The 288,358-nt window shown below is 45.8% G+C and overlaps 1 protein-coding gene across 1 annotated transcript; it reads right to left on the bottom strand.

Moving 5' to 3' along the window:
- Positions 1 to 76,713: 76,713 nt before the first annotated feature.
- On the bottom strand, positions 76,714 to 264,901 carry LOC137420277 (uncharacterized). The gene is made up of 5 exons (XM_078766101.1): positions 264,772 to 264,901; positions 263,277 to 264,639; positions 173,064 to 173,629; positions 80,388 to 81,463; positions 76,714 to 76,743 (listed from the first exon to the last, which is right to left on the bottom strand). Exons 1-5 carry the CDS (start codon positions 264,803 to 264,805, stop codon positions 76,714 to 76,716), a joined length of 3,069 nt encoding a protein of 1,022 aa, XP_078622227.1. The 5' UTR covers positions 264,806 to 264,901.
- Positions 264,902 to 288,358: the final 23,457 nt, after the last annotated feature.

The following is a 288,358-nucleotide window of genomic DNA, read 5'->3' as shown; positions in this document are numbered from 1 at the left end:
TAAATCTGTGCATGAGAGAGAGCAATTTACTTTGAAAGAATTCCCAGGATGAGTTGATGTCAGAGGCGGTAGAGATGGGAGACCAGTCCAGATGATTGACGGCTGCTTGAAGACCGTGGCAGTTGGCCTGAGTGAAATGCCGGACTCGTCGACGCTGAGGAGGCTCTCTGAGAATGGTCAGAGAGATGTCCACTTTGACAAGCACATGATCAGATGAGCCGATTGGAGCAGAAGAAGAGCAGCAGACATTTTCAGGGAAGTTTGTCATAACCAAATCCAGAAGAGAAGATGCTCCGTTGACTGAGATCCGGGTCAGGAAATTGACAGATTGTGTCAGTCCCAGTGAGTCGCAGAAGTCCTTTGCTGAAGAGCCGTGGCTGGTGAGAGAGGTACCCACACCCAGCCAACTGGCATGGTGACAATTGAAATCACCACATATGAGGAAGAGAGAGTTGGGATGGGTAGATAGAAGTTGGTCCATATTATCAGACAGCGAGACGTAGATGGAGTCATCGCTGTTTGGTGGACGGTACAACACACATATGAACAAAAGGTGGGAGCGAAGGGGAAGCCGTAGCCAAAGGTATTCCTGGGGGTGAGATGGAGAGAGGGCAGTGGAGGGCGAGTGAGGAAGAGAGTTTTTTATAAAGAGAGCAACCCCACCTCCAGGACGAGGCTCAGGTCTATCATACCGGAGGAGGGAGTAACCTGGGAGAGATACCAATGCATCAGAGACATCATGAAGGAGGAAAGTTTCTGTTAAGCAGATCACATCTGGTTTGTCAGAAGCAACCTGTATGGAGAGATCAGTCAAGTTTGAGTGGAGGCCCCGGATGTTTGAGGTCCATACCGTTAATGAAGAGGAAGGGGGAGCATCGGGTCCAGAACAGGGGGGGGGGAGGGTAGGGTAAGATGTGGAAGAGGAGGAAGAGGTAGGGAGAGCTGTTGAAGGTGTGTCAGAGATTTCAGAATAGCTTGGAGAAAGGGAAGAATGGGTCGGACAAAAGGTTTGATGGAGATTGGGTGAGGCACAGTGAGGTGTTATTTGAGGAGGGGGGAGAGCGAGGCAGAAGGTTGGGGGAGATGAAGGTGAAAGTTGGAAGGGGGAAGAAGCAGGGAGGATGCTTTGAGGAGGGGTGAGAGGGGAGTCTAGGAGGGAGGGGAGGGAAGGGGCAAGGCGGAAGATTTGAAAGAGATGGGTGATGGGGAAGATTTGGAGGGGAGGGGCAAGGGGGAATATTTGAAAGAGATGGGTGATGGGGAAGATTTGGAGGGGAGGGGCAAGGGGGTGGATTTGGAGGGGAGGGGTGATGGGCAAGTTTTGAAGGGGAGGGATGATGGGGAAGTTTTTGAGGGAAGGGGTGATGGGGAAGATTTGGAGGGGAGGGGTGAGATTGGATTTTAGAAAGTGTACGATTCATGGGAAACGAACATTTTTTGCAAAATGAGTTTGAGACCTTCGAGTCAAAAATACGTTTGAGGACACTGAAGGAGGGGTGGAGTTCTGGATAGTTTAGGGAATGTAGAAAGGAGGAACTGTAAGAGATGGTATTATATATATTTTTTGGAATGAATAGATTTGGTGAGAAAGACGAAAGCATCCTTTTGTAGGAAAAGAAGAAAAGGGTGTTATAATATATGAGAGAAAATAGTTGTTCAGGGGAGAGATTATACATTTATAACCACGTGATCGCGTACGAAGAACGAACGAACATATAAGAACAACAAATAAACGAATAAGACCTGGGAAGGAAATATTTTGTTGGGTTTTTTTTTTGTTTTTTTGTGAGCAGAGATATTAAACAAGGAGGTTCGGGGTGAACGACTGGGACGAAACAGAGAACGAAAATAATTGCAGCGGATTCGACGAATCGCTAAGAGAAAAACAAAACCACAAGGTCGGAGACGGTACGGTAGCCAAGCCTACGAGAACTAGGCCGCAGAATACTCGATACACATTCACCGACGATTGTGTATACATGTACGAAAAATTAGCACCGAAAATTTTCCAAAAGATACGCTATAGGTACATACACCGAAAGATAGATACAGTCTCGACAAAAACACAATTGAGAAAAATCACTTAGCTTCGAAAGCGTGAGCGCATGGGACAGCTTCGAAAAGACGTGACCTCGCGAGATCTCCTAATTAAAATACTTTAGGACCAACCTCGGCCCGCCGGGCCTGGTTATCTTCAACGGAAATCGTCACCAAACACCGGAACCAATGAGATGCGAGCATTTGAAAAAATATTTCAGAAACCAAATCACTCAATGGAGGCCGCCATCGTCCGGATGCGGAATTTTGCATAAAAAAATTGAGAAAACGTTCAATAGGAGTTTGTTTCACCCATCTTTGTTTGATTCACATTCTGATGCACCTCTAATGTGTAATTAAAATACTTTAAAACCAACCTCGTTATCTTCAACGAAAATCATCACCAATTACCGGAACCAATGAGATTCGAGCATTTGAAAAAATATTTCAAAAAAGCTTATTACCGCGTTTCGGATGCTGAAAACGGCATTAAATATTCTGAAATTGACGCTGAAAACGGCGTCAAATATCCTAAAATTGACGCTGAAAACGGCGTCAAATATCCTAAAATTGACGAAGAATTATTTTTTAGAAATCTCGCGGCCGTCGGGGATAGTTTTTCACGGCCGGAAATATCCGAAGTTGAGACGGAATTCACCGAATTAATCAAGAAGGAAATTTTATCAATTTTAATCTCATCCAGAATGCAAATGGTGTCATTTTGAACTAGGTACGGTACCTACTACACCTACCTACTACCAACTACCTAACCTACTGATGCCACAGTGATGGGTAAAATAGTGGCAAGAAGCTTTGGCTTCGCCGGCTCATTGCGGCTTTGCAGTTGGGTACTCATAGCCGGCGAAGCCGGTGTTGTCAATAAACGCGTATTATGTTGAAAGGCCAGAATTTTGCTGGATCCTTTGAGAATTTCGAAGCTTTGACGCACCGAATCGCTCCATGGAGGCCACCATCTTGCGGATGCGGAAGTATGCTTAAAGTTAAACAATTGCGAAAAAGTTCAATAGGGGTTTGTTTCACCCGTCTTGTTTTGATTCACAATCTTATGCACCTCTAATTTGTAATTAAAATACTTTGAGACATGATGGAGTGACTTGGTTGAGTGACTTTGTAAAATATTTTATAGCCGGCGAAGCCGGTGTTGTGAATGAACGCGTACATATTATGTTGAAAAGCCAGATTTTGCTGGATCCTTTGCCTTTGGCTTTGGCTTCGCCGGCTCATTGCGGATTTGCAGTAGGGTCATATTATTATGAAGAATCGCTTCAAATGATCATTTTACAGAATATCTTTCTCAGTGTTAATAATAAAATGAGAAACTCCGAACAAACCTTTTCCTCAGAAGATCCGACCCGATCACTGTTTCAGCCGCTTGTGGGAAAGGACACGGAGGCGATGTCAGTTCAAGCAAGCCATGTTCTACGTACAGCCCGGAAGTGTCGCCGGAAGTACATCCCCACTGTATTGCCATGCATATTGATGGTTAGTGTTGTGTGGTGCCAGTTAGTGCAGCGTGGTGCTGATTAGTGCAGCATGTTGATGGTTTGTGCACCGTGGTGCAGGTTAGTGCAGCATGGTGCTGATTAGTGCAGCGTGTTGATGGTTAGTGTGGTGTGATGCAGGTTAGTGCAGCATGGTGCTGATTAGTGCAGCTTGTTGATGGTTAGTGCCGCGTGGTGCCGGTTAGTGTAGCGTGGTGCAGGTTAGTGCATTGTTGTGCTGATTAGTGCAGTGTCTTGATGGTTGATATAGTGTGGTGCAGGTTAGTGCAGCGTGGTCCTGATTCGTGCGGCATGTTGATGGTCAGTGTAGTGTGTTGATGGTCCGTGTAGCGTGGTGCAGGTTAGTGCATTGTTGTGCTGATTAGTGCAGTGTATTGATGGTTGATATAGTGTGGTGCAGGTTAGTGCAGCGTGGTCCTGATTCGTGCGGCATGTTGATGGTCAGTGTAGTGTGTTGATGGTCCGTGTAGTGTGGTGCAGGTTAGTGCAGCGTTGGCGTGCAGGTTAGTGTCCATTACTAGTATTAGTCACCGATGGGCGCAATTGGTTTGTTGACAAAACATTTGGCCCGCCAATATGGCCGCCGCTCGGCTTCACGGCTGCTGATGCTGCGCCGCATCTCATTGGCTCTCCAGGTTCCATATATACCTCGGTGGCTAACCTGCGCTCTGGCAGGGAAAATGGCCTTAAAATGCATGTTGTTGTTTTGATGTCGTTTTCCTTAACTCCAAGATGGCCACCATATTACGTGGCTGATGCAGTCATAGTTCACAAATATATTTGCCACATCAGTAGTTAATCATATGTATGACATTTTGCATTGATCCATCAAGAGGTACTCTGGAATATATTATTACCTTCGAAAATCAAAGATCTTTCAAGTATATTGGTTGGTCTTGTGCATTATTCTGTCTGTCTGTTTGTATGTCAGTCGCCTACAGGTCACATTTTTCAACTGATCTTTGCCAAACTTCACGAAATGGTAGAGTTGGTCATAAGCAAGATGCCCTTTGTTTTTGGGGTCAAAAGATCAACATAGGCCAAAGGTCACCAACTTTGTTAAATTTCTAAAATCCTCAATTTTCATCCAATAAACTTGAAATTTGTAGAGGATTTGCATATCTGGTCACAGAATTCAACCCCCAACTTTTTTTGAGGTCTACCTCGGTGAAAAGATCAACAGACGGCCAGATTTCTAAAATCCTCAATTTTCATTTGATTGAATTGAAATTAAGAAAATTTGCAAATCTGGTCAATAAAGTCAACCACAAAGTTTTTTTTGAGGTCAACCTCAGTCAAAAGGCCAACATAGGCCAGATTTCTAAAATCCTCAATTTTTATTCGATCGACTTGAAATTATGAGAGGATTTGCATACTAGGTCAATGAATCCAACCACCAATTATTTTTGAGGTCATCATGGGCCAACTACTTATTTTAGGGATTTCGCAAGTATCGTGCGATGCACAACATACTTTATGTTTAATTTCAAGATGGCGGTCAACCCAAATGACTGATGACATAGTTTGCAAATATTCCCCCCCCACCACCCCCCCACCCACTGGTATATTAACTTGCATATCAAGTTTTGTATCGATCTGATAAGCAGTTTCGCATAAGTGGTTTTTTAAAGTTATATTTTTAATCCAATACGGCCATTAAATCACATGACCCATGACTTCTTTTTTTTCCACAAACTTTTATCCCCATGCCCAGGTGATCATATTTTTCAAATTTAGCCTTGACCTTCGTTTCAGTACTTCTGGAGAAGACGTTTAAAGTTTATGACGTAATAGGCAATGGCAGCCAATGTGTCAAAATTGCAAAAACAAAATTCATGATGCACCGAGTTAAATTGGTTTGTACAATGAGTTAACGTTTCGTAGAGCTAGCTAGAACAGTTTTGTCTGAATAGTCTCCACAAAACGTGTTCCACACAAGAACAATATGCTTCCAGTGGGAACCTCACAGGAAGTCTGGTTATCCCAATACCGTAACTGAAAACTTGATACATTCAACAAAAAGAACCAATTCCCTCGTACAACGACGCAAAGTTATGTTATTGTACAATCAAAATTCAGAAAACTTATCATAATATACAGTGTCTGAAATGGTGGAGCATGACGCTTCAGTGTCCAGTTCCATAACAATGTCTGTGACCTACCGACCGTCACACTGAGTGTGACCGCTGGGGTTCAACTGTTGAAGAAGAGGAGCCGCTAGGGCTCGAACTGTGAAGAAGAGGACCACCCTGCAAATAGGATTACAGGAAACCTTGGGTCTCGTACAGAAGGCGTTTTATTCGTTGGCTCCGTGAAACCACAACATGAGAAACAAACAGCCAATTACTAACTAATCTCCATAATTGCAGTTCATACATTCGGCTTCAATACAAACAATCTTGCAGAAGTTTGTTGTTCTGCACGAGAAATCAGCAATGGCGAAATACAAACTGTTTGCAAAGCATTTACCTCACACCAATTTCTTGCAGCTCAACCCTCTGGAGTCTATTATTATTATTTTTATTATTATTATTATTATTATTATTATTATTATTATTATTATTATTATTATTATTATGCACTTCGAATCCAGGAGGCGGTAATTGCGCGGTAAATTTGAATGCGGTTAGAGCCGATAAAATTATAAATTCGGCTTGTAGACATTTCGGCGCATGCGTGAAGCCGATAGAATCGGCTTGCAGACTCCAGAGAGCAAATGTATTATGTATCAAAGAAACAAATGAAACAAAAGAAACAAACGCTTCCGGCAGCGGACAAATTCACCCGCCTCCTCGCCAGCTTCCCAGCCCTCACGTGGCCCACCTTCTCGGCGGGGGCCGTCAAGCACGGGGTGGAACACCACATCCCCACCGCCGGGCCGCCGGTCTACGCCCGGGCATGCCGCCTCGAGCCGACGAAGCTCGCGGTAGCTAAAGTGGCGTTCGCTATGCTGGAGCTGCTCGGCATCGTGCGGCGCTCCGAGAGTGCTTGGGCGTCGCCGCTCCACATCGTACCAAAGCCCGGCGGGGGATGGCGACTGTGCGGGAACTACCGGCGCCTCAACGACGCCACCAGCCCCGACCGCTACCCCGTCCCCCACATCCAGGACCTCTCCGCCCGGTTGGCGGGCATGTCCATCTTTCAAAGGTGGACCTCATACACGGGTACCACCAGGTCCCCTTCAGGCGGGAGGACATCCCGAAGATGGCCGTTATCACACCATTCGGCCTCTTCGAGTTTCTTCGGATGCCCTTCGGTTTGAAGAATGCGGCTCAGGCATTCCAACGTCTGATGGACAGCATCTTGCGCGACCTGGATTTCGTCTATGTTTACCTGGACGACATCCTCATCGCAAGCGCGTCCCGCGAAGAGCACCTCCGCCATCTCCTCACGCTCTTCGAACGCCTGGGCCAGCATGGCCTCATCGTGAACCCCGGCAAGTGCCGGTTCGGCATCGCCGCAATCGACTTTTTGGGACACCGCATCACCAGGCACATGGCCTTCCCCCTACCGGCCAAGGTGGAGGCAGTGAAGGGGTTTCCGTGCCCCCCACACGATCAGGGGGCTCCAGGAGTTCCTGGGCATGGTAAACTTTTACCATCGGTTCCTGCCCCACATCGCCCAGCTCCTGCGACCCCTGCACGAGGCCCTCCGAGGGAAGCCGGTCAAAGGTGACATTACCTGGACTGAACAGATGGACGCGGCGTTCGTCGGCGCGAAGCTCGCCTTGGCTAACGCCACCATGCTCGCGCACCCGGCGCCCGATGCACCGATCGCCCTCACCACCGACGCCTCGCACTACGCGGTGGGCGCGGTGCACGAGCAATGGGTGCATGGTGCTTGGCAACCGCTGGCGTTCTTCAGCCGGCAGCTTCGCCCGCCCGAACGCCGTTACAGTACCTTCGACCGCGAGTTGCTCGGGCTCCACCTGGCGGTCAGGCACTTCCGCCATCTGCTCGAGGGCCGTGCGTTCATGGCCTTCGTCGACCACAAGCCACTGGTCTTCACGATGGGCAAGGTCACCGAGCCGTGGTCGGCCCGGCAGCAGCGTCACCTCTCGGCAGTGTCCAAGTATACGATGGACATCCGGCACGTCGCGGGGAAGGACAACCCGGTGGCGGATTGCCTTTCCCGGTCCATCGCCCACACAGTCCACCTCGGCATCGACTATGCCCGGATGGCGGCGGACCAGGCCGCCGACCCCGATGTCCAGGCCTTGCGGACTGCTGTCACGGGCCTCTGCGTCACCGAGGTGCCATTCGACGGTGCAGGCATGGCCCTCTGGTGCGATGTCTCCCTCGGGCGACCCCGCCCCATCGTGCCCGTGGGCTGACATCGCCTGGATTTTGACGCCATCCACGGCCTGTCCCACCCGGGCATGAGGGCCTCCCAGAGATTGGTCGCCGACAAGTTTGTCTGGCATGGTCTCCGGAAGGCCGTCCATGGCTGGACCAGAATGTGCCTCGCATGCCAGCGCGCGAAGGTGCACCGACACACCCAGGCCCCATTGGCCCCGTTTGTGGTGCCGGAGCGTAGGTTCGACCACATTCATGTGGACCTGGTGGGACCTCTGCCCCCCTCGCGGGGTTTCACCCATGTCCTCACGATGGTGGACCGCACCACCCGGTGGCCGGAGGCCGTGCCTTTGGCGGCAACGACGGCGGCGGACGTCGCACAGGCATTCATCGCTACCTGGATCACCCGGTTCGGCGCCCCCTTGGACATCTCGTCCGACCGCGGCCCCCAGTTAACCTCGGAGCTCTGGGGGGTGGTCGCGCGGGGGCTCGGGGTCCAGCTGCACCGAACCACGGCCTACCACCCCCAGACCAATGGCCTGTGCGAGCAGTTCCACCGCTCATTGAAGGACGTGCTCCGAGCCACCCTCAGCGACGGCGGCTGGGTCGACAGGCTCCCCTGGGTCCTGCTGGGCCTCCGGACGGCGCCCAAGGACGACCTGCGTGCATCCGCGGCGGAGTTGGTCTTCAGACAACCGCTGCTTGTGCCGGGCGAGTTCCTTCCCGACCCCACAGCACCATGGTCCGTGGCGCAGAAGCGCTCCGCGCTACAGGAGATGGCCGGAGGTACGCCCCGGTGCCGACGGCGCACCACGGGCACCCCCCTACGCACGTCGCCCCGGAGCTTCGCACCACGGAGTACGTCTTTGTCCGGCACGATGCCCACCAGACACCACTGCGGGCCCCCGTACAACGGGCCTTTCCGCATGCTGGAGACCAGGGTGAAACATTTCATCTTGGACATCGGCGGTACTCCCAACCGCATCTCAGTGGATCGCCTCAAACCATCCCACCTCGACGTGGACCACCCACCGCCGGTGGATCGGGCCCCGCGTCGAGGCCGCCCCCCTGCGGGGCGGACCTCTGGCACTGCCCGGCCCGCCGGGATGCCGCCCCCTGGTCCGGCACCCATCCCGGGTGCAGCCGGAGGCATCCCAGCTAGCATCCCTGCACCCCGGAGGCCGCCAGTCGCCAGAGGGCTCTTCAGCCGGGTCATCCATTTGCCCCGCAAACTGGCCCTCCAGGTGCGCGGGAATTCTGGGGGGGGGGGGGGGGGGGGCGGTGTGGCGGACAAGAAAGCTCACTGTTGTGATGGCATCATTCTGCGCACCAAGTGGGCGGCGGCCACGCCCGAGGGGTAGGCGTGGCCTCGGGATATACACCGGGTGCGCAGCCCGGAACGCTCCAGTGCTACAGTGGAGCTCTTGTAATAAAGACTCATTTAACCTACCGCGCGTTGTCTGCTTCCTCCTTGCTACACAAGTAGCGCGCGTAGCACCGCGCTTCAGTACCATAGATCTTCGCTCAGTTCTTTAAGCAAACCTTACTTCATGGATGTTGGGTTTCCTCCAAATTTCTTCATTTAGTGTTGTAAAGAGCATTAGCGACTGTTTATAAAGCTAAGCATTCGTGTTTGTGGTGTTTCATATTTTGTCTTCCTGTAGAAACTGTTGCTCACATGGAAACGCCATTATAACGAAAAGCTATTTATACACGTTATCACTGCAGGAAAAACGCCTTTGGGAGGTGGGACATTATTAGTATTAATATTGTTTTGTCATAACATTAATAATACTAGGACGTGCCCGTACGTGGGTGCCCGTACGTGCGTGCAAAAAAGCATGCGTGCAAACAACAACAACAAAAAAAAACTTTGAAACCACGTGGCAGTAACGACCACAGAACCCCCCCCCCTCTATTTACATGAAATGGTTTGGTCCATTCGCAACGACCACAGAACCCCCCCCCCCCCCTCTATTTACATGAAATGGTTTGGTCCATTCGTAAAGCCAAAGCGAACGGCGAACGGCTAAATCGCCATAGCTCGGTAACTACTTCTCCGATTAATTTCAAACCTTGAAAAGGCACATCCTCGGGTCCCCAGCAATATACCTGGCAAGTTTCAAGTATATCGGACCGGTAGTTGTCGAGAAACAGCGGTCACAGACAAACACACACACACACACACACACAGACACACACACACACACACACAGACACACACACACACACACACAGATTACTGGAATTATAGATAGATGCGATTATTATTAATTTTGTTATTCAAAGCGTCTTTGTGCCAAGACAAAGCATAATGTGCCAAGTTTCAAATTTTTCCATTCAACGGTTTCTGAGAATTTTTTATTCTTATTTGCGTTTATTCCAAGATGGCTGCCATACCACGTGCCCTACGACGTCACAATTATCACAAAAACATTCTACATGGGTGTCACTCCTACCCTGAAAGTTGCGTCTCAATCGTACATGTGGTTGCTGTGAAAAACTAGGTTTAGCCCGGATGGACGGACGGACAACGCGATAACATAATGCTTCCAGCCACCTTCGGGGGAGGAGACATAAACATAGGGGCAATACCCCTGGCGCTCACCTGGTAGAATAAACAGCATACTGCACTGCCTAAAGGTATTTGAAACCAATTTCAATGGCTGCTAGAAGACAGGGCAGCATGCAGAATCATACTGATATAATAAGACCTTAAATCAAGAAAAAAAAATACCTATTTTGGGGGGAAAACCTCCCCCCCCCCCTTTCACCCCGTGTACCGCCTCAGACCCCAATTTTTCCAATGCCTTGAAAAAACATTGGTACACCACGGGTGGTGAAGGTTGTGGTGAAGTTTTATCAAAATCGTGTGTGTAGGGTCAGAGGAAAAAGCAAATTCCTATTTTGGGGGGTCAAACCTGGATCCACTTTGACCACGGTAAACCCCATTAGACCCCGATTTTTTGTTAATGCCGTGAACAAACTTTAGTCCCAACACAACAAATATCATTTGTGCCAAATTTGGTCGCAATCCCATGAGCGGTTTCGGAGACGTTTCAAGTGTTTGCGGACGAACTGACGGACAGACAGATGACGCGCCATCGCATAAGCTCCCCTGAACTTCTTCCAGGTGAGATTTTAAAAAAATGACAGGATGAAACTAACGGGACAAGCACGATGTCGGAGAGGTGTCCACACTCGCTCTAAGGTTTCTAACCTGGTTTTGAATCCCGACCGAACTATAAACTGTCATCCCGATGTTTCACAGGTGCAGAGGGACTCATCAATGTGTGTGTCGACCTGTTAAACGGTGTCACACCTGCAGGTTTTCAATCTCCCTTCCTCCCCCCCACCTCTGTGCACTCCTCATTCCTCATCTCTCTCCGCTCCCGATCCAATTCCTCCTCTTCCTTCCTCTCTCTTTCCCTCCCTCCCATTCCTTCCTCCTCCCCCCCCCCCCCCCCCCACCCAACTCCTGGAGTGCACAGTAAAGTAACATGTGGTGAGGATTCGCTCTCCCCCAACCTCCTCTTTCCCTCCCCTCTGTCTCTCCCCCAACCTACTTTCTCTCTCTTACCCTCTTCATATTCCACTTTCTCTCTTTCCCTTGTTCCCAATCCCCTCCTTGCACCACCCCTACCTCACAGAGTGTACAGTAAGGTGATATTTGGTGAGGCTTTGCTCTCCCATCCCTCCCCCCCACCCACCCCTTTCCCCTGCCATCTTCCCCTCCCTCTCCCCCCTCCCTCTCCCCCCTCCCTCTCCTCCCAAATATCTCCCACATCTCCCCTCCCTGCTTTCGTCCCTCCCTCAGTCCCCACCCCCTCCTCTCTTCATATTCCTGTCAGGAAGCGATTTCCTGTTACACCGGGTACTCCCCTCTGTCTCTCCCCCACCCCACTTTCTATAATACCCCACCTCATATATAAATAACTCAAAGATCCATCATGGAGATAGAAGGGTGTGTTTAAAGAAATAAAATTGTTGTTCGTGAAGTAAATATATAAATAAATAAATAAAGTTGTTGGTCGTGAAGTAAATCAATAAATAATACAAGTTAAGTTGTTGGTAGTTTAGTAAATAAATAAATAAATAAATAAATAACGTTGTTGGTAGTGAAGTAAATAATTAAATTAAGTTGTTGTTCGTGAAGTAAATAAATAAAAACAATTGTTGTTATAAAAGTTTTTGTGATGAATGTGATTCACAAAGTTTATAAAAAGAGAATTTTTTTTTGTCCGTTTGTCGAACAATGTCCGTGACCCCGTGTGGTGTCCGCAGATGGACGCAGCCCGAGTCTGGACCCAAACTCTGCAAATCGATGGATCAAGATCTCCGGGGATCTCAGGACGGCGACTCGAACCTCGACCGAGAATCAGTACCCGGAACATCCTGATCGGTTTGATCGTTGGACACAAGTTGTTTCCTGTGATTGTTTCTCCTCAGGTCGTCGTTATTGGGAGGTCGATGTGGGGTCGAGTCGTTTGTGCGGGATCGGGATCTGTTTAAACTCCATGGGGAGAAAAGGGGGAGAGAGTGGGTTAGGAGAGAATGCCGAGTCTTGGTGTTTGTGTAAATGTAATAACAAATACTCCGCACATCACAACAATCAATGTACTGTCCTGTCCGTCCCGGGGGATCATGAACGGTTTGGGTTCTTCTTGGATTGCGAGGCGGTGGAGTTGACGTGTTTTGGGGACTCGCGGGTCCTGCACGTGTTAAGGGGGAACTTCATGGACCTCGTTAGACCCGCTATTGGGGTTTATGATGTTGATGATTCCGTTCATTTTGTACATTTAGTGAAATAAACTTTCATCACAAACTGATCTGATTATTTGGGTTCAAATCAATCAAATGATTTACCTGTTCATGACGATGTGATTACTGATTAATGTTTATATTATAATAAAGTTTATATAATTTAATAAGTTAATTGTTTATCTTATTTAATGTGAAATGAACTTTAACCGGAACTCTTCACTCTTCTCACCATACAAAAAGGTTCTTCTTCTTCAAATGTGTTTCATTCAAAGATAACTTTTAAATCAATGCAAACATATATTGTATCGATCACAGGTACAACCAATGTGAAGATCTATTGTATCAATCACAGTACAACCAATGTGAAGATCTATTGTATCGATCACAGATACAACCAATGTGAAGATCTATTGTATCGATCACAGATACAACCAATGTGAATATCTATTCCATCGATCACAGGTATAATCATTGTGAACATATATCTGATTGATCACAGGTACAACCAATATGAACATCTATTTTATCGACCACAGGTACAACCAATGTGAAGATCTATTCTATCGATCACAGGTACAACCAATGTGAGGATCTATTTTATCGATCACAGGTACAACCAATGTGAAGATCTATTCTATCAATCACAGGTACAACAAATGTGAAGATCCATTGTATCGATCACGGGTACAACCAATGTGAAGATCTATTCTATCGATCACGGGTACAACCAATGTGAAGATCTATTCTATCGATCACAGGTACAACCAATGTGAAGATGTACTCTATTGATCACAGGTACAACCAATGTGAAGATCTATTCTATCTATGGGTGATGATGATGATGATGATGATGTTAATGGAGATTTAAGAGAGGAATTGATGGGCAGTTCAAGGTGGAGATCACGTGATCATGACCAACCGCATCAATTGTGTGAATAATTGTTCATATAATAAAATAAAAAATTTAACAATCAAAATAATTACAATAATAGTAAAATACACAATAACGTTTAATAATAGTTTAAATAACGAACTATAACAACGGAGGACACAATGAATGTGATGTTTGAGTGAAGAAAATCCCTCCAGGTGCAGTTTGACTTCTCTTTGGGGGCGGGGCTTAATATTAATAATGTGTAGCTCGGTCTGATTTCCAAAATTACCGTTTGTTATTGCAGTTACAGGTGTAGTTGCAGGAGCACGTAAAACCACAAATACAGTTCACCTTCATTGTTGTTACTCACCTTTAAATACAGGATGTTTTATCTGCATTGTAAACTTCTGAAAAAAATGAAGGTGGGGGCATTGTCCCTTCTTTACCAAAACAAACTCCTCCGGTACTTCCAGGTAGATGAAACTCTTTGTGTTACCTGGAATGGAGCACGAGTGTTAATAGTGAAGGTGAGAGTACAAATAATAAAACGAATAAAATAGAGCTGTCTCCCTTGACATATCACGTGCCTTCGATACGGTCTGGCACCCCGCTCTGCTCACCAAACTCTCCTCTTTTGGTATCCATGGAAATCTCCACGCATGGCTGGCGGACTTCCTCTCTAGTCGTAGTCACCGTGTGGCCCTGAATGGGTTTCTCTCATCTCCTCTTCCTGTTCAGGCTGGAGTTCCCCAAGGCAGTGTTCTGGGCCCGGTGCTTTTTCTGGTCTTCATCAATGATCTCTCTGACTCTCTTGAAAATCCTCTCTATCTCTTTGCTGACGACTCTACTCTCTGTCGCTCCATTCTTCATCCCTCAGATTGGCAGTCTGCAGCCTCCTCACTCTCTGCAGACCTGGACAAAATCACAGACTGGGCAAACAAGTGGAACATGTCTTTCAATCCTGACAAATCTCACACTCTTACGATGTCTCTCCGAAAAGACCGACTGGACAACCCTCCCATCCACTTTCTGAATAATCCTCTCCAAGAAGTTCTATCACTCAAGCTTTTGGGTCTCACTATCTGCCATGATCTTTCCTGGGAAAACCACATTTCAAATCTGGCCTCCCAAGCCAGTCGCCGACTGGGCATCCTCCGTCGTGCAAAGTCCTTCCTTGGCACACCTGAGCTCCTCACCACATACAAGGCTTACATCCGCAACTCAATGGAATACTGCTCTCCCCTCTGCGCTGGTGCTCCTGCCTCACACCTAGCCCGTCTTCACGCTGTTGAAACCAAAGCATTCAGAATCATTGGAATCTCCCGCGATGAAGCTAACTCCAAGGGCCTCTCACTCACTCACCGCAGGCAGCTTGGTGGTCTTTCCGTCTTCTACCGACTCCTCTCTGGCCTTGCCCCCCCCCCCCAGCTCTCTCTGGGCTCTGTCCCGCAAATATTCCTACAGGTCGCACAAGATCTGCCTGCAACCCTCTTATGGTTAAACTGCCAAAATCAAGACTCTCTGCTCACCTTCACTCCTTCATTCCTCTTTTCTCCCGCCTCTGGAACAAACTCCCTCACTCTCTTCAATCCCACTCCACCCTCCAGGTCTTTAAAACAGCTGTTCACCACCATCTCTTATCTTCCCCCATCCAAAACCTTGGTCTTTTCTATCCCCGCTAATTTCACCCCAATTCCACTTTTTTGAAATACCAACTTCCGTCCTGGAAGTCCTTGGTGTCCTTGTGTTTCATACTTCTCCCACCCACCCCCCCCCCCCCTTCCCACGCGTCCTCCCCCCAAGCCCTCTCCTTCCCACACATCTCCCTGCTCTTAAATGTTGTGTGCTCTCAAGTGTTTGTGTGCTTCCCCTTCTCTTGTCTTCCGCTCCCTCTTTTTATATATTTTGTTTGTCTGGTTGATTTGTTTGTGAAGTAAATGTCAGCTCTTTCACGAGCCTCGATTCAGTATACAAAAAAAAAAGAAAAAAAAAAGTGAGTTTGGATCGGATCACAGGTAGAATGTGGAACCATGGATGGAATGAACAGAACGTTCATCATATATCGCCAACCACACCGTTCGAAACATGTCCAGGTGACCTTTTAGGTGTTACGATCCTTTTAGTCCGATGAAGGGTTCACATCCGAAACGTCAGGTTCTCATTGTTTCCCATGGAGGTTTTAATCTTAATCCTCATACAAATCTCTTGGATAAAATCAAAACACCGCAATAAAATCACCATTTAATAACCGGTATAGTGACGTCACTAAGGTATTAAGGTAAGTTTGCATCATCACGCGAATGGAAAGTTCATAGAAGGCGTCGCATCATTTACTGTGAAAAACAATTCATATTCACCTGGCGGGAGGTAAACCGTGATAATACAGGTGCTGCCCTCAGGGCGAGATTGCACTCCAGGAGGGGCAGGTTGGGGTTCACCGTCGAATTTCTCCAAATGAGGGAAACTCAACCCTACAATTTTTGGTAGTGGGGACTTTGTTCTCGCTATCCCCAGATGTTTAAACAAAGAACAGGTAAACACCTTCATGTTAAACATTCACTAATTCACTTCTCTTTTTAAATTTACACGTCGACGCCATTGAATGTTGATATTACAACCTGTATGACGAATCTTCCCAGGTGTTACGTTTGTATTGTGACTCGAGTGAAAAACCTGCGATAAAACATGTACGAAACGTGCTTTGTGACGTCACAATAGGGAACAATGCGCAGTGGAATTGAAAACACGATGCTTCGTAAAACTGATGAGAAAAATATTGAAACGAATATAAAATATCGAAACGAATATAAAATATCGAAACAAATATAAAATATCGAAACGAATATAAAATATCGAAACAAAAATAAAATATTGAAACGAATATAAAATATCAAAACGAATATAAAATATTGAAACGAATATAAAATAGCGAAATGAATATAAAATATCGAAACGAATATAAAATATCGAAACAAATATAAAATATCGAGACAAATATAAAATATCGAAAGGAATATAAAATATCGAAACTAATATAAAATATCGAAACTAATATAAAATATCGAAACTAATATAAAATATCGAAACTAACATAAAATATCGAAACGAATATAAAAAATTGAAACAAATATATAATATCAAAACGAATATAAAAAATTGAAACGAATATATAATATCAAAACGAATATAAAATAACGAAACGAATATAAAATATCAAAACAAATATAAAATATCGAAACGAATATAAAATATCGAAACGAATATAAAATATCGAAACGAATATAAAATATCGAAACGAATATAAAATATCGAAACGAATATAAAAAATTGAAACAAATATATAATATCAAAACGAATATAAAAAATTGAAACAAATATATAATATCAAAATGAATATAAAAAATTGAAACGAATATATAATATCAAAACGAATATAAAATATCGAAACTAATATAAAATATCGAAAGGAATATAAAATATCGAAAGGAATATAAAATATCGAAAGGAATATAAAATATCGAAACTAATATAAAATATCGAAACTAATATAAAATATCAAAATGAATATAAAATATCGAAAGGAATATAAAATATCGAAATTAATATAAAATATCGAAACTAATATAAAATATCGAAACTAATATAAAATATCGAAACTAATATAAAATATCGAAACGAATATAAAAAATTGAAACAAATATAATTATAATACCAATACGAATATAAAAAATTGAAACGAATATATAATATTGTTACGGACCGCGGATTAGATGTTATTTTGACCGAGCAGTGGTGTAACCGCGGCCGAACAGTTATTCCCCGACTAAAACCCGATTCAACCCAAACGTTGGCCGTATCGCGCCGCAGCTGCTCAATCTGGAAAACTCTAAAGCGACCGAATGCAAAGAGGAAGAAGACGTACAGAAGAGTAACTGGGTTTATTATTATTTACACACATAAGCAAAAAGAAAGCAGTCACGTTTATTTACAGGGCCATGAGACGCAGGTGACACAGTGAAATCTTTAGCTTATCTAACAGGCTTACTTACTACCCCGGACAGAACAAACAAAGACACTGACTCATGCGGGGAATTGCAGAGTGGATTGCTGGAAGGAGGTGTGTGGCTGGAGGGGGAGGATGGCACGGAGCTGGCTGGAGCTTGATCCCGCGCGGGACGTCGGGCTGGACCTCGACGGCCGCTGATGCCACCGAGCCTGTCATGTGCGCGGAGTCATGGGTCGGAGCTGCTTCTCTCAGTAAAAGCGCATCTGCTCTGACGACCCAGCTCTTTCTTTGGACTCAGTAAAAGCGCAACTCTCTGACGACCCAGCTCTTTCTTTGGACTCAGTAAAAGCGCAACTCCCTGATGACCCAGCTCTTGTCTCCTCCCTCCTTGTCTCAACTGCCTGGACTCCCTCTCGTCTCAACTCTTCGACTCAACTCTCGTCTCCTCCCTTCTTGTCTCAACTCTTCGACTCCACTCTCGTCTCCTCCCTTCTTGTCTCAACTCTTCGACTCAACTCTCGTCTGCTCCCTTGGACTCAACTGCTTGGGGAACGCTCCGCCGGCAGGTTATATAGGCCCCGCCCCTCAACCTTTGCGAACCTCCCCCAAACCCTCTTCCTCCGCCCTCTCAAGCCAAACCCCTTGTTCATGGTTGGTTGTTCGGGGCTGGCTCCCTCCTCCCCTCTATGACGAGGTGGAGACACGCCCTTCTTCTCCGACCCTGCCTCCTGGTCAATGGCGGCAATTGGAGGGGATGTAATTGCCAATCGACGAAAGGGGGAATGGAGGTTTTTGGGAATGGGAATGAAGGGAATCTATCTCTTTTTCACTCGGTGCAATGGAGTATTATTCTAATGGAAGACAAGGCCTTACTCTAAAACACATAATAAGATATAAGCTACTGAACAAGGGTTTTATCGGGTCCTGCAATGTGGTGTTTATGGAATTAACTACTGAGACGCCCTTTTTATTTTTACACAACTCCGGAGGCAGGAGGGGCCATATCCAAACAATGTTCATCACCATTTCCAATACAATACAATTTAAAAAATGCCATCCTCATATCCGCAACACTGCACCCTCCTCCTCTTAGGCACGTCCCGGGCCTACATCTTTTATTTAGTGTGACACGTAGTTGTAGTTCCCTCTACTTTTAACCTGACCCTGAGTGCGACAGTTTTAAAACATAAATAAATGTGTCCCGCTGCTCCATTGCACCCTGCCTAACAGACTTACGCCCACAGTTAACCGAATTGCGGAATGGTCTTCAAACTATACATTGACGGTGGGGAGCATTATTTACAATTGACACTACTTTTATTTACAAGACTAACCCCGGACCTGTAATTGTTCTTTCTGGGGGGAGACAGTCTGCTCTGCATCGACGCACCATGAAAGCACCCAAAAACGCACCAACACACCCTTAAGCACCAATCGGTGCAGTCATCACTGTTCATCAATGTTCAATGAATAAAAATAAAATCAACAACCCCTAAACCTGCAGGTGATCTCTTGCTCTTCGGCTCCCTCTGCTGGCTATTTACTTTCTTCCAGATGTTGTCTTTTTCCTTTGCTTTTCTTACTGGCGGCCTATTTGAACTGAAAATGAAATGCACCCAACGTGTCCATTTTTATTTATTTTATTTATGGCCAACAGGGCCGACTACATGTGGTTCACCTGTGGGGCATCGGTGCCCTGTGGCCAAGGTCTGCCAGCAAGATTTCGGGCCCTCATGGCCGGTCCCAGCAGAGGGGCCATGCCCCAACCCATGGGGTCCATAAGTGGTGCTCGGCCACAGACATGTGGTCCATCATGTGGTGCATCGATGCAGACAGCTGGTTCTGAGAGTTCCGGGCGCACAAAGGCCGACTCACGCACGCTCCCCTCGGCGCCCAATGACGCACAGGTCATGTGGGAGACAAAAGGGGGAAGACAAATGAGCGAGGGTTAAGGTCACAAGGGTACACATCAATAAGGCAATGCAAGGCGAAATGCGTACAGAGGGCGAAGTGAGAAAGCTCGTCCCTACCGTACGTCACCCCCCCCCCCCCCCCCGTCACCTACACTACCCTTGCCCTTACCCCATATGTACAAAATCTACACCTTTACAAATTCGTCGCTACTGTCACGTCTCCCCATATTTCCCCAATACCAAATTCGTGTCCACAATCCCTCTACTTCAAAATTTGCCATCACCCAATTCATCATCAATCCTCATAAGGAGGAAGAGATGGAACATCAAGCACAATGTCACACCCACGTCATGATGCGTCTCACCATCCAAACATTTGCATCAAAAATAATTAAACAACCTGGCATGGTGTGGAGGTACGTCATCTCAGGTGAGTGGATGCAGATGGTGCGAGGAGACTTCCTAATCCTAACTATCCTCTAAATGACTTTAACACACTTTACACTACCCGGGGTCTTTCACTGCCAATCCTTTGGCTAACTTACACTATGGGTTCTAAAAACCAATTCCCATTGACCAAACTGTGGTGCTTCTCAATTTGGGGTCTCACTCCCCCGATTCATCTCCCGGTGCCCTTGCACAATTTCTGGGCTGAGACGTGTAGCTCTCCCAGCAGGTCTACCCACCTGCACACCTGCACACATCCACCACTGCAGTTGCCACCCGAGCTTACCTAGCTCCTCACCCTAACCTATCTAACTGGGGAAGGCCCCTCCTGGCTCTGTCACCCCTTGGTGCCCTCTGGCACTGGGCTACCCGGGTCCGTCCTCCGGATCCTCGGGCCCCATCCACAACAACTACCGGCTCCCAGAGCCCACCTGCGGCCTCACCTGGCCGACATCCTCACAGTGGTGGAGTGCCCAAACCAACTACACACACTAACAGGCTACACGCCCAGCCATTTCCACAACACTAATGCCCCCATCCAATCACCATTCTTCCACCCGCACCACAGATGCCAATATCCAACCACAATTTACATATACCCTCTACCTACATTTACACTACCCGCCCCGGGTGTGCGTGATGGGGGTCCACTCTTCCCCCATTCACACCTCCGCACCATCCACTCCACTCCATAGTTTCCACCATACTCACTCCACGACCATCCATTCCAATACTCCATATACTCCACACTCCATGTATTCCACACACCTGTTGGTGCACACCTGTGCACTCACACCTGGTGCCACCTGCACCCTCCTTCCTTCCTGGACCATTTGGTCAACACAATACACATCACTACTACTTCCTCATACACTGCTCCATACACCTGTTCAGTTGCACACTTGTGCAATCACACCTGTTCAATCACACCTGTTCAATCCACTTGAATACACCTCCAACACTCCCACGGCATCATCTCAACTACCTGTTGCCCTGCTAACTTAGTGCTCCCCGTCTTCCCTTTAAAGTAAGCACATACCACGTCATTATCATCCACTCTAAACTACCTGCGTCCCCACTACAGGTGTCATTGTCACTTACTAACCTTAACGTTACCTAATGTCATCTTCGCTAGATCCCTACACACGATATATCCTAACCCTCCCGGGCTAGTTTTCACTGCCATCAACCCCATAAGACTAGTGCTCCTTTGCCCCCCTTTGTGAGGGATGGTGGATTGGCCATCCCATCACATGGGGCATCTCTTACTATAAATTTTGCTTACCAAATTCCAACCAATCAAAAATTTAGATATCACTCTACCAATCCTATTCACTATTCTAAATTTCGTATCAAATCACTATCACTATCATCATCATCATCACAGTCCGCTATATCCTAGCCTCGGTGCGCCATGACATCATTAAAACCCGGCTTCGTAAAGCCGAGCAATGAATTCGGGTGGTTTGGTCGCCTGCAGGTTGAATCCGTCCGGCTTTCGGCTCAAGGGAGGTGGTTTGGTCGGGCCGAGATTCCACGCACCATCTCGGCGCGGCACCTTGCGGTCCTGGGCCCGATGGCTCAATCTCCCCCGGTCGGAACCCCGTCCCCGTGAGGGAGCACCATACCGCTTCCTCCCACTCGCCCTTGAACCAGACCGGTCGCCTCGCCCGACAAGGCCCGGACTCGACCGTGCGGGGCGGGACCAAGCCCGAATCGGCAACGATGCTTCGAAGAGAAGCGACGCAGAATCGATCCGCGCCGGGCCTCGCACCCAACAAAGCACACCGTGCCCCGAGTGCTCGCATCGGCTATCCGTCGCCCTAACCGCTAACCCGGTTACCGTCGATGCTTCACCGGCATGCTCACACGCATACGCTACCCCTTTCACCCTCACAAAACCCGGCGTTCCAACGCCGTCCGTACATTCCACCAACGCTCTCCCTGTTACACACCACACCTCTCATGCAAACTCTTGCGCACACCTCGGTCCACACCTCTCCTCCGTTACGTCCTCCGTAACACTCACCATGGGCGTGCACTCTGGCATCCACCCACTAACGCGCTCACATGGGCTCTCCCACACTCGCACTACCACCAACTCAGGTGTGCTTCCTCGCACACGTTCCACCACCACCTTACTCTCCGTGTCACACTCCGTACACCCCGACGTGCATTCTCGCTCGCACTCGGTTTCACACTCGTGCTTCGTAACACGCTCACCCCTTGACGCACACTCTTTATTGCTCTCACTCCCTGTGTGACACTCCGTACACCCCGACGTGCATTCTCGCTCGCACTCGGTATCACACTCGTGCTTCCTAACATGCTCACCCCTTGATGCACACTTTTTTCCACACGCGTGCCATTTCCACTCACATGGGACCCTTCACCAACGCCCGGATGCTTCCTCGATCCCAAGCGCGCAAAAATTATTTTGTCGCCAAACATCCTCTTACAAAATCTCCCCGCACAATATACAGCACGACTCACCTGGGGGATCCTTTTCTCCACACGCACCTGCAAACTTCCATTCGGGTTAAGCACAGCATCGTGATGTGAGCAGGGACTTTGCACATTTTCCATTTCTCCCTGCAATTCCCGGGTTACCTCCGTCATCTCTTCAATTTTAATTCCCAGCACTGCTTTGTCTTTGTTCCCCTCGACGACCGTTGGCTTTAATAAAATTCCCTCTACCTCATCGGTCGCCGGCTTTTCCAAACCCCGTGTCGCGATTTCTACCCCCGTCATTGTACCCGCGCTTTCCTCCGCTTCGCTCAACCAGCGCTTCTCGACCCGCGTTACCTCGTCGTGCACCCCTGGGACCCTTTCGCCCAACATGCGATCCATGGTCTCCCCCCATTTTTGCATGCGGTCACCCATTCCGTTCGTTATTTCTTCAATTTGGTTTCCCAATTCGTTCGTTATTGCTTCAATTTTATTACTCAATTTCTCCTCGTTTATTCTCAGCATCTCGGTGAATTGCACCATGAAGGCTTGCATTTGGACCACCGTTGGTAGTACAAAGGGTGCGCCGCAGCTGCCCCCTCAACCACGTGCGCGAGAGCGCCATTTTGTGCGTCTGATACCCCCTCAACCACCTCCTCCATATACATTACCCCGAGGTCCTGGGTTACTCCTATCCCTTCCTCTAGCTCACCCACCTGCATCCGATCGCCTTGACCAGCCATGGCGTGATTTCAAAATTCGGGTTTTGCTTTAAAACACAACAATTTCAAGCTGCTTGTAATTTTGAGCGCGTTAAGCGCGCTTCGGGCCTCGTATCTCACTCCCTGACACCAATTTGTTACTATAATAACACAATTGGTGTCCAAAATTTGGGCTAAATAAATTTAGTCCCAGGTTAGAATCCCAACTCCTGACTACCAATTTGTTACGGACCGCGGATTAGATGTTATTTTGACCGAGCGGTGGTGTAACCGCGGCCGAACAGTTATTCCCCGACTAAAACCCGATTCAACCCAAACGTTGGCCGTATCGCGCCGCAGCTGCTCAATCTGGAAAACTCTAAAGCGACTGAATGCAAAGAGGAAGAAGACGTACAGAAGAGTAACTGGGTTTATTATTATTTACACACATAAGCAAAAAGAAAGCAGTCACGTTTATTTACAGGGACATGAGACGCAGGTGACACAGTGAAATATTTAGCTTATCTAACAGGCTTACTTACTAACCAGGACAGAACAAACAAAGACACTGACTCACGTGGGGAATTGCAGAGTGGATTGCTGGAAGGAGGTGTGTGGCTGGAGGTGGAGGACGGCACGGAGCTGGCTGGAGCTTGATCCCGCACGGGACGTCGGGCTGGACCTCGACGGCCGCTGATGCCACCGAGCCTGTCATGTGTGCGGAGTCACGGGTCGGAGCTGCTTGTCTCAGTAAAAGCGCATCTGCTCTGACGACCCAGCTCTTTCTTTGGACTCAGTAAAAGCGCAACTCCCTGACGACCCAGCTCTTGTCTCCTCCCTCCTTGTCTCAACTACCTGGACTCCCTCTCGTCTCAACTCTTCGACTCAACTCTCGTCTCCTCCCTTCTTGTCTCAACTCTTCGACTCCACTCTCGTCTCCTCCCTTCTTGTCTCAACTCTCGTCTGCTCCCTTGGACTCAACCGCTTGGGGAACGCCCCGCCGGCGGGTTATATAGGCCCCGCCCCTCAACCTTTGCGAACCTCCCCCAAACGCTCTTCCTCCGCCTTCTCAAGCCAAACCCCTTGTTCATGGTTGGTTGTTCGGGGCTGGCTCACTCCTCCCCTCTATGACGAGGTGGAGACACGCCTTTCTTCTCCGACCCTGCCTCGTGGTCAATGGCGGCAATTGGAGGGGATGTAATTGCCAATCGACGAAAGGGGGAATGGAGGTTTTTGGGAATGGGAGTGAAGGGAATCTATCTCTTTTTCACTCGGTGCAATGGAGTATTATTCTAATGGAAGACAAGGCCTTACTCTTAATAACACATAATAAGTGTGTTATTATTAATAAGTGTGTTATGCAAACACATAATAAGATATAAGCGACTGAACAAGGGTTTTATCGGGTCCTGCAATGTGGTGTTTATGGAATTAACTACCGAGACGCCCTTTTTATTTTTACACAACTCCGGAGGCAGGAGGGGCCATATCCAAACAATGTTCATCACCATGCCCAATACAATACAATAAAAAAAATGCCATCCTCATATCCGCAACAATATCAAAACGAATATAAAATATCGAAACGAATATAAAATATCGAAACGAATATAAAATATCGAAAGGAATATAAAATATCGAAACTAATATAAAATATCGAAACTAATATAAAATATCGAAATGAATATAAAATATCGAAAGGAATATAAAATATCGAAACTAATATAAAATATCGAAACGAATATAAAATATCGAAACGAATAGAAAAAATTGAAACAAATATATAATATCAAAACGAATATAAAAAATTGAAACGAATATAAAATATCAAAACGAATACAAAATATCGAAACGAATATAAAATATCGAAACGAATATAAAATATCGAAACGAATATAAAATACAGTGAACACTTCAAATAAATGTCAAATAAATTTACCAATGAGTCAGGTGTATGTAAGGACATCATGGGGTACACTCACCTCCAGCCTCAGGGACTATTCTGCCCCATGGGTTGTGTGGTGGCCATGGAAGGTGTCTACATTAGGAGCCTGGCAAACCTAAACGCCTGGGGTAGTGGGTGCTTCTGGGTAATTTGTGTCGTTAACTCTCTAGTCCACGTGGGGTTGTGGGAGCTTCTGAGTAATTTGTGTCGTTTACTCTCTTCTCCACGTGGGCACATGTTAACTCTCTTGTCCACGTGGGGAAGTGGGTGCTTCTGGGTAATTTGTGTCGTTAACTCTTGTCCACATGGGCACATGTTAACTCTCCTGACTCGTCGTCCGACTCCTCCGATGTGCAGACACAGGGCTCCTGCAATGCCCGCCGATCTTGTTTGGGGACATGAGGACATTCACTGAAGTAATGACCGTAATCAGCACGACGACCCCACTTGTTTGCAGAGGGGACAGGACTTCCTCATGATTATGACGTCATAGGTAACGTGGTACAGGTTCCATCTTGGAAAAACCGAAAAAAGTTGCAACTCTATATCTCCAAAACTGCTCCATGGAAAATGTTGAAACAAGGCTCATTGTAAAGAACTCCACATAGGGAATAAGTGCCGTTAACGATGACGTAATTGCTGATATAATTATGACGTCATAATTCAACAGGGACAACGCTTAGCCTGATCAGTTTGAAATTTATTGATCGTTATCGACGCAACAATTATATTACAGAATATAAATTTATGATGTCATCGCTCACGTGGTCTGGCAGCCATATTGCATCAAAGAAAAAAATGTTCAAAAACAGAAGAGTTGCCTCGCAACAAGTTGACTGCGCAGGGTAAGTATGCTATGAATACCATCTAGTTAAGCACAGTTAACCAGCTACATCAGTAATTAAGCACAGGTAACCTGCTACATCAGTAATTAAGCACAGGTAACCTGCTACATCAGTAAATAAACACAGGTAACCAGGTACATCAGTAATTTAGCACAGGTAATGGGCTACATCAGTAATTAAGCATAGGTAACCAGCTATATCAATAACTAAGCACAGGTAACCAGGTACATAAGTAATTAAGCACAGGTAACCAGGTACATCAGTCATTCCTATTGCCAGAGAAATTGAAATCAAAATCACAGTGGGTTCACTCACATTTTCCAATTGTAGCTTCACGATGGCGTCCACCTGGTTTGTGGCAATGTCTTCCTGTGTGACACACAGCACCATCTTGAAGGCAGCAACAGTGGTGTCCTTAGAAACCTTTGAAATCGTTGTGGGTGCTGGTGGTGGCCAACTTCATTCCATTGGGCCTACTTTCCGCTTTGACAGCATCTTGGCGATCCCATAGTTTTTCGTGCATTATGAAATCCTCCTTTTTTGGCCTTGAGGTGATCTTCCCCTTGGAAAAATGTTCATTTTGTTCTCCCGTATGCAGTCAGTGCAGATGAATACATTCACCTGGATGGTGGTGGTGGTTGTGGTGGTGGATGGTGGTGTTAATGGTGGTGGTGGTGGTGGTGGTGGTGGTGGTGGTGGTGGTGATGGTGTGCTGGTGATAAATAGATTCGCATGGTAATTCCGTTATTACATTTAATTCAAACTCAAACTCCTCGTTCCTTTCTCAATATAATGCAAACGCAATATGTCAGGTGTGAAGAGTATCACATTGAGGAATATCGTGCCACAACATGTGACCAATACCCAATTACAGGTAGATCGAACGTCACCAAAGTTGTCCAATCGGTTTGGTGCTTATTTGGTGACAAAACTGGTTGTTGAAGGACGAACAAAGGGCGAACAACGGATCGTGCTACCTGGAAATCAGACATTGGGTGAATCACGGGTCACACGTTCAAACAGGAAAACGGCCGGAAAACGAGGACGAAGGAAACCGTGGGATCTTTAACGTCCACCAAGTCATGTCGGCAGACGGTATTCCCGTTTCACGTGCATGCGAGGGACGGTACACACATTGATGAGTCACCCTACCTGTTGTGGAAGAACATACAATCAGGTTCAGAGTAAAATTGATTCACTGCAGAGGTGAAACATCGAAGAGATTTTTTTTACCTGCACAAATAAGTTCAACACGACAAGGTACATGAAGACCCTTGTGCTCGACCCCCGAAGCTCTCGCTCGATATTCCCATTTTGAAGAAGGTGGGAACATTCATGTGTAACAGGTGTGAAGTTCTGTTCGAGTCTCAATCAGATAGCAGGGAATTACACAAAGGTGAGAATTCGCGAGCAACATTTGGGAAAAAACAAAGTTTCACAACAAAGGAAAATTAATTACTACGGAAAAGAGAGAGAAACATATTTCAGGTGAGAAGCAGATTTGAGAAATGCAAAGCAGGTGTGGATCCATTTTGCAGTAGGAGACACCAAGTTGGAGGCTGTTTAATGGTCTAAGCGGAGTCCAGGTAATCATAACGCAGAATGAGCACATTCCCTTAGGAGAGATAAAATGCCTTCTTTGGTACAATCTCTGAACAGGTATTTTTGATTATTAAAAACATGGAGTTCTCGCACTGAAGGTAATTTCACTTGAAGGTAAAAATCATCTCTCCAAGACAATGAAAAATTCATAATAATCGATACAGGTATTCGGTTTTGTTTACGTGTTTCACAATTATTCGCAATTAATTTTAGGAAAACAACCCCTGCTCTGCTGGGAAAAAAAGGCCTCTAAAGGTCGTTCAATTTTAGGAAAACGCAAATTATTCCCACACCGTGAAAAACATGGTCGGCAGTTTATACCTGGGTCTGGATTCGAACCTGGACATGTTCAAGATCGTCGGTAAAGAAGGATCATTTTAGCCATGAGGGTAAATGTCCAGGTGACGTACATGACATTACCATTGCTCTCCCTCACACCAATCCCCTTTTCTTACCTGTCGAGGTGCTTCCAGGTGTTCAAATCGAACAGTTGTTCTTCATGAACGAGCGAATACTGTATCAAGTTCCAGGTTAATTGTAATGAGCTAAAGATTCCACCAACAACCATCAAGACATTCATCCTGGGAGACAAGATCACATGTACCGATTGTTATCGAGTCGTGAAACGAACTGTTGAAACACCCGTCTGTGAAGTCACAGCGCATTATGACGACACAATCCACCGACAACCCCCCAAGACATTCCTCCTTGGAGACAAAATCACGTGTACCGATTGTTATCAAGTTTGTTCGATCGAACATGATGGAGTTGCACAAGGACAGGGAATCGGGACTCCAGGTTACACTTCAGCCATTGTCCGGTGTACACGTTTAAACCAGGTATCCAACAATGGACTTTAAACGTGATTCACTTCACTCGAGGAATCGACTCAGAAATTATGGGACACGCGTTATAAACCGGGTTACCTGGTGTGGAGCGGGTTTTCAATCACACCTTAATACTCTATGTCGTGATGACGTTTTATCACTTTGGTTTGTGTACGATGACGTAATACGTCGGGGTAACTGTCCAGGTGTCACGTGTTCCCGAGAAATTAACAAATGCTCGTCGTACCTTTCTTTACCTTATTTAAATGGGTGCCTCGTGGGTTTCAGCAGGAATGTGTATTTTTTTCAGGATGCCTGCGATAGCTTGCCTACTCTTTGCGAAGGACACCGTGGGATCTTTAACGTTCACCAACTAATGCTAGCACACAGGACGACCGGCTTTACGTCCATCCGAGGGACGAAGATGAACACTTTGATGAATCACCTGCCTGCGAAACATCTGGACGGCAGTTTATACCTGGGTCGGGATTCGAACCCAGCCGTCCAGGGTTGAACTTGAAACACATTTTGAAGATCGTTCTCCCGAATGAGTTCAGTTCAGTCTCCGAAATATTTAAAAATATTTGTTTCATTTAATGCTTCATTTTTGTATTTTCAGTTAGAAAAATGGGGATGTGGGGTGGGATAACGAGTCCCTAAAGTATACCAGTCTGTCTCGAGCCTGGCTAGTCTAATTTGGAGGACAGATTTACACTTTTAGTGAATCAATTGATGCATATAAGCAGTTTGTGAAATATTGGTTGCTGGGGATATTTTTACCATAGCAACGCACACTAATAGGAATTATGTACATGAAATAATCCACAAAACTATATCAGTTGACATCAGATGATCAGCAAAATCATAAATTTGCATGGTTAGAGGATTGCAATGCTCAAAATATGGAGTTAGAAGCATCTATGTAACCGTTGCTCGGGAAAAGGAGGTCCTCAGCAAACTGAGTTTAACTTCGTCTTTGCTTTTGGCCGTTGCTAATTAATGTGCAAATTTCGAATGTGGGAACATTTCATCGATGGTTCATATACACTTATTCAACATAGCTCGCACATTTGCAGATACTTCTCAATCGTAGACCGCGGAATTCGAAAACTAAGCAGAATTAGAGGACTCGGCTCATGGTCGATTTGTGCGGATGCAATTGGGGCTTTTCGGAGGTGGGAGGAAATTCTCCCAGAACTCAAAAGCTCCACCTCATTTTTCCGTAAAGGATCATTATTCATGAACCCGTTTGTGAAACTTCATTCTCACAGCTTTGTTCCAAGGGCTCGTTTGAGAATCCTCACAACCTTTGACCGCCTCCACCTATAGATTTTGTCATGATATTCCCTGGAATGCTTTTTAAGTACTCAGTTGGGGTTTTCTTGATCAGCTGGATTTCCTGTTGCTCCGACTATCACTGGTACAATTTCAGGTTTCTTCAATTTCGAAATCCTCTTAACCTCATTTTTCATATTGGTGGCAAAGGTATATATCTATCTATAATTCCATTAATCTCTGTGTGTATGTGTGTGTGTATGTGTGTGTGTATGTGTGTGTGTGTGTATGCGACAACGATTTCTCGACAACTACCGGTCCGATATACTTGAAACTTGCCAGGTATATTGCTGGGGACCCGAGGATGTGCCTTTTCAAGGTTTGAAATTAATCGGACAAGTACTTACCGAGCTATGGCGATTTAGCCGTTCGCCGTTCGCTTTGGCGTTGCGAATGGACCAAACCATTGCATGTAAATAGAGGGGGGGGGTTCTGTGGTCGTTGCGAATGGACCAAACCATTCATGTAAATAGAGGGGGGGGGGGGGGTTCTGTGGTCGTTACTGCCACGTGGTTTCAAAGTTTTTTTTTGTTGTTGTTGTTTGCACGCATGTTTTTTTGCACCCACGTACGGGCACGCCCTACGATGTTTACACACACACACCCCTACACAAATTTTTTTTTTTTTTTTTTTTTGGCAAGGAACGGGCACCCACGTACGGGCACGTCCTAGCTTATATATAGTACGGGCATGCCCTAGTCTTATCCAATTTGATCACCTATCCAGTTGAACAGTAAACGTATCCAGCTTGATCACCACATTTAGACTGACAATATTCATAAAAGACAGCCACACACACCTTTGAGCTGTGAAGCATGCTCACAAATAAATGATTAGCCCAGCACCTCATGCTTATGAGCCCAAAATAAGGGCGTAAGATGCATCGGCCACTCTAAGTCCATGTATTTGTGACCAAAAATCTCTGTCTTTAAAGAGCCGAGGAGCACATGGATGCTATCCTAATTTGAAGGTGATGTGTTGGCATAATTTATGCATACGACATCAGCATCATGTCACATTCAGGGTCAGAGTTGATCCTCTTGTTTAATACACATGAACACTGAAAAACCAGTTTTTTTTTTCCTTTCAATGCAATTGTCTCACACACGTGCACCAAGGAGTCTCCACTTTGCACCAAGGAGTCTCCACTTTGCACCAAGGAGTCTCCACTTTGCACCAAGGAGTCTCCACTTTGCACCAAGGAGTCTCCACTTTGCACCAAGGAGTCTCCACTTTGCACCAAGGAGTCTCCACTTTGCACCAAGGAGTCTCCACTTTGCAACAAGGAGTCTCCACTTTGCACCAAGCAGTCTCCACTTTGCAACAAGCAGTCTCCACTTTGCACCAAGCAGTCTCCACTTTGCACCAAGCAGTCTCCACTTTGCACCAAGCAGTCTCCACTTTGCACCAAGGAGTCTCCACTTTGCACCAAGGAATCTCCACTTTGCACCAAGGAGTCTCCACTTTGCACCAAGGAGTCTCCACTTTGCACCAAGGAGTCTCCACTTTGCACCAAGGAGTCTCCACTTTGCACCAAGGAGTCTCCACTTTGCACCAAGGAGTCTCCACTTTGCACCAAGCAGTCTCCACTTTGCACCAAGCAGTCTCCAGTTTGCAACAAGGAGTCTCCACTTTGCACCAAGGAATCTCCACTTTGCACCAAGGAATCTCCACTTTGCACCAAGGAGTCTCCACTTTGCACCAAGGAGTCTCCACTTTGCAACACGGAGTCTCCACTTTGCACCAAGGAGTCTCCACTTTGCACCAAGGAGTCTCCACTTTGCACCAATGAGTCTCCACTTTGCACCAATGAGTCTCCACTTTGCACCAATGAGTCTCCACTTTGCACAAAGGAGTCTCCACTTTGCACCAAGGAGTCTCCACTTTGCTGGAAGTTAAACTTTTCAGTTTCAACACGCATAATCCTGTCATCTCAGAAACTTAGTTATATGTAGCTGTCTGCAGTAATGGATTAAATAAAATATATTAATACTAATCTATCTATAATTCCAGTAATCTCTGTATGTCTGTGTGTATGTCTGTGTGTCTGTGACCGCTGTTTCTCGACAACCACGGGTCCGATATACTTGAAACTTGCCAGGTATATTGCTGGGGACCCGAGGATGTGCCTTTTCAAGGTTTCATATTAATCGGACAAGTAGTTACCGAGCTATGGCGATTTAGCCGTTCGCCGTTCGCTTTGGCTTTGCAAATGGACCAAACCATTTCATGTAAATAGAGGGGGGGGGGGGTTCTGTGGTCGTTGCGAATGGACCAAACCATTTCATGTAAATAGAGGGGGGGGTTCTGTGGTCGTTACTGCCACGTGGTTTCAAAGTTTTTTTTTGTTGTTGTTGTTTGCACGCATGTTTTTTTGCACGCACGTACGGGCACCCACGTACGGGCACGTCCTAGTAATAATAATAATAACAACTTTATTTGGTCCCTTATTTAAGACAATTAAGCCTTAAATATAAATTGCTGCTTACATGAGTGGGACACTTGGGTTTGCTTCTGGGAAGCAATCAGATCAATCCGAGGTGCGATGGGTGAGAGGCTGATTCGCAGGGTACCATTCAAAGTTGCTTTCAGTTTATTCCTCATCTTTGATTTTGTGCCAGTCACAAGTGAAACCCTGACTCGCACAGGTATGTGGTGGTGAAAGGTAACATGAACTCGATTGCCCGCTCTGACTGAATCCCCTGCCACTGTAAATGCAAACTTAATATATCCTGGGTCGTATTTTCTGACGATGTGTTTCACCTCCTTTTAGCAGTTCCTGAAGTTTCGCCACCATCATCTGTTTTTCTTATCAGTTAACGGTCGACGTTTGTCAAAATAAAATACAGTAAAAGTAAAATACAGCAGCTTGCCTTTTCGTGTGAACACGAGATGCCCGAGACGTTCTCCATACCGGAAACAGCTTTGATCAACCAAATACGGTCAATGGCGAAACTGCAAATACTGAATCCGCGAATGTTATGGATGGAAACCCTCAAATCATTTCCGGATTCACCTTTAAACTCAATCTCTCTACATTTTCTTATCATTCCAATCACAAATTAATACACTAGCATTAATATAACTTTTTTTCTTTCAATAGCATTAATATAATGACATTTTACGAACACTGGTGAGGTAAACTAATCACCTGCCTTCTCAGGTTGGTGTCCTGTCCATGGACCACAACGTTGCACCTTCCGGCCCACTGATGGTCGCGACCCACGGTTGAGAATCTCTGGTCTAAACGACTTTTTTGAGAAGATAGTCCAACTTTCGTTTTGGATGTAGCAGATGGGACCGACATTTTTTCCATACCAACGCTACATCGATCCCTCATACATCCAGCATCTACAACCTTTATAACACCTCCTCATTTAGAGGTCACATTGGATATACAAGTTAATTTGAAAAACTTTCTGCCTGGTTTGTAGTTGAAAGGAAGAATGAGGTTTAACCATTGTTGTATGAAGTTTAGTGATGATGTGATATAAAACAATGCAGTGAATAAAACAAAACGAGCGAAAAACACCTCATTAAATGAACAAATACCTCAACATACATTTAATAAAAACCCGTTTAACTTTTCTTCATTCCCGTCATCAACGAACAGAAAATTATTTTATCTTTAAATAAACGTTATACAGATCTTTCTCAGTATAAATAATAAAATGAGAATCTCCGAGCAAACCCCTCAGATGAGATTCGATCCGATCACGTGAACCTCCGTCACAGTTACAGCACGAAGTTTACAAGGTCTTTTGCGTCTTCACAGGTCTTTTGGTTCCTCTGGGTCTTTAAGGGTATTGGGGTGTTTAAGGGTCTTTGGGGTGTTTTGCGTCTTTGGGGTGTTTTGGGTCTTTATGAGTGTTGGTGGTCTGAAGTGTCTTGGGGGACTTAAAAGGTCGTCAAAACGTCGAAGGGGTCTCAGCAGTCTAAAGGCTCAAAAGGTATATTTCAACAGGACGCAATTAAGAATTCATGGACTGTTTTTGGGTGTTATTTTAATTTGAAGAAGAAGACGGTTTGGTCACAAATATACATACATAACCATATACGTTTGCTCTATTATAATGAGATGCTATTGAAATGTGAGTACGTCGATTAATTACAAATCACTGAAGCCTGAGTACGTCTCTTAAATACCTTACTATTGAAATATCAGAACACTACGTCCATTAATTATATGATATGGAAACCTGAGTACATCTATTAATTACACTGAGTACATCTAAGAATTACATGCTATTGAAGCATGATTACATCTGTCTTCTGCGTCTTTTTGGTCTTCGTGGTATTTTGGGCATTCAGTGTCTTTGGAAGAATTATACCTTAATTCTTCTTCCATTTAATTGTGGTTTACATGAAGCATCTATTTACTCTCAGAAGAGGGAGAAAAGCATGGTATGAGATTTTAATGACAGCAGGAATACACGGAAACTCAAGCATATAACAGTTACAAGAATAAGTCATCCAGCTCGTGTTTCTCCTAGAATCCTCGTACATAAATCATTTACATAGTCTTCAGTTGTTCATCTTGGAGGAGGTGGTTGTGAGTGTTTGAAATGACAAGGCAGGAGGTTGGGAGGAGGAAGAGGAGGAGGGTGGAGGAAGCAAGGGGGACCTTGTGGAGATATCAACATTGACATCACGAAGTACTGAGACAACAACATTCTCCAAGACCCGCATTTCCAAGATATTGGTTGTAAATATGTAGTTCCTCCTCCGTCAGTTTCTGCCAAGCTGTCTGACATCAAAGGAAGACGAAGCCTTGAGATGCCAAGCTTTGCCACGTGGCATGAGATCATAATAGATTTGTTCTTATCCCATTTGATTTTAGTGCATGATTTAAAATCCATTTCGTGTGACATGTGATTCTCCAATAGTAAATCTATCCCAATATATCTTAAAACGTTGCCTTTGAAGGGGAAACAACTTCAGTTGTTATTTATTACCCCCCCCCCCCCCCCCCCATACGTCTTGCAGCAAGTTTGGCTTTTATTAAAACTGGCTGCAAATGACTTCTAAAACTCGGCTTTATCTTCAACCGAGTTGGACACAAGCTTTCATCAATAGTTAAGATTAAATTTACGCACAGGTATTTGGAGTCTTTAAGGGTTTTTTGGGGGTATTCTGGGGTCTTGGTGGTCTTAAGGGTCTTAAGGGTCTTCAGGGACTTAAAAGGTCATCAAAGGTCTGAGGGGTCTCTGCAGTCTAAAGGGTCAAAAGGTACATTCCAACAGTACTTAATTAAAAATCCATGGACTGTGTTTTTGGGTGTTATTTTAATTTGAAGAAGAAGAAGATATTTACGTCACAAATATACAAACATAATAACCATATCCCTTTGCTCTATTATAATAAGATATGGAGAAGCAAATGAATAAAGTGAATTTTTTTTAGCGATAGTTTTCTTTTAATTTAGTTTGAGCTCAGGGTGGACACAGATGGGTTAGCATTTTGAGATTCTTGTTGTCTTTTGGCACTAATTTGCAGTCATTGCTGTGGACATTCTGGTGACAGCCAGCTGCATGGCTTTGATCAAGGGATTCAGGAGTACTGGCTGGTTGTCAGGGGTTACAGATGGTACTCTGAGTAGTTGTGTTTACAAGGTATATGCCAAAAGGGCTGCACACCTTCACGACAGCTTTCTCCTTACTGGTTCACTGAATACCATGCGTACTGTTGAGGATCGGAAACAAGGAGGGCACGTACAACCCAGTATGGGTAATGCCATGTGAATTTAACAAACCTTTATCAGGGAAACTTTTTCCATGGTCAGAGCACTTTTTGTGCGAGCACTCCAGCGTGGGTTGCACGATGGATGTTCAAGCTCCGTTTAGAAATAAAACTCATGTCACAAATAGAGCATTTGTAAGGAAGCTCTCGTTGGCTGTTATCTCCATATGCGGGTTTTATGAAGTGGGAGGCAGATTTCTCCCAGAACTCTAAACCTCTCTCCTTTTTCAGGAAAGGATTATTATTAATGAATCAGTTTGTGAAACTTCATTCTCATAGCTTTGTTCCAAGGACTTGTTTTATAATCATCACTGAACCTCTGACAACCTCCACCTGTAGTTTGTTTGTCATGATATTCCCCGGAATGCTTTTTAAGTACTCAGTTAGGGTTTTCTTGATCATCTGGATTCCCTTTTGCTCCGACTGTCACTGGTACAACTTCAGGTTACTTCAATTTTGAAATCCTCTTAACCTCATTTTTGATATCCTGGTATTTCAGATTTCAGCTCTCCTGTATGGATCTTCATATGTTTATTCAAATTACCACGATGAGAGAAGCCTTTATCACATATCGAGCATTCGTGAGGACGCTCTCCTGTATGGATCCTCATATGTAATTTAAAATCGCCTTTTTGAGATAAACCTTTATCACATATCGAGCATTTGTGAGGATGTTCTCCTGTATGGATCCTCATATGTAATTTAAAATCGCCTTTTTGAGATAAACTTTTATCACATATCGAGCATTCGTGAGGACGCTCTCCTGTATGGATCCTCATATGTAATTTAAAATCGCCTTTTTGAGATAAACCTTTATCACATATCGAACATTTGTGAGGATGTTCTCCTGTATGGATCATCATATGTGATTTAAAATTGCGTTTTTGAGAAAAACCTTTATCACATATCGAGCATTTGTGCGGTCTCTCTCCTGTATGGATCCTCATATGTAATTTCAAATGGTCTTTTCGTGAGAAACCTTCATCACATATCGAGCATTTGTATGGTCGCTCTCCTGTATGGATTCTCATATGTGATTTCAAACTGCTGCGAAGAGAAAAACCTTTATCACATATTGAGCACTTCTAAGGTCGTCTCCTGTATGGATCCGCATGTGTGATTTCAAATGGTGTTTTTGAGAGAAACCGTTATCACATATCGAGCATTTGTGAGGATGCTCTCCTGTATGGATCCTCATATGTAATTTCAAATCGACTTTTCGAGAGAAACCTTTCTCACATATGGAGCTTTTGTAAGGTCGCTCTCCTGTATGGATCTTCATATGTGATTTCAAACTGCTGTTTTGAGAAAAACCTTTAACACATATCGAGCATTTGTGCAGTCGCTCTCCTGTATGGATCCTCATATGTGATTTCAAATGGTCTTTTCGAGAGAAACCTTTCTCACATATGGAGCATTTGTAAGGTCACTCTCCTGTATGGATCTTCATATGCGATTTCAAACGGCCGTTTTGAAAGAAACCTTTATCACAGACAGAGCACTTGTTGGGCTGTTTTCCAGTGTGGATCCCCACGTGTGTTTTGATGTCACTCGTTGAAGCAAAATCCATTCTGCACACATTACACTGATAACGTATTCGCCTTCATGCAACCTTTATGTGTTTGTTTAATTTAATATTGATCTTGGTGTTGCGAGTCCCAGACAGTCTTGATGTCTTGATTGTTTCTTCACAAAAGGCTTCTTCTTCATTGTCAAGCTGTGACTGGCCCTTATTTGTCCCATATTACTTCTGGATTGTTCTGCAGAAACAAAGAACACAACATATTTTTTTTATGTCAAAATCAAAATGCAAATATATATATATTTTTTTTGTATACTGAATCGAGGCTCGTGAAAGAGCTGACATTTATTTTACAAACAAATCAACCAGACAAACAAAATATATCAAAAGAGGGAGCGGAAGACAAGATGGGGAGAGAAGGGGATGCACACAAACACAACATTTGAGAGCAGGGAGAAGTGTCGGAGGGAGAGGGCTTGGGGGGAGGAGGCGTGGGAAGGAGGGGGGGGGGAAGGTATAAAACACAAGGAGACCAAGGACTTCCAGGACAGAAGTTGGTATTTCAAAAAAGTGTATAATTTGGGGTGAAATTAGCGGGGGTAGAAAAGATCGAGGTTTTGGATGGGGGAAGATAAGAGATGGTGGGGATCAGCTGTTTTAAAGACCTGGAGGGTGGAGTGGGATTGAAGAGAGTGAGGGAGTTTGTTCCAGAGGCGGGAGAAAAGAGGAATGAAGGAGTGAAGGTGAGCAGAAAGTCGTGATTTTGGCAGTGTAACCATAAGAGGGTTGCAGGCAGATCTTGTGCGACCTGTAGGAATATTTGGGGGACAGAGCCCAGAGAGAGCTGGGGGGGGCAAGGCCAGAGAGGAGTTGGTAGAAGACGGAAAGACTACCAACCTGCCAGTGGTGATTGAGTGAAAGGCCCTTGGAGTTAGCTTCATCGCGGGAGATTCCAATGATTCTGAACGCTTTGGTTTCATCAGCGTGGAGAGGAGCTAGGTGTGAGGCAGGAGCACCAGACCAGAGTGGAGAGCAGTATTCCATAGAGCTGCGGATGAAAGCCTTGTATGTGGTGAGGAGCTCAGGTGTGCCAAGGAAGGACTTCGCACGACGGAGGATGCCCAGTCGGCGACTGGCTTTGGAGGCCAGATTTTAAATGTGGTTTTCCCAGGAAAGATCATGGCAGATAGTGAGACCCAAAAGCTTAAGTGACAGAACTTCTTGGAGAGGGTTATTCAGAAAGTGGATGGGAGGGTTGTCCAGTCGGTCTTTTCGGAGAGACATCGTAAGAGTGTGAGATTTGTCAGGATTGAAAGACATGTTCCACTTGTTTGCCCAGTCTGTGATTTTGTCCAGGTCTGCAGAGAGTGAGGAGACTGCAGACTGCCGATCTGAGGGATGAGGAATGGAGCAACAGAGAGTAGAGTCGTCAGCAAAGAGATAGAGAGGATTTTCAAGAGAGTCAGAGAGATCATTGATGAAGACCAGAAAAAGCAGAGGACCCAGAACACTGCCTTGGGGAACTCTAGCCTGAACAGGAAGAGGAGATGAGAGAAACCCATTCAGGGCCACACGTTGACTACGACTAGAGAGGAAGTCCACCAGCCATGCGTGGAGATTTCCATGGATACCAAAGGAGGAGAGTTTTGTGAGCAGAGCGGGGTGCCAGACTGTATTGAAGGCACGTGAAATGTCAAGGGAGACAGCTCTAATTTCCTATTTGGCGTTGAGGACCTCCATCCATTGTTGAGAACGCAGAAGCAGCATGTCCAGAGTAGAGTGACCAGGTCTGAAACCAAATTGATGGTCAGAGATCAAGCCAATGATCAATTTAACACTTTTCTGAAAATTTTATATTTTCTTCACACAAAAGATCATATGCATGTTAATTTTTTACATTTCCACTCACCAGTTGCAAAACAGGAAGCACTTCCGTTTGTCATGTGACTATCATCTGAACATTCCTTTGCAGAAAGGCAATTTGAATCTTCTGTGACAGATGAATCGTTGTGTTGTCTGCCTTCCACATTTAAAAAATAGAGATCACCTGTGCACAAATTAGCATCAGTCATTTCCAGGGACATGAGATTAAGAACCATTTGAGAGTTTATAGAACGTGTTAAGTCATGGAATGTATACTTCAATTTAAATATAATAAAGAAGTTAAAGATTGTTAAAAGTAAAAATTCCAGATGTTAAGCACTATCGAAGCAGACTTCGACATCACCCTTATTCACCACCCTATTTAACATGTCCAAGTACTGCTAAACCGCAGGTTATTGGAAGTGACAAGAAGGCGATTTTTGTTCAACAGAGTTCAAGCATATAATTGAATTAGAAATAAAATAAAGATTGTAAAAACACATTGAAAAAAATTCTGGAATTTAATGGCGTTAAAAATATGTCGATTTCCTTTCACAAAGCTCAGAATAACTGTGTGTCTACCCCCAGGAGAGCCAGGAAATAATACCTCCCTACTCTCAACACTAAACACTCAACCCTGTCTCCCTCCTCCAAGTCCTGGTCACGTCTGGTCAAATGTTTCTGGTGTTTGTTCCCCTTCCATCCCCTCCCTTACCTAAAACGGCCACACACCTGACACCACACAAAAAAGCTGAATACCTCAACTGTGTTTACCTCAAAATCTTGCGTCCCAAACCCATCTCACTCTGTACGCACCTTAACCAGTCGAACCTAGCTGCTAGTGTCCTTCTCTCCCGACAAGATGGAGAAGTTTCTGTCAAACCTCGACTCTGATTCCACAACTGGACCAAGCAGCATTCAGCCCACGGGTCCCAAAATCCTGCTCTGCCGCGCTGTCAAACCCTCTCTCTGTTCTCTTCACCCTCTCTTTTGCCCAAGGTCAATGTTTTGCTCCAATCGGTTAATCTAACCACATGCTTGTTAAAGTGAACATCTCGCTGGCCATTCTCAGAGAGCCTCCTCAGCGTCGACGAGTCTGGCATTTCACTCAGGCCAACTGGCACGGTCTTCAAGCAGCCATCAACCATCTGGACTCTTCCCCCATCTCTACGGCCTCTGGCATAAACTCATACTGGGAATTCTTTGAAAGTAAATTGCTCTCTCTCATGCACAGATTTATCCCATCTCATCTTCAGTTGTCATACCCTTCCTCCCTCCTGTCCATGGTACATAGCATCTTGTGGTGAGGCAGTTGCCATGAAACAACTTGCCTTCGCCTCCTGGAAGGCAATCTCATTTACTTTCACAAAGCCCAGAACAAATGTGTGCCTCACCGCAGGAGAGCTGGGAAACAATATCTGTACACTCTCCAGAGTGAACTCTCAAACCTGTCTCCCTCTTCCAAATCCTGGTGGCATCTTGTCAAATCTGTTTCTGGTGTTTGTTCGCCCTCCACCCCCTCCCTTATTTCAAATGGCTGCACAGCTGACTCCGCACAGTAAAAAGCTGAATGCCCCAACTCTGTGTTTGCCTCAAATGTTTGTGTCCCAAACCCATCTCTCTCTGCAGCCACCGTGCCCAGTCAAACCCAGCTATTCCTGGACTCTGTGCCGTTTCTCCAGACAAGGTGCAGACGTTTCTGTCAATCCTCGACTCCGATTCTGCAACAGGACCAGATGGCATCAGCCTACGGGTCACACAATTCTGCTCTGACGCTCTTTCAAACACTCTCTCTGTTCTCTTCACTCTCTCTTTTGCTCAAGGTCATCTGCCATCAGCTTGGAAATCAGCCAACATTACCGCTTTACACACAAAAGGGGCAAAAACAGATCCTTGCGACGACAGACCAAACAGCCTGCTCCCAATTATCAGCAAGGCCATGGAATCCATCATTGCTTCGGATATCAAATCCTTCCTCTTCTGCGATGGCTTGATCTCTGATCATCCATTTGGATTCAGACCAGGTCACTCTCCTCTGGACATGCTGCTTCTGCTGTCTCAACAATGAATTGAGGTCCTCAATGTCAAACAGAAAACTAGAGCTGTCTCCCTTAACATATCACATGCCTTCAATATGGTCTGACTCCCGCTTCAATATGGCTGTGCGCTCTGCTCACCAAACTCTCCTCCTATGGTATCCATGGAAATCTCCACGCATGGCTTGCGGACTTCCTCTCTGGTCATAGTCTACGTGTGGCCCTGAATGGATTTCTCTCATCTCCCCTTCCTGTTCAGGCTGTAGTTCCCCGAGGCTGTGTTCTGGGTCCTGTGCTTTTTTGGTCTTCATCAATGATCTTTTTTTTTTTTTGTTTTTTTTTTTGGTATACAAGATCGAGGCTCGTGAAAGAGCGAACATTAATCACACAGAAAGACAAACAGACACATAAAACAAATAACATCGGGAGCGGTAGACAAGATGGGGAGAGAGTGGGGAAGGACACAAACACAACATTTGAGAGCAGGGACCGAGAGACATGGAGACATCGAGAGACCTGTGGGAGGGAGAGGGCTTTGGGGGGGAGGCATGGGAAGGGGGGTGGGTGGGAGAGGTATAAAACATATGGACACTGCCAGGACTTCCAGGAAAGAAGTTGGAATTTCAAGCAAGGTGGATCTGGGGTGAATTAGTGGGGGTAGAAAAGCTCAAGCTTTTGGATGGGGGAAGATAAGAGATGGGGGTGAACAGCTGTTTTAAAGACCTGGAGGGAGGAGTGGGATTGAAGGGAGTGTGGGAGTTTGTTCCAGAGGCGGGAGAAAAGAGGAATGAAAGAGTGAAGGTGAGCGGAGAGCCGATATTTCGGCAGTTTAACCATCAGAGGGTTGCTGGCAGATCTTGTGCGACCTGTAGGAATATTTGGGGGACAGAGCACAAAGAGAGCTGGGGGAGCAAGGCCGGAGAGGAGTTGGTAGAAGACAGAAAGACCACCTACCTGCCTGCGGTGAGTGAGTGAAAGGCCCTCAGAGATAGCTTCATCGGGGGAGATTCCAATGATTCTGAAAGCTTTGGATTCAACAGCGTGAAGCCGAGCCAGGTGTGAGGCAGGAGCACCAGCCCATAGGGGAGAACAGTATTCCATTGAGCTGCGGATGAAAGCCTTGTATGTGGTGAGGAGCTCAGGTGTGCCAAGGAAGGACTTCGCACGACGGAGGATGCCCAGTCGGCGACTGGCTTTGGAGGCCAGATTTGAAATGTGGTTTTCCCAGGAAAGATCATGGCAAATAGTGAGACTCAAAAGCTTGAGTGACATAACTTCTTGGAGAGGATTATTCAGAAAGTGGATGGGAGGGTTTTCCAGTCGGTCTTTTCGGAGAGACATCGTAAGAGTGTGAGATTTATTAGGATTGAAAGACATGTTCCATTTATTTGCCCAGTCTGTGATTTTGTCCAGGTCTGCAGAGAGTGAGGAGGCTGCAGACTGCCGATCTGAGGGATCTCTACGAACTCTCTGGAAAATCCTCTCTATCTCTTTGCTGATGACGCTACTCTCTGCTGCTCCATACCTCGTCCTTCAGATCGGCAGTCTGCTCCTTACTCTCTGCTTTCAGAATCAATGGAATCTCCCGTGATGAATCTAACTCTGAGGGCCTTTCACTCACTCACCGCAGGCAGTTTGGTGGGCTTTCTGTCTTCTACCGACTCCTCTCCGGCCTTGCTCCCCCAGCTCTCTCTCTGAGCTCTGTCCCCAAAATACTCATACAGGTTGCACAAGAACTGCCAGCGACCCTCTTCTGGTGAAACTGCCAAAATCAAGACTCTCTGCTCACCTTCACTCTTTCATGCCTCTTTTCTCCAACCTTTGGAACAAACTCACACTTTCTCTTCAATCCCACTCCGTCCTCCAGGTCTTTAAAGCAGCTGTTCACCATTTCCCTCTAATCTTCCCCCATCCAAAACCTTGACATTTTCTACCCCCTTTCATGCACCCCAAATACACCTTTTTCAAATTCCGAATGTTTTCCTGAAAGTCCAAGTCGTGTCCATTTGTTTTAGACCATTTTTTTTATTTATACCGTAATTGATTGATTAATTGTGAAGAAAAAAAATAAATATAATAATCGTAAAAGAATTAATTTCTTAATCTAATGACGAACAAGTACAGATACATTTGAAGTACACCGCACCCATGCCAAATAAATAAATAACATCCTCTAGCGCAGCATTGCTGGGGCGCCTTTGGCACCCGGCAATACCGCCATGCAGTGCATAGAGACTGTATGGGGAGGAAGAGGCGTACAATAAATTGATTGATGAATTGCATAATTAAAATAAATAAATAATGATTAGAAAATATTTTCTTAATCAATTGACTAATAGCATACCTAAACTGCCAGTGCTTCATCACAAGCTGCAACTTTTTGAGAATTAATTAATTAGGTCATAAATCAAAAAAAATATATAACTAATTGATTAATCAATAAATTATTAATCGAGTGATTGATTAATCATGAAATCCAAAATATCCTTTATGGTAAATCACTTGGTCACTATTGTGTCCAAATGTTAACTTCCGAGATCAAAAAGTTCCTGAGATATTGCCCAGATGAGAAAGAAAATAAATAAGTGATTAATAACGAAAATAAATAAATAATAATGGTAAAATAATTAAATTATTAATCAATTGGCCAATAGAATACCTAAACAACCACCGTTTCATCCCTATCTCAAACTTTAAAACATAGGGGTGTTGTGGAATTTTGGACAGTATGTAATTGATGAATCAATAATTCAATGTCCAAACCTTTTGTCAGAAGAAGGATTGACAAATTTTAATTCCCGAGGAGGATATCACTTTTTGTTTACAAGAAGATACACATTAAGAAACAATAAACCCTTTCTTAACCAAGAAGATCATACTGCAAATCACGAAAAGCACATTGCAAGATAAAATACAAAATCCTGGTACAGTATAGATGTACATCAAAGAAAACATCATAAGGATACACCAAATACAGAGTAGCATGCACTGTATACAATATCGACATACAGTATCGACAAACCAAGTGAACAATATCAACATACAGTATTTACAAAATAAGTGAAATCCTCACAGCTGAATTTGTCAGCATGTCTTTTATACCGGCTGGAAACAAAGAAATAAATTGGGAGGAGCAAGTGAAAGGAGGAGCGAAGATGGGATTGGTCGCATAAAGAAAGGGGAGAAGGTATGGGTATGGGTGGGAAAGGTAAGCGTATAGGTGGTAAAGGTGTGGGTGGGAGGGATGAGAGCAGTGAGGATTGATCGAATGACATATGGGTGGGAGGGATAAAGAAATGCAATCTGATAGGTCGAGTGAAATGTTGGGATGGGCAGACTTCCTGCCGAGTGAGTTGGAGATGAGGTCTGCATATCAAATATTCTTAATGAGGCACATCTGTTTCCCATTGTCTTTTGTCAGACCTTGCGGAGCCATAATTCTTTTAATTATCCTTGAAGACTGAGAACATTTGAAGGTCATTCATTGACTATACATTCTTTGTCAAACTGCAAACTCATCTTTCCCTCATAAGTCAAAAGATAATTATAATGAATATACATATTATATAGACCATATGGATATATTGTGTAGTATAAGAAAAAGTATAAAAAGTATAATATATATATATATATATATATATATATATATATATTGTTGCGGTTTTAGAACCCACACTTTCTTGTAAATATCCCATCACTAAAAGGTTAAAGGTTGCACCCCAAAGTAGGCCACAAGCAGCACGTCGGTCACCATAGGACTTCAGTTATTTCTTAGTATGTGTTAGATAAGGCCGTGTTTCCAATAGTAGAATCTGCGTTGTGTGAATGAAATAACTTGGGTCCCTTCCATCTATCCATCCATCAATTCATCAAACGATCATTCAGCCATCATTTCAACTTCCACTTCAGAGGAGACTTTTCCATTTATTGCGCCATTTTGACCCTTTTGCAATTGACCTTCGCTTTGTTAGCAGCATTCGCTGCCTGTTGAGCAGTTTGCCGTGCCTTGCCCCTGACCTGGCCAGAATGCCACCACCTGGCCAGAACGCCGCCATAAGCCACGAGGTAAGGCCCGAGAGGAAGGGCGGGGCATGAGGCAAGGGAGTGGCCCGTCACCCAGCCGTCAAGGCGTGGCCGGTAAGCCCTCACCAGCCAACCAGGGCTGAGGTAACATCACCAACAGGCGTGGCTTTGGGGCCTGCGGAGAGATATAAAAAGCGAGCGCAAAGCCCTTTCACGGACTTTGACGGGAGAGCGCTTATTGTACGGAACTCGTGCGAGAGTGGCGCTATTGTTGTGGATATGAGGATTGTTTTTTTTGATTGTTTTATTCTGGACCCTCCTGCCTCCAGTCTGTGTATAAAGGTCAAAGGTCGTTCCGTAGTTATTTCATAAACAATCACGTTAGCCAATCATAGATTTCCTCCTTGTTGACAGTTATTTCCTTATTCTGTGTAGTAGGCTAAGGATTTGTTTTCCATTAATTGACACTCCATTGCACAGAATTCAAATAAATAGATCCCCTTTCATTCCCATTCCCAAAGCCTTTCCTGCCAACCGCATTTGCTGCAGCTGTGGGTTGTTGTTTTCACCGCGACTCCATGAGCCACGAGGTAGGCTTGGAGAAGAAGGGGGAGGAGCTGCCGAATCCTGGGCGTGCCCGCCCATCGTCATCAAGGGTGGAGCCAGAGGGCCCGTGCCGACCAATCAAGGCCGAGGCGAGCTCACCGATGGGCGTGTTCTAGCGGCCGGCGGCTTGATCGCCCGCGGCGTTATAAAAAGCGCGCACGGAAGCCTTTGAGTGGTGTCGGTGGAGAGAAGTGCGCGGGAGAGATGAGTTTCTGAGTTCCCCAGAGAGTTGCGCCAGAGACGGCAGAAGAGTCCAGACTGATTAGAAAAGGAGTCCTGAGAAAGCACACGACGTCCCCACGGCAGCAGTTTGAACCACAGGAGCTTGAACCACAGGAGCTTGAACCACAGCAGCTTTGAACCATCGCAGCTTTGACCGCCGCAGCTTGAGCGTTGACGGCAGGTTGCTGTTGAGGAAGGGCGGCGGCTGCTCCCTCCCGGCCCGGCCGTCCTCTGGTCCGAGCTGAAACTTCCTCCCGGTCCAGCCATTCACTCCTGCCTCCATTCCCCATTCGTGTGAGTCTGTCTTTTGTTTGTTCTGTCCTGGGTTAAGTAAGACTGCATAGGTAAGCTAAGTTTTCACTGTGTCCTTCTGGTCCGTCCCTCTTTCTGTCTTTATTTTGTTATCCTTCCTTCTTCCTTGGTTTCTTTCAATCCTGTAAATAGTAATAAATAATAATCGTATTTCAAACCTTTTTGTCTCCTTCTTCTTCTTCACATCCGCGTTGTCTTTGTCTTTTCCCAATTGAACATCTGTGGCACGATTTGGCCAACGTTCAGAATCGGGTCTTAGTCATTGTTAACGGTTTGGGCCGCGGCGCCATCCGCTCGGCAAATCCAGTAACATCTTATCCGCGGTCCGTAACAATTGGTGCCAGGAGCGAGATTCGGACCTGAAGTGCGAATAGCGCGCTCAAAATTACGGGTGGCCCAGAATTTTGTTTTATTTAAAATCTTAAATTTGGAAGTCGTGCCATGGATAGTCAAGGTGGCGGGATGCCGGTGGGGGAACTAGAAGAGGGGTTAGGGGTAACCCATCACCAGAGGGAGGAAATGGAGGAGAGCAATGGTGAGGTGGTTGAGGAGGTGTCAGGTGCACAAAATGGCGCCCTCGTGCACGTGATTACAGCGGCACCAAATTTTGCCGCGCCCATGACCGTAGCAGCGCTGGCGATGGATTGGGGCCTATTCATGCTGCAAATGCGGACCCTCATGGAAGAGAACAGGGGGCTGGGAGACCAAATTGGGGCAATGAGGGACGAAAGGAGGGCTCAGGGAGAAATGTTGGGAAATCGAATTGAAGGGTGTTGTAATAGAATAAAAGGGGACAGATTTAATGACATAACTGCCCAGGCCAAACAAGTAAATGAGGGACTGGCGAGGGACAAGGCCAGGTATGAGGCAAAGCGGGTGGAAGGGGACAGAGACCGCAGGTTGGGCGAGCAGGTCCCACGGGTGCACGAGGAGGTAATGCTGGTCGAGAAGCGCTGGTTGAGCGAGGCGGAGGAAAGCGCGGGTACAATGACGGGTATAGAGATCGCGACCCGGGGTATGGGGCAGCCGGCCACTGCTGAGGTAGGAGAGAAAATTTTATTAAAGCCAGCGGTTGTTGTGGCGAATAAAGAAAAAGCAGTAGTGGGTATAATTAAAATTGAAGAGACGACGGAGGTAGCCCAGGAATCGGAGGAAGGAATGGAAATTGCTCAAAGTCCGAATACACATCACGATGCTGTGCTCATTAATCCTTATTAAGATTTGCAGGTGTTGGTGCAGGGAGGAAGAAGAACCCCGAAGGTGAGACGGGCTGCATGTGGTGCCGGGAGATTTTGTAAGAGGGGGTTTGGCGCGAAGACAATTGTCGCGCGATTGGGGTCAATATGGCACCCGGGCATTGGTGAAGGGTCCCGTGTGAGTGGAAATGGCACGCGGGTGAAAAAAAAGTGTGCGTCAAGGGGTGAGCGTGTTACGAAGCGTGAGTGTGAAACCGAGTGCGAGCGAGAATGCACGTCGGGGTGTACGGAGTGTGACACGGAGAGTGAGTTGGTGATGGCGCAGGTGCGAGAGGGCACATCGGAGCGTGAGTGTGAAACCGAGTGCGAGCGAGAATGCACGTCAGGGTGTACGGAGTGTGACACGGAGAGTAAGGTGGTGGTGGAACGTGTGCGAGAGTGTACACCTGAGTTGGTAGTGGTGCAGGTGCGAGAGGGCACATGGAAGCGCGTGATGGGGTGTGCAAAACAGTGCACACCCATGGTTGTCACAGAGTATGTGACCGAGGAGCGGGTGCGAGGATGCACGCTTGGAATGAGTGTGCGAGGAAGCACACCTGAGTTGGTTGTGGTGCGGGTGTGGGAGAGCCCATTTAAGCGCGTGAGTGGGTGGATGCAAGAGTGCACGCCCATGATGAGTGTTACGGAGGATGTAACGGAGGAGAGGTGTGGAACGAGGTGTGTGAACGGCGAGTGTGCGTGAGAGGTGTGGTGTGCAACAGGGAGTGCGGTGGTGGAATGGACGGAGTGTGTGGGATGCACTGGAGGCATTGGAACGCCAGGTTTTGTAAGTGTGAAACGGGTCGCGTATGCAAGTAAAGCATCGACATTGAATGGGTTAGCGTTTAGGGCAACAGATAGCCGACGTGGGCGCTCGGTGCGCGTTGCACTTTGTTGGATGCTGAGCTGCGTGCGCGGCACGCTTTGTTGGATGCTGGGCCCCGCACGGTCGAGTCCGGGCCTTGTCGGGCGAGGCGACCGGTCCGGTTCAAGGGCGAGTAGGAGGAGGCGGAACGGTGCCCCCTGGTAGGGACGTGGTTCCGACCGGGCGAGCCTCAGTCATCGGCCCCGGGACCGCAAGGTACCGAGCCGCGATGATGCGTGGAACCTCGGCCCGAGCATGCCTCCTCCCCAGATTCGTGAATGCCGGACGGATCCAACTGCAGGCGACCAAACCACCCGAATTCATTGCTCGGCTTTGTGAAGCCGAGTTTAATGTCATGACGCACCGAGGCTAGGATATAGCGGACTGTGATGATGGTGATAGTGTTTTTGGATTCGAAATTTTGGGATAGAAAATTTTTGATTAGCTGGAATTTGGTGTGCAAAATTGGTAGTAGAAGATGCCCGATGTGGTGGGATGGCAACTTTGCCATCTCTCACAGCGGGGGCAAAGGAGCACTACTTATGGGGTTTGGCAGTGAAAACTAGCCCGGGAGGGTTAGGATATCGTGTGTAGGGACCTAGAGATGACAATAGGTAACGGTAAGGTTTAGGTAGTGACAATGATACCTGTAGTGGGGACGCAGGTAGATTAGTTTGGATTTTAATGACGAGGGAGCGCAATAAAGTAAGCGACGACTGGGAAGCGCGAGTTTCAGAGGGGAGTAGTTAAATGAGATGATGCCGTGTGGGTGAGGATCGAACGTGTATTGAGCAGGGTATCAGTAAATGATTGTGATTGTGAGTTGTATTGTGATTGCACAGGTGTGCAACTGGACAGGTGTATGGAGCAGTGTTTGAGTGAGTGATAGTGATGTGAGTTGTGCTGACCAAATGGTCCAGGAAGGAAGGAGGGTGCAGGTGGCACCAGGTGATTGCACAGGTGTGCAACTACAGGTGAATGGAGAATGGTTGTGTGGAAGACATGGAGTGTGGAGTATATGGAGTATTGGAATGGATGGTCGTGGAGTGAGTATGGTGGAAACTGTGGAGTGGAGTGGATGGTGCGAAGGTGTGGATGGGAGAAACGAGGATGGATCTCATCACGAATACCCGGGGAGGGTAGTGTAAGTGTTAGGTAGAGGGTACAGGTAAATTGTGGTTGGATATTGGCATCTGTGGTGTGGGTAGTTGCACAGGAGTGTAGTGATGGGTGCATTAGTGTCGTGGAAATGGCTGGGCGTGTAGCCTGTTAGTCTGTGTGTAGCTAAATGGGCACTCCACCACTGTGAGGATGTCGGCCAGGTGAGGCCGCAGGTGGGCTCTGGGAGCCGGTAGAGTTGTTGTGGATGGGTCCCGAGGATCCGGAGGACGGACCCGGGTAGCCCAGTGCCAGAGGGCACCAAGGGGTGACAGAGCCAGGAGGGGCCTTCCCCAATTAGATAGGTTAGGTGAGGAGCAGGTAAGCTCGGAGGCAACTACAGTGGTGGAGGTGTGCAGGTGGGTAGACCTGCTGGGAGAGCTACACGACTCAGGCCGGAAATTGTGCAAGGGCCCCGGGAGATGAATCGGGGGAGTGAGACCCCAAATTGAGAAGCACCACAGTTTGGTCAATGGGAATTGGTTTTTAGAACCCATAGTGTAAGTTGGCCAATGGATTGGCAGGGAAGACCCCGGGTAGTGTAAAGTGTGTAATGTCAGTTAGAGGGTAGTTAGGATGGAAATCTCCTCGCACCATCTGCATCCACTCACCTGAGATGACGTACCTCCACACCATGCCAAGGTTGTTTTTATTATTTTTGGTGCAAATGTTTTGGATTGAGAAAACGCATCATGACGTGGGTGTGACATTGTGCTTTGTTGTTCCATCTCTTCCTCCTTATGAGGATTGATGATGAATTCGGTGATGGCAAATTTTGGTTAGAGGGATTATGGTGACGAATTTGGTATAGAAGAGATATGGGGAGACGTGACAGTAGTGACGAATTTGTAATGTGTAGATTGTTGTAAATATGGGGTAAGGGCAAGGTTGGAGTAGGTGACGGGGGGGTGACGTATGGTAGGGACGAGCTTTTCTCTGCTCCGTATCCATACGCACCTTGCCTTGCATTGCCTGTATTGATGTGTACCCTTGTGACCTTACCCCTCGCTCATCTGTCTTTTCCCCCCTTGTCTCCCACATGAGGACTGTGCGCCACTGGGCGCCGAGGGGAGCGTGCGAGAGTCCGCCATTGGGTGCCCGAACCTCTCGCAACCACAGCTGTCTGCATCGATGCACCACCTTATGGACCACATGTCTGTGGCTGAGCACCACTTATGGACCCCATGGGTTGGGGCATGGCCCCTCTGCTGGAACCGGCCATGAAGGCCCGAGATCTTGCTGGCAGACCTTGGTCACAGGGCACCGATGCCCCACAGGTGAAACACACGTAGTCGGCCCTGTGGGCCATAAATAAATAAAATAAAAATGGACACGTTTTGTGCAAGTTTTATGTCCAAATAGGCCGCCAGCAAAGAAGATGAGAACGACTGGAAGATAACATGGCCAGCAGAGGGAGCCGATGAGCAAGACACCACCAAGGGTTTGTTGGTTTATTTTTATTAAGAACTGTGGTGACTGTGCACCGATTGGTGCTTGAGGGTGCTTTGGTGCATTTTTGGGTGCTTTCATGGTGCATCGATGCAGGGCAGACTGTCTCCCCCCCCCCCCCAAAAGAACGATCACAGGTCATGGGTTGCGTTTTGTAAATAAAGTAGAGTCGTTGCAAATAATGCGCCCCCACCGTAAATGTATAGTTTGAAGACAATTCCGCAATTCGGTTAGCTGTGGGCGTTAGTCTGTTAGGTAGGGTGCAATGGAGCAGCGGGTCATATTTATTTATGTTTTAAAACTGTCACACTCAGGGTCAGGTTAAATGTAGAGGGAACTACACCTACGTGCCACACTAAAAGTAAAGATAAGAGGCCCGGGATGTGCCTAAGAGGAGGAGGGTGCAGTGTTGTGGATATGAGGATTGTGTTTTTTTTATTGTTTTATTCTGGACCCTCCTGCCTCCAGTCTGTGTATAAAGGTCAAAGGTCATTCCGTAGTTATTTCATAAACAATCATGTTAGCCAATCATAGATTTCCTCCTTGTTGACAGTTATTTCCTTATTCTGTGTAGTAGGCTAAGGATTTGTTTTCCATTAATTGACACTCCATTGCACAGAATTCAAATAAATAGATCCCCTTTCATTCCCATTCCTAAAGCCTTTCCTGCCAACCACATTTGCTGCAGCTGTGGGTTGTTGTTTTCACCGCGACTCCATGAGCCACGAGGTAGGCTTGGAGAAGAAGGGGGAGGAGCTGCTGAATCCTGGGCGTGCCCGCCCATCGTCATCAAGGGTGGAGCCAGAGGGCCCGTGCCGACCAATCAGGGCCGAGGCGAGCTCACCGATGGGCGTGTTCTAGCGGCCGGCGGCTTGATCGCCCACGGCATTATAAAAAGCGCGCGCGGAAGCCTTTGAGTGGTGTCGGTGGAGAGAAGTGCGCGGGAGAGATGAGTTTCTGAGTCCCCCAGAGAGTTGTGCCAGAGACGGCAGAAGAGTCCAGACTGATTAGAAAAGGAATCCTGAGAAAGCACACGACGTCCCCACGGCAGCAGTTTGAACCACAGGAGCTTGAACCACAGGAGCTTGAACCACAGGAGCTTGAACCACAGCAGCTTTGAACCATCACAGCTTTGACCGCCGCAGCTTGAGCGTTGACGGCAGGTTGCTGTTGAGGAAGGGCGGCGGCTGCTCCCTCCCGGCCCGGCCGTCCTCTGGTCCGAGCTGAACCTTCCTCCCGGTCCAGCCATTCACTCCTGCCTCCATTCCCCATTCGTGTGAGTCTGTCTTTTGTTTGTTCTGTCCTGGGTTAAGTAAGACTGCATAGGTAAGCTAAGTTTTCACTGTGTCCTTCTGGTCCATCCCTCTTTCTGTCTTTATTTTGTTATCCTTCCTTCTTCCTTGGTTTCTTTCAATCCTGTAAATAGTAATAAATAATAATCGTATTTCAAACCTTTTTGCCTCCTTCTTCTTCTTCACATCCGCGTCGTCTTTGTCTTTTCCCAATTGAACATCTGTGGCACGATTTGGCTAACGTTCAGAATTGGGTCTTAGTCATTGTTAACGGTTTGGGCCGAGGCACCATCCGCTCGGCAAATCCAATAACATCTTATCCGCGGTCCGTAACAATGGCTTTGGGGCCCGCGGAGAGATATAAAAAGCGAGCGCAAAGCCCTTTCACGGACTTTGAGGGGAGAGCGCTTATTGTACGGAACTCGTGCGAGAGTGGCGCTATTAACGGACTTGGATGAGAGAGCGCTGTTTGTACGAGACTTGTTGAAGAAGGGTGCGTTTGACTGAGAGAACATTGGGGAGAGAGAGAGAGAGAGAGAGAGAGAGAGAGAGAGAGAGAGAGCGTTTGGCACGAGCGTGCATTTATTACGTACGCCATAGGACACCAGCTTCCCCCCGTTATATAAAGTCCGGTCGCGTTCAACTATACGTGGAACTGCCTGCTGGGTTTCGCCGCTGGACCGGAGCCTGGACTGGAGCCCACCCAAGCCCGGTTGCGCTGGTGTCCACCGCCAGACCTTCCATCCACCATCTACAACCCCCGTATGAGTGTGTATGTTTGTCCTGGGTATTAAGCATAAGACTGTCTAAGGCTGCCCTGTGTCCTGCTTCTTCCTCTTCCTATCTAGTATATTCCTTTCATTTCCTCTTCTCCTTCTTGTACAAATGTAAATAAATTACTTGTTCTTCCTGGTTTTCCTTTCATCCGATCGCATTAGTCTTTTCTTCCATTGAGTAAACGTGGCACGATCGCAACCGCTTAGAATCGGGTTAGTCATTGTTAACGGGCCAAGTCGGCTCGCATCGCTCGGCATATCCACCAACGCCGCGGATCGGGCGGGAGTTATTTCCCTGCTTCGCGGTCGGTATTCGTAATTAGGTATTTGGGACTAAATTGACCAATCACCCTACCTAATACCGACCGGAAGTAACGTATAACTTCCAGGACTCGGGTCGGCCAGATAACAGACAAGGGGATTAACCCCCTCTTGGTAAGGGGAGAGCCGACGTCTGAGATCCGCAACAATTGGTGTCTGGGAGTGGGATTTGGACCCGAACCAAATTTTTTTATATATCTGAAAAATTTGGTCAAAATTACGAGTGGCCGAAATTTTGTTAACATCCAAATTTTAGATCGTGCCATGGATAGCCAAGGCAATCGGATGCCGGTGGGGGTAGATGGAGGAATTGGGGTTAGAGTCAACCCAGGACCCCAGGGAAGAATTGGGAGGAATGGAGGAGGAAATTGAAGAGGGTGCGGCAGTAGGGGTTGCAGGCGCACAAAATGGCGGCGCACAAAATGGTGGCGCCTCGCACATGGCGACGAGGGCCGCGCCCGCTGCGCAAGTGGGAGGGATGGACATGCAGGCCCTCATTGCGCAGCTGCAGGCAGCCATGCAAATGGGGTTGGGAAACCAAATTGAGGGAATGAGAAATGAATTGGGAAACCAAATTGGGGGATTGAGAGATGGGTTGAGTAATTTGGAAAATAGAATGCGGAATGATATGGAAAACCAAATTGGGGGGTTAGAAAGCAAATTGGGGGGCTAGAAAGCAAATTGGGGGGCCAATTGGAGGACGTGGTGGCCAGATGAAAGACATGAAAGAGGGGTTAGTGGGGTTGGAAAATAAGATGGCCACCCAAGAGGATCAACTGGGGAGAATGAAGGACGGGTTTACCAGGTTGGAAAACAAAATGGGGCGCCAATTTAGGGAAATGGGGATAAATCCGCCCGAGAAATAAAACAAATAGGGGATCAGAAAGAGGAGGTAAGGATTGGGCTCGAAAACAAATTGGACGCCCACAAGGGGGAGCTAGAACAAATGAGGGTGACGTCTGGAAGGGAAATGGGAGAAATGGGGGAGGATATAAGGCGAGGTGTGAGCAAAGAGGTCGCGGGGGTACGCGACGAGGTAAAGCAGTGTGAGGAGCGTGTGGAGAAAGAAGTGAGAAGGAGTACGGCTAGGTTACAAGGGGAAATAGAGGAGTTGATGCGGGAGGTAGTAAAATTGACGGTGGGACAAAAGGAGGTGGGGGAGCAGGTGGACAAGAACACGGCCATAATAGAACTTAAGTCAGCCCAAAAAGAAATTAGGAAAGAACTTGTGGCCACAAAGAAGGAGTGCCAGATGGTGCACGAGGGCCTGACAAAGAGGTTGGACGACGTGGTAGAGACATTGGGGGTAAGGGAACGCGAGGTCAGGACCCATATAGAGACGACAAAAGTGGCTTTAGAAGAAGAAATTGTCGGGGCGCACCGAGAAATAGAAGAGGTGAAACAAAACTTAGAGGAGGTAGAAGAAGGGGTGAGTGAAATTAAAAAGAGACGAAGGGAAACTAAGAAGGAGATAAAGGAGGAGGTGATGGAATTGGTGCAAGATCTGTGCTCACATCGTGATGACGTGCTTGCTAACCAAATAAAGAGTTTGCAGGTGGCGGATGAAGAGCGAAGAGGAAGAAGCACCAAGGTGAGTGGCGATATGCTCGGAAATGTATATTAGTCCTGCGGCATAGCAGACCAATTGTTCAAATTGTTCTAAAAGCACCAAAATTGGCACACATGTAGATTAATATATTCTAAACATTTTTGGATATGGAGGCATTCAAGATTAGCCCTGTGGAAGATATGGCGGCCATTGTTCAAAATGGCCGCCATTTACCATTAGCGTCATTACATAGACTTCATTATGTGTCGTTAGTATGGTGCTAGATGGGCCAAAATTCCTTTTTTTTACATCAGAATTAACATCAATAAGTGTTTAACAGATATTTAGATACAAAATATCTGTTATCTGTTAAATTTAAATATCTGTTAAATAACAGATATTTAACAGATATTTAGTTTAACAGATACAAACCTCTCGATGACATGCATTGTATCCTCTTGGATGCTTGTGGGTGCATTTGCCAGACTCAGCAGGGCATCAGTGAGTTCTGGCAGCGTGTTCCATGTTGCCCAGGCAGATTTCTTCCCATGTCCGACGAAGGCTGACACAGTATCACACCCTGTGATGGCATGAAACATTGGAAGAGTGCATTTTGAATGAATCTTGAATGAATGAAAAGAGAAAGAAAAAAAAAAGAGAAAAAAAAGAAAAAAAAAAGAAAGAAAAGAAAAAAAAAAAATGAAAAGAGAATCTTGAATGCCTCCATATCCAAAATTGTTCAGAATGTATTAATCTACATGTGTGCCAATTTTGGTGCTTTTAGAACAATTTGAACAATTGGTTTCGTATTTTTTACTATGCCGCTGGGCTATATGGTGTGAGGGGAGGTTCAGCGAGATTAGGGGTTGGTGTAGACCTGGGCGTTCGTGAGAGGCCCATGACAAGGTATGCGACTGGTCCGGAGTGCATGGAGAAAGAATGTGTGCAGGGGTGTCCGACCGTTGGGAATGCGGTCGGACACCCCTGCACGAACGGTTTGGGGCCGCGTTAACCCATCGGGCGCGACGCACGGGGTCCGACCTTCGGGCACCCATACGGTCCCACTTGCGCCATATGATGGCAAGAGTGATCTGAGGGCGTACATGGCGCAGTTCGATCACGTGTGTAGGAGTAACGGTTGGAACCCGGACAAAGGTGGAGTACACCTTGTGGGGGCACTGCGCGGCGTGGCGGCGGAGGTGCTGACAGCCTTACCACCAGGTGCTATCACCCTGCCAGTCCTCCGTGCGGCCTTAATTAACAGATTCGGCATCGAACAGCAGAGCGAGCTTGTTAAAGCTCAGCTCGCGCAGCGAAAACGCAAGCCCCAGGAGACCATCGGGGAACTTGCATACAACATTCGCCGCGCAGTGGGGATTGCACACACGGACATGGCAGCAAGCTTCCAGGAAAGCCTGGTGCTGGATCATTTTATCCAGGCCTTTCCGGACCCAGAGCTCAGACAATAGCTCGCCATGTGGCGCCCGTAGACCTTGAGCCAGACGGCTGATGCTGCGGCCCGTTGGAAGCAGCGAGGCCCCAGGCCCGGTAAGTGATCGCCATGCAGTGGTGGTGTGCCAGGTAGGGCCTGTGGCTGGTGGCGGCCCCCCAAGGGGGTCTGCCCCCAAAAGGGGCCCTGACCTGGAGAGCATGGTCCAGAGGCTGGTGGACCAGTGCCTGGTGGGACCTGGACCATGGCCGGCGGCTCCAGAGGTGGCACACTGTGAGCCACGATCAAATGCCCCAATTAGGACTTTCAGGGGGGGAAACTTGGAATTTCGGAGGCAAGCACCTTACCAGGTGAGGTGCTATAATTGTAGTCGGCTGGGTCACCGTGCGTGGGAGTGTCGAGCTCCGCGCCAGGATGGACCCCGGCAGCCGAGACCAACAACTCCACCTCTAACGGGTCGGACTAGCGCCCCCCCCCCCCCCGCCAGGGCCCAGAAAACTAGAATGTGCCGGACATACAGGGCCGTGTTCGGCAGTAGGGGATGGAGAAGTGCCCTCATTAACGCGACAGGTCATTTATTGTGTCCAAATTGGTACAGGTAGTTTGACGATTCGGTGCAAAATTGCCGGCGTGGGGGTAGATGCCGTAGTGGACACAGGAGCTAGCGCCACGATCATCAGCCCTGTGATCCTTGATTCGAGTGCAGATGGCTGGGATAAAATCCAGTGTCTGGAAAATTATAGTTTGCAGCTGGCTACCGGGGTAACGGCCCCGATCACAGGGCGGGGTTTTGTAACCCTCAAGTTGGGGTCGGTAAAGAGGGAAATAGAAGTTTGGGTGGCGGAGGTGTGCAACCCATGCCTAATCGGTTTGGATTTGTTGACTGCCAGCGGTTGTAAAATCGATTTGTGCCGGGGGACTCTGCAAGTGGGAGTAGAAGAGCTGCCATTGGATGGGATGAGCACGGCCGAGAGGACGGAGCTGGAGGCTTCTGCGGCCGTGACCATTCCTCCAAGGGCCGAGGCCGTAGTGCCGGCCCGAGGGCTAGCTCGCCCAACATGGTAGGAGTCCTGCGGCCTGGTCGAACCGGTGGCAGCGCAGTCCATTCCGGGTTTAGTCATGGGCCGCATCCTCGTAAAAACGGGTGGGCCGGTGGTGGCCGTCCGAGTAATTAATATTAGTGCAGAACCACGCACTATAGTAAGGGGAATGAAGATAGCCGGCTGCACCCCAGTTATCGAAGTCGTGCCAGTGAGGGACGGGAACGTCCAGCCGAGCCGGCCCCAGAGGGAGCCTTCAATAAGTATTAGGAATTGGCCCAATCCCATTTGTGAGATGGTAAATCGGAGTAGCGTAGAGTTGGAAGGTACCCAGAGGGAGGCCTTGCACAAATTAATTGAATCCCATTTGGATATCTTCTCCTTGTCCTCCGAGGATATTGGACGTACGGGCCTGGTGAAACATCAGATCCACACCGGTGAGGCCCGGCCTATTCGTCAGCCCGACGGCTCCCTTGGACCAATAGGGAGGAAGCTGATGAACAGGTAGACTAGATGCTCAATGCAGGTATCATTGAGCCCTCGGGAAGTCCTTCGATGTCACCTGTTGTGCTGGTTAAAAAGAAAGATGGGACCATGCGTTTCTGCGTGGACTATCACCAGCTGAACAATGTGACACACAAAGACTCATATCCCCTGCCAAGAATTGATGACACCCTCGATGCCGTTGCGGGCTCAAATTGGTTCTCAACCTTGGACCTCAAGAGTGGGTATTGGCAGGTGGAAATGGATAGGGCGGGGTAGGAGAAAACGGCATTTTCCACAGGTAAGGGGCTGTACCAGTTCACTGCGATGCCGTTTGGTTTGTGTAACGCCCCCGCCACCTTTGAAAGATTGATGGAGCATGTACTAGGCGGCATGCCATGGCAGTCATACCTGGTGTACCTGGATGATGCCCTGGTACACGCTAAAACATTCCCCCAAGCCATAGCTAATTTGGACCAGGTGTTTGGGTGCCTCAGACAGGCAGGGCTGAAATTGAGTCCGAGCAAATGCAAATGCAACTTGTTGCTAGAGAGGTGGCCTATCTAGGTCACGTCATTGGTCTCGAGGGGGTAAAAACAGACACAGGCAATGTGCACAGGTGCACTTTGTTAAAGTGCACAGGTTAAAGAGGTCGGGTCTACAGAGTGTTGTTTACAGAAAATGGGACTAGGGAATGGGGGATTGGGGAGAGTTGGGAAGTATTGAGGAAATAGGGGAATATTTACAAGCGGATATGGATGGATGCAAATCCCATATCCGCAACAATATATATATATATATATATATATATATATATATATATATATATATATATATATATATATATATATATATATATATATGTATGTATGTATATGTATATATATATATATATATATATATATATATATATATATATATATATATATATATATATATATATATGGGTCAGAATTTTGAACTAGGTACATTTGGGCCTCCCAGGGGTCCAAATTTTTTTTTTGGAATAGCTAAAAATCACCTTGATATCCTTAAAGCCCTAAGCCTGGGCTATCAAACGCAGCCAAACTGACACCGATCGTCCCAGAGGTTCCGTTTTTATTCATGGTCAAATTTCCCTTCCTTGTTAGCATAAAGTAAGAGATCAAAATAAGATATATGAATTCCTTCCTCTTCTTCCCGAAGATGCTGTTTCGGCTAGTTTTGCGTACTTAACGCACCAGGAGCGTCCCGATCTTTTGAAATGGCATAGAATTCAAGCTAATGTGATGGTCTGATGGTATTTTTCACTTCGATATGCACTTACCTGGCTTACAGGGAGCATGACGTGCGTAATGTAAGAGACCGTTATGGTTTCTAAATTCACACTCTAGCTTGTTGTGTCTCAGAGAAACAAAGGAGGTCAATGATTTTTACAGAGTTAATACATACGTATAAGTGCTGTTTGTTGCGCCCTAAAGAAGAACTATGGAACACCCTGATATGTGTAAAACAGGGCTTATATAAATATATCTTACGTTACGGTTCATCTGCTTCATCCTATATGAGGAGGAGCTGTGACTCAGGAACTGACATGAGTAACACAAAAACACATTCAGTAGAGTAGTTATATAGATCTACTTTTATTCCAGCTGTGAAAAGTATCTGAAAAAGGCTTTTATAATGAATGCATGGCTTTGAAGGGTAACTAAATACTAAAGTAAATGCCCTTTTTCACCATTTTTTGAGGTTCAGAGGCTTATAACATGTAGATAATTGATAAAACGTATATAACACTATAGATTTTCTGAAAGCCGTGATTGTGTTCTACAAAAAGACACCTAAATGTACTAATTCAGAACATTTGGGACAAAGTTATATAGGTTTAAAGCAATCAATGTGTGTTTTTTGGGATTTGTACCTCGTTCAAAATTCTGACACATATATACAGACTTGGCATTTAATATGGAATTTTTTTTTTTCTTCACTTGGGTTTACTTTCTGGATTCAGTTTTTTTTTTGTTTTTTTTTGTACACAAGATCGAGGCTCGTGAAAGAGCGAACATTAATCACACAGAAAGACAAACAGACACATAAAACAAATAACATCGGGAGCGGTAGACAAGATGGGGAGAGAGGGGGAAGGACACAAACACAACATTTGAGAGCAGGGACCGAGAGACATGGAGACATCGAGAGATCTGCGGGAGGGAGAGGGCTTTGGGGGGAGGCATGTGAAGGGGGGGAGGCATGTGAAGGGGGGGGGGGTGGGAGAGGTATAAACATATGGACACTGCCAGGATTTCCAGGAAAGAAGTTGGAATTTCAAACAAGGTGGATCTGGGGTGAATTAGTGGGGGTAGAAAAGATCACGGTTATGGATGGGGGAAGATAAGAGATGGTGGTGAACAGCTGTTTTAAAGACCTGGAGGGAGGAGAGGGATTGAAGGGAGTGTGGGAGTTTGTTCCACAGGCGGGAGAAAATAGGAATGAAAGAGTGAAGGTGAGCAGAGAGCCGAGATTTCGGCAGTTTAACCATCAGAGGGTTGCTGGCAGATCTTGTGCGACCTGTACGAATATTTGGGGGACAGAGCACAGAGAGAGCTGGGGGAGCAAGGCCGGAGAGGAGTCGGTAGAAGACAGAAAGGCCACCTACCTGCCTGTGGTGAGTGAGTGAAAGGCCCTCAGAGATAGCTTCATCGCGGGAGATTCCAATGATTTTGAAAGCTTTGGATTCAACAGCGTGAAGCCGAGCCAGGTGTGAGGCAGGAGCACCAGCCCCTAGGGGAGAACAGTATTCCATTGAGCTGCGGATGAAAGCCTTGTATGTGGTGAGGAGCTCAGGTGTGCCGAGGAAGGACTTCGCATGACGGAGGATGCCCAGTCGGCGACTGGCTTTGGAGGCCAGCTTGGAAATGTGGTTTTCCCAAGAAAGATCATGGCAGATAGTGAGACCCAAAAGCTTGAGTGACAGAACTTCTTGGAGAGGATTGTTGAGAAAGTAGATGGGAGGGTTGTCCAGTCGATCTTTTCGGAGAGACATAGTAAGAGAGTGAGATTTGTCAGGATTGAAAGACATGTTCCACTTGTTTGACCAGTCTGTGATTTTGTCCAGGTCTTCAGAGAGTGAAGTCTATTCTAGCTTGTTGTGTCTATATAACTAGTAGACAAAGTAGATCTATATAACTACTCTAGTCTTCAGAGGTCTTTGGTAGTACCAAAAACAGTATATCAATCTGGTGAGTTTATTTTACGCTTCGGTGATTTCTTTGTTAAAAGAACCATGTCACTGATTGTCTGTCACAGCAAGAAGTCAATAACAGGATTATATCACAGGTGGCGTGACAAAATGTATGGACAGGTACATTTGACGATTGGCTTCACAATCGGGTATATAAGGGTTGCTGCGTTCTGTATTAGTGGAAAACAACTGCTGCACATCTACAAAAGTTATTGCGGCTTCCTCTGGAGATGGTCCGTCAACTTGACAATGCTGTTTGTCATGGAGTGGTGGCTTTACGAAATTCCGGCATGGAACAGCGTGCTATTGTTCAGCAGTATGGCATCACTCAAGGTCAGGTGTCAAAGATCCTGAAACGAAATGCTCAGAGGGGTGTCCCTACTCCAATACCGAGGCCAGGACGTCCCCGCAGAACCACAAGGAGGGATGATCACCAGCTGCACCGGTTAGTCCGCAATGTTCGTACCAAGTCATCTAATCGGCTTAGGGTTGAGTGGCAGCAACTGACAAATGTGCCTGTATCCAGAAGGCTAGTCAACCAACGACTGGTTCAAGCAGGCTATCGTGCCAAGCGTTCCCTGAGAAAGCCATGCCTGACCAGACAACACAGCCAGCGCCAATTTCAGTGGGCCAGGGAGCACCGTCAATGGCAGCCAGGACACTGGAACCACGTGATCTTCAGTGATGAGTCAAGATTTCTGGTCTATCGTCGAGATGGCCATGTCCGAGTGCCCAGACAAGTGCATGAAGCCTACAATGAAGATTGTATAGTGCCAAGAGTCCAAGCTGGAGGTGGTGAGGTGACCGTTTGGGCTGCTTTTCATGCTGGTGGCAAAACTGACCTGGTTGTTCTGAATGGAAACCTGAACCAGTTCAAGTACAGGGCCATTCTGGAAAAAACATTGCTTCCATTTGCTCGTGCAGCCTTTCGAGGAAACTTTCTCTTCCAAGATGACAATGCACGGCCTCATCGTGCTCGCATGATCCAACACTTTCTTGCTGACTGTGATGTAGAGCATATGGAGTGGCCTGCTAAGTCCCCGGATATGAATCCGATAGAGAAATTGTGGGCAGAATTATCGTGACAAATCGACAACTTGGACCAGCAGCCCACCTCTGTGCGTGAATTGCAGCAGGCTATTGTCACTGCATGGCAAGCGATTCCTGTCCAAACCTTGGCAAATCTCGTTAACAGCATGACTCAACGTGTACGTGCTCTCCTGAATGCTCGTGGGGGTTACACGAAGTACTGAACTGTCATTTTTACTCTCCGTAATCCCAGTCGTAATTTAAGTTTTGTTTTTGTTAAAAAAAATTTTGGCTGATGTGCAAAATAAAGAGATACTTCTGGAAAACGTACAGAAGTTTAACACAGTACTGTCCGTGAATTGAGTTCGATATCAGTTTACATCACTTTCAAGGATCAATTCATTTGCTTCGAAATGTCAAATGTGGTTTTTGTTTCTTTTAAAGGTCACGTTAACAAAATCTCTAATAATTTCAACATAATTCCAATGAACTTTTTGTTCTAAGTCATCTTGAAAAGTAAGTTCACCCCCACAAAAAAAATATTCCATATTAAATGCCAAGTCTGTATATATATATATATATATATATATATATATATATATATATACATATATATATATATATACATATATATATATATATACATATATATATATATATATATATATATATATATATATATATATGTATATATCGGTAGATTTATTTAATTGGTGACATATAAAAGAGTAAAATTAATTCCAACCGACCACATAAATAATTATAAAAACATGGAAATCGAAAAGTCTTGTTTAAATGGCCCAGCAGGGGCTAATGTGGAGTTTAATGGTAACAGCCAGTCCGATTTCCTTACACCAACAAGTTTAATTTTTTGGGATCAATTAAGCAGCAATTTGCATTGTTTGATCATAATTGGCTCCATTCCCACAGTCCACAAACACTTCAGTCATTATTACTTGAACCAAATACACAATGTTGACCAGCCTGACCACACCTGCATACCTGATACTTAACAAAGATATATTGATTGACGGCATCAAAATTTGCGCTAATTGGGGGTGGGGGGTGGGTGGGGTTGGTTAGCTCCGCCCAAAATAGGTATTTACTTTCTTCTCCGAAACTACCATTGGTGGGCACCGGTCTGTTTCTCCGTTACTCTGTTACTAACGAAATTACTTTTTTGAGCAACGGAGTAATGGACCCGTAACTTTTTTTTACTGTAACGGACCAAGTAACGGAAGTTAATTTTTGGTCTGCTACTCCGCTACTTTTTGCTCCGTTACTCCGTTAGTTCGCTACTTTTTGCTCCGCTCGGCTTCATTTCTATCGGCGTACGCTATTGGCCGCTTGAATAGCCAACAGCCAATAGCGTGCACCGATACTAATGAAGCCGAGCTGCTGCGATAGCTGACTTCCATTTCCGTTCCGTGTTCAGAACTTCAGTTCTGCAGTGTTCTTAGCAGCAGCAGCAGCATCGTTTCTCTATCGTCCAACTTAACTTGTCTTGACTCTTGCTTGAAGTTACTTAACATTAACAATGTCCAGCCAAGACCAAGACGTGTTCATAGGGGCGCCGCCGGGGATTTTGGGCCCCATGAAAAGATATCACAATGGGCCCCTATGAAGCACGCGCGCACATTTTTCCCCGACATTTTTGCCAGGAAGTTGAAACAATGCTTATATTTCTGCCTACAGTATGGAATTCGCTATTTGACGCAAGACTGATACCCACACAATAAATGTGCTAAAGGCCATCTTTTACAGTCTAAATGTAATTTTAATGGTAAGAATTACAACATATATTAACCTCTTCAATTAAAATAAATTAACATTATCATCTGAAGAATGATATAACAAACAAAATAATAAAATCAGCAGCGGAGTATACATACAAGTATACATACCAAGTGTAGTGATCCATAGCCATGCCATTTAGTTATCACTGGTCTATTAAAGATGATAGGTTAATAATTTCATATTGAGAATTTTTACCTAATGTTATAATAATTGTTAGGGGCCCTGTCAGTGCAGGGCCCTTGGAATCATCCCAACTTTCCCCCCCTCACAGCGCCCCTGCGTGTTCACGCCGCCGCTGGAGGTCGACGACACTGACAGTGGAGCTTCCGAGGCCGAGGACCAGCCCGGTCACCCGTGGCCCCACCTGGAGAAGTACTTCGCCTTCAAGTACTGGGCGGAGATTAACGCCGTCTTCACGAGTGTGTTGTGCCGGCCGAAGGACGTCGTCATCAAGAGCACATGAGCAGTCTGTCGAACTTGAAGGCGCACGTCAGGAGGAAACATCACCCGGACTGCATCCAGGTAAGAGAGCGCACAGTAGTTGTCTATATAAATATAATTATGAAGATTATTGAGTATTAATTGAATTATTTACTTAAGATAAAGTGAATTTAAGCAAATTAAAACTAATGACGTTTATATAAAGTATATAAATATTATAAAGTAAAGATTTAATCATTATTTTATAACCTACCCTGACTCAACTCCTAACCTATCCTAACGTAATCTGACCTAAACTTATCTAACCTAACGTATAATTTAGTAATTTTTGTTCGGTGAGTTTATCTCGTAGCACTGTTAAATCTCCATCTGTAGCACTGTTCAATTTCCAAGTAGCATTTCTTCATATAAATTAATTGAACAGATGTGGAGGCAAAGAGATGGGCTGTATTGTAATACAAATGTTGAAATGTATTTAAATACTTATTTTATTGCATTTATGTATTTGGGTTAGTATTTACAAATACTTTATTTTTGGTGTATCTATAAATACTCTAATTTAAATACAAATGTATTTAAATGCTCTGAGCAGAATAATTTCTTAAAATTAAATATTACGAAATTTACATAGCTTTGTTGATTTATTACTGAAGTTACTTTTATTTGTTATTGCAGATTTTTTTACTGTTGATTTTATTGTAGTTACTAGTTAATTTAAATACTTAAAGATTTTGATTTAAAGAAATTGATTGACGTCCCTTATTTATTTGCAACCAGTTCGACGAGAAGGTCAAGGCGGGCTCTGGCCACGGCAAACAGTGGCAGAGGCAGTCGTCTGCCTCTTCCAGCCGCAGCCAGTCAGCCACAACTGCACCCAAGAGGGCTCGCCAGCCCAGCATCGGCGAGGCCTTTGGCATCACCTCCTCTGGCGCAGGCGTCCAGCAGGGTGAGGTGGACAAGAAGATCGTGGACTTCTTCGTATCCAACATGCTGGCCTTCAAGATCGTCGACTCTCCATCTTTCGCCAGCCTCGTCACGACGCTGAACCCCAGCAAGATGGTGATGTCCCGCCGCATCCTCGGCTGGAGGATCATCGACAGCCACAAGAAACTTGAGCAGCGTGTCGTCAGGTACCAATCCATACCATATTATTATTGTTTATTTTTCTGAAGTATTGTTTTTTACTTTTACCATATTATTATTGTTTATTTTTCCGAAGTATTTTTTTTTCTTTTTTTTCTGAACGTAAGTACCACTGTCCGGTGCTTAATAAGTACTATGTTCAATTAAATGTGTACGTTAATTACAGACTCCTGGAGAAAGTCCCCTGGGTGGCCACCACCACGGACTGCTGGTCGGCGCACAACAAGGCCTACCTGGGGATGACGGCGCACTGGGTGGGACCCGAAGACCCATGCCAGACAGCACGCCATCCTGGCCTTCTGTCGGCCCCGAGGCCATCACACCTTTGCGGTCCTCGCCCAGGCCATGGTGGACGTGCATGACAAGTTCAACATCCAGGACAAGGTGATGATGATGACGACAGACAACGGCAGCAACTTCGTCAAGGTGTTCATAGAGTTTGGCTCTGAGAGTGGTGTCGTGCCAGAGCTTCCTGCTGGCGAATCTGACAACGATGATGACAGGTTCAACATGGAGGGCCAGGAAGTCGAGGTCGAGGTCTCAGTTGATGAGGCTGAGGCTCTGCAGGTCGTCTCTGTTGCTGAGATCATCGCTCCGTCCTCGTCTGATGGTGGCGACGGGTACGACATGCCCAAACACATGAGGTGCGCGGCCCACATGTTCAACTTGGTGGTGACTACGGATGCTGGCAAGGCCATCAAGCCTCAGTCCACCCTCAGGTCCATGTACAGGAGGGCCATGAGGAAAGCGCAGGGTCTGTGGAACCAGCAGGGCCGCAGCCACTGGTGGCGGACGCCATCCAGAAGGAGCTGGGGAGGAGGTTGGTGGACCCCAACGCAATTTGCTGGAACTCCATGTACGACTCCGTCAAACTTCTGAACGACTTCTTTGATGGAGGGAAGCTGGCAGCGCTGAACAAGGTCATGACACAGCTGAAGCTGCAGAGCTTCAGCGAGGCCGACGTCTCCTTCCTCAAGGAGTATGGCCAGGTCATGGTCTATGTCGCCAAGGCCGTGGACGCCGTACAGGGAGAGAGCTGTGCGTACCTCAGGTGCCTTCTCCCCACTCTAGCCATCACCCTGAAGAAGCTGAGGGAGATGAAGAATCGAGGACTCCAGTACTGCGAGCCGCTGGTGGACGCGATGCTGGAGGGCATTGAGAGGAGGGTTGGGCCCCTCTTCAAAGACCTCGACTGCCAGCTGGCCACCGCCTTTCACCCTATGTTCCGTCTGACCTGGCTGGAGCAGCACGATACCAGCCAGGTAAGCAATGTGAAGAAGGCCATGGGCAGCGCCGTGGAGACGGCCATGAGGGTGATGTCCGACGACGCCAGCAGCGTCAGCAGCACCGGTGAGGTGGAGGACGATGAGGCAGACTTCTTCAAGGGCATGACGCACTCCCAGAAGCATGCCAGCAGCCACAAGTCGACCACGTCCAAGGCGCAGGCCCTGGTCATGGCCTGGCTGGAGGATATCTGGAAGAAGGGTGACAAGCTAATGGACATGGACGTCCGCAAGGAGCCAGTCCTGATGCGCGTCTTCACCAAATACAACACGGCCGTCCCTTCCAGCGCCTCCGTGGAGCGCCTCTTCTCCATGGGCAAGGACGTCATCAGGGCACAGAGAGCCACCCTCTGCGATGCCAGCTTGGAGCGTCTCATGTTTCTCAAGGTAAATAACGTAAAAAAGATTATATTTAGTGTACTTGCTTTTTAAACGTTTCTTTGTACTTACATTAACTACTGTGCACGATCGCGCAAGTCACACTTAATTCAATGGATACATTTATGCTTTAATTGCAGGGAAACTGCCACCTACAGCATGCCGAGAACATGGAGGACGTCAAGGACAAGAAGAAGGAGTGATTCGGAGGAGCAGGACGTCAAGGAGTGAACGTCGTCACCGATAAGCTCCTTTTTTAACCTTTTTAAGCGCTTTTTTTTTTCTTCCCTTTGTATAATAAAAAAAGGTGCTTTCCGGCGTTTCTTGACTTTATTTAATAACAGTGGCAGAGTAACGGAGTAACAGTAACTTCCGTTACTTTTTGTAACGGAGTAACGGATAACAAAGTTACTTTTTTGAGTAACGGAGTAACGGGTAACGAAGTTACTTTTTTGAGTAACGATGCCCACCTATGGAAACTACACACACAATTTCGATGAAACCTGATAAGAACCTTCATCACCTGTAATGTACCAAAGTTTGTTCAAGACGTAAAAAAGAAAAATCCTCGCTAGGTATAAGGCAGGGGCACCAGCCCAGAGGGGATATCAAGACTCCATCAAAGTGCGGATGAAAGCTTTGTCGGTGGTGAGCAGCTGAGCAGTGCCAAGGAAGGACTTCACATGATGGAGAATGCCCAGTTGGCGACTGGCTTTGGAAGCCAGCTCGGACATGTGGTTTTCCCAGGAAAGACCACGCCTAATAGTGAGACCAAAAAGCTTGAGTGCCAAAACTTCTTCAAAGAGGATTGTTGAGAAAGTAGATGTGAGAGACAAGGTGACAGTGTGAAATTTGTCAGGATTGAAAGACATGTTCCATGTGTTTGACCAGCTTGTAATTTTATCAAAGTCTGCAGAGGGTTAAGAGACTGCTTTTTCCCCGGAAATGTCGATCTGCAGGATGAGAGATGGAACGGCAGATGGTGGAGTCATCAGCAAAAAGATAAAGATTTTCCATAATGTCAGATAATTGATGAAGATTAGAGAAAGCACAGGGCCCAGAACACTGGCCTGAGGAACTCCAGCCTGGTCAGATAAGAGGAGATGAGATGATTCCATTTCGAGCCCCACAATGGAAACGACAGGAGAAAATCCGTGAGCCATGCGTGGAGATTTTCATAGATGCCACAAGAGGAGAGTTTGATGAGTCAAACCATATCGAAGGCATGAAATATGTCAAGGGAGACCGCTCTGATTTCCTGTCTGGCGTTGAGGACATCCATCCATTGCAGAGACAGCCAAAGCAGCATGTCCAGAGTACAGTGGCCTGGTCTGAATCCACATTGATGATCTAAGATCAAGCCGTTGGAGAAGAAAAAGGATTTGTCAGAAGTGATGATGGATTCCATGACCATGCTGATGATTGGGAGCAGACCGATTGGTCTGCAGTTGGAAGGATCCATTTTTTGTAATGTTTTTTTAAAATTACTGCTTGGTCTGGCCAGTGGCCACATCGAATTGAATCTCCACCTTTTAATCGGGGAGGGGTGCGTTCTCCTCTTCTTTTATTTGGAAGTCTGTGTTTAAAGGTATTCCCTCCATTAACAATGCTTTATCATTGGTGTTGAGAAAAATGTGGTGGCAACCAGCTGAGTGGCCTTCCACGTTGGGACCTGTGTAACTAAACTGCTCGTCAGCAATCAGTGATGGCAGGAAGTGCAGTCATGCCATGATGGTAAATGGTGTGCAAGGCTTTCAACTGGTTTGGTGAACAACTCTCGGTTTGGTCAGGATTGCTTAGGGAGATATGGACAACTCCAAAGTCTCCACTGACTGATAAATTGATCATAATGTGCCATTACATATTCACAACTAGATGGTATTCATAGAATACGTACCCTGTGCAGTCAACATGTTGCGAGCCAACTCTTCCGTTTTTGAACATTTTTTTGTTATTTGATCCAATATGGCCTGCCAAACCACGTGAGCAATGACATCATACATTTATATTCTCTAATGCACAGTGCATTCAGAAAGTATTCAGACCACTTCACTTTTTTCACATTTTGTTATGTTGCAGCTTCATGCTGAAATCGTTTAAATTCATTTTTTCCCCTCATTTCCCCTCCTTTTTCCTCGACACTCAATACCCCGGTCTTGCTGGCGAGGGTTCGTTTTTTCACAGCTCCACACGCTCTCCATCGAAATCGAAGTTAAGTAATTGTTCCCATTTGTATTTTCGTTATAACTGTATTTATTTTATGGTGTATGTACGTATATTGTCCCGACGAAGATTTTCGGTGCAAATCTTTCATACCTGTATTGAAAATCGTGTTAATTTCGTGTCGTCTTGAGGCCTTGTACAGTGTACACTGTACAACCTTGAGGCTTTGTTTTTCTCTCAGCGGTCCGTCGTTTGTGATCCAATAACTTTCGTTCTCTGTTTTCCCAGTCTTTCCACCTCATAGCCTACTTCCTTATGTAAATCTCAACTCAAAAAAAGAAAAAAAAAAGACATTACCTTCTCTGTGCTCATTCGTTTATTCATTCTTATTCGTTCGTTCGTTCTTCGGCCACGTGTTTCTCCCCCATTTCCCCAGATAGATTGTCAAATTTCAACTCGTTATTTTATCGTCCATGCGATATTGTTTGATTATAGTTAGTTTTGGTGTGAATTTCCTGTAACTCGTAATTAATTAATCGTGTTCTGCTCCTCGTGTGTGGCCTTGGAGTTGTACCCCCGTCGGTGTTTTGTTAACTTAAGCGTGTTTTGCTTGGCTCTTAGTTTTTTCCCTTCTACCCCGAACATAATACTCTGTCTAACGTGCTAAATACGCCCCCCCCCCCCAAAAAAAAAACAAAAAAACAAAAACATTTATTTTCTTTTCTCCACGTGTACTGTTGTCTCATCCTGTATTTTCTGACCAGGTGTGCTGTTCGCCCCGCCCCCATTATCTCTTTGCCATCCACCGTTTGCCCTGTGCACGTGACTCGTGGTGGTCCCTCTCGGCTCTCCCCCCGTTGGTATTTTTGTGCATATAAGATTGTTCACAGTTCTGTTTAAATATTATTTAAATATGTTTAACCTTTCCCCTTCTGTGTTTTATTCAGTGGTATATTACAACACGCTGTTTTTCTTCCTATTTAAAAGGCTTTTCTCAATTTCCTCTCCAACTCATTCCACTTCAAAAAAAAGAAATTCAATATCTTATACGTCTCCCTCACTACATGGTCGAAATTCACATTCATTCCATCCCTCCTCCATCGTTCTGAATCGGATTGCTAACTTGAAAATCACAACAAACCCAATTTGTTATCAATGTTCGTCTTTCATTAATCATCCACTTTCTAAACTCCCCTCTTGCCCCTCCCATCCAAATCCCCCCCCTTGCACCTATACTCCTAAACTCCCCCCTTGCCCCTCCACTCTTAAACTCCCCCCCTGCCCTTCCACTCCTGAACTCCCCCCTTGCCCTTCCCCTCCTAAACTCCCCCCTTGCCCCTCCCCTCCTAATCCCCCCTTGCCCCTCCACTCCTGAACTCCCCCCTTGCCCTTCCCCTCCTAAACTCCCCCCTTGCCCCTCACCTCCAAATCCCCCCCCTTGCCCCTACACTCCTAAACTCCCCCCTTGCCCCTCCACTTCTAAACTTCCCCCTTGCCCCTTCCCTCCAAAACTCCCCCTTTGCCCCTCCCCTCCTAAACTCCCCCCTCACTCCTCCCCTTCAAAACTCCCCCCCAATCCCTCCCATTCAATTCTCCCCCCATACCATTCCTCTCCAATTCTCCCTCCTCCCCCCTCCTCCTCCAAGCTGCCTCCTCCCCACTTCATCTCCCTTCTATCTCATACCTCCACCCCCCCAAACCTTCTACTTTCCTCTGCCCCCCCTCAAACAACCCCTCACTGTGCCTCATCCCCTCACCATCAAACCGTTCATCCTCCTCATCCTTCCCTTTCTTGGAACTCTTCTGCAATATCTGACACACTATCAACTGCTCTCCCTACCTCCCCCTCTCATCCTTCATCTTACCCTACTCCTCCCCTCCCCTGTCCTGTACCCAATGCTCCCCCTCTCTCTTCATTAACGGTATGGACCTCAAACATCCGGGGCCTTCGCTCAAACCTGACTGATCTCTCCATACAGGTTGCTTCTGACAATCCAGACTTGATCTGCTTAACAGAGACTTTCCTCCTTCAAGATGTCTCTGATTCCTTAATATCTCTTCCTGGTTACTCCCTCCTCCGGTATGATAGACCTGAGCCTTGGCCTGGTGGTGGGGTGGCTATCTTTCTCAAAAACTCTCTTCCTCACTCTCCTTGCACTGCCCTCTCTCCTCCTCACCCCCAGGAGTACCTCTGGCTACGGCTTCCTCTCCGCTCCCACCTTTTGTTCATATGTGTTCTGTACCGTCCCCCAAACAGTGATGACTCAATCTACATTTCACTGTCTGACAACATGGACCAACTTCTATCCACTCATCCCAACTCTCTCTTCCTCATATGTGGTGACTTCAACTGTCATTATGCCACCTGGTTGGGTGTGGGTTCCTCTCTCACCAGTCATAGCACCTCAGCAAAGGATTTCTGTGACTCACTGGGATTGACACAATCTGTCAATTTCCCGACCCGGATCTCAGCCAATGGAGTATCTTCTCTTCTAGACTTGGTTATGACAAACTTCCCTGCTAATGTCTGCTGCTCTTCTTCTGCTCCAATCGGTTCTTCTAATCATGTGCTTGTCAAAGTGGACATCTCTCTGGCCATTCTCAGAGAGCCTCCTCAGCGTCGACGAGTCTGGCATTTCACTCAGGCTGACTGGGACGGTCTTCAAGCAGCCATCAATCGTCTGGATTGGTCTCCCATCTCCACTGCCTCTGACATCAATTCTTCCTGGGAATTCTTCCAAAGCAAACTGATCTCTCTCATGCACAGATTTATCCCATCTCGCCTTCAGTTGTCGTACCCTTCCTCCCGTCCATGGTACACTGAATCTTGTGGTGAGGCAGTTGCCCTGAAACAACTTGCCTTTGCCTCTTGGAAGGCTAATCCAACTGAAGGCAATCTCAGTTCCTTCCACCAAGCTCGGAACAAGTGTGTGTCTACCCTCAGGAGTGCCAGGAAGCACTATCTCTCCTCACTCAAGAATGAACTCTCAAACCTGTCTCCTTCCTCCAAATCCTGGTGGCGTCTGGTCAAATCTGTTTCTGGTGTTTGTTCCCCCTCCATCCCCTCCCTTACCTCAAATGGCCACACAGTTGACATCGCACGTGACAAAGCCGAATGCCTCAACTCTGTGTTCGCCTCAAAATCCTTAGTCCCAAACCCATCTCTCTCTGTTCCCACCTTTCCCAGTCGAACCCAACTGCTCCTGGACTCTGTGTCCTTCTCTCCTGACAAGGTGGAGGAGTTTTTGTCAAACCTCGACTCTGATTCTGCAACTGGACCAGACGGCATCAGCGCACGGGTCCTAAAATCCTGCTCTGCCGCTCTATCTCACCCTCTCTCTGTTCTTTTCACCCTATCTTTTGCTCAAGGTCATCTGCCAGCATCCTGGAAATCAGCTAACATTACCGCTTTACAGAAAAAAGGTGCAAAAACAGATCCTTGCAACTACAGACCAATCAGCCTGCTCCCAATTATCAGCAAAGTCATGGAATCCATCATTGCTTCGGATATGAAATCTTTCCTCTTCTCCAATGGCTTGATCTCTGATCATCAATTTGGTTTCAGACCAGGTCACTCTACTCTGGACATGCTGCTTCTGCTGTCTCAACAATGGATGGAGGTCCTCAATGCCAAACAGGAAATCAGAGCTGTCTCCCTTGACATATCACGTGCCTTTGATACGGTCTGGCACCCAGCTCTGCTCACCAAACTCTCCTCCTATGGTATCCATGGAAATCTCCATGCATGGCTTGCGGACTTCCTCTCTGGTCCTAGTCAACGTGTGGCCCTGAATGGATTTCTCTCATCTCCCCCTTCCTGTTCAGGCTGGAGTTCCCCAAGGCAGTGTGCTGGGCCCTGTGCTTTTTCTGGTCTTTATCAATGATCTCTCTGACTCTCTGGAAAATCCTCTCTATCTCTTTGCTGATGACTCCACTCTCTGCCGCTCCATTCCTCTTCCCTCAGATCGGCAGTCTGCAGCCTTCTCACTCTCTGAAGACCTGGACAAAATCACAGACTGGTCAAACAAGTGGAACATGTCTTTCAATCCTGACAAATCTCACTCTCTTACGATGTCTCTCCGAAAAGATCGACTGGACAACCCTCCCATCTACTTTCTCAACAATCCTCTCCAAGAAGTTCTGTCTCTCAAGCTTTTGGGTCTCACTATCTGCCATGAACTTTCTTGGGAAAACCACATTTCCAAGCTGGCCTCCAAAGGCAGTCGCCGACTGGGCATCCTCCGTCGTGCGAAGTCCTTCCTTGGCACACCTGAGCTCCTCACCACATACAAGGCTTTCATCCGCAGCTCAATGGAATACTGTTCTCCCCTATGGGCTGGTGCTCCTGCCTCACACCTGGCTCGGCTTCACGCTGTTGAATCCAAAGCTTTCAAAATCATTGGAATCTCCCGCGATGAAGCTATCTCTGAGGGCCTTTCACTCATTCACCGCAGGCAGGTAGGTGGTCTTTCTGTCTTCTACCGACTCCTCTCCGGCCTTGCTCCCCCAGCTCTCTCTGTGCTCTGTCCCCCAAATATTCCTACAGGTCACACAAGATCTGCCAGCAACCCTCTGATGGTTAAACTGCCGAAATCTCGGCTCTCTGCTCACCTTCACTCTTTCATTCCTCTTTTCTCCTGCCTCTGGAACAAACTCCCACACTCCCTTCAATCCCTCTCCTCCCTCCAGGTTTTTAAAACAGCTGTTCACCACCATCTCTTATCTTCCCCCATCCAAAACCTTGATCTTTTCTACCCCCACTAATTCACCCCAGATCCACCTTGTTTGAAATTCCAACTTCTTTCCTGGAAATCCTGGCAGTGTCCATATGTTTATACCCCCCCCCCCCCCCCTTCACATGCCTCCTCCCCAAAGCCCTCTCCCTCCCACAGATCTCTCGATGTCTCCATGTCTCTCGGTCCCTGCTCTCAAATGTTGTGTTTGTGTCCTTCCCCCTCTCTCCCCATCTTGTCTACCGCTCCCGATGTTATTTGTTTTATGTGTCTGTTTGTCTTTCTGTGTGATTAATGTCCGCTCTTTCACGAGCCTCGATCATGTATTCAAAAAAACAAAAAACAAACAAAAAAAAAAAACCCTTAATGACAAAGAGAAAACAGGATTGTAGAAAGTTTTGCAAATTTATTAAAAAGAAAAAACTGAAATATCACATTGACATAGGTATTCAGACCCTTTGCTATGACACTTGACATTTAGCTCAGGTGCCTCCCATTTCTATTGATCATCTTTGAGATGTTTCTGCACCTTGATTGGAGTCCAGCTATGGTAAATTCAATTCATTGGACATGATTTGGAAAGGCACACACCTGTCAACACAACCGGTCAAAAGTTTTAGAACGCGTCAATTTTTAGTTTTTATTGAAATTTAAGCAATTCAAGTCCAGTGAATAACCTTGAATGGTACAAAGGTTAGCAGTAAACTGCTCGAGGTTAAAAAAAAAGTTTAGGTTCGCAAAAACAGGAAAATAAAGTAAATTACACAGTTATATTGTAAAAAAAAAAAGGCCTTCTTCAGGGAACAAATAATGGGTGAACAACTTACAGCTGTTCTGCAGCAATGTAAATAAATTAAGCCTTGAAAGTTGATGCAAATAATTCCTACAGGTGTCCCAACCTCTGCTAATTACTTGATTACAAACCCCCTGTCTGTATAAAAGCAGTATTGGAACAGACTGTTGTTACATCCTTTGAAGCATTATTTGGACAATATTGCACTGCAGGAAGTAGTATATTGGAAACTGGAGGAAACTGACAAGAAGAGGTCTGGCAGATCCAAAGCCACAACAGAATCAGAAGACAAGTTTCTACGAGTCAACAGCTTGCATGATAGGCGGCTCACAGGAAAACAGCTTCAAGCACAGCTTAACACTGGTCGAAGTACTTCCTCTCTGGAAGTGAAGTACACTGGTCGAAGTACTTCTGGCTGGCGGACTTCCTCTCTGGTCGTAGTCAACGTGTGGCCCTGGATGGGTTTCTCTCATCTCCTCTTCCTGTTCAGGCTGGAGTTCCCCAAGGTAGTGTTCTGGGCCCTGTGCTTTTTCTGCTCTTCATCAATGATCTCTCTGACTCTCTTGAAAATCCTCTCTATCTCTTTGCTGATGACTCTACTCTCTGTCGCTCCATTCCTCATCCCTCAGATCGGCAGTCTGCAGCCTCCTCACTCTCTGCAGACCTGGACAAAATCACAGACTGGGCAAACAAATGGAACATGTCTTTCAATCCTGATAAATCTCACACTCTTACGATGTCTCTCCGAAAAGACCGACTGGAAAACCCTCCCATCCACTTTCTGAATAATCCTCTACAAGAAGTTCTGTCACTCAAGCTTTTGGGTCTCACTATTTGCCATGATCTTTCCTGGGAAAACCACATTTCAAATCTGGCCTCCAAAGCCAGTTGCCGACTGGGCATCCTCCGTCGTGCGAAGTCCTTCCTTGGCACACCTGAGCTCCTCACCACATACAAGGCTTTCATCCGCAGCTCTATGGAATACTGCTCTCCGCTCTGGTCTGGTGCTCCTGCCTCACACCTAGCCCGTCTTCACGCTGTTGAAACCAAAGCATTCAAAATCATTGGAATCTCCCGCGATTAAGCTAACTCCAAGGGCCTTTCACTCACTCACCGCAGGCAGGTTGGTGGTCTTTCCGTCTTCTACCGTCTCCTCTCTGGCCTTGCCCCCCCCAGCCCTCTCTGGGCTCTGTCCCCCAAATATTCCTACAGGTCGCACAAGATCTGCCTGCAACCCTCTTATGGTTAAACTGCCAAAATCAAGACTTTCTGCTCACCTTCACTCCTTCATTCCCCTTTTCTCCCGCCTCTGGAACAAGCTCCCTCACTCTCTTCAATCCCACTCCACCCTCCAGGTCTTTAAAACAGCTGTTCACCACCATCTCTTATCCTCCCCCATCCAAAACCTTGATCTTTTCTACCCCCGCTAATTTCGGTCCCCTTGTGTTTTATACCTCTCCCCCCCCCCTCCCCCTCCCACGCCTCCTGCCCCCAAGCCCTCTCCCTCCCACACTTCTCCCTGCTCTCAAATGTTGTGGTTGTGTGCCTCCCCTTCTCTCCCCATCTTGTCTTCCGCTCCCTCTTTTTGTATATTTTGTTTGTCTGGTTTGTTTTGTTTGTTTGTTTGTGAAATAAATGTTCGTTCTTTCACGAGCCCCGATTCAGTATACAAAAAAAAAAAAAAAAAGTAAGCAAGTCCCAGTTTCAACTGTGAAGAGAAGACTTTGAGCTGCAGGTTTGACAGGTCGAGTGGCAGTAAGAAAGCCATTGCTAAGATGGCGAAATAAGAAAAAGAGGCTTGCCTGGGCCATGAAACACCACCAGTGGACTACTGAAGACTGGAAGAAGGTCTTATGGACCGATGAATCAAAATTTGAAATCTTTGGTTCATCACGCAGGGTTTTTGTACACCGTCGAGTAGGTGAAAGGTTGGTTCCTCAGTGTGTGACACCAACTGTCAAACATGGAGGAGGAAGCGTGATGGTCTGGGGCTCTTTTGCTGGATCCAGAGTCGGCGATGCACAGAGTGACTGGCACCCTGAACCAAAAGGGTGACCACAGCATTTTTCAGCGCCATGCAATACCCTCTGGTATATGCCTAGTTGGTCAGGGGTTCATCCTACAGCAAGATAATGACCCTAAACACACCTCCAGGCTATGTCAAAACTACCTTCGAGGAAAACAAGATGGTAGGCTTCAAATCATGGAATGGCCAGCACAGTCTCCAGACTTAAACCCCATCGATCTGGTTTGGGATGAGCTGGACAGAAGGGTGAAAGCAAAGCAACCTACAAGTGCAACACATTTGTGGGAACTTCTGCACAGTGTTGGGAAGAACTTCCCGAACAATATTCGATTTCCATTGCAGAAAGAATGCCACCAGTCTGTTCGGCGGTTATGTCTGCAAAAGGTGGCTACTTTGCAGAGTCAAAAATGTAAATTAAATTTTGTTAGATAAAATGATTCTATGATTTCTTATTTATCTCCAATTATTTTTTGTTCTATGCTTAATTTCAGAGTACATCGAGACATAAAATTGCGTAAATGTTTCAAAACTGGAAAAATTGAGGTGTTCTAAAACGTTTGACCGGTAGTGTATACAAGGTCTTACAGCTGACAATGCATATCAGAGCAAAAACCAAGCCATGAGGTCGAAGGAACTGCCTGCAGAGATCAGAGACAGGATTGCGTTGAGGCACAGATCTGGGGAAGCCGACAAAAAAAATATCTGCTGCATTAAGGGTTCCCAAGAGCACAGTGGCCTCCATAATTCTTAAATGGAAGAAGTTTGGAACAACCAGAACTCTTCCTAGAGCTGGCCGCCTGGCCAAACGAAGTAATCGGGGGAGAAGGACCTTGGTAATATAGGAGATCAAGAACCCGATGGTCACTCTGGCTGAGCTCCAGAGATCCTGTGTGGAGATGGGAGAAACTTCCAGAAGGACAACCATCACTGCAACACTTCACCGATCTGGGCTTTATGGCAGAGTGGCCAGAGGGAAGTCTCTCCTCAGTGAAAGACACATGAAAGACCACTTGGAGTTTTGTAAAAAAAGCACCTCAAGGACTCTCAAACCGTGAGAAACAAGATTCTGTGGTCTGATGAAACCAAGATTGAACTGTTTGGCCTCAATTCTAAGCGTCATGTCTGGAGAAAACCAGGCATCGCTCATCACCTGACCAATACCATCCCAACGGTGAAGCATAGTAGTGGCAGCATCATGCTGTGGGGGGGATGTTTTTCAGCAGCAGGGAGTGGGGGACTGGTCAGGGTTGTGGGAACAATGAACGGAGCAAAGTACAGAGATATCCTTCATGAAAACCTGAAACAGAGCGCTCAGTACATCAGACTTGGCCAACGGTTCACCTTCCAACAGGACAATGACCCTAAACACACAGCCAATACAATGCAGGAGTGGCTTAGGGACAACTCTGTGAAGTTCCTCGAGTGGCCCTGCCAGAGACCTGACTTGAACCCAATCAAACATCTCTGGGGAGATCTGAAAATGGCCTTCCACCAACGGTCCCCATCCAACCTGACAGAGCTTGAGAGGATCTGCAGAGAATGGCAGAAAATCCCAAAATCCAGGTGTGCAAAGCTTGTCACGTCATACTCAAGAAGACTCGAGGCTGTAATCACTGCCAAAGGTGCTTCAACTAAGTACTGAGTTAAGGGATTGAATACTTATGTCAATGTGATATTTCAGTTTTTTCTTTTTAATAAATTTGCAAAACTTTCTAAAATCCTGTTTTCTCTATGTCATTATGGGGGTATTGAGTGAAGATTGATGAAGGAAAAAATGAATTTAAACGATTTCAGCATAAGGCTGCAACATAACAAAATGTGAAAAAAGTTAAGGGGTCTGAATACTTTCTGAATGCACTGCAATTGTTGCATCGATCACGCTCAATACATTTCAAACTGATCAGACTGTGTTGTCCCTGTCGAATTATGACGTCATAATTATGGCACCAATGACGTCATCGTTAACACCTATTCCCCATTGGAGTTCCTTACAATGAGCCATGTTTCAATTTTTTCCATGCAGCGGTTTTGGAGATATAGAGGCGCAACATTTTTCGGTTTTTCCAAGATGGCGCCTGTACCACATGGCCCATGACATAATGAATATCATTAAAATATTTTACATGAGGCGCTCCTATGGTGAAAATTTCGTGCCCATCAGACCAACAGTTGCTGAGAAAAAAAATTCACAATGATCGGATACGTGTTGTACTTGTCGAATTATGACATCATAACAAAGGCACAGATGACATCATCATTAACACATATTTTTCCCCAAAGGGAGTACTTGACAAAGAGCCATGTTTCAATTTTTTCAATGGAGCGGTTTCGTAAATATAGAGGTGTAACGTTATTGCGAGATGGCGTCCGCACCACGTAACCGATGACGTCATAATAATCATTGCAATATTTTACAGGAGGAGGCACTCCTGTGGTGAAAATTTAATGTCAATCGGACAAACAGTTGTTGAGAAAATAAATTTTTAAAATGCAGACACAGCGCACACACACACATACATAACTGAATGCTTGACCCTGCTTTTTGCTTCGCCAGCACAGGATAACAACACAGACAGTGCATTTGTGCCTTGTAGACCTCTCTTTATTGCCAAACCCTTCACAAATTCAAGTTTCATGAAAAACATCGAAAGGAGTCTTCTTCTGATCAACAATTTTACAACAAGGGTGTTGTCCCCATATCACACATGGGAATGAAACATGGACAACTACAAAGATTGAGTAAAAATTGATGTTCAAACTGCCATGGAAAGATGCCATCTGAGCATAACATAAAAGGGACAAGAAAAACAAATCAATCAGATAGAAAACAAAATTCCTAAACACGAGTCACAATCAAAAAAGAGAACAAAAAATAAACAAACAAAAAAAAAGTTTTTTCCAGAACTCAAAATTTCCACCTCCTTTTACAGTAAAGTATCATTCATTATTCATGATTCATGAACCAGTTTGCGAAACCTCATTCTCATGGCTTTGTTCCAAGGGCTCGTTTTAAAATCATCAAGGGCTCCTTTTAGAATCATCAAGGGCTCGTTTTAGAATCATCGTATTAGAATGTCTTCCACCGACTCCTCTCCGAACTTGCTCCCCCAGCTCTCTCAGTGCTCTGTCCCCCAAACATTCCAATAGGTCACACAAGATCTGCCAGCAACCCTCTTATGAGTAAACTGCCAAAATCAAGACTCTATATTCACCTTCACTCTTTCATTCCTCTTTCCTCCTGCCTCTGGAACAAACTCCCCCACTCTCTTCAATACCACTCCTAGGTCTTTAAAACAGCTGTTCACCACCATCTCTTACCTTCCCCTATCCAAAACCTTGATCTTTTCTACCCCCGCTAATTCACCCCAGATACACTTTTTTGAAATTCCAACTTCTTTCCTGGAATTGCTTGCAGTGTCCATATGTTTTATACCTCTCCCACCTCCCCCCAAGCCCTCTCCCTCCCACATTTCTCTCGATGTCTCTGTTCTCAAATGTTGTGTTTGTGTCCTCCCCCCTCTCTCCCCATCGTGTCTTCCACTCCCCTTATTTTGTGTTTTATGTGTCGGTTTGACTTTTTGTGTGATTAATGTTAGCTCTAACGAGCCTCGATCTTGTATACAAAAAAAACAACAAAAAAACACTGAACCTCTGACAGCCTCCACTGTAATTTATTTGTCATGATATTCCCTGGAATGTTTTTTTAAAGTACTTGGGAAGGGTTTTCTTGTTCATGCAGATTCCATGTTGCTCTGACTATCACTGGTATAATTTCAGGTTTCTTCAATTTCGAAATCCTCTTAACCTCATTTTTCATATCCTGGTATTTCAGATTTTAGCTCTCCTGTATGGATCCTCATATGCGTTTTCAAACTGACTTTATGAGAGAAACCTTTATCACATATCGAGCATATGTAAGATTTCTCTTCTGTATGGATCCTCGTATGTAATTTCAAACTCTTGCTAAGAAAGAAACCTTTATCACATATTGAGCATATGTAAGGTTTCTCACCTGTATGGATCCTCATATGTAATTTCAAACTCTTGCCATGAGAAAAACCTTTATCACATAACGAGCATATGTAAGGTCGCTCTCCTGTATGAATCCTCATATGCAATTTCAAATCGCCTTTTCGAGATAAACCTTTATCACATATCGAGCATTTGTGAGGTTGTTCTCCTGTATGGATCCTCATATGCGATTTCAAACTGCTGCTACGAGAGAAACCTTTGTCACATATCGAGCATTTGAAAGGAAGCTCTCCTGTGTGGATCCTCATATGTGATCTCAAATGGCCTTTTTGAGAGAAACCGTTATCACATATCGAGCATTTGAAAGGTCGTTCTCCTTTATGGACCCTCATATGTGATCTCAAATAGCCTTTTTGAGAGAAACGTTTATCACATATCGAGCATTTGTGAGGTTGTTCTCCTGTATGGATCCTCATATGCGATTTCAAACTGCTGCTACGAGAGAAACCTTTATCACATATCGAGCATTTGTAAGGTCGCTCTCCTGTATGGATCCTCATATGCGATTTCAAACTGCTGCTATGAGAGAAACCTTTATCACATATCGAGCATTTGTAAGGTCGCTCTCCTGTATGGATCCTCATATGTTTATTCAAATCGCCTTTTTGAGAGAAACTTTCATCACATATCGAGCATTTGTGTGGTCGCTCTCCTGTATGGATTCTCATATGTAATTTCAAACTGTTGCTATGAGAGAAACCTATATCACATATCGAGCATTTGTGCGGTCGCTCTCCTGTATGGATCCTCATATGTAATTTCAAACTGTTGCTTCGAGAGAAACCTTTATCACATATCGAGCATTTGTAAGGTCGCTCTCCTGTATGGATCCTCATGTGTAATTTAAAACCGCCTTTTTGAGAGAAACCTTTATCACATGTCGAGCATTTGTGCGGTCGCTCTCCTGTATGGATCCTCATGTGTAATTTCAAACTGCTGCTATGAGAGAAACCTTTATCACATATCGAGCATTTGTGCGGACGCTCTCCTGCATGGATCCTCATATGCAATTTCAAATCGGCTTTTTGAGAGAAACCTTTATCACATATCGAGCATTTGTAAGCTCGCTCTCGTGTATGGATCTTCATATGTCTATTCAAATTGATTTTTGTCAAGAAACCTTCATCACAGGCAAAGCACTTGTGGGGATGTTTACCGGTGTGGATTCTCATGTGCATTTCGATGTTACTCGTTGAAGCAAAATCCATTCTGCACACAATACACTTGTAATGTATTCCACTTTCTAGAACCTTTTTGTGTTTGTTTAGTTAAATATTAATCTTGGTGTTGCAATGCCCAGACATGCACTTATATTTTATAGAAAGCGAGTTGATTGTTTCTTCAAAAAGGCTTCTTCCTTGCTGTCAAGCTGCGACTGGACCTTATTTTTCCCATATTTCTTCTTGATTGTTCTGCAGAGAAGAAAGAACACAACAATTTTTTTTTGTCAAAATTTAAATGCATAATATTACCACATTTCCAAAAATTTAATATTTCCTCAACACAAAAGATTTTACGTTAATTTTTTACATTTCCACTCACCAGTTGCAAATTAGGAAGCACTTCCGTTGGTTATGTGAATATCATCTGAACCTTCCTTTGCAGAAGCACATTTTGAATCTTCTGTGACAGATGAATCGTTGTTGTGTTGTCTGCCTTCCACATTTAGAGGATGGACATCACCTGTGTACAAATCAGCATCAGTCTTTTGCAGGTGAATGAGATTGAGAACCATCTTGAGAGTTCATAGATCATGTTACTACATGGAATGTATACTCCAATCTATCTATAATTCCACTAATCTCTGTGTGTATGTGTGTATGTGTGTATGTGTGTATGTTTGTCTGTGACCGCTGTTTCTCGACAACCACGGGTCCGATATACTTTAAACTTGCCAGGTATATTGCTGGGGACCCGAGGATGTGCCTTTTCAAGGTTTGAAATTAATCGGACAAGTAGTTACCGAGCTATGGCGATTTAGCCGTTCGCCGTTCGCTTTGGCGTTGCGAATGGACCAAACCATTTCATGTAAATAGAGGGGGGGGGGGGGGGTTCTGTGGTCGTTGCGAATGGACCAAACCATTTCATGTAAATAGAGGGGGGGATTGTCACTGTACTCGCAAGCCGTTCGCCGTTCGCTTTGGCGTTGCGAATGGACCAAACCATTTCATGGACCAAACCATTTCATGTAAATAGAGGGGGGGGGGGTTGTCACCGTACTCGCACCCACGTACCCACGTACCCACGTACGGGCATTGCACCCACGTACGGGCATGCCCTAGTTTAAATATAATAATGAAGTTGAAGATCGTTGTAAAGAAAAATGCCGGATGTTAAGCGTGATTGCAGCGGTCTTCTACATCACCCTCATACATCACCCAATTTAACATGTCCATGTGCTACTAAATTGGAGGTGAGTGTAAATAACAAGAAGGCGATTTGTGTTCAACAATGTTCAAGTATTTAATTAAATTTAAATAAAATAAAGATTGCAAAATTCATCCAAAAAAATTCTGGAATTTACTGGCATTAAAATTCTCTCAAAATTTCCTTTAACAAAGCTCAGAACAGGTGTGTGTCCACACACAGGAACGCCAGGAAATAATATCTCTCCACCTTCAAGACTGACCTCTCAAACCTGTATCCCGAGTTTCTCCCTCCTCCAAATCCTGGTGGTGTCTGGTCAAATCTGTTTCTGGTGTTTGTTCCCCTTCCATCCCCTCCCTTACCTCAAACGGCCACACACCTGACAATGCACGAGAAAAAGCTGAATGCCTCAACTCTGTTTGCCTCAAAATATTGTGTCCCAAACACATCACTCGCTGTACCCACCTTAACCAGTCGTACCCAGCTGCTCCTGGACACTGTGTCCTTCTCTCCTGACAAGGTGGACAAGTTTCTGTCAAACCTCAACTCTGATTACGCAACTGCACATGGCAGCATCAGCCCACGGGTCCCAAAATCCTGCTCCGCCATGCAATCTCACCCTCTCCTCTCTCTGTTCTCTTCTGCTCAAGGTCATCTGCCATCTGCTTGGAAATCAGCGAACATTACCGCTTCACACCAAAAATGTGCAAAAACAGATCCCTGCAACTACAGACCAATCAGCCTGCTCCCAATTTATCAGCAAGGTTGATGGAATCAATCATCGCTTCTGACATGAAATCCTTCCTCTTCTCCAAAAGCTTGATCTCTGATCATTATTTTGCATTCAGGATAGGCCACTCATATCTGGACATGCTGCTTCTGCTGTCTCAACAATGGATGGAGGTCCTCAATGCTAAACAGGAAATCAGAGCAGTCTCCCCTTGACATATGTTGTGCTTTCGAAACAGTTGGGCACCCTGCCTTGCTCAACAAAACCTCCTAAAATAGTATCCATGATAACCTCCACACATGGCTTGCGCACTTCCTCTTTGGTCGTAGTCGATGTGTGATCCTGAATGTAATTCTCTCATCTCCCCTTCCTGTTCAGGTTGGATTTCCTTGAGGCAGTGTTTTGGGGCCCTGTGCTTTTTCTGATCTTCATTCATGATCTTACCGACTCTCGAAAATCCTCTGTCTTTTTGCTGATGACTCCTCCCTCTGCCATTCCATATCTCAACCCTGAGATCGGAAGGCAGCAGCCTCTCTCTCACCTCTCTGCCGACCTGGATAAAATCAGACTGGTCAAACAAGTGGAAGTTGTCATTCTATCCTGACAATTCTCACACCCTCACTATTTCTCCTCGTAAAGACGGTGTAGAAAACCCTCTGCCCCTCAAGCTTTTGGGTCTCACTATCTGCCATGATGTTTCTTGGGAAAACCACATTTCCAAGCTGGCCTCCAATGGCAGTGGCCAACTGGGCATCCTCTGTCGTGCAAAGTCCTTTCTTGGCAATACTGAGCTTCCCCCCACAAACAAGGCTTTCATCCACAGATTGATTGAGTCCTGGCCTCCCCTCTGGGCTGCTGCTCCTGCCTCACACCTAGCTCAGCTTCACGCTGTAGAAACCAAAGCTTTTAGAATCATTGGTATCTCCCGCGATGAAGCCGATTTTGAGGGCTTTTCACTCTCTCATCACCAGCACGTTGGTTGTCTTTGTCTTCCACTGACTCCTCTCCGGCCTAGCTCCCCCTCCCCCCCCCCCCCAAAAAAAAATAGTTGGTGGTTGAATTCAGTCAGCTGATATGTAAATCCTATTCAAGTTTTCAAGTCAATCGGATGAAAAAGGATTTTAGAAATTTGAAAAAAGTGGTTGACCTTTCGCTTATGTTGACATTTAACCTCAAAAATAAATAGAATCCTGTCAGCCCACCAACTCTAGCATTTGGGGAAGTTTTGTGAAGATCGGTTTAAAATTGTGACCTGAAGGCAAGTATAAGTGAGCCGACACAAACCGGAGTTATCAACATACTTGTCAAAAAAAAAAGAATTTTTGCCGAGTAACAAACAGCCAGACAGACAGGGGTGAAAACATAACCTCCATTAACCTTCGGTGGCAGAGGTAAAAAAAAATACGTCTGTAAAGACAGAGGTATTGCTCGTTCAGGAACGCAAGTCGAAGCTGAGATGAACTGAGTAAGGTCATGTGACATGGCAAAGTTAAATGCACCAACACTACGAGGTACTGTGCTGTGAGAATGAACTATGTTAGAGAGAACCCATATCTCTATTTATTACATACGGTTGAGCAGAACGTGAGTGCATGATGGCCAGTGGCATGAGCCATCGGTGAGGCAAAACATCCTGTCTATCTATTTGTACACACTAAATCGAGCCATTGAAGGAAATGCGACAAAAACGGGCAGGATGGAAAACCACATACCAAAGAAAAGGCAGGTATTTACAAGCACACAAGATTCAATAATAATGGGGCACATATTTACAAGCACATCAAACAATAACCAAACATCAAGAAAGGCACAAAAGAGCAGATCTTACCCATAGCACTTATTTCCCCCTGAGGCATTCTTACTTATTTATTTATGCACAAGATATGGCTCCAACAGAATCATGAAAGAGAAAATGTAGAGAGGAAGTAAAGAGGATAAAGAGGGAGGGCACCGTATATGGTAAACCTCTAACTCACCCTCGGGACACATCTACGGACGTGTGACAACCCCATAATGGGAAACCAAACAAGTAAAAAGGGAGCGGTAATGTGAGCAGAATGTCGTGACCATGAATAACAACAGTGTGTGCAGTGTAAGCTTTAGCCTTTCGAGGAAGAGTGTGACATGCGAATGTAAACCTCGAACAGAAGGATCAAGAGGCCAATCGTTGATTGCTCTTTCAATCATGATACTCCTTGTGCGTCTGCAGGAGATGAATTAGCAGTTCTTTTGAGGAAAGCAAGAGAAGGATCATGTATATCAGCAGTGGAGATATCTTCACACGCGAAGAACCTTGTGGCTCTCTTGCTCTCGTCCCTTGGCCTGGTGCTCGACTCCTCACAGCGCAGTCTGCCCAGCACTGTCTGGCTCAGCTATGGAGCAGCTTGTTCCAGCTTCAGCGCAATTGGTCTTGGCAAGCAATCCTTCGATGGTACAAACAGGAAGACAGCTTCTCCTCGGGTCCCTAGAACATTCAAACAGCAGCAACTCTGGCATTCCGGCTTTTAAGCCAATTGGGTTGGGCGGATATATGAGGGAGTAATGTGCATGGGAAGAGGAGTTCCTGGAAGGAGAGGTCGTGGTGTGCCCTTTGACTCAGTGCAGAACATACCAGCTGACTCTCCCGCAACAACAATCATTCTGAATATCCAGATCATCCCCAGGGCCGGCTGCTCCTTTGTCATGATTTTTCCCATACAGACAACGATCATTCCCACATAGCGCTTTTGAGTGAGCACAGTGTTTTTATCTGCAATGTGATTGTGCTTGAAAGATGTGAGATCATCATGTAATAGAATTGGAGAGAAACGAAAACCAGATCAGGTAATATAATTGGAGATAAGGGGAAAACATAACTAAACCCACCCAACGCATTTGACCCGTTTCCCCCTGGACAACGGGTAGAAAGAAGTTTATCTGTGCGCGTAAACTAACAGCATAACTGATTCTGGAGAGCTCGACATGTTCATAGATGTTCTCATCCCGGGAGGAGGTTTCACAACAATCACAACATTATCTCAGTCTTCTCCGTGCATGTGCTGTCGGTAAAGATTTACAGCCAAAATACTGTTAAACGACAGGTTTGTTTACAGATTTGTGTTCAAAATATAACATTGAATTTAAATAACTTGTCCACGTTTGTAGACAAACAGACATAAACCAAATGCTTAACCACACTTATCACTTTAGGTTCGCGGAGTAATTAAACACCTACCTCCAAGCACAACTTGGGAATCCAAAAGTCTTTTGCGTCGAAGACACAATAAATGCCATTATGGACTGCCTGTTCCAATTTGCAGCAACCCTTGCTGACACCACAGTTAAACTGAGATTTTTTTTTCCCCAGAACTTTTATACCGTCTGAAAGTACCACAAACACCGCAAGGCAGTTTCGGTCAGGTATGGTGGCTCATCCCCACGCCCCCTTTCTGCAGGTACTCCACGGGCCTCCATGCCACCATACCCCAGACAGCACGATGCCCAGCCCCTTCCCATCTCCTTGAGATACCGATCAACCTACTGCAACCACAAGGCATGTGGTCGGCCCTCGGGCTCAAACATCTCAATGACATGTGGAAACATTATTATCACTGCCAAGGTAAGTGAATCTCGATGTGATCTCAACACCCTCGCCACAAAGAGCTACAGACTGGATTGCAGCATCCAGGATGCCATTGAAAGTCTGGATCTTAGTATTGACCCTGCAGTCCCATAATCACAGGGGCCGTGACTCCTCATTCATCACCTTAATGGACCTACCCCAAAAGGATGTTGACTGCATCAAAAGGACAAAAGAAAGACGACTGGATCATCTGCAAAACAAAGGCCACAGATTTTGACGATTTCAAACTGCAGTAGAGCTAGATCTCCAACATCTTATTAATCCCCTACCGGTGTACACCGGAGGGGACTATAGGTTTGCACTCCGTCCCTCTGTCTGTCAGTGTGTCAGTCAGTGTGTCAGTCAGTGTGTCAGTCAGTGTGTCAGTCAGTGTGTCAGTCAGTGTGTCAGTCAGTGTGTCAGTCAGTGTGTCAGTCAGTGTGTCAGTCAGTGTGTCAGTCAGTGTGTCAGTCAGTGTGTCAGTCAGTGTGTCAGTCAGTGTGTCAGTCAGTGTGTCAGTCAGTGTGTCAGTCAGTGTGTCAGTCAGTGTGTCAGTCAGTGTCAGTGTGTCAGTGTTTCAGTCTGTCACGCAAAGAACAGTTTTCAGGACTTTTCTTTTCTAAACTCTTAATGCTAATGATTTCAAACTTGGTACATGGTTTCCTCGTGATAAGTTACAGATCAAGTTGGAACATCACGACGTTTCGATCATTTTTGACAAAGTTATGGCACTTTGAACTTTGGTAATTTCCCCAACAGTTTTCCGCACGACTGACTGCCGGTAGGGGACAGGTATTGCAGCGTAATACTCCGAATGCTTGTTACATCTTATTATAAGAGAGCAAACTCACATGGTTATGTATGTCGTTATGTATGTCGTTATGTTTACATGTGACGAAATCGTCTTTTTCTTCTTCCAATAAAATTACCACCCTCTTAATTGCGTTAAGACTGCTGTGACTACACAGACCCTTTAATTCCCTCAAGACCGTTAAGACCACGAAGACCCAAAATACCCTGAACACCCCAAAGACCCAAAATACCCTTCAAGGCACTGAGGCTCAAAAAGACCCAAAATACCTTCAAGGCCCTGAGGCTCAAAAAGACCCAAAATACCCTTCAAGGCCCTGATGCTCAAAAAGACCCAAAATACCTTCAAGGCCCTGAGGCTCAAAAAGACCCAAAATACCCTTCAAGACCCTGAGGCTCAAAAAGACCCAAAATACCCTTCAAGGCCCCGAGGCTCAAAAAGACCCAAAATACCCTTCAAGGCCCTGAGGCTCAAAAAGACCCCAAATACCCGTCAAGGCCCTGAGGCTCAAAAAGCCCCAAAATACCCTTCAAGGCCCTGAGGCTCAAAAAGACCCAAAACACCCATCAAGGCCCTGAGGCTCAAAAAGACCCAAAATACCCTTTAAGGCCCTGATGACCCAAAAGCCCCTGATGACCAAAAAGCCCCTGAAGACCCAAAAGCCCCTGAAGACCCAAAAGCCCCTGAAGACCCAAAAGCCCCTGATGACCCAAAAGCCCCTGATGACCCAAAAGCCCCTGATGACCAAAAAGCCCCTGAAGACCCAAAACACCAAGAAGACCCAAAAGCCCCTGAAGACCCAAAACACCCTGAAGACCCAAAACACCCTGAAGACCCAAAACACCCTGAAGACCCAAAACACCTTGAAGACCCAAAATACCTTGAAGACCCAAAATACCCTGAAGACCCAAAACACCCTGAAGACCCAAAACACCCTGAAGACACAAAACACCCTGAAGACACAAAACACCCTGAAGACACAAAACACCCTGAAGACCCAAAACACCCTGAAGACCCAAAACACCCTGAAGACCCAAAACACCCTGAAGACCCAAAACACCCTGAAGACACAAAACACCCTGAAGACACAAAACACCCTTCAAGGCCCTGAGGCTCAAAAAGACCCAAAATACACCAAGACCCTGGGTGTTTTGGACCAAAGACCCCAAAAAGACCCAAAATACACTTCAAGACCCAAATATCCTTCATGGCCCTGAGGCTCAAAAAGACCCAAAATACCCTTAAAGGCCCTGAGGCTCAAAAAGACCCAAAATACCCTTCAAGGCCCTGAGGCTCAAAAAGACCCAAAATACCCTTCAAGGCCCTGAGACTCAAAAAGACCCAAAATACCCTTCAAGGCCCTGAGGCACAAAAAGACCCAAAACAGCCCAAAGGCCCAAAACAGCCCGAAGGCCCAAAACAGCATGAAGGCCCAAAACAGCACGAAGGCCCAAAACAGCACGAAGGCCCAAAACAGCACGAAGGCCCAAAACAGCACGAAGGCCCAAAACAGCACGAAGGCCCAAAACAGCCAGAAGGCCCAAAACAGCCAGAAGGCCCAAAACAGCCCGAAGGCCCAAAACAGCCCGAAGGCCCAAAACACCCCAAGGCCAAAAACACCCAAAACACCCCGAAGGCCCAATACACCCAAAACACCCCCGAAGGCCAAAAACACCCAAAACACCCCGAAGGCCCAATACACCCAAAACACCCAAAACACCAAGAAGAACCAAAAGACCATTAAGACCCTTAAGACCCAAAAGCCCATGAGGACACAAAATACCTAAAACACCAAGAAGACGCAAAACACCCCGAAGACCCAAAACACCCTGAAGACCCAAAACACCCTGAAGACCCAAAACACCCCGAAGACCCAAAACACCCCGAAGACCCAAAACACCCCGAAGACCCAAAACACCCCGAAGACCCAAAACACCCCGAAGATCCAAAACACCCCGAATACCCAAAATACCCTGTATACCCTTTATACCCAAAAGACCCTTAAATAACCCAACTAACCAAAACACCCCAAAGACTCTTAAAGACCCAGAGGAAACAAAAGGCCCTGAAGACCCAAAACACCATTAAGACACAAAAATGGTCAAGGATGCCTACCCCTCTGAAACGACGTGTGGTGAGGCATGCGGAGGGCGCCGAGTCCCGCTGGTGCTCCCAATAATACAGTCCATACAAGTGCTGAAAGTGTGGTGGCCAGTACACACTCATGACGAATTCAATTAACAAATGGGAACCAGGCTGAACAGTTTACATTTTTGTATCCCACTGATAAGGTCCGGATTCAGATCAGGCCAAAATAAAATCTAATCGGCTTGTTCATGGCACCTACCCAAATAATCCACCAAGTTTTATCACAATCCATCCACAACTTTTTGAAAATACACCTCCATATATCATTTTTGGCGCCATTTGTTCCGTCAATGTTGATCAATCACTGAAGCAATTCTCAGATCCGCATTCAATTGAATCACTGAAAAGATTCTCAGATCCTGGCTGAGAGCATGGATGTGCCACTGATGCAGCACACCATTTCCAATAAGCTGGCGCTCATTTTGACAGGCATCTCGGAAAGATGACAGGCTGAATAAGCCCACCTGATGTTATTTAACAGCATGGCTGGGGCTCAAATTCAAGGCCCTAAGATCTTAAGCCAGCCATTTATCCACTAAGCCAACACCGGGCTTCTTTCAAAAGTGAAGACTCACTTAAAAAAAACTAGGGTAAAAAAGAAAGAAAAGCATGTACTTTGCATTCACACTTTTTCATATTAGTCTTCAGTATGTGAAACATGACGAAAATATCCACCAAAAAATTGGCAATTTTAGGCAACCTCTGCCTTTTGACCACAAAAGCAATAGGCTTCAGCAACCCAATATGCAAACGCTGCTCAAATTTCAAGTCAATCGGATGAAAATTGATGATTTTATGCAACATTGACATATTGTTCTGGAAAAAATCCCCCCCCAAAAAAACAATCGGCTTCTGGCTTTTGATTGGTGAACCAAGGCAGTGCTCCAGCATGCACATTCTTAAGATTTGAGGTCAATTGGATGAAAATCGAACATTTTATGCGACACTGACCTTTGACCTTTTCACCAACTTATTAATTTGTCTTCTCCATAGTCTCAAAATAAAGTCATGTTGAAAACTTGATGACAAAGCTCAAATGGTACAAAAAAAGTTTGGGAACAGACACAGACAAACCTCCTTAATGAATAAGGACACAGATATACCATCTGGATGAAGTGGGACAAATCGTTGTGGACCCAGATGGAATTAAAGGAAGATGGAAGAGATATATGAAAATGCTGTTGAATGCAGAGAATGAATGGGATGGCAACATAGAGAGTAACCCAGTTTTAGGACCGGCAGAGAAGATAACTGAGAAGGAAGTTGAGGAAGCGATATAAGCAGTGAAGAGTAGAAAAGCGGGAGGGCCGACGGGAGTTGTGGGAGATATGTTGAAGGCAGCGAGAAATTGGGGTGTGAAGAGAATGACAGAGATCTGTAATCTGGTGGTGAAAGAAGGCCGCATTCCAGGGGATTGGGAACTGAGTACCCTCGTCCCTCTATACAAGGGGAAAGGTGACCCTCTGGACTGTGGCTCGTATCGAGCGATAAAGTTATTGGAGCATGGAATGAAGGTATTGGAAAGGGTGTTGGAGAGGAGGATAAGGAAGAAAGTGAAGATCGACGAAATGCAGTTTGGATTTATGCCAGGAAGAGGAAGGACAGATGTGCTTTTTATTGTAAGGTAGATGCAGGAGAAGTACATGGAGAAGAGGAAGAAGTTGTTTCTTGGGTTTGTTGATCTGGAGAAAGCATTTGATAGGGTTCCACGCGAAGTAGTGACATGGGCATTGAGGAAGTTAGGAGTGGAGGAATGGTTGATCAGAGTAGTGATGGCAATGTAGAAAAGAGCACGCACAGCTGTAAGGATGAAGGACGGGAACAGTGGTGAGTTTGAGGTGAAGGTGGGAGTGCATCAGGGGTCGGCACTAAGTCCACTTCTATTTGTATTGTCGCTGTGATGGAGGTGCTGGCTCAGAACGTAAAGGAGGGTTTACCGTGGGAGTTGTTGTCTGCTGATGATCTGGTGTTGATTGCACAAAGTAAGGATGGACTGAAGGAGAAGCTGAACAAGTGGAAGGAATGTATGGAGACAAAAGGTCTGAAGGTGAATATCGGAAAGACGAAGGTGATGGCACGTGGTAAAGCATGTGGTGAGGTGGAAAGAACTGGGAATTGGCCGTGTGATGTGTGCAGGAAGGGTGTCGGAGTGAACTCCATTCAATGTACAATGTGCGCTGAGTGGGTTCATCAAAAATGTAGTGGTCTGAGAGGGGCATTAACCAGTGTGGCAACTACATTCAAATGTAAGGTGTGCACAGAGGGAGCTGCAGATGGTGGAAATGTTGAGTTGGATCTTGGAGACGGCATGAAGCTGGAAGGTGTGAAAACATTTTGCTACCTCTGAGACATGGTGAATGGAGACGGTGGATCAGACTCGGCAACGGTTTCTCGAGTGAGATGTGCATGGACGAAGTTTCGGGAACTGAGTGGCGTGCTGATGAGGAGGGGAGTGTCATTGAAGCTGAAGGGAAAGGTGTATGCTGCATGTGTGAGAAGTGTTATGATTTATGGGAGCGAGACATGGGTAATGAACGTAGAGCAGCAACGAAGGCTGGAAAGGGTGGAAATGTGAATGGTTTGGTGGATGTGTGGAGTATCATTGAGAGAGAGGAAGACAAATAATGAATTGTGAAAGATGATGGAAATAGAGCCTGTGATGGATGCTGTGAAGAGAAACAGTTTGAGATGGTTTGGCCATGTGTTGAGGAAGGATGAAAGTGACTGGTTGAGAAGAGTGATGGAAATGAATGTAGAAGGAAGTAGAGGACGAGGAAGACCAAGTAAGACTTGGCTAAAGATGGTGGAAGAAGAAATGCGGGCAAGGGGTTTAACAAGGGGAGATGCAGAAAATAGGGCAAAATAGAGAAGATTGTCATGGGGATCGCAAGGCTAACCCTCGATCTTGCAGGGAAAATGGCCTTAAAATGCATGTTGTTGTTGTGTGTATACACCATGACATACACACACAAGATGGCATCAAAGAAGCTGGCACATGATCTCCTTGTCAAACCATCTCACTTGGACTCACGGCTTACACCCGCCAATGTCAGTCCCAAAACCAGGACCCTGGTGACGAAGGGAAGGAAAGAAAGGAGCTCCACTGGAGAGAGGGCTGGTGGTGTGAGTGGGACAGAGAGAGTTATTTAAGGAGTGGAGATGAGGCTCGACATGAGGTGCATGTAAATTGCAGACCCACAACCCCTCTTCCCCTCCTCCCACCCCGAGTGGATACTCCGAGGCAGATCATGGCTCTGGAGAGCCGTGTGGATCCCTCAGCGTCGAAGGGAGATTCCAGGACGAAGTGGGTGGAAATTTGAGAGGGGGAGAGAGCATAATCAAGGAGCAGAGATGAAGCCCGACACGAGGCATGTGTGGATTACAGGCCCACATAGCCCCACTCCCATTCCCAGTGTCGACGCTCCGAGACTGTTCCTGTCTCAGTAGAATATGAGAACGACCTGGCTGGGAAGGAAATGCTGAGAAGGGCAAGGAAAACACTTCGCTGACAAATACAACACGCTTGGAGGTCTGCGAACCCGAACAAGGCCTTGGGTTTGATTGCGTGCTGCATGCAGTCTCGGATGAACATTATGCAGAGATGCTTTTGACAAACGTAATGTCGAGTCACCAACTCGGGGATTCCTGAGGTGAGAAACTACTTGTGATGGGACAAAGGAGGGTGGCGGAAGGTAAAAGCCTTTGACAAACTAAATGTGTGTTGGAAATGAAGGAAAATAAAACAAATTATGGGACACAGACCACAGTGTGGTGTTGGACTGTGTGGCGGCACTGAGCTCACTTCAAATAATGAAGCCTGCACCTCCTCTCGTGGGAAGAAAGACCAACTCACAATTGCGTAGAGATTTGCACAAGCGTAGTGGCTGTGGAGGTGATACCCATCTCAAAAACTAAACTCAAGAAAAGGAACCTTGGAGCATTGAGGAGAATGAGTCCATTTACTACTGTAACGTCTATTCAAGACATCAAAAGTGGGGATGGCCAGTGGAGGAGCTAATTTAATGGACCAGCTGGAGAAGACCAGAGTGACCACCAGAGCAGAGACGGTGCCATTGAAATAATTCGAAAAAGCTGTGTCAACAGCACATAAGTCCTAAAATAAAAATAAAATAAAAGAGAGAACGGCAAAAGCCAGAGGACAAGCAGGAGAAAAGAGGAGGATGGGAGCCACGCACTCACAGGGGATGGACAGAGGAGAGGCAAACACTGGAACAAGAGCTGGCAAAAAATAGTGGAGAAGAGATTGCACCATTCGCGGAAAGACCACAACTATACGACAAAACAACTGACGGACAAAAGTGTGGTTTGGGCAACACCCAAATAAACAAGGAATGTGGAGTAATGCACTAACCCATCTGCAAAAGTCTCAATAGTCCAGTTGCAGAAAACCCATGGACACATTATCCAAAAGCAATCACTGAAAACTATGAAGGAATCCCTGGCTCAGGTACTACCTAATTATCCCATAGAGCATGGAAAATAAAGCAGTGACTGGATATCATACTTGGGTACAAAAAAAGAAAAGAAGGCACTGTAATTGAGGTGTGAGGACCCAGCCAAATTGGCCTCAACAGTACAGGACTCAAGAAAATGAAGAAATACCAAGATCACAAACATGAAGTGAAAAGAAAAAGAGCGCTGACATTGTACTAGTGATTTATTGGAGCAATGGAAATGATTTTTAAAAAGATCCATGCAGAGTTCTTTAAAACGACCCCTTGGAATATTACAACAAACAAACTGCAGTTGAAAGCTGTCCGTGGGCTCAGTAATGATCCTCAAAACAGCCCTCGAAACAAAACTTTGACACCAAGAAAACTTCACATCTTGGTCCGTGAAACTTGGTTTTGGTTTCCTGAAGGGTTGAAAACAGGATAATCATGATAAATGGGATTTATATGCACAGGGGGCGTGATTATCTACAATTTGGAATTATCTGTATATATCTCGATTAAATATTAGTGCCTGTATGTAAAATTTTCACAAATTTAGAAATATCGCAAATCACGTGCATGACGACTTGACGAGCCATATTAATATGATCACAACTCGTTTGTGTAAACCTTCAGATAATGACAATGGTCATTTCTAGTCCCCAATGGTCCCTTCTGTCAAATAAATAGCTTTAAGGAATAAAATCACAATATAAGCCACTTTTGTGAAGTTGCTTCTCACACTATTACTGAAATAGAGGTGAATACTTCGAGACTGGGAGGCCTCCATTCCACCTCCTGACACCCGCATATGGAAACAAAAGCCGATCTCTCTCACACACACACACACACACACACACACACACACACACACACACACACACACACACACACACACACACACACACACACACACACAGTCACCTGTTGCACAGTGGAAGGGCTAATTATATAGGATCCGCATCCGAATCTTCACCAAAATCTAACCAATACGTCCTAGTCAGCACACGCAACCTGTCCACCAAGTTTCGTCAGAATCCATCCACAATGTTTTTATATCCTGCTCACAGACAAACGGACAGACTCAGTACAAGCTCGCGACACCTTCAGATTCCCAATTCCAAGCTTATCGATCACTGCTTGGGCTGTTTCTGCTCTCAGGCCTTGGGCCTTGAGCCATTCCAAGAAGTTCTTCCTTTCAACAATGACCTGCCAAGTATTGTTTTTTTGTATACAGAATCGAGGCTCATGTAAGAGCTAACACATTGAACATTAAAACATGCACAGACACATAAAACATACAATGAAGGGAGAAAATGATGAAATACTGCAGTACACAATGCTTATGCTAATCACAGAAACGTTCCATATGTTATTTCCTTTACTCAGTTTGGAATGTTTTGTTAGTTATTATCTTGTCCAATTTGATCATGTATCTAGCAAAACGGTGAATGTATTCAGTTTGATAAGCACATTTAGATTGGCAGTACACGTAAGACACAGTCACACTCGCCTTTGAGCTGTGAAGCATGGTCACAAATAAATTATTTCCCAGTACGTTATCCTGGTGAGCCCAAAATAAGGGGGTAAGCTGCATCGGCCACTCTAATTCCATGTATTTGTGACCAAAAATCTCCATCTTCAAAGACCTGAATAACACGTGGATGCTATCCTAGTTTGAAGGCGATATGTTGGTATAATTTATGCATACGACATCAGCATCATGTCAAGTTCAGGGTCAGACTTGATCCTCTTGTTTTATACACACGAACATGTAAAACCTGTTTTTATTTTCCTCACTGCAATTGTCTCACACACCTGCACCAAGGAGTCTCCACTTTGCTGGAAGTTAAACTTTTCATGTTCAACACGCATAATCCTGTCATCTCAGAAACTTAGCTATATGTAGCTGTCTGCAGCAAAGGATTAAATAAAATATAATAAGAATTGAAATACATTTGCTTGGTTTCTTCGTCAAGATATTCAAGCCTTCAATATAGAGTGCTGCTTACATCAGTGGGATACTTGCTTTGCTTCTGAGAACCAATCATCAAGCCGAGGTGGGATGGGTGAGAGGCCGACTCGCAGAGTATCATTCAAAGTTGCTTTCAGTTTATTCCTGGTCTTTGATTTTGTGCCAATCACAAGTGAAAACGCTGACTCACACAGGTATGTGGTGGTGAAAGGTAACAGTGACTTGATTGCCCACGCTGACTGAATCCCCTTCCACTGTAAATGCAAACTTAATATATTCGGGGTCGTATTTTCTGACCATGCGTTTCAGCACCTTTTAGCAAATCCTGAAGTTTCACCACCATCATCGGTTTTTCTTTTCAGTTAACGGTCCATGTTTGTCAAAATAAAATACAGTAAAAGTAAAAATACAGCAGCTTGCCTATTCGTGCGAATACGAAATTACCAAGACGTTCTCCATTCCGGAAACACCTTCGATCAACCAAAAATAACCAAATATTAATGGCGAAACTGCAAATACTGAATCCGCGAATGTTACGGATGGAAACCTTCACGTCATTTCCTAAATCACCTTTAAACTCGATCTCTCTACATTTTCATTTTATCATTCCAATCACAAATTAATACAATAGCATTAATATAATTAAATTTTACAAACACTCGTGAGGTAAACTAATCAACTGCCTTCTCAGGTTAGTGTGATGTCCACGGACCATGAGGTTGCACCTACCGGCCCACTGATGGTCGCGGCCCACGGTTGAGAATCTCTGGTCCAAACGACTTTTTAGAGAAGATATTCCAACTTTCGTTTTCGATGTAGCAGATGGGACTGACATTTTTTTCCCGTACCAACGCGAAGTAGATCCCTCATCCATCCATCATCTACAACCTTTTTAACACCTCCTCATTTCGAGGTGACATTGGATATACAAGTTAATTAAAAAAAAAAAACGTTCTGCCTGGTTTGTAGTTAAAAGGAAGAATGAGGTTTAACCATCGTTGTATGAAGTTTAGTGATAACGTCATATAAAACAATGCAGTGAATAAAACAAAACAAGTGAAAAACATCTCATTAAGGGGCCATTATACCATTGAAGGCAAAAAAAAAAATTTTTTTATATACCCCATATATAAAAAAAAAAAATATATATACCCCATCTTCCTAGATCTGCTTACCCCAATCTTTGAAAGATTGAGCAATGAACATCTTTTAGCTAGGTGTTTACCGGGTTATTCCCAAAATCAAAATGAAAGTATAAACAGTTTGATTTGGAATCGAGCTCCAAAATCAAGATGGCGGGGTCCAAATGTTGTTCGAACGGCTGCTAACTTGGCCGTCATTCAATATAATGAGGGCCAGGAGGGCCTTTTGAGGCTAATGGAAGGATTAGGCATTCCAGGTGGGCAACACACACAGGCAGCAGCAGAAAAAAAAGACAAAAAACGTTTGTACGATGCTGCTAGGAAAGCTTCCGTTCAGGAAAAAAAGATACGGGAAAATATTTCAAAGGCAAAAAGAAAAATGGAGGAAAGCTTTATTGAAGAAGAAGGCCAAACATATGGTAGTGGGGAGTTTGGAGAGGAGTTTGTCCATCAACATACAAGTACAAGGGTTAAAAGAATGAAAAAACTTGCAAAGTGAACTCCAGATTCATGAAATAATGGAAAAACATTGTACGCAATTGTAATTTCAATGTATAGGAAACGGAATCCTGATTTCAATGGCCACTTACAGCAAATGTGTGTTTACATAATATTAGTTTACATTTTCCCCTATAACTTTGGAATTCTTAATTCTTTTCACTTCAAATTTGGCACAGATATTGATAATGACCCAACAAAGATATTAATAGAGTTTTATTGTATTATGACCTTGGGTTTTTAATTGGACGATTAATGGTTGCCATGGCAACACGAAATGCCAATTATACAAATGCATCAATTAAAATGTTTGTTTCCTAGTATTGTATATATGTACCAAGTTTGAACGTAAATGGACTTGTCATAGAGAAGATATAAGCTGAAAAGTGGTAATTCATCGTTTGTATGCATCTGGTTACCATGGTAACCATGCATAATATAATGCTATGTAATGTATACCAATGTAATGTTCATATATCAAGCAACATGTACATATATAGTTTTGCATATTTTCAATCAAGACATTTTATCAAAAAGTGCATTACTGTGATTCAGTGTTGTTTTTACTGTGTTCAGTGTAATGCTCCCTTAAATGAACAATCAAATACCTCAACATACATTAAATAAAAACTCGTTTAATGGATCTTAATTGCCTTCATGAATAAACCAAAAAATATTTGATCATCAAATAAACGTTTAACAGATCTTTCTCAGGATTAATAATAAAATGAGAATCGCCGAACAAACCTCCTCAGATTCGACCCGATCACATAAACCTTCGTCACAGTTACAGTCCGAGGCCTACAAGATCACCCAGAAGTTCTTCATCGTTGTTAAATACTTACTGTTTACGCATGGCATTATTTTTCCTTTGTAAGAAGATTGTTTGTGACGTCAACAATTTGTGTGTCTCCACCACATTACAGTGCGAAAATAAAAGCGAAGATAAAGAAGTCTTCTTCTTTTTTTGGTTTAAATGGCGTTTCCAGAGCCAGAACCAGTTTTCAGATTAAAGAAACAGGGCTGGCAATATAATTATAAGATTCCAGTATCCATATCCGATGTGTTTAGGTGTGTGGCGTATCTAGAGCCTTGCGGCTCCGAAAACGTCATTAAACCCCAAAACCAAGAAGAAGAGGAAGCTGAAGGAATCTTATTATTATTATTATTTTGTTTCTCATGGCGTTTTCAGAGCCACACTCGATATACGCCACTCGCCTCGGTTAATCACCGGCTGAAGTAAATAATTACGGGAGACTTTATCTTGTTTAACCCATTTATTTTATAAATTGCAAAAACGATTTGCAGAGTCTTTAGCTTTGTCAGCTCAGTGTATCTGGTACACCTGACCAGAATCCAGGTGATCCCTGTTGTATACTGGAGAAGCACATATACCGTGTATCCCAGTCTATTATTCCAGTATTCCTGTCAAAGTACTTCTCATTGTATGTTTATCACATATATTTACAGACTTGGCATTTAATATGGATTATTTTTTTTTCTTGACTTGGGTTTCCTTTCTTCACTCAGTATATCAATCTGGCGAGTTTCTTTTACACTTTGATGATTTATTTGTTAAAAGAACCGTGTCACTGATTGTCTGTCACAGCAAGAAGTCAACAACAGGATTATATCACAGGTGGCGTGGCAAAATGTACGGACAGGTGCATTTGAGGATTGGCTTCACAGTCGGGTATACAATGGTTGTTGCGTTCTGTATTGGTGGAAAACAACTGCTGCACGTCTCCAAAAGTTATTGCTGCTTCCTCTGGAGATGGTCCGTCAACTCCACAATGCTGTTTGTCATGGAGTGCTGGCTTTACGAAATTACGGCATGAAACAGCGTGCTATTGCTCGGCAGTATGACATCACTCAAGGTCAGGTGTCATCGATCCTGAAACGAAATGCTCAGAGGGGTGGCCCTACTCCAATACCGAGGCCAGGTCCTCCCTGCAGAACCACAACGAGGGATGATCGCCAGCTGCACCGGTTAGTCCGCAATGGCCGTACCAAGTCAGCTAATCGGCTTAGGGCTGAGTGGCAGCAACTGACAAATGTGCCTGTATCCAGAAGGCTAGTCAACCAACAACTGGTTCAAGCAGGCTATCATGCCAGGCGTCCCCTGAGAAAGCCACGCCTGACCAGACAACACCGCCAGCGCCGATTGCAGTGGGCCAGAGAGCACCATCAATGCCAGCCCGGACACTGGAATCACGTGATCTTCAGTGACGAGTCTAGACTTCTGGTCTATCGTCAAGATGGCCGCGTCCGAGTGCGCAGACAGGTGCATGAAGCCTACAACAAAGATTGTATAGTGCCAAGAGTCCAAGCTGGCGGTGGTTGGGTGACTGTCTGGGCTGCTTTTCATGCAGGGGGCAAAACTGACCTGGTTGTTCTGAATGGAAACCTGAACCAGTTCAAGTACAGGGCCATTCTGGAAGAAACATTGCTTCCATTTGCTCGTGCAGCCTTTCGAGGAAACTTTGTCTTCCAAGATGACTATGCACGGCCTCATTGTGCTCGCATGATCCAACACTTTCTTGCTGACCATGGTGGAGAGCATATGGAGTGGCCTGCCATGTCCCCGGATATGAATCCGATAGAGAACTTGTGGGCAGAATTAACGCGTCAAATCGACCACTTGGACCAGCAGCCGACCTTTGTGCGTGAATTGCAGCAGGCTATTGTCACTGCATGGCAAGCGATTCCTGTCCAAACCTTGGCAAATCTCGTGAACAGCATGCCTCAACGTGTACGTGCTCTCCTGAATGCCCGTGGGGGTTACACGAAGTACTGAACTGTAATTTTACTGTCCGTAATCCCAGTCGTAATTTAACTTTTGTTTTTGTGAAAATGTTTTTGGCTAATTTGCAAAATAAAGAGATACTTCTGGAAAACGTACAGAAGTTTAACACAGTACTGTTCATGAATTGAGTTCGATATCAGTTTACATCACTTTCCAGGATCAATTTATTTGTTTCTAAATGTCAAATGTGGTTTTTTTTTTTCTTTTAAAGGTCACATTAACAAAATCTGGAATAATTTCAACATAATTCCAATGAACTTTTGGTTCTAAGACATCTTGAAAAGTAAGTTCACCCCCACAAAAAAAAAATTCCATATTAAATGCCAAGTCTGTATGACAATAAATTCATTGCAGAAATATTTTTCCTAGTGGAGAGTTGATCATCCATATTAAATTTCACATTGATCCATTCTGCAGTTTTGGAGAAATAAAAATGATTAAATGTGTTCCTTAACCCCTGGCTAACCCCACGGAGTTATAAATAGAATCTGGAGAGCCAATGAAGCCTCTCTTTTGAAGCAGCCGGAAGTAATGAGATGGCCATCTTGGAGGGCCGATTGTCTGCTGCTTCAAACTTTTTGACAGACAGCTCTACATAAGTCTCACAGTACTACATACTACATACAGTACTACATATAGTACTACATATAGTACATGGAGGGCTGCATAAGTCTCACAGTACTACATACTACATGCAGTACTACATATAGTACATGGAAGGGATTTCAAGATGGCGATGGCGCATTCTGGCGTGTGCTGAGGAGCTCCCGTGGAGTAAGGAGAATTAACTGTAACGCGAGCCTGAGGAGAATTAACTGTACCGCGAGCCTGAGGAGAATTAACTGTTCCGCGAGCCTGCGGATAATTAACTGTACCGTGAGCCTGAGGAGAATTAACTGTACCACGAGCCTGAGGAGAATTAACTGTACCACGAGCCTGAGGAGAATTAACTGTACCGCGAGCCTGAGGAGAATTAACTGTACCGCGAGCCTGAGGAGAATCAACTGTACTGCGAGCCTGAGGAGAATTAACTGTACAGCGAGCCTGAGAATTAACTGTACCACAAGCCTGAGGAGAGGAGCTCACGTTTTTGGTGAGAACTGGTATTCTGAGGAGATTGGTCTGCCTAAGAAGGAGAGCTTTAAGGAGGTCATCCTGCCTGCCTGCTTTGGCCTTGGTGTTATCATCCTCCACCATTGCCTGTTTATGGTCCTGTTAGTCTCCTCATCATCTCTTCATCATCCTGCTCATCTCATCGCCTGCTCCGTGCCCATCCTCTCATCACCTGCTCCGTGCCCATCCTCTCAACCGCTGCCACCAGAGAAGTCGCCATTTTGTGTCCCTTGCCCCATCTGTGCTTGTGACTTGATGCCTTAGTTTTTATCGGATTTATTTTACTTCATTGTATATAGTTATTATTGATTTCATTCTCCGTTTATTTGTTCGGGATTAAACCCGTTTGGTTTTATTCAAAGCTTTATCCCGGAGTGTACCCTGGTTAGAATAGGTACACCGTATCCCTGCATGTCGTAGGAGGCAACTAAGAGGGTTAGCGTCAGGAAGGGCATCTGGCCATGAAAAACATTGCCTCAAAAAGAGAACCATGACAATTACAACTACATGTGGGCAGGGTACAGCCCGAAGTGGAGATCGGTTTCTGCGGTTTGGGACATGGAATGTCGGGACAATGACAGGGAGATCAGGACAAGTGGTGGAAGTGTTGATCAGAAAAAGAGTGGACATATGTTGTGTGCAAGAGACGAGATGGAAGGGAAGTGGTGTGAGAATGGTGAAGGGTAGGCAGGGACAGAAATACAAGTTTGTGTGGCAAGGGTGCCCGGAGGACGTGAATGGTGTTGGTGTCCTGTTTTCTGAGGAGTTTGTAGACAGTGTGGTGAGTGTGACTAGAGTGAGTGATAGGTTGATGATGGTGAAAATGATGATTGGAAAGCTCTTGGTGAACGTCATCTCGGGATATGCTCCGCAGGTTGGTCGGAGCAATGAAGAGGACAAGTTCTGGTGTGCGATAGAGAAGTTGATGGACAACGTGAAAGATGAGGAAGTTGTTGTGGTAGGAGGAGACCTAAATGGACATGTGGGAAGGAATATGGACGGTTTTGAGGGAGTTCATGGGGGTACGGATATGGTGTGAGAAATGGAGAAGGTGAAAGGATTTTGGAGTTTGCTGATGGAGCTGATTTGTTGATTTGTAATACTCAGTTCCAGAAAGAGGATAATAAGCTTGTTACATACACGTCAGGTGGGTCGACGACAACCATGGACTACCTGATGGTGCGTAGGCGAGATAGGGGGAACCTCCGGGACACAAAGGTGATCCCGTGGGAGGAGGCTGTTTGACAGCGCCACTTTTTTGTCTGCGACATAAGGGTGAAAGGTGCGAGGAGAGCTCGGCGGGTGAAGTACCAACCGAGAATGAAGGTGTGGAGGTTGAAAGAGGTGACAGCAAGGGAGGCATTAAAAGAGAGGCTGAGTAGGGTAGAGGATGATGTGGTTGAGCTTGAACGTGGTTGGATGTCAATGAAAGATAGTCTGTTGGGAGCCGTTGGTGAGGTATGTGGATGGACAAAAGGACCACCGAGGCACTCGGGAACATGGTGGTGGGATGAGGAAGTTGGAAAGAGGATTGACGAGAAGAGGAATAACTTCAAGGAGTGGCAGAAGGCGAAGGGTAAGGGAGCAGAAAAAGCAGAGCATGAAAGTTATAAGGCAGCCAAGAAGGCTGCAAAGAAAGAGGTAGCAAAGGCGCAGGAGGCATGGAAGGAAAATGTTCGGAGAAAGCTTGGATTCGGAAGAGGGTCAGACAGCGGTATTCAGGATTGCGAAGCAGATAGCGAAAGAGAGGTGTGATGTGATGGGGGTGAGTTGCTTGAAGGATGAAGTGGGACAAATCGTTGTGGGCCCAGATGGAATTAAAGGAAGATGGAAAATATATCTGGAAATGCTGTTGAATACAGAGAATGAATGGGATGGCAACATAGAGAGTAACCCAGTTTTAGGACCGACAGAGAAGATAACTCAGAAGGAAGTTGAGGAAGCGATAAAAGCAATGAAGGGTAGAAAAGCGAGAGGGCCGACGGGAGTTGTGGGAGATATGTTGAAGGCAGCAGGAAGTTGGGGTGTGAAGAGAATGACAGAGATCTGTAATCCTGTGGTGAAAGAAGGCCGCATTCCAGGGGATTGGGAACTGAGTACCCTCATCCCTCCATACAAGGGGAAAGGTGACCCTCTGGAGTGTGGCTCAAACCGAGTGATAAAGTTATTGGAGCATGGAATGAAGGTATTGGAAAGGGTGTTGGAGAGGTTGATAAGGAAGAAGGTGAAGATCGACGAAATGCAGTTTTGATTTATGCCAGGAAGAGGAATGACAGACACGCTCTTTATTGTGAGGCAGTTTAGGAGAAGTACAGGGAGAAGAGGAAGAAGTTGTTTCTTGGGTTTGTTGATCTGGAGAAAGCATTCGATAGGGTTCCACATGAAGTATTGACATGGGCATTGAGGAAGTTGGGAGTGGAGGAATGGTTGATCAGAGTAGTGATGGCAATGTACAAAAGAGCGCGCACAGCTGTAAGGACGAAGGACGGGAACAGTGGTGAGTTTGAGGTGAAGGTGGGAGTGCATCAGGGGTCGGTACTAAGTCCACTACTATTTGCAGCTGTGATGGAGGTGCTGGCTCAGAACGTAAAGGAGGGTTTACCATGGGAGTTGTTGTATGCAGATGATCTGGTGTTGATTGCGGAAAGTATGGATGGACTGAAGGAAAAGATGAACAAGTGGAAGGAATGTATGGAGTCAAAAGGTCTGAAGGTGAATATAGGAAAGACGAAGGTGATGGCAAGTGGTAAAGCATATAGTGAGGTGGAAAGAACTGGGAAGTGGCCATGTGCTGTGTGCAGGAAGGGTGTCGGAGTGAACTCCATTCAATGTACAATGTGCGCTGAGTTGGTTCATCAAAGATGTAGTGGTCTGAGAGGGTCATTAACCAGTGTGGCAGCTTTTTTTTTTTTTTTTTTTTTTTTTTTTTTTTTTTTTTTTTTTTTTTTTTTTTTTTTTTTTTTTTTTTTTTTTTTTTTTTGTATACAATATCGAGGCTCGTGAAAGAGCGAACATTAATCACACAGAAAGACAAACCGACACATAAAACATATAACATAGGGAGCGGTAGACAAGATGGGGAGAGAGGGGGAAGGACACAAACACAACATTTGAGAGCAGGGACCGAGAGACATGGAGACATCGAGAGATCTGAGAGAGGGCGAGGGCTTTGGGGGGGGGCGTGGGAAGGGGGCAGTGGGAGAGGTATAAAACATATGGACACTGCCAGGACTTCCAGGAAAGAAGTTGGAATTTCAAACAAGGTGGATCTGGGGTGAATTAGCGGGGGTAGAAAAGATCAAGGTTTTGGATGGGGGAAGATAAGAGATGGTGGTGAACAGCTGTTTTAAAGACCTGGAGGGAGGAGTGGGATTGAAGGGAGTGAGGGAGTTTGTTCCAGAGGCGGGAGAAAAGAGGAATGAAAGAATGAAGGTGAGCGGAGAGCCGAGATTTCGGCAGTTTAACCATCAGAGGGTTGCTGGCAGATCTTGTGCGACCTGTAGGAATATTTGGGGGACAGAGCACAGAGAGAGCTGGGGGTGCAAGGCCGGAGAGGAGTCGGTAGAAGACAGAAAGACCACCTACCTGCCTGCGGTGAGTGAGTGAAAGGCCCTCAGAGATAGCTTCATCGCGGGAGATTCCAATAATTCTGAAAGCTTTGGTTTCAACAGCGTGAAGCCGAGCTAGGTGTGAGGCAGGAGCACCGGCCCATAGGGGAGAACAGTATTCCATTGAGCTGCGGATGAAAGCCTTGTATGTGGTGAGGAGCTCAGGTGTGCCGAGGAAGGACTTCGCACGACGGAGGATGCCCAGTCGGCGACTGGCTTTGGAGGCCAGCTTGGAAATGTGGTTTTCCCAAGAAAGATCATGGCAGATAGTGAGACCCAAAATCTTGAGCGACAGAACTTCTTGGAGAGGATTGTTGAGAAAGTAGATGGGAGGGTTGTCCAGTCGATCTTTTCGGAGAGACATAGTAAGAGTGTGAGATTTGTCAGGATTGAAAGACATGTTCCACTTGTTAGACCAATCTGTGATTTTGTCCAGGTCTTCAGAGAGTGAGGAGGCAGCAGACTGCCGATCTGAGGGAAGAGGAATGGAGCGGCAGAGAGTGGAGTCATCAGCAAAGAGATAGAGAGGATTTTCGAGAGAGTCAGAGAGATCATTGATGAAGACCAGAAAAAGCACGGGGCCCAGAACACTGCCTTGGGGAACTCCAGCCTGAACAGGAAGAGGAGATGAGAGAAACCCATTCAGGGCCACACGTTGACGACGACTAGAGAGGAAGTCCGCCAGCCATGCGTGGAGATTTCCATGGATACCAAAGGAGGAGAGTTTGGTGAGCAGAGCGGGGTGCCAGACCGTGTCGAAGGCACGTGATATGTCGAGGGAGACAGCTCTAATTTCCTGTTTGGCATTGAGGACCTCCATCCATTGTTGAGACAGCAGAAGCAGCATGTCCAGAGTAGAGTGACCTGGTCTGAAACCAAATTGATGATCAGAGATCAAGCCATTGGAGAAGAGGAAAGATTTCATATCAGAAGCAATGATGGATTCCATGACTTTGCTGATAATTGGGAGAAGGCTGATTGGTCTGTAGTTGCTAGGATCTGTTTTTGCACCTTTTTTGTGCAAAGCGGTGATGTTGGCTGATTTCCAAGCAGATGGCAGTTGACCTTGAGCAAAAGAGAGGGTGAAGAGAACAGAGAGAGGGTGAGATAGAGCAGCAGAGCAGGATTTTAGGACCCGTGGGCTGATGCCGTCGGGTCCAGTTGCAGAATCAGAGTCGAGGGTTGACAGAAACTTTTCCACCTTGTCAGGAGGAAAGGACACGGAGTCCAGGAGCAGCAGGGTACGACTGGGTATGGTGGGTACAGAGAGGGATGGGTTTGGGACACAAGATTTAGAGGCAAACACAGAGTTGAGGCATTCAGCTTTTTCACGTGCGGAGTCAGCTGTGTAGCCGTTTGAGGTAAGGGAGGGGATGGAGGGGGAACAAACACCAGAAACGGATTTGACCAGACGCCACCAGGATTTGGAAGAGGGAGACAGATAAGAGAGTTCGGTCTTGAGAACGGAGAGATATTGTTTCCTGGCTCTCCTGAGGGTGGACACACACTTGTTTCGGGCTTTGTGAAAGGAAATGAGATTTCCTTCCGTTGGATTTGCTTTCCAGGAGACGAAGGCAAGTTGTTTCTGGGCAACAGCCTCACCACAAGATTCCGTGTACCATGGACGGGAGGAAGGGTATGACAACTGAAGACGAGATGGGATAAATCTGTGCATGAGAGAGAGCAATTTACTTTGGAAGAATTCCCAGGATGAGTTGATGTCAGAGGTGGTAGAGATGGGAGACCAGTCCAGATGATTGATGGCTGCTTGAAGACCGTGCCAGTTGGCCTGAGTGAAATGCCAGACTCGTCGACGCTGAGCAGGCTCCCTGAGGATGGTCAGAGAGATGTCCACTTTAACAAGGACATGATCAGATGATCCGATCGGAGCAGAAGAAGAGCAGCAGACATTTTCAGGGAAGTTAGTCATAACCAAGTCCAGAAGAGAAGATGTTCCGTTGACTGAGATCCGGGTCGGGAAATTGACAGATTGTGTCAGTCCCAGTGAGTCGCAGAAGTCCTTTGCTGAGGAGCCATGGCTGGTGAGAGAGGTACCCACACCCAGCCAACTGGCATGATGACAGTTGAAATCACCACATATGAGGAAGAGAGAGTTGGGATGAGTAGATAGAAGTTGGTCCATATCATCAGACAGCGAGATGTAGATGGAGTCATCACTGTTTGGTGGACGGTACAACACACATATGAACAAGAGGTGGGAGCGAAGGGGAAGCCGGAGCCAGAGGTATTCCTGGGGGTGAGGTGGAGAGAGTGCAGTGCAGGGCGAGTGAGGAAGAGAGTTTTTGATAAAGATAGCAACCCCGCCTCCAGGACGAGGCTCAGGTCTATCATACCGGAGGAGGGAGTAGCCCGGGAGAGATACTATGGAATCAGAGACATCATAAAGGAGGAAAGTTTCTGTTAAGCAGATCACGTCTGGTTTGACAGAAGCAACCTGTATGGAGAGATCAGTTAAGTTTGAACGAAGGCCCCGGATGTTTGAGGTCCATACCGTTAATGAAGAGGAAGGGGGAGCATCAGATACAGAACAGGGGGGAGGAGGGGTAGGGTAAGATGTGGAAGAGGTGGAAGAGGTAGGGAGAGCTGTTGAAGGTGTGTCAGAGATTTCAGAATAGCTCGGAGAAAGGGAAGGATGGGGCGGACAAAAGGTTTGATGGTGATTGGGTGAGCCACAATGAGGTGTTATTTGAGGAGGGGGAAGAGCGAGGCCGAAGGTTGGGGGAGATGGAGGTGAGAGTTTGAAGGGGGAAGAAGCGGGGAGGACGCTTTGAGGAGGGGGAGTGAGCGGGGGGAAATTGAGAAGCAATGAGGGTGGGGAGATTTGAAGGGGAGGGGTGAGGGGGGAGTTTGGGAGGGAAGGGACAAGGGGAGGGATTTGAAAGGGATGGGATATGGGGGAGATTTGGAGGGGAGGGGTGAGGCAGGAGTCTAGGAGGGGAGGGGCGAGGGGGCGTCTTGGCGGGGAGGGGTGAGGGAGTAGTTTAGGAGGGAGGGGGCAAGGGGGGAGATTTGAAAGGGATGGGTGATGGGGAAGATTTGGAGGGGAGGGGTGATGGGGAAGATTTGGAGGGGAGGGGTTATGGGGAAGATTTGGAGGGGAGGGGTGAGATTGGATTTTTGAAAGTGTACGATTTATGGGAAACGAACATTTATTGCAAAATGAGTTTCTTGTGACCTTCGAGTTAAAAATACGTTTAAGGACGCTGGATGGAGGATGGAGTGCAGGAGAGTTTAGGGAATGTAGAACAAAGGCACTATAGGAGATGGATATTTTTTTTGGGATGAATTGATTTGGTGAGCAAGTCGAAAGCAGCCTTTTAAAGAAGAAGAAGAAAAAGGTGTTATAAAATATGATGGAATACATAACTTGAGGGGAAAGTGTAAACATTGAAGGTTAATGAGTGAAAACTATCTGGGGAAATGGGGGAGAAACACGTGGTCGAAGAACGAACGAACGAATAAGAATGAATAAACGAATGAGAACAGAGAAGGAAATGTTTTTTTTTGTTTTTTTTTGAGTTGAGATTTACACAAGGAAGTAGGCTATGGGTGAAAAGTCTGGGAATACAGAGAACGAAAGTTATTGGATCACAAACGACGGACCACTGAGAGAAAAACAAAGCCTCAAGGTTGTACAGTGCACACTGTACAAGGCCTTGCTCGCGACACGGCAAACAGACGATCAATTTATGAAAGATAACCACAGAGAAACAACCAAAGTTGCACACAATAACTTCACACACCGAAAGATAAATACAGTTTCGACAAAATACAATTGTGAACAGACTTAACTTCGAAAAACGTGGAGACCGTGTGGAGCTTCGAAAATCCCTGCCGCCGTCTCCAAGATCTCGCGAGATCTCAACCAACATTCAAATGAACGCTACATTCAAATGTAAGGTTTGCACAGAGGGAGCTGCAGATGGAGGAAATGTTGAGTTGAATCTTGGAGACGGTGTGAAGCTGGAAGGTGTGAAAACAATTTCCTACCTCGGAGACATGCTGAATGGAGAAGGTGGATCAGACTCGGCAACGGTTGCAAGAGTGAGATGTGCATCTGGAAGAAGTTTCGGGAACTGAGTGGCGTGCTGATGATGAGGGGAGTGTCGTTGAAGCTGAAGGGAAAGGTGTATGCTGCATGTGTGAGGTGTTTTTTTTTTTGGTTGTTGTTTTTTGGATATTGAATCGAGGCTCGTGAAAGAGCTAACATTTATTTCACAAACAAATCAACCAGACAAACAAAATATACAAAAAGAGGGAGCGGAAGACAAGATGGGGAGAGAAGGGGAAGCACACAACCACAACATTTGAGAGCAGGGAGAAGTGTGGGAGGGAGAGGGCTTGGGGGCAGGAGGCATGGGAAGGGGGGGGGGGGGGGAAGAGGTATAAAACACAAGGGGACCGAAATTAGCGGGGGTAGAAAAGATCAAGGTTTTGGATGGGGGAGGATAAGAGATGGTGGTGAACAGCTGTTTTAAAGACCTGGAGGGTGGAGTGGGATTGAAGAGAGTGAGGGAGTTTGTTCCAGAGGAGGGAGAAAAGAGGAATGAAGGAGTGAAGGTGAGCAGAAAGTCTTGATTTTGGCAGTTTAACCAAAAGAGGGTTGCAGGCAGATCTTGTGCGACCTGTAGGAATATTTGGGGGACAGAGCCCAGAGAGGGCTGGGGGGGCAAGGCCAGAGAGGAGTCGGTAGAAGACGGAAAGACCACCAACCTGCCTGTGGTGAGTGAGTGAAAGGCCCTTGGAGTTAGCTTCATCGCGGGATATTCCAATGATTCTGAACGCTTTGGTTTCAACAGCGTGAAGACGGGCTAGGTGTGAGGCAGGAGCACCAGACCAGAGGGGAGAACAGTATTCCATAGAGCTGCGGATGAAAGCCTTGTATGTGGTGAGGAGCTCAGGTGTGCCAAGGAAAGACTTCGCACGACGGAGGATGCCCAGTCGGCGACTGGCTTTGGAGGCCAGATTTGAAATGTGGTTTTACCAGGAAAGATCATGGCAAATAGTGAGACCCAAAAGCTTGAGTGACAGAACTTCTTGGAGAGGATTATTCAGAAAGTGGATGGGAGGGTTTTCCATTCAGTCTTTTCGGAGAGACATCATAAGAGTGTGAGATTTATCAGGATTGAAAGACATGTTCCATTTGTTTGACCAGTCTGTGATTTTGTCCAGGTCTGCAGAGAGTGAGGAGGCTGCAGACTGCCGATCTGAGGGATGAGGAATGGAGCGACAGAGAGTAGAGTCGTCAGCAAAGAGATAGAGAGGATTTTCAAGAGAGTCAGAGAGATCATTGATGAAGACCAGGAAAAGCACAGGGCCCAGAACACTACCTTGGGGAACTCCAGCCTGAATAGGAAGAGGAGATGAGAGAAACCCATTCAGGGCCACACGTTGACTACGACCAGAGAGGAAGTCCGCCAGCCATGCGTGGAGATTTCCATGGATACCAAAGGAGGAGAGTTTGGTGAGCAGAGCAGGGTGCCAGACCGTATCGAAGGCACGTGAAATGTCAAGGGAGACAGCTCAAATTTCCTGTTTGGTGTTGAGGACCTCCATCCATTGTTGAGAAAGCAGAAGCAGCATGTCCAGAGTAGAGTGACCAGGTCTGAAACCAAATTGATGATCAGAGATCAAGCCATTGGAGAAGAGGAAAGATTTCATATCTGAAGCAATGATATGACGAAGGTGATGGCAAGTGGTAAAGCATATAGTGAGCATATAGTGACGTATTTTTGACTCGAAGGTCTCAAACTCATTTTGCAAAAAATGTTCGTTTCCCATGAATCGTACACTTTTCAAAATCCAATCTCACCCCTCCCCTCCAAATCCTCCCCATCACCCATCCCTTTCAAATCTCCCCCCTTGCCCCTTCCCTCCCCTCCCTCCTAAACTCCCCCCACACCCCTCCCCTCCGAGACTCTCCCTCGCTCCTCCCCTCCTAGACTCCCCTCTCACCCCTCCTCCTCAAAGCATCCTCCCTGCTTCTTCCTCCTTCCAACTTTCACCTTCATCTCCCCAAACCTTCTGCCTTGCTCTTCCCCCTCCTCAAATAACACCTCACTGTGCCTCACCCAATCTCCATCAAACCTTTTGTCCGCCCCATTCTTCCCTTTCTCCAAGCTATTCTGAAATCTCTGACACACCTTCAACAGCTCTCCCTACCTCTTCCTCCTCTTCCACATCTTACCCTACCCCTCCCCCCCTGTTCTGGACCCGATGCTCCCCCTTCCTCTTCATTAACGGTATGGACCTCAAACATCCGGGGCCTTCGCTCAAACTTGACTGACCTCTCCATACAGGTTGCTTCTGACAAACCAGATGTGATCTGCTTAACAGAAATTTTCCTCCTTCATGATGTCTCTGATGCCTTGGTATCTCTCCCAGGTTACTCCCTCCTCCGGTATGATAGACCTGAGCCTCGTCCTGGAGGTGGGGTTGCTATCTTTATAAAAAAAACTCTTCCTCACTCGCCCTCCACTGCCCTCTCTCCACCTCACCCCCAGGAATACCTTTGGCTACGGCTTCCCCTTCGCTCCCACCTTTTGTTCATATGTGTGTTGTACCGTCCACCAATCAGCGATGACTCCATCTACATCTCACTCTCTGATAATATGGACCAACTTCTATCCACCCATCCCAACTCTCTCTTCCTCATATGTGGTGATTTCAATTGTCACCATGCCAGTTGGCTGGGTGTGGGTACCTCTCTCACCAGCCATGGCTCTTCAGCAAAGGACTTCTGCGACTCACTGGGACTGACACAATCTGTAAATTTCCCGACCCGGATCTCAGTCAACGGAGCATCTTCTCTTCTGGATTTGGTTATGACAAACTTCCCTGAAAATGTCTGCTGCTCTTCTTCTGCTCCAATCGGCTCATCTGATCATGTGCTTGTCAAAGTGGACATCTCTCTGACCATTCTCAGAGAGCCTCCTCAGCGTCGACGAGTCTGGCATTTCACTCAGGCCAACTGGCACGGTCTTCAAGCAGCCATCAATCATCTGGACTGGTCTCCCAACTCTACCGCCTCTGACATCAACTCATCCTGGGAATTCTTTCAAAGTAAATTGCTCTCTTTCATGCACAGATTTATACCATCTCGTCTTCAGTTGTCATACCCTTCCTCCCATCCATGGTACACGGAATCTTGTGGTGAGGCTGTTGCCCTGAAACAACTTGCTTTCGTCTCCTGGAAAGCAAATCCAACGGAAGGAAATCTCATTTCCTTTCACAAAGCCCGAAACAAGTGTGTGTCCACCCTCAGGAGAGCCAGGAAACAATATCTCACCATTCTCAAGACCGAACTCTCTTATCTGTCTCCCTCTTCCAAATCCTGGTGGCGTCTGGTCAAATCTGTTTCTGGTGTTTGTTCCCCCTCCATCCCCTCCCTCACCTCAAACGGCTTAACGGCTGACTCCGCACGTGAAAAAGCTGAATGCCTCAACTCTGTGTTTGCCTCTAAATCTTGTGTCCCAAACCCATCCCTCTCTGTACCCACCGTACCCAGTCGTACCCAGCTGCTCCTGGACTCTGTGTCCTTTCCTCCTGACAAGGTGGAAAAGTTTCTGGCAACCCTCGACTCTGATTCTGCAACTGGTCCTGACGGCATCAGCCCATGGGTCCTAAAATCATGTTCTTCTGCACTTTCACTCCCTCTTTCTCTTTCTGTTCTCTTCACCCTCTCTTTTGCTCAAGGTCATCTGCCATATGCTTGGAAATCAGCCAACATCACCGCTTTGCACAAAAAAGGTGCAAAAACAGATCCCAGCAACTACAGACCAATCAGCCTTCTCCCAATTATCAGCAAAGTCATGGAATCCATCATTGCTTCAGATATTAAATCTTTCCTCTTCTCCAATGGCTTGATCTCTGATCATCAATTTGGTTTCAGACCTGGTCACTCTACTCTGGACATGCTGCTTCTGCTTTCTCAACAATAGATGGAGGTCCTCAACGCCAAACAGGAAATTAGAGCTGTCTCCCTTGACATTTCACGTGCCTTCGATACGGTCTGGCACCCTGCTCTGCTCTCCAAACTCTCCTCCTTTGGTATCCATGGAAATCTCCACGCATGGCTGGCGGACTTCCTCTCTTGTCGTAGTCAACGTGTGGCCCTGAATGGGTTTCTCTCATCTCCTCTTCCTGTTCAGGCTGGAGTTCCCCAAGGTAGTGTTCTGGGCCCTGTGCTTTTTCTGGTCTTCATCAATGATCTCTCTGACTCTCTTGAAAATCCTCTCTATCTCTTTGCTGACGACTCTACTCTCTGTCGCTCCATTCCTCATCCCTCAGATCGGCAGTCTGCAGCCTCCTCACTCTCTGCAGACCTGGACAAAATCACAGACTGGTCAAACAAGTGGAACATGTCTTTCAATCCTGACAAATCTCACACTCTTACAATGTCTCTCCGAAAGGACCGACTGGACAACCCTCCCATCTACTTTCTCAACAATCCTCTCCAAGAAGTTCTGTCGCTCAAGCTTTTGGGTCTCACTATCTGCCATGATCTTTCTTGGGAAAACCACATTTCCAAGCTGGCCTCCAAAGCCAGTCGCCGACTGGGCATCCTCCGTCGTGCGAAGTCCTTCCTTGGCACACCTGAGCTCCTCACCACATACAAGGCTTTCATCCGCAGCTCAATGGAATACTGTTCCCCCCTCTGGGCTGGTGCTCCTGCCTCACACCTTGCTCGGCTTCACGCTGTTGAGGCCAAAGCTTTCAGAATCATTGGAATCTCCTGCGATGTAGTCAACGCCGAGGGCCTTTCACTCACTCACCGCAGGCAGGTTGGTGGTCTTTCTGTCTTCTACCGACTCCTCTCCGGCCTTGCTCCCCCAGCTCTCTCTGTGCTCTGTCCCCCCAATATTCCTTCAGGTCGCACAAGATCTGCCTGCAACCCTCTTCTGGTTAAACTGCCAAAGTCTAGGCTCTCTGCTCACCTTCACTCTTTCATTCCCCTTTTCTCCCGCCTCTGGAACAAACTCCCCCACTCCCTTCAATCCCACTCCTCCCTCCAGGTCTTTAAAACAGCTGTTCACCACCATCTCTTATCTTCCCCCATCGAAAACCTTGATCTTTTCAACCCCCGGTAATTCACCCCAGAGTCCTTGCAGTGTTCATATGTTTTAATCCTCTCCCACCTCCCCCCAAGTCCTCCCGATGTCCCTGCTCTCAAATGTTGTGTTTGTGTCCTTCCCCCTCTCTTTTGTGTCCTTCCCCCTCTCTCCCCATCTTTTTTTTTTTTTTTTTTTTTTTTTTGTATACAAGATCGAGGCTCGTGAAAGAGGGAATCTTGTCTACCGCTCCCCTTGTTTTTTGTGTTTTGTGTGTCGGTTTGTCTTTTTGTGTGATTAATGTTATCTCTTTCACGAGCCTCGATCTTGTATACAAAAAAATAATAATAAAAAAATAAAAAAATGATGGATTCCATGACTTTGCTGATAATTGGGAGAAGGCTGATTGGTCTGTAGTTGCTGGGATCTGTTTTTGCACCTTTTTTGTGCAAAGCGGTGATGTTGGCTGATTTCCAAGCAGATGGCAGATGACCTTGAGCAAAAGAGAGGGTGAAGAGAACAGAAAGAGGGAGTGAAAGAGCGGAAGAACATGATTTTAGGACCCGTAGGCTGATGCCGTCAGGACCAGTTGCAGAATCAGAGTCGAGGGTTGACAGAAACTTTTCCACCTTGTCAGGAGGAAAGGACACAGAGTCCAGGAGCAGCTGGGTACGACTGGGTACGGTGGGTACAGAGAGGGATGGGTTTGGGACACAAGATTTAGAGGCAAACACAGAGTTGAGGCATTCAGCTTTTTCACGTGCGGAGTCAGCTGTGTAGCCGTTTGAGGTAAGGGAGGGGATGGAGGGGGAACAAACACCAGAAATAGATTTGACCAGACGTCACCAGGATTTGGAAGAGGGAGACAGATAAGAGAGTTCGGTCTTGAGAACGGTGAGATATTGTTTCCTGGCTCTCCTGAGGGTGGACACACACTTGTTTCGGGCTTTGTGAAAGGAAATGAGATTTCCTTCCATTGGATTTGCTCTCCAGGAGACGAAAGCAAGTTGTTTCAGGGCAACAGCCTCACCACAAGATTCCGTGGACCATGGACGGGAGGAAGGGTATGACAACTGAAGACGAGATGGGATAAATCTGTGCATGAGAGAGAGCAATTTACTTTGAAAGAATTCCCAGGATGAGTTGATGTCAGAGGCGGTAGAGATGGGAGACCAGTCCAGATGATTGATGGCTGCTTAAAGACCGTGCCAGTTGGCCTGAGTGAAATGCCAGACTCGTCGACGCTGAGGAGGCTCTCTGAGAATGGTCAGAGAGATGTCCACTTTGACAAGCACATGATCAGTTGAGCCGATTGGAGCAGAAGAAGAGCAGCAGACATTTTCAGGGAAGTTTGTCATAACCAAATCCAGAAGAGAAGATGCTCCGTTGACTGAGATCCGGGTCGGGAAATTGACAGATTGTGTCAGTCCCAGTGAGTCGCAGAAGTCCTTTGCTGAAGAGCCATGGCTGGTGAGAGAGGTACCCACACCCAGCCAACTGGCATGGTGACAATTGAAATCACCACATATGAGGAATAGAGAGTTGGGATGGGTGGATAGAAGTTGGTCCATATAATCAGACAGCGAGATGTAGATGGAGTCATCGCTGTTTGGTGGACGGTACAACACACATATGAACAAAAGGTGGGAGCGAAGGGAAAGCCGTAGCCAAAGGTATTCCTGGGGGTGAGGTGGAGAGAGGGCAGTGGAGGGCGAGTGAGGAAGAGAGTTTTTTATAAAGATAGCAACCCCACCTCCAGGACGAGGCTCAGGTCTATCATACCGGAGGAGGGAGTAACCTGGGAGAGATACCAAGGCATCAGAGACATCATGAAGGAGGAAAGTTTCTGTTAAGCAGATCACATCTGGTTTGTCAGAAGCAACCTATATGGAGAGATCAGTCAAGTTTGAGCGAAGGCCCCGGATGTTTGAGGTCCATACCGTTAATGAAGAGGAAGGGGGAGCATCGGGTCCAGAACAGGGGGGGGGGGTAGGGTAAGATGTGGAAGAGGAGGAAGAGGTAGGGCGAGCTGTTGAAGGTGTGTCAGAGATTTCAGAGATTTCAGAATAGCTTGGAGAAAGGGAAGAATGGGGCGGATAAAAGGTTTGATGGAGATTGGGTGAGGCACAGTGGGGTGTTATTTGAGGAGGGGGAAGAGCGAGGCAGAAGGTTGGGGGAGATGAAGGTGAAAGTTGGAAGGGGGAAGAAGCAGGGAGGATGCTTTGAGGAGGAGGGGTGAGAGGGAAGTCTAGGAGGGGAGGAGCGAGGGAGAGTCTCGGAGGGGAGGGGTGTGGGGGGAGTTTAGGAGGGAGGGGAGGGAAGGGGCCAATGGGGAGGGTGATGGGGAGGATGGGTGATGGGGAGGATTTGGAGGGGAGGGGTGAGATTGGATTTTGAAAAGTGTACGATTCATGGGAAACGAACATTTTTTGCAAAATGAGTTTGAGACCTTCGAGTGATTTATGGAAGCGAGACATGGGTAATGAACGTCGAGCAGCAACGAAGGCTGGAAAGGGTGGAAATGCGAATGGTTCAGTGGATGTGCAGAGTATCGTTGAGAGAGAGGAAGACAAATGATGAATTGTGAAAGGTGATGGGAATAGAGCCTGTGATTGATGCTGTGAAGAGGAACAGCTTGAGATGGTTTGGTCATGTGTTGAGGAAGGATGAAAGTGACTGGTTGAGAAGAGTGATGGAAATGAATGTAGAAGGAAGTCGAGGATGGGGAAGACCGAGAAAGACTTGGCTAAAGATGGTGGAAGAAGAAATTCGGGCAAGGGGGTTAACAAGGAGAGATGCAGAAAATAGGGCAAAATGGAGAAGATTGTCATGGGGACCGCAAGGCTAACCCCCGCTCTAGTAGGGAAAATGGCCTTAAAATGCATGTTGTTGTTGTGTTGTATATAGTACATGGAGGGCTGCATGGTCCACCAATGTGCAGCATAGCACAACATATAGTACAGCGTGGTGCTGGTCAGTTCATCACAGTACATGGAGGGCTGCATGGCACACCATATAGTACAGCGTGGTGCCGATTAGTACAACATAGAATACAGTGTGGTGCTGATTAGTACAGCGTGGGGCAGGTTAGTGCAGCGTAGTGCATCGAGGCTGCATGGCACACCATTGTGCAGCATAGTACAGGTCACTGCAGTATGGTGCAGGTTAGTACAGTGTGGTGCTGATTAGTGCAGCATGGTGCTGATTAGTGCAGTATATTGATGGTTAGTGTTGTGTGGTGCCAGTTAGTGCAGCGTGGTGCTGATTAGTGCAGCTTGTTGATGGTTAGTGCCGCGTGGTGCCGGTTAGTGTAGCGTGGTGCAGGTTAGTGCAGCATGGTGCTGATTAGTGCAGCGTGTTGATGGTTAGTGTGGTGTGATGCAGGTTAGTGCAGCATGGTGCTGATTAGTGCAGCTTGTTGATGGTTAGTGCCGCGTGGTGCCGGTTAGTGTAGCGTGGTGCAGGTTAGTGCATTGTGGTGCTGATTAGTGCAGTGTCTTGATGGTTGATATAGTGTGGTGCAGGTTAGTGCAGCGTGGTCCTGATTCGCGCAGCATGTTGATGGTCAGTGTAGTGTGTTGATGGTCTGTGTAGCGTGGTGCAGGTTAGTGCAGCGTTGGCGTGCAGGTTAGTGTCTATTACTAGTATTAGTCACCGATGGGCGCAATTGGTTTGTTGACAAAACATTTGGCCCGCCAATATGGCCACCGCTCGGCTTCACGGCTGCTGATGCTGCGCCGCATCTCATTGGCTCTCCAGGTTCCATATATACCTCGGTGGCTAACCTGCGCTCTGGCAGGGAAAATGGCCTTAAAATGCATGTTGTTGTTTTGATGTCGTTTTCCTTAACTCCAAGATGGCCGCCATATTACGTGGCTGATGCAGTCATAGTTCACAAATATATTTGCCACATCAGTAGTTAATCATATGTATGACATTTTGCATTGATCCATCAAGAGGTACTCTGGAATATATTATTACCTTCGAAAATCAAAGATCTTTCAAGTATATTGGTTGGTCTTGTGCATTATTCTGTCTGTCTGTTTGTATGTATGTTAGTCGCCTACAGGTCACATTTTTCAACTGATCTTTGCCAAACTTCACGAAATGGTAGAGTTGGTCATAAGCAAGATGCCCATTGTTTTTGGGGTCAAAAGATCAACATAGGCCAAAGGTCACCAACTTTGTTAAATTTTTAAAATCCTCAATTTTCATCCAATAAACTTGAAATTTGTAGAGGATTTGCATATCTGGTCACAGAATTCAACCCCCAACTTTTTTTGAGGTCTACCTCGGTGAAAAGATCAACAGACGGCCAGATTTCTAAAATCCTCAATTTTCATTCGATTGACTTGAAATTAAGAAAATTTGCAAATCTGGTCAATAAAGTCAACCACAAAGTTTTTTTTGAGGTCAACCTCAGTCAAAAGGCCAACATAGGCCAGATTTCTAAAATCCTCAATTTTTATTCGATCGACTTGAAATTATGAGAGGATTTGCATACTAGGTCAATGAATCCAACCACCAATTATTTTTGAGGTCATCATAGGCCAACTACTTATTTTAGGGATTTTGCAAGTATCGTGCGATGCACAACATACTTTATGTTTAATTTCAAGATGGCGGTCAACCCAAATGACTGATGACATAGTTTGCAAATATTCCCCCCCCCACTGGTATATTAACTTGCATATCAAGTTTTGTATCGATCTGATAAGCAGTTTCGCATAAGTGGTTTTTATAAGTTATATTTTTAATCCAAAACGGCCATTAAATCACATGACCCATGACTTCTTTTTTTTCGCACAAACTTTTATCCCCATGCGCAGGTGATCATATTTTTCAAATTTAGCCTTGACCTTCGGTTCAGTACTTCTGGAGAAGACGTTTAAAGTTTATGACGTAATAGGCAATGGCAGCCAATGTGTCAAAATTGCAAAAACAAAATTCATGATGCACCGAGTTAAATTGGTTTGTACAATGAGTTAACGTTTCGTAGAGCTAGCTAGAACAGTTTTGTCTGAATAGTCTCCACAAAACGTGTTCCACACAAGAACAATATGCTTCCAGTGGGAACCTCACAGGAAGTCTGGTTATCCCAATACCGTAACTGGTAACTTGATACATTCAACAAAAAGAACCAATTCCCTCGTACAACGACGCAAAGTTATGTTATTGTACAATCAAAATTCAGAAAACTTATCATAGTATACAGTGTCTGAAATGGTGGAGCATGACGCTTCAGTGTCCAGTTCCATAACAATGTCTGTGACCTACCGACCGTCACACTGAGTGTGACCGCTGGGCTTCAACTGTTGAAGAAGAGGAGCCGCTAGGGCTCGACCTGTGAAGAAGAGGAACACCGTGCAAATAGGATTACAGGAAACCATGGGTCTCGTACAGAAGGCGTTTTATTCGTTGGCTCCGTGAAACCACAACATGAGCAACAAACAGCAAATTACTAACTAATCTCCATAATTGCAGTTCACACATTCGGCTTCAATACAAACAATCATGCAGAAGTTTGTTGTTCTGCACGATAAATCAGCAATGGCGAAATACAAACTGTTTGCAAAGCATTTACCTCACACCAATTTCTTGCAGCTCAACCCTCTGGAGTCTATTATTATTATTATTATTATTATTATTATATATTATGCACATCGAATCCAGGAGGCGGTAATTGCGCGGTAAATTTGAATGCGGTTAGAGCCGATAAAATTATAAATTCGGCTTGTAGACATTTCGGCGCATGCGTGAAGCCGATAGAATCGGCTTGCAGACTCCAGAGAGCAAATGTATTATGTATCAAAGAAACATGAAATTACATACCAACTTTGGATCCTCAGCTAATCTTTTTCAGAGTTCAATGTTTAACCTCTTCACACCGTTTCATGCGCTCTTCCTTTCCGCGCGCTCCATCTCGCCACAACATAAAATGTCCTCAACGCTTCGATAGTTAAAAGATAAAAGATAAACTAACTATGAAGCCTAATGGTGTTGGTGGACGTTACAAAACCGAGATACAAATTGCTGTTAGGAAAAGAACGATGTAAACCACCGATAAGAACACTACTCACACAGCTGCTACACCGCCACAACCACCAACCCAAACCCAAAACCACCCAAACCCAAAACCACCCAAACCAACCCAAAAAATTAGATTGCCACGAACGAAAGTGGTCGGCAGCCAATGCACTCAGTATTAATAATAAAATGACAATCTTCGAACAAACATCATCAGATGGGATCCGATCACGTCAACCTTCGTCACAGTTATAGTCCGAGGTTTACAAGATCACCCGGAAGTTCTTCATCGTTGTTGAACACTTCATCTTTACGCGCATCATTCTTCTTCCTCTTTGTTAAAGATTGTTTGTGACGTCAGCAATTTGTATGCGCCGCCACATTACAGTTCGAAAATATATGTGAAGATAAAGAAGCAGGGACGGCCTCCGGGTTACCAATGAACCACATGCGAGTGAACGCTGCTCTGGTCGCAATGGCGGATTAACGCACGACCGCACGTGCATATGGTCACGTGCCCAAGGCCCCCAAAAGCAATGACGTCATGTAATCAATACAACCCAGATCAAAAGAGATGAGAGATATCGTGAGACCGATCGTGGTCCACAATGTTTCGAGATGAGACCGAGGGTGATTCTCACTTTACCCACAAAACAGCTCACCTTGTGAGTGGTGATAAACACAGCGTGAAGGGAATGAAGCATCTCGAGGAAAGAAAACATTGTCACGTGATTAATCGATTTTAAAAAACGTTTTTCCCTGGTGTTTAACTGGACCAGACATAAAATGAAGGGGTGAAGTTAGTATTGGTAAAAAAACAGGTTTCGTGGAATAATGAATAACTCATTGAATGTATAAAAATGTATCAATAATCACATTAATATTCTATAATTTCTATTGTTTTAAATACATATCGATATTGTTTGTCAAATGCACATTATAATATATTGTAAAATGACAAAAGAAGGTTCATGAGTAAATGGAAAAACCCGTGAGTTTGGCGGAACGTTGCGGGGTTTTTTAAATCAGAACTCCTGTCCTGAGGATAATGATGCAACCAAACTACCTGAGGATGATGTGGCAACCAAACTACCCGAGGATGATGTGGCAACCAAACTACCTGAGGATGATGTGGCAACCAAACTACCCGAGGATGATGTGGCAACCAAAATACCTGAGGATGATGTGGCAACCAAAATACCCGAGGATGATGATTCAACCAAACTACCCACGGCTGATGATGCAAGCAAGCTACACGAGGATGATGATGCATCCAAACTACCTGAGGATGTTGATGCAACCAATCTTATTGAGCCGTGATAAAAAGCGAAAAATAGCTCAACTTGAACAGCACTCGGTAGAGATCACACCTGCACCAGGTGAACAGTTTCTGTTTTGTTATGAAGCTCAAATCTGGATCCCACTTGAAACAAAACCGAATCGCTTGTTCTTGTCACTTCTCCAACTCATGAACCAAGTTTTGTTATAATCCGTCCACAGGTTTTTCACATCTCGTGCTATATATCGGTTTTTCTCCGATCTCTCATTGGTGAAGAATCTCTGAAAAAATGCTCAGATCCAGAACCGGATCCAGATATTCACCAAAATCAAATCATTTCTTTCACAATAACGCACAAGATCAACCAAAATAGTTCAGAAATCGTCGATTTGGCAAGAACTAAAAAATTTCTAATGAACACACCAATGAAAGTTCTGGGGTGTGTTCATTACTAATCTGCTCTTCCTATTCCGGGTGGATGTATTCCTTGCCCCTTTCCCTGAAGATCCCCAAGTCAAATTATTGGTTGGGTCCTAATAATCCTATTAACTTGGCAGAATTATCAAAAAAGAATTCGGCGACGTTTCAAGTGCGAAAAGTTGAGATCTGGCGATTTATTAATTGAATTGGGAGAAATGTTAGGGGCATAGAAAAAGCCACTTTATATGGTATAGAAACGTGACAAAGAGACATTGTATAAATGTCTCTTTGTGTCACGTGCCACGTGACAAAGTATAGAAAAGAAGGGACATTCCATGGCTTGTATAAAATGGCAAAACAATAGAAAAGAAGGGACATTCCAAAAAAATCTCTTGTGCATGCTGGACTACTTTTGTGTTCTTAGTAGGATCCAAGTCATGCTCTAGAAAAGTTCAATTAAAGGGTTATACATTTACATTCATATAAAGGGGTAAAGTATAATACATTTACTTCTTCATGCAGCTCTATGAATTCTACTTCATGCTTCATGTATGAAACTTCCTAAAAGACATCCACTTCATGCAATCAAATTGGGAGGGGGGGGGGGGGGGGGGTAGGAAGGGGCATCAAAAAAAATTCACATGTTCACGCCAATTTTTTTGCAATTGCTTCCACATTTGAAACAAAAACATCTTGCCATTGGTTTTTGTGCAGTAAAAAGGCAGATTGATGTATCAATTTACAGATAATCGAACTCTCCATATCAGAATGGTTGTCTGTTACTTTCAGTGGTGCAGGAGAAAAGTATTTAATTTCTGCAGACAGGCCTTACTCATTCCTCATGTTTCGGCCTACCTCAAAGTGCTGCCATACCTGTACCGCACTTTCAGCAGATATTTGCGTTCGGCAGTGTTCACATACATAATTCAATTGAAATAAAGTAAAGATTTTAAAGATGTAGAATTTTGTTTTCTGGTATTTTACCACCCACTGATGCAGCGTCTTTTACAATTTCCACCACCTTATTTCACAGGTTACATTCGTTTTTGTGGCAGTTGTTTGTGTCCTTCATGACATCCTTAAAAACAGGTAAGTTTCCTGTTTGGAATGATTTTAAGTTTTCCTTGACTGCCAGACAGTAAAAAAAAACTTCTCCCTTCTCCACGAATGCATGATCGGGACAAATTCAGAGCCAAAGTTCTGCTAAACTTGCAGGTTTGTTTACAGATTCATGTTTAACATAAAACATTCAATTTAAATTAAGTTGTTCCTCAATCATAAAGTGATGTCTGTTGACAGACAAAGTGAACTGATTGATTATTCCTGCTTTTCGCTTTAAACGTGTGAGGTAAAAAAAACTTGGCTAAAACCCAGAAAGGTTCCAGGATCTCTGAGGACCCTGGACTAGATGGGATCCGTCCACATGAGAGCTCCCCGTGGATGCCCCGGGATCTCTGAGAACCCCAGAGGAAATGGGGATCCATCCACGTGGAAGCTCTCCGTGGATGTGGAGAGCACGTCCGTACAACCCACGACCTCTTCGCGAATCCCCTTTTAATCAAAGAGACACTTTTAACGAAACTCATTCTTGCATATTGGCAAAAAAAAAAAAAAAAAATTTATACAGTTTTGATGAAATATATTAGTGTCATTAAAAAAGAAAAGACATAAAAGACAATGGAGAAAATAACATTTATTTCATGGTAAACTCGACCACATTAGAAGTCTGTATTTTATGTTGTTTGTAATCTCAATAACATCAACTAATCACAGATTGAGTGTCGAGTTATTTTTATGTAAAAGTAATCAGGCCACAGATTCGGTTGAGCATCACAGTCAAACAAAATATAACATAACCGTATAGAAATAAAAGAACACGATTAACAATAACACAGGTAATCATAATACAACCTGTAATGTCACATTTCAAAATGAATGTCGTGTGCAGTTTTCAATTCCAGCACGAACACATGACGTGGAATTCAAAACAAGCAAAGAAATTCCAAAATATCCATAACTCCAAACTGACAGTATGAACTCCTTTTTCATTCTTTGTCCTTGCTCAGATCGAGAGGGTGTTCTTGTCAGACATCTACTTCCAGATCCTCCAGGTCCTGCATCGTCACTGAGTGAGCTTCAGACGTCTCGTACTTCTTTATCCTGAAGTCAAACGCCAGTCTTTCTTTCATGGAGCACCACTCGATGAAGGCCGTCTCACAGTCAAAGTCTTGGAAGTGAGAGGTTTCGGAGTTCAAAGTTATCAACCAATCAACATTCTCAACTCTCAATAAATTCCTATTGTCTGTATTTATTGCATTGTACTTCAGAATACCACGTTCACCATGAAGTGGAACATGGTCAAACATGGTCATGGTCAGACTGGTCAAACAAGTGGAACATCTATCTATAATTCCAGTAATCTTTGTTTGTTTGTACGTTTGTACGTTTGTACGTTTGTACGTTTGTACGTTTGTACGTTTGTTTGTCTGTGACCGCTGTTTCTCGACAACTACCGGTCCGATATACTTGAAACTTGCCAGGTATATTGCTGGGGACCCGAGGATGTGCCTTTTCAAGGTTTTAAATTAATCGGACAAGTACTTACCGAGCTATGGCGATTTAGCCGTTCGCCGTTCGCTTTGGCTTTGCGAATGGACCAAACCATTCATGTAAATAGAGGGGGGGGGGGGTGTTCTGTGGTCGTTCGCTTTGGCTTTGCGAATGGACCAAACCATTCATGTAAATAGAGGGGGGGGGGGGTTCTGTGGTCGTTCGCTTTGGCTTTGCGAATGGACCAAACCATTCATGTAAATAGAGGGGGGGGGGTTCTGTGGTCGTTGCGAATGGACCAAACCATTCATGTAAATAGAGGGAGGGGGGTTCTGTGGTCGTTACTGCCACGTGGTTTCAAAGTTTTTTTTTGTTGTTGTTGTTTGCACGCATGTTTTTTTGCACCCACGTACGGGCACGCCCTAGGATGTTTACACACACACACCCCTACACAAATTTTTTTTTTTTTTTTTTTTGGCAAGGAACGGGCACCCACGTACGGGCACGTCCTAGCTTATATATAGTACGGGCATGCCCTAGTGTCTTTCAATCCTGACAAATCTCACACTCTTACAATGTCTCTCCGAAAGGACCGACTGGACAACCCTCCCATCTACTTTCTCAACAATCCTCTCCAAGAAGTTCTGTCGCTCAAGCGTTTGGGTCTCACTATCTGCCATGATCTTTCTTCGGAAAACCACATTTCCAAGCTTGTCTCCAAAGCCAGTCGCCGACTGGGCATCCTCCGTCGTGCGAAGTCCTTCCTTGGCACACCTGAGCTCCTCACCACATACAAGGCTTTCATCCGCAGCTCAATGGAATACTGTTCCCCCCTCTGGGCTGGTGCTCCTGCCTCACACCTAGTTCGGCTCCACGCTGTTGAGGCCAAAGCTTTCAGAATCATTGGAATCTCCTGCGATGAAGTTAACTCCGATGGCCTTTCACTCACTCACCGCAGGCAGGTTGGTGGTATTTCTGTCTTCTACCGACTCCTCTCTGGCCTTGCTCCCCCAGCTCTCTCTGTGCTCTGTCCCCCCCAATATTCCTTCAGGTTGCACAAGATCTGCCTGCAACCCTCTTATGGTTAAACTGCCAAAATCTAGGCTCTCTGCTCACCTTCACTCTTTCATTCCCCTTTTCTCCTGACTCTGGAACAAACTCCCTCACTCCCTTCAATCCCAGTCCTCCCTTCATTTCTTTAAAACAGCTGTTCACCACCATCTCTTATCTTCCCCCATCCAAAACCTTTATCTTTTCTACCCCCGCCAATTCACCCCAGAGTCCTTGCAGTGTTCATATGTTTTATACCTCTCCCACCTCCCCCCAAGTCCTCCCGATGTCCCTGCTCTCAAATGTTGTGTTTGTGTCCTTCCCCCTCCCTCCCCATCCTGTCTGCCGCTCCCCTTGTTTTTTGTGTTTTGTGTGTTGGTTTGACTTTTTGTGTGATTAATGTTAGCTCTTTCACGAGCCTCGATGTTGTATACAAAAAACAAAACAAAAAAAAAACATAATACAGCGTGGTGCCAATTAGTACAACATAGAATACAGTATGGTGCTGATTAGTACATTGTGGGGCAGGTTAGTGCATCGATAATGCATCGAGGATGCATGGCACACCATTGTGCAGCATAGTACAGGTCACTGCAGGATGGTGCAGGTTAGTACAGTGTGGTGCTGATTAGTGCAGCGTGGTGCTGATTAGTGCAGTATGTTGATGGTTAGTGCAGTGTGCTGATGGTTAGTGTGGCGTGCTGATGGTCCGTGTGGCATGGTGCTGATTAGTGCAGCGTGTTGATGGTTAGTGTGGTGTGATGCAGGTTAGTGCAGCACGGTGCTGATTAGTGCAGCCTGTTGATGGTTCGTGTAGCGTGGTGCAGGCTAGTGTAGCGTGGTGCAGATTAGTGCAGCGTGGTGCTGGTTAGTGCAGTGTCTTGATGGTTGGTGTAGCGTGGTGCAGGTTAGTGCAGCGTTGGCATGCAGGTTAGTGCCTATTACTAGTATTAGTCACCGATGGGCGCAATGGTTTGTTGACAAAACATTCGGCCCGCAAATATGGCCGCCGCTCAGCTTCACGGCTGCTTATGCTGCGCCGCATCTCATTGGCTCTCCAGGTTCCATATATACCTCGGTGGCTAACCCACGCTCTGGCAGGGAAAATGGCCTTAAAATGCATGTTGTTGTTTTGATGTCGTTTTCCTTAACTCCAAGATGGCCACCATATTACGTGGCTGATGCAGTCATAGTTCACAAATATGTTTGCCACATCAGTAGTTAATCATATGTATGACATTGTGCATTGATCCATCAAGAGGTACTCTGGAATATATTATTACTTGCGAAAATCAATGATCTTTCAAGTATATTGGTTGGTCTTGTGCGTTATTCTGTCTGTCTGTCTGTTTGTTTGTATGTCAGTCGCCTACAGGTCACATTTTTCAACTGATCTTTGCCAAACTTCACGAAATGGTAGAGTTTATCAAAAGCAAGATGCCCATTGTTTTTGGGGTCATAAGATAAACATAGGCCAAAGGTCACCAACTTTGTTAAATTTCTAAAATCCTCAATTTTCATCCAATAAACTTGAAATTTGTAGAGGATTTGCATATCTGGTCACTGAAATAAACCCCCAACTTTTTTTGAGGTCTACCTAGGCCAAAAGATCAACATCGGCCAGATTTCTAAAATCCTCAAGTTTCATCTGATTGACTTGAAATTTTAAGAGGATTTGCATATCAGGTCAATGAATCCAACCACCAATTATTTTTGAGGTCATCATAGGCCAACTACTTATTTTAGGGATTTCGCAAGTATCGTGCAATGCATGACATACTTTATGTTTAATTTCAAGATGGCGGTCAACCAAAATGACTGATGACATAGTTTGCAAATATTCCCCCCCGCCCCCCCACTAGTATATTAATTTGCGTATCAAGTTTTGTATCGATCTGATAAGCAGTTTCGCATAAGTGGTTTTTTTAAGTTATATTTTTAATCCAATACGGCCATTAAATCACATGACCTATGACTTCTTTTTTTTTTCCACAAACTTGTATCCCCATGACCAGGTGATCATATTTTTCAAATTTAGCCTCGATCTTCGGTTCAGCACTTCTGGAGAAGTTGTTCAAAGTTTATGACGTAATAGGCAATGGCAGCCAATGTAAGTCAAAATTGCAAAAACAAAATTCATGATGCACCGAGTTAAATTGGTTTGTACAATGAGTTAACGTTTCGTAGAGCTAGCTAGAACAGTTTTGTCTGAATAGTCTCCACAAAACGTGTTCCACACAAGAACAATATGCTTCCAGTGGGAACCTCACAGGAAGTCTGGTTATCCCGATACCATAACTGGTAACTTGATACATTCAACAAAAAGAACCAATTCCCCCGTACAACTATACAAAGTTATGTTGTTGTACAATCAAAATTCAGACAACTTATCATCATATACAGTCTCTGAAATGGTAGAGCATGACGCTCCAGTGTCCAGTTCCACAACAATGTCTGTGACCTACCGACCGTCACACCGAGTGTAACCGCTGGGGTTCAACTTATGAAGAGGTGCTGCTAGGGCTCGAACTGTGAAGAAGAGGACCACCGTACAAATAGGATTACAGGAAACCTTGGGTCTCGAACAGAAGGCGTTTTATTTGTTGGCTTCGTGAAACTACAACGTGAGAAACAGCAAATTACTAACTAATCTCCATAATTGCAGTTCACACATTCGGCTTCAAAACAAACAATCATGCAGCAGTTTGTTGTTCTGCACGAGAAATCAGCAATGGCGAAATACAAACCGTTTGCAAAGCATTTACCTCACAAAGCGGCAAATGTACATCAAACCAATTTCTTACAGGTCAACCCTCTGGAGTCTATTATTATTATTATTATTATTATTATTATTATTATTATTATTATTACTAGGGCATTGCCCGTACTATATCTATATCTAAAATTATATCCCCCCCCTCTATTTACATGAAATGGTTTGGTCCAAAGCGAACGGCTTGCGAGTACGGTGACAATCCCCCCCCTCTATTTACATGCAATGGTTTGGTCCAAAGCGAACGGCTTCCGGAGTTTGGTAAAGAAATCGCCATCGCGTGCACAAACGCGCAGGAAAGCGAATGAATCGCAAATTCGGTTTTATTAGTTTTAAAACATAGTTTAACGCCAACATAGTTTGCAAACGTGAAATAAATGAATACGCTCTCAAATGTGCCATCCGAGGCAGAGTGTGCCCGCCACGTTCGGCACACGCGATCGTTCGCTGCTCTCTGATTGGTTGAATCGTTTTTTGGACATAGCTCGGTAAGTAATTGTCCGATTAATATGAAACCTTGAAAACTGAAAAGGCACATCCTCGGGTCCCCAGCAATATACCTGGCAAGTTTCAAGTATATCGGACCGGTAGTTGTCGAGAAACAGCGGTCACAGACAAACAAACAAACGTACAAACGTACAGACGTACAGAGATTACTGGAATTATAGATAGATATATTATGCACATCGCTTCCAGGAGGCGGTAATTGCGCGGTAAATTTGAATGCGGTTAGAGCCGATAAAATTATAAATTCGGCTTGTAGACATTTCGGCGCATGCGTGAAGCCGATAGAATCGGCTTGCAGACTCCAGAGAGCAAATGTATTATGTATCAAAGAAACAAATGAAATTACATACCAACTTTGGATCCTCAGCTAATCTTTTTCAGAGTTCAATGTTTAACCTCTTCACACCGTTTCATGCGCTCTTCCTTTCCGCGCGCTCCATCTCGCCACAACATAAAATGTCATCAAGGCTTCGAGTTAAAAGATAAAAGATAGAACTAACTATGTGGGCGAATGGTGTTGGTGGACGTTACAAAACCGAGATACAAATTGCTGTGAGGAAAAGAACGATGTAAACCACCGATAAGAACACTATTCACACAGCTGCTACACCGCCACAACCACCAGTACCGTACGACAAAACCAACTCAAAAAATTAGATTGCCACGAACGAATGTGGTCGGCAGCCAATGCACTCAGTATTAACTAGGGCATGCCCGTACTATATATATGCCCGTACTTTTTATCTATCTAAAATTATATCCCCCCCCTCTATTTACATGAAATGGTTTGGTCCATTCGCAACGCCAAAGCGAACGGCGAACGGCTTGCGAGTACAGTGACAATCCCCCCCCTCTATTTACATGAAATGGTTTCGTCCATTCGCAACGACCACAGAACCCCCCCCTCTATTTACATGGAATGGTTTGGTCCATTCGCAACGCCAAAGCGAACGGCGAACGGCTAAATCGCCATAGCTCGGTAAGTACTTGTCCGATTAATTTCAAACCTTGAAAAGGCACATCCTCGGGTCCCCAGCAATATACCTGGCAAGTTTCAAGTATATCGGACCGGTAGTTGTCGAGAAATCGTTGTCGCATACATACACACACACATACACACAGAGATTAGTGGAATTATAGATAGATAATAAAATGAGAATCTTCGAACAAACCTCAACAGATGGGATCCGATCACGTCAACCTTCGTCACAGTTACAGTCCGAGGTTTACAAGATCACCCGGAAGTTCTTCATCGTTGTTGAACACTTCATCTTTACGCGCATCATTCTTCTTCCTCCTCTTTGTTAAAGATTGCTTGTGACGTCAGCAATTTGTATGCGCCGCCACATTACAGTTCGAAAATATATGTGAAGATAAAGAAGAAGCAGTGACGGCTTCCGGGTTACCAATGAACCACATGCGAGTGAACGCTGCTCTGGTCGCAATGGCGGATTAACGCACGTGCATATGGTCACGTGCGTATGGTCACGTGCCCAAGGCCCCCAAATGCAATGACGTCATGCAATCAATACAACCCAGATCAGCAGAGATGAGAGATATCGTGAGACCGATCGTGGTCCACAATGTTTCGAGATGAGACCGAGGGTGAGTCTCACTTTACCCACAAAACACCTCACCTTGTGAGTGGTGATAAACACAGCGTGAAGGGAATGAAACATCTCGAGGAAAGAAAACATTGTCACGTGATTAATCGATTTTTAAAAAACGTTTTTCCCTGGTGTTTAACTGGACCAGACATATAAAATGAAGGGATGAAGTTGGTATTGGTAAAAAAACAGGTTTCGTGGAATAATGAATAACTCATTGAATGTATAAAAATGTATCAATAATCACATTAATATTCTATAATTGCTATTGTTTTAAATACATATCGATATTGTTTGTCAAATGCACATTATAATATATTGTAAAATGACAAAAGAAGGTTCATGAGTAAATGGAAAAACCCGTGAGTTCGGCGGAACGTTGCGGTTTTTAAAATCAGAACTCCTGTCCTGAGGATAATGATGCAACCAAACTACCTGAGGATGATGTGGCAACCAAATGACCTGAGGATGATGTGGCAACCAAAATACCCGAGGATGATGTGGCAACCAAAATACCCGAGGATGATGTGGCAACCACACTACCTGAGGATGATGTGGCAACCAAAATACCCGTGGATGATGTGGCAACCAAACTACCCGAGGATGATGATGCAACCAAACTACCTGAGGATGATGATGCAACCAATCTTATCGAGCCGTGATAAAAAGCGAAAAATAGCTCAACTTGAACAGCACTCGGTAGAGATCACACCTGCACCAGGTGAACAGTTTCTGTTTTGTTATGAAGCTCAGATCTGGATCCCACTTGAACCAAAACCGAATCGCTTGTTCTTGTCACTTCTCCAACTCATGAACCAAGTTTTGTTATAATCCGTCCACAGGTTTTTCACATCTCGTGCTATATATCGGTTTTTGTCCGATTTCTTATTGGTGAAGAATCTCTGAAAAAATGCTCAGATCCAGAACCGGATCCAGATATTCACCAAAATCAAATCATTTCTTTCACAATAACGCACAAGATCAACCAAAATAGTTCAGAAATCTTCGATTTGGCAAGAACTAAAAAATTTCTAATGAACACACCAATGAAAGTTCTGGGGTGTGTTCATTACTAATCAGCTCTTCCTATTCCGAGTAGATGTATTCCTTGCCCCTTTCCCTGAAGATCCCCAAGTCAAATTATTGGTTGGGTCCTAATAATCCTATTAAGTTGGCAGAACTTATCAAAAAAGAATTCGGCGACGTTTCAAGTGCTAAAAGTTGAGATCTGGCGATTTATTAATTGAATTGGGAGAAATGTTAGGGGCATAGAAAAAGCCACTTAATATGGTATAGAAACGTGACAAAGAGACATTGTATAAACTAGGGCATGCCCGTACTATATATATATCTAAAATTATATCCCCCCCCTCTATTTACATGAAATGGTTTGGTCCATTCGCAAAGCCAAAGCGGACGGCTTGCGAGTACGGTGACAATCCCCCCCCCCCCCCTCTATTTACATGAAATGGTTTGGTCCAAAGCGAACGGCTTGCGAGTACGGTGACAATCCCCCCCCCCCTCTATTTACATGGAATGGTTTGGTCCAAAGCGAACGGCTTCCGAGTACGGTGACAATCCCCCCCCCCCCTCTATTTACATGAAATGGTTTGGTCCAAAGCGAACGGCTTGCGGAGTTTGGTAAAGAAATCGCCATAGCTCGGTAACTACTTGTCCGATTAATTTAAAACCTTGAAAAGGCACATCCTCGGGTCCCCAGCAATATACCTGGCAAGTTTCAAGTATATCGGACCGGTAGTTGTCGAGAAACAGCGGTCGCATACACACACGCATACACACACACAGACACACAGACAGACACACACACAGAGATTACTGGAATTATAGATAGATGTCTCTTTGTGTCACGTGCCACGTAACAAAGTATAGAAAAGAAGGGACATTCCATGGCTTGTATAAAATGCCAAACAATAGAAAAGAAGGGACATTCCATGGCTTGTATAAAATGGCAAAACAATAGAAAAGAAGGGACATTCCAAAAAAATCTCGTGCATGCTGGACTACTTTTGTGGCTTAGTAGGAACCAAGTCACGCAAAAGGAAAGTTCAATTAAAGGGTTATACATTTACATTCATATAAAGGGGTAAAGTATTGTTACAGACGCGGTTGTGGATGTTAGTTTACCGAGCGGTTTGGTATGACCGCGTCTGCACAGTTTACCCAATTATGCTCGAACGTTGACTAAGTCGCGCTATGCTAAATCAATGAAGGAAAAGGACACAACGGCTGGGATTAAAATGACACGACACCAAGGGTTCAGTTCTCAAGACCTCCGGAGGAGGTTATATTAGGGCGGAAGGTCAGATTACAATGACAAGAGGGACAGCATAGAAAGGTAGGCACTTAGACACACTCTTATATTAGCCCCGACAGACGACAGATAAACGGGACAAAACTGACTCACACGGGGATTGATGGCAAGGAAAGGCAGGTCTTCGATGGCTCAAGGTGCACCTTGGCTCAGGGGCAAAATCGACCCGGTCCAGTCCAAAGATGCGGGAGGTCTCACTCAGCGCTCGGAGGTGGTGACTTGTCTGCTCAAGCTGGGGGCGCATCTGACGTCACGTCCGGTAAGTCGTTGCGTATATCCGGCGGGGAGTGACACGCCCTCGGCTCGTTAGCTCCGCCCCAGATGGAATCGGCCCGTTGCTTCTCATTGGGTGCGTGCGGGGGGGGGGGGGTTACCGGCTCCGCCCTTGACGAGGGGCTGACAGGGAGCCCCTACGTGGTAACCCTGTCGGAGCGCATGGTCAATGGCGGCTAACCGAGCCGGTGTGAGGACGCACACTCCCCCCGCGCCGCACCGCCTCCATTCTCCTCTGTTGTTGTAGTTGTAGTTGTAGTTGTTGTTGTTGTTGTTGTTGTTTCATGGGGAAGATGGGAGGAGGTAAGGGGAGGTCCTAAACTCACTACTGGTGCCATACGATCACATTCTGGTGCAACAAAGAGTCAGAATTAATGGAAACGAGTCCTTAACTGACATAGACTAAGAATAACTAGCAAGATGTCCTATAGTTGTCTACGTGAGATGCGGTGGACCTGGGCACGACATTTAATGGGGGAAAAAGGGGAAGGTCGGTTCTACAGAGTGTTATTTACAGGCAATGGGACTAGGGAATGGGGGATTGGGGATAGTTGGGGAGTATTGGGGAAATAGGGGAATATTTACAAGCGGATATGGAGGCCAAATGCCATATTCGCAACATTGCACCCTTCTCTACCCTCGGGGCGTCCCGACCCGATAAATTTTTACCTATTTTAGTGTGGCACTAAGATGTAGTTCCCTCTACTATTAACTCTACCCTGAGTGCGACAGTTTTACAGATATTCACAAATGTGTAAATATGTCCCCCTGCGACGTTGCACCCTTCTCCTCACAGAAACACGCCCACAGGATAACCGAATCGGAGGAAAGAATTCTCAAACTAAACATACAGCCGGTAGGGAGCATTATTTACAAGACTACGCTGATATTTACACTATGATCCAGGACCTGTTTTTGGAGGAACACATGCAGATGTTATGCATAGAGAGAGCACGCATGCCAGCATCGATACACCAACCCACGAGTGCTCTGTGGCCTTACGGCCTTTAATAATGTGCAGAGCACCCCTTCCAAGCACCAAAAGCACCACCCCATCACACAGTCAGCACCATCCGGTGCAGTCACCATTGTTCATTAAAATAAAAACAACAACCCCTAACCCTGCAGGTGTATCTTGCTCTTCGTGTGGTGCACTTGGCCTTCTGGCTTCTTTCAAAAATAAAGAAAGGCGCCAACCGCGTCCATTTCTGTATTGTGGCCTTCAGGGGGCCAACTATTAGTGGTATGGCATAGGTGCCACGTTGACCCATAGGTCCATCCATGGGTGGTGCTTGGCCGCAAAAGACTGCGGTCCATGGTGGGCGGCCACAAACATTGCGGTCCATATGGTGTATCGATCCCGGCAGCAAGCAGCGAAAGTGCAGGCCCACAACTGCGGAGCCAGCACCTCTCTCTCCCCTCTCTCTGCCCCAAAGCCAGATCCTCGGAGGTGGGAGACAAAAGAAGAAAACAAGTGAGTAAGGTGGTAAGGGCGCAAAAGTGCACGCAATACTAGGTAATGCACACTGGGGGCACATGGGAACCAGGTGAGACAGGAACGTTCCTACCGTACGCCCCCCCCCCCCACCAGGTAACCTACATGGCCCCTCCCTTACCCCTTACTGTATCCACAAAACACAACACTACCCATAAACATCTACTGTACAAATCAACAAACGTCCCTACTGTCTTCCCCGTTCCTCCCATATACCAAATTCGTCTTCTCTCCCTTCTACTAACCAATCAAATTTGCCATTTTCAACTCTCATCAAAATTTGCCATCTCCAACTGAACATCAAAATTTGCCATTACCAATTCATCATCAGTCCCTCCTAGGGAGGGAGAGATGGAATCACCCCAATGTCTCATCCACGTCGTGATGCGTCTCACCAATCCACACAGCAATTCTCATTTCCTGCAACAGAACAAAGAAAACACAGGTGTGGAGTTATCATCATCACCACAGGTAAGTGGCTGCGTATGGTGCGACAGGTTCATCAATCCTAACTATTTCCTAAATGACTTTAACAACTTTACATTACCCGGGGTCTTTCTCCTGCCAAACCATTGGCCCTCTTACACTATGGGTTCTAAAAACCAATTCCCATTGGCCAAACTGTAGTGCTTTTCAATTTGGGGTCTCACTCCCCCGATTCATCTCCCGGTGCCCTCGCACAATTTCTGGGCTGTGGCGTGTACCTCTCCCAGCGGGTCTACCCACCTGCACACCTCCACCACTGCAGTTGCCTCCGAGCTTACCTGCTCCTTACCCTAACCTAACTACCTGGGGAAGGCCCTCTGGCGCTCTCCCCACTCGGTGCCCTCTCTGGTACTGGGCTGCCCGATCCACACCCGGGAACCTCAGGCACCCACTCACAACTATCGGCTCCCAGAGCCCACCTGCGGCCTCACCTGGCCGACATCCTCACAGTGGTGGAGTGCCCAACCAACTACACACACTAACAGGCTACACGCCCAGCCATTTCCACAACACTAATGCACCCATCCAAATACCATTCTGTCACCCGCACCACAGATGCCAATATCTAACCACAATTTACCTACACCCTCTGCCTAACACTTACACTACCCGCCCCGGGTACTCGTGAAAGGGGTCCACTCTTCGCCCATCCACACCTTCGCACCATGCACACCACTCCGTACCACTTACTTCAACTCTCTCCACACACCTGTACTTGCACACCTGTGCTCTCACACCTGGTGCCACCTGCACCCTTCTCTCCCCAAGTGCATTCGCGCTGATCCACACACTCACTACTCACACACTGCTCCACACACCTGTCCAGTTGCACACCTGTGCAATCACACCTGTTCAATTCTCACACACACGGCATCATCTCATCTAACTACTCCCTTCTGAAACTTGCGCTTCCCAGTCATCCCTTTAAACTATTGCGCTCCCTCGTCATTATCATCCATACTAATCTACCTGCGTCCCCACTACAGGTATCAGTCACTAACTAAACTTAACGTTACCTAATGTCATCTTTCTAGATCCCTACAATATAACCTAACCCACCCGGGCTAGTTTTCACTGCCATACACCCCATAGGCTATTGCTCCTTTGCCCCCACATGGGAAGGGCGGCAGGGATGCCAGCCTTACCCACCGGGCCCATCGCTCACTACCAATTTTGCACATCAAATTTCCACAAATCAAAAATTTGCCAATCACTACCCTTTTTTGTACCTGTCTCACCTGGTTCCCATGTGCCCCCAGTGTGCATTACCTAGTATTGCGTGCACTTTTGCGCCCTTACCACCTTACTCACTTGTTTTCTTCTTTTGTCTCCCACCTCCGAGGATCTGGCTTTGGGGCAGAGAGAGGGGAGAGAGAGGTGCTGGCTCCGCAGTTGTGGGCCTGCACTTTCGCTGCTTGCTGCCGGGATCGATACACCACATGGACCGCAATGTTTGTGGCCGTCCACCATGGACCGCAGTCTTTTGCGGCCAAGCACCACCCATGGATGGACCTATGGGTCAACGTGGCACCTATGCCATACAGGTGAACCACTAATAGTTGGCCCCCTGAAGGCCACAATACAGAAATGGACGCGGTTGGCGCCTTTCTTTATTTTTGAAAGAAGCCAGAAGGCCAAGTGCACCACACGAAGAGCAAGAGACACCTGCAGGGTTAGGGGTTGTTGTTTTTATTTTAATGAACAATGGTGACTGCACCGGATGGTGCTGACTGTGTGATGGGGTGGTGCTTTTGGTGCTTGGAAGGGGTGCTCTGCACATTATTAAAGGCCGTAAGGCCACAGAGCACTCGTGGGTTGGTGTATCGATGCTGGCATGCGTGCTCTCTCTATGCATAACATCTGCATGTGTTCCTCCAAAAACAGGTCCTGGATCGTAGTGTAAATATCAGCGTAGTCTTGTAAATAATGCTCCCTACCGTCTGTATGTTTAGTTTGAGAATTCTTTCCTCCGATTCGGTTATCCTGTGGGCGTGTTTCTGTGAGGAGAAGGGTGCAACGTCGCAGGGGGACATATTTACTCATTTGTGAATATCTGTAAAACTGTCGCACTCAGGGTAGAGTTAATAGTAGAGGGAACTACATCTGAGTGCCACACTAAAATAGGTAAAAATTTATCGGGTCGGGACGCCCCGAGGGTAGAGAAGGGTGCAATGTTGCGAATATGGCATTTGGCCTCCATATCCGCTTGTAAATATTCCACTATTTCCCCAATACTCCCCAACTATCCCCAATCCCCCATTCCCTAGTCCCATTGCCTGTAAATAACACTCTGTAGAACCGACCTGCCCCTTTTTCCCCCATTAAATGTCGTGCCCAGGTCCACCGCATCTCACGTAGACAACTACAGGACATCTTGCTAGTTATTCTTAGTCTATGTCAGTTAAGGACTCGTTTCCATTAATTCTGACTCTTCGTTGCACCAGAATGTGATCGTATGGCACCAGTAGTGAGTTTAGGACCTCCCCTTACCTCCTCCCATCTTCCCCATGAAACATCAACAACAACAACAACAACTACAACTACAACTACAACAACAGAGGAGAATGGGGGCGGCGCGGCGCGGGGGGAGTGTGCGTCCTCACACCGGCTCGGTTAGCCGCCATTGACCATGCGCTCCGACGGGGTTACCATGAAGGGGCTCCCTGTCAGCCCCTCGTCAAGGGCGGAGCCGGTAACCCCCACCCCCCCCCCCGCACGCACCCAATGAGAAGCAATGGGCCGATTCCATCTGGGGCGGAGCTAACGAGCCGAGGGCGTGTCACTCCCCGCCGGATATACGCAACGACTTACCGGACGTGACGTCAGATGCGCCCCCAGCTTGAGCAGACAAGTCACCACCTCCGAGCGCTGAGTGAGACCTCCCGTATCTTTGGACTGGACCGGGTCGATTTTGCCCCTGAGCCAAGGTGCACCTTGAGCCATCGAAGACCTGCCTTTCCTTGCCATCAATCCCCGTGTGAGTCAGTTTTGTCCCGTTTATCTGTTGTCTGTCGGGGCTAATATAAGAGTGTGTCTAAGTGCCTACCTTTCTATGCTGTCCCTCTTGTCGTTGTAATCTCACCTTCCGCCCTAATATAACCTCCTCCGGAGGTCTTGAGAACTGAACCCTTGGTGTCGTGTCATTTTAATCCCAGCCGTTGTGTCCTTTTCCTTCATTGATTTAGCATAGCGCGACTTAGTCAACGTTCGAGCATAATCGGGTAAACTGTGCAGACGCTGTCATACCAAACCGCTCGGCAAACTAACATCCACAACCGCGTCTGTAACAACTGGTGTCAGGAGTGTCGGATTCGGACCTGGGACTAAATTCATTTAGCCCAAATTTTGGAACACCAATTGTACCACTAGGGTAACAATTGGTGTTGGGGAGGTAGAATTCGATCCGGAGCGCGTTTCCCGCGCTCGAAATTATAACGGCGAAATTTGATTTGTTTTATGGAAATAAAAACCCGAATTTTGAAAGTCGCGCTATGGCGGATCAAGACAGCTGGGGTCCGGTAGGGGAGAGTGAGGCAGGGTCGGTCCAGGACCAAATTGAGGGACGCGAGGAGAGCGAAGCAGCGAGGGTAGCAGACGCACAAAATAGCGTCGTTGCGCCCGACGTTGCGGGGGCGCAAAATGGCGCCTCGCTGGTCACCGCGCCCGCGACCGTGGCAGCGCCCCTGGTGGATCCGAACCTTTTTATGTTGCAAATGAGGGCCCTTATGGAACAAATGGGTGAGCAATTGGGAGACCAAATTAGAGGTTTGAAAAGCAGTATGGGGGTAATGGGAAACCAAATGGGGGTAATGAGGGACGAAGTGAGGGGTACCAGTGAGGGGTTAGACAATAATTTTGAGGAGTTAGACAAGAAATTTGGGAAGGTAGACAATAATTTTGAGGGGTTAGACAACGGGATAAAAGAGGTGAGAAATGGGTTAATGGGGGTAGAAAACAGAATGGCCGCTCAAGAGAATCAAATGGAAGGGATGCAAAAGGGGTTAGAGGGGGTAGAAAATAGAATGGCTGCCCAGGAGAATCAGATAGAGGGAGTGAAAAATGGGTTAGAGGGGTTAGAAAACAGGATGGAAGGCAAATTGAGGGACATGAGGGACCAAGCAGAAAGGGAAGTTAACCAAATGGGGCAGCAGATAGAGGGGGTCAGAATGGGGGTAGAAACCAAACTGGATGCTCACAGGGAGGAAATGGAGCAGATGAGGGTGGCATCTGGGCAGGAGATGCAAGTGATGGGAGAGGAGATCAGAAGAGGGGTGAGTGAGGAGGTCGGAGGAGTGCGCGAGGAGGTGAGGCACTGTAAGGAGCACATGGAGAAGGAGGTGAGAAAGGGGACTGTAAAGTTACAAGGGGGCATAGAGGACCTGACGCAGGAGGTGGAGCAGCTGACGGTGGGACAGACGGAGTTAGTGGAGCAGGTTCAAAGGAACACTGCGGTATTAGGAGGTTTAAAAGCGACACAGAAAGAACTAAAAGATGACTTGGTAGCGACGAAGAGGGAATGTCAGATGGTACGTGAGGGACTGACAACGAGGTTGGACGAGGTGATAGAGGTAATGGAGACGAAGGACCGGCAGGTGAGGACGCACATGGAAACGGTCAAGGTAGCCTTGGAGGACGAGCTTGAGGAGACGTACCGGGGAATAAAAGAGGTGAAGCAGAAATTAGAAGAAGTGGAAGAAGGGGTGAGCGAAATTAAGAAGCGACGGAGAGAGGATAAGAAAGAGATAAAGGAGGAAGTAAAAGAATTGGTCCAAAGTCTGTGTTCAAATCGTGATGATGTGCTCATTAACCGGATGAGGGATTCGCAGGTGATGGAGGAGAAGCGAAGAGGAAGAGGACCCGGTGTAAGTGGTGACCAATATGGTCGTGCGTATGATGCGCCAGGGGATTTAATAAGCTTGGGGGTCGAGATAGACCCGGGTGTTCGTGAGAGGCCGTTGGTGAAGTGTGCGACAGGTCTGGTGTGCGAAAAAGGAGGTGTGCAAGAAAGTCCGACTCTGGGGTGTGTGAGGAAAAAGTGCGTGCCAAGGAGTGAGGGTGCTGGTGAGAATGAGTCGGTCGTAGCGCGTGTGCGAGGGAGCACATGGAAGCGCGGTGTGGTAAGTGTTACAGAGGGTGTGACGGGAGAGTGTGCGCAAGAGTGTGCGCGAGAAAGGTGTGTGACGGACGGGTGCATGGGGAAATAGTGCGCTGTCAAAGGCAAGGAAGAATGCACACCTGTGGTGAGTGTTACAGAGGGTGTAACGGGAGAGTGTGCGCGAGAAAGGTGTGTGACGGACAGGTGCATGAGGAAAGAGTGCGCTGTCAAGAATGGAGGTGAGAGTAGTGAGAGTGACAAGGAGAGTGAGTTGGTTGTGACAGGTGAGCGAGGATGTACACCTGGGAGGGAAGGATGCACACCTGGAATGGTAGAGCGTGAGTGGGAATGCACGCTGGAGTTGGTGGTGAGGCACGTGGTTGGGTGTGCGAATGAGAGCACACCTGTGATTGTCACAGAGGAGGTGACAGAGGAGGGGGCGCGAAGAGGTGTGTTGGTGAGGTGTGCGACCAACGAATGTGTGCCAAAGTGTTCGGTGGTCAGGTGTGTGACCAAGGCTGTGAGTGGAATGGGTGTACCTGGGTGTGTAAGGAAAGGTACGAGGAGCATGGAAACGGCTGGATGTGTGAGCAAGGAACGGGCTGCGGGGTGTAAGCGTCCAGGTGAAGCATCGATGGTAACCGGTTTAGAGGTTAGAGCGACTTTTAGCCGAATCGGGCCCTCGGTGCGTGCTGGGCCTCGCTTTGAACGGCCGCGTCCGTGCTCCACGAGGCGGAGCGGGCAGCCCGATAGAAAGGGTCGTCATGACGACCACTTTTTGTTGAGGCAGTCCGGCAGGTCGAGATCGGGACATTGGATGGCTCCACGCCGAGATGGTGCGTGGGATCTCGGCCCGGGTAAGCCCCCGTCCCTGCACCGAGTGCCGGACGCATCCAGCCGCTGGCACAGAACAACCCGCATTCATGGCTTGGCTTTACGAAGCCGGGCTTTGGACAGGAATTGGCGCACCGAGAGGCATTAGTGAGTAGACTGGGTGATGAGGTTAGTGTTTTGGACCCAAAATTAGAGAAAAACAAAATTTGATGATTGGCAAAGGAGTGGCAGTAATGATTGGCAGATGATGGGTAGTGATTGGCAAATTTTTGATTTGTGGAAATTTGATGTGCAAAATTGGTAGTGAGCGATGGGCCCGGTGGGTAAGGCTGGCATCACTGCCGCCCTTCCCATGTGGGGGCAAAGGAGCAATAGCTTATGGGGTGTATGGCAGTGAAAACTAGCCCGGGTGGGTTAGGTTATATTGTAGGGATCTAGAAAGATGACATTAGGTAACGTTAAGTTTAGTTAGTGACTGATACCTGTAGTGGGGACGCAGGTAGATTAGTATGGATGATAATGACGAGGGAGCGCAATAGTTTAAAGGGACGACTGGGAAGCGCAAGTTTCAGAAGGGAGTAGTTCGATGAGATGATGCCGTGTGTGTGAGAATTGAACAGGTGTGATTGCACAGGTGTGCAACTGGACAGGTGTGTGGAGCAGTGTGTGAGTAGTGAGTGTGTGGATCAGCGCGAATGCGCTTGGGGAGAGAAGGGTGCAGGTGGCACCAGGTGTGAGAGCACAGGTGTGCAAGTACAGGTGTGTGGAGAGAGTTGAAGTAAGTGGTACGGAGTGGTGTGCATGGTGCGAAGGTGTGGATGGGGGAAGAGTGGACCCCTTTCACGAGTACCCGGGGCGGGTAGTGTAAGTGTTAGGCAGAGGGTATAGGTAAATTGCGGTTAGATATTGGCATCTGTGGTGCGGGTGACAGAATGGTATTTGGATGGGTGCATTAGTGTTGTGGAAATGGCTGGGCGTGTAGCCTGTTAGTGTGTGTAGTTGGTTGGGCACTCCACCACTGTGAGGATGTCGGCCAGGTGAGGCCGCAGGTGGGCTCTGGGAGCCGATAGTTGTGAGTGGGTGCCTGAGGATCCCGGGTGTGGATCGGGCAGCCCAGTGCCAGAGAGGGCACCGAGTGGGGAGAGCGCCAGAGGGCCTTCCCCAGGTAGTTAGGTTAGGGTAAGGAGCAGGTAAGCTCGGAGGCAACTGCAGTGGTGGAGGTGTGCAGGTGGGTAGACCCGCTGGGAGAGGTACACGCCACAGCCCAGAAATTGTGCGAGGGCACCGGGAGATGAATCGGGGGAGTGAGACCCCAAATTGAAAAGCACCACAGTTTGGCCAATGGGAATTGGTTTTTAGAACCCATAGTGTAAGAGGGCCAATGGTTTGGCAGGAGAAAGACCCCGGGTAATGTAAAGTTGTTAAAGTCATTTAGGAAATAGTTAGGATTGATGAACCTGTCGCACCATACGCAGCCACTTACCTGTGGTGATGATGATGACTCCACACCTGTGTTTTCTTTGTTCTGTTGCAGGAAATGAGAATTGCTGTGTGGATTGGTGAGACGCATCACGACGTGGATGAGACATTGGGGTGATTCCATCTCTCCCTCCCTAGGAGGGACTGATGATGAATTGGTAATGGCAAATTTTGATGTTCAGTTGGAGATGGCAAATTTTGATGAGAGTTGAAAATGGCAAATTTGATTGGTTAGGAGGGAGAGAAGACGAATTTGGTATATGGGAGGAACGGGGAAGACAGTAGGGACGTTTGTTGATTTGTAAAGTAGATGTTTATGGGTAGTGTTGTGTTTTGTGGATACAGTAAGGGGTAAGGGAGGGGCCATGTAGGTTACCTGGTGGGGGGGGGGGGGCGTATGGTAGGAACGTACCTGTCTCACCTGGTTCCCATGTGCCCCCAGTGTGCATTACCTAGTATTGCGTGCACTTTTGCGCCCTTACCACCTTACTCACTTGTTTTCTTCTTTTGTCTCCCACCTCCGAGGATCTGGCTTTGGGGCAGAGAGAGGGGAGAGAGAGGTGCTGGCTCCGCAGTTGTGGGCCTGCACTTTCGCTGCTTGCTGCCGGGATCGATACACCATATGGACCGCAATGTTTGTGGCCGCCCACCATGGACCGCAGTCTTTTGCGGCCAAGCACCACCCATGGATGGACCTATGGGTCAACGTGGCACCTATGCCATACAGGTGAACCACTAATAGTTGGCCCCCTGAAGGCCACAATACAGAAATGGACGCGGTTGGCGCCTTTCTTTATTTTTGAAAGAAGCCAGAAGGCCAAGTGCACCACACGAAGAGCAAGAGACACCTGCAGGGTTAGGGGTTGTTGTTTTTATTTTAATGAACAATGGTGACTGCACCGGATGGTGCTGACTGTGTGATGGGGTGGTGCTTTTGGTGCTTGGAAGGGGTGCTCTGCACATTATTAAAGGCCGTAAGGCCACAGAGCACTCGTGGGTTGGTGTATCGATGCTGGCATGCGTGCTCTCTCTATGCATAACATATGCATGTGTTCCTCCAAAAACAGGTCCTGGATCGTAGTGTAAATATCAGCGTAGTCTTGTAAATAATGCTCCCTACCGGCTGTATGTTTAGTTTGAGAATTATTTCCTCCGATTCGGTTATCCTGTGGGCGTGTTTCTGTGAGGAGAAGGGTGCAACGTCGCAGGGGGACATATTTACTCATTTGCGAATATCTGTAAAACTGTCGCACTCAGGGTAGAGTTAATAGTAGAGGGAACTACATCTTAGTGCCACACTAAAATAGGTAAAAATTTATCGGGTCGGGACGCCCCGAGGGTAGAGAAGGGTGCAATGTTGCGAATATGGCATTTGGCCTCCATATCCGCTTGTAAATATTCCCCTATTTCCCCAATACTCCCCAACTATCCCCAGTCCCCCATTCCCTAGTCCCATTGCCTGTAAATAACACTCTGTAGAACCGACCTTCCCCTTTTTCCCCCATTAAATGTCGTGCCCAGGTCCACCGCATCTCACGTAGACAACTATAGGACATCTTGCTAGTTATTCTTAGTCTATGTCAGTTAAGGACTCGTTTCCATTAATTCTGACTCTTCGTTGCACCAGAATGTGATCGTATGGCACCAGTAGTGAGTTTAGGACCTCCCCTTACCTCCTCCCATCTTCCCCATGAAACAACAACAACAACAACAACTACAACTACAACTACAACAACAGAGGAGAATGGGGGCGGCGCGGCGCGGGGGGAGTGTGCGTCCTCACACCGGCTCGGTTAGCCGCCATTGACCATGCGCTCCGACGGGGTTACCACGAAGGGGCTCCCTGTCAGCCCCTCGTCAAGGGCGGAGCCGGTAACCCCCCCCGCACGCACCCAATGAGAAGCAACGGGCCGATTCCATCTGGGGCGGAGCTAACGAGCCGAGGGCGTGTCACTCCCCGCCGGATATACGCAACGACTTACCGGACGTGACGTCAGATGCGCCCCCAGCTTGAGCAGACAAGTCACCACCTCCGAGCGCTGAGTGAGACCTCCCGCATCTTTGGACTGGACCGGGTCGATTTTGCCCCTGAGCCAAGGTGCACCTTGAGCCATCGAAGACCTGCCTTTCCTTGCCATCAATCCCCGTGTGAGTCAGTTTTGTCCCGTTTATCTGTCGTCTGTCGGGGCTAATATAAGAGTGTGTCTAAGTGCCTACCTTTCTATGCTGTCCCTCTTGCGTTGTAATCTGACCTTCCGCCCTAATATAACCTCCTCCGGAGGTCTTGAGAACTGAACCCTTGGTGTCGTGTCATTTTAATCCCAGCCGTTGTGTCCTTTTCCTTCATTGATTTAGCATAGCGCGACTTAGTCAACGTTCGAGCATAATCGGGTAAACTGTGCAGACGCGGTCATACCAAACCGCTCGGTAAACTAACATCCACAACCGCGTCTGTAACAGTATAATACATTTACTTCTTCATGCAGCTCTGTGAATTCTACTTCATGCTTCATGCTTCATGTATGAAACTTCCTAAAAGATATCCACTTCATGCAATCAAATTGGGAGGGGGGGGGGTGTAAGAAGGGGCATCGAAAATAATTCACATGTTCACGCCAATTTTTTTGCAATTGCTTCCACATTTGAAACAAAAACATCTTGCCATTGGTTTTTGTGCAGTAAAAAGGCAGATTGATGTATGAATATACAGATAATCGGACTCTCCATATCAGAATGGTTGTCTGTTACTTTCAGTGGTGCAGGAGAAAAGTATTTAATTTCTGCAGACAGGCCTTACTCATTCCTCATGTTTCGGCCTACCTCAAAGTGCTGCCATACCTGTACCGCACTTTCAGCAGATATTTGCGTTCTGCAGTGTTCACATACATAATTCAATTGAAATAAAGTAAAGATTTTAAAGATGTAGAATTTTGTTTTCTGGTATTTTGCCACCCACTGATGCAGCGTCTTTTACAATTTACACCACCTTATTTCACAGGTTACATTCGTTTTTGTGGCCGTTGTTTGTGTCCTTCATGACATCCTTAAAAACAGGTAAGTTTCCTGTTTGGAATGATTTTAAGTTTTCCTTGACTGCCAGACAGTAAAAAAAACTTCTCCCTTCTCTGCGAATGCATGATCGGGACAAATTCAGAGCCAAAGTTCTGCTAAACTTGCAGGTTTGTTTACAGATTCATGTTTAACATAAAACATTCAATTTAAATTAAGTTGTTCCTCAACCATAAAGTGACGTCTGTTGACAGACAAAGTGAACTGATTGATTAATCCTGCTTTTGGCTTTAAACGTGTGAGGTAAAAAAAAACTTGGCTAAAACCCAGAAAAGTTCCAGGATCTCTGAGGACCCTGGACTAGATGGGATCCGTCCACATGGGAGCTCCCCGTGGATGCCCCGGGATCTCTGAGAACCCCAGAGGAAATGGGGATCCATCCACGTGGAAGCTCTCCGTGGATGTGGAGAGCACGTCCGTACAACCCACGACCTCTTCGCGAATCCCCTTTTAATCAAATTGAGACACTTTTAACGAAACTCATTCTTGCATATTGGCAAAAAAAAAAAAAAAAATTTATACAGTTTTGATGAAATATATTAGTGTCATTATAAAAGAAAAGACATAAAAGACAATGGAGAAAATAACATTTATTTCATGGTAAACTCGACCACATTAGAAGTCTGTATTTTATGTTGTTTGTAATCTCAATAACATCAACTAATCACAGATTTAGTGTTGAGTTATTTTTATGTAAAAGTAATCAGGCTGCAAATTCGGTTGAGCATCACAGTCAAACAAAATATAACATAACCGTATAGAAATAAAAGAACACGATTAACAATAACACAGGTAATCATAATACAACCTGTAATGTCACATTTCAAAATGAATGTCGTGTGCAGTTTTCAATTCCAGCACCAACACATGAAGTGGAATTCAAAACAAGCAAGGAAATTCCAAAATGTCAATAACTCCAAACTGACAGTATGAACTCCTTTTTCATTCATTGTCCTTGCTCAGATCGAGAGGGTGTTCTTGTCAGACATCTACTTCCGGATCCTCCAGGTCCTGCATAGTCACTGAGTGAGCTTCAGACGTCTAGTACTTCTTTATCCTGAAGTCAAACGCCAGTCTTTCTTTCATGGAGCACCACTCGATGAAGGCCGTCTCATAGTCAAAGTCTTGGAAGTGAGAGGTTTCGGAGTTCAAAGTTATCAACCAATCAACATTCTCAACTCTCAATAAATTCCCATTGTCTGTATTTGTTGCATTGTACTTCAGAATACCACGTTCACCATTAAGTGGAACATGGTCAAACATGGTCATGGTCAGACTGGTCAAACAAGTGGAACATGTCTTTCAATCCTGACAAATCTCACACTCTTACAATGTCTCTCCGAAAGGACCGACTGGACAACCCTCCCATCTACTTTCTCAACAATCCTCTCCAAGAAGTTCTGTTGCTCAAGCTTTTGGGTCTCACTATCTGCCATGATCTTTCTTGGGAAAACCACATTTCCAAGCTGGCCTCCAAAGCCAGTCGCCGACTGGGCATCCTCCGTCGTGCGAAGTCCTTCCTTGGCACACCTGAGCTCCTCACCACATACAAGGCTTTCATCCGCAGCTCAATGGAATACTGTTCCCCCCTCTGGGCTGGTGCTCCTGCCTCACACCTTGCTCGGCTTCACGCTGTTGAGGCCAAAGCTTTCAGAATCATTGGAATCTCCTGCGATGTAGTCAACTCCGAGAGCCTTTCACTCACTCAACGCAGGCAGGTTGGTGGTCTTTCTGTCTTCTACCGACTCCTCTCCGGCCTTGCTCCCCCAGCTCTCTATGTGCTCTGTCCCCCCAATATTCCTTCAGGTCGCACAAGATCTGCCTGCAACCCTCTTATGGTTAAACTGCCAAAGTATAGGCTCTCTGCTCACCTTCACTCTTTCATTCCCCTTTTCTCCCGCCTCTGGAACAAACTCCCCCACTCCCTTCAATCCCACTCCTCCCTCCAGGTCTTTCAAACAGCTGTTCACCACCATGTCTTATCTTCCCCCATCGAAAACCTTGATCTTTTCTACCCCCGGTAATTCACCCCAGAGTCCTTGCAGTGTTCATATGTTTTATTCCTCTCCCACCTCCCCCCAAGTCCTCCCGATGTCCCTGCTCTCAAATGTTGTGTTTGTGTCCTTCCCCCTGTCTCCCCATCTTGTCTGCCGCTCCCCTTATTTTTTGTGTTTTGTGTGTTGGTTTGTCTTTTTGTGTGATTAATGTTAGCTCTTTCACGAGCCTCGATCTTGTATACAAAAAAAACAAAAAAAACAAACACAAAAAAAACAGAGGTGACTGGAACGGTGAGACCGACAGCCACAAGCCGATTCACATTGGGATAATCATCTGGATTCACCTTCACGAACCGTGAATAAAACTCCTGCGCTCACGTGTACTTGGAAACAACGTCTTACAACAATGTCCACTCCAGTCTTACTGCCTCGAGATCAATCGGTCTGTCGGCATTTTTCCAATTCAAGAGGTTCCCTCTTCCATAAAGTTCAACAAGTCCGTCAAACTTGATTCTCCGGCTTCTTCTCCGATTCCTTGACTCCGATTCCGATTCTCCTTGGTTTCTTTTCCATCAACTGTCATTGGAGAAAAGACGTGAAAAGCATTCATTATATATTGTATAAGTTGTATAAGTTTCCGGCCGAACAAGGAACGACTTTGCTGTCGATGTCTCAAGGTTGGACCACTCACCTTAGTCTGGAAGTACTGAATTCCTGCCCATGGAGCTCTTCCAGGTGTTTTGGTTCATGGTCCTGATGTAGCAGCTTTCAATACCTCATCATTGTTACCTGAATATTGGTAGATGTTGTGGGTAGTGCCACACGTTGTTGTACCTTCCAGTGTGTGTTCATGGAAGTCCAAGTTATCAATGGCACTTTGAGTGAAAATCGTAAAATCTGAGATTAAAAAGAATTAAGCTTGTTCTTTCAAAGGAAAAATCAGAATAATTGAATTGGTAATCCAGTGTAAAAATGCTTAAACCATTAAAAAACATCACGAGATCCATCTCTTGATATGTGTGCACTGTATTGAAAGATGGAACAATGGTATTTTGCAAGCAAGTAATTGTCTCGGGGTGAAAAGGAAAAAGGAATGAATTAAATCGTAGTAATTGGTGTGTTCATTACTGAGCTTTCATTCCTTGCAAAATTTTATCTTCATGAAATGGATAATTTGATGTTTCCATGGCAAAAATTGTTTTTGAGTGTTTGGAAATTGATTTTTCAAGTATCGTGCTCTGCACAATGGTTTTCTTTTGTTTTGTATACACTAGCATGACTCGGTGCACTCCGCGCGCCTCACCACACGTCGTTTCAGAGGAATTGGCATCGTTGACCATTTTGGTGTCTTTTGGGTCTTCAGGATCTTTTAAATCCTCTGGGCCTTCAAGGCTATTTTGGGTCTTTGGGGTATTTTGGGTCTTCAGTGTCTTCTTGGGCTTTTGGGTCGAAAGGGTCTTTGGTGTCTTCAGAATGTTTTGGGTCTTCGGGGTATTTTGGGTCTTCGCGGTATTTTGGGTCTTTGGGGTCATTTGGGTCTTCAAGGTATTTTTGACCTTCAGGGCCTTCAAGGGTATTTTGGGTCTTTGGGGTGTTTTGGTGGTTTTAGGGTCTTGGGGGTACTAAAGCGTCGTCAAAGGTCGACCCTTTAATATCAGATGTCAAAGGACTGAGGGGTTTCAGTAGTCTAAACGTAATTAAGATGGTGTTAATAATTTTATTTGAAGACGTTTTGGTCCCAGACAAAAACATATGCGTTTGCTCTATCATTATAAGATAGATGAGACGCAAGGAGGGAAAAATAAAGTTTATTGTCGAGTGCTCAAGTGGCTTAAGTACTCAAGCAAGCACTTCAACAAAACCATTAGTAAGGAACGGTTGGCTTGGCAAGCGATAGCAAGCCGATTGGTAAATGAACACACCCCAAGGTGTGCTACAGGTTGAGGACTATTTTTCTAGTTTGGTAGCTCGTGTAGTGGGAAAAAGTTAATTTTGGGGGGAAAAATGATATATAACACAATAGTTTACAACGTTGTAATTATATTGAGGTTCTATGCAAATCTGGCCTATCAGTTGAATGCAGAACAGACTTTTCGGCCCGGTGGAGGTATGCGCTCTACCGAGTGCCGTTCTAGTTACCTGTGCAAGGCCCGAAGAGAGCTGGATGCGCGTTAACGGGATGCGAGTGCGAACCTTCTTCGGGAGCATGGTTAGTGTGTACTCGCATGAAACCAGAGTATTTGCGCAATCTCGAGGCGACAAAGTTACAACAGTACGAAGCTTTCGTGAATCGAGTGAGATCACGTGATGTGGCGGATGGTAATCGATCTGAGGAAGTAAAACTTCATTCGGGCCGGCCAAGGTGTGTGCCCCGAGGGTGATTCCCAGGTGCAGCACCAAGCCGTTCTGGCGGGCTGTGTGCTCGGTGCACGATGAGTCGAAGCGATTATGACGTCACAGCCTACCTGGGGTGTCGTGAAAATCAAGCTCAGACACGACTTGACCTCTGGGTAGGTTTAATGTCATTTAGATCTGTAGTACATCCTGTAAGAATACATGCATGCAACAGGCATTAAAATCAGAGTATTTCATGAGCAATGGTCGATTCAATATAGCAATGGTCCAACAGAGAGGACAGACAGTCAGCGCAGCATTTAGGGGTGTACATACCATTCAAACTACAGGACTATGTCACAGTGAGTTCCGCTGGAGTGTCCGCGCGCCCCGGTTGTCCCGGGTCTTATAGACGCCCCTTCTGTAGCGAGCACACCCTGGGTTCACCTTGGTATAATTTCACTACATTCTCCCCGCCGTTAGAACTATACTGCCGCTCGGCAGGTTGCAAGCAAGCATCAGCAATAAACAAATGGGTCACGTCAATCCACGTCAGTCGGTCCACCCGTAGCGGTCGGGGCGGTGAACTTCCCTGCCAGTTCGTGTTCGGAATCTACCGGGCACGGCGTCCCCAAGCCCGGAGTCCCCCGCGTCGGAATAGCTGCCGGAGGTGGGAGTCGGAGGGGCGCCCCTGTGCCTTCGGTCATGGGAGTGGGGGACGACGGGAGTAACGGTGGTAGTTCCATAGGGGAAGCTTCGGTAGAGTCCATAGACTCGTAGACGGGTTCGTCGATATCCCTGTCGTCGTCCCCACATGGGGCGAGATGGCGTACGGAGAGAGTAGACTCACAGCCATCTGCCGTTAACACGCGAGCATGCTCGGGATTAGCCTGGAGGAACTGCACCTTGTCAACAAGGGGGTCGTACTTGCTAGCGCGAACCGCTCATTTGAGATAGGCGGGCTCCGGTTCAGCGAGCCAGCTGGGTAAAGATTGGATACTGCCGGAGCTTCTAGGGTGGTGGAACAGTCGTTCGTGAGGAGTCTGGTTGGTGGCAGTACATAGGAGAGCCCGTATCGAGTTTAGAGCGGCAGGTAGTGACCACGCCCATTTATTGAGGCCTCGGCCGAGGGTCCGAAGGCTTAGCATGACGGCCCTCCATATAATCCCATTAAAGCGTTCGATCTGCCCATTCGCTTGGGGCCGGTACGGGGTGGTGTAGCTCGAAGCGACATTATGCTGGAGCAAGTAGCCCCTCACCTCCTGGGACAGGAACACCGCACCCCGATCGGTATGCACGTAGGCCGGATACCCGAACATAGAAAACAAATTCTGCAGGCACCGAATAACCGTGGCAGCCGACATATCCCCGCACGGGTAAGCAAAGGGGAATCGGGAATACTCATCGATGATAGTGAGCAGATAGCGAGAGTTGCTCGACATTGGCAGCGGCCCTTTGAAGTCCATCGCCAAGCGCTCCCACGGTCTAGTAGCCCTAACGAGTGTCCCCATAGGAGGGTTATAAAAACGCGGTTTGAGTTCCGCACAGATCGCGCAATCACGGCAGATGCGGCGGATGTCCTCAATCGAGTACGGCAGATTGCCCTCGCGCACAAAATGCGCGAAGCGCGTTACCCCAGGATGACACATAGTGCCGTGCAAAGTGCGCAGCCCCTCCAAAGTTACAACCCCCGCGCAAGTGGCCGGCCTCGATAAGGCGTCAGCGACCAGGTTATCCTTCCCCAGGCGGTATTTGATGGTGTAGCAGAAGTCGGCGAGTTCGATACGCCAACGGGTGATTTTCTCATTCTTAATGCGCTGAGCATGTAAGGTGTCGTACATAAACGCAACACTCTGTTGGTCCGTGATGATTTGGAAACTCCGCCCAAGCAGATACGGCCGCCATCGCCGAATTGATTCGACGATCGCGTACGCTTCCTTTTCGACAGACGAATGCCTCCGCTCGGCGGAGGTGCGAGTCCGCGAGAAGAAAGCCACAGGGCGGCCTCCTTGGGAGAGAGTCGCCGCTATCGCATGATCCGAGGCATCACTCTCCAAAACGAAAGAGGCACTCTCGTCAATCGTCGTGACAGCGGCGCCAGCGATGTCGACTTTAAGGCCCTCGAAGGCCGCCAGGGCAGCCGGGCCCATGGGGAAAGTGTCGCAGGCCACGAGGGGGCGGAGCTTCGCGGAGAAATTTTGCACCCACTTTGAGTAGTGGGCGAACAGCCCTAGAGCACGTTTCAGCGAAGCCCGATCGCTAGGCGGAGCCATATCGAGCAAAGGGCGCAGACGCTCCTTATCCGGAGAGACGGAGCCATGGGTCACGGTGTACCCCAAAAGGTCTACCGTGCGTAGAGAGTATCGACACTTAGCTGCATTCATGGTTAGGCGATATTTCCGTGCGACCTCGAGGAAGCGTTTCAGATTAGCGTCGTGATGCTCCTGGTCATACCCACAAACCGTAAGATTGTCCAGATAGACAAAGACATCGGTCAAATTCTCCTTCGCAACGAGGTCATCCATAGCCCTCTGAAAACAAGGGACTCCGTTAGTTACCCCAAAGGGAAGTCTCGTGAACTGGTACAACCGCTGACCCGATTCAAAGGCTGTAAAGACGCGATCAGCCCTAGAGATGGGGACTTGATGATACACACTACGCAGATCGAGAGTGCTATAAACGGAATACAGGGCCACCTGGCGTACCAGGGCGTCCATCCCCGGTAAGGGGTAGGCATCCAGCTGTGTAAAACGATTAATCTTCTGCGAATAGTCGATTACCATGCGCCGGCGGTGGGCCTCACTCCGCACCACTAAGACTTGGGCCCGCCACGGTGACCTACTGTGTTCTATAATACCGTCCTTTAAGAGCAGGGCCGTTTCTTCCGCAATGAATTGCGCGTCCGCGCGAGAGTAGCGCCGCGATTTGACGGCTACAGGGGTACAATCAGTGGTCAGGTTGGGGAACAGTGAGAGTGGCTCCATGTCCATTTGAGCGAGGGCGCACACAGCGAGCGTGTCCGGCCCACCGAAGTCTATTTCCAAACGTCCATGCCGCTTAAGGAATTCAAGTCCTAACAGAACGTCAGCGCATAAAGCAGGTAATACCATGAGATACACGTCCGGGAACGTGCGTCCCTTTATCACAAGTTTCAATTGACACGCCCCTTTTGTGCTCAACCGAAGTCCCTGAGAGGCCATGAAGATCCGGCGGGTGGTCCCGAGAACCGGCCACCCATGTTGATGCACAAGTCGCTGATCGATAAAACTATCCATGGACCCCGTGTCAATCAAAGCTTGCGCAAAAACGCCCGCAACCGTGAGCGGAATGATGGCCTGCGCAAGGCCGGCAGACCCGGCAGGTATTGCACCGGCCGGGCGAGAAGTTCGCGCCTCGCGGGTGGATCCCACGCCGGCTGCAATCCTTCGGGCAGCGTCGGCAGGTTGGGCCTCAGCAGGAGCATTGAAGTCAGTTGACTCATCAGCAGTTTCATTTGCCAGAGTGGGTGTGTGTAGGTCGTAAGAGCAGCCGCCAGATGGCGCTCGAGTCACGTGAGAAAGATCTCTGCCGTCTGCAGATTCATATGCCAAAGTGGGTGCATGTAATTTGTAAGAGCCGCCGCCAGATGGCGCTCACGTCACGTGAGAAAGATCTCTGCCGTCTGCAGATTCATATGCCAAAGTGGGTGCATGTAATTCGTAAAAGCCGCCGTCAGATGGGGCTCGAGTCACGTGCTGCGTTTGCCGCACATCGAGAGGAGTTTCCAAAGCAGGAGCATGTCGCTTGTTTGAAGTAGGCGTTCGAACGCCAGTCAAGGTCGGTCGCGCTGTGGCCGGTCGCATTCGCGCCATTTGTTTCGGCGGCCCGGTGTATCTCACCAAGGTCGGGCGTGTAGCCAGAGGCCCGCGAGAAGGAGAGCGGCTCTTCAAAGCCGAGTGAGGCGCCCCGTCCGGCGCTCGATCCATTGGCTCCGTGATGAGCCCATTCAAGGTCGCGTGGGGACGCGTGCCCCGAGCGGCCTTCCTGCAGACCTTTGCAAAATGGCCCTTGGTGGAGCACAGGTGGCATGTAGCCTCCCGGGCCGGGCATTCAGAGCGAGCGTGCTGCCGATTCCCGCAAAAATAACATTTTGCATACCGGTCAGGCCGTGGCAGGGCAGCGGCGGCAGCAGTGAGGCCGGAAGCGGAGTCCGCTTCAGGAGCTCCCAGAGACTCGGCCGTAGTGGTCGGGTCCTCCTCCGTATCCTCGGCGGTAGCCCTCTCCGGTCGCGCGAGTTGCGAGGTCCCCGCCACGACTCGTGGGTGATCATATGCGGTGGATTGTTCTCGGGCATCTGTGTATACGCGTGCCAGCCATAGTGCCTCTGTAAATGTCAGATCCGCGACCTCCAGGAGCCGGAGCCGCAAGACTCCAGAATTAATTCCAGAGATGAATGAATCTTGGAGCAAGTCGTCCTGCACTTGCTCGTGGGTCCGGACGTCCTGCACGCAGTCTGCCAACAGGTAGCGCAACTCCTGCGCGAAGCGATCGATCGATTCAGATGGTTGCTGTCGCCGCTGAGAGAGTTGATGCCGGCCGTGCACAGCGCTCCATGTCTTTACGTAAAGGCGCTTCAGCTCGGCTAGAGCCGTAGCGTACGTCCCAAATCGAGAAATGTTCTGGAAAACGGTGTGATAGACCTTCGACTGTAACACGGACAGCTTCATCGCTGCGGTGGGCTCTGTTTCGTGAGCAGCAAAGTAATTCTCCAGCGTTTTGAGCCAGTGAGTGAACTCCGATGCTGATCCCTCAGCTTGAGGGTCGGCTCCGAGAATCGGTACCACGATCATCTTGTGGTCAGCCATTCCGGCGATCTAAATGATATTAAATGTCGTGAAAATCAAGCTCAGACACGACTTGACCTCTGGGTAGGTTTAATATCATTTAGATCTGTAGTACATCCTGTAAGAATACATGCATGCAACAGGCATTAAAATCAGAGTATTTCATGAGCAATGGTCGATTCAATATAGCAATGGTCCAACAGAGAGGACAGTCAGCGCAGCATTTAGGGGCGTACATACCATTCAAACTACAGGACTATGTCACAGTGAGTTCCGCTGGAGTGTCCGTGCGCCCCGGTTGTCCCGGGTCTTATAGACGCCCCTTCTGTAGCGAGCACACCCTGGGTTCACCTTGGTATAATTTCACTACATGGGGTATGTTGAAAGATCGGGGGATGGTCCGATTGTGGGGATTAAAAAAAGGATTTTCAAAGATGTTTGAAAGTGGATGTGCATTTGTGTGCATTTGTAATTAATATCCACGCAGATCTAACATGAGATTTGAATGAATCGTGTGAAGGAATCGTAAAGATCGGATAATGCATTCAAGAGATATCGCTTAATACGAAAAATATTACATACGCAGATTCAAAAAGTTCTCGGATTACGATGGTTGTGTCGATCTATGAGAGCCAAGATTAAAAGTGTCCGTTAAGACCTCAATACAATCGTGATTTAACACAGTATTTTGTTATCTTACTATAATTCACCAAATGTCTGTCCGTCCGTCCGTCTGTTCCCAGGTACCGCAAAAACGACTGAACCGATCGCAACGAAATTTTGGGTGGGTATTCCTGGGAGCCCCTGGAGTAAAATAGTCTATATTGTTTTTCCAAGTTTTCCCCAATTTTCCAATTTTTCAAATTTTCAAATTTTTTCCAAACACGATGGAATAATATTTACCGATATGAACAGTGGTGTGGCTTTTATTGAAATTCTACAAATTCTGTTTAGATTTTGATGATTTGCGTGTGATATGATTTAACGGATGTTTATATAAATCGTTTAAAATAAAAAATACCTTCAATTTCTGATATTTTGCCTTTTCATTTGGGCCTCCCAATTGAAGCCCCGCCCATAGGGAGGTACTGTTGCTAGTAGTATCAATTTATAATTGGAATAATGCTGTAGAGATATTAAGGATAAATATGAAGGAATGGTGTGAGGGTTTCTCTGTTCTGACTCTGATATTCGTGAATTCGCCATGTGCAGATTCGCCTTTGACTGGGGATGGAACCATTCAGATGGGTACCTTGCTCGGCCGCTGGTATAATTGAAAAATTAAATAATAGGAGTTTTTCCACTCCTCGGCTTGATCTGTGGATCTTGTGTGAGCTGAACACCTGGACAAGGTTGGCGCATTGTGCGGCTTTTAGGTTCGGGGTGTGCCAAGGGTGGTGAAGTATCAATTCAAACCAGTTGTCTTGTGTGTTGTCAAGAGCTGGCTGGCTACCGGAGATGAATCGCAAACCATGGAGTTCAAATCAGTGCTTGATGGAGGAAAATCTGTGAAATATGTTTCAAAATAAAGTAGAAATAGATTATTGGGGTTTCCTCTCATAGGTATTATTTATGTCTACGAATGGACAGATCTGTTGAGACAACAAAGGTTTTTCTTGTGGACGAGTAGGGATCGAGACCGTTTCCTACTCTCCTCTGTGCTTGACCATCACTGGGTGTGCTGTCTCTCGAATGGTCCTGTCTGCCGTTGTTGGTTGTTTGAGATAGAGAGAAAGCAAGCTATCACTGGCATTCTGGGCAAGAGACAACGCAAGTAATAAACAGGATGTTACTGACTTCAAACAGTAAGATGATTCATAGATGACTGGAGAAGACCTTTTCAGATGACTGGAGAAAAAGAAGAGGGAGGAGGTTTTTCTTTTCCCAGGCAACGACAATTCCTGGCTGCTGGACTGCGGGGCCAATCATATTGGGATTTTGGTGCGTGTTCTGCTTCACGACTGTTGCATTGCCTGGGAGTTTTGCATTAATCAATGAAGCGGTTTAAGAGATATAATTTTAAGGGAAAATGTTTGTTGGAATTGTAGCCACCAAACCACATGACCGAAGAAGTCATAATTATCATATAAGATTTTACAGGTGGAATTTCGCCTGTGGTGAAATTTTTTTGTCAATCGGACTAACAGTTGCAGAGGAAAGTGTACTCGTGCTGTGTGGACAAGCAGATAGACAAACAAACAAACGGGCCCGAGTGGGTTAATCTCTCCTCTGGCAAGGGTGGCAAATAATTTCATGGTCATACGAATAATAAATTCTGAACATCTGTGTAAAAGTATCTCTTGAGGTGCGGTCTCCCAAATTGATGTGGGTCTGACCCTTCTATGGGCCATGGATGTGGAAGGTGTTGAGAGAAGACTCGATTGCGTGCAGATCGGTGAGATTGGTGTTTTAATGGTCTGCGAGCTTAATTGTTGAGAAGGGATCTTAGTCAAACTTGGTGCAGGAAGGTTTAATGAGGTAAACATGAACCGATTAAAATCTGGGGTCAAGAGGCCAAGAGTCAGAGGCCATGTCAGGTAAACATGTGATAACTTGAGAACAGCTGAATGGGTTTAAATCAAATTTGGCACAAGTATTATAATGACGTAATAATGTGGGCCGAGGCATAATCATCGTGACGTCAAAGAGTGTCATTATGGATGTGTGTTGTGACAGCATGCATGTCCAATGGAGTTATTTGAGATATTTTCCAGATGGGTTGAGATGGGTCCATGTAAAAGGCAAATGCAATCACCGTAGCAAAGTAATATGTAAATGTGGGACACCTAGTAAACTTTTGAATGTTTGGGGAACACATTTTAGGGGTAGGTGGTGCGGGAGTTGCGAAACCCCACAAATAGAAACATTTTCGGTGTCCCTGGGGGCACGCACCTGTTGCATAGGCATAGACATTGGGAACTGCTGTCTGTAATTTGAGCGTGTGGGTTGCCACGGATGGGGGGGGGGGGGGGGTAAAATAACATGGGAAGGATTGATCATAGACATAAAGGGTGTCCGGAAGGGAAGCTGCACACCCAAACAATTATAGATCAGATGGTTAAAAGGGATCAATGGGGGAAATGGGGAGCATGGATACTTAATTGGGTGTTCATAGGATTGATGATATTTGTGGCCATCTTCTCATTATAATAGAGCAAACGTATATGGTTATGTCGTTATGTTTACATGCGAAGGAAACGTCTTCTTCTTCTTCAAATAAAATGAACACCCTCTTAATTAACCCTCTTAATTACGTTTAGACTGCTGAGACCCCTCAGACATTTGACGACCCTTTAATTCCGCCAAGACACTTAAGACCACAAAGACCCCTGAAGACCCAAAATACCCTTAAAGACCCAAAATACCCTAAAGACCCCAAAGACCTCAAAGACCTAAAACACCCCAAAGACCCAAAACACCCCAAAGACCCAAAACACCCCAAAGACCCAAAACACCCCAAAGACCCAAAACACCCCAAAGACCCAAAACACCCCAAAGACCCAAAACACCCCAAAGACCCAAAACACCCCAAAAAGACCCAAAACACAACAATAACCCAAAACACCCCAAAGATCCAAATACCCTTGAAGGCCCTGAGGCGCAAAAAGATCCTGAAGACCCAAATGGCCCTGAAGACCCAAAAGACCCTGAAGACCCAAAATACCCTGAAGACCCCAAAACACCCCAAAGACCCAAAATACCCTGAAGACCCCAAAACACCCCAAAGACCCAAAATACCCCAAATACCCTGAAGACCCCAAAACACCCCGAAGACCCAAAATACCCTCAAGACCCAAAATACGCTGAAGACCCAAAACACCCTGAAGACCCAAAACACCAAGAAGACCCAAAACACCCTGAAAACCCAAAACACCCTGAAGAACACAAAGACTCTTAAAGGCAATGAAGACCCAAAACACCACAAAGACCCAAAACAACCCAAACACCCAAAACACCACAAAGACCCAAAACACCCCAAAGACCCAAAACACCCCAAAAACCCAAAACACCCCAAAGACCCAAAACACCCCAAAGACCCAAAACACCCCAAAGACCCAAAACTCCCCAAAGACCCAAAACTCCCCAAAGACCCAAAACACCCCGAAGACCCAAAAATACCCCAAAGACCCAAAACTCCCCAAAGATCCAGAAGATCCACAAAACGCTTAAATACCCAAAGAACCAAAATACCCCAAAGACTCTTAAAGACTCAAAGGAAACAAAAGACCCTCAAGACCCAAAAGCCCTTGAAGACACCGAAGACACAAAATACCCCAAAGACCCTGAAGACCCAAATGGCCCTGAAGTCCCAAAACACCATGAAGACTCAAAAGACCCAAAAGACACCAAAATGGTCAAAGATGCCTATCCCTCTGAAAAGACGTGTGGTGAGGCGCGCGGAGCTCGCCGAGTCATGCTCATTGTTGTAATAATATCCTGCTGTAAAGCTTTGATCGGAGTGTGTATGAAAAGGTTTGCTACAGCAATGGTGGTACATGAACCTCTACAAGTAATAGTACGACACACGCTACGTGCTGTGGAAGTGATGATCGAGAATCCAGAGAACCGGGAACCTGTTCCAGGCAACAATCAAGCTGCGATGGGAGCGAATCCCCCTGAATGATCCCTAACGCCCAAACTTGTAATGCCCCCTACTTATATGGAACGACTGTCGAAGATGCTCAATGGCATAGATGTGTATGATACGTCAACCAGAACCTGCACAAGGCTGTGGGCTCACTGTATGTGCGTGAGGCCTTTGCTGGAGAAGGCAAGCAAATGGTGGAAGTTACGATTTCTCAGATACGAGAGGTTTTCATCAAGAAGTTGGCTGAGATCAATTGGATGGACCAGGAAACAAAGAGCAAAGCTCAAGAAAAGGCCGAAGCCATAATGGAATGGATTGATTATGCAGACTACATCCTGCTCGATGATAATCCAAAACTGGACGACGACTTTGCACAAGTTTCTTATGAAGAGGATACTTACTTTGAAAACATTCTGGTGAATAACAAAGCTGCAATGCAGAAAAATCTCGTAAAACTTCGACAACCTGTCGACAAAGAGGCATGGGTTGGGAACACTGCAGAGGTCAACACATTTTATTTGCCCAGTCGCAACCATATAGTGTTCCCAGCTGGAATTCTGCAATGACCTTTTTTCAAAGGGACAACCAAAATCTCTGAACTTCGGCGGCATTGGTATGGTGATTGGGCATGAGGTTAAGCATGGCTTTGACGACACTGGACGTAATTTTGACAAGGAAGGAAACATGTTTAATGAGTGGAGTAATTCAATTCATCGGCGGTGGGCTTCAAGAAGGAATCAAAATGCAGTAGGAGATATGGAAAGTTCATCAGGAGGAGATACCGAACCGAAAATTGCAGAATAAATGCAACGTCCAAATGTACTTCTCGAGGGATATACAGAGACCTATGGCGTGCTTGAAAAGGGACAGGAGGAGGTCGATGTTGATATGCACGAAATTGGGTAATTACCCTTGGTGGATGGAGAGTCTCTTCTCTGGTGGAACTTCCAGGCATTCCAACTCCATGGTTCATTCTTTAATAGAGGATGTGGTGGCACCCCAAAGATCTAGAGGTTGCATTCATCTGCCAGAATTGACAGCCTCACATGGAGCGCTGGTCTGGTTTGACTAAGACCGATGTAAATTAACAATTTCATTGCAGACAGGGATTTGTCCTACAGAACAAGCATAATTGTCCTGCAAGGACAAAATGGACGAATTGTGGAGCAGACATTATTTACTAAGCAGAATAAAAATAATTGTAATCAGAACGAAGATAATAAAACTGAACTTTGAACGTTTAAACTAAATAAATATATTTCCTGCTCGGCAACAGTATATACTAACCAAGCTGTGAGTGCAGGTACAGTAATTGGAGCTAAGGCATATCACAGGCCACGTCGAGAATGTTGTTGCTTGAAGCAAGAGAAAAAGTTGTAAGTCCACTCGTGTGGCACTGCTGCGACGATGTTTATGCTTGAGGCTATGAGAGTTGCAGGTCCAGTTGTCTGAGTGACCCAGCCTGGAATGTTACAGTTGTAAAGAAAGTTTGCAAACCCCACAAGATGTTGTTTTCAAGCTGGCACGCAAACCATGGATTAATGAACATTATCATATGAACTGTGTTTGACATTTGACACACAAAGGGAATAGGGATGATAAAATCTGAGCTGTCCTGAGATGACAATCTGGGCTACGTAACACCTGTCTTGAGTTCTGCATATACAGTCACGTGAAAAAGTAAGTACACCCCATGCAAATTTTAGACTTTTTCAACATATTTCAACATTTCAACATATTTCGAAAAGATCTCGCGAGATCTTGGAGACGGCGGCAGGGATTTTCGAAGCTCCACACGGTCTCCACGTTTTTCGAAGTTAAGTCTGTTCACAATTGTATTTTGTCGAAACTGTATTTATCTTTCGGTGTGTGAAGTTATTGTGTGCAACTTTGGTTGTTTCTCGGTGTTTATCTTTCATAAATTGATCGTCTGTTTGCCGTGTCGCGAGCAAGGCCTTGTACAGTGTGCACTGTACAACCTTGAGGCTTTGTTTTTCTCTCAGTGGTCCGTCGTTTGTGATCCAATAACTTTCGTTCTCTGTATTCCCAGTCTTTTCACCCATAGCCTACTTCCTTGTGTAAATCTCAACTCAAAAAAAAAAAAAAAAAAAAAAAAAAAAAAAAAAACCATTTCCTTCTCTGTTCTCATTCGTTTATTCATTCTTATTCGTTCGTTCGTTCTTCGACCACGTGTTTCTCCCCCATTTCCCCAGATAGTTTTCACTCATTAACCTTCAATGTTTACACTTTCCCCTCAAGTTATGTATTCCGTCATATTTTATAACACCTTTTTCTTCTTCTTCTTTAAAAGGCTGCTTTCGACTTGCTCACCAAATCAATTCATCCCAAAAAAAATATCCATCTCCTATAGTGCCTTTTTTCTACATTCCCTAAACTCTCCTGCACTCCATCCTCCATCCAGCGTCCTTAAACGTATTTTTAACTCGAAGGTCACAAGAAACTCATTTTGCAATAAATGTTCGTTTCCCATAAATCGTACACTTTCAAAAATCCAATCTCACCCCTCCCCTCCAAATCTTCCCCATAACCCCTCCCCTCCAAATCTTCCCCATCACCCCTCCCCTCCAAATCTTCTCCATCACCCATCCCTTTCAAATCTCCCCCCTTGCCCCCTCCCTCCTAAACTACCCCCTCACCCCTCCCCGCCAAGACGCCCCCTCACCCCTCCCCTCCTAGACTCCTGCCTCACCCCTCCCCTCCAAATCTCCCCCATATCCCATCCCTTTCAAATCCCTCCCCTTGTCCCTTCCCTCCCAAACTCCCCCCTCACCCCTCCCCTTCAAATCTCCCCACCCTCATTGCTTCTCAATTTCCCCCCGCTCACTCCCCCTCCTCGAAGCGTCCTCCCCGCTTCTTCCCCCTTCAAACTCTCACCTCCATCTCCCTCAACCTTCTGCCTCGCTCTTCCCCCTCCTCAAATAACACCTCATTGTGGCTCACCCAATCACCATCAAACCTTTTGTCCGCCCCATCCTTCCCTTTCTCCAAGCTATTCTGAAATCTCTGACACACCTTCAACAGCTCTCCCTACCTCTTCCACCTCTTCCACATCTTACCCTACCCCTCCTCCCCCCTGTTCTGTATCTGATGCTCCCCCTTCCTCTTCATTAACGGTATGGACCTCAAACATCCGGGGCCTTCGTTCAAACTTAACTGATCTCTCCATACAGGTTGCTTCTGTCAAACCAGACGTCATCTGCTTAACAGAAACTTTCCTCCTTTATGATGTCTCTGATTCCATAGTATCTCTCCCGGGCTACTCCCTCCTCCGGTATGATAGACCTGAGCCTCGTCCTGGAGGCGGGGTTGCTATCCTTATCAAAAACTCTCTTCCTCACTCGCCCTGCACTGCACTCTCTCCACCTCACCCCCAGGAATACCTCTGGCTACGGCTTCCCCTTCGCTCCCACCTCTTGTTCATATGTGTGTTGTACCGTCCACCAAACAGTGATGACTCCATCTACATCTCGCTGTCTGATGATATGGACCAACTTCTATCTACTCATCCCAACTCTCTCTTCCTCATATGTGGTGATTTCAACTGTCATCATGCCAGTTGGCTGGGTGTGGGTACCTCTCTCACCAGCCATGGCTCCTCAGCAAAGGACTTCTGCGACTCACTGGGACTGACACAATCTGTCAATTTCCCGACCCGGATCTCAGTCAACGGAACATCTTCTCTTCTGGACCTGGTTACGACTAACTTCCCTGAAAATGTCTGCTGCTCTTCTTCTGCTCCGATCGGATCATCTGATCATGTCCTTGTTAAAGTGGACATCTCTCTGACCATCCTCAGGGAGCCTGCTCAGCGTCGACGAGTCTGGCATTTCACTCAGGCCAACTGGCACGTTCTTCAAGCAGCCATCAATCATCTGGACTGGTCTCCCATCTCTACCACCTCTGACATCAACTCATCCTGGGAATTCTTCCAAAAGTAAATTGCTCTCTCTCATGCACAGATTTATCCCATCTCGTCTTCAGTTGTCATACCCTTCCTCCCGTCCATGGTACACGGAATCTTGTGGTGAGGCTGTTGCCCAGAAACAACTTGCCTTCGTCTCCTGGAAAGCAAATCCAATGGAAGGAAATCTCATTTCCTTTCACAAAGCCCGAAACAAGTGTGCGTCCACCCTCAGGAGAGCCAGGAAACAATATCTCTCCGTTCTCAAGACCGAACTCTCTTATCTGTCTCCCTCTTCCAAATCCTGGTGGCGTCTGGTCAAATCCGTTTCTGGTGTTTGTTCCCCCTCCATCCCCTCCCTTACCTCAAACGGCTACACAGCTGACTCCGCACGTGAAAAAGCTGAATGCCTCAACTCTGTGTTTGCCTCTAAATCTTGTGTCCCAAACCCATCCCTCTCTGTACCCACCATACCCAGTCGTACCCTGCTGCTCCTGGACTCCGTGTCCTTTCCTCCTGACAAGGTGGAAAAGTTTCTGTCAACCCTCGACTCTGATTCTGCAACTGGACCCGACGGCATCAGCCCACGGGTCCTAAAATCCTGCTCTGCTGCTCTATCTCACCCTCTCTCTGTTCTCTTCACCCTCTCTTTTGCTCAAGGTCAACTGCCATCTGCTTGGAAATCAGCCAACATCACCGCTTTGCACAAAAAAGGTGCAAAAACAGATCCTAGCAACTACAGACCAATCAGCCTTCTCCCAATTATCAGCAAAGTCATGGAATCCATCATTGCTTCTGATATGAAATCTTTCCTCTTCTCCAATGGCTTGATCTCTGATCATCAATTTGGTTTCAGACCAGGTCACTCTACTCTGGACATGCTGCTTCTGCTGTCTCAACAATGGATGGAGGTCCTCAATGCCAAACAGGAAATTAGAGCTGTCTCCCTCGACATATCACGTGCCTTCGACACGGTCTGGCACCCCGCTCTGCTCACCAAACTCTCCTCCTTTGGTATCCATGGAAATCTCCACGCATGGCTGGCGGACTTCCTCTCTAGTCGTCGTCAACGTGTGGCCCTGAATGGGTTTCTCTCATCTCCTCTTCCTGTTCAGGCTGGAGTTCCCCAAGGCAGTGTTCTGGGCCCCGTGCTTTTTCTGGTCTTCATCAATGATCTCTCTGACTCTCTCGAAAATCCTCTCTATCTCTTTGCTGATGACTCCACTCTCTGCCGCTCCATTCCTCTTCCCTCAGATCGGCAGTCTGCTGCCTCCTCACTCTCTGAAGACCTGGACAAAATCACAGACTGGTCAAACAAGTGGAACATGTCTTTCAATCCTGACAAATCTCACACTCTTACTATGTCTCTCCGAAAAGATCGACTGGACAACCCTCCCATCTACTTTCTCAACAATCCTCTCCAAGAAGTTCTGTCGCTCAAGATTTTGGGTCTCACTATCTGCCATGATCTTTCTTGGGAAAACCACATTTCCAAGCTGGCCTCCAAAGCCAGTCGCCGACTGGGCATCCTCCGTCGTGCGAAGTCCTTCCTCGGCACACCAGAGCTCCTCACCACATACAAGGCTTTCATCCGCAGCTCAATGGAATACTGTTCTCCCCTATGGGCCGGTGCTCCTGCCTCACACCTAGCTCGGCTTCACGCTGTTGAAACCAAAGCTTTCAGAATTATTGGAATCTCCCGTGATGAAGCTATCTCTGAGGGCCTTTCACTCACTCACCGCAGGCAGGTAGGTGGTCTTTCTGTCTTCTACCGACTCCTCTCCGGCCTTGCACCCCCAGCTCTCTCTGTGCTCTGTCCCCCAAATATTCCTACAGGTCGCACAAGATCTGCCAGCAACCCTCTGATGGTTAAACTGCCGAAATCTCGGCTCTCCGCTCACCTTCACTCTTTCATTCCTCTTTTCTCCCGCCTCTGGAACAAACTCCCTCACTCCCTTCAATCCCACTCCTCCCTCCAGGTCTTTAAAACAGCTGTTCACCACCATCTCTTATCTTCCCCCATCCAAAACCTTGATCTTTTCTACCGCCGCTAATTCGCCCCAGATCCACCTTGTTTGAAATTCCAACTTCTTTCCTGGAAGTCCTGGCAGTGTCCATATGTTTTATACCTCTCCCACTGCCCCCTTCCCACGCCCCCCCCCCCCTAAAGCCCTTGCCCTCTCTCAGATCTCTCGATGTCTCCATGTCTCTCGGTCCCTGCTCTCAAATGTTGTGTTTGTGTCCTTCCCCCTCTCTCCCCATCTTGTCTACCGCTCCCTATGTTATATGTTTTATGTGTCGGTTTGTCTTTCTGTGTGATTAATGTTCGCTCTTTCACGAGCCTCGATCTTGTATACAAAAAAAAAAAAAAAAAAAAAAAAAAAAAACATACAGCTATTTGATCTTCATTTCAACAATATTGATAGATAAAGGTGATATAATATAACAAATATCATGAAACATTTACATTTTGTAGTCCATTGCATAATTTAAATAAGCATAAATGCAAATTTCGCATGTGGAAAAAGTAAATACACCCTTGGCTCTAATAGGTAGTATTGCCCCATTTGGCAGAAACAACCTCAAGTAGGCGTTTCTTATAACTGTCTACCAGTCTATGACATCGACTGGGAGAAATTTTTGCCCACTCCTCCATGCAGAATTCTTTCAGCTGTGCGATGGTTGAGGGGTTTCTTGCATGCACAGCTTGTTTCAAATCCCCACACAACATCTCGATGAGATTTAGATCCAGGCTTTGACTTGCACATTTCAGAACCCTCCATTTCTTTGTTTTCAGCCATTCGTTGGTGGATTTACTGGTATGTTTAGGGTCATTGTCATGTTGCAAGGTCCACCTTCGGTTGAGCTTCAACTCTCCGACAGATGGCCTCACATTATCGTCAAGCACCCTCTGGTAAAATGAAGAATTCACAGTGGATTCTTTGATGGTGAGCTGCCCAGGACCCGATGCAGCAAAGCTGCCCCAAACCCTAATATTTCCACCACCATGCTTTACAGTTGGTATCAGGTTCTTGTGGTCAAATGCTGTCTTTGGTTTTCGCCAAACATGTCTTCTGGTACTGTGGCCAAATAGCTCTACCTTTGACTCATCTGTCCAGAGCACATTGTTCCAGAAGTGCTGGTCTTTGCCTATGTGTTCATTGGCAAACTTTAGTCTTGCCCTGATGCTCTTTCTGGACAGCAAAGGTTTCCTCCTGGCACACCTCCCATGTAGATCAAATTTGTGCAGCCTCTTTCTCATGGTAGACTCGTGCACTTTGACATCAACAGTGGCAAGAGCTACCTGTCGGTCCCGTGATGACATTCTGGGGTTCTTAGAGACTTCTTTCAGCATCTTGCGGTCTGCTCTCGGGCTGAACTTGCTGGGGCGGCCTGGCCTGAACAAGATGGCAGTTGTTTGGAATCTTCTCCACTTGTGGATGATCTTCCGGACAGTCGAATGATTGATATCAAATTGTTTGGAGATCTTTTTAAATCCCTTCCCAGACTCATAGGCATCTATAACCTTTTCTGAAGGCTTCAGAAAGCTCTTTTGATCTCGGCATGGTGACGCCACACACATGAAAATCAAAGAGCGAACCAAACTAAATGGCTGAGGTTTAAATAAGACAGGTTCCTCCAAGATCCTCTCTAACGATGTTCTAATCATTTGCACCTGAGCTGGTGCATCTGCTTCTAATTTTAGGTATTTGAAGTAGTGATAAATGTCTTCTCGCTTGCAGGTCCAGTTGTCTGAGTGTTTGGCCATTCCAGTCGGTATTTGTCCATTCGTAGGGGTGTACTTATTGGCCATTCCCCTACTTATATGTAGGCCCCCCTACTTATATGGAACTGTTGAAGATTCTCAATGGCACAGATGTGTACAATACTTCAACCAGAACCTGCCCAAGGCTGTAGGCTCACTGTACGTGCGTGAGGCCTTTGCTGGAGAAGGCAAGCAAATGGCGGAAGTTACAATTTCTCAGATACGAGAGGTTTTCATCACCAATAAGACTTATATAAGTTTTCATTTCAATACGTTTTCATCATATTTATACACCAATAAGACTGAAGGCCCAAAATAATAGAAAAGTGGTTTACCTTTGGCCTATGTTGACCTTTTGGCCTATGCTGATCTCAAAAATAGTTGTTGGTTGAATTCAGTTAGCTGATATGAAAATCCGATGCAAATTTCAAGTCAATCGGAAAATTGAGGATTTTAGAAATCTGGCCTATGTTGACCTTTTGGCTTCTGTTGACCTCAAAAATAGTTAGGAGTTGAATTCAATGATTAGACATGCAAATCGTCTTCAAATTTTAAGTTAATCGGATGAAAATTGACACTTTTAGACATTTGGCCTATGTTGACCTTTTGGCAGTTGTTGACCTCAACAATAGTTGGTGGTTGGTTTCAGTAAACTGATATGCAAATCCTATTCAGATTTCAAGTCAATCGGATGAAAATTGAGGATTTTTTAATTTTTAAGAAAAGTGGTTGCCATCCGGCCTATGTTGATCTTGTGATTTACGTTGACCTCAAAAATAGTTGTTGGTTGGACTCAGTTTGCTGATATTAAAATCCCATTCAGATTTCAAGTCAATCGGATGAAAATTGAGGATTTTCGAAATTAGAAAAAAGTGGTTGCCCTTTTGGCCTATGTTGATCTCTAAAATAGTTGTTGGTTGAACTCAGTTTGCTGATATGAAAATCCCATTCAGATTTCAAGTCAATCGGATGAAAATTGAGGATTTTATAAATTAGAAAAAAGTGGTGACCTTTTGGCTGATGTTGATCTCTGAAATAGTTGTTGGTTGAACTCAGTTTGCTGATATGAAAATCCGATTCAAATTTCAGGTCAAATCGGATAAAAATTGAGGATTTTAGAAATTTGAAAAAAAAAAGTGGTTGATCTTTGGCCTATGTTGACCTTTTGACATGAAAAATATTGGCGCGTGAATACCCTCTTGGTTAAGACCGTGGGATCACGGATAGCCTGAACGTGCTTTAACTCCGAGGCGATGATCAATTGCGGATTTGACTATGCAAGCACGGGCAAAAAGGAGGAAGAAGCAGCGAGCTCTTACCTCATGGCTCGCGCGCACCAGCGTCTTCAACCTGCAAATTAATAACTCAAACGAACGTGGAGGTAAAATGTACAAAAATAAACAGGTTTATGACACAGAACCCGATACAAAGGAAATGCGACGGAAGAACTAATTCTAAATTGGGACGTCCCCACACACATTTCAAATACGAGACAAAGGGAGATTGAATAAAATAATTGTCTTGTCGAGTGTTTGTGAATGTGAGCTTATCTCCATCTGGCAGTGTGAGGGATTGTCTGGCTCGAGCACGTCGTCCGACGCAGCTCTGTTTGGCGCAAACTGCCTGGTCTTTGGCACGGAGCGGCCCTTGACGCGCCGGCTCGTCAGCGCTCCAACGCAAGCCTCGCTCGTCGTTCGTACACCAAGGCAAGGAAGAGAATAGACGGCGTTCCTTCTCTCCACCGTTGTCCGAACTGCTTGTTCCTCCACCAGGACCAAAGCAAGAGAAGGCCCAACATGAAGGAACAGTCAGGAGCAAGAGGCCAAGGGAAGAGAAGAGGGGAAAGAGAGAACCAAAATGCCGGCGAGCAAGTCGTTTTGTCACTCGCGGTGTGACAGCCGCTCTCTCCCTCTACCAACCAGTGCCTCGTTTACTTCTCACCTTCTGACATCACTGACGCTTGTCCTTCAATCAGCGACCTGCTTCTAAGTCATCGTTTTGCGCCTTCCGCACTGATTGGCCAAATGTTTGCGTCTTCCGCACTGATTGGCCGAGGTGTCAGTGGTCGGTGGCCAATCAGTGTGCTGTTCCTTTACCTTTCTTACACCCCAATTACGGGGAAGCTTTTTGTCCCTTCCCCGACCAATTACACATTCTCCTGGGCGTGGCTCTCAGCCTGCCTGGCACGATGTTTGTCACCCATGGTGGCATACTGCGTGGCTGCTGCCTGTTGGCTCTTCCAAAGTCATTGTGGCGGTGGGGGAATTATTTAATGTGTAGTGCGCTAATGGGCCTATCTAATGTCTATGCCTATGGGATATATTGCCATAAGGGACACTGGGATGCTCACAGAGGGAACGACACACATGGGAATTTTACCCATAATCCCCGTACTAATTAGCATGCCCCACCCCCTCATAACAGGGATGAAGATACAAGCTTAATCCAACATTCGGGCGACACAGAAATTATAAGTGAGGTTCCCCATCACGACAGCCGGACACCTATGTATGCAGATCTAACTGGATCTAGATATTCCTCTACCCCAAAATCATAACAATATAGAGGATTTTGTCAGACCACGAACTCCACCACTTGGTGAAGTTTCCTGAAGATCTGTTTGAAATTACCTGTAGGCAACTATAAATGATCAGACAGACAAGCAAAAAAAATATGTCACCCACAGGGTGAACCGTATCTTGCCAAAATGTGAAAATTCCGTTTTTTCGTCATGACGTCATCAAATGACGTCATAGCGTCAAACTGTTTACAGATCTGGGAAGCACTCATCAAGGGCATTCATATGAGGTATTACTCGATATGGTACCTACGATTTCAAAATTTGACCTTGGGGTCAATAATTTTCGACCTCCAGCGCTAACCATGAAGGTCAAGGCCGATCGCCACCAAAAACTAATCAGCTGAGCGCCGGACCATATACTAGATTCCCATGAAGTTTGGAGACGATCCGATCAAAGTTACTCAAAAAATTAGTGTTTCGTCGACCTCCATGATTGACCACAAAGTGACCTTGACCTTTGACCTTGACCTTCAAAATTTTGTGTGCTGAAGGGTATCTCTATAGGACTCTGATATGCGAAGTTACAGGAGTTTCCAATAATAACTGTGGTCTACAGAGTGATCTAAACGTGAAAAAAAAATGATTAACCACAAACAAAAAAACAAACATACAAGCTGACTAATACATCTTGCAAAAACTTCGTTTTGGCAAGATAACAAACACACAAACAAACACACAAACCAAAGAGATCAACATACTTGTCTTAAAAAAAATTTTTTTGCCAAGCAACAAACAGACAAACAGATTGAGGTGAAAACATAACCTCCTTCTACCTTCAATGGCAGAGGTAAAGATACCTGTTTTCAGTAACTTGTTCAGGAACTCAAGTTGAAGCTGAGATGAACTAAGAAAGGTCATGTGACATGGCAAAGTTAAATGCACCAACACTAGGAGGAACTGTGCTGTGAGAATGAACTATGTGAGAGAGAACCCACATATGTATTCATTACATATGGTTGAGCAGAACCGCGAGTGCACTATGGCCAGTGGCATGAGCGATCGGTGAAGCAAAACATCCGGTCTATCTATTTGTACACACTAAATCAAGCCATTTAGGAAATGAGACAAAAACGGACAGGATGTAAAACCACATACCAAAGAAAAGGAACGTATTTAGAAGCACACAAGATTCAATAATAAATGGGGCACGTATTTACAAGCACATCAAACAATAACCAAACATCAAGAAAGGCACAAAAGAGCAGATCTTACTCATAGCACTTATTTCCCTCTGAGGCATTCTTACTTATTTATTTATACACAAGACATGGCTCCAACTGAATAATTAAGGAAAAAATAAAGAGAGGAAGTAAAGAGGGTAAAGAGGGAGGGCGGCAATAAAGAATAAAGCAGCAATAAATAAATAAAGTAAAGAGGATAAAGCGGCAATGCCGCATGCTGGAAGATGTTATTTATTTATTTGGCAAGGGGGCTGTGTACTTTGAATGTATCTGTACTTGTTTTTTTAGTTTGTGGAATAATTCTTCCTGCTTGGTCTAGCCGGTGGCCACATCGACTTGAATCTCAACCTTTTAGTCGGGGGAGGGGGTTGTCCCACTTTTCTCTTCTTTGGAAGTCTGTATTTAAAGGTATGCCCTCCATTAACAATGCTTTACCATTGGTGTTGAGAAAAATGTGGGAGCAACCAGCTGTGTGGACTTCCACATTGGGACCTGTGTAACTGAACTGCTCGGCAGCAATCAGTGATGGCATGAAGTGCAGTCATGCCATGATGGTAAATGCTATGCAAGGCTTTCAACTGTTTTGGTGAACAACTCTCGGTTTGATCAGGATTACTTATGGGGATATGGACAACTCCAAACTCTCCACTGACTGATAGATCATTGATGATAATGTGCCATTACATATTCAAAATAACACAGACAACAATTTGTGTTTTGAGGACCTATCTTCTCTTTATTGTGAAACTCTTCACAAATTCAAGTTTGATGAAAAACATAGGCAGGAGTCTTCTTCGGATAAACAATTTTACAACAAGGGTGTTCTCCCCATATCACACATGGCAATGAAACGTGGACTACAGCAAAGATTTTTTTCAAAATTGCTGATCAAACTGCAATGGAAACACGCCATCTGAGCATAACCAAATAGGGACAGGCAAATAAATTAGACATAAAACAAAATTCCGAAACGCTGATCATAAAAAAAAAGAGAACAAAAAAAATCGAAAAATAAAAAAAGCAAAAAGGAAGTTCTCCCAGAATTCAAAATCTCCCCCTCCATTTTCGGTAAACGATAACAATTCATGAACCAGTTTGTGAAAATTCACTCATAACTTTGTTCCAAGGGCTCTTGTTAGAATCCTCACTGAACCTCACTGTACACTGTCAGCCTCCACTGTAGTTTGTTTGTCATGATATTCCCCAGAATGCTTTTGACGTACTCAGTTTGAGTTTTCTTAATCATCCGGATTCCCTGTTGCTCTGGTTATCAGTGGTACAATTTCAGATTTCTTCAATTTCGAAAATCTCTTCTTTTTTTTTTGGTATACTGAATCGAGGCTCGTGAAAGAGCTAACATTTATTTCACAAACAAATCAACCAGACAAACAAAATATACAAAAGAGGGAGCGGAGGCCAAGATGGGGAGAGAAGGGGAAGCACACAACCACAACATTTGAGAGCAGGGAGAAGTGTGGGAGGGAGAGGGCTTGGGGGCTCTTAACCTCATTTTTCATATCTTGGTATTTCAGATGTCTGTTCTCCTGTATGGATATTCCTATGCATTTTTAAACTGCCTTTTCAAAAAAAACCTTCATCACACATCGAGCATTTGTGCGGTCGCTCTCCTGTATGGACCCTCAAATGTAATTTCAAATTGTCTTTTCGAGAGAAAGCTTTATCACATATCGAGCATTTGTAAGGTTGCTCTCCTGTATGGACCCTCAAATGTAATTTCAAATTGTCTTTTCGAGAGAAAGCTTTATCACATATCGAGCATTTGTAAGGTTGCTCTCCTGTGTGGATCTTCATATGCCTTTTCAAATGATTTTTATGAGAGAAAGCTTTATCACATATCGAGCATTTGTAAGGTCGCTTTCCTGTATGGATCCTCATATGTGATTTCAAATCGCCTTTTTGAGAGAAGTCTTTATCACATATCGAGCATTTGTGGGGTCGCTCTCCTTTATGGATCTTCATATGCCTTTTCAAATCGCCTTTTTGAGAGAAGTCTTTATCACATATCGAGCAATTGTAAGGTCGCTCTCCTGTATGGATCCTCATATGTGATTTCAAATCGCTTTTTTGAGAGAAACCTTTGTCACATATCGAGCATTTGTCAGGTCGCTCTCCTGTATGGATCTTCATATGCATTTTTAAACTGCCTTTTCGAGAGAAACCTTTATCACATATCAGGCATTTGTGAGGTCGCTCTCCTGTATGGAGCTTCATATGCATTTTTAAACTGCCTTTTCGAGAGAAACCTTTATCACATATCGAGCACTTGTGGGGACGTCTTCCAGTGTGGATCCTCATGTGTATTTTGACGTTACTTGTTGAGGCAAAATCCATTCTGCCCACATTACACTTATAACGTATTCGTCTTTCTGGAGCCTTTTTGTATTTGTTTAATTTAATGTTCGTCTTGGTGTTGGGAGGCCCAGGCATGCACTTGTATTTTATCGGAAGTGAGTCTTGATGTCGTGATTGTTTCTTCAAAAATGGCTTTTTCCTCACCGTCAAGCTGCGACTGGACCTTATTTGTCCCATATTACTTCTGGATTGTTCTATGGAAATAAAGAACACAACATTTTATTTTTTGGTCAAAATCAAAATGCAAAATATTTGACACTTTTCTAAAAAAGATATATTTTCTCAACACAAAAGATTGCATGTCAATTTTTTACATTTCCACTCACCACTTTCTAAACAGGAAGCACTTCCATTTTTCATGTAAATATCATCTGAACCTTCCTTTGCAGAAGCACATTGTGAATCTTCTGTGACAGATGAATCGTTGTTGTGTTGTCTGCCTTCCACATTTGCAGGATAAATATCACCTGTGAACAAATCAGCATTGGTCTTTTGCAGGGAAATTAGATTGAGAACCATGTTGAGAGTTCTTAGAACATGGTACGCTTTGGAATGTATACTTCAATTTAAATATAATAAGGAAGTTAAAGATCGTTAATTTGAAAAATTCCGGATGTTAAGCGTTATTGAATTAGTCTTCCACATCACCATCATACACCACCCTATTAACATGTACAGCACTGCTAAACTGTAGGTTAGTGGAAGTAACAATTAGGCGATTTGTGTTCAACAGTTTTCAAGTGTGTAATTCAATTTAAATCAAATAAAGATTGCAAATTTCATAAAAAAATAAATTCTGGAATTTACCGGCATTAAAAATTCTCCAAATTTCCTTTCACAAAGCTCTGGTCAAATCTGTCTCTGGTGTTTGGTCCTCTTCCCTTACCTCAAACAGCTACACATCTGACATTGCACATGAAAAAGCTGAATGCCTCAACTCTGTGTTTGCCTCAAAATTCTGTGTCCCAAACCCATCGCTCTTACCCACCATAACCAGTAGTACCCAGCTGCCCCTGAACTCTGTCACTCTCTCCCAACAAGGTGGAGAAGTTTCTGTCAAACCGCGTCTCTCATTCTGCAACTGTACCAGAAGACATCAGCCCACGGGTCCCAATATCCTGCTCTGCCGCGCTATCTCAGCCTCTCTCCATTCTCTTCACTCTCTTTGCCTCAAGGTCATCTGCCATCAACTAGGAAATCAGCGAATATTACCGCTTTACACAAGAAAGGTGCAAAAACAGATCCCTACAACTGCAGACCAATCAGCCAACTCCAAAGCCTACCACAGCAAGGTCATGAAATCCATTTTTACTTCCGATATTAAATCCTGCCTCTTCTCCAATAGCTTGTGTTGTATAAATCAAAGTCTCACAACTGCTTCTCATTTCGAGTTTAATCAGAATCGATCTCAAACAGCATCTAAGAAAGAATACAGGACAGCAATCATTCATAAACACTAATAAGCATCAGGGGTATATACAGTCATGTGAAAAGAGTAAGTACACCCCATGTAAAGTTTTGACTTTTTCAACATATTTCAACATACAGCTATTTGATCTTCATTTTAACAATATTGACAGATAAAGGCGATATAATATAACAAATATTTTCGCTCTTTCACGAGCCTCGATCTTGTATACAAAAAAAAAAAAAAAAAAAAAATCATGACATTTACATTTTGGAGTCCATTGCATAATTTAAATTAACATAAATGCAAATTTCGCATGTGGAAAAAGTAAGTACACCCTTGGCTCTAATAGGTGGCATTGCCCTCTTTGGCAGAAACAACCTCAAGTAGGCGTTTCTTATAACTCTCTACCAGTCTCTGACTGACTGGGAGAATTTTTTTTCCCACTCCTCTATGCAGAATTCGTTCATCTGTGCGATGTTTGAGGGGTTTCTTGCATGCACAGCTCGTTTCAAATCCCCACACAACATCTCGATGGGATTTAGATCCGGGCTTTGAATTGGCCATTCCAGAACCCTCCATTTCTTTCGTTTCACCCATGCCTTGGTGGATTTACTGGTATGTTTAGGGTCATTGTCATGTTGCAAGGTCCACCTTCGGTTGAGCTTCAACTTTCCGACAGATAGCCTCACATTATCCTCAAGCATCCTCTGGTACAATGAAGAATTCATAGTGGATTCTCTGATCGTGAGCTGCCCAGGCCCTGATGCAGCAAAGCTGCCCCAAACCATAATATTTACACCACCATGCTTTACAGTTGGTATCAGGTTCTTGTAGTCAAATGCTGTCTTTGGTTTTTGCCAAACATCTCTTCTGGTACTGCGGCCAAATAGCTCTACCTTTGACTCATCTGTCCAGAGCACATTGTTCCAGAAGTGCTGGTCGTTGACTAGGTGTTCATTGGCAAACTTTAGTCTTGCCCTGATGTTCTTTCTGGACAGCAAAGGTTTCCTCCTGGCACACCTCCCATGTAGATCAAATTTGTGCAGCCTCTTTTTCATGGTAGACTCGTGCACTTTGACATCAACAGTGGCAAGAGCTACCTGTAGGTCCCGTGGTGACATTCTGGGGTTCTTAAGAGACTTCTTTCAGCATATTGGGGTCTGCTCTCGGGCTGAACTTGCTGGGGCGGCCTGGCCTGAACAGGTGCGCAGTTGTTTGGAATCTTCTCCACTTGTAGATGATCTTCCAGACAGTCGAATGATTGATTTCAAATTGTTTGGAGATCTTTTTAAATCCGTTCCCAGACTCTTAGGCATCTATAACCTTCTTGCTGAAGGCCTCAGAGAGCTCTTTTGATCTAGGCATGGTGACGCCGCACACTTCAACAACAAAGAGCAAACCAAACTAAATATCTGAGGTTTACATAAGACAGGTTCCTCCAAGAACTTCTCCAACGATGTTCTAATCATTTGCAACTGAGCTGGTGCACCTGATTCTAATTTTAGGTATTTGAAGGAGTGATAAATGTAGGGTTGTACTTACTTTTTCCACATGCAAAATTTGCATTTATGTTTATTTAAATTATACAATGGACTACAAAATGTAAATGATTCATGAAATTTGTTATATTATATCACCTTTATCGATCAATATTGTTGAAATGAAGATCAAATAGCTGTATGTTGAAATATGTTGAAAAAGTCAAAACTTTACACGCGGTGTACTTACTTTTTCAAGTGACTGTATATTGCTACGGTTTTGAGATTGTACATATGACTTCAATAAATGCTAAGGATTGCCCCTCATAGTTATTTCCACGAGCAACACGTAGGCCCACTTGTAGTATTAGTTATGTCATAGTATGTGTAAGTATCAGCCATTTCCCCTATTAATATCTGCGTTGTGTAAAGACATGAGATTAGGTCCCGTTCATTTTGCGTCCACCCTCCAATTCCACCTCTATTGGCGGAATCCATCCCGCGCCCCATTTGGCTGTCCCGAGTCGAGTTAACACGAGGCAGGGCCTTGAAATCCAAAGGAAGGTTGAGATCAGCCACAGCAGTAGGGGGATGGTAAGGGTCATCAACCAATCAGGGCTCGGGCGGTATGGCATGAGAGGGCGTGGTAAAGGAGAGATCTGGTGAGTTCCAGAGAGTTCGTGGGGCGGGGCTATATAAGTCCATGCAAACAGCCCTCGAGAGGACTTTTACAGTGAGCGCATATCGAAAGGACTGGACTTGAGGGGGCGAGCGCGTTGTGAGCACTTGTTGGAGCGCATCGAAAAGGACTTGTGGAGAGAACTTTTGCGATAGCACTTTGAGGATTTGAGGAGTCGCTCGCTGTGAGGCTTTGAACTGTAGCTCGCCATATTACGTATGCGCCAGAGGGGAAGAAGAAGAGGCATTGGCGGTATGAGTACGTGGCCACAGCCAAACGTGCCGGTGGCGAATAGCGAATATTCCAGCCACGCGGGTAAACACGGCCATAGCTGCCAGTGATTAACCACCAACCGCACCAGAGCCCGCCCCCCTACCGTTCGCCCCATAATAACCCTCTGCGTCCAAACAACACGCGGAGAGCTCCTACCTTCACCTACTCCAAGGGACGTGCCGGGGACCGGAGAGAGAGCTGCATGGAAGCCATCCCTGGACGCGCTGGTGAACATCAACCTGCTCATCAGCAAGCCCCGTGTGAGTGTGTGTGTGTGAGACAGGCCCGTTTGTCCTGGGTATTAAGTAAGACTGTATAAGGCTGCTCTGTGTCCCCTTTTTATTGAACCATTGTGTAGTGCAAATAAACCTGTTATTCCTTTGCTTCCCAATTTGATTGCCTTTGTGATTTCTCCATTGACTAAGCGTGGTACGAATAAGAACCGCTTGAATCCTGGTCTAGTAAGTGATAACGGCACGGATCGCGTGCACACAACCGCTCGGCGTATCAGCACACGTGGTTCGTGCGGGGCTTATCGCCTCGCTTCAGGGCAGCGCGAGTATTTAGGCAATAGCGAATTTGGTCTGAATACCCTATTTCGCGCTGTCCGGAAAGGACGTCATAAGTCCCGGGTCGCGCTGGTCAGTCAAAGACAAGGGGACTAATCCCCCCTTGGTAAGGGGAGAAGGCCGGCGATGGATCCGCAACAATATAATATCGGGTACATGTAATCAACCCTCATTCGAATATGATTTCCTCACCTTCCTAAGTAAGCACGTAATGGTCACTGGTCTGCCGCTCACTTTCAGGGGACGGATATTTTTGAGAGCACTTTAGTGGGCAGGAGATGTTACTACACCTGGGTTATGACATGACTTAGAGTTCCTGCGTTTCACTACAGCTTGATCTCTGATCATCAACGCTCGGCGTATCAGCACACGTGGTTGATGCGGGGCTTATCTTCTCGCTTAAGGGCAGCACGAGTATGCCGCCATACCTGTATGTATCTATCCATAGCAGCGCGAGTATGCCGCCATAGCTGTATAGGAATTCATCAGTCATCATCAATTGAGAGGACACATTCCTTCGAAGCTGTCCATCCGATCATGCTTTCGAAGTTAAGTAATTTTTTCACAATTGTGTTTTTGTCATAACTGTATCTATCTTTCGGTGTGTATACTTATAGTGTATCTTTAGTAAGATTCTCGGTGTTAATTTTTCATACCTGCATACAAAATCGTCGGTTAATTTGTGTCGCGTATTCTGAGGCCTAGTAGGCTTCCGTGTCCAACCTTGAGGCTTTGTTTTTCTCTCAGTGGTTCGTCGATTGCGCTGCAATTACTTTCGTTCCCTGTTTTTTGTCCCAGTCTTTCACCCCATACTTCCTTGTTTAAAATCTCAACTCAGGAAAAAAAATTTTTTTTTCCTTCTCTGCTCTTATTCGTTGTTCTTATTTGTTCGTTCGTTCTTCGACCACGTTGTTCGTGATCTCATTGTTAAAAATGTTTAAACTTTCCCCTGAAGAACTGTATTCTGTCATATATAATAACACCTTTTTCTTCTTCTTCGATAAAAGGATGCTTTCGACTTGCTCACCAAATCTATTCATTCCAAAAAAAAATTCAATCTCTTACAGTTCCTCTTTTCTACATTCCTGAAACTCTCCTGCACTCCACCCCTCCTTCAGCGTCCTCAAACGTATTTTTGACTCGAAGGTCTCAAGAAACTCATTTTGCAATAAATGTTCATTTCCGATTAATCGTACACTTTTCAAAATCCAATCTCACCCCTCCCCAACAAATCTTCCCCATCACCCCTTCCCTCCAAAACTTCCCCATCACCCGTCCCCTCCAAAACTTCCCCACACCCCTTCCCTCCAAATCTACCCCCTTGCCCGTCCCCTCCAATTCTTCCCCATCACCCATCTTTCAAATATTCCCCCTTGCCCCTCCCCTCCAAATCTTCCCCATCACCCATCCCTTTAAAATCTTCCCCCCTGCCCCTCCCTTCCAAATCTTCCCCATCACCCCCTTCCCTCCAAAACTTCCCCATCACCCCCTTCCCTCCAAAACTTCCCCATCACCCCTCCCCTCCAAAACTTCCCCATCACCCCTCCCCTCTAAATCTACCTCCTTGCCCCTCCCCTCCAAATCTTCCCCATCACCCATCTCTTTCAAATATTCCCCCTTGCCCCTCCTCTCCAAATCTTCCCCATCACCCATCCCTTTCAAATCTTCCCCCTTGCCCCTCCCCTCCAAATCTTCCCCATCACCCCTTCCCTCCAAAACTTCCCCATCACCCCTCCCCTCCAAAACTTCCTCATAACCCCTCCCCTCCAAATCTACCCCCTTGCCCCTCCCCTCCAAATCTTCCCCATCACCCATCTCTTTCAAATCTTCCCCCTTGCCCCTCCCCTCCAAATCTTCCCCATCACCCATCCCTTTCAAATCTCCCCCCTTGCCCCTTCCCTCCTAAACTCCCCCCACACTCCTCCCCTCCGAGACTCTCCCTCACTCCTCCCCTCCTAGACTCCCCTCTCACTCCTCCTCCTCAAAGCGTCCTCCCCGCTTCTTCCCCCTTCCAACTTTCACCTTCATCTCCCCCAACCTTCTGCCTCACTCTTCCCCCTCCTCAAATAACACCTCACTGTGCCTCGCCCAATCACCATCAAACCTTTTGTCCGCCCCAATCTTCCCTTTCTCCAAGCTATTCTGAAATCTCTGACACCTTCAACAGCTCTCCCTACCTCTTCCTCCTCTTCCACATCTTACCCTACCCCCCCCACCCCCCCTGTTCTGCATCCGATGCTCCCCCTTCCTCTTCATTAACGTTATGGACCTCAAACATCGGGGGCCTTCGCTCAAACTTGACTGATCTCTCCATACAGGTTGCTTCTGAGTCTGACAAACTAGACGTGATCTGCTTAACAGAAACTTTCCTCCTTCATGATGTATCTGATTCCTTGGTATCTCTCCCAGGTGACTCCCTCCTCCGGTATGATAGACCTGAGCCTCGTCCTGGAGGTGGGGTTGCTATCTTTATTAAAAAAACTCTCTTCCTCACTCACCCTGCACTGCCCTCTCTCCACCTCACCCCCAGGAATACCTTTGGCTACGGCTTCCCCTTCGCTCCCACCTTTTGTTCATATGTGTGTTGTACCGTCCACCAAACAGTGATGACTCCATCTACATCTTGCTGTCTGATAATATGGACCAACTTCTATCGTCCCATCCCAACTCTCTCTTCCTCATATGTGGTGATTTCAATTGTCACCATGTCAGTTGGCTGGGTGTGGGTACCTCTCTCACCAGCCATGGCTCTTCAGCAAAGGACTTCTGCGACTCACTGGGACTGACACAATCTGTCAATTTCCTGACCCGGATCTCAGTCAACGGAGCATATTCTCTTCTGGACTTGGTTATGAGTTATGACTAACTTCCCTGAAAATGTCTGCTGCTCTTCTTCTGCTCCAATTGGCTCATCTGATCATGTGCTTGTTAAAGTGGACATCTCTCTGACCATTCTCTGAGAGCCTCCTCAGCGGCGACGAGTCTGGCATTTCACTCAGGCCAACTGGCACGGTCTTCAAGCAGCCATCAATCATCTGGACTGGTCTCCCATCTCTACCGCCTCTGACATCAACTCATCCTGGGAATTCTTCCAAAGTAAATTGCTCTCTCTCATGCAGAGATTTAACCCATCTCGTCTTCAGTTGTCATACCCTTCCTCCCGTCCATGGTACACGGAATCTTGTGGTGAGGCTGTTGCCCAGAAACAACTTCCTTTCCTCTCCTGGAAGGCAAATCCAACGGAAGGAAATCTCATTTCCTTTCACAAAGCCCAAAACAAGTGTGTGTCCACCCTCAGGAGAGCCAGGAAACAATATCTCTCCGTTCTCAAGACCGAACTCTCTCATCTGTCTCCCTCTTCCAAATCCTGGTGGCGTCTGGTCAAATCTGTTTCTGGTGTTTGTTCCCCCTCCATCCCCTCCCTCACCTCAAATGGCTACATGGCTGACTCCGCACGTGAAAAAGCTGAATGCCTCAACTCTGTGTTTGCCTCTAAATCTTGTGTCCCAAACCCATCCCTCTCTGTACCCACCATACCCAGTCGTACCCAGCTGCTCCTGGACTCTGTGTCCTTTCCCCCTGACAAGGGGGAAAAGTTTCTGTCAACCCTCGACTCGGATTCTGCAACTGGACCTGACGGCATCAGCCCACGGGGCCTAAAATCCTGTTCTTCTGCTCTTTCACTCCCTCTCTCTGTTCTCTTCACCCTCTCTTTTGCTCAAGGTCATCTGCCATCTGCTTGGAAATCAGCCAACATCACCGCTTTGCACAAAAAAGGTGCAAAAACAGATCCTAGCAACTACAGACCAATCAGCCTTCTCCCAATTATCAGCAAAGTCATGGAATCCATCATTGCTTCAGATATGAAATCTTTCCTCTTCTCCAATGGCTTGATCTCTGATCATCAATTTGGTTTCAGACCTGGTCACTCTACTCTGGGCATGCTGCTTCTGCTTTCTCAACAATGGATGGAGGTCCTCAATGCCAAACAGGAAATTAGAGCTGTCTCCCTTGACATAGATCATGCCTTCGATACAGTCGGGCACCCTGTTCACCCCACCCTGCTCACCAAACTCTTCTCCTATTGTTATCCATGGAAATCTCCACTCATGGCTCGTTGACTTCCTCTCCTGTCATAGCCAACATGTGGCTGTAAATTAAATTCTCTCATATCCTCTTCCTGACCATGCTGAAGTTCTGCAGGGCAGTGTTCTGAGCTCTGTGCTTTTTCTGGTATTCATTAATGATCTCTACGACTCTCTGGAAAATTCTCTCCATATTTTTGCTGATGACCCCACCCTCTGCTGCTTCTTATCACAACCCTGAGATAGGCAGGCAGTTGCCTCTTCACTCTCTGCAGACCGGATAAAATCACAAACTGGTCAAACAAGTTGAACATGTCATTGAATCCTGACAAATCTCACACCCTCACCCTTTCTCTTCGTAAATACCGGCTAAAAAACCCTCTGTCACTCACGCTGTTGGGTCTCAATATCTGCCATGATATTTGCTGGGAAAAAAACTCATTTCCACGTTGGCCAACAAAGCCAGTCGCGGACTGTGCATCCTCCGTCATATGAAGTCCTTTCTTAGCCCCACTGAGCTTCTCACCACATCCAACATTTTTATCCACAGCTAAATGGTGAACTGCTCTCCCCTCTGGGCTGGTGCACCTTCCTCACACCTAGCTCAGCTTCTGGTGGACTTCTACCGACTCCTCTCTGGTCTAGCTCTCCCTGCTCTCTGTGCACTGTCCCCCAAATATGCCTTCAGGACCCACAAGATCTACCAGCAACTAACTTCTGATGAAACTGCCAAAATCAATACTCTCTGCTCACCTTCACTCTTTCATTCCTCTTTTCTCTCGCCTTTGGAACAAACTCCCACACTCTCTTCAATCCCACTCCTCCCTCCAGTTCTTTAAAGCAGCTGTTCACCACCATTTCTTATCTTCCCTCATCCAAAACATGCATCTTTTCTACCCCCGTTAATGCAACCCAAATCCACCTTTTTGAAATTCCGACTTCTTTTCTGAAAGTCCAAGAAGTGCCCATTTGTTTTATCCTACTTTGTCTCCTCCCCGCCAACCCCCCCCCCCCCCCCCAAGCCCTCTCCCTTCCACAGATCTACCGTTGTCCCTGTTCTCTACTTTTGTTGTGCTTGTGTGCTTCCCTCTCTCCCACCCTCACCCCTCTTGTCTCTCGCTCCCTTTATTATATGTTTTATGTGTCTGTTTGTTTTTGTGATTCATGTGTTAGCTTTTACACAAGCCTCGGCTTTGTATACATAAAAAAGTAATAAAATAAAATAAAATAAAGTAGAATGGTACTCAGCAGCACATCCATTTGACTTATAAAGTAGTTGGTGGTTGAATTCAGTCAGCTGATATGAAAATTATATTCAAATTTCAAGTCAATCGCATGAAAATTGAGGATTTTAGAAATTTGAAAAGGTTATTGACCTTTGTCCTATGTTGACCTTTTGGCCGACGCTGATCTCAAATATAGTTGGTGGTTAAATTCAGTGAGCTGATATGCAAATCCTCTTCAGATATCAAGTCAATCGGATGAAAAATTGAGGATTTTAGAAATTTGAAGAAAGTGGTTGACCTTTGGCCCATGTTGACGTTGTGACATATACTGACCTCTAAAATAGTTGGTGGTTGAATTCAGTCAGCTGATATTAAAATCCCATTCAAATTTCAAGTCAATCAGATGAAAATTTAGGATTTAAAAAATTAGGAAAAAAGTGAGTGACCTTTGGCCTATGTTGTCCATTTGATCTTTTAACTTAAAAAAAACAAAACGATCCTGTCAGACACCAACTCTACCATTTGGTGAAATTTTGTGAAGATAAGTTTAAAATTTTGACCTGTAGGCAAGTATAAGTGAGCGGACAGACAAACACAAACTGGAGTGACCAACATACTTGTCAAAAACAAAAAGAAATTTACCAAGAAACAAACAGACAGACAGACAGACAGGAGTGAAAACACAACCTCCATCCACCTTTGGTGGTGGAGGTAAAGATACCTGTGATCAGTAACTTATTCAGAAACTCGAGTCAGAGCTGAGATGAACTGAGTAAGTTCATGTGACGTGGCAAAGTTAAATGCACTGACACCAGGAGGATCTGTGCTGTGAGAGTGAACTATGCGAGAGAGAACCCATACAGTCGTGGCCAAAAATATTAGCACCCTTGCACATTTTTCAAATATCTCACAATTTTCTCTAAAAATGAGTTGAAATTGACAAAAGTATTTGGTCTCCACAATTCTTTATTTCACTGTTAATATTAAAGAACCTTTGTTTTTGATTCAAAACTTAATATATCCTTTTAGATCAGAAAATAAAAACAAATGGCATTGACATAATTATTTACACCCGAGACTTCATATTTGGGAGCAAGCCTTTGGACAAAATAACTGCAGTCAAGCGCTTCCTTTTGCCATGAATGAGCTTCCTACGCCTCTCTACTGGCAGTTTGGCCCACTCTTCTTTTGCAAACTGCTCCAGTTCTCCCAGATTTAAAGGGTGCCTTCTCCCAACTGCTGTTTTCAGATCTCCCGACAGGTGTTCAATGGGATTTAGATCTGGACTCATTGCTGGCCACTTCAGAACAGTACAGCGTTTTGTCTTGAAACATTCCTGGGTGCTTTTTAAAGTGTGTTTTGGGTCATTATTCTGCTGCATGACCCACGATCTTCGACGGAGACCCAGCTTTCTGACACTAGGTTGAACATTGCGCTCCTGAATGCCTTGGTAATCTCCTGATTTCATGATGCCATGCACACATTCAAGGCATCCAGTGACAGAGGCAGCACAGTAACCCCAAAACATCATTGAACCTCCTCCATGTTTTACTGTAGGGAAGGTGTTCTTTTCTTTGAAGGCTTCATTTTGTTTTCTGTAAACATTGAGATTATGTGCTTTACCAAAGAGCTCGAATGTGGTCTCATCTGTCCACAGGACATTATCCCAGAAGGATTTTGGTTTGTTCAGGTGTGTTTTGGCAAACGCCAGTCGGGCTTTCAAGAGAGAGTCTCTCTCTCTCTCAGCATTGGGGTCCTCCTGGGTCTCCTACCATAGAACCACTTTCATCGAGTTGGCGACGGATGGTGCGAGTTGAAACTGTTGTACATTGTGTGTGAAGTTCAGCTTGAATCTGATTGGCAGTTGATCGAGGTGCTTTCTCCACCATTCGAACAATCCTTCACTGCAATGTTCGACTAAGTTTTCTCGCGCAGCCATGTCCAGGGAGATTGGTTACAGTGCCATGGGCCTTAAACTTCCTGATAACATTGCGTATGGTGGACAAAGAAACATCAACGTCTCTGGAGATGGACTTGCAGCCTTGAGATTGTCCATGCTTGGCTACAATATTGTGTCTGACCTCCTCAGGCAATTCTCGGGTTTTCTTTCTTCTCTCCATGCTCATTGCGGTGCACACAGTGACACAAAACAGCAGAATGATTCCTTTTCTCCATTCAAACTGGTTGAATGAGTGATTTTTTAAAATTGCAGGCACCTGCAACTCACTACAGGTGAGTTCAATTCCAAAGTAAAGAAGAATCACCTTCTGGAAATCTAATTATGTTCAACAACTTCTAAAAGGTTCCAGTAATATTGTCTGGCACCATTTTAGGATTTCTGTGTGGGAAAAGCTACTATTTAATTATTCCTTTCAGCTTTTTTGGTTTTGTTCCACTGCAAACCAAAGAAATACATATGTGGATACCAAAAGACTTTCATTTCAACAATTTTCTGGAAGAAATGGTGCATTATTTAAAAATGTGCAAGGGTGCCAATATTTTTGGCCAAGACTATATGTAAGCTAAATAATTCATCAAGTTGTAAACAATATTGCTAGATCATCTACATGTGGATCTTTTCTAGTAAATGAAGTAAAGGCTCTCAAAATGAGCCAAACAATGAGCCAAACAAATTATAATTGTTTGGAAGAAAATACTTTAAAATTGTGACTGCTTGATAAAGTATACATACTGTAATTATATGCATGTATAAGTTTTATAACCAGTGTTTCTACGTAACCATGGGTACAATCATAATTAGTGTGCAGGTAATTCGCAAAGCTCAATAAATGGTTGATATATTGGAAAAGGGTCATTTTGACATGTCTTCCAATATGGCAAAAGGAAGCATAGACCAAAATATTTTTTTGATGTTAACATCTTTTTCATCTAAGTAGACATCACTGAAAATAATTATGCACATTGGGGAGGATCATGGGGGGGGGGGGGGGGTGCACGGTAGTCCACTCTAGCCCATTAACTATTAGTATTGAACCTGGAATCCCATAATCGCAGTGGCCTGACTCCTCATTCATCACCTTGAGGGACCAAACCCAAAAGGATGTCCAGAGTCTGCACAAAGATGGCAGGATCATCTGCTAAACAATAATCCACCTACCCAAAGAATCCAGCAAGTTTTGTCACAAGCCATCCAAAACTTTTTGAAAATATACCTCTATACATCATTTTGGCTCCATTTGTTCCCCCTCAATGGTGACCAATCACTGAAGAAATTCTGAGATCCGCATTCGATTAAATCACTGAATTAATTCTCAGATATTGGCTGAGAGCATGGATGTGCTGCTAATGCAGCACCCCCTTTTTCCAGTAAGCTGGCACTCTTTATGACAGGCATCTCGGAAAGATGACAGGCTGAATAAATCCACCTGGTGTGATTTAACAGCACAGCTGGGGCTCAAACTCAAGACCCTAAGATAAGCCAGCCAACTTAACCACTAAACCAACCCCGGGCTTCTCTCAAAAGTGAAGAATCACTTTAAAATACAAGAAAGCATCTGAAAATGTAAAGCCCATCCACGTGCACTTTGCATTCGGAATTCTTCTTATACGTCTCCCACATGCAAATCATGATGAAAACTAGTATAAAGCCGATCATAAATGACGGTTGTAACAGTTTATTTTATGCTGCAACCGCGTGAGCATGCCAAAGTCTGAAGCCTGGGCCTAGTGTCAGGTGTGCTTATATCTTTATTTATTAGACATCCTACAGATGTAAATGAACACTCGGTTTACTCTGCACGTGTTGTACATCACGTGTTGCAAATTTCACCTCCCTGCCCCTTATATTTATTATGATAAAAAGAAACACCTCTGTACACTGACCTTGAGGCTTGGTTTGTAAGCCGCCATCTACAATTCTAATACAAGTGACATAATTACTCTTCTTTTGGATCTTCAGAGTCCTCGGGGGTCTTTTGGGTCCTCTGGGTCATCTGGTTCCTCGGCGTCTTTTGGGTCCTCTAGGTCTTTCAGGTAATTTGAGTCTTTTTTCTCCTCTGGATCTTTGGGGTCCTTGGGTATTTAAGGGTCTTTGGGGCATTTAAGGGTCTTTGGGTGCATTTAAGGGTCTTTGGGGTATTTAACGGTATTTGAGGCAATTTGGGTCTTTGGGGTCCACTGAGTCCTCAGGATATTTCAGGGTCTTCGGGGTCTTTTTAATTGTTTGGGTTTTTAAGGGTGTTTGTGGTATTTTGGGTCTTTGGGGTCTTTGTTGGGTTTTTTGTCTTTTTGGGTCTTTGGGAAAATTTGGGTCTTCAGGGTCTTTTGGGTTTTGTGGTCTTTTTGGTCCTCTGGGTCTTTGATCTTTGGGATATTTTGGGTCTTTGGGGTCCTCAGAGTATTTAAGGGTCTTTTAGGTTCTTTGGGTTTTTAAGGGGATTGGGGTCTTTTTATTCTGTTCGGTCTTCAGTGAATTTTGGGTATTCAGGGTCTTTGAGTCTTTGAGTCTTTTGGGTCCTCTTAGTCCAGGGTCATTTGGATCTTTTGGATCCTCTGGATCTTTTGGTTCCTCTAGGTCGTTTGGATCCTCTAGGTCGTTTGGATACTCAGGGTCGTTTGGGTCTTTTGGATCCTTGTGGTATTTTGTGTCTTCTGGGTCCTTGGGGTATTTTGGGTCCTCAGAGTATTTTAGGTCTTTTAATTGGTGGACAAACAATCGTATTCAAAGATTTCCCATTAAAACCCCACTCAAAGATTGCCCATTATAAAAACCCCACATAAAACCGCACTCCCTCCTACAGCACTACTCAAAGCCTTTAAAACCCACCCTTATGAAGGGGGACAGACACAAATACACAAAACACAAATACACATTGTGTTTTTTATGGTCGATATCTACCAAAAATACCAAAACATTGACAATTTTAGGCGACCTTTACCTTTTGCCCACAAAAACAATAGGCCACAGCAACCAAATATGCAAACCCTGCTCAAATGTCAAGTCAATCGTATGAAAATTGATCATTCTATACAACCTTGACCGTTTGTTCTAAAAAAAATTTTTTATAAATAAATCAATCGGCTTCTAGCCTTTGATTGGTGAACCAATGCAGTGAACGAATATCCAAATTCTTAAAATTCCAGGCCAATTGCACGAAATTTGACGATTTTATGTGACACTGACCTTTGACCTTTTCACCAAATTATTAATTTGTCTTCTCCATATTCTCAAAATAAAGTTATGTTGAAAACTTGATGACAAAGCTCAAATTGTACAAAAACAGTTAGTGTACAGACACACAGCCAAACTTCATTAATTAGCAAGAACATGGATACACCCTGACGTACACACACAAGATGGCATCGAAGAAGCTGGAAACTAATCTCCACATCACACCATCTCACCTGGAGTCACCGCTTAGACCCACCGATGGTGGTCCAGAAACCAGGACCCTGGTGACGAAGGAAAGGAAAGGAAGGAACTGCAGTGGAGAGAGGGCTGGTGATGTGAGTGGGACGGAGAGAGTTATTTAAGGAGTGGAGATGAAGCTCGATACGAAGTTCTCGATACGCGAACCCGAACAAGGCCTTGCAGTTGATTGCGTGCTACGTGCAGCCTCGGAGGAACGTTATGCATAAAAGTGATCAACAAACGTAATGTTAAGTCGCCAGCTCGGGGATCGCTGAGGTGAGAAACTACTTCTGATGGGCCAAAGGAGGGTGTGGGGAAGAGCCGGGGGAAGGTAAGAGCCTTCGACAAACTATATGTATGTTGGAAATAAAGGAAAAAAACAAATTATGGGACACAGACCACCGTATGGTGTTAGTCTGTGTGGCAGCACCAAACTCACTCCAAAGAAAGAAGACTGCGTATCCTCTAGTAGTCTAGTGGGAAGAAAGACCAACTCACAATTGGGTAGAGATTTGCACCAAGCCAAGAAGCTGTGGAGGTGCGACCCTTCTCAAAAACTAAACTCAAGAAAAGGAACCTTGGAGCACGGAGGAGGAGTCCATTTACTACTGTAACGTCTATTCAAGACATAATCGAAGTTGGGGGTGACCAGTTATGGAGCAGACCAGATGACCAGAGCTACATTAATGGACCAGCTGAAGACCAAATTGACCACCAGAGCAGAGACGGTGCCATCCAAAAAATTCCAAAAAAATGATGGTAAAAACAATTTAAAACCTTTTTTTCTGCTCAATTTTTTTTGCCCTTTTTCTGATCATCTCCGATCTTGCCAGAGATGGGCAAAAAAAATACTTTCATTGTTTTTTACCATCAACCGACGACTTTTTTGTTTTTACTGTATTGGTGATAATTATTTTGATACTATTGTTACAGACACGACTTTGATGTTATGGTGGGCCGAGCGGAATGGCCGCTGTGTCCGCACAAGTTACCCGATTATACTCGAACCTTGGCCGAGTCGCGCTACGCTAGCTCAATGAAGGAAAAGGACAACGGCTGGGATTAAAATGACACGACACCAGGGATTCAGTTCTCAAGACCTCCGGAGGAGGTTATATTAGGGCGGAAGGTCAGATTCCAACGCCGAGAGGGACAGCATAGAAAGGTAGGCACTTAGACACACTCTTATATTAGCCCCGACAGACGACAGATAAACGGGACAAAACTGACTCACACGGGGATTGATGGCAAGGAAAGCGGGTAGTCGATGGCTCAAGGTGCACTCTTGGCTCAAGGACAGAATCGACCTGCTCCGGTCCAGAGATGCGGGAGGTCGCTCAGCGCTGGAGGTCGTGACTGGCTCTTCTTCAAGCTGGGGGCGCATCTGACGTCACGTCCGGTAAGTGGCCGCGTATATCCGGCGGGGAGTGACACGCCCTCGGCTCGTTAGCTCCGCCCCAGATGGAATCGGCCCGTTGCTTCTCATTGGGTGCATGCGGGGGGGTTACCGGCTCCGCCCTTGACGAGGGGCTGACAGGGAGCCCCTTCGTGGTAACCCCGTCGGAGCGCATGGTCATGGCGGCTAACCGAGCCGGTGTGAGGACGCACACTCCCCCGCGCCACGCCGCCCCCATCTCCTCTGTTGTTGTAGTTGTTGTTGTTGTTGTTGTTGTTGTTGTAGTTGTTGTTGTAGTTGTTGTTGTTGTTTCATGGGGAAGATGGGAGGAGGTAAGGGGAGGTCCTAAACTCACTACTGGTGCCATACGATCACATTCTGGTGCAACGAAGAGTCAGAATTAATGGAAACGAGTCCTTAACTGACATAGACTAAGAATAACTAGCAAGATGTCCTATAGTTGTCTACGTGAGATGCGGTGAACCTGGGCACGACATTTAATGGGGGAAAAAGGGGAAGGTCGGTTCTACAGAGTGTTATTTACAGGCAATGGGACTAGGGAATGGGGGATTGGGGATAGTTGGGGAGTATTGGGGAAATAGGGGAGTATTTACAAGCGGATATTGAGGCCAAATGCCATATCCGCAACATTGCACCCTTCTCTACCCTCGGGGCGTCCCGACCCGATAAATTTTTACCTATTTTAGTGTGGCACTCAGATGTAGTTCCCTCTACTATTAACTCTACCCTGAGTGTGACAGTTTTACAGATGTTCACAAATGAGTAAATATGTCCCCCTGCGACGTTGCACCCTTCTCCTCACAGAAGCACACCCACAGGGTAACCGAATTGCGGAAAGAATTCGCAAACTAAACATACAGCCGGTAGGGAGCATTATTTACAAGACTACGCTGCTATTTACACTACGATCCAGGACCTGTTTTTGGAGGAACACATGCAGATGTTATGCATAGAGAGAGCACGCATGCCAGCATCGATACACCAACCCACGAGTGCTCTGTTGGCTTACGGCCTTTAATAATGTGCAGAGCACCCCATCCAAGCACCAAAAGCACCACCCCATCACACAGTCAGCACCATCCGGTGCACCAATAAAGTGTTTATAAATCACCGGTGGTGTCGCAGCCGGCCGATGTTCTGCCGCTGGTCTTGCCTTCATGTGGTGCACTTGGCCTTCTTACTTCTTTCAAAAATAAAGAAAGGCACCAACCGCGTCCATTTCTCTATTGTGGCCGTCAGGGGGCCAACTGTTAGTGGTTCACCTTGTATGGCATAGGTGCCACGTTGACCCATAGGTCCATCCATGGGTGGTGCTTGGCCGCAAAAGAACTGCGGTCCATTGTGGGTGGCCACCAAAATTGCGGTCCATATGGTGTATCGATCCAGGCAGCAAGCAGCGAAAGTGCAGGCCCACAACTGCGTAGCCAGCACCTCTCTCTCCTCTCTCTCTACCCCAAAGCCAGATCCTCGGAGGTGGGAGACAAAAGAAGCAGACAAGTGAGTAAGGTGGTAAGGGCGCAAAAGTGCACGCAATGTAAGGTAATGCACACTGGGGGCACATGGGAACCAGGTGAGACAGGTACGTTCCTACCGTACGCCCCCCCCCCCCACCAGGTAACCTACATGGCCCCTCCCTTACCCCTTACTGTATCCACACAACACAACACTACCCATAAACATCTACTTTACAAATCAACAACGTCCCTACTGTCTTCCCCGTTCCTCCCATAAACCAAATTCGTCTTCTCTCCCTCCTAACCAATCAAATTTGCCATTTTCAACTCTCATCAAAATTTGCCATCTCCAACTCAACATCATAATTTGCCATTACCAATTCATCATCAGTCCCTCCTAGGGAGGGAGAGATGGAATCACCCCAATGTCTCATCCACGTCGTGATGCGTCTCACCAATCCACACAGCAATTCTCATTTCCTGCACACAGAACAAAGAAAACACAGGTGTGGAGTCATCATCATCACCACAGGTAAGTGGCTGCGTATGGTGCGACAGGTTCATCAATCCTAACTATTTCCTAAATGACTTTAACAACTTTACACTACCCGGGGTCTTTCTCCGGCCAAACCATTGGCCCTCTTACACTATGGGTTCTAAAAACCAATTCCCATTGGCCAAACTGTGGTGCTTTTCAATTTGGGGTCTCACTCCCCCGATTCATCTCCCGGTGCCCTCGCACAATTTCCGGGCTGTGGCGTGTACCTCTCCCAGCGGGTCTACCCACCTGCACACCTCCACCACTGCAGTTGCCTCCGAGCTTACCTGCTCCTTACCCTAACCTAACTACCTGGGGAAGGCCCTCTGGCACTCTCCCCACTCGGTGCCCTCTCTGGCACTGGGCTACCCGATCCACACCCGGGATCCTCAGGCACCCACTGACACTAACGGCTCCCAGAGCCCACCTGCGGCCTCACCTGGCCGACATCCTCACAGTGGTGGAGTGCCCAACCAACTACACACACTAACAGGCTACACGCCCAGCCATTTCCACAACACTAATGCACCCATCCAAATACCATTCTGTCACCCGCAACACAGATGCCAATATCCAACCACAATTTACCTATACCCTCTACCTAACACTTACACTACCCGCCCCGGGTATTCGTGAAAGGGGTCCACTCTTCCCCCATCCACACCTTCGCACCATGCACACCACTCCGTACCACTTACTCCAACTCTCTCCACACACCTGTACCTGCACACCTGTGCTCTCACACCTGGTGCCACCTGCACCCTTCTCTCCCCAAGCGCATTCGCGCTGATCCACACACTCCCTACTTATACACTGCTCCACACACCTGTCCAGTTGCACACCTGTGCAATCACACCTGTTCAATTCTCACACACACGGCATCATCTCATCTAACTACTCCCCTCTGAAACTTGCGCTTCCCAGTCGTCCCTTTAAACTATTGCGCTCCCACGTCATTATCATCCACACTAAACTACCTGCGTCCCCACTACAGGTATCAGTCACTAACTAACCTTAACGTCACCTAATGTCATCTACGCTAAATCCCTATCCATATAACCTAACCCACCCGGGCTAGTTTTCACTGCCATACACCCCATAAGCTAGTGCTCCTTTGCCCCCACTATGGGAAGGGTGGCAGGGATTCCCCCCTTACCCACCGGGCCCATCGCTCACTACCAATTTTGCACATCAAATTTCAACAAATTAAAAATTTGCCATTTACTGCCAATTCTATTCACTTTTCTAAATTTCGTTTCAAATCACTACCATCATCATCCGTCTACTTATTACATCCTCTCGGTGCGCCAATTCACATCTACAGCCCGGCTTCGTACAGCCGAGCAATGAACGCGGATTCTTTTGTGCTGGCGGCTGGATGCGTCCCGCATTCGGGGCAGGGGCGGGGGCTTACCCGGGCCGAGATCCCACGCATCACCTCGGCGTGGAGCCATCCAATGTCCCGATCTCGACCTGCCGGAATGCCTCAACAAAAAGTGGTCGCCATGACGACCCTTTCTATCGGGCTGCCCGCTCCGCCTAGTGGAGCACGGACGCGGCCGTTCAAAGTGAGGCCCAGCACGCACCGAGGGCCCGATTCGGCTAAAAGTCGACCTAACCTCTAACCCGGTTACCTTCGATGCCTCACCTGCATGCTTACACCCCGCAGCCCGTTCCTTGCTCACACATCCAGCCGTTTCCATGCTCCTCGTACCTTTCCTTACACACCCAGGTACACCCATTCCACTCACAGCCTTGGTCACACACCTGGCCACCGAACACCTTGGCACACATTCGTTGGTAGCACACCTCACCAACACACCTCTTCACAGCCCCTCCTCGGTCACCTCCTCTGTGACAATCACAGGTGTGCTCTCATTCGCACACCCAACCACGTGCCTCACCACCAACTCCAGCGTGCATTCCCACTCACGCTCTACCATTCCAGGTGTGCATCCTTCCATCCCAGGTGTACATCCTCGCTCACCTGTCACAACCAACTCACTCTCCTTGTCACTCTCACTACTCTCACCTCCATTCTTGACAGCGCACTCACCCTTACTCTTGACAGCGCACTCTTTCCTCATGCACCCGTCCGTTACACACCTTTCTCGCGCACACTCTCCCGTTACACACCTTTCTCGCGCACGCTCTCCCGTTACACCCTCTGTAACACTCACCACAGGCGTGCATTCTTCCTTGCCTTTGACAGCGCACTCTTTCCCCATGCACCTGTCCGTCACACACCTTTCTCGCGCACACTCTCCCGTCACACCCTCTGTAACACTTACCACACCGCGCTTCCATGTGCTCCCTCACACACGCGCTACGACCAACTCACTCCTGCCAGCACCCTCACTCCTTGGCACACACTTTTTCCTCACACACCCCAGAGTCGGACTTTCTTGCACACCTCCTTTTTCGCACACCAGACCTGTCGCACACTTCACCAACGGCCTCTCACGAACACCCGGGTCCATCTCGACCCCCAAGCTTATCAAATCACCTGGCGCATCATACGCACGACCATATTGGTCACCACTTACACCGGGTCCTCTTTCTCTTCGCTTCTCCTCCATCACCTGCGAATCCCTCATCCGGTTAATGAGCATATCATCACGATCCGAACACAGACTTTGGACCAAATCTTTTACCTCCTATTTTATCTCTTTCTTATCCTCTCTCCGTCGCTTCTTAATTTCGCTCACCCCCTCTTCCACTTCTTCTAATTTCTGCTTCACCTCCTTCATCTCCTCGTGCACCCCTTTAAGTTCTTCGTCTAACTCCACTTTATTTTTTTCTATGTGCTCCCGCACCTCCCGCTCTTTAACCTCCATCACCTCTACCACCTTGTTCATTTTTCTCGTCAAGTCCTCATGTACTGTCTGACACTCTTTTTTAATTACCCCTACGTCCTTTTTCATCTCCTTCTGCGTCGATTTTAACCCCTCTATTACCGCTGTGTTCTTCTTTACCTGTTCCCCCAACTCCTTTTGTCCCACTGTCAGTTGTTCTACTCCCAGCGTCAACTCCTCTATACCACCTTGCAATTTTACAGTCCCCTTTCTCACCTCCTTCTCCATGCGCTCCTTACAGTGCCTCACCTCCTCGCGCACTCCTCCGACCTCCTCACTCACTCCTCTTCTGATCTCCTCTCCCATCACTTGCATCTCCTGCCCAGATGCCACCCTCATCTGCTCCATTTCCTCCCTGTGAGCATCCAGTTTGGTTTCTACCCCCATTCTGACCCCCTCTATCTGCTGCCCCATTTGGTTCACTTCCCTTTCCGCTTGGTCCCTCATGTCCCTCAATTTGCCTTCCATCCTGTTTTCTAACCCCTCTAACCCCTTTTGCATCCCTTCCATTTGATTCTCCTGGGCAGCCATTCTATTTTCTACCCCCGTTAACCCATTTCTCACCTCTTTTATCCCGTTGTCTAACCCCTCAAAATTATTGTCTAACTTCCCAAATTTCTTGTCTAACTCCTTAAAATTATTGTCTAACCCCTCAAAATTATTGTCTAACTTCCCAAATTTATTGTCTAACTCCTTAAAATTATTGTCTAACCCCTCACCGGTACCCCTCGCTTCGTCCCTCATTACCCCCATTTGGTTTCCCATTACCCCCATTTGCTCATTCTGAGCCTCCATCCGGTTCCCCATTTGTCCCATACTGCTTTTCAAACCTCTAATTTGGTCTCCCAATTGCTCACCCATTTGTTCCATAAGGGCCCTCATTTGCAGGAGGAAAAGGTTCGAATCCACCAGGGGCGCTGCCACGGTCACGGGCGCGGTGACCAGCGAGGCGCCATTTTGCGCGCCCGCTACGTCGGGCGCAACGACGCTATTTTGTGCGTCTGCTACCCTCACTGCTTCGCTCTCCTCACGTCCCTCAATTTGGTCCTGGACCGACCCTGCCTCACTCTCCCCTACCGGACCCCAGCTGTCTTGATCCGCCATAGCGCGACTTTCAAAATTCGGGTTTTTATATTTGGTAAAACACAATCGAATTTCGTCGTTATAATTTCGAGCGCGGGAAACGCGCTCCGGATCGAATTCTACCTCCCAACACCAATTGTTACCCTAGTGGTACAATTGGTGTTCCAAAATTTGGGCCTAATAAATTTAGTCCCAGGTCCGAATCCGACACTCCTGACACCAATTGTTACAGACACGACTTTGATGTTATGGTGGGCCGAGCGGAATGGCCGCCGTGTCCGCACAAGTTACCCGATTATACTCGAACCTTGGCCGAGTCGCGCTACGCTAGCTCAATGAAGGAAAAGGACACAACGGCTGGGATTAAAATGACACGACACCAGGGATTCAGTTCTCAAGACCTCCGGAGGAGGTTATATTAGGGCGGAAGGTCAGATTACAACGACAAGAGGGACAGCATAGAAAGGTAGGCACTTAGACACACTCTTATATTAGCCCCGACAGACGACAGATAAACGGGACAAAACTGACTCACACGGGGATTGATGGCAAGGAAAGCGGGTAGTCGATGGCTCAAGGTGCACTCTTGGCTGAAGGACAGAATCGACCCGCTCCGGTCCAGAGATGCGGGAGGTCGCTCAGCGCTGGAGGTCGTGACTGGCTCTTCTTCAAGCTGGGGGCGCATCTGACGTCACGTCCGGTAAGTGGCCGCGTATATCCGGCGGGGAGTGACACGCCCTCGGCTCGTTAGCTCCGCCCCAGATGGAATCGGCCCGTTGCTTCTCATTGGGTGTGTGCGGGTGGGTTACCGGCTCCGCCCTTGACGAGGGGCTGACAGGGAGCCCCTTCGTGGTAACCCCGTCGGAGCGCATGGTCATGGTGGCTAACCGAGCCGGTGTGAGGACGCACACTCCCCCGCGCCGCGCCGCCCCCATCTCCTCTGTTGTTGTAGTTGTAGTTGTTGTTGTAGTTGTTGTTGTTGTTGTTGTTGTAGTTGTTGTTGTAGTTGTTGTTGTTGTTTCATGGGGAAGATGGGAGGAGGTAAGGGGAGGTCCTAAACTCACTACTGGTGCCATACGATCACATTCTGGTGCAACGAAGAGTCAGAATTAATGGAAACGAGTCCTTAACTGACATAGACTAAGAATAACTAGCAAGATGTCCTATAGTTGTCTACGTGAGATGCGGTGAACCTGGGCACGACATTTAATGGGGGAAAAAGGGGAAGGTCGGTTCTACAGAGTGTTATTTACAGGCAATGGGACTAGGGAATGGGGGATTGGGGATAGTTGGGGAGTATTGGGGAAATAGGGGAGTATTTACAAGCGGATATTGAGGCCAAATGCCATATCCGCAACACTATATTATTTTGTTACTATGTTATTTTGTTACTATACTATTTTGTTACTATGTTATTTTGTTACTATGTTATTTTGTTACTAAATATTATTCTGTTACTACATATTACTATATTATTTTGTGATGATATTACATACCTGTCCCAAGTTTGGTAAAAAAATAAATAATACATTTAACAATTTAAAAGTTAATGCAGCGGACACACGGGCGGACAACCGAAGAAAATAATACCTGCATATTGGAACATAACAAGGTTCTGGAACTTTTGTACATGTTCACAAAATGTGGGGAGTTGTTGTTGTTGTTGTTCTCCTCCTCTTCCCTTTATAAGGGGGTCCAACGGCTCCTGCTCAGCCTTGACCATGATACTCTTCCACTCCCCTCTGTCCTCAGCCAACTCTCTCTACCCTCCAACCACCCTCACTTTACTGATATATTTATTCACACAACCCTCCCACCTCAACCACGGTCAAGCTCTCTTCCTCCTACCTTATTTGCTCAACCTATCCGCTGTATTTGCCATTCTCTGTTCCCCCATCCACACCAAATTTCAATCCCATTTCAGCGGACATTTCACCAATGTCCCGATCAAGCTCATCTGCACACCAATCTCTGACCTAAGTTCATCCTTTCTCCTTCTATTCACCCTTTTCATTCCCACAATCCTCTTGACTCAGTTGTCTTGCAAACCTGCAGTCTCTGTTGTTGTATCTTTGTCAGTGCCACCGTCTCCAGACCCAAAAGGTAGGCTGGAGTTACACACCACATCAGAACCTTCCCTTTCAATCTCATTCAAATCTGTCTGCCATTACACACTACACCCTCCTCCACACTTTTGCAAACACCAAAATCTTCCTCCGCATTTCTGCCTCTGCCTTACTCAAACCTATTTCCTTGTCTGATCTTCTTCCCCTCCAACCTGATTTTCATTTATTTTCTCTTCTGCCCAACCCACATCCCCTCTATCTTCTCCATGCTCATTTTCAGCACATGTTTCTCAAATGCCTCCTTCCACTCTCCAAGTACTTCCTGCATCTCCTGCCCACTCCACCACCACCACAACAGTCAGATCATTCTCACACAATATCCTCAGAATATCCTTCATGTTTACCTTTCATATTTAATGTGTCCCCCAATGCTGATTGCATATACAAGGTAACCTTGAAAAAAATGTGAAATAATGTGCCTCTAATAACATTTTTTGTGATTCTACCTTTTAGTATTCCATCTTTGGCAATGTACCCAGGGGGCAGGGTCAAAATGATACTGCTCTTGCACCTTATTGCCATGTGGTGATCATAACAACCAAGTATGTGAATTTTTACACAACCGTTCAGGAGGAGACAGCATGACGGACAGACAGACGGATGGACAGGGCTGATTACAATATGACTACAATGAAGCGCCTTCATATTTTTCAAAAAGCGTGGGATAGCAAGGATAATATGGGTAAAGAGAGGTAGCAAACTACTTCCTGCATGGAGACAACCTAAATGCACCAATAAACATGGAACACCGAAGTATTTAATGCAATTCCCCAAAAAGAAAAAAATAGGGGCAATAGACCCCGATTTTTCAAATGCAGTTAACAAAGTTTGGTACATCATGGGTGATGAAGGTTGTGGTCAAGATTCATCAAAATCGTCAATGCAGTTTCAGATAAGAGAGCAAATAACCATTTTAGGATATAATGCCCCAAGCCACCCCCCTCTCCCTCGCACACCCCCTTAAACTCCAACTTATTAATGCATTGTTCAAACTTGAGTTCCAACACACAAAATATAATTTTAGCCAAGAGTGGTCACAATCCCATGAGCAGTTTCGGAGAAAAAGCTGCAAGTATTTACTGACGGACTGACCACGCAACATCCCATAAGCTCCCCGGAAATATGTTCCAGATGGGGTAAAATTTACCTTGTACCCAACAACAAAAATCTATTAATAACAGACAATACAAAACTGCACCAAAAGAGATTACACAAATTAAAAGAATACAAAAAAAAACAATGGTAGAAGATCAAGATATTTGTTGACATGTGATGTTGTATTGAAAAAGTCACATACCATACGTGGGTCTTGATCCATCATCATGAGAGCAGAGGCTGCAGAAATCACTGAATCCGATTCCAGAGAAACCAGGAACATTTTCCAGCTGCACATTTTGGGATCCGAAGATCTTTTCACAGAAACTGGAAAGTTCCCGAATAACATTCTCCAAGTTGACGAAAATACTTCCCAAAAGAGAAGAACCTGCAATCTGGAAATCTTGCGGCTTCGAAAAATAATTCATAAATTTACAGAAGTCAGCATACATTGCAAATTGTAATTTCTCTTTGGAGAGGGAGAGGAGCTCGGTCCGCAACCCATCCGACTCAGTACAAGCCCGAATAACCTTCTGATTCTCAATTCCATGCTTATCGATTACTGCTTGGGCTGTTTCTGCTCTCAGGCCTTGGGACTTGAGCCATTCCAAGAAGTTCTCCATTTCACCGATGACCTGCCAAGGATACAATGCTTATTTTAATCACAGAAAAGTTATACATGTTATTTTCCTCACCCTGTTTGTAATTTTTGTGAGTTATTTCCATTGACAATCCAATAAATTATAAATGATCCAATAAATGCAGGCTTTTACATCCAGTTTGTTCACCGCTGTGTCCCATTTTGTAAGTTTTCTTGTCAATCATGATCTAATGAATGTGAGTTATTATATACAGAAACAAAAAAAAAAACCCAGAGTAAACTAACGGAGACAAATCGGCTCATTATACTGCGCCACATCAACACCAGACAAAGTTTATCTACCAAAACGATGCAATTTCATTTGGGGAATGACGGGAGGAATGTGGATGAGACGATGTGGCACAACCAGGGATATCTAAAGCGCATGAAATAAAAATGGAGAAATACATTTATTTTAAATATTTTAAGAGAAAAACGCATTTTTTTGTGTTTTTTTATTTTCAAGTGTGGGTGGTGGGGGAGGTGGGGTGGGAGAGGTTTTGGCGATGGCGGTTCTTGAATAACAAATACACAACATCAACCATACACCACCCCTTGACAAGATCCCCCACAGACACGACACTCCACTCCACTTCACTCAGATGCACACAATCTCCCAAGCAAGCCATACTCAAGTCACAAACTCCACTCAAGTCACGACGTCTCTTCAAAGCTGTCCCCGCGCGCACGCTTTTGAAGTTAAGTAATTTTTTCACAATTGTGTTTTTGTCAAATCTGTATCTTTCTTTCGGTGTATGTACCTATTGGGGTGACTTTAATAGGTTTCTCGGTGTTGGTTTTTCATACCTGTGTACAGAATCGTCGGTTTTTTCGTATCGTGTGTTCTGAGGCCTAGTGTAGTACTAGTAAGCTACAGTGTCAGCCCTTGGCTTGAGGCTTTTGTTTTTGTCTCAGCGGTTCTTCGATCACGCTGCAATTACTTTCGGTCTCTGTTTTTCACGGTCTTTTCATCCCATATTTCCTTGTTTTAAACAAAAAAAAAAACCCAAAAAAATATTTTCCTTCCCTGTTCTTATCCGCTTGTTCGTTCTTATTTGTTCGTTCGTTCTTCGACCACGTTGTTCGTGATCACGTGATCACGTTGTTAAAAAAATGTTTCATCTGTCCCCTGAAGAACTTTATTTTGTCATATTCAAAAAACACCTTTTTCTTCCTCTTCTATAAAAGAATGCTTTCGACTTGCTCACCAAATCTATTCATTCCAAAAAAAAATTCCATCTCTTACAGTGCATCTTTCATTCATTCCATAAACGCTCCAGAACTCCATCCATCCTTCAGCGTCCTCAAATGTATTTTTGACTCGAATGTCTCAAGAAACTCATTTTGCAATAAATGTTCGTTTCCCATTAATCATACACTTTTCAAAATCCAATCTCACCCCTTCCATCCAAATCTTCCCCATCACCCATCTCTTTCAAATCTCCCCCCCCCGCCCCTTCCCTCCTAAACTCCCCCCACACCCCTCCCCTCCGAGACTCTCCGTCACTCCTCCCCTCCTAGACTCCCCTCTCACCCCTCCTCCTCAAACCGTCCTCCCCGCTTCTTCCCCCTTCCAACTTTCACCTTCTTATCCCTCAACCTTCTGCCTCACTCTTCCCCCTCCTCAAATAACACCTAACTGCGCCTCACCCAATCACCATCAAACCTCTTGTCCGCCCCATTCTTCCCTTTCTCCAAGCTATTCTGTAATCTCTGACACACCTTCAACAGCTCTCCCTACCTCTTCCTCCTCTTCCACATCTTACCCTACCGCTCCTCCCCCCCCCCCCCCCCTGTTCTGTATCCGATGCTCCCCCTCCTCTTCCTTAACAGTATGGACCTCAAACATCCGGGGCCTTCGCTCAAACTTAACTGATCTCTCCATACAGGTTGTTTCTGACAAACCAGACATGATCTGCTTAACATAAACTTTCCTCCTTCATGATGTCTCTGATTCCTTGGTATCTCTCCCAGGTTACTCCCTCCTCTGGTATGATAGACCTGAGCCTCGTCCTGGAGGTGGGGTTGCTATCTTTATAAAAAAAACTCTCTTCCTCACTCGCCCTGCACTGCCCTCTCTCCACCTCACCCCCAGGAATACCTTTAGCTACGGCTTCCCCTTCGCTCCCACCTTTTGTTCATATGTGTGTTGTACCGTCCACCAAACAGTGATGACTCCATCTACATCTCGCTGTCTGATAATATGGACCAACTTCTATCTACCCATCCCAACTCTCTCTTCCTCATATGTGGTGATTTCAACTGTCACCATGGCAGTTGGCTGGGGGTGGGTACCTCTCTCACCAGCCATGGCTCATCAGCAAAGGACTTCTGTGACTCACTGGGACTGACACAATCTGTCAATTTCCCAACCCGGATCTCAGTCAATGGAGCATCTTCTCTCCTGGACTTGGTTATGACTAACTTCCCTGAAAATGTCTGCTGCTCTTCTTCTGCTCCAATCGGCTCTTCTGATCATGTGCTTGTGAAAGTGGACATCTCTCTGACCATTCTCAGAGAGCCTCCTCAGCGTCGACGAGTCTGGCATTTCACTCAGGCCAACTGGCACGGTCTTCAAGCAGCCATCAATCATCTGGACTGGTCTCCCATCTTTACTGCCTCTGACATCAACTCATCCTGGGAATTCTTCCAAAGTAAATTGCTCTCTCTCATGCACAGATTTATCCCATCTCATCTTCAGTCGTCATACCCTTCCTCCCATCCATGGTACACAGAATCTTGTGGTGAGGCGATTGCCCAGAAACAACTTGCTTTCGTCTCCTGGAAAGCAAATCCAACGGAAGGAAATCTCATTTCCTTTCACAAAGCCCGAAACAAGTGTGTGTCCACCCTCAGGAGAGCCAGGAAACAATATCTCTCCGTTCTCAGGACCGAACTCTCTTATCTGTCTCCCTCTTCCAAATCCTGGTGGCGTCTGGTCAAATCTGTTTCTGGTGTTTGTTCCCCCTCCATCCCCTCCCTCACCTCAAATGGCCACACGGCTGACTCCACACGTGAAAAAGATGAATGCCTCAACTCTGTGTTTGCCTCTAAATCTTGTGTCCCAAACCCATCCCTCTCTGTACCCACCGTACCCAGTCGTACCCAGCTGCTCTTGGACTCTGTGTCCTTTCCTCCTGACAAGGTGGAAAAGTTTCTGTCAACCGTCGACTCTGATTCTGCATCTGGACCTGACGGCATCAGCCCACGGGTCCTAAAATCATGTTCTTCCGCTATTTCACTCCCTCTCTCTGTTCTCTTCACCCTCTCTTTTGCTCAAGGTCATCTTCCGTCTGCTTGGAAATCTGCCAACATCACCGCTTTGCACAAAAAAGGTGCAAAAATAGATCCCAGAAACTACACACCAATCAGCTTTCTCCCAATTATCAGCAAAGTCATGGAATCCATCATTGCTTCAGATATGAAATCTTTCCTCTTCTCCAATGGCTTGATCTCTGATCATCAATTTGGTTTCAGACCTGGAAACTCCACTCTGGACATGCTGCTTCTGCTTTCTCAACAATGGATGGAGGTCCTCAATGCCAAACAGGAAATTAGAGCAGTCTCCCTTGACATATCACGTGCCTTCGATATGGTCTGGCACCCCGCTCTGCTCACCAAACTCTCCTCTTTTGGTATCCATGGAAATCTCCACGCATGGCTGGCGGACTTCCTCTCTAGTCGTAGTCAACGTGTGGCCCTGAATGGGTTTCTCTCATCTCCTCTTCCTGTTCAGGCTGGAGTTCCCCAAGGCAGTGTTCTGGGCCCTGTGCTTTTTCTGGTCTTCATCAATGATCTCTCTGACTCTCTTGAAAATCCTCTCTATCTCTTTGCTGACGACTCTTCTCTCTGTCGCTCCATTCTTCATCCCTCAGATCGGCAGTCTGCAGCCTCCTCACTCTCTGCAGACCTTGACAAAATCACAGACTGGGCAAACAAGTGGAACATGTCTTTCAATCCTGACAAATCTCACACTCTTACGATGTCTCTCCGAAAAGACCGACTGGACAACCCTGCCATCCACTTTCTGAATAATCCTCTCCAAGAAGTTCTGTCACTCAAGCTTTTGGGTCTCACTATCTGCCATGATCTTTCCTGGGAAAACCACATTTCAAATCTGGCCTCCAAAGCCAGTCGCCGACTGGGCATCCTCCGTGGTGCGAAGTCCTTCCTTGGCACACCTGAGCTCCTCACCACATACAAGGCTTTCATCCGCAGCTCAATGGAATACTGCTCTCCCCTCTGGGCTGGTGCTCCTGCCTCACACCTAGCTCGCCTTCACGCTGTTGAAACCAAAGCATTCAGAATCATTGGAATCTCCCGCGATGAAGCTAACTCCAAGGGCCTCTCACTCACTCACCGCAGGCAGGTTGGTGGTCTTTCCGTCTTCTACCGACTCCTCTCTGGCCTTGCCCCCCCCCCCCCCCCAGCTCTCTCTGGGCTCTGTCCCGCAAATATTCCTACATGTCGCACAAGATCTGCCTGCAACCCTCTTATGGTCAAACTGCCAAAATCAAGACTCTCTGCTCACCTTCACTCCTTCATTCCTCTTTTCTCCCACCTCTGGAACAAACTCCCTCACTCTCTTCAATCCCACTCCACCCTCCAAGTCTTTAAAACAGCTATTCACCACCATCTCTTATCTTCCCCCATCCAAAACCTTGATCTTTTCTAGCCCCGCTAATTTCACCCCAATTCCACTTTTTTGAAATACCCACTTCTGTCCAGGAAGTCCTTGGTGTCCTTGTGTTTTATACTTCTCCCTCCCCCCCCCCCCTTCCCATGCCTCCTCCCCCCGGGCCCTCTCCCTTCCACACATCTCCCTGCTCTCGGATGTTGTGTTTGTGTGCTTCCCCTTCTCCCCATCTTGTCTTCCGCTCCCTCTTTTTGGGTATTTTGTTTGTCTGGTTGATTTGTTTGTGATGTAAATGTTAGCTCTTTCACGAGCCTCGATTCAGTATACAAAAAAAAAAAAAAAAAAAAAAAAAACGTCTTGCCAATATCCCAATACTCTTCTATCTCTAAAGCTTCCAGGTATCTATCTATTTCTAATTTTAACTTATCTATTCGTTCTGTTGCCACTGCCTTTCTAGCAGACCATCCCATTCATTAACGACTCTCTGTGTGAAAGATCCTTACCATACTAGCATATTAACTCTTCTTTTCTTTCGAGGCTACGGTCCCTGGCCTTGTCAATGTCTCTGCTGAATAATTATTCTGCCTCTTATTTTGTCCATACCCTTCGTTATCTCAACATCTTTCATATCTCATCACAACCCCCTCTTTTCTCATGTATAAATCCGTCTCCTTCAGGCATTCCTCGTAGTTGAGTCCAGCTAGGCCCGGAATCAATCTATTCGGCCTGTGCTGAACCCTCTCTATACAGTAGTAGCAACGTCTTTCCAGACCTGTGGTGACCAAAACTGCAAAAAAATATTTTAAATGAGGCCTCACTAAGTGTTCAAGTACATACTTAAATTTTAATAAAAGAATGATATAAAAGTTCGTGAAAAGATCCAGAAGTTTAGCATCTTATCCATCACCAGTATGGCCTTGGACACTGTAACAAGCCGACGTCGAGTCACAGTTTAGAATATGGACGTTTTATTGATCAACGTAGAACACAGCGTCAATCGACCTCGTGCTGCATAGCCACATTAGCAGAGTCTTCTTCACTCCAATCCTGTCGCTCTTACATGCCAGGCCCTCTCATGCTAAATATCGATATATATCATGGTTCTTGAAAGTATTGTTGCGGTTTTGGAATAAAGGTTAATTTCCCCTCTTAGTTAGTTACACCACAAGATGTAGCCTCACGATAGTTCAGTTATTTCTTCGTGAATGTAAGCGTAGCCCTCTCCTGTGTTTAGTTTTGCGTTGAGTAGGCCAGTGAAATTAGGTGTCCTTATGGCGCTTTGGTTTGGTTTTGGCACTGAAATACCACGCGGCAGGCCTGAACAAGTCGACCGAGGCCGAAGGAAGGCGGGGCAGGAGGAGCCATCGGTAAGCACGAGCCACCAATCAGGGCTCGAGGGGAGTTCCCAGTTGGAAAAAGGGGTTTAATCCCCCCTTTGTAACAGGAACGGGCTTTGAAAATCCGCAACAGTATTATGAAGGCGATTTGTGTTACGCAATATTCAAGTATATAATTCAATTTAAATGAAGGTTTAAATGGGTTTAAAGATGGAAAGCAAAAAAAAATTACAGGTTTTACCACCATTTTATCCAGTGGCTATTGCACCACCTTATCATTCAAACATGTTACAAGAAGGGGAATTATTCGGAAAAACACCAGGGGTATAGAAAAGACCCCTCTATATGGTATGTGCCATGTGGCAAACTATCGAAAAGAAGGGACATTCCATAGCTTGTAGAAAATGCCAAACAGAAAATAAGGGACATTCAAAATATCTTGTGTGCATGTGTACTACCCTTGTGTTCTTAGGAGGAACCAAGTTATGCTCTCGGAATGTTCATATGAAGGGATGCTCTACATCTGGCAAATAAAACATATTTACTTCTTCATGCAGCTGTGTGAATTATTAAATTGGCATTTTTCCCAAGACTGTCCCTTCTTTTCTATAGTTTACTACATGGCACGTACCATATAAAGGGGCCTTTTCTATAGTTTGCCACATGGAACATATCATATAAAGGGGCCTTTTCTATAGCTTGCCACATACCATATAACGGGGCCTTTTCTGTAGTTTGCCACATGGCACATACCATATAAAGCTGCCTTTTCTATAGTTTGATACATGGCACAAACCATATTAAGGCACCTTTCCCATAGTTTGCCACATGGCACATACCATATAAAGGGGCCTTTTCTATAGTTTGCCACATGGCACATAAACATATAAAGAGTCTTTTCTGTAGTTTGCCACATGGCACATACCACATAAAGGGGCCTTTTCTATGCCACTGCCATTTTTCCCAAGAATATACAGACTCGGCATTTAATATGGAATATTTTTTTTGTGTGGGTGAACTTACTTTTCAAGATGTCTTAGAACCAAAAGTTCATTGGAATTATGTTGAAATTATTCTAGCTTTTGTTAATGTGACCTTTAAAAGAAACAAAAACCACATTTGACATTTCGAAACAAATAAATCGATCCTTGAATCGATCCTTGATCCCCTGATGTAAACTGATATCAAACTCAATTCGCGTACAGTACTGCGTTAAACTTCTGTATGTTTTCCAGAATTATCTCTTTATTTTGCACATTAGCCAAATTTTTTTTTAACAAAAACAAAAGTTAAATTACGACTGGGATTACAGACAGTAAAATTGCAGTTCAGTACTTCGTGTAACCCCCACCAGCATTCAGGAGAGCACGCACACGTCGAGGCATGCTGTTCACGAGATTTTCCAAGGTTTGGACAGGAATCACTTGCCATGCAGTGACAATAGCCTGCTGCAATTCACGCACAGCGGGCGGCTGCTGGTCCAAGTTGTCGATTTGACGCGTTAATTCTTCCCACAAGTTCTCTATCGGATTCATATCCGGGGACATGGCAGGCCACTCCATATGCTCTACACCACGGTCAGCAAGAAAGTGTTGGATCATGCGAGCATGATGAGGCCGTGCATTGTCATCTTGGAAGACAAAGTTTCCTCGAAAGGCTGCACAAGCAAATGGAAGCAATGTTTCTTCCAGAATGGCCCTGTACTTGAACTGGTTCAGGTTTCCATTCAGAACAACCAGGTCAGTTTTGCCCCCTGCATGAAAAGCAGCCCAAACGGTCACCCCACCACCTCCAGCTTTTGACTCTTGGCACTATACAATCTTTGTTGTAGGCTTCATGCACTTGTCTGCGCACTCGGACGTGGCCATCTTGACGATAGACCAGAAATCTAGACTCGTCACTGAAGATTACGTGATTCCAGTGTCCTGGCTACCATTGACGGTGCTCTCTGGCCCACTGCAATCGGCGCTGGCGGTGTTGTCTGGTCAGGCATAGCTTTCTCAGGGGATGCCTGGCACGATAGCCTGCTTGAACCAGTCATTGGTTGACTCGCCTTCTGGATACAGGCACATTTGTCAGTTGCTGCCACTCAGCCCTAAGCCGATTAGCTGTTTTGGTATGGCCATTGCGGACTAACCGGTGCAGCTGGCGATCATCCCTCCTTGTGGTACTGTGGGGACATCCTGGCCTCGGTATTGGAGTAGGGCCACCCCTCTGAGCATTTCGTTTAAGGATATTTGACTCCTGACCTTGAGTGATGCCATACTGCTGAGCAATAGCACGCTGTTTCATGCCATAATTTCGTAAAGCCACCACTCCATGACAAACAGCATTGTGGAGTTGACGGACCATCTCCAAAGGAAGCGGCAATAACTTTTGGAGATGTGCAGCAGTTGTTTTCCACTAATACAGAACGCAACAACCCTTATATACCCAATTGTGAAGTCAATCGTCAAATGTACCTGTCCGTACATTTTGCCATGCCACCTGTGATATAATCCTGTTGTTGACTTCCTGCTGCGACAGACAATCAGTGACATGGTTCTTTTAACAAATAAATCACCAAAGTGTAAAAGAAACTCACCAGATTGATATACTGAGGAAAGAAAGTAAACCCAAGTCAAGAAAAAAAAAAAATTCCATATTAAATGCCAAGTCTGTATATGTGTGTATATATATATATATATATATATATATATACAGTATATATATATATATATATATATATATATATATATATATATATATATATATATATATATATTGTTACGGAACCCAACATCGCACAGTGGGCTGGAGCCTGGAAATTACCAAAAATGGACTCTTATCAGGCATCAATGGCTCTGAGTGCTTCAGAAACTAGAAAAAAAATCCAGTTTAACAAAAAAAAAAGTAAGTCAAAAGCTCAACTCCAAGAAAAATGGTGACCGTTAGAAGATCGGCAATATTTCAATTTCGCGATAACCTTAGCTCAATGGTTTCGCGGAAACTGTATTTTGCCAATAAATCTGTCAAAGGCTAAGAAAATGACAAAATTATGCCCATTAAACCTAATTCTTTCATACTAAACCATAAATGTACTAAGTTCACTGAATCTAATCAAATATTAGGCTGTACAGCCTTCAATTGCCAAAAATTTGAGGTTTTCGGTCAAATTTTTTGCCGATTTTTGATTATTTACCCATAAAATCGATGTTTTTTCCACCCAAAATTTGCCGCATATCTGTAAAAATTTCAAAATGCCACAAGCCAGATTTACTCCAGTGTATATTTTCTGAAAATATAGGTCTCAGTGCCTTAGAAAATGCATATATTGTGAAATCTGACTTGTGGCAATTAGAAAAAATGAATTTCACACAAAAGTCAATTTTCGAAAATCTATTTCAAGCCGTTTCCGGGGCGTCTATTTCCATTTTAACATTTTCTTGAATAATTTGAGTTTGAATCAAGTTCTAGGGCTAAAATTTCACACTGGGAAGTTTTTTGACCTGGGAAATCCAAAAATGCAATCAGATTTACCCCTAAATCAACCCTTTTCATGTTGCCCAAATGCCCAAATATGGTAATTTGGGCCCAGACCCCTCAAAATCAAAATTTAAAAACAAATTTTTTCTCGTTGTAATAAGCTTAGTAATACGCTTCTAACGAGCCCTCAACCACTATCAGGGGATTCTTTTAAGCCAAGATATACCCGAAAATGTGTTTTGAGCCCGAAATGCCCAAATATGGTAATTTGGGCCCAGACCCCTCAAAAATCAAAATTTAAAAACAATTTTTTTCCCATTGTAATAAGCTTAGTAATACGCTTCTAACGAGCCCTCAACCACTATCAGGGGATTCTTTTAAGCCAAGATATACCCGAAAATGTGTTTTGAGCCTGAAATGCCCAAATATGGTAATTTGGGCCCAGACCCCTCAAAATCAAAATTTAAAAACAAATTTTTTCCCATTGTAATAAGCTTAGTAATACGCTTCTAACGAGCCCTCAACCACTATCAGGGGATTCTTTTAAACCAAGATATACCCGAAAATGTGTTTTGAGCCTGAAATGCCCAAATATGGTAATTTGGGCCCAGGCCCCTCAAAATCAAAATTTAAAAACAAATTTTTTCTCGTTGTAATAAGCTTAGTAATACGCTTCTAACGAGCCCTCAACCACTATCAGGGGATTCTTTTAAGCCAAGATATACCCGAAAATGTGTTTTGAGCCCGAAATGCCCAAATATGGTAATTTGGGCCCAGACCCCTCAAAATCAAAATTTAAAAACAAATTTTTTCTCGTTGTAATAAGCTTAGTAATACGCTTCTAACGAGCCCTCAACCACTATCAGGGGATTATTTTAAGCCAAGATATTGAGATATTTCCAATATTTCACCCTCTCAGCCCACTGTGCGTCGGCCTCTGTTCCCCTTAGAGGGGGGATTAATCCCCTCTTCTATAACTGACCGACGTGGTCCCTGACGCTGCCCAGCTACCTCCGGAAAGGCAGGTGCACAGCCCCGTTCGTACCGCGGACAGATGTTAATTGCCGAGCGGTTTTAGCAACCGCGGCACGAGCTATTATCACAGACTAGACCCGATTCCTAAACGTTGGCCAAATCGTGCCACAGCTGTCCAATGAGGGAAATCACAAAGACGACGGATGTAAGGGAAAGAAAGGCAAGGTAGGAAGAACAAATCTGATTTATTATTATTATTTACAATTCAAAAGAAACCAAGGAGGAGGAAGGATAAGAAAATAAAGACAGAAAGAAGCAAGGAGACACAGTGCAACGCTAGCTTACCTATGGCAGTCTTACTTAGAAACCCAGGGACAAGACACACAGAACAAACTCAAGTACACAGAAGGATGGAATGGAGGCAGGAACGGGTGGAGGGATGAGAAGGTTCGGGTCCGTGCAAACGGCAGGGCTGGAGGTGACAGCTCCGACTCCTCGCACTCTGGTTTACAGAACGGGCGACAGGGAGATCCGAAGACCGCGGCACGTCGAGGTTCACGTGCCCGCACTGGTTGGTCTTCAGGGTGCTGGTTGGTATCGCGAGCAGGGCGTGCCAATTCTTATTCGCCTTCCTCTCCAGAGCTCACTCTCTCCTCCTCAACTGAACTCTTACGCACTTCCACTCTGCTGCTTCTCCTCCACTGAACTTTCAACAACAACCACCGGTGGACTTCTTACGCACTTCTCTCTCTGATGCATCTCTCATGAAAAGGCTTCACGCGCGCTTTTATATCGCCTGGGGCGATCAAGCCGCCGGCCTCCAGGACACGCCTACCGGGCCGCTCACTGCAGTGCCGGTTGGCTGGCAGGGGCTCTTTCGCTCCACCTTTGATGACGATCGGCGGCCAACGCCCTGGATTCGGCCGCTCCTCCCCCTTTTTTTCTCCGATCTGACTGCATGTTCAATGGTGGTGTTTTGCGGCGAAAACCACAAAGCAGCAGCGGCGAATGCAGTTGGCAATGATGGCTGGCAGTGTGGTTGGCAATGATGACAAAAGGGGAGGGAAGGGAATCTACCTTATGTCATCTGGTGCAATGCAGTGTTAATTAATGTGAACAGAGCCTTAACCTACATAGAATAAGGAGATAACTGTATAGAAGGATATATGATTGGCTACGTGATTGTATATGGAATAACTATGGGAACGACCTTTGACCTTTATACACAACAAATGGAGGAAGGAGGGTGATATTTTATAACAATTAAACACAATTCTCATATCCACAACAATATATATATATATATATATATATATATATATATATATATATATATATATATTATATTATATTGTTGCAGTTTTGAGATGTGTACAGTAGGTCAATAAATGGTAAAGGGTTGCCCCCCATAGCTAGTCACACGAGCAACATATAGGCCCATTTGTCATATAGTTATTTCTTAGTATGTGCAAGAATAGGCCATTTCCTCTCTTAGTTCTGCGTTGTGTAAAGACAGGAGAATAGGCCCTACTTCTGCAACCATTCTACCTCTGTGGGCGCAATCCATTCCGCGACCCATTTGGTTGTTCATTAGTCGAGTTAACATGAGGTAGGCCTGAGAAGGAGGGGGTGGCGTCAAGGTGGCAGCGGCGTCAGGAGCTGACGGTAAGCGCAAGCAGCCAATCAGAGCTCGAGGGTGGTGGCAGCAGCATGGCGTGATGGGCATGGTGAAGAGAGTCTCGTGAGTTCCAGAGGGTTCGATGGGCATAGCTATAAAGCCCGCTGCATGGAAGCCCTCGACAGGACTCGCAGAGGGGCAGGACTCGCAGAGGGAGAGGACTTGCAGAGAGGGAGCTTGATAACAGGACACGCAGAAGGACTCGCAGAAGCACAGGACTTGAAGCAGAAGGACTTGTGCTGAAGGACTCGCAGAGGCGCTTGGTTTGTGAACAAGTTACATGAGAAAGCATTCGTTAAGGACTTGAGGAGAGAACTTGCAGTGTACCGTTTGTTGAACTTGACCCTCGCATGGGAACGCGCGCGCTAACCAATGCCAGGGAATAGAAGAAGAGGAGTTGGCCGTGAATATACGTGGGCGCAGCCAGGCGCGTCGATTACGAACAGCGCATTTTCGGCCAAGTGATTGAACGCGGCTGAATAACCACCAACTGCGCTAAAGTCCGCCCTCTGCTGTTCGCCCCGATATTACCCTTTTGTTTGAGCGACATGATACGAGTTCCTGCCTTCGCCTACCTCTATCTTCGCAGGACGTGCCGGGGATTGTGGAGAGCTGGACGAGGACCATCCTTGGACGCGCTGGGGAACACCTGCTCATCTGCAATACCCCGTGTGAGTGTGAGTGAGACGGGCCCGTTGTCCCTGGGATAATTAAGACTGTCTAAGCTGCTCTGTGTCTCTTCATCCTGTACTGTATATACGTGTGATAATAATTAAATCCATCTGTTCTTTCTTTCTTCCTTATTCGATCGTCTTCGTGATTTCTCCATTGACTAAGCGTGGCACAAGTAAAACCACTTGAATCGGGGTCCATTAATAATAACTGCTCGGATCACGTGAATGCAAACCGCTCGGCATACTCCAACCTCACGTCGTTTGTGCGGGGCTTGTTTCCTCGCTTCAAGGGCGGCGCGGGGAATTAGGTACGAGTGAGAAGAGGTACCGAGACCCTACCCCGCGTCTGTCTGGCAGGGACGTTGCAAGCCCCGGTTCCGCCAGGCCCAGTAAAGACAAGGGTACTAAACCCCCCTTGGTAGTGGGGAAGAAGGCCGGCGAGAGAACCGCAACAATATATATATATATATATATATATATATATATATATATATATATATATATATATATATATATATATATATATATATATATATATATACAGTGAAACCTTGACTTACGAGTGCACCAACTTACGAGTTTTCCGAGATACGAGCCGTCGCTCGGGCGGTTTATTGCTTTGAGATGCGAGCCGAGATCTGAGTTACGAGCTTACGCCACCCGCCACCAAGTGGGTTCCGGTCACGTGGTTATCTTGCCGTGCAAGCATCTCTGCCGTATATCGCTGCTGCTTTGTTTTTGCATTTTGGTTATTTTGGAGCTTACGCCACCCGCCACCAGGTGGGTTCCGGTCACGTGGTTATCTTGCCGTGCAAGCATCTCTGCCATATATCGCTGCTGCTTTGTTTTCGCATTTTGGTTATTTTGGAAAATTTCTTAGTTTTAACCATGGGTCCTAAGAAATTGAGTGCCAAGGGCAGTACTGAGAAGAAGAAGAGGATGATGTGCTTGGATATAAAACACGCAATCGTCGAAAAACATGAGCGAGGTGTGCGTGTTGTCGACTTGGTGAGGCAGTACGATAGTAGTACTTCTACGATATGTACGATTTTGAAGCAGAAGGAGTCGATAAAGGCTATAACGCCAGCCAAGGGCGTTACAATTATTTCAAAGCTCCGGACCTCTATCCATGAAGAGATGGAGAAATTGTTGTTTGTGTGGTTGACGGAGAAGCAGCTCGCAGGAGATACCGTGACCGAGAACATCATGTGTGAGAAGGCCCGAGACATTTACGGGGATTTGGTGCAGCAGGCGGCGGGCATGGTGAGGCAGCAAGCTCGGATGTGAAGGCAGCTGAAGATTTTATTATAACTTTTGCCGAACTGATAGAAGCCGAACGATACATCCCCCAGCAAATCTTCAACTGTGACGAGACAGGGCTCTTCTGGAAAAAGATGCCGAGGAGGACGTATATAACGGCAGAGGAGAAGAGCATGCCAGGCCACAACTTGTTCAGAGTGCCGGCGATAGCTCGTCTTCTCTTTGTGGAAAACACGGTGAGATCCTTAACATCCAACAACTAATGGGACGCAAACGGGCGCCCAGTTTAGCGGTACACACATTGATGAATCACCCTGCCTGTGATTCACCCATGACAGGTTATAGCTGGGTCGGGATTCAAACCCAGGCTGGACAGTTTTGAGTCAAGTGTGCGTACCTCCAGTCCAGGCCATCCTGCCAACTTGTATGCTGCATACAGGTGAAATATAAAGCGCGAGATGTTTTTATATATACTGTATATTTAAAAAAAAATTGGTGTGGTTTTTGGCGGGCTGGAACGGATTAATAGCATTTCAATGCATTTTAATGGGGAAATTTAATTTGAGAAACTAGCAAATTGAGTTACGAGCTCGGTCACAGAACGAATTAAACTCGTAAGTCAAGGTTTCACTGTATATATATATATATATATATATATATATATATATATATATATATATATATATATATATATATATATATATATATATATTGTTATAGATCGCGGTTAGATGTTATAGACCGAGCGGTGGTGTAAGACCGCGACCTAACAAAACTCACCCGATTCACCCAGACTTTGGCCGTATCGCACCCCAGCTGCTCAATGAGGGAAAAGACGAAAACGACGCAATGCAAAGAGGAAAACGAAGGCAAAGAAAGGTTTGGAAATACGACTGAATTTATTGACTATTTACACACAAGCAAAAAGAAAGCAGTCACGTTTATTTACAAGCACATAAGACGCAGGTGACACAGGGAAAATACTAGCTTATACAGACTTAATTAACCCAGGACAGAACAAACAAAAGACGACTCACACGGGGAATTGCAGGAGGTGGATGGCTGGAGGTGAACGCTTGGTGGAGCCAACGCGGAGCTTGGTGGAGCTGAACGCTTGGTGGAGCCAACGCGGAGCTTGGTGGAGCTGAACGCTTGGTGGAGCCAACGCGGAGCTTGGTGGAGCTGAACGCTTGGTGGAGCCAACGCGGAGCTTGGGGGATTGGTGTGACGGGTTCTCTCTCCTTCCTTAGTCCCACCCAGTCCAACAACTTCCTCTCTTGCTTCAGGACTCTCTCTCTCTTTCTTGGTCCCTCACTCTTTACCACCGACTCCTCACCGCAACCAACGCAACCACTTGACCACCACCTCTCCTGACTGACTCTTCACCACTCTGCACTTGACGACCGACTCCCAACCAACTCAAAGTCCAACTCCAGGCCTTTCTGTCTTCTGCTCTCCTCTGTAAAAACGCATCTCTTTTTTGGCCACACCCCTGCCTTGGGTTATATAGGCCCCCGCCCCTCAACCTTTGCGACCCTCCCCGATCGCTCTTCCTCCGCCCTCTCTAGCCGAACCCCTGGCTCATGGTTGGTCGAGTGGGGCGGGCTCACTCCTCCCCTCTATGACGAGGTGGAGACACGCCTTTCCTCCCCGACTCGAGCCTCGTGGTCAATGGCGGTTATTGGAGGGAAAAACCGACCAAAATGCGGAAGGCGCTTCGAATTGCAATTGACGGAAAGGGGGGAATGGAAGGGAATCTATCTCTTTCACTGGTGCAATGGAGTATCTATCTATAATTCCAGTAATCTCTGTCTGTACGTTTGTCTGTGACCGCTGTTTCTCGACAACCACGGGTCCGATATACTTTTAACTTGCCAGGTATATTGCTGGGGACCCGAGGATGTGCCTTTTCAAGGTTTCATATTAATCGGACAATTACTTACCGAGCTATGTCCAAAAAACGATTCAACCAATCAGAGAGCAGCGAACGATCGCGTGTGCCGAACGTGGCGGGCACACTCTGCCTCGGATGGCACATTTGAGAGCGTATTCATTTATTTCACGTTTGCAAACTATGTTGGCGTTAAACTATGTTTTACAACTAATAAAAACGAATTTGCGATTCATTCGCTTTCCTGCGCGTTTGTGCACGCGATGGCGATTTCTTTACCAAACTCCGGAAGCCGTTCGCTTTGGACCAAACCATTGCATGTAAATAGAGGGGGGGGATTGTCACCACTCGCAAGCCGTTCGCTTTGGACCAAACCATTTCATGTAAATAGAGGGGGGGGGATATAATTTTAGATATAGATATAGTACGGGCATGCCCTAGTTTCTATTAATGGAAGACACAGCCTTACGCTAAAACACAGAATAAGAGATAACTATCAACAGGTATATTCTATTACTTGGCTGACGTGTATGCTTGTGGACTATGGGACGCCCTTTTGGTCTTTACACAGCTCCGGAGGCAGGAGGCACAGAATAAACAATAATCACAATACAGCACACAATCAAAAAAATATACAGTCCTCATATCCACAACAATATATATATATATATATATATATATATATATATATATATATATATATATATAGTCACGTGAAAAAGTAAGTACACCCCATGTAATGTTTTGACTTTTTCAACATATTTCAACATACAGCTATTTGATCTTCATTTCAACAATATTGATAGATAAAGGTGATATAATACAACAACTATCATGAAACATTTACATTTTGAAGGCCATTGTATAATTTAAATAAACATAAAAACAAATTTCACATGTGGAAAAAGTAAGTACACCCCAACATTTATCACTACTTCAAATACCTAAAATTAGAATCAGGTGCACCAGCTCAGGTGCAAATGATTAGAATACCCACCCGCACCCTCCGCTCTGCTGCTGCCAACCTCCTGTCCCCCCCCCCATCCGGACCAAACTCAGATCCTGGGGGGACAGGGCCTTCTCCATCGCCGCTCCCACACTCTGGAACTCACTACCTCAAACCATCAGAGACTCCTCCTCACTCACCACATTCAAATTATCACTGAAGACCCACCTGTTCAACACCACATTCAACCCCTGACCGTCTCTTCTCCTTCTCCTTCCTTTCTGTTTGGTTATTTAATTACGTATTTTTGTCTTTTTTGTCTTTGTTTTACGTACTATGTCAAAGCGTCTTTGGGTTTCTTGAAAAGCGCTATACAAAATAAATGTATTATTATTATTATTATTGTTGAAGAGGATCTTGGAGGAACCTGTCTTATTTAAACATCAGACATTTAGTTTGGTTTGCTCTTTGTTGTTGAAGTGTGTGGCGTCACCATGCCTAGATCAAAAGAGCTCTCTGTGGCCTTCAGAAAGAAGGTTATAGATGCCTATGAGTCTGAGAAGGGGTTTAAAAAGATCCTCAAACAATTTGAAATCAATCATTCGACTGTCCGGAAGATCATCTACAAGTGGAGAAGATTCCAAACAACTGCCAACTTGTTCAGGCCAGGCCGCCCCAGCAAGCTCAGCAGGAGAGCAGGCCGTAAGATGCTGAAAGGAGTCTCGAAGAACCCAAGAATGTCATCACGGGACCTACAGGCAGATCTTCCCACTGTTGATGTCAAAGTGCATGAGTCTACCATTAGAAAGAGGCTGCACAAATTTGATCTACATGGGAGGTGTGCCAGGAGGAAACCTTTGCTGGCCAGAAAGAACATCAGGGCAAGACTAACGTTTGCCAATGAACAGCCGGATCTAAATCCCATTGAGATGTTGTGGGGGGATTTGAAACGAGCTGTGCATGCAAGAAACCCCTCAAACATCGCACAGCTGAAATAATTCTGCATGGAGGAGTGGGCAAAAATTTCTCCCAGTCAATGTCAGAGACTGGTAGACAGTTATAAGAAACACCTACTTGAGGTTGTTTCTGCCAAAGGGGGAAATACCACCTGTTTGAGCCAAGGGTGTACTTAGTTTTTACATACATACATCAAGTGAATCGGTTGAAAATTAATAATTTATGTCACGTGACCTAAGACATATTCCCCTCAAAAACAACCCGCTTCCGCTGATGCAGTGCCCCCTGTTTCTGAGATGCTGGTACTCATTTTGCTGACTTCAAAAGGATTACAAACTGAGTGAACCCACCTGGTGTTATTTTAACGATGTGACCCTAACATCTTAAAGCAGCCACATTACACATGAAGCAACCACCAGGATTAGTTTCACAGGTAATGAAGTAGAACGTCGCTCGGTATCGCAAAAACCTCCGCCAGGATAAACAGGTAACGTTTTGTATCCACTGATAGTCCTTGAGCCAACCGGCCATATTTTGAAGTGAATGCTCCGGCGGGGGGAGTAATTCTCATTATGATTTTCCATTAGACCAATGTCTCAAGTGTCAGAAAAGGTGTGATGGACATCTGAGAACGGTAGCTTAGTGCCCGGATGGACGCCATCTTTGAAACCACCCAGCTCGAAAATGCCCATTTGGTGGGGTACATTGTTGCACGTGTATCTGGACTTCTATACTAGCTATCGATGTGCGGTTGACGACTAAATATACGTCCGATGTGTACCGTCTAAATAAAAAATAATATGAAGCATTTTGTTTTAGATTAATTATTATAAAAATCAATTGTCGAAAAAAAATCATATATTTTTCAATATTTTATTATTAGACTTGTATTTTTTTTAGTGAAACAACACTGGTATGATTTTCCAAATTATGCATTGTGCTACACCGTTTATCTGTCTATAAAAATAACAAAAACTAAAACATATCATCCACCACGAGTTTACACAAAAAAGATATGAAAAGGCATGCACTTTCCACAAACCGAAACTATGTCAGTTGGAATTTCCCGCCGATAATCAACCCACAGAACCCAGTGCCGAAAGTGACGTCAGTCTATTCTATATCTATATTCTATATTCTATATCTCAGTCTGAGATTTGTTGCGGTGACCTGATTAATTTCTGAGGGGGGGGGGGGGGGGGGAGGAAACGCTGAGTGGTGGCAGAACATCGCATCGCGTCAACGGTATCATCGTCCAACCGAAGTCGCAGTCGTGTTTGCCGCCCCAACCTCCATCGGCAGTATCCAAAGCAGATAAGAAGCGATCTATCCCGTCATCCAGCGATTTAGTTGCAATATACAGCGGTGGGAAACGAGAGGGCCCACCTGCAATCAAGCCTGCAGATCTTTCTGACACTCTTGCAGGCGCAACATCCCTTGCGCAGCGCCGAAATCACGTATGGATTATGACTCGCATGCTGGAACCATGCGACCAGACAATCAGTTCGTGGACTGGTTTCAACATCATGACTAGAGATCGTGTTCAGGTGACGGAAGATGTAGTTGGCTACCTGCCGACTATAAACGCGCCTGCCACAGATATGGCAACAGTGCAAGAAATCCTCAGAGAAGCTCTGAACATCATTTCATCACTTCAGCTTGAGCGTATACCGGTGGTGCTAGACCAGGCACTATTTGCTAAGGCGACCGAAATAGCATGGAAAGATGTCGATCGATATGGAAGAATCGTGCTCATGATGGGGAACTTCCATACCATCTGTAACTTCATGTCGAGCATTGGGAAAATGTTTGGAGATGCAGGCCTTCGGGATGTAGCTGTTGAGTCAGGAGTAATCGCTGAAGGTTCCATCAACAGGGTTCTCGAAGGCAAGCAATACAACCGTGCTGTGCGACTCCACAAGTTGATGTACGAGGCACTAATGCGCATCATTTGGAAGGGCTTCCAGGTGTGGATAGAAAGCAATCATCCTGACAAGGAACCCCAGATTCGAAGCACTGACCTCAAAATTCGCAGCATCAAGGAGGATGTTTGCCACGAGACTCTCGCTGCTGCTCTCGATGATGATTCATGTGTACAGAGCTTTGACATGTTCGCGAAATACCTACATTTTCTGCGAACCAAACATGGAGACCTGGCTCGCTTCTGGATGATGTATATTGATATGGTAGAGACCCTGCTGGGGTTGATTCGTGCGGATAGAGAAGGCGACTGGATGCTTCACTTGGCTTGTGTCAGAAGAGTGATCCCTTGGTGTTTCGCAATGAACAAGGTGAACTATGCTAGATATCTACCAGTGTACTATGCACAGATGACGCAACTCCACGAAACATGCCCCGAGTTGTACAGGCATTTCAATCAAGGCTACTTCTCCGTACAGCTTAGACCAGGGAATCCATTTGCCAGAATCGCTGTTGATCAGACAACAGAAGAAACAGTAAACAAAGATACGCAAACAGCTGGAGGAACACGAGGTTTTAGTCTTCGACAAGGGGCTGTGTCACGATACTATCTAACTGCAGAAAATCGGGCTACTGCACTGAGGCAACTACGAGAAACTATCCTTGTGAATGGCAGCGACACATCTCACGCCAAGCACCCTGACTTGTCTACTTCTCGCATCAAACGTGATGAGTCTGGCGTCACAGCTATCTGTGATCTACTGGAAAATGACTGGACCAATCCATTCGCCGATGATCCGTCATGTCTTCTCAGTATATCTACCGGAGCGGCTGCGAGGGAGGACGTTTCTAATGACCTACTCAACACCCTGCAAAAGGGGGAAGCGGCGTATCAAATCTTCCAGAAACGTCTTGAAGAGGGAACAGGCTTTCATGACACATTGAACAAGCTAAACTTGAAGACCTTTGGTAAGATCAAGCAGAAAGTTGTGAAGGGCACAAACAAGGAGATCGTCCTGAGAGCTGACAGACAACTGTTTGCCACCATGATACTCATCGCCAAGACAAGGAACCTCGACATGCAACTTGTCCTTTGTCACCCACTAGGGCCGTTACCATGGTCTTTGGCAAACGTTGATGGGTCAATGAAAAAAACGAACAAAGCTGCACTTGCGAAACACATGGAAGGTCTTGTGGAACCAGCCGAGAACGTTGACAAGCGAAGTGCAACAATAATTGATGCGATGGCTCTCATACAAAAGATGCATGGCGAGAACGACACGTTCGAAGAACTATCTGACCGCATCCTTGCTGCAGCGCTTCACGCTGGTCAAGGCAGTGAGCGCATCGATGTTGTCTTTGACACATACACAGAAGAATCCATCAAAGCAGCTGAGCGTGTGAACCGCGGTTCAAATGAAGGCATCAGTTTCAGCGAGATCAGACCCGCACACAAAATCATGAACTGGCGGCGTCTCCTTGCTTGCAGCCAGACAAAGGAGAAACTGGTTGTGTTTCTGGCGGAGTCGTGGAAACATGAAACAAATCGCGAAAAGCTAGGCAACAGAACACTGTATGTCACCTGTGGTGAAAAATGTCTGGTACTGACCCGCGATAGGTGGAAGTTGGTGCAAGCACTCGAATGTAGCCACGAGGAAGCAGACACGCGTATGTTTCTCCACGCAAAGCACGCCGCTACCCACTACAAGACGATCATCTTAGTGGCAGATGACACCGACGTTCTGATCATCAGTCTTCATCTCAGCAGAACCATCGATAGTCAGCTCTTCATCAGACGAGGAACAAAGGTTCGAGTCAGAATGATCGACATTGGAAAGTTGGCTGCGGTATTGGGGTCTGGAGTTTGCAGTGCATTGCCAGGGCTTCATGCATGGAGCGGGTGTGACACTGTGAGTGCTCTGGCTAGCCAAGGAAAGATAAAGGCTTTGAAGCTTGTGCAAGCGAATGAGTGGGATCTTCGTGGAATGTACCAACAGACGTCTTCAATAGCATTCAGGCCTTCACGTGTCAGCTGTACGCCAAGAACACGAAGATCGTCGGTGTTAATTCGCTCCGTTATCACATGTTCTGTGCAAAGAAGGGCCAGATCGAATCTGGACAATTGCCGCCTTGTGAAGACTCCTTGATGCAGCATACGCTTAGGGCCAACTATCAGGCGGCTATCTGGCGACGCAGCCTTGAAAACCTACCAGACGTCCCAACACCATCAGCAGGACATGGTTGGGAACTCGATGATGGCGGTTCGCTCACAATCCGATGGATGGCGGGTCTACCAGCTCCAGATGTCGTCTTGAATCTCATCTCATGCACATGCAGAAGGACGTGTCGACCGTCAGATTGCTCCTGCATACTGAATGGGTTGAAGTGCACTGTTGTGTGTAAGCTGCAGGGATGCTCCAACATGGTGCAGGATGATGCTATCGTGGCTCAGGATGCCAATGACTCTGATGGCGACTCTGATGATTAACTTTGTGTGCACTGTATATTGTATAGCATATGTTGTTCTCTATTATAATGCAGGCCAAATTGCCTGAAAATCTTTATAGACAGATAAACGGTTTAGCAAAATGTATAATTTGGAAGATCATACCGGTGTTATTTGACTAAAACATGACATGTTCAATGATACCTCCGCTTGCTTATTAGGAATATACATCGTATGGTGTTAAAATCAGCTCCATACGTCTTTCCAAACTCTAGTAATGAATAATTAATATAATTGGCGGCCATTTTGAAATCCAAGATGGCCACCAAAGTGCAGATTTCCTATGTAACAATTTCCGCCTGCTTATTAGATATCGTATGGTGTTAAAATCCTCTCCGTACGACATTCCTAACTTGCGTTATCGTCAGAATAGATAATGCCAGCGGCGGCCTAAGTCATTTTATGCCTCTTTACATTTATTTGTTGTAAACTCGTGGTGGATGATATGTTTTAGTTTTTGAGTTATTTTTATAGACAGATAAACGGTGTAGCACAATGCATAATTTGGAAAATCATACCAGTGTTGTTTCACTAAAAAAAGTACAAGTCTAATAATAAAATATTGAAAAATATATGATTTTTTTTCGATAATTGATTTTTATAATAATTAATCTAAAACAAAATGCTTCATATTATTTTTTATTTAGACGGTACACATCGGACGTATATTTAGTCGTCAACCGCACATCGATAGCTAGTATAGAAGTCCAGATACACGTGCAACAATGTACCCCACCAAATGGGCATTTTCGAGCTGGGTGGTTTCAAAGATGGCGTCCATCTGGGCACTAAGCTACCGTTCTCAGATGTCCATCACACCTTTTCTGACACTTGAGACATTGGTCTAATGGAAAATCAAAATGAGAATTACTCCCCCCGCCGGAGCATTACTTTTGGTCTGGCTCAAGGACTATGATAGACCGGATCTGGATTCGGACCTGAACCTAAATAGAATCAGCTTCTTCTTCTTCTTCTCACCAGCCCACCTCATCCCCCTTGTTTCGTCATAATCCATCCACAACTCTTTGTCATATCATGCTATGTATAATCATAATGTTCGCCCGATCTCTCTATTAATAGCCGGCGAAGCCGGTGTTGTGAATAAATGCGAACGTATTATGTTGAAAACCAGAATATGCTGGATCCCTTGGCTTGAGAATTCCGAAGCTGTGACGCACCAAATCTCTCAATGGAGGTCGCCATCTTGCAGATGCGGAAGTATGCATAACAAATTGAAAAACGTTCAATACGAGTTTGTTTCACCCGTCTTTGTTTGAGTCACAATCTTATGCACCCCCTCTAATTTGTAATTTTTTTTTCTTCTTCTTTTTTTTTTGTATACTGAAATCGAGGCTTGTGAAAGAGCTAACTTTTATTTCACAAACAAATCAACCAGACAAACAAAATATACAAAAGAGGGAGCGGAAGCCAAGATGGGGAGAGAAGGGGAAGCACACAACCACAACATTTGAGAGCAGGGAGAAGTGTGGGAGGGAGAGGGCTTGGGGGCAGGAGGCGTGGGAAGGGGAGAGATATAAAACACATGGGGACCGAAATTAGTGGGGGTAGAAAAGATCAAGGTTTTGGCTGGGGGAGGATAAAAGATGGTGGTGAACAGCTGTTTTAAAGACCTGGAGGGTAGAGTGGGATTGAAGAGAGTGAGGGAGTTTGTTCCAGAGGTGGGAGAAAAGAGGAATGAAGGAGTGAAGGTGAGCAGAAAGTCTTGATTTTGGCAGTTTAACCATAAGGCGGTTGCAGGCAGATCTTGTGTGACCTGTAGGAATATTTGGGGGACAGAGCCCAGAGAGGGCTGGGGGGGCAAGGCCAGAGAGGAGTCGGTAGAAGACGGAAAGACCACCAACCTGCCTGCGGTGAGTGAGTGAAAGGCCCTCGGCGTTAGCTTCATCGCGGGAGATTCCAATGATTCTGAACGCTTTGGTTTCAACAGCATGAAGACGGGCTAGGTGTGAGGCAGGAGCACCAGACCAGAGGGGAGAGCAGTATTCCATTGGAGCTGCGGATGAAAGCCTTGTATGTGGTGAGGAGCTCAGGTGTGTCAAGGAAGGACTTCACACGACGGAGGATGCCCAGTCGACGACTGGCTTTGGAGGCCAGATTTGAAATGTGGTTCTCCCAGAAAAGATCATGGCAAATAGTGAGACCCGAAAGGTTGAGTGACAGAACTTCTTGGAGAGGATTATTCAGAAAGTGGTTGGGAGGGTTTTCCAGTCGGTCTTTTCGGAGAGACATTGTAAGAGTGTGAGATTTATCAGGATTGAAAGACATGTTCCATTTGTTTGCCCAGTCTGTGATTTTGTCCAGGTCTGCAGAGAGTGAGGAGGCTGCAGTCTGCCGATCTGAGGGATGAGGAATGGAACGACAGAGAGTAGAGTCGTCAGCAAAGAGATAGAGAGGATTTTCAAGAGAGTCAGAGAGATCATTGATGAGGACCAGGAAAAGCACAGGGCCCAGAACACTACCTTGGGGAACTCCAGCCTGAACAGGAAGAGGAGATGAGAGAAACCCATTCAGGGCCACACGTTGACTACGACCAGAGAGGACGTCCGCCAGCCATGCGTGGAGATTTCCATGGATACCAAAGGAGGAGAGTTTGGTGAGCAGAGCAGGGTGCCAGACCGTATCGAAGGCACGTGAAATGTCAAGGGAGACAGCTCTAATTTCCTGTTTGGCGTTGAGGACCTCCATCCATTGTTGAGAAAGCAGAAGCAGCATGTCCAGAGTAGAGTGACCAGGTCTGAAACCAAATTGATGATCAGAGATCAAGCCATTGGAGAAGAGGAAAGATTTCATATCTGAAGCAATGATGGATTCCATGACTTTGCTGATAATTGGGAGAAGGCTGATTGGTCTGTAGTTGCTGGGATCTGTTTTTGCACCTTTTTTGTGCAAAGCAGTGATGTTGGCTGATTTCCAAGCAGATGGCAGATGACCTTGAGCAAAAGAGAGGGTGAAGAGAACAGAAAGAGGGAGTGAAAGAGCGGAAGAACATGATTTTAGGACCCGTGGGCTGATGCCGTCAGGACCAGTTGCAGAATCAGAGTCGAGGGTTGACAGAAACTTTTCCACCTTGTCAGGAGGAAAGGACACAGAGTCCAGGAGCAGCTGGGTACGACTGGGTATGGTGGGTACAGAGAGGGATGGGTTTGGGACACAAGATTTAGAGGCAAACACAGAGTTGAGGCATTCAGCTTTTTCACGTGCGGAGTCAGCCGTTAAGCCATTTGAGGTGAGGGAGGGGATGGAGGGGGAACAAACACCAGAAACAGATTTGACCAGACGCCACCAGGATTTGGAAGAGGGAGACAGACAAGAGAGTTCGGTCTTGAGAACGGTGAGATATTGTTTCCTGGCTCTCCTGAGGGTGGACACACACTTGTTTCGGGCTTTGTGAAAGGAAATGAGATTTCCTTCCGTTGGATTTGCTTTCCAGGAGACGAAAGCAAGTTGTTTCAGGGCAACAGCCTCACCACAAGATTCCGTGTACCATGGACGGGAGGAAGGGTATGACAACTGAAGACGAGATGGGATAAATCTGTGCATGAGAGAGAGCAATTTACTTTGAAAGAATTCCCAGGATGAGTTGATGTCAGAGGCGGTAGAGATGGGAGACCAGTCCAGATGATTGATGGCTGCTTGAAGACCGTGCCAGTTGGCCTGAGTGAAATGCCGGACTCGTCGACGCTGAGGAGGCTCTCTGAGAATGGTCAGAGAGATGTCCACTTTGACAAGCACATGATCAGATGAGCCGATTGGAGCAGAAGAAGAGCAGCAGACATTTTCAGGGAAGTTTGTCATAACCAAATCCAGAAGAGAAGATGCTCCGTTGACTGAGATCCGGGTCGGGAAATTGACAGATTGTGTCAGTCCCAGTGAGTCGCAGAAGTCCTTTGCTGAAGAGCCGTGGCTGGTGAGAGAGGTACCCACACCCAGCCAACTGGCATGGTGACAATTGAAATCACCACATATGAGGAAGAGAGAGTTGGGATGGGTAGATAGAAGTTGGTCCATATTATCAGACAGCGAGATGTAGATGGAGTCATCGCTGTTTGGTGGACGGTACAACACACATATGAACAAAAGGTGGGAGCGAAGGGGAAGCCGTAGCCAAAGGTATTCCTGGGGGTGAGATGGAGAGAGGGCAGTGGAGGGCGAGTGAGGGAGAGAGTTTTTTATAAAGAGAGCAACCCCACCTCCAGGACGAGGCTCAGGTCTATCATACCGGAGGAGGGAGTAACCTGGGAGAGATACCATGGCATCAGAGACATCGTGAAGGAGGAAAGTTTCTGTTAAGCAGATCACATCTGGTTTGTCAGAAGCAACCTGTATGGAGAGATCAGTCAAGTTTGAGCGGAGGCCCCGGATGTTTGAGGTCCATACCGTTAATGAAGAGGAAGGGGGAGCATCGGGTCCAGAACAGGGGGGGGGGGGAAGGGTAGGGTAAGATGTGGAAGAGGAGGAAGAGGTAGGGAGAGCTGTTGAAGGTGTGTCAGAGATTTCAGAATAGCTTGTAGAAAGGGAAGAATGGGTCGGACAAAAGGTTTGATGGAGATTGGGTGAGGCACAGTGAGGTGTTATTTGAGGAGGGGGGAGAGCGAGGCAGAAGGTTGGGGGAGATGAAGGTGAAAGTTGGAAGGGGGAAGAAGCAGGGAGGATTCTTTGAGGAGGGGTGAGAGGGGAGTCTAGGAGGGGAGGAGCGAGGGAGAGTCTCAGAGGGGAGGGGTGTGGGGGGAGTTTAGGAGGGAGGGGAGGGAAGGGGCAAGGGGGAAGATTTGAAAGATGGGTGATGGGGAAGATTTGGAGGGGAGGGGCAAGGGGGAATATTTGAAAGAGATGGGTGATGGGGAAGATTTGGAGGGGAGGGGTGATGGGCAAGTTTTGAAGGGGAGGGATGATGGGGAAGTTTTTGAGGGAAGGGGTGATGGGGAAGATTTGGAGGGGAGGGGTGAGATTGGATTTTAGAAAGTGTACGATTCATGGGAAACGAACATTTTTTGCAAAATGAGTTTGAGACCTTCGAGTCAAAAATACGTTTGAGGACACTGAAGGAGGGATGGAGTTCTGGATAGTTTAGGGAATGTAGAAAGGAGGAACTGTAAGAGATGGTATTATATTTTTTTTTTGGAATGAATAGATTTGGTGAGCAAGACGAAAGCATCCTTTTGTAGGAAAAGAAGAAAAGGGTGTTATAATATATGAGAGAAAATAGTTGTTCAGGGGAGAGATTATACATTTATAACCACGTGATCGCGTACGAAGAACGAACAAACATATAAGAACAACAAATAAACGAATAAGACCTGGGAAGGAAATATTTTGTTGGGGTTTTTTTTTGTTTTTTTGTGAGCAGAGATATTAAACAAGGAGGTTCGGGGTGAACGACTGGGACGAAACAGAGAACAAAAATAATTGCAGCGGATTCGACGAATCGCTAAGAGAAAAACAAAACCACAAGGTCGGAGACGGTACGGTAGCCAAGCCTACGAGAACTAGGCTGCAGAATACTCGATACGCATTCACCGACGATTGTGTATACATGTACGAAAAATTAGCACCGAAAATTTTCCAAAAGATACGCTATAGGTACATACACCGAAAGATAGATACAGTCTCGACAAAAACACAATTGAGAAAAATCACTTAGCTTCGAAAGCATGAGCGCATGGGACAGCTTCGAAAAGACGTGACCTCGCGAGATCTCCTAATTAAAATACTTTAGGACCAACCTCGGCCCGCACGGGCCTGGTTATCTTCAACGGAAATCGTCACCAAACACCGGAACCAATGAGATGCGAGCATTTGAAAAAATATTTCAGAAACCAAATCACTCAATGGAGGCCGCCATCGTCCGGATGCGGAATTTTGCATAAAAAAATTGAGAAAACGTTCAATAGGAGTTTGTTTCACCCATCTTTGTTTGATTCACATTCTGATGCACCTCTAATGTGTAATTAAAATACTTTAAAACCAACCTCGTTATCTTCAACGAAAATCATCACCAATTACCGGAATCAATGAGATTCGAGCATTTGAAAAAATATTTCAAAAAAGCTTATTACCGCGTTTCGGAGGTTGAAAACGGCATTAAATATTCTGAAATTGACGCTGAAAACGGCGTCAAATATCCTAAAATTGACGCTGAAAACGGCGTCAAATATCCTAAAATTGACGAAGAATTATTTTTTAGAAATCTCACGGCCGTCGGGGATAGTTTTTCACGGCCGGAAATATCCGAAGTTGAGACGGAATTCACCGAATTAATCAAGAAGGAAATTTTATCAATTTTAATCTCATCCAGAATGCAAATGGTGTCATTTTGAACTAGGTACGGTACCTACTACACCTACCTACTACCAACTACCTAACCTACTGATGCCACAGTGATGGGTAAAATAGTGGCAAGAAGCTTTGGCTTCGCCGGCTCATTGCGGCTTTGCAGTTGGGTACTCATAGCCGGCGAAGCCGGTGTTGTCAATGAACGCATATTATGTTGAAAGGCCAGAATTTTGCTGGATCCTTTGAGAATTTCGAAGCTTTGACGCACCGAATCGCTCCATGGAGGCCACCATCTTGCGGATGCGGAAGTATGCTTAAAGTTAAACAATTGCGAAAAAGTTCAATAGGGGTTTGTTTCACCCGTCTTGTTTTGATTCACAATCTTATGCACCTCTAATTTGTAATTAAAATACTTTGAGACATGATGGAGTGACTTGGTTGAGTGACTTTGTAAAATATTTTATAGCCGGCGAAGCCGGTGTTGTGAATGAACGCGTACATATTATGTTGAAAAGCCAGATTTTGCTGGATCCTTTGCCTTTGGCTTTGGCTTCGCCGGCTCATTGCGGATTTGCAGTAGGGTCATATTATTATGAAGAATCGCTTCAAATGATCATTTTACAGAATATCTTTCTCAGTGTTAATAATAAAATGAGAAACTCCGAACAAACCTTTTCCTCAGAAGATCCGACCCGATCACTGTTTCAGCCGCTTGTGGGAAAGGACACGGAGGCGATGTCAGTTCAAGCAAGCCATGTTCTACGTACAGCCCGGAAGTGTCGCCGGAAGTACATCTCCACTGTATTGCCATGCATATTGATGGTTAGTGTTGTGTGGTGCCAGTTAGTGCAGCGTGGTGCTGATTAGTGCAGCATGTTGATGGTTTGTGCACCGTGGTGCAGGTTAGTGCAGCATGGTGCTGATTAGTGCAGCGTGTTGATGGTTAGTGTGGTGTGATGCAGGTTAGTGCAGCATGGTGCTGATTAGTGCAGCTTGTTGATGGTTAGTGCCGCGTGGTGCCGGTTAGTGTAGCGTGGTGCAGGTTAGTGCATTGTGGTGCTGATTAGTGCAGTGTCTTGATGGTTGATATAGTGTGGTGCAGGTTAGTGCAGCGTGGTCCTGATTCGTGCGGCATGTTGATGGTCAGTGTAGTGTGTTGATGGTCCGTGTAGCGTGGTGCAGGTTAGTGCAGCGTTGTCGTGCAGGTTAGTGTCTATTACTAGTATTAGTCACCGATGGGCGCAATTGGTTTGTTGACAAAACATTTGGCCCGCCAATATGGCCGCCGCTCGGCTTCACGGCTGCTGATGCTGCGCCGCATCTCATTGGCTCTCCAGGTTCCATATATACCTCGGTGGCTAACCTGCGCTCTGGCAGGGAAAATGGCCTTAAAATGCATGTTGTTGTTTTGATGTCGTTTTCCTTAACTCCAAGATGGCCACCATATTACGTGGCTGATGCAGTCATAGTTCACAAATATATTTGCCACATCAGTAGTTAATCATATGTATGACATTTTGCATTGATCCATCAAGAGGTACTCTGGAATATATTATTACCTTCGAAAATCAAAGATCTTTCAAGTATATTGGTTGGTCTTGTGCATTATTCTGTCTGTCTGTTTGTATGTCAGTCGCCGACAGGTCACATTTTTGAACTGATCTTTGCCAAACTTCACGAAATGGTAGAGTTTATCAAAAGCAAGATGCCCATTGTTTTTGGGGTCAAAAGATCAACATAGGCCAAAGGTCACCAACTTTGTTAAATTCTAAAATCCTCAATTTTCATCCAATAAACTTGAAATTTGTAGAGGATTTGCATATCTGGTCACTGAAATAAACCCCCAACTTTTTTTGAGGTCTACCTAGGCCAAAAGATCAACATCGGCCAGATTTCTAAAATCCTCAAGTTTCATCTGATTGACTTGAAATTTTAAGAGGATTTGCATATCAGGTCAATGAATCCAACCACCAATTATTTTTGAGGTCATCATAGGCCAACTACTTATTTTAGGGATTTCGCAAGTATCATGCAATGCACGACATACTTTATGTTTAATTTCAAGATGGCGGTCAACCAAAATGACTGATGACATAGTTTGCAAATATTCCCCCCCGCCCCCCCACTAGTATATTAATTTGCGTATCAAGTTTTGTATCGATCTGATAAGCAGTTTCGCATAAGTGGTTTTTTTAAGTTATATTTTTAATCCAATACGGCCATTAAATCACATGACCTATGACTTCTTTTTTTTTTCCACAAACTTTTATCCCCATGACCAGGTGATCATATTTTTCAAATTTAGCCTCGATCTTCGGTTCAGCACTTCTGGAGAAGTTGTTCAAAGTTTATGACGTAATAGGCAATGGCAGCCAATGTAAGTCAAAATTGCAAAAACAAAATTCATGATGCACCGAGTTAAATTGGTTTGTACAATGAGTTAAAGTTTCGTAGAGCTAGCTAGAACAGTTTTGTCTGAATAGTCTCCACAAAACGTGTTCCACACAAGAACAATATGCTTCCAGTGGGAACCTCACAGGAAGTCTGGTTATCCCAATACCGTAACTGGTAACTTGATACATTCAACAAAAAGAACCAATTCCCTCGTACAACGACGCAAAGTTATGTTGTTGTACAATCAAAATTCAGACAACTTATCATCATATACAGTCTCTGAAATGGTAGAGCATGACGCTCCAGTGTCCAGTTCCACAACAATGTCTGTGACCTACCGACCGTCACACCGAGTGTAACCGCTGGGGTTCAACTTATGAAGAGGAGCTGCTAGGGCTCGAACTGTGAAGAAGAGGACCACCGTACAAATAGGATTACAGGAAACCTTGGGTCTCGAACAGAAGGCGTTTTATTTGTTGGCTTCGTGAAACTACAACGTGAGAAACAGCAAATTACTAACTAATCTCCATAATTGCAGTTCACACATTCGGCTTCAATACAAACAATCATGCAGCAGTTTGTTGTTCTGCACGAGAAATCAGCAATGGCGAAATACAAACCGTTTGCAAAGCATTTACCTCACAAAGCGGCAAATGTACATCAAACCAATTTCTTACAGGTCAACCCTCTGGAGTCTATTATTATTATTATTATTATTATCATTATTATTATTATATATTATGCACATCGCTTCCAGGAGGCGGTAATTGCGCGGTAAATTTGAATGCGGTTAGAGCCGATAAAATGATAAATTCGGCTTGTAGACATTTCGGCGCATGCGTGAAGCCGATAGAATCGGCTTGCAGACTCCAGAGAGCAAATGTATTATGTATCAAAGAAACAAATGAAATTACATACCAACTTTGGATCCTCAGCTAATCTTTTTCAGAGTTCAATGTTTAACCTCTTCACACCGTTTCATGCGCTTTTCCTTTCCGCGCGCTCCATCTCGCCACAACATAAAATGTCATCAAGGCTTCGAGTTAAAAGATAAAAGATAGAACTAACTATGAGGGCGAATGGTGTTGGTGGACGTTACAAAACCGAGATACAAATTGCTGTGAGGAAAAGAACGATGTAAACCACCGATAAGAACACTATTCACACAGCTGCTACACCGCCACAACCACCAGTACCGTACGACAAAACCAACTCAAAAAATTAGATTGCCACGAACGAATGTGGTCGGCAGCCAATGAGCCAATGCACTCAGTATTAATAATAAAATGAGAATCTTCGAACAAACCTCAACAGATGGGATCCGATCACGTCAACCTTCGTCACAGTTACAGTCCGAGGTTTACAAGATCACACGGAAGTTCTTCATCGTTGTTGAACACTTAATCTTTACGCGCATCATTCTTCTTCCTCCTCTTTGTTAAAGATTGCTTGTGACGTCAGCAATTTGTTTGCGCCGCCACATTACAGTTCGAAAATATATGTGAAGATAAAGAAGAAGCAGGGACGGCTTCCGGGTTACCAATGAACCACATGCGAGTGAACGCTGCTCTGGTCGCAATGGCGGATTAACGCACGTGCATATGGTCACGTGCATATGGTCACGTGCCCAAGGCCCCCAAATGCAATGACGTCATGCAATCAATACAACCCAGATCAGCAGAGATGAGAGATATCGTGAGACCGATCGTGGTCCACAATGTTTCGAGATGAGACCGAGGGTGAGTCTCACTTTACCCACAAAACATCTCACCTTGTGAGTGGTGATAAACACAGCGTGAAGGGAATGAAACATCTCGAGGAAAGAAAACATTGTCACATGATTAATCGATTTTTAAAAAACGTTTTTCCCTGGTGTTTAACTGGACCAGACATATAAAATGAAGGGATGAAGTTGGTATTGGTAAAAAAACAGGTTTCGTGGAATAATGAATAACTCATTGAATGTATAAAAATGTATCAATAATCACATTAATATTCTATAATTGCTATTGTTTTAAATACATATCGATATTGTTTGTCAAATGCACATTATAATATATTGTAAAATGACAAAAGAAGGTTCATGAGTAAATGGAAAAACCCGTGAGTTCGGCGGAACGTTGCGGTTTTTAAAATCAGAACTCCTGTCCTGAGGATAATGATGCAACCAAACTACCTGAGGATGATGTGGCAACCAAATTACCTGAGGATGATGTGGCAACCAAAATACCCGAGGATGATGCGGCAACCAAACTACCCGAGGATGATGATGCAACCAAACTACCCACGGCTGATGATGCAAGCAAGCTACACTAGGATGATGATGCATCCAATCTACCTGAGGATGATGATGCAACCAATCTTATCGAGCCGTGATAAAAAGCGAAAAATAGCTCAACTTGAACAGCACTCGGTAGAGATCACACCTGCACCAGGTGAACAGTTTCTGTTTTGTTATGAAGCTCAGATCTGGATCCCACTTGAACCAAAACCGAATCGCTTGTTCTTGTCACTTCTCCAACTCATGAACCAAGTTTTGTTATAATCCGTCCACAGGTTTTTCACATCTCGTGCTATATATCGGTTTTTGTCCGATTTCTCATTGGTGAAGAATCTCTGAAAAAATGCTCAGATCCAGAACCGGATCCAGATATTCACCAAAATCAAATCATTTCTTTCACAATAACGCACAAGATCAACCAAAATAGTTCAGAAATCTTCGATTTGGCAAGAACTAAAAAATTTCTAATGAACACACCAATGAAAGTTCTGGGGTGTGTTCATTACTAATCTGCTCTTCCTATTCCGAGTAGATGTATTCCTTGCCCCTTTCCCTGAAGATCCCCAAGTCAAATTATTGGTTGGGTCCTAATAATCCTATTAAGTTGGCAGAACTTATCAAAAAAGAATTCGGCGACGTTTCAAGTGCTAAAAGTTGAGATCTGGCGATTTATTAATTGAATTGGGAGAAATGTTAGGGGCATAGAAAAAGCCACTTAATATGGTATAGAAACGTGACAAAGAGACATTGTATAAACTAGGGCATGCCCGTATATATATCTAAAATTATATCCCCCCCCCCCCCCCTCTATTTACATGAAATGGTTTGGTCCATTCGCAAAGCCAAAGCGGACGGCTTGCGAGTACGGTGACAATCCCCCCCCCCCCCCCCTCTATTTACATGAAATGGTTTGGTCCAAAGCGAACGGCTTGCGAGTACGGTGACAATCCCCCCCCCCCCCCTCTATTTACATGGAATGGTTTGGTCCAAAGTGAACGGCTTCCGAGTACGGTGACAATCCCCCCCCTCTATTTACATGAAATGGTTTGGTCCAAAGCGAACGGCTTGCGGAGTTTGGTAAAGAAATCGCCATAGCTCGGTAACTACTTGTCCGATTAATTTAAAACCTTGAAAAGGCACATCCTCGGGTCCCCAGCAATATACCTGGCAAGTTTCAAGTATATCGGACCAGTAGTTGTCGAGAAACAGCGGTCGCATACACACACGCATACACACACACAGACACACACACAGACACACACACAGAGATTACTGGAATTATAGATAGATGTCTCTTTGTGTCACGTGCCACGTAACAAAGTATAGAAAAGAAGGGACATTCCATGGCTTGTATAAAATGCCAAACAATAGAAAAGAAGGGACATTCCATGGCTTGTATAAAATGGCAAACCAATAGAAAAGAAGGGACATTCCAAAAAAATCTCTTGCATGCTGGACTACTTTTGTGGCTTAGTAGGAACCAAGTCACGCTCAAGGAAAGTTCAATTAAAGGGTTATACATTTACATTCATATAATGGGGTAAAGTATTGTTACAGACGCGGTTGTGGATGTTAGTTTACCGAGCGGTTTGGTATGACCGCGTCTGCACAGTTTACCCGATTATGCTCGAACGTTGACTAAGTCGCGCTATGCTAAATCAATGAAGGAAAAGGACACAACGGCTGGGATTAAAATGACACGACACCAAGGGTTCAGTTCTCAAGACCTCCGGAGGAGGTTATATTAGGGCGGAAGGTCAGATTACAATGACAAGAGGGACAGCATAGAAAGGTAGGCACTTAGACACACTCTTATATTAGCCCTGACAGACGACAGATAAACGGGACAAAACTGACTCACATGGGGATTGATGGCAAGGAAAGGCAGGCCTTCGATGGCTCAAGGTGCACCTTGGCTCAGGGGCAAAATCGACCCGGTCCAGTCCAAAGATGCGGGAGGTCTCACTCAGCGATCGGAGGTGGTGACTTGTCTGCTCAAGCTGGGGGCGCATCTGACGTCACGTCCGGTAAGTCGTTGCGTATATCCGGCGGGGAGTGACACGCCCTCGGCTCGTTAGCTCCGCCCCAGATGGAATCGGCCCGTTGCTTCTCATTGGGTGCGTGCGAGGGGGGGGGGGGTTACCGGCTCCGCCCTTGACGAGGGGCTGACAGGGAGCCCCTTCGTGGTAACCCCGTCGGAGCGCATGGTCAATGGCGGCTAACCGAGCCGGTGTGAGGACGCACACTCCCCCCGTGCCGCGCCGCCTCCATTCTCCTCTGTTGTTGTAGTTGTAGTTGTAGTTGTTGTTGTTGTTGTTGTTTCATGGGGAAAATGGGAGGAGGTAAGGGGAGGTCCTAAACTCACTACTGGTGCCATACGATCACATTCTGGTGCAACAAAGAGTCAGAATTAATGGAAACGAGTCCTTAACTGACATAGACTAAGAATAACTAGCAAGATGTCCTATAGTTGTCTACGTGAGATGCGGTGGACCTGGGCACGACATTTAATGGGGGAAAAAGGGGAAGGTCGGTTCTACAGAGTGTTATTTACAGGCAATGGGACTAGGGAATGGGGGATTGGGGATAGTTGGGGAGTATTGGGGAAATAGGGGAATATTTACAAGCGGATATGGAGGCCAAATGCCATATTCGCAACATTGCACCCTTCTCTACCCTCGGGGCGTCCCGACCCGATAAATTTTTACCTATTTTAGTGTGGCACTCAGATGTAGTTCCCTCTACTATTAACTCTACCCTGAGTGCGACAGTTTTACAGATATTCACAAATGTGTAAATATGTCCCCCTGCGACGTTGCACCCTTCTCCTCACAGAAACACGCCCACAGGATAACCGAATCGGAGGAAAGAATTCTCAAACTAAACATACAGCCGGTAGGGAGCATTATTTACAAGACTACGCTGATATTTACACTACGATCCAGGACCTGTTTTTGGAGGAACACATGCAGATGTTATGCATAGAGAGAGCACGCATGCCAGCATCGATACACCAACCCACGAGTGCGCTGTGGCCTTACGGCCTTTAATAATGTGCAGAGCACCCCTTCCAAGCACCAAAAGCACCACCCCATCACACAGTCAGCACCATCCGGTGCAGTCACCATTGTTCATTAAAATAAAAACAACAACCCCTAACCCTACAGGTGTCTCTTGCTCTTCGTGTGGTGCACTTGGCCTTCTGGCTTCTTTCAAAAATAAAGAAAGGCGCCAACCGCGTCCATTTCTGTATTGTGGCCTTCAGGGGGCCAACTATTAGTGGTTCACCTATATGGCATAGGTGCCACGTTGACCCATAGGTTCATCCATGGGTGGTGCTTGGCCGCAAAAGACTGCGGTCCATGGTGGGCGGCCACAAACATTGCGGTCCATATGGTGTATCGATCCCGGCAGCAAGCAGCGAAAGTGCAGGCCCACAACTGCGGAGCCAGCACCTCTCTCTCCCCTCTCTCTGCCCCAAAGCCAGATCCTCGGAGGAGGGAGACAAAATAAGAAAACAAGTGAGTAAGGTGGTAAGGGCGCAAAAGTGCACGCAATACTAGGTAATGCACACTGGGGGCACATGGGAACCAGGTGAGACAGGTACGTTCCTACCGTACGCCCCCCCCCCCCACCAGGTAACCTACATGGCCCCTCCCTTACCCCTTACTGTATCCACAAAACACAACACTACCCATAAACATCTACTTTACAAATCAACAAACGTCCCTGCTGTCTTCCCCGTTCCTCCCATATACCAAATTCGTCTTCTCTCCCTCCTAACCAATCAAATTTGCCATTTTCAACTCTCATCAAAATTTGCCATCTCCAACTGAACATCAAAATTTGCCATTACCAATTCATCATCAGTCCCTCCTAGGGAGGGAGAGATGGAATCACCCCAATGTCTCATCCACGTCATGATGCGTCTCACCAATCCACACAGCAATTCTCATTTCCTGCAACAGAACAAAGAAAGCACAGGTGTGGAGTCATCATCATCACCACAGGTAAGTGGCTGCGTATGGTGCGACAGGTTCATCAATCCTAACTATTTCCTAAATGACTTTAACAACTTTACATTACCCGGGGTCTTTCTCCTGCCAAACCATTGGCCCTCTTACACTATGGGTTCTAAAAACCAATTCCCATTGGCCAAACTGTGGTGCTTTTCAATTTGGGGTCTCACTCCCCCGATTCATCTCCCGGTGCCCTCGCACAATTTCTGGGCTGTGGCGTGTACCTCTCCCAGCGGGTCTACCCACCTGCACACCTCCACCACTGCAGTTGCCTCCGAGCTTACCTGCTCCTTACCCTAACCTAACTACCTGGGGAAGGCCCTCTGGCGCTCTCCCCACTCGGTGCCCTCTCTGGCACTGGGCTGCCCGATCCACACCCGGGATCCTCAGGCACCCACTCACAACTATCGGCTCCCAGAGCCCACCTGCGGCCTCACCTGGCCGACATCCTCACAGTGGTGGAGTGCCCAACCAACTACACACACTAACAGGCTACACGCCCAGCCATTTCCACAACACTAATGCACCCATCCAAATACCATTCTGTCACCCGCACCACAGATGCCAATATCTAACCACAATTTACCTATACCCTCTGCCTAACACTTACACTACCCGCCCCGGGTACTCGTGAAAGGGGTCCACTCTTCCCCCATCCACACCTTCGCACCATGCACACCACTCCGTACCACTTACTTCAACTCTCTCCACACACCTGTACTTGCACACCTGTGCTCTCACACCTGGTGCCACCTGCACCCTTCTCTCCCCAAGCGCATTCGCGCTGATCCACACACTCACTACTCACACACTGCTCCACACACCTGTCCAGTTGCACACCTGTGCAATCACACCTGTTCAATTCTCACACACACGGCATCATCTCATCTAACTACTCCCTTCTTAAACTTGCGCTTCCCAGTCGTCCCTTTAAACTATTGCGCTCCCTCGTCATTATCATCCATACTAATCTACCTGCGTCCCCACTACAGGTATCAGTCACTAACTAAACTTAACGTTACCTAATGTCATCTTTCTAGATCCCTACAATATAACCTAACCCACCCGGGCTAGTTTTCACTGCCATACACCCCATAAGCTATTGCTCCTTTGCCCCCACATGGGAAGGGCGGCAGGGATGCCAGCCTTACCCACCGGGCCCATCGCTCACTACCAATTTTGCACATCAAATTTCCACAAATCAAAAATTTGCCAATCACTACCCTTTTTTGTACCTGTCTCACCTGGTTCCCATGTGCCCCCAGTGTGCATTACTTAGTATTGCGTGCACTTTTGCGCCCTTACCACCTTACTCACTTGTTTTCTTCTTTTGTCTCCCACCTCCGAGGATCTGGCTTTGGGGCAGAGAGAGGGGAGAGAGAGGTGCTGGCTCCGCAGTTGTGGGCCTGCACTTTCGCTGCTTGCTGCCGGGATCGATACACCACATGGACTGCAATGTTTGTGGCCGCCCACCATGGACCGCAGTCTTTTGCGGCCAAGCACCACCCATGGATGGACCTATGGGTCAACGTGGCACCTAGGCCATACAGGTGAACCACTAATAGTTGGCCCCCTGAAGGCCACAATACAGAAATGGACGCAGTTGGCGCCTTTCTTTATTTTTGAAAGAAGCCAGAAGGCCAAGTGCACCACACGAAGAGCAAGAGACACCTGCAGGGTTAGGGGTTGTTGTTTTTATTTTAATGAACAATGGTGACTGCACCGGATGGTGCTGACTGTGTGATGGGGTGGTGCTTTTGGTGCTTGGAAGGGGTGCTCTGCACATTATTAAAGGCCGTAAGGCCACAGAGCACTCGTGGGTTGGTGTATCGATGCTGGCATGCGTGCTCTCTCTATGCATAACATCTGCATGTGTTCCTCCAAAAACAGGTCCTGGATCGTAGTGTAAATATCAGCGTAGTCTTGTAAATAATGCTCCCTACCGGCTGTATGTTTAGTTTGAGAATTCTTTCCTCCGATTCGGTTATCCTGTGGGCGTGTTTCTGTGAGGAGAAGGGTGCAACGTCGCAGGGGGACATATTTACTCATTTGTGAATATCTGTAAAACTGTCGCACTCAGGGTAGAGTTAATAGTAGAGGGAACTACATCTGAGTGCCACACTAAAATAGGTAAAAATTTATCGGGTCGGGACACCCCGAGGGTAGAGAAGGGTGCAATGTTGCGAATATGGCATTTGGCCTCCATATCCGCTTGTAAATATTCCCCTATTTCCCCAATACTCCCCAACTATCCCCAATCCCCCATTCCCTAGTCCCATTGCCTGTAAATAACACTCTGTATAACCGACCTTCCCCTTTTTCCCCCATTAAATGTCGTGCCCAGGTCCACCGCATCTCACGTAGACAACTATAGGACATCTTGCTGGTTATTCTTAGTCTATGTCAGTTAAGGACTCGTTTCCATTAATTCTGACTCTTCGTTGCACCAGAATGTGATCGTATGGCACCAGTAGTGAGTTTAGGACCTCCCCTTACCTCCTCCCATCTTCCCCATGAAACAACAACAACAACAACAACTACAACTACAACTACAACAACAGAGGAGAATGGGGGCGGCGCGGCGCAGGGGGAGTGTGCGTCCTCACACCGGCTCGGTTAGCCGCCATTGACCATACGCTCCGACGGGGTTACCACGAAGGGGCTCCCTGTCAGCCCCTCGTCAAGGGCGGAGCCGGTAACCCCCCCCCCTCCCCCCCCCCCCGCACGCACCCAATGAGAAGCAACGGGCCGATTCCATCTGGGGCGGAGCTAACGAGCCGAGGGCGTGTCACTCCCCGCCGGATATACGCAACGACTTACCGGACGTGACGTCAGATGCGCCCCCAGCTTGAGCAGACAAGTCACCACCTCCGAGCGCTGAGTGAGACCTCCCGCATCTTTGGACTGGACCGGGTCGATTTTGCCCCTGAGCCAAGGTGCACCTTGAGCCATCGAAGACCTGCCTTTCCTTGCCATCAATCCCCGTGTGAGTCAGTTTTGTCCCGTTTATCTGTCGTCTGTCGGGGCTAATATAAGAGTGTGTCTAAGTGCCTACCTTTCTATGCTGTCCCTCTTGTCGTTGTAATCTGACCTTCCGCCCTAATATAACCTCCTCCGGAGGTCTTGAGAACTGAACCCTTGGTGTTGTGTCATTTTAATCCCAGCCGTTGTGTCCTTTTCCTTCATTGATTTAGCATAGCGCGACTTAGTCAACGTTCAAGCATAATCGGGTAAACTGTGCAGACGCTGTCATACCAAACCGCTCGGCAAACTAACATCCACAACCGCGTCTGTAACAATTGGTGTCAGGAGTGTCGGATTCGGACCTGGGACTAAATTCATTTAGCCCAAATTTTGGAACACCAATTGTACCACTAGGGTAACAATTGGTGTTGGGGAGGTAGAATTCGATCCGGAGCGCGTTTCCCGCGCTCGAAATTATAACGGCGAAATTTGATTTGTTTTACGGAAATAAAAACCCGAATTTTGAAAGTCGCGCTATGGCGGATCAAGACAGCTGGGGTCCGGTAGGGGAGAGTGAGGCAGGGTCGGTCCAGGACCAAATTGAGGGACGCGAGGAGAGCGAAGCAGCGAGGGTAGCAGACGCACAAAATAGCGTCGTTGCGCCCGACGTTGCGGGGGCGCAAAATGGCGCCTCGCTGGTCACCGCGCCCGCGACCGTGGCAGCGCCCCTGGTGGATCCGAACCTTTTTATGTTGCAAATGAGGGCCCTTATGGAACAAATGGGTGTTGGGAGACCAAATTAGAGGTTTGAAAAGCAGTATGGGGGTAATGGGAAACCAAATGGGGGTAATGAGGGACGAAGCGAGGGGTACCGGTGAGGGGTTAGACAATAATTTTAAGGGATTAGACAAGAAATTTGGGAAGTTAGACAATAATTTTGAGGAGTTAGACAAGAAATTTGGGAAGTTAGACAATCATTTTGAGGGGTTAGACAACGGGATAAAAGAGGTGAGAAATGGGTTAATGGGGGTAGAAAACAGAATGGCCGCTCAAGAGAATCAAATGGAAGGGATGCAAAAGGGGTTAGAGGGGGTAGAAAATAGAATGGCTGCCCAGGAGAATCAGATAGAGGGAGTGAAAAATGGGTTAGAGGGGTTAGAAAACAGGATGGAAGGCAAATTGAGGGACATGAGGGACCAAGCAGAAAGGGAAGTTAACCAAATGGGGCAGCAGATAGAGGGGGTCAGAATGGGGGTAGAAACCAAACTGGATGCTCACAGGGAGGAAATGGAGCAGATGAGGGTGGCATCTGGGCAGGAGATGCAAGTGATGGGAGAGGAGATCAGAAGAGGGGTGAGTGAGGAGGTCGGAGGAGTGCGCGAGGAGGTGAGGCACTGTAAGGAGCACATGGAGAAGGAGGTGAGAAAGGGGACTGTAAAGTTACAAGGGGGCATAGAGGACCTGACGCAGGAGGTGGAGCAGCTGACGGTGGGACAGACGGAGTTAGTGGAGCAGGTTCAAAGGAACACTGCGGTATTAGGAGGTTTAAAAGCGACACAGAAAGAACTAAAAGATGACTTGGTAGCGACGAAGAGGGAATGTCAGATGGTGCGTGAGGGACTGACAACGAGGTTGGACGAGGTGATAGAGGTAATGGAGACGAAGGACCGGCAGGTGAGGACGCACATGGAAACGGTCAAGGTAGCCTTGGAGGACGAGCTTGAGGAGACGTACCGGGGAATAAAAGAGGTGAAGCAGAAATTAGAAGAAGTGGAAGAAGGGGTGAGCGAAATTAAGAAGCGACGGAGAGAGGATAAGAAAGAGATAAAGGAGGAAGTAAAAGAATTGGTCCAAAGTCTGTGTTCAAATCGTGATGATGTGCTCATTAACCAGATGAGGGATTCGCAGGTGATGGAGGAGAAGCGAAGAGGAAGAGGACCCGGTGTAAGTGGTGACCAATATGGTCGTGCGTATGATGCGCCAGGGGATTTAATAAGCTTGGGGGTCGAGATAGACCCGGGTGTTCGTGAGAGGCCATTGGTGAAGTGTGCGACAGGTCTGGTGTGCGAAAAAGGAGGTGTGCAAGAAAGTCCGACTCTGGGGTGTGTGAGGAAAAAGTGCGTGCCAAGGATTGAGGGTGCTGGTGAGAATGAGTCGGTCGTAGCGCGTGTGCGAGGGAGCACATGGAAGCGCGGTGTGGTAAGTGTTACAGAGGGTGTGACGGGAGAGTGTGCGCAAGAGTGTGCGCGAGAAAGGTGTGTGACGGACGGGTGCATGGGGAAATAGTGCGCTGTCAAAGGCAAGGAAGAATGCACACCTGTGGTGAGTGTTACAGAGGGTGTAACGGGAGAGTGTGCGCGAGAAAGGTGTGTGACGGACAGGTGCATGAGGAAAGAGTGCGCTGTCAAGAGTAAGGGTGAGTGCGCTGTAAAGAATGGAGGTGAGAGTAGTGAGAGTGACAAGGAGAGTGAGTTGGTTGTGACAGGTGAGCGAGGATGTACACCTGGGAGGGAAGGATGCACACCTGGAATGGTAGAGCGTGAGTGGAAATGCACGCTGGAGTTGGTGGTGAGGCACGTGGTTGGGTGTGCGAATGAGAGCACACCTGTGATTGTCACAGAGGAGGTGACAGAGGAGGGGGCGCGAAGAGGTGTGTTGGTGAGGTGTGCGACCAACGAATGTGTGCCAAAGTGTTCGGTGGTCAGGTGTGTGACCAAGGCTGTGAGTGGAATGGGTGTACCTGGGTGTGTAAGGAAAGGTACGAGGAGCATGGAAACGGCTGGATGTGTGAGCAAGGAACGGGCTGCGGGGTGTAAGCGTCCAGGTGAAGCATCGACGGTAACCGGTTTAGAGGTTAGAGCGACTTTTAGCCAAATCGGGCCCTCGGTGCGTGCTGGGCCTCACTTTGAACGGCCGCGTCCGTGCTCCACGAGGCGGAGCGGGCAGCCCGATAGAAAGGGTCGTCATGGCGACCACTTTCTGTTGAGGCAGTCCGGCAGGTCGAGATCGGGACATTGGATGGCTCCACGCCGAGATGGTGCGTGGGATCTCGGCCCGGGTAAGCCCCCGTCCCTGCACCGAGTACCGGACGCATCCAGCCGCTGGCACAGAACAACCCGCATTCATGGCTTGGCTTTACGAAGCCGGGCTTTGGACAGGAATTGGCGCACCGAGAGGCATTAGTGAGTAAACTGGGTGATGAGGTTAGTGTTTTGGACCCAAAATTAGAGAAAAACAAAATTTGATGATTGGCAAAGGAGTGGCAGTAATGATTGGCAGATGATGGGTAGTGATTGGCAAATTTTTGATTTGTGGAAATTTGATGTGCAAAATTGGTAGTGAGCGATGGGCCCGGTGGGTAAGGCTGGCATCCCTGCCGCCCTTCCCATGTGGGGGCAAAGGAGCAATAGCTTATGGGGTGTATGGCAGTGAAAACTAGCCCGGGTGGGTTAGGTTATATTGTAGGGATCTAGAAAGATGACATTAGGTAACGTTAAGTTTAGTTAGTGACTGATACCTGTAGTGGGGACGCAGGTAGATTAGTATGGATGATAATGACGAGGGAGCGCAATAGTTTAAAGGGACGACTGGGAAGCGCAAGTTTCAGAAGGGAGTAGTTAGATGAGATGATGCCGTGTGTGTGAGAATTGAACAGGTGTGATTGCACAGGTGTGCAACTGGACAGGTGTGTGGAGCAGTGTGTGAGTAGTGAGTGTGTGGATCAGCGCGAATGCGCTTGGGGAGAGAAGGGTGCAGGTGGCACCAGGTGTGAGAGCACAGGTGTGCAAGTACAGGTGTGTGGAGAGAGTTGAAGTAAGTGGTACGGAGTGGTGTGCATGGTGCGAAGGTGTGGATGGGGGAAGAGTGGACCCCTTTCACGAGTACCCGGGGCGGGTAGTGTAAGTGTTAGGCAGAGGGTATAGGTAAATTGTGGTTAGATATTGGCATCTGTGGTGCGGGTGACAGAATGGTATTTGGATGGGTGCATTAGTGTTGTGGAAATGGCTGGGCGTGTAGCCTGTTAGTGTGTGTAGTTGGTTGGGCACTCCACCACTGTGAGGATGTCGGCCAGGTGAGGCCGCAGGTGGGCTCTGGGAGCCGATAGTTGTGAGTGGGTGCCTGAGGATCCCGGGTGTGGATCGGGCAGCCCAGTGCCAGAGAGGGCACCGAGTGGGGAGAGCGCCAGAGGGCCTTCCCCAGGTAGTTAGGTTAGGGTAAGGAGCAGGTAAGCTCGGAGGCAACTGCAGTGGTGGAGGTGTGCAGGTGGGTAGACCCGCTGGGAGAGGTACACGCCACAGCCCAGAAATTGTGCGAGGGCACCAGGAGATGAATCGGGGGAGTGAGACCCCAAATTGAAAAGCACCACAGTTTGGCCAATGGGAATTGGTTTTTAGAACCCATAGTGTAAGAGGGCCAATGGTTTGGCAGGAGAAAGACCCCGGGTAATGTAAAGTTGTTAAAGTCATTTAGGAAATAGTTAGGATTGATGAACCTGTCGCACCATATGCAGCCACTTACCTGTGGTGATGATGATGACTCCACACCTGTGTTTTCTTTGTTCTGTTGCAGGAAATGAGAATTGCTGTGTGGATTGGTGAGACGCATCACGACGTGGATGAGACATTGGGGTGATTCCATCTCTCCCTCCCTAGGAGGGACTGATGATGAATTGGTAATGGCAAATTTTGATGTTCAGTTGGAGATGGCAAATTTTGATGAGAGTTGAAAATGGCAAATTTGATTGGTTAGGAGGGAGAGAAGACGAATTTGGTATATGGGAGGAACGGGGAAGACAGTAGGGACGTTTGTTGATTTGTAAAGTAGATGTTTATGGGTAGTGTTGTGTTTTGTGGATACAGTAAGGGGTAAGGGAGGGGCCATGTAGGTTACCTGGTGGGGGGGGGCGTACGGTAGGAACGTACCTGTCTCACCTGGTTCCCATGTGCCCCCAGTGTGCATTACCTAGTATTGCGTGCACTTTTGTGCCCTTACCACCTTACTCACTTGTTTTCTTATTTTGTCTCCCTCCTCCGAGGATCTGGCTTTGGGGCAGAGAGAGGGGAGAGAGAGGTGCTGGCTCCGCAGTTGTGGGCCTGCACTTTCGCTGCTTGCTGCCGGGATCGATACACCATATGGACCGCAATGTTTGTGGCCGCCCACCATGGACCGCAGTCTTTTGCGGCCAAGCACCACCCATGGATGGACCTATGGGTCAACGTGGCACCTATGCCATACAGGTGAACCACTAATAGTTGGCCCCCTGAAGGCCACAATACAGAAATGGACACGGTTGGCGCCTTTCTTTATTTTTGAAAGAAGCCAGAAGGCCAAGTGCACCACACGAAGAGCAAGAGACACCTGCAGGGTTAGGGGTTGTTGTTTTTATTTTAATGAACAATGGTGACTGCACCGGATGGTGCTGACTGTGTGATGTGGTGGTGCTTTTGGTGCTTGGAAGGGGTGCTCTGCACATTATTAAAGGCCGTAAGGCCACAGAGCACTCGTGGGTTGGTGTATCGATGCTGGCATGCGTGCTCTCTCTATGCATAACATCTGCATGTGTTCCTCCAAAAACAGGTCCTGGATTGTAGTGTAAATATCAGCGTAGTGTTGTAAATAAGGCTCCCTACCGGCTGTATGTTTAGTTTGAGAATTCTTTCCTCCGATTCGGTTATCCTGTGGGCGTGTTTCTGTGAGGAGGAGGGTGCAACGTCGCAGGGGGACATATTTACTCATTTGTGAATATCTGCAAAACTGTCGCACTCAGGGTAGAGTTAATAGTAGAGGGAACTACATCTGAGTGCCACACTAAAATAGGTAAAAATTTATCGGGTCGGGACGCCCCGAGGGTAGAGAAGGGTGCAATGTTGCGAATATGGCATTTGGCCTCCATATCCGCTTGTAAATATTCCCCTATTTCCCCAATACTCCCCAACTATCCCCAATCCCCCATTCCCTAGTCCCATTGCCTGTAAATAACACTCTGTAGAACCGACCTTCCCCTTTTTCCCCCATTAAATGTCGTGCCCAGGTCCACCGCATCTCACGTAGACAACTATAGGACATCTTGCTAGTTATTCTTAGTCTATGTCAGTTAAGGACTCGTTTCCATTAATTCTGACTCTTCGTTGCACCAGAATGTGATCGTATGGCACCAGTAGTGAGTTTAGGACCTCCCCTTACCTCCTCCCATCTTCCCCATGAAACAACAACAACAACAACTACAACTACAACTACAACAACAGAGGAGAATGGGGGCGGCGCGGCGCGGGGGGAGTGTGCGTCCTCACACCGGCTCGGTTAGCCGCCATTGACCATGCGCTCCGACGGGGTTACCACGAAGGGGCTCCCTGTCAGCCCCTCGTCAAGGGCGGAGCCGGTAACCCCCCCCCCCCCGCACGCACCCAATGAGAAGCAACGGGCCGATTCCATCTGGGGCAGAGCTAACGAGCCGAGGGCGTGTCACTCCCCGCCGGATATACGCAACGACTTACCGGACGTGACGTCAGATGCGCCCCCAGCTTGAGCAGACAAGTCACCACCTCCGAGCGCTGAGTGAGACCTCCCGCATCTTTGGACTGGACCGGGTCGATTTTGCCCCTGAGCCAAGGTGCACCTTGAGCCATCGAAGACCTGCCTTTCCTTGCCATCAATCCCCATGTGAGTCAGTTTTGTCCCATTTATCTGTCGTCTGTCGGGGCTAATATAAGAGTGCGTCTAAGTGCCTACCTTTCTATGCTGTCCCTCTTGTCGTTGTAATCTGACCTTCCACCCTAATATAACCTCCTCCGGAGGTCTTGAGAACTGAACCCTTGGTGTCGTGTCATTTTAATCCCAGCCGTTGTGTCCTTTTCCTTCATTGATTTAGCATAGCGCGACTTAGTCAACGTTCGAGCATAATCGGGTAAACTGTGCAGACGCGGTCATACCAAACCGCTCGGTAAACTAACATCCACAACCGCGTCTGTAACAGTATAATACATTTACTTCTTCATGCAGCTCTGTGAATTCTACTTCATGCAGCTCTGTGAATTCTACTTCATGCTTCATGCTTCATGTATGAAACTTCCTAAAAGATATCCACTTCATGCAATCAAATTGGGAGGGGGGGGGGGGGGGGTAAGAAGGGGCATCGAAAAAAATTCACATGTTCACGCCAATTTTTTTGCAATTGCTTCCACATTTGAAACAAAAACATCTTGCCATTGGTTTTTGTGCAGTAAAAAGGCAGATTGATGTATGAATATACAGATAATCGAACTCTCCATATCAGAATGGTTGTCTGTTACTTTCAGTGGTGCAGGAGAAAAGTATTTAATTTCTGCAGACAGGCCTTACTCATTCCTCATGTTTCGGCCTACCTCAAAGTGCTGCCATACCTGTACCGCACTTTCAGCAGATATTTGCGTTCTGCAGTGTTCACATACATAATTCAATTGAAATAAAGTAAAGATTTTAAAGATGTAGAATTTTGTTTTCTGGTATTTTACCACCCACTGATGCAGCGTCTTTTACAATTTACACCACCTTATTTCACAGGTTACATTCGTTTTTGTGGCCGTTGTTTGTGTCCTTCATGACATCCTTAAAAACAGGTAAGTTTCCTGTTTGGAATGATTTTAAGTTTTCCTTGACTGCCAGACAGTAAAAAAAACTTCTCCCTTCTCTGCGAATGCATGATCGGGACAAATTCAGAGCCAAAGTTCTGCTAAACTTGCAGGTTTGTTTACAGATTCATGTTTAACATAAAACATTCAATTTAAATTAAGTTGTTCCTCAATCATAAAGTGACGTCTGTTGACAGACAAAGTGAACTGATTGATTATTCCTGCTTTTCGCTTTAAACGTGTGAGGTAAAAAAAACTTGGCTAAAACCCAGAAAAGTTCCAGGATCTCTGAGGACCCTGGACTAGATGGGATCCGTCCACATGGGAGCTCCCCGTGGATGCCCCGGGATCTCTGAGAACCCCAGAGGAAATGGGGATCCATCCACGTGGAAGCTCTCCGTGGATGTGGAGAGCACGTCCGTACAACCCACGACCTCTTCGCGAATCCCCTTTTAATCAAATTGAGACACTTTTAACGAAACTCATTCTTGCATATTGGCAAAAAAAAAAAAAAAAAATTATACAGTTTTGATGAAATATATTAGTGTCATTATAAAAGAAAAGACATTAAAGACAATGGAGAAAATAACATTTATTTCATGGTAAACTCGACCACATTAGAAGTCTGTATTTTATGTTGTTTGTAATCTCAATAACATCAACTAATCACAGATTTAGTGTTGAGTTATTTTTATGTAAAAGTAATCAGGCTGCAAATTCGGTTGAGCATCACAGTCAAACAAAATATAACATAACCGTATAGAAAGAAAAGAACACGATTAACAATAACACAGGTAATCATAATACAACCTGTAATGTCACATTTCAAAATGAATGTCGTGTGCAGTTTTCAATTCCAGCACGAACACATGAAGTGGAATTCAAAACAAGCAAGGAAATTCCAAAATGTCAATAACTCCAAACTGACAGTATGAACTCCTTTTTCATTCATTGTCCTTGCTCAGATCGAGAGGGTGTTCTTGTCAGACACCTACTTCCGGATCCTCCAGGTCCTGCATAGTCACTGAGTGAGCTTCAGACGTCTAGTACTTCTTTATCCTGAAGTCAAACGCCAGTCTTTCTTTCATGGAGCACCACTCGATGAAGGCCGTCTCATAGTCAAAGTCTTGGAAGTGAGAGGTTTCGGAGTTCAAAGTTATCAACCAATCAACATTCTCAACTCTCAATAAATTCCCATTGTCTGTATTTGTTGCATTGTACTTCAGAATACCACGTTCACCATTAAGTGGAACATGGTCAAACATGGTCATGGTCAGACTGGTCAAACAAGTGGAACATGTCTTTCAATCCTGACAAATCTCACACTCTTACAATGTCTCTCCGAAAGGACCGACTGGACAACCCTCCCATCTACTTTCTCAACAATCCTCTCCAAGAAGTTCTGTCGCTCAAGCTTTTGGGTCTCACTATCTGCCATGATCTTTCTTGGGAAAACCACATTTCCAAGCTGGCCTCCAAAGCCAGTCGCCGACTGGGCATCCTCCGTCGTGCGAAGTCCTTCCTTGGCACACCTGAGCTCCTCACCACATACAAGGCTTTCATCCGCAGCTCAATGGAATACTGTTCCCCCCTCTGGGCTGGTGCTCCTGCCTCACACCTTGCTCGGCTTCACGCTGTTGATGCCAAAGCTTTCAGAATCATTGGAATCTCCTGCGATGTAGTCAACTCCGAGGGCCTTTCACTCACTCAACGCAGGCAGGTTGGTGGTCTTTCTGTCTTCTACCGACTCCTCTCCGGCCTTGCTCCCCCAGCTCTCTATGTGCTCTGTCCCCCCAATATTCCTTCAGGTCGCACAAGATCTGCCTGCAACCCTCTTATGGTTAAACTGCCAAAGTATAGGCTCTCTGCTCACCTTCACTCTTTCATTCCCCTTTTCTCCCGCCTCTGGAACAAACTCCCCCACTCCCTTCAATCCCACTCCTCCCTCCAGGTCTTTCAAACAGCTGTTCACCACCATGTCTTATCTTCCCCCATCGAAAACCTTGATCTTTTCTACCCCCGGTAATTCACCCCAGAGTCCTTGCAGTGTTCATATGTTTTATTCCTCTCCCACCTCCCCCCAAGTCCTCCCGATGTCCCTGCTCTCAAATGTTGTGTTTGTGTCCTTCCCCCTCTCTCCCCATCTTGTCTGCCGCTCCCCTTATTTTTTGTGTTTTGTGTGTTGGTTTGTCTTTTTGTGTGATTAATGTTAGCTCTTTCACGAGCCTCGATCTTGTATACAAAAAAAACAAAAAAAACAAACAAAAAAAAAACAGAGGTGACTGGAACGGTGAGACCGACAGCCACAAGCCGATTCACATTGGGATAATCATCTGGATTCACCTTCACGAACCGTGAATAAAACTCCTGCGCTCACGTGTACTTGGAAACAACGTCTTACAACAATGTCCACTCCAGTCTTACTGCCTCGAGATCAATCGGTCTGTCGGCATTTTTCCAATTCAAGAGGTTCCCTCTTCCATAAAGTTCAACAAGTCCGTCAAACTTGATTCTCCGGCTTCTTCTCCGATTCCTTGACTCCGATTCCGATTCTCCTTGGTTTCTTTTCCATCAACTGTCATTGGAGAAAAGACGTGAAAAGCATTCATTATATATTTGTCTGGAAAAGTCGTTTCCATCCAGGTTAAAATGTCACCCAGAAACAAGTCCCTTTCGGATTGAAACTTGGTGCGCTCTTTTTTTTTTTTTCTTTTTTTTTTTGTATACAAGATCGAGGCTCGTGAAAGAGCGAACATTAATCACACAGAAAGACAAACCGACACATAAAACATAACATAGGGAGCGGTAGACAAGATGGGGAGAGAGGGGGAAGGACACAAACACAACATTTGAGAGCAGGGACCGAGAGACATGGAGACATCGAGAGATCTGAGAGAGGGTGAGGGCTTTGGGGGGGGGGGCGTGGGAAGGGGGCAGTGGGAGAGGTATAAAACATATGGACACTGCCAGGACTTCCAGGAAAGAAGTTGGAATTTCAAACAAGGTGGATCTGGGGTGAATTAGCGGGGGTAGAAAAGATCAAGGTTTTGGATGGGGGAAGATAAGAGATGGTGGTGAACAGCTGTTTTAAAGACCTGGAGGGAGGAGTGGGATTGAAGGGAGTGAGGGAGTTTGTTCCAGAGGCGGGAGAAAAGAGGAATGAAAGAGTGAAGGTGAGCGGAGAGCCGAGATTTCGGCAGTTTAACCATCAGAGGGTTGCTGGCAGATCTTGTGCGACCTGTAGGAATATTTGGGGGACAGAGCACAGAGAGAGCTGGGGGTGCAAGGCCGGAGAGGAGTCGGTAGAAGACAGAAAGACCACCTACCTGCCTGCGGTGAGTGAGTGAAAGGCCCTCAGAGATAGCTTCATCACGGGAGATTCCAATAATTCTGAAAGCTTTGGTTTCAACAGCGTGAAGCCGAGCTAGGTGTGAGGCAGGAGCACCGGCCCATAGGGGAGAACAGTATTCCATTGAGCTGCGGATGAAAGCCTTGTATGTGGTGAGGAGCTCAGGTGTGCCGAGGAAGGACTTCGCACGACGGAGGATGCCCAGTCGGCGACTGGCTTTGGAGGCCAGCTTGGAAATGTGGTTTTCCCAAGAAAGATCATGGCAGATAGTGAGACCCAAAATCTTGAGCGACAGAACTTCTTGGAGAGGATTGTTGAGAAAGTAGATGGGAGGGTTGTCCAGTCGATCTTTTCGGAGAGACATAGTAAGAGTTTGAGATTTGTCAGGATTGAAAGACATGTTCCACTTGTTTGACCAGTCTGTGATTTTGTCCAGGTCTTCAGAGAGGGAGGAGGCAGCAGACTGCCGATCTGAGGGAAGAGGAATGGAGCGGCAGAGAGTGGAGTCATCAGCAAAGAGATAGAGAGGATTTTCGAGAGAGTCAGAGAGATCATTGATGAAGACCAGAAAAAGCACGGGGCCCAGAACACTGCCTTGGGGAACTCCAGCCTGAACAGGAAGAGGAGATGAGAGAAACCCATTCAGGGCCACACGTTGACGACGACTAGAGAGGAAGTCCGCCAGCCATGCGTGGAGATTTCCATGGATACCAAAGGAGGAGAGTTTGGTGAGCAGAGCGGGGTGCCAGACCGTGTCGAAGGCACGTGATATGTCGAGGGAGACAGCTCTAATTTCCTGTTTGGCATTGAGGACCTCCATCCATTGTTGAGACAGCAGAAGCAGCATGTCCAGAGTAGAGTGACCTGGTCTGAAACCAAATTGATGATCAGAGATCAAGCCATTGGAGAAGAGGAAAGATTTCATATCAGAAGCAATGATGGATTCCATGACTTTGCTGATAATTGGGAGAAGGCTGATTGGTCTGTAGTTGCTAGGATCTGTTTTTGCACCTTTTTTGTGCAAAGCGGTGATGTTGGCTGATTTCCAAGCAGATGGCAGTTGACCTTGAGCAAAAGAGAGGGTGAAGAGAACAGAGAGAGGGTGAGATAGAGCAGCAGAGCAGGATTTTAGGACCCGTGGGCTGATGCCGTCGGGTCCAGTTGCAGAATCAGAGTCGAGGGTTGACAGAAACTTTTCCACCTTGTCATGAGGAAAGGACACGGAGTCCAGAAGCAGCAGGGTACGACTGGGTATGGTGGGTACAGAGAGGGATGGGTTTGGGACACAAGATTTAGAGGCAAACACAGAGTTGAGGCATTCAGCTTTTTCACGTGCGGAGTCAGCTGTGTAGCCGTTTGAGGTAAGGGAGGGGATGGAGGGGGAACAAACACCAGAAGCGGATTTGACCAGACGCCACCAGGATTTGGAAGAGGGAGACAGATAAGAGAGTTCGGTCTTGAGAATGGAGAGATATTGTTTCCTGGCTCTCCTGAGGGTGGACACACACTTGTTTCGGGCTTTGTGAAAGGAAATGAGATTTCCTTCCGTTGGATTTGCTTTCCAGGAGACGAAGGCAAGTTGTTTCTGGGCAACAGCCTCACCGCAAGATTCCGTGTACCATGGACGGGAGGAAGGGTATGACAACTGAAGACGAGATGGGATAAATCTGTGCATGAGAGAGAGCAATTTACTTTGGAAGAATTCCCAGGATGAGTTGATGTCAGAGGTGGTAGAGATGGGAGACCAGTCCAGATGATTGATGGCTGCTTGAAGACCGTGCCAGTTGGCCTGAGTGAAATGCCAGACTCGTCGACGCTGAGCAGGCTCCCTGAGGATGGTCAGAGAGATGTCCACTTTAACAAGGACATGATCAGATGATCCGATCGGAGCAGAAGAAGAGCAGCAGACATTTTCAGGGAAGTTAGTCATAACCAAGTCCAGAAGAGAAGATGTTCCGTTGATTGAGATCCGGGTCGGGAAATTGACAGATTGTGTCAGTCCCAGTGAGTCGCAGAAGTCCTTTGCTGAGGAGCCATGGCTGGTGAGAGAGGTACCCACACCCAGCCAACTGGCATGATGACAGTTGAAATCACCACATATGAGGAAGAGAGAGTTGGGATGAGTAGATAGAAGTTGGTCCATATCATCAGACAGCAAGATGTAGATGGAGTCATCACTGTTTGGTGGACGGTACAACACACATATGAACAAGAGTTGGGAGCGAAGGGGAAGCCGTAGCCAGAGGTATTCCTGGGGGTGAGGTGGAGAGAGTGCAGTGCAGGGCGAGTGAGGAAGAGAGTTTTTGATAAAGATAGCAACCCCGCCTCCAGGACGAGGCTCAGGTCTATCATACCGGAGGAGGGAGTAGCCCGGGAGAGATACTATGGAATCAGAGACATCATAAAGGAGGAAAGTTTCTGTTAAGCAGATCACGTCTGGTTTGACAGAAGCAACCTGTATGGAGAGATCAGTTAAGTTTGAACGAAGGCCCCGGATGTTTGAGGTCCATACCGTTAATGAAGAGGAAGGGGGAGCATCAGATACAGAACAGGGGGGAGGAGGGGTAGGGTAAGATGTGGAAGAGGTGGAAGAGGTAGGGAGAGCTGTTGAAGGTGTGTCAGAGATTTCAGAATAGCTTGGAGAAAGGGAAGGATGGGGCGGACAAAAGGTTTGATGGTGATTGGGTGAGCCACAATGAGGTGTTATTTGAGGAGGGGGAAGAGTGAGGCAGAAGGTTGGGGGAGATGGAGGTGAGAGTTTGAAGGGGGAAGAAGCGGGGAGGACGCTTTGAGGAGGGGGAGTGAGAGGGGGGAAATTGAGAAGCAATGTGGGTGGGGAGATTTGAAGGGGAGGTGTGAGGGGGGAGTTTGGGAGGGAAGGGACAAGGGGAGGGATTTGAAAGGGATGGGATATGGGGGAGATTTGGAGGGGAGGGGTGAGGCAGGAGTCTAGGAGGGGAGGGGCGAGGGGGCGTCTTGGCGGGGAGGGGTGAGGGGGTAGTTTAGGAGGGAGGGGGCAAGGGGGGAGATTTGAAAGGGATGGGTGATGGGGAAGATTTGGAGGGGAGGGGTGATGGGGAAGATTTGGAGGGGAGGGGTTATGGGGAAGATTTGGAGGGGAGGGGTGAGATTGGATTTTTGAAAGTGTACGATTTATGGGAAACGAACATTTATTGCAAAATGAGTTTCTTGTGACCTTCGAGTTAAAAATACGTTTAAGGATGCTGGATGGAGGATGGAGTGCAGGAGAGTTTAGGGAATGTAGAAAAAAGGCACTATAGGAGATGGATATTTTTTTTGGGATGAATTGATTTGGTGAGCAAGTCGAAAGCAGCCTTTTAAAGAAGAAGAAGAAAAAGGTGTTATAAAATATGACGGAATACATAACTTCAGGGGAAAGTGTAAACATTGAAGGTTAATGAGTGAAAACTATCTGGGGAAATGGGGGAGAAACACGTGGTCGAAGAACGAACGAACGAATAAGAATGAATAAACGAATGAGAACAGAGAAGGAAATTTTTTTTTTTTTTTTTTTTGAGTTGAGATTTACACAAGGAAGTAGGCTATGGGTGAAAAGACTGGGAATACAGAGAACGAAAGTTATTGGATCACAAACGACGGACTACTGAGAGAAAAACAAAGCCTCAAGGTTGTACAGTGCACACTGTACAAGGCCTTGCTCGCGACACGGCAAACAGACGATCAATTTATGAAAGATAAACACCGAGAAACAACCAAACAACCAAAAACAACCAAACAACCAAACAACCAACGTAAAGACTCAAAGGAAACAAAAGACCCTCAAGACCCAAAAGCCCTTGAAGACACCGAAGACACAAAATACCCCAAAGACCCTGAAGACCCAAATGGCCTTGAAGTCCCAAAACACCATGAAGACTCAAAAGACCCAAAATACACCGAAATGGTCAAAGATGCCTATCCCTCTGAAAAGACGTGTGGTGAGGCGCGCGGAGCTCGCCGAGTCATGCTCGTTGTTGTAATAATATCCTGCTGTAAAGCTTTGATCGGAGTGTGTATGAAAAGGTTTGCTACAGCAATGGTGGTACATGAACCTCTACAAGTAATAGTACGACACACGCTACGTGCTGTGGAAGTGATGATCGAGAATCCAGAGAACCGGGAACCTGTTCCAGGCAACAATCAAGCTGCGATGGGAGCGAATCCCCCTGAATGATCCCTAACGCCCAAACTTGTAATGCCCCCTACTTATATGGAACGACTGTCGAAGATGCTCAATGGCATAGATGTGTACGATACGTCAACCAGAACCTGCACAAGGCTGTGGGCTCACTGTACGTGCGTGAGGCCTTTGCTGGAGAAGGCAAGCAAATGGTGGAAGTTACGATTTCTCAGATACGAGAGGTTTTCATCAAGAAGTTGGCTGAGATCAATTGGATGGACCAGGAAACAAAGAGCAAAGCTCAAGAAAAGGCCGAAGCCATAATGGAATGGATTGATTATGCAGACTACATCCTGCTCGATGATAATCCAAAACTAGACGACGACTTTGCACAAGTTTCTTATGAAGAGGATACTTACTTTGAAAACATTCTGGTGAATAACAAAGCTGCAATGCAGAAAAATCTCGTAAAACTTCGACAACCTGTCGACAAAGAGGCATGGGTTGGGAACACTGCAGAGGTCAACACATTTTATTTGCCCAGTCGCAACCATATAGTGTTCCCAGCTGGAATTCTGCAATGACCGTTTTTCAAAGGGACAACCAAAATCTCTGAACTTCGGCGGCATTGGTATGGTGATTGGGCATGAGGTTAAGCATGGCTTTGACGACACTGGACGTAATTTTGACAAGGAAGGAAACATGTTTAATGAGTGGAGTAATTCATCGGCGGTGGGCTTCAAGAAGGAATCAAAATGCAGTAGGAGATATGGAAAGTTCATCAGGAGGAGATACCGAACCGAAAATTGCAGAATAAATGCAACGTCCAAATGTACTTCTCGAGGGATATACAGAGACCTATGGTGTGCTTGAAAAGGGACAGGAGGAGGTCGATGTTGATATGCCCGAAATTGGGTAATTACCCTTGGTGGATGGAGAGTCTCTTCTCTGGTGGAACTTCCAGGCATTCCAACTCCATGGTTCATTCTTTAATAGAGGATGTGGTGGCACCCCAAAGATCTAGAGGTTGTATTCATCTGCCAGAATTGACAGCCTCACATGGAGCGCTGGTCTGGTTTGACTAAGACCGATGTAAATTAACAATTTCATTGCAGACAGGGATTTGTCCTACAGAACAAGCATAATTGTCCTGCAAGGACAAAATGGACGAATTGTGGAGCAGACATTATTTACTAAGCAGAATAAAAATAATTGTAATCAGAACGAAGATAATAAAACTGAACTTTGAACGTTTAAACGAAATAAATATGTTTCCTGCTCGGCAACAGTATATACTAACTAAGCTGTGAGTGCAGGTACAGTAATTGGAGCTAAGGCATATCACAGGCTACGTCGAGAATGTTGTTGCTTGAAGCAAGAGAAAAAGTTGTAAGTCCACTCGAGTGGCACTGCTGCGACGATGTTTATGCTTGAGGCTATGAGAGTTGCAGGTCCAGTTGTCTGAGTGACCCAGCCTGGAATGTTACAGTTGTAAAGAAAGTTTGCAAACCCCACAAGATGTTGTTTTCAAGCTGGCACGCAAACCATGGATTAATGAACATTAATCATATGAACTGTGTTTGACATTTGACACACAAAGGGAATAGGGATGATAAAATCTGAGCTGTCCTGAGATGACAATCTGGGCTACGTAACACCTGTCTTGAGTTCTGCATATACAGTCACGTGAAAAAGTAAGTACACCCCATGCAAAGTTTAGACTTTTTCAACATATTTCAACATACAGCTATTTGATCTTCATTTCAACAATATTGATAGATAAAGGTGATATAATATAACAAATATCATGAAACATTTACATTTTGTAGTCCATTGTATAATTTAAATAAGCATAAATGCAAATTTCGCATGTGGAAAAAGTAAATACACCCTTGGCTCTAATAGGTAGTATTGCCCCATTTGGCAGAAACAACCTCAAGTAGGCGTTTCTTATAACTGTCTACCAGTCTATGACATCGACTGGGAGAAATTTTTGCCCACTCCTCCATGCAGAATTCTTTCAGCTGTGCGATGTTCGAGGGGTTTCTTGCATGCACAGCTTGTTTCAAATCCCCACACAACATCTCGATGAGATTTAGATCCAGGCTTTGACTTGCACATTTCAGAACCCTCCATTTCTTTGTTTTCAGCCATTCGTTGGTGGATTTACTGGTATGTTTAGGGTCATTGTCATGTTGCAAGGTCCACCTTCGGTTGAGCTTCAACTCTCCGACAGATGGCCTCACATTATCGTCAAGCACCCTCTGGTAAAATGAAGAATTCACAGTGGATTCTTTGATGGTGAGCTGCCCAGGACCCGATGCAGCAAAGCTGCCCCAAACCCTAATATTTCCACCACCATGCTTTACAGTTGGTATCAGGTTCTTGTGGTCAAATGCTGTCTTTGGTTTTCGCCAAACATGTCTTCTGGTACTGTGGCCAAATAGCTCTACCTTTGACTCATCTGTCCAGAGCACATTGTTCCAGAAGTGCTGGTCTTTGCCTATGTGTTCATTGGCAAACTTTAGTCTTGCCCTGATGCTCTTTCTGGACAGCAAAGGTTTCCTCCTGGCACACCTCCCATGTAGATCAAATTTGTGCAGCCTCTTTCTCATGGTAGACTCGTGCACTTTGACATCAACAGTGGCAAGAGCTACCTGTCGGTCCCGTGATGACAATCTGGGGTTCTTAGAGACTTCTTTCAGCATCTTGCGGTCTGCTCTCGGGCTGAACTTGCTGGGGCGGCCTGGCCTGAACAAGATGGCAGTTGTTTGGAATCTTCTCCACTTGTAGATGATCTTCCGGACAGTCGAATGATTGATATCAAATTGTTTGGAGATCTTTTTAAATCCCTTCCCAGACTCATAGGCATCTATAACCTTTTCTGAAGGCTTCAGAAAGCTCTTTTGATCTCGGCATGGTGACGCCACACACATGAACATCAAAGAGTGAACCAAACTAAATGGCTGAGGTTTAAATAAGACAGGTTCCTCCAAGATCCTCTCTAACGATGTTCTAATCATTTGCACCTGAGCTGGTGCATCTGCTTCTAATTTTAGGTATTTGAAGTAGTGATAAATGTCTTCTAGCTTGCAGGTCCAGTTGTCTGAGTGTTTGGCCATTCCAGTCGGTATTTGTCCATTCGTAGGGGTGTACTTATTGGCCATTCCCCTACTTATATGTAGGGCCCCCTACTTATATGGAACTGTTGAAGATTCTCAATGGCACAGATGTGTACAATACTTCAACCAGAACCTGCCCAAGGCTGTAGGCTCACTGTACGTGCGTGAGGCCTTTGCTGGAGAAGACAAGCAAATGGCGGAAGTTACGATTTCTCAGATACGAGAGGTTTTCATCACCAATAAGACTTATATAAGTTTTCATTTCAATACGATTTCATCATATTTATACACCAATAAGACTGAAGGCCCAAAATAATAGAAAAGTGGTTTACCTTTGGCCTATGTTGACCTTTTGGCCTATGCTGATCTCAAAAATAGTTGTTGGTTGAATTCAGTTAGTTGATATGAAAATCTGATGCAAATTTCAAGTCAATCGGAAAATTGAGGATTTTAGAAATCTGGCCTATGTTGACCTTTTGGCTTCTGTTGACCTCAAAAATAGTTAGGAGTTGAATTCAATGATTAGACATGCAAATCGTCTTCAAATTTTAAGTTAATCGGATGAAAATTGACACTTTTAGACATTTGGCCTATGTTGACCTTTTGGCAGTTGTTGACCTCAACAATAGTTGGTGGTTGGTTTCAGTAAACTGATATGCAAATCCTATTCAGATTTCAAGTCAATCGGATGAAAATTGAGGATTTTTTAATTTTTAAGAAAAGTGGTTGCCATCTGGCCTATGTTGATCTTGTGATTTACGTTGACCTCAAAAATAGTTGTTGGTTGGACTCAGTTTGCTGATATGAAAATCCCATTCAGATTTCAAGTCAATCAGATGAAAATTGAGGATTTTATAAATTAGAAAAAAGTGGTGACCTTTTGGCCGATGTTGATCTCTAAAATAGTTGTTGGTTGAACTCAGTTTGCTGATATGAAAATCCGATTCAAATTTCAGGTCAAATCGGATAAAAATTGAGGATTTTAGAAATTTGAAAAAAAAAAGTGGTTGATCTTTGGCCTATGTTGACCTTTTGACATGAAAAATATTGGCGCGTGAATACCCTCTTGGTTAAGACCGTGGGATCACGGATAGCCTGAACGTGCTTTAACTCCGAGGCGACGATCAATTGCGGATTTGACTCTGCAAGCACGGGCAAAAAGGAGGAGGAAGAAGCAGCGAGCTCTTACCTCATGGCTCGCGCGCACCAGCGTCTTCAACCTGCAAATTAATAACTCAAACGAACGTGGAGGTAAAATGTACAAAAATAAACAGGTTTATGACACAGAACCCGATACAAAGGAAATGCGATGGAAGAACTAATTCTAAATTGGGACGTCCCCACACACATTTCAAATACGAGACAAAGGGAGATTGAATAAAATAATTGTCTTGTCGAGTGTTTGTGAATGTGAGCTTATCTCCATCTGGCAGTGTGAGGGATTGTCTGGCTCGAGCATGTCGTCCGACGCAGCTCTGTTTGGCGCAAACTGCCTGGTCTTTGGCACGGAGCGGCCCTTGACGCGCCGGCTCGTCAGCGCTCCAACACAAGCCTCGCTCGTCGTTCGTACACCAAGGCAAGGAAGAGAATAGACGGCGTTCCTTCTCTCCACTGTTGTCCGAACTGCTTGTTCCTCCACCAGGACCAAAGCAAGAGAAGGCCCAACATGAAGGAACAGTCAGGAGCAAGAGGCCAAGGGAAGAGAAGAGGGGAAAGAGAGAACCAAAATGCCGGCGAGCAAGTCGTTTTGTCACTTGCGGTGTGACAGCCGCTCTCTCCTTCTACCAACCAGTGCCTCGTTTACTTCTCACCTTCTGACATCACCGGCGCTTGTCCTTCAATCAGCGACCTGCTTCTAAGTCATCGTTTTGCGCCTTCCGCACTGATTGGCCAAATGTTTGCGTCTTCCGCACTGATTGGCCGAGGTGTCAGCGGTCGGTGGCCAATCAGTGTGCTGTTCCTTTACCTTTCTTACACCCCAATTACGGGGAAGCTTTTTGTCCCTTCCCCGACCAATTACACATTCTCCTGGGCGTGGCTCTCAGCCTGCCTGGCACGATGTTTGTCACCCATGGTGGCATACTGCGTGGCTGCTGCCTGTTGGCTCTTCCAAAGTCATTGTGGCGGTGGGGGAATTATTTAATGTGTAGTGCGCTAATGGGCCTATCTAATGTCTATGCCTATGGGATATATTGCCATAAGGGACACTGGGATGCTCACAGAGGGAACGACACACATGGGAATTTTACCCATAATCCCCGTACTAATTAGCATGCCCCACCCCCTCATAACAGGGATGAAGATACAAGCTTAATCCAACATTCGGGCTACACAGAAATTATAAGTGAGGTTCCCCATCACGACAGCCGGACACCTATGTATGCAGATCTAACTGGATCTAGATATTCCTCTACCCCAAAATCATAACAATATAGAGGTTTTTGTCAGACCACGAACTCCACCACTTGGTGAAGTTTCCTGAAGATCTGTTTGAAATTACCTGTAGGCAACTATAAATGATCAGACAGACAAGCAAACAAACACACAAACAAACACACAAACCAAAGAGATCAACATACTTGTCTTAAAAATATTTTTTTTGCCAAGCAACAAACAGACAAACAGATTGAGGTGAAAACATAACCTCCTTCTACCTTCAATGGCAGAGGTAAAGATACCTGTTTTCAGTAACTTGTTCAGGAACTCAAGTTGAAGCTGAGATGAACTAAGAAAGGTCATGTGACATGGCAAAGTTAAATGCACCAACACTAGGAGGAACTGTGCTGTGAGAATGAACTATGTGAGAGAGAACCCATATATGTATTCATTACATATGGTTGAGCAGAACCGCGAGTGCACTATGGCCAGTGGCATGAGCGATCGGTGAAGCAAAACATCCGGTCTATCTATTTGTACACACTAAATCAAGCCATTTAGGAAATGAGACAAAAACGGACAGGATGTAAAACCACATACCAAAGAAAAGGCACGTATTTAGAAGCACACAAGATTCAATAATAAATGGGGCACGTATTTACAAGCACATCAAACAATAACCAAACATCAAGAAAGGCACAAAAGAGCAGATCTTACTCATAGCACTTATTTCCCTCTGAGGCATTCTTACTTATTTATTTATACACAAGACATGGCTCCAACTGAATAATTAAGGAAAAAATAAAGAGAGGAAGTAAAGAGGGTAAAGAGGGAGGGCGGCAATAAAGAATAAAGCAGCAATAAATAAATAAAGTAAAGAGGATAAAGCGGCAATGCCGCATGCTGGAAGATGTTATTTATTTATTTGGCAAGGGGGCTGTGTACTTTGAATGTATCTGTACTTGTTTTTTTAGTTTGTGGAATAATTCTTCCTGCTTGGTCTAGCCGGTGGCCACATCGACTTGAATCTCAACCTTTTAGTCAGGGGAGGGGGTTGTCCCACTTTTCTCTTCTTTGGAAGTCTGTATTTAAAGGTATGCCCTCCATTAACAATGCTTTACCATTGGTGTTGAGAAAAATGTGGGAGCAACCAGCTGTGTGGACTTCCACATTGGGACCTGTGTAACTGAACTGCTCGGCAGCAATCAGTGATGGCATGAAGTGCAGTCATGCCATGATGGTAAATGCTATGCAAGGCTTTCAACTGTTTTGGTGAACAACTCTCGGTTTGATCAGGATTACTTATGGGGATATGGACAACTCCAAACTCTCCACTGACTGATAGATCATTGATGATAATGTGCCATTACATATTCAAAATAACACAGACAACAATTTGTGTTTTGAGGACCTATCTTCTCTTTATTGTGAAACTCTTCACAAATTCAAGTTTGATGAAAAACATAGGCAGGAGTCTTCTTCGGATAAACAATTTTACAACAAGGGTGTTCTCCCCATATCACACATGGCAATGAAACGTGGACTACAGCAAAGATTTTTTTCAAAATTGCTGATCAAACTGCAATGGAAACACGCCATCTGAGCATAACCAAATAGGGACAGGCAACTAAATTAGACATAAAACAAAATTCCGAAACGCTGATCATAAAAAAAAAGAGAACAAAAAAAATCGAAAAAGAAAAAAAGCAAAAAGGAAGTTCTCCCAGAATTCAAAATCTCCACCTCCATTTTCGGTAAACGATAACAATTCATGAACCAGTTTGTGAAAATTCACTCATAACTTTGTTCCAAGGGCTCTTGTTAGAATCCTCAATGAACCTCACTGTACACTGTCAGCCTCCACTGTAGTTTGTTTGTCATGATATTCCCCAGAATGCTTTTGACGTACTCAGTTTGAGTTTTCTTAATCATCCGGATTCCCTGTTGCTCTGGTTATCAGTGGTACAATTTCAGATTTCTTCAATTTCGAAAATCTCTTTTTTTTTTTTTGGTATACTGAATCGAGGCTCGTGAAAGAGCTAACATTTATTTCACAAACAAATCAACCAGACAAACAAAATATACAAAAGAGGGAGCGGAAGCCAAGATGGGGAGAGAAGGGGAAGCACACAACCACAACATTTGAGAGCAGGGAGAAGTGTGGGAGGGAGAGGGCTTGGGGGCTCTTAACCTCATTTTTCATATCTTGGTATTTCAGATGTCTGTTCTCCTGTATGGATATTCCTATGCATTTTTAAACTGCCTTTTCGAAAAAAACCTTCATCACACATCGAGCATTTGTGCGGTCGCTCTCCTGTATGGACCCTCAAATGTAATTTCAAATTGTCTTTTCGAGAGAAAGCTTTATCACATATCGAGCATTTGTAAGGTTGCTCTCCTGTATGCATCCTCGTATGTAATTTCAAATGGTCTTTTCGAGAGAAAACTTTATCACATATCGAGCATTGGTGAGGTTGCTCTCCTGTATGGATCCTCATATGTGATTTCAAACTGCTGTGACGAGAGAAACCTTTATCACATATCGAGCATTTGTGAGGTCGCTCTCCTGTATGGATCCTCATATGTAATTTCAAACTGCTGTGACGAGAGAAACCTTTATCACATATCGAGCATTTGTAAGGTTGCTCTCCTGTGTGGATCTTCATATGTAATTTCAAACTGCTGTTATGAGAAAAACCTCTATCACATATCGAGCATTTGTGAGGACGCTCTCCTTTATGGATCTTCATATGCCTTTTCAAATGATTTTTATGAGAGAAAGCTTTATCACATATCGAGCATTTGTAAGGTCGCTCTCCTGTATGGATCCTCATATGTGATTTCAAATCGCCTTTTTGAGAGAAAGCTTTATCACATATCGAGCATTTGTAAGGTCGCTCTCCTGTGTGGATCCTCATATGTGATTTCAATTCACCTTTTTGAGAGAAACCCTTATCACATATTAAGCATTTGTGGGGATGCTCTCCTTTATGGATCTTCATATGCCTTTTCAAACTGTCTTTTTCAGAGAAGTCTTTATCACATATCGAGCATTTGTGGGGTCGCTCTCCTTTATGGATCTTCATGTGCCTTTTCAAATGGCTGCAATGAGAGAAACCTTTATCACATATCGAGCAATTGTAAGGTCGCTCTCCTGTATGGATCCTCATATGTAATTTCAAACTGCTGTTATGAGAGAAAGCTTTGTCACATATCGAGCATTTGTAAGGTTGCTCTCCTGTATGGATCTTCATATGCATTTTTGAACTGCCTTTTCGAGAGAAACCTTTATCACATATCGAGCAATTGTAAGGTCGCTCTCCTGTATGGATCCTCATATGTGATTTCAAATCGCTTTTTTGAGAGAAACCTTTGTCACATATCGAGCATTTGTCAGGTCGCTCTCCTGTATGGATCTTCATATGCATTTTTAAACTGCCTTTTCGAGAGAAACCTTTATCACATATCGGGCATTTGTGAGGTCGCTCTCCTGTATGGAGCTTCATATGCATTTTTAAACTGCCTTTTCGAGAGAAACCTTTATCACATATCGAGCACTTGTGGGGACGTCTTCCAGTGTGGATCCTCATGTGTATTTTGACGTTACTTGTTGAGGCAAAATCCATTCTGCCCACATTACACTTATAACGTATTCGTCTTTCTGGAGCCTTTTTGTATTTGTTTAATTTAATGTTCGTCTTGGTGTTGCGAGGCCCAGGCATGCACTTGTATTTTATCGGAAGTGAGTCTTGATGTCGTGATTGTTTCTTCAAAAATGGCTTTTTCCTCACCGTCAAGCTGCGACTGGACCTTATTTGTCCCATATTACTTCTGGATTGTTCTATGGAAATAAAGAACACAACATTTTATTTTTTGGTCAAAATCAAAATGCAAAATATTTGACACTTTTCTAAAAAAGATATATTTTCTCAACACAAAAGATTGCATGTCAATTTTTTACATTTCCACTCACCACTTTCTAAACAGGAAGCACTTCCATTTTTCATGTAAATATCATCTGAACCTTCCTTTGCAGAAGCACATTGTGAATCTTCTGTGACAGATGAATCGTTGTTGTGTTGTCTGCCTTCCACATTTGCAGGATAAATATCACCTGTGAACAAATCAGCATCGGTCTTTTGCAGGGAAATTAGATTGAGAACCATGTTGAGAGTTCTTAGAACATGGTACGCTTTGGAATGTATACTTCAATTTAAATATAATAAGGAAGTTAAAGATCGTTAATTTGAAAAATTCCGGATGTTAAGCGTTATTGAATTAGTCTTCCACATCACCGTCATACACCACCCTATTAACATGTACAGAACTGCTAAACTGTAGGTAAGTGGAAGTAACAATTAGGCGATTTGTGTTCAACAGTTTTCAAGTGTGTAATTCAATTTAAATCAAATAAAGATTGCAAATTTCATAAAAAAATAAATTCTGGAATTTACCGGCATTAAAAATTCTCCAAATTTCCTTTCACAAAGCTCTGGTCAAATCTGTCTCTGGTGTTTGGTCCTCTTCCCTTACCTCAAACAGCTACACACCTGACATTGCACATGAAAAAGCTGAATGCCTCAACTCTGTGTTTGCCTCAAAATTCTGTGTCCCAAACCCATCGCTCTTACCCACCATAACCAGTAGTACCCAGCTGCCCCTGAACTCTGTCACTCTCTCCCAACAAGGTGGAGAAGTTTCTGTCAAACCGCGTCTCTCATTCTGCAACTGTACCAGAAGACATCAGCCCACGGGTCCCAATATCCTGCTCTGCCGCGCTATCTCAGCCTCTCTCCATTCTCTTCACTCTCTTTTCCTCAAGGTCATCTGCCATCAACTAGGAAATCAGCGAATATTACCGCTTTACACAAGAAAGGTGCAAAAACAGATCCCTACAACTGCAGAACAATCAGCCAACTCCAAAGCCTACCACAGCAAGGTCATGAAATCCATTTTTACTTCCGATATTAAATCCTGCCTCTTCTCCAATAGCTTGTGTTGTATAAATCAAAGTCTCACAACTGCTTCTCATTTCGAGTTTAATCAGAATCGATCTCAAACAGCATCTAAGAAAGAATACAGGACAGCAATCATTCATAAACACTAATAAGCATCAGGGGTATATACAGTCATGTGAAAAGTGTAAGTACACCCCATGTAAAGTTTTGACTTTTTCAACATATTTCAACATACAGCTATTTGATCTTCATTTTAACAATATTGACAGATAAAGGCGATATAATATAACAAATATTTTCGCTCTTTCACGGGCCTCGATCTTGTATACAAAAAAAAAAAAAAAAAAAAAAACATGACATTTACATTTTGGAGTCCATTGCATAATTTAAATTAACATAAATGCAAATTTCGCATGTGGAAAAAGTAAGTACACCCTTGGCTCTAATAGGTGGCATTGCCCTCTTTGGCAGAAACAACCTCAAGTAGGCGTTTCATATAACTCTCTACCAGTCTCTGACTGACTGGGAGAATTTTTTTTCCCACTCCTCTATGCAGAATTCGTTCATCTGTGCGATGTTTGAGGGGTTTCTTGCATGCACAGCTCGTTTCAAATCCCCATACAACATCTCGATGGGATTTAGATCCGGGCTTTGAATTGGCCATTCCAGAACCCTCCATTTCTTTCGTTTCACCCATGCCTTGGTGGATTTACTGGTATGTTTAGGGTCATTGTCATGTTGCAAGGTCCACCTTCGGTTGAGCTTCAACTTTCCGACAGATAGCCTCACATTATCCTCAAGCATCCTCTGGTACAATGAAGAATTCATAGTGGATTCTCTGATCGTGAGCTGCCCAGGCCCTGATGCAGCAAAGCTGCCCCAAACCATAATATTTACACCACCATGCTTTACAGTTGGTATCAGGTTCTTGTAGTCAAATGCTGTCTTTGGTTTTTGCCAAACATCTCTTCTGGTACTGCGGCCAAATAGCTCTACCTTTGACTCATCTGTCCAGAGCACATTGTTCCAGAAGTGCTGGTCGTTGACTAGGTGTTCATTGGCAAACTTTAGTCTTGCCCTGATGTTCTTTCTGGACAGCAAAGGTTTCCTCCTGGCACACCTCCCATGTAGATCAAATTTGTGCAGCCTCTTTTTCATGGTAGACTCGTGCACTTTGACATCAACAGTGGCAAGAGCTACCTGTAGGTCCCGTGGTGACATTCTGGGGTTCTTAAGAGACTTCTTTCAGCATATTGGGGTCTGCTCTCGGGCTGAACTTGCTGGGGCGGCCTGGCCTGAACAGGTGCGCAGTTGTTTGGAATCTTCTCCACTTGTAGATGATCTTCCAGACAGTCGAATGATTGATTTCAAATTGTTTGGAGATCTTTTTAAATCCGTTCCCAGACTCTTAGGCATCTATAACCTTCTTGCTGAAGGCCTCAGAGAGCTCTTTTGATCTAGGCATGGTGACGCCGCACACTTCAACAACAAAGAGCAAACCAAACTAAATATCTGAGGTTTACATAAGACAGGTTCCTCCAAGAACTTCTCCAACGATGTTCTAATCATTTGCAACTGAGCTGGTGCACCTGATTCTAATTTTAGGTATTTGAAGGAGTGATAAATGTAGGGTTGTACTTACTTTTTCCACATGCAAAATTTGCATTTATGTTTATTTAAATTATACAATGGACTACAAAATGTAAATGATTCATGAAATTTGTTATATTATATCACCTTTATCGATCAATATTGTTGAAATGAAGATCAAATAGCTGTATGTTGAAATATGTTGAAAAAGTCAAAACTTTACACGCGGTGTACTTACTTTTTCAAGTGACTGTATATTGCTACGGTTTTGAGATTGTACATATGACTTCAATAAATGCTAAGGGTTGCCCCTCATAGTTATTTCCACGAGCAACACGTAGGCCCACTTGTAGTATTAGTTATGTCATAGTATGTGTAAGTATCAGCCATTTCCCCTATTAATATCTGCGTTGTGTAAAGACATGAGATTAGGTCCCGTTCATTTTGCATCCACCCTCCAATTCCACCTCTATTGGCGGAATCCATCCCGCGCCCCATTTGGCTGTCCCGAGTCGAGTTAACACGAGGCAGGGCCTTGAAATCCAAAGGAAGGTTGAGATCGGCCACAGCAGTAGGGGGATGGTAAGGGTCATCAACCAATCAGGGCTCGGGCGGTATGGCATGAGAGGGCGTGGTAAAGGAGAGATCTGGTGAGTTCCAGAGAGTTTGTGGGGCGGGGCTATATAAGTCCATGCAAACAGCCCTCGAGAGGACTTTTACAGTGAGCGCATATCGAAAGGACTGGACTTGAGGGGGCGAGCGCGTTGTGAGCACTTGTTGGAGCGCATCGAAAAGGACTTGTGGAGAGAACTTTTTGCGATAGCACTTTGAGGATTTGAGGAGTCGCTCGCTTTGAGGCTTTGAACTGTAGCTCGCCATATTACGTATGCGCCAGAGGGGAAGAAGAAGAGGCATTGGCGGTATGAGTACGTGGCCACAGCCAAACGTGCCGGTGGCGAATAGCGAATATTCCAGCCACGCGGGTAAACACGGCCATAGCCGCCAGTGATTAACCACCAACCGCACCAGAGCCCACCCCCCTACCGTTCGCCCCATAATAACCCTCTGCGTCCAAACAACACGCGGAGAGCTCCTACCTTCAGCTACTCCAAGGGACGTGCCGGGGACCGGAGAGAGAGCTGCATGGAAGCCATCCCTGGACGCGCTGGTGAACATCAACCTGCTCATCAGCAAGCCCCGTGTGAGTGTGTGTGTGTGAGACAGGCCCATTTGTCTTGGGTATTAAGTAAGACTGTATAAGGCTGCTCTGTGTCCCCTTTTTATTGAACCATTGTGTAGTGCAAATAAACCTGTTATTCCTTTGCTTCCCAATTTGATTGCCTTTGTGATTTCTCCATTGACTAAGCGTGGTACGAATAAGAACCGCTTGAATCCTGGTCTAGTAAGTGATAATGGCACGGATCGCGTGCACACAACCGCTCGGCGTATCAGCACACGTGGTTCATGCGGGGCTTATCGCCTCGCTTCAGGGCAGCGCGAGTATTTAGGTAATAGCGAATTTGGTCTGAATACCTTATTTCGCGCTGTCCGGAAAGGACGTCATAAGTCCCGGGTCGCGCTGGTCAGTCAAAGACAAGGGGACTAATCCCCCCTTGGTAAGGGGAGAAGGCCGGCGATGGATCCGCAACAATATAATATCGGGTACATGTAAGCAACCCTCATTCGAATATGATTTCCTCACCTTCCTAAGTAAGCACGTAATGGTCACAGGTCTGCCCCTCACTTTCAGGGGACGGATATTTATGAGAGCACTTTAGTGGGCAGGAGATGTTACTACACCTGGGTTATGACATGACTTAGAGTTCCTGCGTTTCACTACAGCTTGATCTCCGATCATCAACGCTCGGCGTATCAGCACACGTGGTTGATGCGGGGCTTATCTTCTCGCTTAAGGGCAGCACGAGTATGCCGCCATACCTGTATGTATCTATCCATAGCAGTGCGAGTATGCCGCCATAGCTGTATAGGAATTCATCAATCATCATCAATTGAGAGGACACATTCCTTCGAAGCTGTCCATGCGATCATGCTTTCGAAGTTAAGTAATTTTTTCACAATTGTGTTTTTGTCATAACTGTATCTATCTTTCGGTGTGTATACTTATAGTGTATCTTTAGTAAGATTCTCGGTGTTAATTTTTCATACCTGCATACAAAATCGTCGGTTAATTTGTGTCGCGTATTCTGAGGCCTAGTAGGCTTCCGTGTCCAACCTTGAGGCTTTGTTTTTCTCTCAGTGGTTCGTCGATTGCGCTGCAATTACTTTCGTTCCCTGTTTTTTGTCCCAGTCTTTCACCCCATACTTCCTTGTTTAAAATCTCAACTCAGAAAATTTTTTTTTTTTTCCTTCTCTGCTCTTATTCGTTGTTCTTATTTGTTCGTTCATTCTTCGACCACGTTGTTCGTGATCTCATTGTTAAAAATGTTTAAACTTTCCCCTGAAGAACTGTATTCTGTCATATATAATAACACCTTTTTATTCTTCTTCGATAAAAGGATGCTTTCGACTTGCTCACCAAATCTATTCATTCCAAAAAAAAATTCAATCTCTTACAGTTCCTCTTTTCTACATTCCTGAAACTCTCCTGCACTCCACCCCTCCTTCAGCGTCCTCAAACGTATTTTTGACTCGAAGGTCTCAAGAAACTCATTTTGCAATAAATGTTCGTTTCCGATTAATCGTACACTTTTCAAAATCCAATCTCACCCCTCCCCAACAAATCTTCCCCATCACCCCTTCCCTCCAAAACTTCCCCATCACCCGTCCCCTCCAAAACTTCCCCATCACCCCTCCCCTCCAAATCTACCCCCTTGCCCGTCCCCTCCAATTCTTCCCCATCACCCATCTTTCAAATATTCCCCCTTGCCCCTCCCCTCCAAATCTTCCCCATCACCCATCCCTTTCAAATCTTCCCCCCTGCCCCTCCCTTCCAAATCTTCCCCATCACCCCCTTCCCTCCAAAACTTCCCCATCACCCCCTTCCCTCCAAAACTTCCCCATCACCCCTCCCCTCCAAAACTTCCCCATCACCCCTCCCCTCTAAATCTACCTCCTTGCCCCTCCCCTCCAAATCTTCCCCATCACCCATCTCTTTCAAATATTCCCCCTTGCCCCTCCTCTCCAAATCTTCCCCATCACCCATCCCTTTCAAATCTTCCCCCTTGCCCCTCCCCTCCAAATCTTCCCCATCACCCCTTCCCTCCAAAACTTCCCCATCACCCCTCCCCTCCAAAACTTCCTCATAACCCCTCCCCTCCAAATCTACCCCCTTGCCCCTCCCCTCCAAATCTTCCCCATCACCCATCTCTTTCAAATCTTCCCCCTCCCCTCCAAATCTTCCCCATCACCCATCCCTTTCAAATCTCCCCCCTTGCCCCTTCCCTCCTAAACTCCCCCCACACCCCTCCCCTCCGAGACTCTCCCTCACTCCTCCCCTCCTAGACTCCCCTCTCACTCCTCCTCCTCAAAGCATCCTCCCCGCTTCTTCCCCCTTCCAACTTTCACCTTCATCTCCCCCAACCTTCTGCCTCACTCTTCCCCCTCCTCAAATAACACCTCACTGTGCCTTGCCCAATCACCATCAAACCTTTTGTCCGCCCCAATCTTCCCTTTCTCCAAGCTATTCTGAAATCTCTGACACCTTCAACAGCTCTCCCTACCTCTTCCTCCTCTTCCACATCTTACCCTACCCCACCCCCCCCCCCTGTTCTGCATCCGATGCTCCCCCTTCCTCTTCATTAACGTTATGGACCTCAAACATCCGGGGCCTTCGCTCAAACTTGACTGATCTCTCCATACAGGTTGCTTCTGAGTCTGACAAACTAGACGTGATCTGCTTAACAGAAACTTTCCTCCTTCATGATGTATCTGATTCCTTGGTATCTCTCCCAGGTTACTCCCTCCTCCGGTATGATAGACCTGAGCCTCGTCCTGGAGGTGGGGTTGCTATCTTTATTAAAAAAACTCTCTTCCTCACTCACCCTGCACTGCCCTCTCTCCACCTCACCCCCAGGAATACCTTTGGCTACGGCTTCCCCTTCGCTCCCACCTTTTGTTCATATGTGTGTTGTACCGTCCACCAAACAGTGATGACTCCATCTACATCTAGCTGTCTGATAATATGGACCAACTTCTATCGTCCCATCCCAACTCTCTCTTCCTCATATGTGGTGATTTCAATTGTCACCATGTCAGTTGGCTGGGTGTGGGTACCTCTCTCACCAGCCATGGCTCTTCAGCAAAGGACTTCTGCGACTCACTGGGACTGACACAATCTGTCAATTTCCTGACCCGGATCTCAGTCAACGGAGCATATTCTCTTCTGGACTTGGTTAAGAGTTATGACTAACTTCCCTGAAAATGTCTGCTGCTCTTCTTCTGCTCCAATTGGCTCATCTGATCATGTGCTTGTTAAAGTGGACATCTCTCTGACCATTCTCCGAGAGCCTCCTCAGCGGCGACGAGTCTGGCATTTCACTCAGGCCAACTGGCACGGTCTTCAAGCAGCCATCAATCATCTGGACTGGTCTCCCATCTCTACCGCCTCTGACATCAACTCATCCTGGGAATTCTTCCAAAGTAAATTGCTCTCTCTCATGCAGAGATTTAACCCATCTCGTCTTCAGTTGTCACACCCTTCCTCCCGTCCATGGTACACGGAATCTTGTGGTGAGGCTGTTGCCCAGAAACAACTTCCTTTCCTCTCCTGGAAAGCAAATCCAACGGAAGGAAATCTCATTTCCTTTCACAAAGCCCAAAACAAGTGTGTGTCCACCCTCAGGAGAGCCAGGAAACAATATCTCTCCGTTCTCAAGACCGAACTCTCTCATCTGTCTCCCTCTTCCAAATCCTGGTGGCGTCTGGTCAAATCTGTTTCTGGTGTTTGTTCCCCCTCCATCCCCTCCCTCACCTCAAATGGCTACATGGCTGACTCCGCACGTGAAAAAGCTGAATGCCTCAACTCTGTGTTTGCCTCTAAATCTTGTGTCCCAAACCCATCCCTCTCTGTACCCACCATACCCAGTCGTACCCAGCTGCTCCTGGACTCTGTGTCCTTTCCCCCTGACAAGGGGGAAAAGTTTCTGTCAACCCTCGACTCGGATTCTGCAACTGGACCTGACGGCATCAGCCCACGGGGCCTAAAATCCTGTTCTTCTGCTCTTTCACTCCCTCTCTCTGTTCTCTTCACCCTCTCTTTTGCTCAAGGTCATCTGCCATCTGCTTGGAAATCAGCCAACATCACCGCTTTGCACAAAAAAGGTGCAAAAATAGATCCCAGAAACTACACACCAATCAGCTTTCTCCCAATTATCAGCAAAGTCATGGAATCCATCATTGCTTCAGATATGAAATCTTTCCTCTTCTCCAATGGCTTGATCTCTGATCATCAATTTGGTTTCAGACCTGGACACTCCACTCTGGACATACTTCTGCTTTCTCAACAATGGATGGAGGTCCTCAATGCCAAACAGGAAATTAGAGCTGTCTCCCTTGACATAGATCATGCCTTCGATACGGTCGAGCACCCTGTTCACCCCACCCTGCTCACCAAACTCTTCTCCTATTGTTATCCATGGAAATCTCCACTCATGGCTCGTTGACTTCCTCTCCTGTCATAGCCAACATGTGGCTGTAAATTAAATTCTCTCATATCCTCTTCCTGACCATGCTGAAGTTCTGCAGGGCAGTGTTCTGAGCTCTGTGCTTTTTCTGGTATTCATTAATGATCTCTGCGACTCTCTGGAAAATTCTCTCCATATTTTTGCTGATGACCCCACCCTCTGCTGCTTCTTATCACAACCCTGAGATAGGCAGGCAGTCGCCTCTTCACTCTCTGCAGACCGGATAAAATCACAAACTGGTCAAACAAGTTGAACATGTCATTCAATCCTGACAAATCTCACACCCTCACCCTTTCTCTTCGTAAATACCGGCTAAAAACCCCTCTGTCACTCACGCTGTTGGGTCTCAATATCTGCCATGATATTTGCTGGGAAAAAAACTCATTTCCACGTTGGCCAACAAAGCCAGTCGCGGACTGTGCATCCTCCGTCATATGAAGTCCTTTCTTAGCCCCACTGAGCTTCTCACCACATCCAACATTTTTATCCACAGCTAAATGGTGAACTGCTCTCCCCTCTGGGCTGGTGCACCTTCCTCACACCTAGCTCAGCTTCTGGTGGACTTCTACCGACTCCTCTCTGGTCTAGCTCTCCCTGCTCTCTGTGCACTGTCCCCCAAATATGCCTTCAGGACCCACAAGATCTACCAGCAACTAACTTCTGATGAAACTGCCAAAATCAATACTCTCTGCTCACCTTCACTCTTTCATTCCTCTTTTCTCTCGCCTTTGGAACAAACTCCCACACTCTCTTCAATCCCACTCCTCCCTCCAGTTCTTTAAAGCAGCTGTTCACCACCATTTCTTATCTTCCCTCATCCAAAACATGCATCTTTTCTACCCCCGTTAATGCAACCCAAATCCACCTTTTTGAAATTCCGACTTCTTTTCTGAAAGTCCAAGAAGTGCCCATTTGTTTTATCCTACTTTGTCTCCTCCCCGCCAACCCCCCCCCCCAAGCCCTCTCCCTTCCACAGATCTACCGTTGTCCCTGTTCTCTACTTTTGTTGTGCTTGTGTGCTTCCCTCTCTCCCACCCTCACCCCTCTTGTCTCTCGCTCCCTTTATTATATGTTTTATGTGTCTGTTTGTTTTTGTGATTCATGTGTTAGCTTTTACACAAGCCTCGGCTTTGTATACATAAAAAAGTAATAAAATAAAATAAAATAAAGTAGAATGGTACTCAGCAGCACATCCATTTGACTTAAAAAGTAGTTGGTGGTTGAATTCAGTCAGCTGATATGAAAATTATATTCAAATTTCAAGTCAATCGCATGAAAATTGAGGATTTTAGAAATTTGAAAAGGTTATTGACCTTTGTCCTATGTTGACCTTTTGGCCGACGCTGATCTCAAATATAGTTGGTGGTTAAATTCAGTGAGCTGATATGCAAATCCTCTTCAGATATCAAGTCAATCGGATGAAAAATTGAGGATTTTAGAAATTTGAAGAAAGTGGTTGACCTTTGGCCCATGTTGACGTTGTGACATATACTGACCTCTAAAATAGTTGGTGGTTGAATTCAGTCAGCTGATATTAAAATCCCATTCAAATTTCAAGTCAATCAGATGAAAATTTAGGATTTAAAAAATTAGGAAAAAAGTGAGTGACCTTTGGCCTATGTTGTCCATTTGATCTTTTAACTTAAAAAAAACAAAACGATCCTGTCAGACACCAACTCTACCATTTGGTGAAATTTTGTGAAGATAAGTTTAAAATTTTGACCTGTAGGCAAGTATAAGTGAGCGGACAGACAAACACAAACCGGAGTGACCAACATACTTGTCAAAAACAAAAATAAATTTACCAAGAAACAAACAGACAGACAGACAGACAGGAGTGAAAACACAACCTCCATCCACCTTTGGTGGTGGAGGTAAAGATACCTGTGATCAGTAACTTATTCAGAAACTCGAGTCAGAGCTGAGATGAACTGAGTAAGTTCATGTGACGTGGCAAAGTTAAATGCACTGACACCAGGAGGATCTGTGCTGTGAGAGTGAACTATGCGAGAGAGAACCCATACAGTCGTGGCCAAAAATATTAGCACCCTTGCACATTTTTCAAATATCTCACAATTTTCTCTAAAAATGAGTTGAAATTGACAAAAGTATTTGGTCTCCACAATTCTTTATTTCACTGTTAATATTAAAGAACCTTTGTTTTTGATTCAAAACTTAATATATCCTTTTAGATCAGAAAATAAAAACAAATGGCATTGACATAATTATTTACACCCGAGACTTCATATTTGGGAGCAAGCCTTTGGACAAAATAACTGCAGTCAAGCGCTTCCTTTTGCCATGAATGAGCTTCCTACGCCTCTCTACTGGCAGTTTGGCCCACTCTTCTTTTGCAAACTGCTCCAGTTCTCCCAGATTTAAAGGGTGCCTTCTCCCAACTGCTGTTTTCAGATCTCCCCACAGGTGTTCAATGGGATTTAGATCTGGACTCATTGCTGGCCACTTCAGAACAGTCCAGCGTTTTGTCTTGAACCATTCCTGGGTGCTTTTTAAAGTGTGTTTTGGGTCATTATTCTGCTGCATGACCCACGATCTTCGACGGATACCCAGCTTTCTGACACTAGGTTGAACATTGCGCTCCTGAATGCCTTGGTAATCTCCTGATTTCATGATGCCATGCACACATTCAAGGCATCCAGTGACAGAGGCAGCACAGTAACCCCAAAACATCATTGAACCTCCTCCATGTTTTACTGTAGGGAAGGTGTTCTTTTCTTTGAAGGCTTCATTTTGTTTTCTGTAAACATTGAGATTATGTGCTTTACCAAAGAGCTCGAATGTGGTCTCATCTGTCCACAGGACATTATCCCAGAAGGATTTTGGTTTGTTCAGGTGTGTTTTGGCAAACGCCAGTCGGGCTTTCAAGAGAGAGTCTCTCTCTCTCTCAGCATTGGGGTCCTCCTGGGTCTCCTACCATAGAACCACTTTCATCGAGTTGGCGACGGATGGTGCGAGTTGAAACTGTTGTACATTGTGTGTGAAGTTCAGCTTGAATCTGATTGGCAGTTGATCGAGGTGCTTTCTCCACCATTCGAACAATCCTTCATTGCAATGTTCGACTAAGTTTTCTCTCGCAGCCATGTCCAGGGAGATTGGTTACAGTGCCATGGGCCTTAAACTTCCTGATAACATTGCGTATGGTGGACAAAGAAACATCAACGTCTCTGGAGATGGACTTGCAGCCTTGAGATTGTCCATGCTTGGCTACAATATTGTGTCTGACCTCCTCAGGCAATTCTCGGGTTTTCTTTCTTCTCTCCATGCTCATTGCGGTGCACACAGTGACACAAAACAGCAGAACGATTCCTTTTCTCCATTCAAACTGGTTGATTGAGTGATTTTTTAAAATTGCAGGCACCTGCAACTCACTACAGGTGAGTTCAATTCCAAAGTAAAGCAGAATCACCTTCTGGAAATCTAATTATGTTCAACAACTTCTAAAAGGTTCCAGTAATATTGTCTGGCACCATTTTAGGATTTCTGTGTGGGAAAAGCTACTATTTAATTATTCTTTTCAGCTTTTTTGGTTTTGTTCCACTGTAAACCAAAGAAATACATATGTGGATACCAAAAGACTTTCATTTCAACAATTTTCTGGAAGAAATGGTGCATTATTTAAAAATGTGCAAGGGTGCCAATATTTTTGGCCAAGACTATATGTAAGCTAAATAATTCATCAAGTTGTAAACAATATTGCTAGTTCATCTACATGTGGATCTTTTCTAGTAAATGAAGTAAAGGCTCTCAAAATGAGCCAAACAATGAGCCAAACAAATTATAATTGTTTGGAAGAAAATACTTTAAAATGGTGACTGCTTGATAAAGTATACATACTGTAATTATATGCATGTATAAGTTTTATAACCAGTGTTTCTACGTAACCATGGGTACAATCATAATTAGTGTGCAGGTAATTCGCAAAGCTCAAGAAATGGTTGATATATTGGAAAAGGGTCATTTTGACATGTCTTCCAATATGGCAAAAGGAAGCATAGACCAAAATATTTTTTTGATGTTAACATCTTTTTCATCTAAGTAGACATCACTGAAAATAATTATGCACATTGGGGAGGATCATGGGGGGGGGGGGGTGCACGGTAGTCCACTCTAGCCCATTAACTATTAGTATTGAACCTGGAGTCCCATAATCGCAGTGGCCTGACTCCTCATTCATCACCTTGAGGGACCAAACCCAAAAGGATGTCCAGAGTCTGCGCAAAGATGGCAGGATCATCTGCTAAACAATAATCCACCTACCCAAAGAATCCAGCAAGTTTTGTCACAAGCCATCCAAAACTTTTTGAAAATATACCTCTATACATCATTTTGGCTCCATTTGTTCCCCCTCAATGGTGACCAATCACTGAAGAAATTCTGAGATCCGCATTCGATTAAATCACTGAATTAATTCTCAGATATTGGCTGAGAGCATGGATGTGCTGCTAATGCAGCACCCCCTTTTTCCAGTAAGCTGGCACTCTTTATGACAGGCATCTCGGAAAGATGACAGGCTGAATAAATCCACCTGGTGTGATTTAACAGCACGGCTGGGGCTCAAACTCAAGACCCTAAGATAAGCCAGCCAACTTAACCACTAAACCAACCCCGGGCTTCTCTCAAAAGTGAAGAATCACTTTAAAAAACAAGAAAGCATCTGAAAATGTAAAGCCCATCCACGTGCACTTTGCATTCGGAATTCTTCTTATACGTCTCCCACATGCAAATCATGATGAAAACTAGTATAAAGCCGATCATAAATGACGGTTGTAACAGTTTATTTTATGCTGCAACCGCGTGAGCATGCGAAAGTCTGAAGCCTGGGCCTAGTGTCAGGTGTGCTTATATCTTTATTTATTAGACATCCTACAGATGTAAATGAACACTCGGTTTACTCTGCACGTGTTGTACATCACGTGTTGCAAATTTCACCTCCCTGCCCCTTATATTTATTATGATAAAAAGAAACACCTCTGCACACTGACCTTGAGGCTTGGTTTGTAAGCCGCCATCTACAATTCTAATATAAGTGACATAATTACTCTTCTTTTGGATCTTCAGAGTCCTCGGGGGTCTTTTGGGTCCTCTGGGTCATCTGGTTCCTCGGCGTCTTTTGAGTCATTTGAGTCTTTTGGGTCCTCTAGGTCTTTCAGGTAATTTGAGTCTTTTTTCTCCTCTGGATCTTTGGGGTCCTTGGGTATTTAAGGGTCTTTGGGGCATTTAAGGGTCTTTGGGGGCATTTAAGGGTCTTTGGGGTATTTAACGGTATTTGAGGCAATTTGGGTCTTTGGGGTCCACTGAGTCCTCAGGATATTTAAGGGTCTTCGGGGTCTTTTTAATTGTTTGGGTTTTTTGGGTTTTTAAGGGTGTTTGTGGTATTTTGGGTCTTTGGGGTCTTTGTTGGGTTTTTTGTCTTTTTGGGTCTTTGGGAAAATTTGGGTCTTCAGGGTCTTTTGGGTTTTGTGGTCTTTATGGTCCTCTGGGTCTTTGATCTTTGGGATATTTTGGGTCTTCGGGGTCCTCAGAGTATTTAAGGGTCTTTTGGGTTCTTTGGGTTTTTAAGGGGATTGGGGTCTTTTTATTCTGTTCGGTCTTCAGTGAATTTTGGGTATTCAGGGTCTTTGAGTCTTTGAGTCTTTTGGGTCCTCTTAGTCCAGGGTCATTTGGATCTTTTGGATCCTCTGGATCTTTTGGTTCCTCTAGGTCGTTTGGATCCTCTAGGTCGTTTGGATACTCAGGGTCGTTTGGGTCTTTTGGATCCTTGTGGTATTTTGTGTCTTCTGGGTCCTTGGGGTATTTTGGGTCCTCAGAGTATTTTAGGTCTTTTAATTGGTGGACAAACAATCGTATTCAAAGATTTCCCATTAAAACCCCACTCAAAGATTGCCCATTATAAAAACCCCACATAAAACCGCACTCCCTCCTAAAGCACTACTCAAAGCCTTTAAAACCCACCCTTATGAAGGGGGACAGACACAAATACACAAAACACAAATACACATTGTGTTTTTTATGGTCGATATCTACCAAAAATACCAAAACATTGACAATTTTAGGCGACCTTTACCTTTTGCCCACAAAAACAATAGGCCACAGCAACCAAATATGCAAACCCTGCTCAAATGTCAAGTCAATCGTATGAAAATTGATCATTCTATACAACCTTGACCGTTTGTTCTAAAAAAATTTTTATAAATAAATCAATCGTCTTCTAGCCTTTGATTGGTGAACCAATGCAGTGAACGAATATCCAAATTCTTAAAATTCCAGGCCAATTGCACGAAATTTGACGATTTTATGTGACACTGACCTTTGACCTTTTCACCAAATTATTAATTTGTCTTCTCCATATTCTCAAAATAAAGTTATGTTGAAAACTTGATGACAAAGCTCAAATTGTACAAAAACAGTTAGTGTACAGACACACAGCCAAACTTCATTAATTAGCAAGAACATGGATACACCCTGACGTACACACACAAGATGGCATCGAAGAAGCTGGAAACTAATCTCCACATCACACCATCTCACCTGGAGTCACCGCTTAGACCCACCGATGGTGGTCCAGAAACCAGGACCCTGGTGACGAAGGAAAGGAAAGGAAGGAACTGCAGTGGAGAGAGGGCTGGTGATGTGAGTGGGACGGAGAGAGTTATTTAAGGAGTGGAGATGAAGCTCGATACGAAGTTCTCGATACGCGAACCCGAACAAGGCCTTGCAGTTGATTGCGTGCTACGTGCAGCCTCGGAGGAACGTTATGCATAAAAGTGATCAACAAACGTAATGTTAAGTCGCCAGCTCGGGGATCGCTGAGGTGAGAAACTACTTCTGATGGGCCAAAGGAGGGTGTGGGGAAGAGCCGGGGGAAGGTAAGAGCCTTCGACAAACTATATGTATGTTGGAAATAAAGGAAAAAAACAAATTATGGGACACAGACCACCGTATGGTGTTAGTCTGTGTGGCAGCACCAAACTCACTCCAAAGAAAGAAGACTGCGTATCCTCTAGTAGTCTAGTGGGAAGAAAGACCAACTCACAATTGGGTAGAGATTTGCACCAAGCCAAGAAGCTGTGGAGGTGCGACCCTTCTCAAAAACTAAACTCAAGAAAAGGAACCTTGGAGCACGGAGGAGGAGTCCATTTACTACTGTAACGTCTATTCAAGACATAATCGAAGTTGGGGGTGACCAGTTATGGAGCAGACCAGATGACCAGAGCTACATTAATGGACCAGCTGAAGACCAAATTGACCACCAGAGCAGAGACGGTGCCATCCAAAAAATTCCAAAAAAATGATGGTAAAAACAATTTAAAACCTTTTTTTTCTGCTCAATTTTTTTTGCCCTTTTTCTGATCATTTCCGATCTTGCCAGAGATGGGCAAAAAAAATACTTTCATTGTTTTTTACCATCAACCGACGACTTTTTTGTTTTTACTGTATTGGTGATAATTATTTTGATACTATATTATTTTGTTACTATGTTATTTTGTTACTATACTATTTTGTTACTATGTTATTTTGTTACTATGTTATTTTGTTACTAAATATTATTCTGTTACTACATATTACTATATTATTTTGTGATGATATTACATACCTGTCCCAAGTTTGGTCAAAAAAAAACAATACATTTAACAATTTAAAAGTTAATGCAGCGGACACACGGGCGGACAACCGAAGAAAATAATACTTGCATATTGGAACATAACAAGGTTCTGGAACTTTTGTACATGTTCACAAAATGTGGGGAGTTGTTGTTGTTGTTGTTCTCCTCCTCTTCCCTTTATAAGGGGGTCCAACGGTACAAAGCTCCTGCTCAGCCTTGACCATGATACTCTTCCACTCCCCTCTGTCCTCAGCCAACTCTCTCTACCCTCCAACCACCCTCACTTTACTGATATATTTATTCACACAACCCTCCCACCTCAACCACGGTCAAGCTCTCTTCCTCCTACCTTATTTGCTCAACCTATCCGCTGTATTTGCCATTCTCTGTTCCCCCATCCACACCAAATTTCAATCCCATTTCAGCGGACATTTCACCAATGTCCCGGTCAAGCTCATCTGCACACCAATCTCTGACCTAAGTTCATCCTTTCTCCTTCTATTCACCCTTTTCATTCCCACAATCCTCTTGACTCAGTTGTCTTGCAAACCTGCAGTCTCTGTTGTTACCTTCGCAAAAGCGGAAGGTTATGTTTTGATCGCTGTGTATTTATTTGTATGTCTGTGTGTGTGTATGTTAATCGCATAACTCAAAAAGTATTCAACCGAATTGCATGAAATTTGGTGGGATGATTGGTTATTATACGGGACACATTTGATTAGATTTTGGGAAACAGATTTGCTCAAATTCGGACTATTTTTAACTCGATCGTATTTCACTCAAAGTTATGAGCGACTGAAGAAGAAGATGTCCATCCAGGACGTCATCACTATAACGCGATCTCCCGCGATCATTTCAACCTCAAAAAAAATTATAATTGCAGATTTGACAATAGATGAGGCATATTAACAAACGAATGAAACAGATTTGCTCAAATTCTGACTATTTTTAACTCGATCGTATTTCACTCAAAGTTATGCGCGACTGAAGAAGAAGATGTCCATCCAGGACGTCATCACTATAACGCAATCTCCCGCGATCATTTCAACCTCAAAAAAAATTATAATTGCAGATTTGTCAAGAGATGAGGCATATTAACAAACGAATGAAACAGATTTGCTCAAATTCTGACTATTTTTAACTCGATCGTATTTCACTCAAAGTTATGCGCGACTGAAGAAGAAGATGTCCATCCAGGACGTCATCACTATAACGCAATCTCCCGCGATCATTTCAACCTCAAAAAAAATTATAATTGCAGATTTGTCAAGAGATGAGGCATATTAACAAACGAATGAAACAGATTTGCTCAAATTCTGACTATTTTTAACTCGATCGTATTTCACTCAAAGTTATGAGCGACTGAAGAAGAGGATGTCCATCCAAGACGTCATCACTATAACGCGATCTCCCGCAATCATTTCAACCTCAAATGAAATTCAAATTGCAGATTTGTCAATCGGGGAGGCATATTAACAGACGAATGAAACAGATTTGCTCAAATTCTGATTTTTAAAAATCGATCGCATTTCACATAAAGTTTCACATCGCATACACTCCCATGCCAAGTACAGAACAGTAGCTGCGGCGAAGGTATGCGCTCTACCGAGTGCCCGGATTCTAGTTGTATCTTTGTCAGTGCCACCGTCTCCAGACCCAAAAGGTAGGCTGGAGTTACACACCACATCAGAACCTTCCCTTTCAATCTCATTCAAATCTGTCTGCCATTACACACTACACCCTCCTCCACACTTTTGCAAACACCAAAATCTTCCTCCGCATTTCTGCCTCTGCCTTACTCAAACCTATTTCCTTGTCTGATCTTCTTCCCCTCCAACCTGATTTTCATTTATTTTCTCTTCTGCCCAACCCACATCCCCTCTATCTTCTCCATGCTCATTTTCAGCACATGTTTCTCAAATGCCTCCTTCCACTCTCCAAGTACTTCCTGCATCTCCTGCCCACTCCACCACCACCACAACAGTCAGATCATTCTCACACAATATCCTCAGAATATCCTTCATGTTTACCTTTCATATTTAATGTGTCCCCCAATGCTGATTGCATATACAAGGTAACCTTGAAAAAAATGTGAAATAATGTGCCTCTAATAACATTTTTTGTGATTCTACCTTTTAGTATTCCATCTTTGGCAATGTACCCAGGGGGCAGGGTCAAAATGATACTGCTCTTGCACCTTATTGCCATGTGGTGATCATAACAACCAAGTATGTGAATTTTTACACAACCGTTCAGGAGGAGACAGCATGACGGACAGACAGACGGATGGACAGGGCTGATTACAATATGACTACAATGAAGCGCCTTCATATTTTTCAAAAAGCGTGGGATAACAAGGATAATATGGGTAAAGAGAGGTAGCAAACTACTTCCTGCATGGAGACAACCTAAATGCACCAATAAACATGGAACACCGAAGTATTTAATGCAATTCCCCAAAAAGAAAAAAATAGGGGCAATAGACCCCGATTTTTCAAATGCAGTTAACAAAGTTTGGTACATCATGGGTGATGAAGGTTGTGGTCAAGATTCATCAAAATCGTCAATGCAGTTTCGGATAAGAGAGCAAATAACCATTTTAGGATATAATGCCCCAAGCCACCCCCCTCTCCCTCGCACACCCCCTTAAACTCCAACTTATTAATGCATTGTTCAAACTTGAGTTCCAACACACAAAATATAATTTTAGCCAAGAGTGGTCACAATCCCATGAGCAGTTTCGGAGAAAAAGCTGCAAGTATTTACTGACGGACTGACCACACAACATCCCATAAGCTCCCCGGAAATATGTTCCAGATGGGGTAAAATTTACCTTGTACCCAACAACAAAAATATATTAATAACAGACAATATAAAACTGCACCAAAAGAGATTACACAAATTAAAAGAATACAAAAAAAAACAATGGTAGAAGATCAAGATATTTGTTGACATGTGATGTTGTATTGAAAAAGTCACATACCATACGTGGGTCTTGATCCATCATCATGAGAGCAGAGGCTGCAGAAATCACTGAACCCGATTCCAGAGAAACCAGGAACATTTTCCAGCTGCACATTTTGGGATCCGAAGATCTTTTCACAGAAACTGGAAAGTTCCCGAATAACATTCTCCAAGTTGACGAAAATACTTCCCAAAAGAGAAGAACCTGCAATCTGGAAATCTTGCGGCTTCGAAAAATAATTCATAAATTTACAGAAGTCAGCATACATTGCAAATTGTAATTTCTCTTTGGAGAGGGAGAGGAGCTCAGTCCGCAACCCATCCGACTCAGTACAAGCTCGAATAACCTTCTGATTCTCAATTCCAAGCTTATCGATTACTGCTTGGGCTGTTTCTGCTCTCAGGCCTTGGGACTTGAGCCATTCCAAGAAGTTCTCCATTTCACCGATGACCTGCCAAGGATACAATGCTTATTTTAATCACAGAAAAGTTATACATGTTATTTTCCTCACCCTGTTTGTAATTTTTGTGAGTTATTTCCATTGACAATCCAATAAATTATGATCCAATAAATGCAGGCTTTTACATCCAGTTTGTTCACCGCTGTGTCCCATTTTGTAAGTTTTCTTGTCAATCATGATCTAATGAATGTGAGTTATTATATACAGAAACAAAAAAAAAACCCAGAGTAAACTAACGGAGACAAATCGGCTCATTATACTGCGCCACATCAACACCAGACAAAGTTTATCTACCAAAACGATGCAATTTCATTTGGGGAATGACGGGAGGAATGTGGATGAGACGATGTGGCACAACCAGGGATATCCAAAGCGCATGAAATAAAAATGGAGAAATACATTTATTTTAAATATTTTAAGAGAAAAACGCATTTTTTTGTGTTTTTTTATTTTCAAGTGTGGGTGGTGGGGGAGGTGGGGTGGGGGAGGTTTTGGCGATGGCGGTTCTTGAATAACAAATACACAACATCAACCATACACCACCCCTTGACGAAATCCCCCACAGACACGACACTCCACTCCACTTCACTCAGATGCACACAATCTCCCAAGCAAGCCATACTCAAGTCACAAACTCAACTCAAGTCACGACGTCTCTTCAAAGCTGTCCCCGCGCGCACGCTTTTGAAGTTAAGTAATTTTTTCACAATTGTGTTTTTGTCAAATCTGTATCTTTCTTTCGGTGTATGTACCTATTGGGGTGACTTTAATAGGTTTCTCGGTGTTGGTTTTTCATACCTGTGTACAGAATCGTCGGTTTTTTCGTATCGTGTATTCTGAGGCCTAGTGTAGTACTAGTAGGCTACAGTGTCAGCCCTTGGCTTGAGGCTTTTGTTTTTGTCTCAGCGGTTCTTCGATCACGCTGCAATTACTTTCGGTCTCTGTTTTTCACGGTCTTTTCATCCCATATTTCCTTGTTTTAAAATCTCAAAAAAAAAACCCAAAAAATATTTTCCTTCCCTGTTCTTATCCGCTTGTTCGTTCTTATTTGTTCGTTCGTTCTTCGACCACGTTGTTCATGATCACGTGATCACGTTGTTAAAAAAATGTTTCATCTGTCCCCTGAAGAACTTTATTTTGTCATATTCCAAAAACACCTTTTTCTTCCTCTTCTATAAAAGAATGCTTTCGACTTGCTCACCAAATCTATTCATTCCAAAAAAAAATTCAATCTCTTACAGTTCCTCTTTTCTACATTCCTGAAACTCTCCTGCACTCCACCCCTCCTTCAGCGTCCTCAAATGTATTTTTGAATCGAATGTCTCAAGAAACTCATTTTGCAATAAATGTTCGTTTCCCATTAATCATACACTTTTCAAAATCCAATCTCACCCCTTCCATCCAAATCTTCCCCATCACCCATCTCTTTCAAATCTCCCCCCCCCCTGCCCCTTCCCTCCTAAACTCCCCCACACCCCTCCCCTCCCCTCCGAGACTCTCCGTCACTCCTCCCCTCCTTGACTCCCCTCTCACCCCTCCTCCTCAAACCGTCCTCCCCGCTTCTTCCCCCTTCCAACTTTCACCTTCTTCTCCCTCAACCTTCTGCCTCACTCTTCCCCCTCCTCAAATAACACCTAACTGCGCCTCACCCAATCACCATCAAACCTCTTGTCCGCCCCATTCTTCCCTTTCTCCAAGCTATTCTGTAATCTCTGACACACCTTCAACAGCTCTCCCTACCTCTTCCTCCTCTTCCACATCTTACCCTACCGCTCCTCCCACCCCCCTGTTCTGTATCCGATGCTCCCCCTCCTCTTCCTTAACAGTATGGACCTCAAACATCCGGGGCCTTCGCTCAAACTTAACTGATCTCTCCATACAGGTTGCTTCTGACAAACCAGACATGATCTGCTTAACAGAAACTTTCCTCCTTCATGATGTCTCTGATTCCTTGGTATCTCTCCCAGGTTACTCCCTCCTCTGGTATGATAGACCTGAGCCTCGTCCTGGAGGTGGGGTTGCTATCTTTATAAAAAAAACTCTTCCTCACTCGCCCTGCACTGCCCTCTCTCCACCTCACCCCCAGGAATACCTTTGGCTGCGGCTTCCCCTTCGCTCCCACCTTTTGTTCATATGTGTGTTGTACCGTCCACCAAACAGTGATGACTCCATCTACATCTCGCTGTCTGATAATATGGACCAACTTCTATCTACCCATCCCAACTCTCTCTTCCTCATATGTGGTGATATCAACTGTCACCATGCCAGTTGGCTGGGGGTGGGTACCTCTCTCACCAGCCATGGCTCATCAGCAAAGGACTTCTGTGACTCACTGGGACTGACACAATCTGTCAATTTCCCAACCCGAATCTCAGTCAACGGAGCATCTTCTCTCCTGGACTTGGTTATGACTAACTTCCCTGAAAATGTCTGCTGCTCTTCTTCTGCTCCAATCGGCTCTTCTGATCATGTGCTTGTGAAAGTGGACATCTCTCTGACCATTCTCAGAGAGCCTCCTCAGCATCGACGAGTCTGGCATTTCACTCAGGCCAACTGGCACGGTCTTCAAGCAGCCATCAATCATCTGGACTGGTCTCCCATCTTTACTGCCTCTGACATCAACTCATCCTGGGAATTCTTCCAAAGTAAATTGCTCTCTCTCATGCAGAGATTTATCCCATCTCATCTTCAGTTGTCATACCCTTCCTCCCATCCATGGTACACGGAATCTTGTGGTGAGGCTATTGCCCAGAAACAACTTGCTTTCGTCTCCTGGAAAGCAAATCCAACGGAAGGAAATCTCATTTCCTTTCACAAAGCCCGAAACAAGTGTGTGTCCACCCTCAGGAGAGCCAGGAAACAATATCTCTCCGTTCTCAGGACCGAACTCTCTTATCCGTCTCCCTCTTCCAAATCCTGGTGGCGTCTGGTCAAATCTGTTTCTGGTGTTTGTTCCCCCTCCATCCCCTCCCTCACCTCAAATGGCCACACGGCTGACTCCACACGTGAAAAAGATGAATGCCTCAACTCTGTGTTTGCCTCTAAATCTTGTGTCCCAAACCCATCCCTCTCTGTACCCACCGTACCCAGTCGTACCCAGCTGCTCTTGGACTCTGTGTCCTTTCCTCCTGACAAGGTGGAAAAGTTTCTGTCAACCGTCGACTCTGATTCTGCATCTGGACCTGACGGCATCAGCCCACGGGTCCTAAAATCATGTTCTTCCGCTATTTCACTCCCTCTCTCTGTTCTCTTCACCCTCTCTTTTGCTCAAGGTCATCTTCCATCTGCTTGGAAATCTGCCAACATCACCGCTTTGCACAAAAAAGGTGCAAAAATAGATCCCAGAAACTACACACCAATCAGCTTTCTCCCAATTATCAGCAAAGTCATGGAATCCATCATTGCTTCAGATATGAAATCTTTCCTCTTCTCCAATGGCTTGATCTCTGATCATCAATTTGGTTTCAGACCTGGACACTCCACTCTGGACATGCTGCTTCTGCTTTCTCAACAATGGATGGAGGTCCTCAATGCCAAACAGGAAATTAGAGCAGTCTCCCTTGACATATCACGTGCCTTCGATATGGTCTGGCACCCCGCTCTGCTCACCAAACTCTCCTCTTTTGGTATCCATGGAAATCTCCACGCATGGCTAGCGGACTTCCTCTCTAGTCGTAGTCAACGTGTGGCCCTGAATGGGTTTCTCTCATCTCCTCTTCCTGTTCAGGCTGGAGTTCCCCAAGGCAGTGTTCTGGGCCCTGTGCTTTTTCTGGTCTTCATCAATGATCTCTCTGACTCTCTTGAAAATCCTCTCTATCTCTTTGCTGACGACTCTTCTCTCTGTCGCTCCATTCTTCATCCCTCAGATCGGCAGTCTGCAGCCTCCTCACTCTCTGCAGACCTTGACAAAATCACAGACTGGGCAAACAAGTGGAACATGTCTTTCAATCCTGACAAATCTCACACTCTTACGATGTCTCTCCAAAAAGACCGACTGGACAACCCTCCCATCCACTTTCTGAATAATCCTCTCCAAGAAGTTCTGTCACTCAAGCTTTTGGGTCTCACTATCTGCCATGATCTTTCCTGGGAAAACCACATTTCAAATCTGGCCTCCAAAGCCAGTCGCCGACTGGGCATCCTCCGTGGTGCGAAGTCCTTCCTTGGCACACCTGAGCTCCTCACCACATACAAGGCTTTCATCCGCAGCTCAATGGAATACTGCTCTCCCCTCTGGGCTGGTGCTCCTGCCTCACACCTAGCTCGCCTTCACGCTGTTGAAACCAAAGCATTCAGAATCATTGGAATCTCCCGCGATGAA

This window comes from Myxine glutinosa, chromosome 1 (assembly GCF_964187855.1).
Source record: "Myxine glutinosa chromosome 1, kmMyxGlut1.1, whole genome shotgun sequence".
In the NCBI taxonomy this organism is placed as follows: Eukaryota; Metazoa; Chordata; class Myxini; order Myxiniformes; family Myxinidae; genus Myxine; species Myxine glutinosa.
The sequence above is the reverse complement of the archived record's forward strand: the minus strand, read 5'-3'. Positions and strand labels throughout refer to the sequence as shown.

Coding starts and splice junctions, on each gene's coding strand:
- LOC137420277 (XM_078766101.1), bottom strand. CDS start 264,805: ATGAAAAATGGAAGTGCTTCCTGTTTAGAAAGTG. Junction 264,640..264,771: donor TGCTTCCTGTTTAGAAAGTG/GTGAGTGGAAAT, acceptor TTATTTCCATAG/AACAATCCAGAAGTAATATG. Junction 76,744..80,387: donor ATAAAGGTTTCTCTCATAAA/GTCAGTTTGAAA, acceptor CCTTCTGTCCAG/CTCATCCCAAACCAGATCGA.